Raw genomic sequence first — 270,491 nt, 5'->3', positions numbered from 1 at the left:
TTTGTCTCTTGTATGGCTCCGGGGCATGACTGGCCCTGATCTCCCTAAAGATAGTCTCCCTAGCCTTTCCTCTCGGTGGAGGATTGACCCCAAAGCAATCACACCTGGGAAGCCGTCAGCTATTTCCTGATTTTACGAAGATACAGGCAGGTGAATTTCCTCCGACCTTCAGACTTTGAAAGCATTATGAGAAAAGCCGCACCCTTTTAAAAACAAAAAACAGAAATGCCACCTTCCCTTCTCAGCAGGAACTGAGTCTCCAAGAGTTAAATTTTTTTCTCTCCCTTGGAAGTGAAGAAGACAGCAAGCACAAGGGAGAGGTTGAGCAGGCTAGCTTCCAAATGAAGTCAAAACAAAAAGCAACCCCTTCCCCTATTCCCATTATCTGACTTTCCCCCATAGAATGTTTGTTCAAGGCTATCCTAGGTGCATACTCAAAACAAGTCTAGTTTGTACTTTTCTCTTTAGCCTCCCCATATCTCACCTCTCCAGAATGTAAACTCCTCCTGGGCAGTTTTTTTTTTTTTTTTTTTGTCCTTATCCCACTTAGCAGGTAGCTGTTTAATGAATCTGAGACCAGAAAAACCTCCGTCTAGAGATGGAAAAGATCTCTACAGGTTGGCAGACAATTTCTTAACCTTTACTGTTTGCTAGTCACTGTGCTAGTTAAACTAGAGCTGTTTGATGGATTGAAAGTTATTATTTAGGCTAATCTCATTGCCAAAGAAAATTTATTTGAGGGGTGCGGAAGACTGAGCCCTTACCCAAAGCCTCCTTTGAACTTCTCCAGGAATGAGAGGCATCCTGAGGTTTTGCCAACTGAAAAGAGCAAGCAATAAAGGTGGCATGGTGATTAAATGTTTGTTGAATTGAATGGACTACCACGATCTCACTTATGAATGTCCTTTCTTCTTGTAGACTGGAGAAAGAGGTTAGTAATGCAATATTTTACCATAAATGGCAAACAATAAAGAGGTGAGGTTAATTCCAATGAGTCAAAATTCAGTTAGCTCTTCCTCCCTTTCATTCTGTATATCCAAAGTTACTACAATCACAAGAGTGATTTTGATTTCATTTGTATCACTTAAATGAAAGGAAACCCCAAAGTATGATCCGACCTGCCTTGGGCCTCTCAGAGCACTTTGTTTCACATCTCTTGGCTATACTTCTGTGAATTAGACTCTTTTTCACTGGAGTCCAAACCTTGTCATTTAAGTTTTGGATCTTGCCTGGCATTCAGATGTGCAACTTTATTGACTCCACTCCAAATGTTCTCATGGCCTATTTTGTGCCAGATCTGTGGTAGAGCATTCTGAACTTCTATTGGTCTGAGCAGCCAGTCACATAGATATATTACAACTTGACTCTAACATAGTGATATCATTTTGGTCCTATTCGAGAAGGAAGAACAACGACCCACCAATCAGAACAGTGCTTAATACATAGTGGACATTTACTATTTTTTTGAATGAATGAAAAGTGATGGCAAACTTTAGTCAAAGTAGTTACAGTATAGATTTCCAGTCTTTGAGATTGCTTCTTTTTTTGCTTTGTGCAAAAATCAGGCTAAGGAAAAATGGAAGACAAGCAGAAAAGGTTTTTTACAAGGATTTCTGGATCTGTCCCTCACCAAGAGTCAAATATTTGGAAGGGGAATTTTATTAGATAAAGAAAAGGGAGTCCCTGAAGCATTTTTTTTAAATGAAACAAAAACGGCATAGTTTGAAAAGTTATATGTTGATTTTATTATATACTGAAAAGTAAGAGTAAGCCATATGTGATAGAGATCTGCAGTTTCATATCTCTGCCTTTTCTGTTTTATTTGGTGCTTATTGAGTTGAGAATAAAAAAATATAAAATTAAAAAAAATTAAATCTAAAAGTGTTCCTTTCATATGGTAAAAAGGAAAGTATACTTTTCATAGGAGAGAGCTGAGTACTGCTTGCAACTCCACCACCTGAAAACACAGTAGGTGACCTTGGGTGAGTCACAACCTTTCAGCATATTCATAAAATCTGGCCTTCCTTGCATCACAGAATTGGATAAAGCACCAAGGGAATTGCATTTGTCTTGCATAAAAAGACTTGGCCCAACCCCAGTTCTGCTTCTCAGTGATCCGGGCAGACACCACTTTGAGCCTCTGTTTCAATCAAGGATTTGGAATAGATTATCTAAAGTCCCTTCCATCTTTAAATTCCAAGGACTGTTGTAAACATATTTTACCAAAAAGAACTATACAAGTTCACAGTATATTAATGTGATCCTAATAATTATATAAGATCAAAAAATTAATTTAAGTAAACTCTATGCCACTGGTTTCCAACTTGTGTACCTCAAAACCCAATTATTTATTGCAAGGGGTGAAAAATCCATGTATGTCACCAAACAAAGTCTGAATAATGAGTTTCCACATTCAGATTTTATATGATCCAATGAGAAATTGATTTTTATGTTACATATAGACCCAGGCAGGGTGTTTCAATTAGCTTAGATTACAATACCAGAGTTAGAAAGATATTTATTTGAGTCCTTTCCTCTCTGTGGGTTGCACAAGCAGAGTATGACCAGACCTTTTGCAGACTACAATAATCCCTTAACATATACCACTTCCCCACAAACAGTGGTTTATGGTCATTTTCACCTTTTCTGTAGTAGCTAACTCAAAAGCACTCTTTTGTATAATATTACATTTTTACAATGCTACAATTCCTAGTCTAAAAGAGGAGATATGAATAAAATATTAAAATAGAGAAATTATCATAATTACCCTAAGTGTGATTCATTCTTTTGGTTTTTATTCTTGTTATATTCATTAAATATGACAGGAGATCAGGTTAATAATCCTCTCACAGTGGAGAGTTGGGTGAGTGTACCTTTGTTTACTGTCTCAAATTCTAGGATAACCTGTGGACATCTACACCAGAAAGTATATAGTTCATCAGGGGCAGTTAGGTGGCACAGCAAAGGCCCTGGAGTCAGGAAGACCTGAGTTCAAATTTGATCTCAAGAAACTTAATAATTACTTAGCTGTGTGACCTTGGGCAAGTCACTTAAGTCCATTGCCTTGCAAAAATCAAAAATAAATCAAACAAAAAAAGTATAAAGCTCATCACACATAGACACACACACACACACACACACACACACACACACAAACACAGAGACAATCTTTCCAATAATGGAAGTCTTGGGGATAAAGCAAGGATGTTCACCCTTCTCTTTATTATTTGCTATACTTCTAGAAATGCTTGGAAAAGAAATGACAAAAGAAAGGCATAAAGATAGATAATGAAGAGATAAAAACTTTTGTAATTGCCTGATGGCAGGATGGTATACTTGGAAAATTCTGGGAAAACATCAAAAATACTAACTGAGACAATATCTTCAGCAAAATTACCATCTTCAGTATTATGCTCAGTAATCAATCGCATTACTATGGAATGATAACAAAATCCAAGAAGCAATAATAGAAAGAGACGTCCTATCAAAATAACAAACAAGCATAAAACATTTGGGAATAGATCTAAATACAAAGGACTTGCTTATATTCAATTAAAAGAGCCATTTGAAAAAATAAAGTACAACATAAATAGCAGGAGGAATATTCAGTGTTCTTGGATAGATCATGCCAATATAATAAAATTGAAAATACCACTAAAGTTAATTTACATTTTTAATACCATACAAATCAAAAAACCAAAGGAATACTTTCTAGAACACTATAGAATAATAACAAAATTCATTTGGAAAACCAAAAGATCTAGAGTACCAAGGAAAATGATGAAAAGTAGTGAATAAAGGGGAGAATAGTACTCAGAACCTCATACTCTCTCTCTCTCTCTCTCTCTCTCTCTCTCTCTCTCTCTCTGTATATATATATATATATATATATATATATATATATATATATATATATATATATCTGATATTGCTTAAAAATATTGAGACAGAACAATGGAACAAACTAGACAAGGGAGAATTAGAAACAATAGAACTTATTTGTTTGATAAATTGGAAAACAAACTACTTAGAAAAGTATTTTAAATTTTAATTTATTATAAATTTTATTATAAATAATTTATTATAGATAAAATATTTTTAATGGAAAACTGGAAACAGTGTGGCAGAAATTAGAACAACAATTTATACCAAATTGCACATACGAGCTTTTTTTTTTTGGCTTATTTTTTGTAAGGCAATGGGGTTAAGTGACTTGCCCAAGGGCACCAGCTGGGTAATTTTTAAGTGTCTGAGACTGGATTTGAACTCAGGTCCTCCTGACCACAGGGTCGATGCTCCACTATGCCAACTAGCTGCCCCACATACAATCTTAATAGATGGATACATGACCTTAATATTAATGACTCTACTATTAAAGCAAATTAGAAGAGAAGCAAATTATAAACTTCTCATAGCTATCTGTTAGAAATATATTCATAACCAAATAAGAGATAAAGGCAAAGGATAAAATAGGTAAATTTGATTACATGACACAGAAAACATTTTGTGCAGACAAAATGAATGTTCACAGGATAAGAAGGAAAGAGGTCAAATGGGAAAAAAATAATTGCAGTTGGAATTATGAAATGGTACAATCATTTGGGAAATCAATTTGAAATTGTGCAAATTAAGTGACTAAAATGTCCCTATCTTTTGAACCACAGACTCCATTAATGGGATCTTATATCAAGAAAGTCATTGATAAAAAGAAAATTTTCATATATATGAAAATATTTATTTCAGTACTTTTTTGATGCCAAGAACTGGAAACAAAGTAGGTGCTCATCAGTTGGGAAGTGGCTAAACAATTATGGTTCATAAAAGCAATGGGATATTACTGTACTGCAAGAAATTAAGTATGTGATGAATTCAATATGGAAAGATTTATATGAACTGATAAAGACTGAAGTGAAGCAGAAAATAATAATACAAGAAAACAATATATACAACAACTCCAATGAAGTAAATGGAAAAAACCACCAGAAAAAAGTATAAAATATCATAAAATGAATATTATACAAAAATAACTTAGTAAAATTACAAAGACCAAACATAACTCTCATGAAGAAATATAAGTAGACACTCCCAACTTTTTTGGACTTTTCCATTGCATTGATCAGTAATACTGCATTTTTTCCCCCTTTTCTTATCTTGTCTTTTAAAAATACTGATTATTAGGGGGCAATTAGGTAGCACAGTGAATAGAGCACTTGGAGTCATGAGGAACTGAGTTCAAATATGACCTCAGACACTTGATAATTGCCTAGCTGTGTGACCTTGGGCAAGTCACTTAACCCCATTGCCTTAAATAAATAAAATTTTTAAAAAATACTATTTTTTTATATGAGATGACTTTCTGGGAGTGGAATACAGAGAATTACTGAAGATAACTATGTTGATATAAAAATATCCACCAAATCTTATTTCAAAATATTAAAAATTAAAATAAAAAACACAACATCCTGTAGATGAATTTTTCTCTTAACAAAGATAATCTACTAAAATGGCACACGAAAACAGTAGCTATAAAATATTACCACCTGTACCCCACAGTGCACTCTCCCATAAATACACACAGTTTACATGAGGAGGAGAGCAGACAAAACTTAGGCTATAATTCTAGTGAATCACAAATAAAGGGAATGGTTATGGTCAAAATTAGACACTATTTTGGTACTACAGGGCTGGTACTTCCTCTCTAGAGTCCTCACACAACTTACCTCTGAATATAATTTCTCTGCTGAGCTGTCTTCTCTCCATAAGCTGACTCAATTGCCAGTTGGCCCTCTCCATCCCAAAGCTGGTTTGTTATCTCGACCTCCCTGGCTACCTTTCAACCACAATTAAAGTTTGCCTTCTACAGGAAGTCTTCTCCAACTTGTAATTCTACTGCCTTCCCTCTGTTAATTATTTCGTATTTATCCTGTATATAGTTTGCTTTGTATATATTGGTTTGAATGTAAGCTTAGATTTTAGGTTTCTTGAAAGTAAGGACTGTCTCTTACCTTTTTTTTTTTAATTATACCCAGCACTTACTACCAGATTTGGCACATGTACAGTCTTTTTGGTTGGTTATGTCTGACTCTTTGTGACCCCTTTCCTGGCAAAGATACCAGAATGGTTTGCTTTTACTTTCTCAAGATGAAGAATCTGAAGCAAGCAGGGTTAAAGGACTTGTCCAGGATGGCACAGTTAGTAAACATCTGAGATCAAATTTGTATTTGTTTTCCTGACTCTAGGCTGGGCACTCTACTTCACCACCTAACTTAATAAATGTTTATTGATTGATTGACTGATTATTGATTGAGTTAGTAACTGCCTATATCTGTAGTTAGAAATTGACTCTGGGGGCAGCTAGGTGGCAAAGTGGATAGAGCACCGGCCCTGGAGTCAGGAGTAAATGGGTTCAAATCCAGTCTCAGACAATAATTACCTAGCTGTGTGACCTTGGGCAGGCCACTTAACACCATTGCCTTGCAAAAACCTAAAAAAAACAAGACAGAGTCATTTTTTTTTTTAGGTTTTTGCAAGGCAAATGGGGTTAAGTGGCTTGCCCAAGGCCACACAGCTAGGTAATTATGAACCTAGGTACTCCTGACTCCAGGGCTGGTGCTCTATCCACTGTGCCACCTAGCTGCCTTAACTCTGCACCTTGTTGGAGAGTATCTCCCACTAGTTGAGTATCTCCTCTTCAAAACAATACAGCCAAATTACGTCCAAAGGGCAACAAAAATGTGCATAACCTTTGATCCAGCAATACCACTACTGGATCTATACCCTGAAGAGATGAAAAAGGATAAAAACATCACTTGTACAAAAATATTCATAGCAGCCCTGTTTGTGGTGGCAAAGAATTGGAAATTAAGTGAATGTCCATCAATTGGGGAATGGCTTAACAAACTGTAGTATATGTATGTGATGGAACACTATTGTTCTAGTAGAAACCAGGAGGGATGGTAATTCAGGGAAGCCTGGAAAGATCTGCATGAACTGATGGTGAGTGAGATGAGCAGAACCAGGAAAACATTGTACACCCTAACAGCAACATGGGGGTGATGATCAACCTTGATGGACTTGCTCCTTCCATCAGTTTAACAGTCAGGCACTATTTGGGGGTATTTGCATTGGAAAATATCGTCAGTATCCAGAGAAAGCATCATGGAGTTTGAAGAAAGACCAAAGACTCATATCTTTAATTTAAAAAAAAGTTATCTTACTATGTAAATTTGCTATCTCTTATATTCTTATTTTTCTTCTTAAGGATATGATTTCTCTTTCATCATATTCAACTTAGATCAATGCAAACCATGGAAACAATGTAAAGACTAACAGACTGCTTTCTGTGAGGGGGTGGGGAGAGGGAAGTGAGATGAGGGGAAAAATTGTAAAATTCAAAATAAATAAAATCTTTTATAAACGACAGGAGCAGCAGCAAAACAAACAAACAAACAAACAAACAAAAAAAACCCAAGACAGCCAAGTAGGAAGAGAGAGAAATCCCCTTTCTTTTATCCCTTAAGGGCAGCTAGGTAATATAGTGAATAGAGCACCAGCTCTAGTGTCAGGAAGACCTGAATTCAAATTCTGTCTCAGACACTTTATGCCTACTAGCTGTGTGACCTTGGTCAAGTCACTTAACCCTGATTGCCTGTCTTCCAGGGCCATCTCCAATTGTCCTGTTCCATATCTGGCCTCTGGACAGATGGTTTTGGAGGAGAAAGTGAGGCTGGTGAATTAGCATAGCACCCCCTTACTCAAATTCAATTCACATATTTGCCAGGGCATCACCTCTCAGATGTCACCATCCTCTTCAAGAACAAAAGAGAAACATCATCAGAATCATCATCATCATCATCATCATCGCCATCCCCTAAGAGAGTGATTCCCTCTTAGCATCTAGAGTCCTCTTCCCCTTTGGACCCAAACTAATGAATTGTGCCAGGGTTTAGATATTTAAAGCCCTGAAAAAGTGCATCCAACTTTGTGTTTATCTATTGCTGTTATTCTCTGACCTTTTTAGTCTGTTGGGGAGGGAGAGAGATTCATGGGGTGCAGTTTAATTTGACCAATAATTTGACATCCTGTTACCACATTAAAGCCTTACCATCTTTTACTAAATCCTCCTAATTCATTAACTGAGTTTGGAAGATCTCATCTCTCCCTTCCCTTACACATTGAATGAAAGTGATTAGGAGAACAAACAATCTTTTTAAACACAGCCCAGAGATCTAGGTTTTACTACTATCTCTTACTTTCCCCTTCTTTATCTGTGTGGCTAGGGGAAAGTCCCCGGACACATAAAGCTTAGGGCTGGGCTCTTTTGCTCTCTTTCTTTGGAATGGAGGAATTCAGATCAAACAATAAGTCTTTCCATTTAATCAATCTGATTCCTGCCTATTCAAATAGTTCTTTTGTGTTCAGCAGACACTGGATGGTGACTGATCAGGTATAGTCCCAGTGCTGCTAAGTCTTGGCCAGAGATGTCCCAAGAGGCCAAAAACATCGCCAACTCTTATCAGCTTATCTTGTCTTTCCAATCTTTGTTGGATTGGGTATAGTATAACCTCAGGGTAAATGGAGGAGTCTTAGAATCTCTCCCATCTTGCACTTCTGAATTAAGCAGACACAAATTTCTAGAAACCAGATAGCAAAACAAAATTCCTCACAGCTTATGTGTATTTCATAGAAATTTTTTTCTAGCTTTTCAGGATAAAATATGACCTTTTTTTGCTGTTAAAATGAAAATAAATTTAAATGAAATTAACTTTAAAATTTTGCTAAATTTATTATCCTTAGGGGTGGCTAGGTGGCGCAGGGGATAGAGCACAGGTCCTAGAGTCAGGAGGATAGGAGTTCGAATCCGACCTCAGACACTTAATAATTACCTAGTTGTGAGGCCTTGGGCAAGCCACTTAACCCCACTGCCTTGCTAAAAAATAAAATCAATTTATCATCCTTTGTATCATTATATATTTTGAGTAATATCTGACGATTTGTGACCACATTTGGGGTTTTCTTGGCAAAGATACTGAAGTGGTTTGCCATTTCCTTCTCCAACTCATTTTACAGATGGAACTACTGAGGCAAGCAGGATTAAGTGACTTGCCCAGGATCTCGAATAAGTGTCTAAGTCTACATTTGAACTCAGGTCTTCCTTACTCCAAGTCTGGTGCTCTATACACTGGACCACCTAGTTGCCCTTATTTTCTCCATCTATCAATACTAATAATACATTGAAAAGGGGTTTTTACAGGAGGGATGGGAATTGAGAGAAGCCTGGAAGGATTTACATGAATTGATGCTGAGCAGGATGAGCAGAACCAGAAGAATATTGTACACCCTAGCAGCAACATGGTGTTGCTGATCAAACTTGATGGACTTCCTCATTTCATCAGTGCAAAAATCAGGAACAATATGGGGGTATCTGTGATGGAGAATGCCATCTGTATCCAAAGAGGGAATTGTGGAGTTTGAACAAAGACCAAAGACTATTTCCTTTAATTAAAAAAAAGGGTATCTTATTATGTAATTTTGCTATCTCTTATATTTTGTTTTCTCCTTAAGGATATAATTTCTCTCTCAACACCTTCAACTTTGATCAGTCTATAGCATGGAAGTAATGTCGAGACTATCAGACTGCCTTCTGTGGGGGTTGGGGGGAGGGAAGGGAGATTGGGGGGGATTGTAAAATTCAAAAAACAATTTAAAGAAAAGAAAAGAGGTTTTTACTTCTGGGAAAGGTTGGTAATCACTACTCTTACACTATTTTTATTGAAAAAAAGATTTAGTGGACAGCCAGGTGGTAACTGCCTTAGAGTTAACATCTGTTCTGGGACTTTTTTACTGTGTGATACTTTGGTAAATGCCCTAACATCAGTTTTCTTATCTGTAAAGTGAAAATAATAGCACTTATCTTAAAAGGTTGGAGATCAAATGAGATAACATATATAAAGTGCTTCCCAAACTTTAAAACTCTATATAAATGTTATCTATTATTAATTATTATTATAATTAAAATAATTAGTAACTAAATAATCAAAATTAAAAATAAGTGAGAATAATATCCATTTCTTTAAAGAAAAGTTAAAAAACTTTAAAAGAGCTGCTTTTGAAGAAAACATAGTGTTTAATTTCCTCCATTAGGTGACTAAATTTAATTCTTTAAACTTAATTAAATTGTTTGAAAATAGACTGTGTGACTATCTTAACCTGGTTTTCTTGTTTTGTTTTGTTTTAATCCTGTGCTTTGTTGGCACTCAGCTTTGGAATGCTTGCTGTGGAACTGAGCTTCCTTGATTCCTGAATGAATGTGAAATGACTTAGACCACCAAACCTAGTTGACCAGAGATCAGAGACATCAGGCTTCATTTTCAATCTAATGATACACCCAGGTCAGCCCACATGAATCTGTACCTGAACTGAACTTCTAGACTTTCTCCAAGTCTTGAAGGAGTTAATCTACTTAACTTTGGAGCTATTAATTTAAGATTGAGCACTCTTGATTGAATGATGGGAGAGTGACTGGCTGTGTATCCTGGCCCCTGAATAGCCACCATACTGACTATCTTATTCAACCTTCCATTCCAATGCCAAATGTGAAAAACCTTCCTCACCTACTCATATGCCTTAAGAGTTTAACAAGTGACTTTCCAGGTTGGGGAGAAATTTGTGCACCCTAAACTCTGGAGATTAATCTATATTATGGACATTTTCTCCATTTTTAAGTCTAGACAATCAACAAAACAATATCAAGCCCTAATTTATAATGATTGCCATTTTCTGAGATATAAATGTTCACACTGATAATTTAATTATTAGTGAGGTTGGCTCCAGCACCACCCCCTCCCACACACACACACTCACTCTTTATATACTTCTTACCCCTGGACACAGTACTCAGTCCCCTTCTGAAAAGGGGACATTAAATGACTGCCCTATAGATCAATTACCCTCTCAAGTGACTCCCCAGATCAAAGCTCCCTTCCCCACTACCAAATCCCTCTGTGTCTTTCTCATTAAAATGCAAATTCCATAATTGAAGGGAACTGAAAGAGGGGCAGGTAGAAGGTAGAGAATGTGAAATTGAAAATAAAATTGAATTTAAAAAATAATTTCCAATGCTTTAAAAAAAACTGTACAATCACCATTTTGCTTTAGTATTTGTATCATCAGTCCTTAGCACAGTGCTTTGCACATTTAATCAATTTTTTACTCATTTACTCTTTTTTTACAAGGCAGTGGGGTTAAGTGACTTGGCCAAGGTCACACAACTAGGTAATCATTAAGTGTCTGAGGCCGAATTTGAATTCAGGTACTCCTGACTCCAGGGCAGGTGCTCTATCCACTGCGCCACCTAGCCGCCCCCTCTGAAGAGAATTTCTAAGAAAGGAAAGGACTTCCAGAGTCAAAATCCCAAAGAATGTCTTGTCCTTACATCATCCCTTTTTTTCTCAGTGCACCTTTGTGCTTCAAGCTTGCTATATCTTTTCAATAACTATCCCTTTGTAAAAGCTAATTGAAGTCAAATAATTGGTCCTTTTTTTTGGCTTTTTGCAAGGAGTTAAGTGACTTGCCCAGCTAGGTAATTAGTGTAAGTGTCTGAGGTCACATTTGAATTCAGGTCCTCCTGACTCCAGGGCAGGTGCTCTACCCACGGCACCACCTAGCAGCCCCCAGGTAAATGATCATTTGAGGGAATACACCGGATGGGGACTCATGAATATAGATTACTGTGCTTCTCAGGGTTACTAAATATTAGAGCTCTGAAGGCAACCGTAGATGATTGTTCCCTAGGACCCAAATGGCCAATTTTATAGGATATATATCTTCCTGGTGGTTAATTTCCCTTCCTAACCCAAGCAGGTTTTTCAAGACAGAAGAGGGTTATTGCTTTTGGCCAGTCACAGCTCTGGTCACAGTCTACCAGGAAAATATCCAGCTGCCCTCTGGCTCTGAGGTATTTTGATGCTCATTAGAGAAGAAAATTAGAGAAATTTTATTGGCTAAGAGCCTTTTCCATGGCCTGTCTTCCACACATAGTACTCAGAGTGTAAAAATTGCCACTTTGAAAATTTACATTTGACAGAGAGACACTTTTCATTCCCCACCTGCTGTCATTGTCTATGAATTACATGGCTTTGGTTTCTCCCTGAGTCTGTGTCTTTCTTAGTGAAGAATTAGACCCATGTTCAGTTTAGAACATTATGAGTAGTAGATGCTGGATAATTATTCATTGAATGAATAAATCCATGTAATTTGGTGGTAAATTTAAAAGCTCCTGTCACCTCAATTGCTGTAATGTAATCTCTAAGGCAGTGGTTGGCCACTTTCATTCCTGCTAATGAACCACTTGCTTTGTCCTGGTTTTCACAGCTACAATTATCCAAGAAGCACACAATGCGCTTGGCCTGAATCAGTCTTGGCTGGTTCAGCAAAAGCTGGGCTAATTGTGGGTGAAGTAATCTGACCTTTGACTGTAGGAAGAATGGGAAATACTCAGTAACTTCAACTGTCTTTAAGAACCCAAATGGAGCTGGGCTTCTTGGGATATGGACTTGAAATTCATTTGAATTTTTCTTCAATATTTTCACAAAAAATAATAGGCAATCATGGGCATAAATTTGAGAAAAACCTCATTTCTATAATCCATTCCATTTGTGTAGATTCAAAAATAAAACATCTTCCTTATGTCATCATTTGTCAGCCTTCAACATTTATAATGCAAATGATCTAAATATGGATTGTTAGATTTCTGATAAGTTAGAATCCAATTAAATAAAACTCTAGCACTGTTCCCTCCCCAACAAATTGGATCAGTAACAGAATGTGAAATAACTTGGAGGCATCCAGATGAGCAATCATGATAGTTTAGCTTCTCCTCTGATGTAGAAACACACACACACACACACACACACACACACACACACACACACACACAGAGACAGACATTTAGGGAGCCACTAGGTAGTACAGTAGATAGAACACCAGTCCTGAAGGCAGAAGGATCTGAATTCAAATCCAACTTCAGGCACTTATTAGCTGTGTGACCCTGGACAAGTCACTTAATCCTCAATTGCCAAAAAAAAAGAGACTTTTATTTTTTATCTTAATAGTATTTTATTATTTTTCCAATTCCATGTAAAAATAGAAAGATTTTATTCATTTTGAATTTTATAATTTTTTCCCCTAATCTTGCTTCCCTCCCCCCTCCCACAGAAGGCAGTCTGTTCATCTTTTACGTTGTTTCCATGGTATACATTGATCTAAATTGAATGTGATCAACATTCATTTTTATAATAAGTTCTCCCTCCTTCTCTTCTCTCCCGCTTCTAAAAGACAGTAAGCAATCTGATAAAAGTTATATGTGAACAATCAGGTTAACCATATATCCATATTAGTCGTCATGAAGGAAGAATCAGAACAAAAGGGAAATATTACAAGAAAGAAAAAACAAAAAGCATTTAAAAAAGTGAAATTAGTATGCTTTGATCTACTTCATAGTTCTTTCTCTGGATGTAGATGGCATTTTCCATTACAAGCAAAAAGACATTTTGAAGTATAGCAAAGAGATATTTCATAGTTAGGATCCCTGCCTTTTCATAAATTTTCCCTCTCCCCAGCTGACATGCCCAGAATATACTCCTTCCTCCCCCTTTCCTTTTAGAATTCTTAGCTCTCTTTAGATCCCAGATCAAAGCTTACTTCTCCATGGTGCCTGTCCTACGTCCCTTTCTTCTCTACCCCTATCCCCAGCTACTAGTGTCTTCTGTGCCAAAAACACCAAAAACACAGCTTTTTTTGTGTATATTTTTGTCTATTCATGTATAAATTCTCTCCTCTCTTTTCATCTCCAAAGAAATGTAAGCTCCATCAGGGAAGGGATTGGTTTTATCTGTTTTTGTATCACTAGCTATTAAGATATGCTTGTTGATTAATTAATTTAGGAATAGTTTAGTCATTAATACATACCTCATATTAGCAACTATTTAATATATCATCCATGTCTTCTTACCTATAGCTATTATCTTTCTTTTTTGGGGGGGGAGGCAAGGGGGTTAAGTGACTTGTCCAAGGACACACAACTACTAAGTATTAAGTGACTGAGGTTGTAGTTGAACTCAGGTCCTACCTAACTGCCCCTTTCTAGTATTTTAACAGATTTTGCTGCATATTACAGTTATTTTAAATAAATATTTGTGGTCTGAAGTATAAACTTCCCAAAATGTTGATTATTTTAAAGAAGTAATCAGTATCTTTGAAATATTCTAAAAGAATCAGATGAAGATTAAACAACTGATTCTTGAAAAATCACAGTGACAAAACCCTCTTTGGTGAGGATGGATGAACGTGGGATTTGCCTTGGAAGAAATCATTTTGAAAATTAGTTTTTGACATGGTAGTTAAGGAAACCAAATAATGTTTATTGGAGTCAGTTTGCTCTGTATTTATTTCTGAGATATGCTGCCAATATAGAAACTCAAAACCTGTAGTGTTACTTCTCTGCTGTTGAGAGCAACTTTTATTATTCATTCTGCATTTTTATGTGCTACCTAATTTTAATGATATGATTTCTTATGTGTTGAACAACAGTTGCTTCAATAGTGTCCAACTTTTTATGATCCTATTAGTTATTTTCTTGTTTGTTTATTTGTTTGTTTATTTGTTTGTTTTTGCAAGGCAGTGGGGTTAAGTGGCTTGCCCAAGGCCACACAGCTAGGTAATTATTAAGTGTCTGAAGTCAAATTTGAACTCAGGTCCTCCTGACTCCAGGGCTGGTGCTCTATCCACCATGCCACCTGGCCACCACACCCCCTTTGGTATTTTCTTGATAAAAATATTGGAATGGCTTGCTATTTGATTCTCTAGCTCTTTTTGCAGATGAGAAAACTAAGGCAAACGAGATTAAATGACTTGTTCAGCATCACTCAGCCAGTAAGTACTTGAGGCCAGATTTAAATTTAACTCTTCTAGACTCCAGGCCCTGTGCTCTATACCCTAAGCCACCAGCTGCCCTGTGATTTCTTATTATAACTATTATTTTATATTTAGATCAATTAATTGACTAATTAATTAGACACTTTTTTTGATCATCTACTCTGTGCCTAGGTTTGTGAAAGCTATGCTGTTGGGGAGAAAACATGAGTATAATATATGTATCCCTGTACTCTGTTCAATAAAAAATAATTGATCTCTTTTCCAGGAAGGAAGGATGAAGGCTGAACATGTTGGCATTAGTTTTTATAACCAATGCAGAGGGTAAATCTATCCTCTGCACCATTAGCTGCCCCTTTGTGTACTGTACAGGTCCAGAACAGGGTGTATGAGTGTCAGGGAAGACTCTAGTATGAGAGCTTCTGAGCCTTTTTCAGAGCTGTTTTCCAACTTTTGGTATCCATCTGCCAGCCAGCTCCAACCTTGTGGCTTCAAAAAGCTGTAGCATGCCCAGTCACACCCCTGTAAACTGTTTTGGCAAAGGCCTAAACGAGATTGAAAGTAACCAACAGGCCTCAAACATGTGAAGACTTCCTCTGGCAGAGTAGCTAGAGGTGAACAATTTATTTCAATGTACCATGAAAGCAATGGAAGCGGATGATGTGGGTTTCTTAGAGCTTGGTTAGACACTGAAGAAACCATCCACTTAATCCCAAGTCATTGCCAAACATCTTGCCACTTGACTCTGATGACTCTGGAAGAGAGAATGAGGTCGATTGAGGCCAATGATTTCACTAAACTCTGCCTCCCTTAAATCCAAACTATGTATGAGTCAAAAGACCATTTTATCATTTTGAAGATCTATGGAGCTGTTGTACTGACTTCATTGAAACTCGAACAGTATACGAGCACCGTGCCAGAAAACTGAATCACTTTCATTTAAAGATTCTGAAGATCCTCTGGCAAGATAAGATCCAAGACATCGTGGTCTTTTCCAAAACTGAAGTGCCAAACATCCAAACTCTACATCAGAGAGTGCATGTGCAAAGAGCTGATCATGTTGCTGGAATGCCAAACATATGCTTGCCAAAAAAGACTGTTTTATATAGCACTCACCTAAGGCAAGTGCTCACAGGGAGGTCAGAAAAAGTGATACAAAAACATTCTCAAGGTCTCTGAATTTAGGAATCAATTGAGACATGGTAGACACAGGCATAGGACCTCCCAGCATGACATGTCTGCATCAAAGATGGTATTATTCTCTATTAGCAAAGCAGAATTTCAGTAACTCAAAAGAAATGTGAGATGCACCAAGTTGGAGACATCTCCCTTCCAACTGCTCATATGGATTATTTGTGCTTACCCTGTGGTAGAGTCTTCTGATCCCATCTCACTGTACCTTGACCTCAATATAGTGATGCCATTCTGGTCCTCTTCTAGCACAAAGGACAACAACCACTAGCACATCCAGGAGAGAGAAGTTGACTCTCTTAGGTCTGGGTGCTTTTCCCTTCCAGGTGCAGCTTCAGTAGTAGTAATCTATGTAGTCCTTAGTAATCAGTAGTAATCTATATAATCTAATCCAGAGATCTACATAGACCCTAGGGAGATGGAGTTAATTGTAGGAATAAACCCTATAGTATTCTAGCAATCCTAAACACTTTCCTCTTATCTCAGTCCCAGAGCAGTACTGGAAGGAAGGAAGAAGGCAAGGAAGAGGAGTGTCTTGATTGCTTTTGTGACTAAGTGTGGGTCCTCTGTTTTTCTATTGGGTCAAATAAGATCTGCCCTATATGTAATAGTTTCCTAACCTGTGAATTTACACAGAAAGTGACAGATTTTTACTTTGTTTATGGAGACCAAGACAAATCAAAATTTGATATTCTCAGCAAAAACCCAAGGAATGGACAAAACAAGCCAAATACTCTAATATTCCCCACAGAAAGGGGGGCATGAATCAAACATGGATTTTGGGAGAAGTTTTCTAGATGGAATCTAGTTCATGTGCACACACACACGCTCAAAGAAAAGCATAAACTGATGCTTACTCCAGCATCAGTATTTCAGAAATCTATGCTATTCACACTTCAGTAGATATTCTTTTGGAATTGGTCTAATCCAAATCAAAAACTCCAAACCATCATATCAGAGAGTCAATTATGAAACTCTCTAAAAATGGTTAGGGTCAGTCTTCCTGCCTCATCCTGGAAGGCTTACTAACTTGACTGGAGTTGTCAGAACTTGAGCCCCACAGGTGTGGCCTTCAAGAAACTATGGCCATCTCAATGAGGCATCAGAAGGGGAGTGCTGGTGGTGGTGCTATCAAGTAAGAATGTAATGAAATACATAGTCATAATCTCAATGTTCTGGGAAAAATACCACCCTTTGTTACCCACCCTATAAAAAAATAAATCTCAGGTATATACCTAGTGCTCACTATTGCAGCCCTGGTGCCAATTTCATTGTCCCAGGGAAAGTGGATATTTAGAAATTAAGCCACCTATATCACCAACCAGGAAATACTGTTGTTCTCTGGCCCCACCCCTCAAGCAGCTTTGGTCCTCACCAGGGAACAATCCATTTGTGTAAGCCTTTGTTGTTAGCCCTTGGCTGCTGCTGAATCTCATCTAGGGCAAAGGATCCAAGGATTAGAGAAAGGCCTTCTTACAGTGTTTCATGATTAAAAAAATTAATATATTATTAATTTTTAACATTCATTCTATAGTAATAGTATTTTTCCTAATAGCATGTAAAGATAGTTTTCAATGTTCATTTTTGTAAAATTATAAGTTCCAAATTTTTCTCCCTTTTTTTCCCTTCCCTCCTCACCTCCCCAAGACAGCAAGAGATAGTATAAGGTTATATATGTACCATCATGTTAAACATATTTACATAGTAGTCATGTTGAGAAAGAAAAATCAGAACAAATGGGAAAACCACAAGAACGAAAAAAAAAAGAAAAAAGAAAATAGTATGCTTCCATTGCATTTAGAATCCATAGTTCTTTCTGTGGTTGAGAATGGCATTTTCTATCCCAAGTCTTTTGGAAATGTCTTGCATCCTTGTGTTGCTGAGAAGAGCTAAGTCTATCATAGCTGATCATCCCACAATGTTGCTCTTATTGTATACAATGCTCTCCTGACTGTGCTCACCTCATTCATATTAGTTCTTATAAGTTCCTCCAGATTTCCCTAAAATCCACCTACTCATAATTTCTCATAGAAAAATAATATTCCATCATATTCATATATCACAATTTGTTTAGCCATTTCCCAATTGATGGGCAGACCCTCAACCTCCAATTCTTTGCCACCACAAAAAGAGAGGCTATAAATAATTTTGTACATGTAGGTACTTTCCCCTTTTTTATGATCTCTTTGGGATCTGTGGATCTAGTCGAGATGATGATGTTTGTCCTTTGTTCTTGAAGAAGACTATGGCATCAGGAAGATAAAGCCATGACAAGCACATGAACTGGATTTGAGTGGAGGGGGTGCTTTCTCCTCAGGGTCCAGTGACCAGTCCAGTCACTGGGTCCAGTGACCAGTTATGGATCAGGACAAATGGAGATGGTCCTGGATGTGAGACAATCAGGGTTAAGAGACTTGTCTAAGGTCACATAGCTAGTAAGAGTTAAGTGTCTGAGGGGCGGCTAGATGCTGCAATGGATAGAGCACCAGCCCTGGAGTCAGGAGTACCTGAGTTCAAATCCAGCCCCAGATATTTAGTAATTCCCTAGCTGTGTGGCCTTGGGCAAGCCTTGCAAAAACCTAAAAAAAAAAGAGTTAAGAGTCTGAACCTGGATCTGAACTCCTGGTTGTCTGGCTCCAAGTCCAGTGCTCTCTCCACTGCACCATTGAGCCTCAGACACTTACTAGCTATGTCACATTCCACCCCAACCCCCAGCAAGTCACTTAACTTTTGTTTCAATTTTCTCAAGTGTAAAATGTAGATAAAATAGCACCTATCTTGCAGGGCTGTTGTAAAGATCAAATGAGAACATTTGTAAAATGCCTGACATGGAGTAGGTTTATTCTAGCAGTGGTAATTGCTGAACCAAATTTTTAACATTAATTTTAAAAAACTTTTGAGTTCCACATTCTCTCTCTCCTTCTTGTCCTCTAACCCACTGAGAAGGCAATTATCAGTCAAAAATCAGTCAAAACATATTTCCATATTAACCATGTTGCCAAAAAAAGCGAAAAAAATAAAGTTCCACCATGTTTTAGAGGAATAGGACTCACTGGGTTCTGCTTTGCTGCAGATCAGCAAAACCATATACCAGTCAAAGAATATCAAATATTTGTTTCTTCCATTTACTTGTTAAGAGGGAAAAAAGGTACAATGTTGATAATATTGTCTTAGTTTAAAAACCAAAAGACTAAAACTGAAAATATATAGATTGGCCTCTCTGGGTTCCTCCCTCACATTGGATGCCCTTACTTTTATTTTCATAGTTTTGGGTTAATGTGAATCAATCACCAAGTCTTTTTTAAATATTGTTCTGCATATGGGTCCCTTTGTTGTCAGAGAATTCACAGTTTTGTGAGAGAAGACTCATAAGAAACAAGGCCACAGCTGGAAAGTTATATTCTGTCTGATGCACCACATTTTATGAAGGACGATGACAGGAGGGCAAATGAGAAAGATAGAGAAGGGATTGGCATTTCAGCCTGACAATGGACTGGGGGATAGGATCCTATCTTTGCACTTGGTGAGGTCACTCCCTCTCCTTGAACAACAAGAAATTGGGAAGGACAGGGTCAACCACAAATATTTATGAAAAATAAGATTTATCAACCAGTGCATTCTAATAGCATAAAAGGAGAAAAGAGCACCTAGCAGGGTTGGGATTAGGAAGAAGGCCAACTAGTTCTCCCTTATGTATTTTTTCCCTCAGGATTTCAATTATCTGAGTGAACAATATAATAAAAAAAAAAACAGAGTCTTCTATATTGTTTCTTTTCCCTTTGTCCTTAATTTCTTCCATTTCCCTAGAGGCAAAGGTTTCAGAAGGGGAGCATCTAATATCACCACTACACTAAGGCTGAACTGTTAATCTATATGGTGAAAGTCCCACCACGTCCTTCCTTTTTTCCTCTCTACAAATAAAACAACAACAATTGAAAAAGACAACTCTTCCCTACCATTCCAATCACTGTACACGTTCTCTTCCCAAATTGGAAAGAAATAACATCCAAAGTCTTTAGTATCTTTAGAATCCTCAGAAGGCAATCAATTTGAGTCTTTCCAGGATTGTTAAAACAGGATTGATTGAAAGAATTGTGAATGTTTGTCCTAGAGGGAAGAATTAGGAGGGTTGTTATAGCTGTCTTCAAGTATTGAAGTGAAAATATTGGACAGAAATATATTTTATGGTTATCAATCTGTGCCATGTATCTTCCCCCTCCCCCACTCCCACCCATCATAACTTGCTATGAGAGAGGTCAATGAACTTTTAGTTAAGTACCTTGCCTCTCCCTGGCAAAAGACAAGTCACTGTCAACAAAGCAACAAATTCCTGCCTTAGCCTGAAAGGGTTAAGTCTTAGACCTACCATCCCTATCTACATACCTCTCATTACCTCTTCTCTGCTTTTTGAGTTATTGCCCCTCATCAATATATCTTGCCTCTCCCCTAGATCCTCCTTAAAAATTCAGCTCCCCCTTCAGCTGAGCTACTCCTCCACCTTTGGAGGGTAGTCTGCTCTGGGGGAGTGATATCTCCTACTCTTATTACCCTTCTTTACTACTTATGGTGACTTGCCTTCCTTTGGAAGGCAGCCTACTCTGGGGAGAGAGTGATTCCCCAAATTCTCCTACCCTCTTCTTACCTCTATTGAAACTCACTATTTTGCTGCTTTTTCATCAAACCTAAACTGTGCAGCCTTTGATTTAAAGTCCGGCCTTTCTTACCTTCTTAAGTCAGAATGGTAAGTTTTGTTTTTTGCAAGTGAACTCTAATTTATTATTACTATTATTACAATAATTTTGTTATAAAACACAAACTCCCCTCTCCCCCCCCCCATGAGAAACCTCAAGAATAGTAAGAGAAAGGGGAAAAAAATGTACTTCAGTCTGTGTTCAGATTCCAATGGCTCTGTCTCTGGGGTGAGTTGCTTTCTTTATCATAAGTCCACCAGAGAGGTTACTTCAATATTTTTCCCATATTTGCTATTACTAGCTGTATTTCCCTCTACTCTATTCCTCCCCACTCTCATTTATTCTGCTCTCTCTCTCTCCTTTCATCCTGACCCTGTCCAAAAGTGTTGTATCTGAGTACCCTCTCCCTCAATCTTCCCTCCCTTTTATCATTTATTCTCCTCTTCCCTCCCCCCATTCCCCCTTATCCTATCCCTCTCTTCTCATTTTTCTCTAGGGTAAGATAGATTTCTATACCCTATTAAGTGTGTATGTTATTTCCTCTCTGAGCCATTTCTGATGAGAATGAAGGTCCACTCATTCTCCCTTGCCTTCCCCCTTTCCACTCCATTGAAAAAGCTTTCTCTTGACTCTTATGTGAAATTTCTTAGCTTCTTCTTCTTCATCTCCTTTCCCATCCTCCCAGTACTTTCCTTTATCACCCATTGACTCCCATCTTTTTACTATATTATGCCATTATATTCCACTCCTTCCTGGGCCCTGTCTATATAGGCTCCTTCTAACAGCTCTTATAAACAAGAAAGTTCATATGAGTTATCAATATCTTCTTCACATGCAGGAATACAAACAGTTCAATATTATTAAGGTGCTCATAGTTAATTCTTCTCATCCACCCCCTCTATGGTTCATCAGGGTCCTGTACTTGGAGATCAAACTTGCTGTTCAGCTCTGGTTGTTTCAACAAGAAAGTTTGAAAGTCCCCTGTTTCATTGAAAATCCATCTTTTCCCTTGAAAGAGGATGTTCAGTTTTGCTGGGTAGTTGATTCTTGCTTGTAAAACAAGATCTTTTGCCTTCCGGAATATCATATTCCAATCCCTACAAGCCCTTAATGTAGATGCTGCCAGATCCTGTGTAATCCTGACTATGAAGCTGAATTGTTTGTTTCTGGCAATTTTTAGGATTTTCTCTTTGATTTGGGAGTTTGGGAATTTGGCTTTAATATTCCTGGAAGTTTTTCTTTTGGGATCTCTTTCAGGAGGTGACCAATGAATTCCCTCAATTTCTAATTTATCCTCTGCTTCTAGGATCTCAGGGCAATTTTGCTGTATCATTTCTTGAAAAATGAAATCTAGGCTCTTTTTCTGGTTGTGACTTTCAGGTAGCCCAATAATTTTTAAATTATTTCTTTTGGATCTGTTTTTTCAAGGTTGGTTGTTTTTCCAAAGAGATATTTCACATTTTCTTCTAATTTTTGGCTTTTTTTGGAAGAGTTTTATTTCTTCCTGATTTCTTTTTTTTTTTTTAGCATTTTAACATTTTATTTGTTTTCCAATTATATACAATAGTAATATGTATCCATCATTTTATGCAAGGCTCTGAATTCTACAATTTCCCCCCCTCCCCTTCCCTCCCCTCCCCTCCCCGACAGAAAGCTGTCTGACAGTCTCTACATTGTTTCTATGCCATACATGGATGTAAATTGAATGTTATAAGAGTAAACATAAGAGTAAAAATACCCCCCCCCAGAAGATGCAAAACCTCAAGAAGAGAGAGAGAGAGAGGGAGAGAGAGAGAGAGAGAGAGAGAGAGAGAGAGAGAGAGAGAGAGAGAGAATGTACTTTATTCTGTGTTCAGATTTCAATGGCTCTGTCTCTGGGGTGAGTTGCTTTATCATAAGTCAACCAGAGAAGTTGCTTCAATATTTTTCCCTCAGTTGCTATTACTAGCTGTATTCTCCTCCACTCTATTCCTCCTCACTCTCATTTACTCTATTCTCTCTCTCCTTTCATCCTGGCCCTGTCCAAAAGTGTGTTGCATCTGAGTACCCTCTCCCTCAATCTTCCCTCTCTTCTATTACCTATTCCCCCATTCCCTCCCCCATTCCCCCTCATCCCATCCCTTTCCTCCCATCCTTCTCCAGGACAACACAGATTTTCTCACCCTATTAAGTGTGCATGTCATTTCCTCCCTGAGCCATTTCCAATGAGAATGAAGGCTCACTCATTCCCCTTTGCCTTCCCCCACCACCACTCCATTGAAAAAGCTTTTTCTTGATTCTTGTGTGAAATCTCTCAGCTTCTTCTTCATCTCCTTTTCCTTCCTCCCAGTACTTTCCCTCATTGCCTATTGACTCCATTCCTTTACCACATCAGACCATTATATTCTGCTCCTTCCTATGTCCTATCTATATATGCTACTTCTAACAGCTCTTATAAATGAGAAAGTTCATATGAGTTATCAGTATCTTCTTCCTATGCAGGAATACAAACAGTTCAATATCATCAAGTTCCTCATAGTTAGTCCCTCTCTTCCACTCCCTCTATGGTTCACCAGAGTCCTGTACTTGGAGATCAAACTTTTTGTTCAGCTTTGGTCATCTCGAAAAGAAAATTTGAAAGTCCCCTGTTTCATTGAAAATCCATCTTTTCCCCTGAAAGAGGATGTTCAGTTTTGCTGGGTAGTTAATTCTCAGTTGTAAATCAAGATCTTTTGCCTTCCAGAATATCATATTCCAATCCCTATGAGCCCTTAATGTAGATGCTGCCAGATCCTGTGCAGTCCTGATGATGGAGCCTCAGTAATTGAATTGTCTGTTTCTGGCAGCTCTGTGATTTGGGAGTTTTGGAATTTGGCTATAATATTCCTGGAAGTTTTTCTTTTGGGATCCCTTTCAGGGTGTGACCAGTGAATTCTCTTGATTTCTATTTTACCATCAGCTTCTAGCATGTCAGTGCAATTTTGCTGTATTATTTCTTGAAAAATGAAGTCTAGGCTCTTCTCCTGGTCATGGCTTTCAGATAGTCCAATAATTTTTAAATTATTTCTTCTGGATCTATTTTCAAGGTCGCTTGAAAATGAGATATTTCCAATGAGATATTTCACATTTTCTTCTGATTTTTGGCTTTTTTGGAAGAGTTTTATTTCTTCCTGCTTTCTTGCAAAGTCATCAGCTTCCTTTAGTTTCATTTTGCATTTGAAGGAGTTATTTTCTTCAGAGAGCTTTTTTTATCTCTTTTTCCAGCTGGCCAATTCTGCTTTTTAAGGCATTCTTCTCTTCATTTACCTTTTGTTTTGCTTTTTCCATTAGGCCTAAACTGGTTTTTAACATATTATTTTCTTCAGTATGTTTTTGTATATCTTTCACCAAGCTTTTGATTTGGTTTTCATGATTTTTCTGCATCACTCTCATTTCTCCTCCCAATTTTTCCTCCACCTCCCTTAATAGCTTTTCAAAGTCTTTTTTGAGCTCATCCATAGTCTGAGTCCATTTTCTATTTTTCTTGGAGGTTTTGGATATGGAAGCTTCTATTTTGTCATCATCTGAGTATGTGTTTTGATCTTCCATGGGACTAAAGTAATACTCTATGGTCAGATTCTTCTTTTTCTGTTGTTTACTCATTTCCTCAGCCCAAGGCTAATTTATAGCACTTCCAAGGTTTTGGGGTTGTTGTTTTCTTCAGGGACACCCCACTGGGACCTTTATTCCTCCAGGGTCTTATGCTTTCTAGCAAGTGCTTTGATATGTAGATGGACCAGTACTTCCCTCTGCCCTGGGGCTATAAGAAGGGATCCAACTATCTTAGTAAGGAAGCCCAAACTGCAATGTGTGAGTGTAGGCAAACAGCAGAGTTCTATTCCAGGGAGAGCAGAGAAATCTCTGCAGACTTCCCTTACCATCTCTGGGGGTGCAGGCTGCTCTCTCCCGATTCTCACTGCAGGCTTTGCGGCCAGGCTCCTTACTCCACACTCACCCAGGTGCAGCAGAATTCTCTTACCGCCCCTTCAAGCTGTTGCCGGCTGTGCTGGGCTGCGCCAGGTTGTTGCGCTGCAGTTTTTTTCCAACCCTAGGTCCTTGTAAAGCACACCTTTCCCATGGAAGTTCTAAGTTATCTTGGACTGGGAAACGTATCACTCAGTCTTTCTGTGGGTTCCGCCCCACTAAATTTTGGCTAGAGCCATCCTTTATTTTTTTGGAGGGGTGGACTTCTCAGAAAATGCTGCCTTCCTGCTGCCATCTTGGCTTCACCCCCTCTCTTCCTGATTTCTTGCAAAGTCATCAGCTTCCTTTAGTTCTATTCTGCATTTGAAGGAGTTATTTTCTTCAGAGAGCTTTTGAATCTCCTTTTTTCAGCGGGCCAATTTTGCTTTTTTAAGGTATTCTTCTCCTCCTCATTTGCCTTTTGTTTTGCTTTTTCCAAATGGCCTAAGCTTTTTTTAATATATTATTTTCTTCAGTATTTTTTTGTATATCTTTCACCAATCCGTTGATTTGGTTTTCATGATTTTTCTGCATTGCTCTCATTTCTCCTCCCAATTTTTCCTTCATCTCCCTTAATTGCTTTTCAAAGTCTTTTTTTGAGCTCACCTATAGTCTGAGCCCATTTTCTATTTCTCTTGAAGGTTTTGGATACAGAAGCTTTGACTTTTGTCATCATCTGAGTATGTGTTTTGATCTTCCATGGGGCTAAAGTAATTCTCCATGGTCAGGTTCTTCTTTTTCTGTTGTTTACTCATTTCCTCAGACCAAAACTAATTTACAGCACTTCCAAGGCTTTGGGGTTTTTTGGGGGGACACCCCACTGGAACCTTTATTCTTCCAAGGCCTTGTGCTCTCTGGCTTGTCCTTTTATATGTAGATGACCTCAGCACTCCTCTCTGCCCTGGAGCTGTAAGAAGGAGTCCTGCTTGACTATCTTTGTATGGAAGCCCAAACTGCAATCTGGATCTGAGTGTGGGCAAACAACAGAGTCCTACCCCCCCCAGGGAGAGCAGAGAAATTTCTTCAGTCTCCCATGATCCCCTTACATCTGTGGGCTGTGCTCTGGAGGTGCAAGCTGGTTTCTCCCCATTTTCTCTGCAAGTTTTGCAGGTAGTGTTCCCTCACTCCACACTCATTCTGGTGTAGCAGAATTTTCTCATTGCCCTTCCAAGCTGTTCCTGGGCTGTGCTGTGACCCAGACTTTTTCCAACTCTTGGTCCTGGTGAAACATATATTTCCCTCAGAACTTGTAAGTTATCTTGGACTGGGAAAATGTATCACTTAGTCTTTCTGTGGGTTCCGCCCCTCTAAATTTTGGCTAGAGTCGTAATTTGATGGCTTTTTGAATTTTGGGGAGAAGGAGTTCCTGGGAAATGCTGCCTTCACGCTGCCATCTTGGCTCTGCCCCCAGAATGGTGAATTTTTCAGCCCAAATGAAACCAATATCAAAGACCCCTTTCCCTAAAGCCCCCATTTCCTCCTGTCTTCAATCTGTCACATGAAAATATGTTCTTTTGGATCTCAGAGAACAAAGAGTAATGAGCAGAAGGTAGTTCAACCTTTTTTCAGTCCAGTTGGACTCTTTGTGATCTCATTTGGGGTTTTCTTGGCAAAGATAATGGAGTGGTTTGCCATTTCTTTCTCCAGCTCATTTTATAGATGAAGAAGTTGAGGCAAACTAGGTTAAGTAACTTGTCCAGAGTCATATAGTAAGTGACTGAGAATGGATTTCAACTCAGGAAAATGAGTTTTCCTGACTACAGGCCCAGTGCTTTAATCACTATGATATAGGTTCACTTGATAGATATAGTATGAAGTGGCTTAGTGAGGATGGTGTTTTTCAGGGGAAATGGGACTTGCAGACCTTGAAGGTAGGATTTGTATTGGCAGAGTACACAAATTAAAAACTATAAAGAAGGGGCTAAGCCTGGTAAGGGTGAGGTAGTGTAATGAGGCTTGCAGCTATGTGATCTCAGGATGCATCAAGAGTCTTAGTATACATGGGGGTGGCTAGGTGGCATAGTGGATAAAGCACCAGCCCTGGAGTCAGGAGTACCTGGGTTCAAATCCTGTCTCAGACACTTAATAATTACCTAGCTGTGTGGCCTTGGGCAAGCCACTTAACCCTGTTTGCCTTGCAAAAACCTAAAAAACAAACAAACAAAAAAAAGAGTCTTACTATCCAGATCCAGGAAGACAAAAACCTCACAACAAAGTGTGAAGAATTTTAAGCAGACCTGAGAGTGTTATAGTAATCTGGCCATTGGATGAATGCAACTGACATGAGTTTAATCAAGACAATATAAAATGGGGTAGCTAGGTGGTGCAGTGGATAGAGCACCGGCCCTTGGAGTCAGGAGTACCTGAGTTCAAATCGGGCCTCACACACTTAATAATTACCTAGCTGTGTGGCCTTGGGCAAACCACTTAACCCCATTGCCTTGCCAAAAACAAACAAACAAAAAAAGATAATATAAGGCAAGGTTGAGAAAGCAGACTCATATACTCAAGACAGGTAGGAATTGAGGGACAATTTTAGGGTATCTGTGATGGAGAATACCATCTGTATCCAGAGAAAGAACTGTGGAGTTTAAACAAAGACCAAAGACAGTTACCTTCAATTAAAAAAAAAGTTGTCTTATGTACTACATAATTTTGCTATCTCTAATATTTTATTTTTGCCTCAAGGATATGATTTTTCTTTCAATACATTCAATTTTCATTAATGTATAGCATGGAAATAATGTAAAGATTATTAAACTGCCTTCTGTGGCGGGGGGGAAGGGGAAGGAAGGGAGAGTAGGGGAAAATGTGTAAAATTCAAAACCTTACCAAAAAATGATAGGTAGAAACTACTATTGTTTATAATTGGAAAGCAAATAAAATATTTATATTAAAAAAAAAGACAGGAATACAGAAGGGTTCATGTTACCCATGGACACAAAGAGAGTTGACAATGCACTTAAGAAAAAGCTAACTCTGACACTTGAAAACTGAACTTTATAAAGACTCCACTAGTAAAAAAATCAAGGTCCCCAAATACCAAAGGAGTGGGTAGCATTGACCATACATATTCCATATATGTATCCTATTACTACCATTTACTCTAATTTTGAGCCTATTCTTTCCACAGTCAAATCAATAAGCATTGATTAAGCAATCATTAGACTGAAATGTGGAAATAAAAATAAGAGCAAAAAGAAAAATGATCCCTGCCCTCAAGGAGATTACATTCCTTTTTTAAAAAATTAATAATATTTTATTTTTTCCAATTATATGCAAAAATTCATTTTTTGAAAGAGTTTGCATTCCAAATTTTTCTGATATATAGGTTATACAGTGCAGTCATGTGAAACCTATTTTCAATTAATCATGTTGTGAAAGAAGAAATAGAGTGGCGGCTAGGTGACGTAGTGGATAAAGCACCGGCCTTGGAGTCAGGAGTACCTGGGTTCAAATCTGATCTTAGTAATTACCTAGCTGTGTGGCCTTGGGCAAGCCACTTAACCCCATTTGCCTTACAAAAAAAAAAAACCTAAAAAAAAGAAATAGAACAAAAGGGAAAAAACCATCAAAAAAATGAAAATAGAATGCTTTGATCTGCATTCAAACGTCATTTTCTTTCTCTGGATGTAGATGGCATTTTTCATCATAAATCTTTTTGAATTGTCTTGTATTATTGTGTTGTTGAGAAGAATTAAGCTAATCATACTTTATCATTCGACAATGTTGCTGTTACTATGTACAATGGTCTTTTGGTTCTCTCATTTCATTCAGCATCAATTCATGTATGTCTTTCCAGGGTTTTCTGAAATCTGCCTGCTCAACATTTCTTAAAGCACAATAATCTTCCATTACATTCACGTACCACAACTTGTTCAGCCATTCCCTAACTAATGGACAAGGAACATTACATTCTAATAAGGGAAGATGGTCATAAAAGGGAGCTGAAAATAGAATGGGAAGAGAGAAGTTCAGAGAGTAGGAATAGATCCAGGCAAGAAGTAATGGAGGAGTATGACTGGCCTGAACACTTTCTCAAAATATAGGTTCTGGGAGAAACTTAGCACCCAGGAACTGGGCTTCCTGCTCTCCCCTGCCAACCCTTCTCCCTAATTGGTGGGTAGCTGGAAGAATGGCATCTCCTTTCCCTTCCATTTTCTCTCTGACAATTTCAGAAATCCAGAGGCAGATTGTGGCAGGATAGAATTCTGGACCAGGAATCACAGACTTAAGTTTGACCACAGACACTAATGTGTCTGACCCTGGACAAGTCAATCAAACTCAATTTTCTCAGCTGTAAAATTGGGGTGATAAAGTGAGAAGAAAATGAGATAATATTTGTAAAGCACTTTGCAAATGTCAAAGCATGATATAAATGCTACAAATCTGCCTCTGGATTTCTGAGACTGTTTTTTGAAGGTTTTCTGGCAGAGATACATTTATATTTAAGCATTTTTGCCAACAGGTAAATGCTGGTGTTGGTATTTGTCTCAAACATAGTGATGTCATTTTGGTCTTCTTCCATAATGAACTAACCAACCAACCAACTATATATCACATTTGTAACTATTTATTAAACCATTATTTGGTTCCAGGCACTATGCTAGAAATACAAAGAAAGGCACAGACAGTTCCTGCCTGCAAGGGAATTCCTTTCTTTCTTTCTTTTCTTTTCTTTTTTTTTTTTTAAGGTTTTTGCAAGGCAATGGGGTTAAGTGGCTTGCCCAAGGCCACACAGCTAGGTAATTATTAAGTGTCTGAGACCGGATTTGAACCCAGGTACTCCTGACTCCAAGGTCAGTGCTCTATCAACTGCTCCACCTAGCTGCCCCTCTTTTTTGTTTTTCTTAATAGTATTTTATTTATTCCCAGTTACATGTAAAAATAGTTTTCAATATTCATATTTGTAAGATTTTGAGTTCCACATTTTTCTCTTCCTTCCCTTACCCTCCCCTCCCCAAGACAGTAGGCAATCTGGTATAGGTTATACGTGTACAATCTTGTTAAAATAGCTCCACATTAGTCATGTTGTAAAAGAAAAAAACAGATCAAAAGGGAAAAACTACAAGCAAGAAAGAAAAAAACTAAAAACTAAAAAAATGAGAATAGTTTGCTTTGATCTGCATTTAGACTCCATAGTTATTTTTTTTGATGTGTATGGAATTTTCCATTACAAATCTTTTAGAATTTTCTTAGATCATTTTATTACTGATAAGAGCTAAGTCTATCAGAGTTGGTCCCATAATGTTGCCGGTACTGTGTCCAATGTTCTCCTGGCTCTGCTTACTCACTCAGCATCAGTTTTTATAAGTCACTCCAAGTTTCCCTGAAATCCACTTGCTCAGCATTTTTAAAAAATTTTATTTATTTATAAGGCAATGGGGTTAAGTGACTTGCCCAAGGTCACACAACCAAGCAATTATTAAGTGTCTGAGGTCAGATTTGAACTCAGGTCCTCATGACTCCAGGGTTCATGCTCTATCAACTGCACCACCTAGCTGCCCCTTGCTCATCATTTCTTAAAGCAAAATAGCATTCACATCACAATCATTTGGCAGAACTTATTCAGCCATTCCTCAAAGGGTGGGCATTCCTACAATCTCCAATTCTTTGCCACCACAAAAAGAGCTGCTGTAAATGTGCTCTTTCTTGTACATGTAGTCTTTCATCGTTTTTTTTATGATCTTTTTGGAATATAGACCTTATAGTGATATTTCTGGGTTTTCACAGTTTTATAGCCCTTTGGACACAGTTCCAAATTATTCTCCAGAGTGGTTGGATCAGTTCACAACTCCACCAGCATTCTACTAACAAGGATTTCCGTTCTAATGGGAAGACAACATGGAATGTAAAAATCAATGTCTGTCTAAATCTATGACTGTATCTGTGTCTGCTACTCTCTTTCTCTCTCACTTTTTCTTTCTCTACCTCTCTCTCTATAAACTGGACAGTTAGGAGGAACATGGATAGATCCTGGGCCTGGAGTTAGGAATGACTTTGTGTCTTTAAATCTGACCTCAGACATTTCCTAGCTGCATAACCCTGGACAAGTCACTTAACTTTGCTTGTTTCAGTTTCCTTATCGGTAAAATGAACTGGAGAGGGAAACAACAAACCACACTAGTATCTCTGCCAAGAAAACCCCAAAGAGGATCACAAAGAGAAAATGAGAAAATGCAATATTGCCCCTCCATAAACATGATTTTAACTTGTTTCAACAAGAATTCTTTTTCATGAAAAGTCAAGGACTGTATACGAATTGGAGTTCGGTTGCCATGAAGGGAAGTGGCAGGGCCTTGGCACTTTCCTAGCTTCTTCCTTTCTGCGTCAGAACAGAAAAACTCAGTCAAGGACAGAAATGTCAGAGCCTTTTGTCAAGGGCATGGACTACAGTGGTTTTCTATGGATAAAGCTATGAGTTAACAGAGATATAAATTCTGTCTGAGGGAGGGCTCCCCCATGGTAGCTCAGGGGCCCATACCCTTGACTCAAACCAGGCATGCTCCCACAAGAAGGGAGGGCAAGCTTCTCAAAAGATTTTTCCAATCTTTTTAGCCAACTCACAAACTTCCTGGGTTTCTTATTATGTGACTCCTTCTCTTAGGGACTGAAGATCCAGTTTATAGCTTCATTACTTCTTGTCTGATGGCTTTTTATTTTTTCATATTCTTGATTTCTGTCAGTATGTGGAGCTTGGGGAAGGAGGGAATGTTCATATAACTAATTCTGGTCTATTTTTTTTCTTTTTAAATCAAACTCATTTTTTTTAAAACTCATGTTTTTTTAATGAATAAAAATGTATTTTATCTCCCCTCCAACACCCCCCGAAAAGAAAATTAAAAACAAAATCCTTGTAATAAATAGGTAGAGTTAAGGAAAAGAATTATACTGGCCATGTCCCATTCCCTATATTGAGTTCATCATCTCTTCATCAGGAGGCAGGAAGCATTCTTTGTCTTCAAGCTCCTGGACTCATTCATTGATTGATCAGAGAAGAGAAGAGGGGGAGGGTATGAAAAGGCAGAGAAAAAAAAAGGAGATTTGAACAAGGATTTGAATGGGCAATAGTTCTTTCAGGAGGACAAATTTGTGAAAAATCTAGTATATGGGCCTGACAGATTACATGTTTCTTTGAAAGTACGGAGTATAAGACTTGAAAGAAAGATCTAAATTCAAATTCTGCCCTTAGACATTTACTACAGCTGTACCATCAGCAAGTTACTTAATCTCCTTTAGCTCTAGTTTCTTTATCTGTAAAATGAGTATCTAAAATAATAACTAATCAGAGAAGGAAGAAGAAAGAAAGGATAGAAAATAGAAGTCAAAACTTTAAAAAAATTTTTACATTGTTTTAACAGGTTATTGGAGGAAACAAAATATTATATTAAAATAACAAAAATAATATTATCCAACATTTATATAGTATTTATTATGAGTAAGTCACTGGGTCAAGCACTTTACAGTTGTTATTTCATTTGAGCCTTACAATAACCCTGGGAGATAGGTACTATTATTATCGGCTTTTTAAAAGAAGAAATTCTTCAAACAGAAGGTGAGGACTAATCCAGGTTGATATCTTTAGCCAATGCCTGGAATTCAATGTTGCAAGTTGAATTTGAACTCAGGACTTCCTGACTCTAGGCCAACTCTGTCCACTATGTTGCTTAGCTGCCAACTTTACAGGGTTGGAGTAATGATCAAAAGTGATAATAAAAATAAGAATTGTAAATGCCATATATTAGCATTATTATTATTCACCTCTGCCCTTAAGATTGATGCTCTTTCTCTTTTGGATAGGCCATTCAGATCAGGTCTAAGAACCTGAGAGAGCCAGGGAACTGCTCTAGCCAATGAATGTTAGATGCTTATTCCAAAAGTTATCTCCTCTGATTAGCACTAGAGACTGGGATAGTTGAGGCCAGGGATCTGGGAGATGCTGTGGAGACTGGTGCTTCAAAAAAGTAATTTTTAAAAAAATGTTATTTTATCTTCAATTTCATGCCAAGATAATGATCAACTTTTATCTTTTTTATTTTATTTTATTTTATTTTTTTAAGGTTTTTGCAAGGCAATGGGGTTAGGTGACTTGCCCAAGGACACATGGCTAGGTAATTATTAAGTGTCTGAAACCAAATTTGAACCTAGGTACTCTTGACTCCAGGGCCTGTGCTTTATCCACTGCACCACCTAGCCACCCCAACTTTCATTCATCTTTTTGTAAGCTTTTGAGTTCCACATATTTCTATCTCCCTTCCTTCCCTCCCCCCTTCCCCATGACAAGTGAGTAATTTAAGTTATACATGTACTTATTTCCTTATTAGGTATTTTGTGAAAAAAGAATCAGAATTGAAGGGGAAAAATCATCATGAGAAATAAAAAAAAACATAAAACAAGTTTTAAAAAGTATAAGAGGAGGCTAGGTGGCACAGTAGATAGAGCACCAGCCCTGGAGTCAGGAGTACCTGAGTTCAAATGCGACCTCAGACAGAGTTTAGCATAGTCCTGAGTTCAAATCCAGCTCTCAACATTAGGAAGAAACTAAATAAATGCTTATTGAACTATGATGGACTTAGTTCTTCTCTGCAGTTCAATGATCAAGGACAATTCTAAAAGACTTGTGATGGGAAAAAACTATCCATCTTCAGAGGAAAAACTGTGGAGATGTAAGCTTACTATTTTCATTTTTTTTTTGCAAGGCAATGGGGTTAAGTGGCTTGCCTAAGGCCACACAGCTAGGCAATTATTAAGTGTCTGAGGCAGCATTTGAACTCAGGTACTCCTGACTCCAGGGCCGGTGCTCTATCCACTGCACCACCTAGCCACCCCTTGTCCTTCTTTCTTGAAGAAAACTATGATATCAGGAATGTGACACTATGAGATGCATGTGAATTGGATTTAAGTGAGGGAGAACTGTACAAAGTCTTCAGCATCACTTTCTCCTCTGGAGCCATCTGAGTACAGTGGCCAGATATGGACCAGGAAGACTGGAGATGGCCCTGGAAGCATCTTGGCCTTTTTTTTTTGGCTTGTATACAGGAATGGAAAATATTTCCCTCGTTGGGTAATTACATAGAGTGACAATGAATTTCCTACAGAACTTTCCAGCTTAATTCCATTTTCCCTAGGCAGTTCTGCTTGGTTCTGCCTCAATGGAACAATTTGCCACCTCCAGGGTAAGCTGATGCCTAAAAAACTCATCCTTATGTTTATTGACCCAGATTTTGATCTTCACTTCCTCAGCTCTCTAGTTGAGTTGCCTCTCTCTCTAATTGGAAGACTAGAAGGTAAAGCAATTAACTCTCACAGCCTTTCTTTGTGAAGGGCTAAGACCATTCTGAAGTTTCCAGGTAGCTTCATTTCTATCAACAATTCTACTTGGTTTCAACTCACAGAATACCTTATGCCTGCCAAGGGAACTCCTCAGTGGCTTCCCATGCTGTTCAATTTTCTTTTGTGTGTTGTCTTTCCCCATTAGGTTTTTATCTCAAAGAGAGGAAAGAGAAAAGGAAAAGGAACATACAGAAATGTTTATAGTAGCTCTATTTGCAATGAAAAAGAATTAGATATTGAAGGAATGTCCATTAGCTAGGGAATGGCTGACAAATTGTGGCACATGACTGTGATGAAATACTATTGTGTTATAAGTGATGATGAACAGGATGCTTTCAGAAAAACCTGGAAAGATTTAAATTAACTGATGCAGAGTGAAGTGAACAGAACCAGAGAACATCGTAATGCAGTCACAACACTATTGATTGATTAATTACTGTGATTGACTTAGTTACTTAAATTACATAGTCATGAAATAGTATAACTTTTAAATAATTCATTGAAAAACTAAACCAACAGCTGTGGTGAAGTAGGTAATATGATCCACAATTTAAAGTTGAAGAACCTGGGGTAGAGGTTAAGTGACTTTCTCAGAGCCACATAGTTAGTAGGTGACTAAGATTTGACCTCAGGGCCAGTACTCTATCCAATGCACCACCAAACTGCCTAGACATAAAAATATCATTATATAATAATAGAAAGAGCTCTCAGACCCTTGCCTGCTGTGTGATCTTGATCAAATTTTCTCCTCTGTAAAAAGGGGAATAATACTTAATACTATTTACTTCAAGGAGTTGAGTGGATTGAATTAAATAGTTGATGGATCTATATAGTATTTTAAAACCTTAAGCCCACATATAACTGAAAACTAATATTATTCCTTCTCTTCAGAAACATATTGTATACAGTAGCAGCAATATTGTTCAAAGAATAACTATGAATGACTAAGTTATTCTGATTATTATACTCAAATCAATTACAAAGGACAAATGAAGGAAGGTATTATCCACCTACAGAGAAAGAACTAATAGAAATATGCATAGTATGGTTTTAAACACACACACACACACACATATCTATCTATCTATATAGTAGATAAATATGTAGTGTCAAATGGTGGTCTTCTCAAGTGCAGGGTATGGAGGGAGACAAAGAAAGACAGTTTAGAACTTAAAATTTACCAAAAACCCCTAACAAATTAAATTAAAAATAACAAAAACAACAAAACAATGTGAATATCTTTTCACACAAATATTTCCAGAACATCAAAATAGTAGGGATGAAAACCTAACAAGTAGAAACAAGCATATTTTTATTGTTCTTAATTAGGTAGTTTCTAAGTTGAACCTACTCTCAGTGTTTACTAAAAGGCTACAAATATTTTTATATTAACATATACACTACAGAGAACAATTCCCAAGGCATTATGCTGAGCTATTGAGAGTGCCCATGATTCCCTATGGGGACAAAGAATTTCAGTTTTTGATCAATCAGGTTTTATGGAAGTTCTCTTTATGTAGTTGCCCTTGACCAGGTAACAAGCTCAGAACTTCGGTATCAGAGTATTTAAAAAGTATGTTACATACAAATAAAATTCCACTGCTCTTAAAGGGCCAACTTGCAAAAGTTGCTGCCGGGGGAGGGTCTGCATTTTAAAGATACATCAACTTTGGCACTTTTCACACTTCTTCAAACAATGGGACAAGAGAAAATGAAGACATTTCAAATATTTTCAAGTTAAATTTTTCCCAAGTTGAAGCAGATCAATCCTGAAAGTGGAAGCAATCGCTTGCAATCTTCCATACTGTGTTGTTGGGGGTAGCTGGTGCTGTCAACAGAAAGTTCTGCTTGAAATAGCACTGTTTATTTCCATCAAACTTCACAGTCCCACAGGTCACCACAAGGATGATGGTTTGGCTCTGAGTAGCTTGCTCATGAACAGGTTGGCAATCTAACACATTTATATGGAACTCACTAGACGGCAACATCTCAAAAAATTCACTCAGGGCATCTTGTCCAGAAATAGCATTTCCATTCCAAATCAAAGTGGTGCTGTTCAGGTATAATCTAGTCACCACTCTTCTTCTTTTATCAATGGTGTCATAGTAAATGTTAACAAATTCTTCAGCAGCTCTACTTGACTGGTCCACATAGATCTTAAAATCCACAGATGATGCCACTGCCACTTCCACCTCCCAGTGAAGCTCTCCAGGAACATGAGCAATCAGGTCGTTCAGAAAATGCAGGAGTTTCAAGAGGCTTAAGTCTATTACATTACTTTAAATTTGGATAGACAAGGGGAAGCAGAGAAATGGAAAAGATGGAAATCCCCATCTTGAAAGCTGACATTCCTTTCTGAAAATGCAGGGGTGGGTTGATGGTAGAACACCCAGGTCTAGGCAAGCCAGGGACACATGGCAATGCTGCAGAAGACAGTGCAGGCATCCAAATGTTGTCCAGCACCCCAGAAGGGAGAGGAGGAGGAGGAGGAGGAGGAGGAGGAGGAGGAGGAGGAGGAGGTATCCCTTCCTGGGAACCCAGAGCCCGAGCGGAAGCCAGAGCAGGAACCGGATCCAGATCTGGAACTCAAAATTAAAAAAAAAATAATGTTCAAAAAAATTTTACATATAATTGGGAAAATATTTTATTAAAAATAAAAATAACCAGTGGATTTGTATGAAAAAATGTTCTTTTTAAAATCTTATTTAATATTTTATTTTTTTCCCAATTACATGTAAATACAATTTTAACATGCTTTTTTAAAATTTAAAATTACAAATTCTCCCTCCCCCCCTTCATTGAGAAGACAAACAGTTAGTTATAGGTTTCACATGGGTAGTCATACAAAATATTTCTATATTAGTCATGTTGTGAAAGAAAGCAGAGAATAAGAAGTTATTCTTAGTAACTCATCATGCAATATTGTTGTTACTGTGTACAATGTTGTCTTGTTTTGCTCATTTCACTTTGCAGCAGTTCATGTAAGTCTTTCCATGTTTTTCTGAAATCTGCCTCCACATGATTTCTTATGAAACAGTAGTATTACATCACATTCATATATCACAGCTTATTCAGACATTCTCCAATTGATGAGCATCCCCTTAATTTCTAATTCCTTGACACCTCAAAAATAGTTGCTGCAAATATTTTTTTTACATATGGGTCCTTTTACCTTTTTTAAGTTCCCTAGTAGTGGTATTTCTGGATCAAAGGGTATGCACGGTTTTATAATCCTTTGGGCATAGTTCCAGATTGTTTTCCAGAATGTTTGGATAAAATTTGGTAGAAAGGAGAGGGAAAGAAAAAGAGACAGAGAGAAACAGAGAGAAACAATTATTTATGAACAAGTTGTGGCTTACAAATAGATAGGATATTAATGTGTCATAAGAAAAGTCACATGGGGGCAGCTAGGTGGTGCAGTGGATAAAGCACCTTCCCTGGAGTCAGGAGTATCTGGGTTCAAATCCGGTCTCAGACACTTAATAATTACCTAGCTGTGTGGCCTTGGGCAAGCTACTTAACCCCATTTGCCTTGCAAAAAAAAAAAACTAAAAAAAAAGAAAAGTCACATGAAAAACATAACGAAAGGTGAGAAGGAATAAGAAATAATGCAGAGGGAGCAGTTTTGAGGCACAGTGGATAAAAGCACTGACCCTGAAGTCAAGAGGACTTGAGTTCAAATGTGACCTCAGAAACTTAATAACCTAGCTGTGTGACCTTGGAAAAGTCACTCAAACCCATTGCCTTACAACCCCCTCCCAAAAAAAGAAATAATGCAGAGTACTCTATATCAAGATAATGTCATAATGGGTATATGATTTAGACATAAAGGAGATACCATGAGCAAATTAGGAGAGTAAGGAATAGTATACTTAGCAGATCTATGAAAATGGGAAGAATTTATGAACAAATTTGAGAAAGAGAATGTTATGAAATACAAAATGGATAATTTTGATTACATTAAATTATAAAGTTGTTTCACACATAAAATCAATGCAACCAATATTAGAAGGAAAGCAGAAAAATGGGGAAAATTTTTTTTACTTTTAGAAAGATTTTATTTATTTTGAATTTTACAGTTTTTCCCCTAATTTTGCTTCTTCCCCCCCCCCCCCCCCCAGAAGGCAGTCTGTTAGTTTTCACATTGGTTCTGTGGTATACATTGATAAGTTGAATGTGATGAGAGAGAAATTATACCCTTAAGGAAGAAAAGTAAAGTATAGGAGATAGCAAAATTATACAATAAGATAATTTTGGTTTTTTTTTTTAAATTAAAGGTAATCATCTTTGGTCTTTGTTCAAACTCCACAATTCCTTCTCTGGATACAGATGGTATTCTCCAATACAGATGCCCCAAAATTGTACCTGATTGTTGTACTGATGGAATGAGCAAATCTATTAAAGTTGATCATCACTCCCATGTTGTTGTTAGGTTATACAATGTTTTTACTGGTTCTACTAATCTTGCTCAGCATCAGATCATGCAAATCCTTCCAGGCTTCCCTGAATTTCAATCCTCCTGCTTTCTAATAGAACAATATTGTTCTATGACATACATATACCACAGTTTGTTAAGCCATTCCCCAATTGAAGGACATTCACTTAATTTCCAATTCTTTGCCACCACAAACAGGGCCACTATGAATATTTTTGTACAACTGTTGTTTTTACCCTTTTTCATAATTTCTTCAGGATATATACCCAGTAGTGGCATTGCTGGATCAAAGGGTATACACATTTTTGTTGCCCTTTGGGTATAATTAAGATAGGAAAAACTTTTATTACCATTGTTTCTGAAAATACATAAATCAAATGTATAAGAATACAAGTCATTCCCCAAATGATAAACAGTCAAAGAATATGAATAGGTAGTTTTTAGACTACCTATTAGAAATTAAAACTATCTTATAGTCATATGAAAAAATGCTCTAAATAACTATTGATTAATGAAATGCAGAAAAACAAAATGATAAATGATAAATGTTGGAAAGTATGTAAGAAAATTGGGACACTAATGCATTGTTGGAAGAGTTTTATTTCTTCCTGATTTCTTGCAAAGTCATCAGCTTCCTTTAGTTCTATTCTGCATTTGAAGGAGTTATTTTCTTCAGAGAACTTTTTTTTTCTCCTTTTCCAGCTGGCCAATTCTGCTTTTTTTAAGGCATCGTTCTCTTCATTTGCCTTTTGTTTTGCTTTTTTTCATTAAGCCTAAACTGGTTTTAACATATTATTTTTTTTGTATTTCTTTCACCAAGCTGCTGATTTGGTTTCCATGATTTTTCTGCATCACTCTCATTTCTCCTCCCAATTTTTCCTCCACCTCCCTTAATTGCTTTTTAAAGTCTTTTTTTTTTTTGAGCTCATCCATAGTCTGGACCCATTTTCTATTTCTCTTGGAAGTTTTGTATACAGAAGTTTCGATTTTGTTGTCATCTGAGTATGTGTTTTGATCTTCCATGGGACTAAAGTAATTTTCTATGGTCAGATTCTTTTTCTGTTGTTTATTCATTTCCTCAGCCCAAGACTAATTTACAACACTTCCAAGGTTTTGGGTTGTTTTTTTTGGGGGGGATACCCCACTGGGACCTTTATTCCTCCAAAGTCTTATGCTCTCTTGCCTGTGCTTTGATATGTAGATGACCACAGCACTCCCCTCTGCCCTGGAGCTGTAAGGAGGAGCCCTGCTTGACTATCTTAGTATGGAAGCCCAAACTGCAACCTAGAACTGAGTGTGAACAAACAGCAGAGTCCTGCCCCCAGGGAGAGCAGAGAAATTTCTGCAGTCTTTCCTGACCCCCTTACCATCTGTGGGCTGTGCTCTGGAGGTGCAGGCTCCTGTCTCCCAATTCTCTCTGCAGGTTCTGCAGCTGGTGTTCCTCACGCCACACTCATTCTGGTGTAGAAGAATTCTCTCACTGCCCCTTCAAGCTGTTCCCAAGCTGTACTGAGACCAGGCTTTTTCCAACTCTGGGTCTTGGTGAACCACACCTTTCCCTCAGAACTTCTTAAGTTATCTTGGACTGGGAAAATATATCATTCAGTCTTTCTGTGGGTTCTGCCCTCTAAATTTTGGCTAGAGTCATAATTTGATGGCTTTTGGAGTTTTTTGGGGAAGGAGTTCCCAGGAAATGCTGCCTTCACACTGTCATCTTGGCTCCGCCTCCTCCACTAATGCATTGTTGGTGGAATTGTGAACTGACTTAAGCATTCAAGAGAGTAATTTGGAACTATGCCCAAAGGACCATAAATCCACGTATACCTGTTAATCCACCAATACATCTTCTAGGTCTATATTGCAAAGAGATCACACACACACACACACACACACACACACACACACACACAAAGGACCCACATGTCCTTTATAAAAACATTTATAGCTGTTCTTTTTGTGGTGACAAAGAATTGGAAATGGAAGTGATGCCAATCAACTGGGGAATAACTGAACAAGTTGTAGTATATGAATGTAATGGAATTATATTGTGCTATAAGAATAAACAGCAGGATATTTTCAGAAAAAATCTGGAAAGGCTTAGGTGAAGGAGAAAGTTGTACCCAGCAACAGCAACATTGTGTGATCATCAGCTATTATAGACTTGGCTCTTCTCAGCAATACAATGATTCAAGACAATTCTAGACAATGCATGCTGGAAAATGCTAATTATATCCAAAGAAAGAATTATGGAGTCTGAATGCAGATTGAAGCATATTTTGAAGCACACTTTTTTTTGTTGTTGTTTTCTTTCTCTTGGTTTTTCCCTTTGATCTGATTCTTCTTTCACAATATGACTAATGTGGAAATATGCTTAACATGATTGCTTTACATGTGTAACCTTTATCAGACTGCTTGCTGCCTTAAGAAGGGATATGGGAAGGAAGAGAGAGAGAGATAGAGAAATTTGGAACCCAGAATCTTACAAAAATGAATGCTGAAAACTATCTTTAATGTAATTAGAAAAATACCATTAAGAAAACATTTTTAAAAAATAAATAATGTGGGGGTGGCTAGGTGGTGCAGTGGATAAAGCACCAGCCCTGGAGTCAGGAGTACCTGGGTTCAAATCCAGTCTCAGACACTTAATAATTACCTAGCTGTGTGGCCTTGGGCAAGCCACTTAACCCCATTTGCCTTTAAAACTAACTAACTAAATAAATAATAAATAAATAGATAGATAGACAGATAAATAAATAAATAATGTGGAATGTAGATGCAGGACTAAAACACTGATTATAAGGATGGAAAAACTGATAAGAAGAAAACTGGGGAAAACATAGATGGGAAAGAAATCAAAAGGTGATAAAAGAGACAGAATTTTTTGGTTACTATTTTATTTGAGTTAACAATCAATTTAAAAAACAAATTATATATTTGGAGTTTGTGATTTCATGTAGAATTTTAAAATGTGAATGTTTTTGTTCATGTTTGCTAAGTTTAGAATATAATAAATTAATATAAGATCTGCGATTTTAAAAATTCTATTGTTCCTCTCAGCAGTTCAGTGATCAAGGACAATTCTTCAGGTCTCTGTATGGAAAATATATGAGAAAAACTACAGAAAAAGAAATGCAATAAGTTGGGAAACAATTTTTACAACTAGTGTTTCTGATAAATATTTCTAAAATTTATAGAGAAGTTAAATTTGTAAAAATAGAAGTCATTCTGGACAATATGACCAGAAAAGACAATGATCAATGTTGGAAGGGATGCAGGAAATTTGGGACACTAATACATTGTTAGTGGAGCTGGGAACTCATCCAATCTTTCTGGAGAGCAATTTGGGATTATGCCCAAAGGACAACAAAAATATGCATACCCTTTGATCCAGCAATACCACTACTGGGTCTATACCCTGAAGAGATGATAAAAAGGGTAAAAATATCACTTGTACAAAAATATTTATAGCAGCCCTGTTTGTAGTGGCAAAATACTGGAAATTAAGTGAATGTCCTTCAATTGGGGAATGGCTTAACAAACTGTGGTATATGTATGTCATGGAACACTATTGTTCTATTAGAAACCAGGAAAGATGGGAATTCAGGGAAGCCTGGAAGGATTTGCATGAACTGATGCTGAGCAAGATAAACAGAACCAGAAAAACATTGCACACCCTAACAGCAACATGGGGTGATGCTCAATCCTGATGGACTTGCTCATCCCTTCAGTGCAACAACCAGGGACAATTTTGAGCTATCTGCAATGGAGAATACCATCTGTATCCAGAGAAAGAATTATGGACCTTAAACAAAGACCAAAGACTATTACCATCAAATTAGGAAAAAAAAAGATTATATTATTATGTAATTTTACTATCTCATACTTTATTTTTCTTCCTTAAGGATATGATTTCTCTGTCACCACATTCAACTGAGATAAATGTTTAACATGGAATCAATATAAACACTAACAGAATGCCTCCTGTGGGGGGGTGGGGGGAGGGAAGTAATAATGGGGGAAAATTGTAAAACTCAAAATAAATAAAATCTTTCTTTGGAAAAAAAAGAATAGAAGTCATTCTTCGATTGACAAATTGTCAAACAATATGGACAGGCAAGTCACAAATGAAAAAATTAAAGCTAACTAAAGTCATATAAAAATGCTACAAATCATTGTTGATTAGAGAAATGCAAATTAAAACAATTCTGAGGTATCACCTCACACCTATCAGATTGACTAATATAAAAAAAGGAAAATGATCAATATTGGAGAGGATGTGGGAAAATTAGGACATTAATTCATTGTTGGTGGAGTTGTGAACTGATCCAAACTTACTGAAGAGCAATTTGGAACTATGCCCATAGGATAATAAAACGGGGCATACCCTTTGATCCAGCAATACCATTACTAGATCCCTATACCAAAAAGATTATTGAAAAAAGTAAGAGGGGCGGCTAGGTGGTACAGTGGGGGGCAGCTAGGTGGAACAGTGGATAGAGCACTGGCCCTGGAGTCAGGAGTACCTGAGTTCAAATCCGGCCTCAGACACTTCATAATTACCTAGCTGTGTAGCCTTGGGCAAGCCACTTAACCCCATTGCCTTGTGAAAACCTAAAAAAAAAAAAGTAAGAAACCCACATGTACAAAAATATTTATAACACCTCTTTCCTGGTGGCAAAGAACTGGAAATTGAGGGGATGCCCATCAGTTTGGGAATGGTTGAACAAATTGTGGCATATGAATGTGATGAAACACTATTGTTCTGTTAGAAATAATGAGGGACAGGACTTCAGATAAACCTGGAAAGACCTGCATGAACTAATACTGAGTGAAGTGAACAGAACCAAAAGAACATTGTACAGAATAATAGCAAAATTGTGTGACTTGCAATTCTTGTGGTGGAAAATACACCAGAGAAGGAACTTTGGAGTCTGAATGCAGACCAACTCTTACTCTTTTCAATTTTTAGAATTTGTTTCATGTATTGCAGTTTTTTTCCCTCCCATGGAGTTTTTTCCTTCCCTTTTTGATTTGATTCTTTGTTCACAACATGATTAATATGGATTATGTTTAACATAATTATACATGTAAAACCTATATTAGATTTCTCTCTGTCAGGGGGAAGGAAGAGAGAAGGGAGGGAAGGAGAAAAATGTGAAACTCAAAACCTTACAAAAATGATTGTTGAAAACTATCTTTGCATGTAATTGGAAAATAAATAAATAAAATTTAAAGAATAAAAAGAAAAAAGAAAAAACTTTGGAATCTGAATGCAGAACAAAGCATATATATATTCACTTTTTAAAATTTCCTTTAATGTTTTTCCTTTCTTCTAATGATTTTTCCCCCTTACTTCTAATTCCTCTTTCACAACATGACAAATATGAAAATATATTAAACCCTATTGTATATGTGCAACCTAGATCATATTGATCACTGCCATAGGGTGGGAAGGCAGTAGAAAAATGTGGAACTCAAAAGTTTGCAAAAGATTGAATGTAGAAAACTTTCTTTGCATATAACTGGAAAAAATAATTTTTTTTTAAAAATTCTGCTAAATATAAGATTATCCATCTGTACAGTTTATAGCATATTCACATTCCAATGTCCCTTTGTGAGGGCCACTCACTTGAAGGATTCTCCCACCTTTTCTAAATTCTCTTTGAGGATCATTGATTTAGATTAAAATCATTTCACACAATTTAACAATATTTTCTAAATACCTAAACCAGTCATTACATGAATTAGAACCAAAAACTGGTCACAGAGTTAAATCTATAATTAGGAACATATCTAAGAACACCCACTGGACAAGTATTTATTAAAAGCCTACTATGTGCCAAACACTTCATTAGGACCAAAGACAAAACAAAACCAGAAACAATCCCTACCCTCAATGTATATTAATGCTTTCTCTTCTTCACTTATGGGCAGAGATGGAACTAGAGCTAGGAAACAAGCAAGGAATTTTCCTCAGATGCTGACAAATTTAGCAGGCTCTTCTCAAAAGCCAACAGCCACACCGCAAGTGTGGGAGCATAGTGGTGTGGGTTGCTCAGCTCATCAGGGTGAAGGTAGGAGGGAAGGAAGTTTTGTCAACACAGAACTCCTCCATGGTTTGTGGGTTACAAAATTGCTGTGCTTATTATCTCCAAATCATATCTATCTCAGAAGGTTTTTTGGCAAGGGTGAAAAAAGGAGATATCTGATTTCATAAACAATGTCTGCTGAAAATGAGCAGCAGCTTTGTGTGTGTGTGTGTGTGTGTGTGTGTGTGTGTGTGTAAAAGTTGTAAACAACTTTATAGGCATTCGAATACTGGGGATAGAAGGCTATTCAGGACTTTCACTTCCTATATCTTATTGGCAATCAGCTAGACTGAAAGATAGAAAACTAAAACTTAGTTTTGAAATATTGATTTTTGTTATCAAGGACCAGGCTTCTGTCATGGTGGGAGGAGACCCAGATTCATGGAGGAGAAGTCTATCTGATCACCCATAGGTCTAGGAAACCTGGCAACCCCAGTCCATCCAGATATGTCCAAAACAAGTCAGGGCTGTCTGAGGATCAGATGTTTTGCACATTACCCAAAGGCTGCAGCACTCATTTAGGTCTCCCACCCTTGTTCTTTGAAGTGGAAGAGGAAAAAATAGGAATTCTGTGAAATTAAAATTAATTGCAACATTGGCATTCCTGTACAAAGGAAAAGGGTAGTTAGAACCAGCAAACTCTGAAGAATGACTCACAATTGTATGTGAAAGATGACTTTGCCAGACATATTCTTGACTTAATCTTCAGAGCTTTCCTTTAACAATCTTGGTACTACTTTTGTTCTCATTGGGTCAGGGATTCCTAACCTTCTTTATGTCCTGTTTTGCTTTGGAAGCTAATGGATCCATAGTTAGAATTTTACTTAATTGATTTACTAACAAATTAACTAACTAGTCAGTAATCATTAACTAAATTAAAGAAATGCTTTCAGTTAGAGTTTAGTGAAAATAAAACTATATATTTTTTCCAGATTCCTTGGAAATTTGTTCACAGGCCCCAGGTTAAGAGCCCTTGCCTTAGAGCAATTAAGAAACAGAAGAAACATAGCTTGGTTAGATTAAGCAGCCAAGTACGAAAATTTCTGAAATAATTTTTTCTCTTCATACTCTCAGATACAAAAACAAACCTTCTTAGGACCTTCTGAGTTTCTAGGCAACATTAATTTGCTTAACTAACTTCCTCCTCACTTTCTTCTTATCTTGGGCCATAGGTTGGATAGGAGTGTTTTGGAGGAAAGAAGCTTGGGAAATGCTCAGAAACATGTCCTGGAGGCAGCCTGCCCTAGGAATTAATCTGGATTTCTACTAGATTTTATTACTCAGATTGCTATAATCCAGATTTACCTTAAATCACCCAAATAACTAGAAGTAGAGATAATGGGAGCAAGGTAGGATCTGTACAAAGCTTAGAAGGATTTGAGGTCTTTAAATCTTATCTACAATGAGCTATCAGATTCCTGTAGTTTCCTTGGATATCATTGACATTCCTAGCTTGAGGGAAAAATATCAGATGGGAGGCCTGTCCTGGGCTTAATTGAATTCAATGGGTTTTTTGCTTTTGTTTTACCAGTGATTTCCCTAAAGACTTGGATGATATGGCTATAGATTTGCTGAAGGCCCAGAGTTGGAAGAGACCACTAATATTCTGGACAGCAGGATCTGGATGAGACTAAAGTCAATGAGATGGCCATACTTATGTGACTCAAGGAGGATGTATGGATTAGTTGAGGAAATAGAAAATATTTAACCTGAAGAACACATTGAGGGTATCTTCAGATATTAAAGGTCTCTCATGTGAAAGAGGGGATGAATTTATTCTGGGGCAGTGGTTTGAGTTCCTGGGGCTGGAGTCAGGAAGACTCATTTTCCTGAGTTCAAATCTGGCCTCAGACACTTAGTAGCTGAGTGCTCTTGGACAAGTCACTTTACTCTGTTTGCCTCAGTTTCCTCATCTGTAAAATGAGCTGGAGAAGGAAATGTCAAACCACTCTAGTATCTCTGCTAAGAAAACTCCAAATGGGGGTTACTAAGATTCAGAAACAACTGAAAAAAAAAATCTTTCTTTGGACATGTTTTAGTATATTCATGGAACTTCTCAAAAACATTTCAAATGGTGTTAGGAAGAATGGTATTAGGTGATAAAAAAAAATTTCTCAAAGACTTGCTCTGACTTTTCCTTTGCATCTTTATTCAAAATGCAGCAGAAAGAGGGAATTTTCATGATAGCATGTGCTTACACACATCCATAGTCAGGAGTTCAAGAGCCCTGTTCCTGAACAGTCAGATCTCCTGTGTGGAGAGTAAGGGATTTTTAATTCCATTAATTTTTAATGATACCAGAATCCATTCTTGGAACAAAGATTCACTGGGCAGCAAAAGTTTTGAGAGTTATCTTTTGGTTAATCACAGATTCAACCTCATCCTCATCCATGTCAGGTGAAAGAGTTGAGAAGTTAGCTCATACCTTGTTAGGATAATTCCTCTGTTGTTCCTAACCAACTCTTCTCTCATGCCCCATGGAAGCTCTGTGCAATTGTTAACTACCTCTCACATTAACAACATACCATTTCACATTGGGAATTCACAAGGATTCATGATCCTTGAATGATTACTTATATTTTGTGTCATTCTCCATTCCTACCCTTACTTCACCAAAATAATAGTGCCTTGAGGGCAGGATGAGTTCATTTTTGTCTTTGTTCCCCCAGCACTTAACATGTCACATAGCGAGTAGTAGGCTCAAAATAAAATACTTGTTGAACTGAATTAAACTGAATAAGAAAATTTGATAGTGTTCCCTTCAAAAAAAAAAAGGCCAGATGATGTTAAAACCAAAGAGATTTTCTGGCAAATGTTGCAAATTGAATGGGTTTTTTGAGGTCTGTTTCCCCTTTCCCCCTTCTTTGCTGGACTTTGATCTAAATTAAATAAACACATTTGATTGTGCCAGCTCTCATGAGGCTCTATTTGAAAGAACTTTTGTTTCATTGCTGTTTGTGTTGCTGACGTTATAATCAGCCATTGGTAGACAAGGCTGGTGCCCACCTGATGTGAGATGTGATGTGAGCACCCTCTTGCACCATAGGTCTCTGTTCACATCAACCCATAATGCTAATTTCTCCTCATTAGGGATCCTCTCTGGGGTGTTGCCTATGCTTATTCCCTTGGCCCTCTTTTTAAAGTCATTTGACTCTTGAGAGGTGTCACAAATTAAGATGTTAATAGAGTCTCCAATGAGGAGGAGATCTTTGACACCTTCTTCATGGAAATGATGGCCCAGGAGCAGTAAAAGGGGTGGGGAGATGGGAGAAAACCAGATAAAGAGAGGAGAAAGGAGAAGAAAGGAGAGAGGGAAGGAGAAGAGGAGAAGGTGAAGGAAGGTGAGGAAAGAAGAGTTAGTAAGAGGATATAATTGTCTTCGATGATTTGGGAAGCTATAATCTCTAAGAGGATGTAGATTGACTGTGCCTTAAGGGAAGTTACTAAGAGCTTTCTTTGGGAAATATCAGAGAGGTCTCCGTCACAAATAAAGACCTTTAGGCAATAGCCTTTTGTCTGGCATGTTGAGGTGATTCTTGGCCATTTTTAAATTGGATTGGATGTCCCTTAAGTCCTTTCTAGTTTGGCGACTGGGATTCTGAGTCCAGAGGAGGAGAGAGAAGGGAAACAAGAAGAGACAGAGGAGAGAGAGTGGAGGATGTGGAAAAAGAAGGGGAGAGAAGGGGGCACAGGGGTCAAAGAGAAGAAGGAGAAGAGGTATTAGATGAGAGGAGATGACTCTGAGGACTTTCTAAGGTGGTAAACCAGGTAGAGAATTGTCTCAGAAATTTGAGACAGGATCAACAAAGGAAGCCCAGAGAGCTCACTGTTCAGTCAAGCATCTGTCTCAGATATCTTGCTTTGCTTCATTACTAACAGAACCAGGGCATTAAAATTCCATCATGACCCTGCAGAACAGACCCCTAGAGGAGTTAATATGGCACCCCTGGCCACATCCAGGAACCTTCTTGGCCGTGTCATCTATTTGTGTCCAGAGTACATCTTGTGTGTTTACACGAAAAGGACAGACATAGATGCCCAGCACCACTGAACGAGGTCTGTTGACATTTAAAGATTTCAGTAGGTGTCCTCCACTGAGAATTTAAAGTCCAACAGAGTCCTCCCAACTCATCCAAGAATTGACCACAAAACTGTGACCACCTCTCACATCTGGCCTTGCAGACATCTGGAAGTAGAAGATCTTTCTGTATGACTGCCTCTGTCAGTCTTTAGTATGAATGGTATTCCCTTGGACTACCAATTAAAACTCTTTATAACCTGGTAGCAATTCGCTTTCAGTTTTACCACTAATGGGCTATTGACTAAGTTATTTTTCCTTACTGGGTAAAGACCTGGTTTTCTTTTCTGTTAAATAAGCTTTCAAGTGTCTTCTAATCCCCAAACTAAGAATCTGCCTTTGCATACTTATTGGCATTGCTAGAAATATATTGTCCCAAATGAATAATGGACAGTGCTATTCTACCCTCGACAGGACCTGTCTGGAGTCATATTTGAGGAAGACATAGATAAGAATATTCCAAGGAGGACCATCAGGATAAGGATGTTCAGAGAAGAATTATGGAGATATAAAAATCTTTCAAGTATTTGAAAGATTGACAGAGGAAAAATATATGGAGGTTATCTTCTGCAGGATTACTATAAGGAGGTAAGTTTCTGTAAAACTTCCATATGGAAGAGTAGGGAGAAGTGATTTCTAATGATTTGATGGAGCAGGCAAAGTCAATACCTCTCTGGGAGCAGTTATGTTGACTATATGCACATGGAAGCAAACATGTGATTATCTTAGATGACCTGGAGATAATAATTCAAGCCCCTGACTATGTTTTCTGCTTTATGTTTCTTTCCCTGAGCACATGTGACCAAACAGTAATCCCCAGATGGATATTTCTAGACTTGTTGGCTTCCTTCTGAGCTTGAGAATTTGGGAATATCATACTGTGTCACCTGCATGTTAGGTGTTTCTAAAGATGCAATGTGAAAGAAGGGATAGTAACTATAATAATGATAATGATGATGATGATGATGATGATGATGATGAAGATATTGAAAGTGCCCTCAGGAAAGGGGATGAGACAGGAACACATATAACTAAAATATCTTGGTTTTTAGGGAATGTTTCAGATAATTATAATTATTCAAATAATGCCTCAAGTATTCTTTTTTCACAGATCAGGTAGAAATCAGACATCAAAGAGTAATGTATTTAATGAAAATCAAATAGTAAAGCGATGCAAAAAACAACATAATCATTTAAATGTGTGCCTCTCTTATAAGACTCAAGCCTCCAGATTACAAAGAAAGAGATTGCTGCGACCAGCTGTTTTCTTGTCAGAACTAGAGATACTTCCTTTGATCTGAGAGTAGAAATCTCAGCAGAATACAAAGATTGGAATTTGTAATCTCTTTGTGGGGTGGGGGGGAAATACCCTTTGATAGAAATTTTATTATGAGCTCAGTCTAAAGAACAAACAATTCTTTAGTTCTCCCTATTGCCTACTAAGGACAGTTCAAACCCTTCCTGGCATTCAAGACCATTTCTGTCCTTTCTGGAGCCACCCTACCTTTCTAGTCATTTTCTCTCACTCTCACATAACTTATTGTTATACTCATACTGAACAACTTTGGCCTCCCAAATGACCACTGGATTTACCTGCCTCTGAACTTTTGCTCATGCCTGGAATGCCCACTTTCTTCCCTTTTAACTATTAAATTTTTTCCCATTCTTTCCATTCTTCCTCTTGGTGTGCTTTGTTTCTCATGCTTGGGATTCCTTTTTTTCCTTTTTTTTTTTACTTTCCATGTCATTTTTGGGGAGTTAGGGTCATCAGTTCATAGACTAGACTGGCAGGAGCCTTCTAAAGGTCACTGAATCTGACCTCCTCATTTTATAGATGAGAAAACAGAGTCTCTCTCAAATGCATCTAGCATGTCTGTATAGTGTATTTGTGTCTTTTCTTTTTATGTACTCATGTCATCTGAAGATCAGATAAAGGGACTAGGGTTGTTTAGTTTGGAAAAGAGAAGACTCTGAAGACATGCCAGCTATCTTCCTGTCTTTAAAAGACTGCCACAAGAAGGAAAGATTAGATCTACGCAGAGTGGACAGTGTAGGTGAAAGGGCAGGAACAACTTAATGGTTTCTACTGTCTGGCAGTGACCTGGGCTGCCCCAGTGATATTTCTTTGGAAGTATTCAAACAGAAGCAGAAGGACCAGTCTTAGGGAGGTTATAACACTGTTACTGGTGTAACAGGTACAGTGTAGGCTTGTAAAAGTATCTTTTTGAGCCTCTGAAGACCCTTCTAGTTCTTGGATTCTTTGAACACCAGGGCCTGGAATCTCAGGTCCTGTTTTCCAAACCTTCCTCTGTGTGATTTCTGGACAAATCACTTACCCTCCCTGGGCCTCAGTTTTCTTGTCTATAAAAAGGATGCTTAAGGTGGGATGAATTTGATGGATCTTTTCAGTCCAGAACCCTGAAGTCTGTGCCAGAGGAACACAAGCTAGGAAAGATTTTACCAAGCTGGAAGGGCTGCAGGACCTTGACTGAACAGAACAACCCACTTGGTGTCTATCCTCCAAGGACCAGGTTAGCTCATCTCAGAAAGGCTTACTTCTAGACCCTTTGCTTTATGATGATTTTTTTTTATGCAAAACAGTTAGGAAGCCAGGCTTGTAAGCCATTGAAGGGACTGCACAGTAATAAAAGGGAGGCACATAGAAGAATTAGAGGCTCTTTAAAGTATTAGCTTGTATTCCCAGCATGGAACTTAGGGTCCTTTCCTCAAAAGATACTTAATAAATATGTGAGTTTAGCTGGTCCAAGGACAACGAGTTTGCTTCAATTTCACTGAACAAACAGGATAAAAAGAAAACTTTACCAGTGAATGGAGTCTCCTCAAGCAACAAAAATATATCCAGATACACCTTGTGGATGCTTCTAGTGCAGGGGTTTCTCACCTAGAGGTATGTGAAAGTGAGGCAGGAAGGGGGATCAGCAGTTTTTCAAGTGGGCATGAGAATATTTGGTGAAAATTATATTTTTGATAGAAAGGAGGGAAGATTGTGAGGTGGGGTAGACAGAAGCAAAACATTTGAGGAGGGTCAGGGTGAAAGGAGAGAGAGAATAGAATAAATGCAATGGAGGGAATAGGATGGAGAGTAATACAGTTAACAACAGTAGCTGTGGGAAAAATTTATTGAAACAAGTTTCTCTGATAAAGACCTTATTTCTCAAATACATAGAACTGAGTCAAATTTATAAAAAATAAGAGCCATTCCCTAATTAATAAGCGATCAAAAGATATGAATAGTTTTCAGATGAGGGTATTTATGATATCTATGACCATATTTTAAAAAACATCCCCAGTCAGTATTGATTGGAGAAATGTAAATTAGAATAATTCTGAGGTATTATCTTATATCTATTAGATTGATTAATAGGGCAGACAGAGAAAATGAAAAATGTTAGAAGGGATATAGGGAAAATGAGACAATGCACTGTTGGAGAATTAATAAAATGATTAAATAATTCTATAGAGCAATTTGGAACTATGCCCAAAAGGCTATAAAACTATTCCTACCCTTTGACCTAGCAATGCCACTATCAGGTCTATATTCCAGAAGAGATGAAAAACAAGAAGTAAAAGGATCTATTTGTATAAGGATGATTATAACAGTTCTTTTCTGATGATAAGTAATTGGAAATTGAGGGGATGCTCATCAGTTGAGGAATGGCTCAACAAATTGGTATGTGATTATGATGGAATGGAATGCTATTTTGCTTTAAGAAATGATGAGTAGGATGCTTTCAGTAAAATCTGGAAAGACTTACATGAGAGGATGCAATGGGAAATGTACTATATACAAAGTAACAATAGTATTATAAGATGATCAGTTATGAATAACTTACTTTTTCTCAGAAATACTGTTACCCAAAACAACTCTGAAGGACTTATGATAAAGAATACTATCCAGGGTGGCTAGGTGGTGCAGTGGATAGAGCACTGGCCCTGGAGTTAGGAGTCCCTGAGTTCAAATCCGACTTCAGACATTTAACAATTACCTAGCTGTGTGGCCTTGGGCAAGTCACTTAACCCCATTTGCCTTGCAAAAAAAAACTCCAAAAAAAAAAGAATACTATCCAACCCAAAGACAGAACTAATGCTGTCTGAAAACAGACTGAAGTATATTTTTTATTTTATTTTTTAAGAATCTTTTTTAGGGGGGGTGGCTAGGTGGTGCAGTGAATAGAGCACCGGCCTTGGAGTCAGGAGTACCTGGGTTCAAATCCGACCTCAGACACTTAATAATTACTTAGCTGTGCGGCCTTGGGCAAGCCACTTAACCTCGTTTGCCTTGCAAAAAAAACTAAAAAAAAAAAAAGAATCTTTTTTAGAGGGGGAGGGGAGGATCTATGTTTACTTTCACAATTTGACTATTATGCTAATGTTTTGCAAGACTACATATTTTTAATCTATATCAAATAATTTGCTTTCTCAATGAAGGGGAGTGGGGAGGGAAGAAGGGAAAGAAGTTGGAACTCACAGTTTTAAAAATGAATGTTAAAACTTATTTTTTCATATAAGTGGGAAAAAATAAAATAAAATAATAAGAAAAAAGTATTATCCTGTTCAAATATTCCAAAGGTAAAAATGACAACATTAATATTTATGATTTACATAGATCTTGAAAGTTTGTAAATCATTTTACAAGGTAGCTTGATGGTCTAGTAGTGCCTGAGTTGGAATTGGAAAGACCTGAATTCAAATCTGGCCTCATATACTTACTAGCTGTATGTCCTGGATGAGTTATTTAAGATTTTTGCCTCAGTTTCCTCATCTATAAAAATGGAGATGATAATAACAGCACTGAACCCTTCCATGTTCTTATGAGAATCAAATGAAATAATATTTGCAAAGTGCTATATTCTGAGACAGATCTTCATTCTTTCCACTGTACTATTCCACTGCCTATTAACTAGAAGTGTTAGTTTTAAAAAAAAGTCCCAAAAGGTTTAATAGCTTAAAATTTCACTAAGACTTTTGGGATACCTTGTATTATGTGCTGGATAAAGTTGTGCTTTTTTTTAAATAAAAAGTAGATAAGGGAACTCTTGCTTCAGATAATGATTAGAATGTACATCTGAGGTCCCTGCTTTTATCTAATGTTGCAAGGAAAGTGATCAAGATGGAAGAATTCATAATGGGTTCCCTTATTTTCCTTCCTGTATGCCCTCACACTTCATATCTTCATCCCTCCTCTTTGTTCAGAGCACTCCTTCCCTTTGTCAAGGTTAACCTCTCTCCTTGTGAATGTCCTGTGTCTTGTCTTCAGTCTTTCCCAAAGGATTCTTTCCTAGTTGCTTATAAACATGGTCATGTCTCCCTTTTTTTAATAAAAAAATTTATTGACCCTCCATCTGCTCAAACTATTATCCTTGATCTCTTCTCCCCTTTGCTAAACTCCTAAAAAGTCAACACCCGCTGCCTCTACTTGCTTATTCCTGAATCTCTTTCAATGTCTTCTAGATATGGGCCCCCTCAGCACACTACTGTCTCAAGGGTCACCACTGACCCCTCTATTACTTTGCCCATGTCCTCCTGCTCTGTTGGTTACCCTCTCCCCCTTCCTCCACACTCTCCTCTCTTGGTTTCTCTGAGATACACATTTCTCTCTTTCCCCTCTCTCTTTTTCTCTTTCTACTTCTCTTCTCTGTCAGTCTATTCCCCCCTTTCCTTTTTCTCCCTTTCTCCTACCCATCTAAATACTCTTTTTCTCCTTTCCTCCAATTCTTCCCCATTTTTTCCTACCTCTGTCTTCAACCCCCACCTGTCTGACTGCTCCCTTTTTTTTTAATCTTACCTTTACTGTAGGGATATAGAGACAAAGGTCAGAATTTAGCAAGAAAACTGTTGCCTAAGGTTCAAATGAATAACCTGAGCCTCACCTTAGCCCCAGAACCAGAGACTGAGGGTCAAGGTACTGAACTATGAGAAAGGAGAGAGAGAATGGCCGAGGTCTAGGAAATTATAGAGACAAACCACTGGACTTACCAGGACTGACAATGGGAGTGAAGAGCAAAGAGACTTCTCCCTCCTCCAAACTCTGTGTGTGTGTGTGTGTGTGTGTGTGTGTGTGTGTGTGTGTGTATGTGCGTATTCATGTGTGTAATCATTCACTGAAAATTACTGTTAGATGAGTGTAGTATTGTGGTGAGGTTGGGAGGTGTGGGGAGAGTGCTGAAACAAAATACCCTGAGGACTGGAGAAGATGGCCAGGAGGTGTGCCAGCTTCCCAGGAGAACCTGCCCAGGTTTCTGGTAACAAAGGATCAAAGGATGAAGGAAGAGAGCCCCTCCTATTTGGGAACTCTGCTGGAGAATTCAACAGCATGGTGTGTGATCTGGGGAAAAGGTTTCAGTAAGGGAGATATGAGGATTTGCAGACATGGGCATAGGTCCAGTCACCAGGTTAGTTAAGTAGAAGCAGATGTCAGTGAAGGTGGACTTGAACAGGTACATACAGCCTGGACCTGGTGCTCCCACTCAAGGGTTCCCCACTCTCTGGGGCCAGCACCCAGTTTGTAGAGTTCTGTTGCTCAGGATTTAGGCCAGCACACAGTCCAAAAGAGGAGGGGTTTAATGAAAGGTACTGACTGTTTCTTTCTCCCCTTGGGGACTCCTTAACTTTCAAATGTGACCTCAGATACTTAATTATTGCCTAACTGCATGACCGTGGGTAAGTCACTTAATCCCCTTGCCTTAGAAAAGGCAAAACAAAAAACAAAGAAAAAAATAGGTGAAGACAGAACTCTGCCTAATTCTTCTTTGATACCAATGTGATGCTGATATCGAAACCAGGAAGAGTCAAAATAGCAAAAGAAAATTATAGACCAATTTCCCAAATGAATATGGATGCAAAAATTTTAAATAAAATATTAGCAAAGCAATTACAGCAAATTCCAAGCAGGATCTATTCCAGGAATGTAGGCCAATATTAGGAAAACTGTCAGCATAATTGACTATATCAAAAACAAACCTGACAGAAATCATATGATTATCTTAATCGATGCTGACAGTCTTTGACAAAATACAGCAACATTCCTACTAAAAACAATAATTTATTACTGTCTGAAATCCAGTGACACTGACACACACACACTCACTAGGGCCAGTGTCTCCAGTGGACAGGCGGCACCTGGTGACTTTGATCTGTTGAATAAAATACAGTACTAGGAGTGGACAGCTACACACATGCACCCACAGTTTAAACTACAGTGATTCAATACTGTGACTGAAACAGTACTGCCAGAAAAAAAAAATAGATATCAAGTGTTCCCCAATTCATAATTCATTTTTTTTCCTTTTGAAACAGTTAATGCTATTACAAATGCTACTGATGGGGGCGGCTAGGTGGTGCAGTGGATAAAGCACGGACCCTGGAGTCAGGAGTACCTGGGTTCAAATCCAGTCTCAGACACTTAATAATTACCTAGCTGTGTGGCCTTGGGCAAGCCACTTAACCCTGTTTGCCTTGCAAAAAAAAACCACCTAAAAAAAAGTGAATTAAAAAAATTAAAAAAAAACAAATGATACTGATGTCAGGACAAGGCAAGACACAACAGTCCTACATCTCTGCAGTATAAATATGGAAGATTTGTATACAGTTTACTGAAGTCTCCTACTACATCATGTGTTGCTACCCATTACGCTAAAGGAAGAGGGGCCCTCGGGGTCTACACCATGGAATGTCCGGGTTAGTCTTCTTCACTGCCACTTCCTGAGCGATCCTAGAAAATGGGGCACAAAAAAGACTGGGTGAGCATGTCATCAGGGAGACACAAAGGTGGAATCCTCAGGGGAGCTGCTCAGACACCCCAACATTCCTCTACTTCCAAGGAACTTGAAGATCATCTAATCCCACACCCTCATTTTCCTGATGAGGAAATCAAGGCCCAGAGAGGAGGAAAGTGCTCCAGGTCACCTTGCTGGGAAGCAGTCAGTGTGCCCTTGTCATTACATAAGTCTCCATCATCTTATCCTCTCCATTCAGGGAAAAGGACTGGTCATTGTGTCCTGATAGCTTCAATTCTCTGTCACTATCAAGATCTGATGCTAGGAAACACAGCTCATTCCCTGATTAAGGGGAGGCTTCCACCTCTCCTGGGAACCAGAATCAAATGTGTGCTGAGGTGATTGTCCCAGGTACTAAATAGGATTTCACAAATGGAGGTGCCTTGCACATGGGTGGCATTTCTGGTCCATCAGATCCAATGTTTATATTTACAGGAGGCAGAAATACAGAGGCTAAAGTAAAAAAAGGCTGAGCTTTAGGTCATAACCACAGATTGGATAATTGGGGACCTAATTGTTTTGTTAAACATCATTGTCCTAAGATTAGTTGAAATTCAGCTCTGTGACATAGACAACTAAGGTCCAGTATCTGTCCTGAGATTTTCTTAATGTAAAAGTTTCCATATCAGGAGTTGCTATCTTCATTAGGGGCTCTTGGGTCCTCCCAGTGGCCTAGTTTCAGTTTGACATAGCCATCAGCTGCTTTGGCTCTTAAGGTTTGTATTTTAAGTATTTTAAAATACAAAAAAAAAAAAGGATTTTAAATACCATTTGTATGTAATCACGTTATCAACATAGACCAGCAAGACATAACAGGAAATCTTAGCTTGGAAGAGTGGAAAGGTAGGAAGCTGCAGGACCGAAGAATAAATCAAGGAGAAAAACTAGGGGATGTTGACATCAGTCCATCTTTGCCAAAAATGAACTAGGATGAGCTATCCTAAAATGGCAACTTGGGATGTTCCATCATCTTGGAAATGGGGGTTGCTGCATTCTTGGCATATGTATGCACACTATCTGGCAAATAAGGGAGAAGTGGGGGAGATAATAACACTGGGCTCAAATACATACGAGTGGATTGGATTGTCACCTCCTCCCCTAAAAGCATGTCCCTTCTTTGGGAGAGACCCTGGCTTCTCCTAGCCATGAGCTCAATGTGGCCATCCTGGGCTCCAGTCACAGAAACCCATGCAGCTCTGCTGCTGCCCCACATCCCAGGAAGAGCTGGGATAGTAAGCGCTGCAGCCCTTTGAAAATATCCAACGTCCTTTCAAAGCCCTTTCTAGGACAGTACCAGGATCTGGTTCACATCCTTATATATAATAAATTTTTGTGAAGGGGAAGGAAATCTGTTTATGGGATAACTTTAAATTTTAGGTACTTGACTTTTATCTATGCTAAAAATGACCTAGGACCAGCATTAACTTTTCACCTCTGCTTCTTACTGCCTGTGCACCACTCTGCTTCCTTTTCTGCACCACCCACCTAAAGACAACTAATCGGGTGATATCAAATGGGTCTCTGAGCCACATGGCACCCCAAGTAATCTCCCCAGGACCCCAATTTTTGTGATCATCTACATCAAGACAAAGAGGAGAGGCTGTCTTCTGCACAGTTGTTAACATGGAAGATGATATCTAATGTGGCTCATTCCTGCACAAACACAAGCTTTTCACCAGGTTGGTCACTCAGATCCTTCTTCAAATTCTTCCTCCTTTTCACTTTCTTCTCCTTCACTATGATCTTCTTTTTCAACTTTCTGTCTCACACGGGTGAAAACAGATTGAAGGACAATTGAGTCTTCATAGATCTAATATGGGAAGGGTGGAGGAAGATGTGGAAAGTGGGTAGGACAGTGAGCCTGAGTCTGAACAAACCCAGTATATACAAATCTGGATAGACTTATAATATCCATCAGCATGAGGGTGTTGGGGAAGAAGAACTTTAATTACAAAAGGATTCATGGGGAGAGGCAGAGTCTGAGATAAAACATGCATTTGATTCTGGTTCCCAAGAGAAATGGAAGCCTCCCCTTAATCAGGGTTCTACTACTGTTTTGTGGGCATATCAGATGGAAAGGTGGATGTTTAGGAGCACATTCACCATGTGAGGGGAGGCATTGCAGTAGTATGAGAGCTGTTTTCTGAGAGGTCAATGACAAATGAGCATAGATAAAACATCAGGCCTAGAGATGATCAGGAGACCAAAAAGAGGCGTTAAAAATGCTGCCCTAGTCAGTCTCAATGGCTGTCAGAGGGAAGGAAGAAGAAAGGGGATGGAAAGGGCTGGGTCCTTACCAGTGAGCCTTCCAGGTTGGAGATCTGGGCATCCTGACAGCAACATCACAACTGTCTCTACATCATTGAGGCTGCTGGTACTTATGGTTCTGGATCCAGTCCCAGCAAAGAAGGGAGGGAAGAAGGAAGAGGGCCAAGAGTTAATATATAATAGAGATATCAAACTACCAAAAACTGCCTCTTTCTCAAAGATTGTTTCATATACAACCAACTCTATTAAAAGATATCTGTCTGGTTGAAAAACTCCAGTTATACCATTATTTCAATAGGGCTTAAAAGGGGTCTCATCCCAGCATTTCCAATAATAGTATCTTCTAAGTGATTGTTGACCATGGGGAAAACCAAATCTTCATTCAAGTCAGACCCATTTGAAGACTCTGCCCCTGAAGTGATCTTACATAATCCAAGAAATCAAGGTCTGTTTGTCAAAAAAGGAGCAACAGGGGCAGCTAGGTGGCACAGTGGATAGAGCACCGGCCCTGGAGTCAGGAGTACCTGAGTTCAAATTCGGCCGCAGACACTTTAATAACCACCTAGCTGTGTGGCCTTGGGCAAGCCACTTAACCCCATCACTTTGCAAAAACCTAAAAATAAAAAATAAAATAAAAAAATTCAAAGAAGGAGCAGCAGGAGCAAGACTAGGGGATCAGAGTGTGGATGGTGTCCACAGGACCCTTTTTAAATGTTTCATTAATAAGACAGAATGAGGGCTTCTAGCCCACACAGAAGACATCTCTCTTCCCTCAGCTCTGTCTGGAAGGCAATGTTACCTTTATTTTCTTTGTCTACGGGTTGGTACTCTGGCAGCTTTTTGTGAGAAGGATGTTGAATAAACACTGCACTCAGCTGGTGCCCACTACTACTACAAAACAAGGGGACACACACCCACCGAGCACAAACTACCAGCTCAGCCAGGCACTCACACCCCAAAGTCAGACTCTTCCCCTCTACAGCATAAGCTCTGCAGTCGTAAGGATGACTACCACACCAGGTTCCATCATTCACTTCCATCATTTCAAAAGGATTCATGGGGGAGAGGGCAGAGACAGAAACATGCATGTATAACGAGAGTTCTCCTACTGCATATGGGTATATCTGATGGACAATGGCCGTTTAGAGGCATAGTCACCATGTGAAGGGAGGGACTGGGGTCGTATGAGAGCTATTTTCTGAGAACTAACTGGAGGAGGAAAGGAATCCTGGGACCTGGGCTAACTGAATAACAAGAGAATATGTCAGAAACCTGTCCAAACATTCTGAAGTCATTAGGAGAAAAGAGAATGGGATAGGCCACAGGGTGGGAAAAGTGAGAAAAAGTACATTTGGATATATTAGTTCCTCTCATATATCTGGAAGAATTTATTTTGTTTAAGATTGAAATGTTAAAATAAAAAATAGATGGTTTGTTTAGACAAAAAGTACAAACTTAGGAATTCGTTTAACTTTTGAATATTTTTATTTTTTGTTACAAATAGAGGTACCAGTAGCTAGACTCCCAAGGAATATCTTGCAGTTTCTGCCAGTTTAGGAGAAGCAGGCAAACAACAAGGAACACAGGAGACCATCAGAATAAAGCAAAGAAGTTTCATGTCCTAAGGGAATTAGGTACTGTCCAGCAGCAGGCAGGTAAAGAGTGAGCACTCAGTTCCACAAAAGACATGGAGTTTCTTAATAACACTAACTCTCCAAATGCCAGGATCACACCCAGGCTCCTCAGAGTCACAGGATGAGATGCCAGTCTCAGCTACTTCGGGAACTTCATATGTATGAGCTCCCTGGACTTCCGTGAATGGAAGTTCTGTCCAGTTTGAGCAAATTCCTCTACTCTTTGGTGTTTTTATTTCTTAAGAGGAAATTATTTCCCAACACCAACAAATTGCTTTCATGGGTCAGTAGCAAGTGAGAAACAAGAAGAATTGGAAACTACAATTAGTACAAAGGTTCTGCGCATACACACTATCCCAAGGAATATTCCTGGAACAACTAGCTGAAGAAGTATGGCTTTTTACAAAATCTAATAGCTTTTCCTAACCTCAGTTTCCCTTATCTGTTAAAAAGTCCTTTTCAAATAAAACAGCAGCCATGCTTTTAGGTTCCTATGATGGTGTACATATTTTAATTCATTTTTCAGCCTCACAACAAACACATGGGGTAAATATGGTCTCAATTGGCAGATGGGAAAACAGTCTGAGTTAAGTGACTTGTCCAGTGTCACACACCTGAACACAGGTTTGCCTGACTCAGCCTAGCTCTCTGATCACCGTACTAAGACTGAATGACCCAAGTGTGAGTCCTACAATAGAGCAGAAAGAACACAGGCGAAGGGTTGGTTTACTGCTTTGACCCTGCACTCTTTATCTCTTTTTTTTTTTTGGACCTCAGTTTCTTCCTCTGGGATGTGAGGAACATGGATTAAATGATATAAAGTCTCTTTGAAATGATGATTTAACTGAAATGTACTGTCCTTTCTTACTGCTTCCAAATCTTGGAAATGAGATTTACAACAGCTTGTGCTGACAATAAAAACTTTCATATTTCTTCATAAAATCATTAAAAATGGTTTTGGGGTTGGGGCGGCTAGTTGGCACAGTAGATCAAGTACCGGCCCTGGAGTCAGGAGTACCTGGGTTCAAATCCAGTCTCAGACATTTAATAATTACCTAGCCATGTGGCCTTGGGCAAGCCACTTAAGCCCATTTGCATTGCAAAAAAAAATGGTTTTGGGGGATGTAATTTGTTTGTATATAACACTTATTCCCCACCAATATCCCTCCCTCCATGTAGAACCATCTCTTCTAAAGGAGAGATTAAAAAAAAACCCAACAACAAAAAACCACAGTCCAATCACACTGCCCAATCTAGTGATGTGTCTAGTGGTCTGAGGATGTCCATCCCGTGCCAGTGGTGAACTATTTCCTGGCAGAGCAAGAGTCTGAGCTTCAGTCAGAGGGCATCAATGTGGGCTGTCAGTGCAGGTGTTTTGGATTTGGATGCCTTCCAGAATGTTCATCATTCACATGGCTGTAGTCACTGTGTACATTGCTCTCCTGGGTCCACTCTCTTTAATCTAAATCAGTTCACATAATTATTTCTGTGTTTCTCCAAATTATTCACATTCCTCATTCTTTATAATGCAACAACATTGTCCATTAAGTTCATGTACCATTTACAGCAGCAGGTTAACAAAATCCTTTCCATTTCATAATAAATTCTTTCACACAATTGTCTTTTGTACATACATTGAAATAACTTACATTTATAATGCTTTAAGGTTCACATACCTACATTTCTTCCTTGATCTTCAGTCCAAGGAAGTTAAGGAGTGCTATTGTAAGTGAATCCCAGCCAGTCCAGTCTGAGGCTGAAGGTCCTCATTTGCAGACTAAAAGGTCTGACAAGGAGATCTCTTCATGTGCCCTTCAAGTTGTCAAGGTCTAAGAAGGCTTTTCTCTTGATAATAAAATTGGAGAATTTGAAGAAATTCAGTGAAGACCTCAGGAACATCACCATTAAGTTCAAGAACAGAATGCAGACCCAAGTCTTCTCTTTTTCACTTGGGTCATGTCTTAAATCCTTTACAAGCAGTCGCTTTTGTCTGAGCTCTGGCCAGAGGACATCATCAGATGCAGAAGCAGCCCCTGCTTTAGACAAAGCAGGGAGCTCTGTGGCTGAACCTCTTGAGGTGGAGCATTCCTTATGCTTTAGGATACTTTCATATGCTCAATGATGAATTACTTCTTAAAAGACTTGTAACCTTCCCCAGTGCCTCTCTGCCTACTGGACTGTCCTGTCATTTGGCTGGTGTGAGCTTGTCCTCTTTCCTGCCTGCTTCTGAGTTAGGAACCATAGAAAAAGCAGGCGTCCCACACCTCCACACTCCTTTGCTCAGCTGTCACCTTTCTGACTCTCATGCCATGAGGACAGCTGCTGTGGTCATAACAGGTTTCCCTCCATCCAGAGACCTTGTCCTGTTTTACATTTCCTGCATCTTCAGGTACCAAGGCAGAGCTTCCTCAAGGCTTTGGGTCTAGTAGAAGACCAATTTCCTTCCATATTCTGCCATATTCTGCCATATCCTGTCATATCCTATCATATTCCCCCTATGGGGGCGGGGCAGAGACTGGCTTGCTCCTGAAACACTCTGGCTTCTTTCTCCCCAGGTTTGTCCATAAGCAGTCTGTCTTTACTTCCTATTGTCTTAGGAAGGTTCATACTTCTCCTCTGAATGATATTTGGTTGGAGATTGCCACCTTCTGGGCTCAGTCATTTTAAAAATTATTTAGTTAAGTTGAATTTCCAGTTGCTGACAAAGATTTTCGAGCAGACAGTATGACTCTTACAAAAGTTCAGACCAAAGGACTGCTGGATCCCCGAGGAAGGGAGAAGAGGGGGACCCTGCCTTCAAAGGAGGGCAGCTGCCACAACTCCTCCTGACTGGTTGTAGCTGTCTGGTGAAGATGATGCTGATGTCACAGGAAATAGGAGGAGAATTAGACCAGATTGAACTTCATTGATGTCCTTTTCACTTTTGGATTTTTTATTATTTGTAGAACATTTCTTACAGAGGATGACAAGTCTGGCCTTGTTAACAATATGGTGTATTTGGAAATGGTTCTTCCATAGTTGAACAGCTAGGTAAGTCATGTTGTTTTGGGCTAGTGTGGAGAAGCTTCTACACATTACACACTGTTCATCACTACCTCAGAGAGCACTGCTCAGGGTGACCTCTGGTCCCTAGGCCCCAGCCTTGCTACAAAGGAGGCAGGCAGGTGGGCTGCAGAGGGAGACAGATTTGCTACTATACATAAAATGAGATAAGGTTCTTTAAATTGGAGGGTTCCAGGCTGTAGCCTAGTTCCAAAGTGTATATATTTGGCCTGAGCTTCCAAAAGGCCCTGAGAGAGAAGCTGGCCCAGCCATGCTGTCAAGGGCCTCTGCACCTCCTCCAGCATACCCTCTTCTGTGCCCTTCAAGGTCAGAGGTAGTAAAACAGAACAATCACCATCTAGATTATTTAGGGAGAAGAAAATTACAATAAGAACTCATTCATACACAAAGCTAAGGGAAGAGCTGCTGACTGTAAGGGGAGGGAGGGCCCAGATCCGATACATGCATTCTAAATCTGACTCAGTTCACTTGCTGTGCTAAATTAACAGAGCTACACTTGTTCTTTTGAATTTAAAGAGTGATACAAATGAAAATACCATGGGGGAAATTTCACAGTTGAAGGAGGAGGGTGGACTGGACTCTTAAAAGTCAGGAGACTGAGCTAAGCTCTAATCAGCCCTCTGGGTCCAAGTTTTCTTACAGGTCAAAGGAGACAGTTGAAACAGTTGAACTTTAAGATTCCTTTCCAGCTCAAAGATGCTATGGTTTGGGTATCTCTGTTAATTAGGGTCTTCATGGCCTTCCAGCAGAGGTCTCTCCCTAGGTGGTGTCCACTTCCCCAGGATTTCCCTACGAGAGACTCTCCTTGTTAGGAGTTGACTTTGTGAGGGGCAGCTAGGTGGCACAGTGGATAGAGCACCAGCCCTGGAGTCAGGGGTACCTGAGTTCAAATCCGGCCTCAGACACTTAATAATTACCTAGCTGTGTGGCCTTGGGCAAGCCACTTAATCCCACTGGGTTGCAAAAAAAAAAAAAACTAAAAAAAAAAGAAAAGGAGTTGACTTTGTGTCTCAGATTTCACCATTCCACCCAGACAAGAGCATCTCCACAATCTACAATTCTTTGCCACCACAAAAAGATTTGCTATAAATAATTTTGTACATGTGACAGGCCTAATAGAACTATTGCTGAATCAAAGGTAATGCACAATGTGGATTTCAGAAAAATCTGGAAAGATTTACATGAACTGCTGCTGAGTGAAGTGAGCAGAACCAGGAGAGTATTGTATACATCAACAGCAATATTTGTGATAATAAACTATTATAGACTAAGTTCTTCTCAGTAGTACAATTATCAAAGACAATTGTAGTGGAAAATACTGTCCACATCCAGAAGAAGAATTATGCAGTCTGAATGAAGGTCAAAGTTTACTATTTTCACTTTTTAAAATTTGTTTCACGTTTTCCTTCTCATGTTTCTTCCCCCTTTTGTTCTGATTCTTCTTTCACAACATGACTAATATGGATATATGTTTAACATAGTTATACATATATAACCTGTATCAAATTACTCACTGTTAAGGTGAGGGGGGGAGAAAAGGGAGAGAGGAAGAAAAATGAATGGTGAAAACTATCTTTATATATAATTGGAAAATTTTTTTAAATGTATGTACAGTTTTAAAGCTCCTAGAACAGAGTTCCAAATTACTCTCCAGAATGGTTGGATCAGTTCACAATTCCATCAGCATTACAACAGTAAGGAATATACATTCTTTTTTTTTTTTTGCAAGGCAATGGGGTTAAGTGTGGCTTGCCCAAGGTCACAGCTAGGTAATTATTAAGTGTCTGAGGCCAGATTCGAACTCAGGTATTCCTGACTCCAGGGCTGGTGCTCTATCCACTGAGTCACCTAGCCACCCCAGGAATATCCATTCTAATGGGAAGACAACATGCAAAATGCTATAAACAAATCAATATCATCTATATCTATGACTGCATCTGTGTCAGTTATGCTCTTTCTGTCTCTATCTCTTTCTCTCTAGGTCTACCTCTGTCTCTATAAATGGGGCAGTTAGGAGGAACAGTGGATAGAGATCCTGGACCTAGAGTCAGGAAGACTCATCTTCCTCAGTTCAAATCTGGCCTCAGACATTTCTTAGCTATGTGACCCTGGATAAGTCACTTAGCCTTGCTTGCCTCGGTTTTCTCATCTGTAAAATGAACTGGAGGAGGAAATGACAAACCACTCCAGTATCTTTGCCAAAACTCCTAAGAGGGTTATGATTGAAAAAAACAACACATATCTCTATAAACATGATTTTAACTTGATTCAACAAAAATTCTTTTTCATGTAAAGGTAGGAAATGTTTTTGAGTTAGAGCTCAGATGCCACGTAGGCAGGGCCTTGGCACTTTCCTAGCTTCTTCCTTTCTGCGTCAGAACAGACCAACGCACTCAAGGACAGAAATGTCAAGGGCATTGACTACAGTGGTTTTCTCTGGAAAAAGCCACGATTTAACAAGGATACAAATTCTGCCTGAGGAGGGGCTCCCCCACTATAGCTCAGGGCCCCAGAATTACCCTTGACTCAAACCAGACAGCCTCCCCCAGGAAGGTAGGGCAAGTTTCTAAATAGATACTACCACTCTTTTTTGCCAAATTAGAAACTTCCTGGGTATCTTATTATGTGGCTCCTTCTCTTAGGGACTAAAGATTCAGTTTATAACATCATTACCTTCTAGTTTGATGTGTTTTTACTTCTTCATATTCTTTTTTTAGAATTAAAAAAAATTTGCAAGGCAATGGGGTTAAATGACTTGCCCCAAATCACACAACTAGGTAATTATTAAGTGTCTGAGGTCAAATTTGAACTCAGGTCCTCCTAATTACAGGGCCAGTACTCTATCCACTGTGCCACCTAGCTGCCCCTGCTTCTCCCAAATTCTTAGTGTTCTGTTGGTAGGTGGAGCCTGGGGAAGGAGGGAATGTTTGTACAACTAGTTTCTGGTTTATTTTTCTTTTAAATATTAAACTTTTCTTTTCAATGAACAAAAAAAAATCTATTTTCTCTCCCTTCCAACTCCTCCAGAAAATAAAAACAAAATCCTTGTAATAAATGAGTAGAGTCAAGGACTGGCCATGTCCTATTCTCTATTTTGAGCCATTACTTCTCCATTAGGAGGCAGGAAACATTCTTTGTCTTCAGGTTCCTGGACTCTTTCATTCATTGATCAGAGAGAAGAGAAGGGGGTGGATAAAAAGGGAGAGACAGACGAAATTTGAACAGGGATTTGAAATGGGCAAAGATATCTCAGGAGGGCAGATATGTGAAAAATCTAGTACATGGGCATGACAGGTGACATGTTTCTTTGAAAGAATGGAGTACAGGATTTGAAAGAAAGACTGCCTTAGGCACGTGCTACTTCTGGACCCTAGGCAAGTCACTTATTCTCATTTAACCCTAGTTTCTTCATCTGTAAAATGAGTATCTCCCTCTTCTCCCTTCCATGGGGACCCAATAATAATAAATAAAGCAGAGAAGGAAAAGGGAAGAGAGAAAGGATAAGTATCTAGAACTCAAAACTTTAAATTTTAAATTGAGGAAAAATAAAACATTATAGCAAAATAAGAAAAACAGTAACAATTAACACCTGTATAGTAGTTATTATAAGTCAGTCACCATGTCAAGTACTTTACAGCTATTTTCTCATTTGAGTTTCACCACAACCCTGGGAGACAGGTACTATTAATTATCACCTTTTTAGAGGAGGAAACTCTTCAAACAGAAAGAAAAGATTTGTCCTTTCTTCTTCCAGAGAAAAAACTGATGAACTCTGTGCAGATGAAGATACTGTTTTTTAACTTTCTTATTTTTTGCAACATGACTAATATAGAAATATGTTTTGCATGATTTCCCATGTATAATGGACCTAAATAAATTGATGCAGAGAGAAGTGAACAAAACCAGAATATTGTATGCAGTCATGAAGTTACGTGAAATGTAAATTCCAGCCAATGTCTGGAATTCAATGTTGCAAGTTGAATTTGAACTCAGGACCTCCCTGACTCCAGGTCAATTCTCTGTCCACTGTGCTGTTTAGCTGCCAATTTTACAGGGTTGATGGAATGATCAAATGAAATAATAAAAATGAGATCTGGATATGCCATATATTAGCTCTTTTATTATTCCTCACCTCTGCCCTTGAGATGGATACTCTTCCTTTATTGGACAGGCCATTCAGATCAGGATTCAAAATCCTGAGGGAGCCAAGGAACTGCTCTAGCCAATGAATGTTAGATGCTTGTACCAGAAATTATCTCCACTGATTAGCGCTAGTGACTGGGGGAGTTGAGGCCAGGCATCTGACTGATGCTGTGGAGGTCAGTCAGTCAACAAACATTCCACCATGCTAAACCCTGGGGATACAAAGAAAGACAAAAAATGATCCCTGCCCTCAAGAAGCTTATAATCTAAAGAGATAAGGCAGAAGTAGAAGCCACTGTGAAACTCCAGCAGTTGGTAAAGCCTTTCAGAGACCTTCCTGCTCTTCTCCCCTTCCTTTTCTTTCTTGATTACTAAGAAGAATGTTGGATCCCACATACAAGCTCTTCTCTTGATCTTCCCCATGATTTTGGAAGGGATGGAAGGAATAACTCAAGCCTGTTCTCCTTACACCCCTCCCCAAAAGGGAAGTTAGAGGAATTTTGGGAGATAGTGGCCTTGATTACTCCACAAGGAAAGTACTTTGCTATGCTTATAAACTGTCTAGTTTCCCAAAGTGGATTGGCTGTGTAACAATACAGGCCCTAAAGAGCCGTGATTGAGGAGAGGTCCTAGCATGGGGTAGTCCCTAGTAAGAGACATAGAAATTGTTTCTCCTTTTATACAACTATAATTTAGAACTTAGGATATTCTTTCTAGTTCAATCCTTTTCTGGACTGAAGCTTGGTAGGTTTGACTGACTTGGGTTGTTGTTTGTCCTTTGTTCTCCATATCTGTTATTTTTTTCAATGAGATGTTTCACATTTTCTTCTAATTTTACATTCTTTTGGTTTTGAAGTATTGAATCCTGATTTCTCATAAAATCAGTAATCTCCCTGAATTCTATTCTTTGTCTGAAGGATTTGTTTTCCTCAGAGAGTTTTCTTATCTCTTTTTCCATCTGGCCAATTCTGCTTTTTAAAGCATTCTTCTCAATAACTTTTTGAACAGTTTTATTCATTTAGCCTATGCTTGTTTTTAACATATTATTTTCTTCAGTATTTCTTGGATCTTCTTGACTAAGTTGCTGACTTCTTTTTCATGTTTTTCCTGCATCTCTCTGATTTCTTTTCCTAATTTTTCCTCTATCTCCCTCACTTGATTTTCAAAAGTCTTTTTTGAGCTCTGTCATAGCCTGAGCCCAATTTCTGTTTTTCTTGGAGTCTTTAGATGCAGAAGCTTGTGCTTCCTCATCTTTAGAGCTAGTGTTTTGATCCTTCTTGGGATCACAGGCAAAGTATTTCTCAATGGTGTTCCTCTTTTTTCTCTGCTTACTCATCTCTCCAGCCTGTGCCTGGTTTTAGGGTGCTTCCTGATCTTTTGAATATTATTGGGACACATCCCCTACAAGGATCTCCACGTGTGAGGTTCTGTCTTCCCTCCTGGTCTATGAATGACCACAAGCACACCCCTCTGCCATGGGGCTGAGGTGGGGGGGGGCTGTTCTATGGGGGGGGGCCTAGACTGCGATCAGGATCTGAATGTGGTCAGAACCCCAGAGTCCTGTTCCAGGGACAGAGGACAGAGTTCAGCAATCTTTCTCCACTCCCTTCCCTAGGCTCAGCACTCATGCCTTGCAGGCTCCTGCTTACTGGCTTCTGCTTCCTGTTCCTGGATCTGGGCTGCCAGGGCCTAGCTGCTCGCTGTGTGCCCTGAGGGCTGGGCTTCACATGCTCGCTCTGGCAGAGGTGCCCTCACTGATCCCCCAAGTTGTGCCTGTTGCTCCCTGGGGTGTACATCAGGAAACTGTCCCCTCCCCCTGTTGTGAGCCACAGCTCCCAGCACCCTGGGGCTGCCTCTGGAAGGCTGAAGTTCCTTTGCTCTGGCAGGCTGCCCCTCTGGTGGGCTACCCCTCCGACCCTGTGGAGCTGAACCTTTCCTCTCTTTTCCAGGTTACCTTGGATTGGAGAACTGCCTCACTGGATCCCTCTGTGGGTTCTGTCTCTTGAAAATGTAGTTAGAGTCCTTAGCTTATAAGTTTTGTTCGAGAGCATCTAAGAGATGGTCCTCTCCTGTCAGCATCTTGGCTCCACCCCCTTGTCTTTTGTTCTCAAAGAGGACCCTGACATTAGAGATGTGATGCCATGACATACAAGTGTTTTAGATTTCAGTGAGGGAAAGCTGTGCAAAGTCTTCAGTCTCTCTTTCTTCTCTAGATCCATTGTCCAGATATGGATTATGATGACTGGAGATGGCTCTAGTTGCAGAGGGAGACCTTTTTTTTTTTTTTTTTTGGTTTATGTACTGGCATGGAGAATATCTCCCTCACTGGGTAATTTCATAATAAGAGTGACAATCAATTTCCTATAGAACTTTCCAGGTTAATACCATTGTCCCTGGGCAGTTCTGCTTGGTTCTGACGTCATGGAATCACCTCCAGGAGAAGCTGATAACCCAAAAAGTTCATTCTCATGTATTTTGACACAGATTTTGACAATCACCACTTCCTCACTTCCCTCAGTTGCCTCTCCATGCTAATTGGAGGAATAGAAAGTAAAACAATTAGCTCTCACAATCTTCCTTTATGAAGGGCTTAAACCATTCCCAAATTTTCAGGTAACTTCATTTTCTATTAGCAGCTCTCCTTTGTTTCAAATCCACAGAACATCATATCCCTACCCAGGCTTCCCATCCTGTTCAGTTTCCTTTTGTATGTTGTTTTTCCCCATTAGACTGTAAACTCCTCTGTATCTCAAAGAGATGAAAGAAAAAGGAAAAGAGCCCATATGGGGAAAAATATTTATAGCAGCTCTATTTGTGGTGGTAAAGAATTAGACATTGAATGCCCATCAGCTGAGGAATGACTGAACAAGTTATGGTATATGATTATGTTATACTATATATATATATATATATATATATATATGTATATATATATATATATATATATATATATATATATATATATATATATCTACTGTGTTATAAGAAATGATGAGGAGGTGGCTAGGGTGGCACAGTGGATAGAGCACCAGCCCTGGAGTCAGGAATACCTGAGTTCAAATCAGGCCTCACACACTTAATAATTACCTAGCTGTGTGGCCTTGGGCAAACCACTTCACCCTGTTTGCCTTGCAAAAAAACCTAAACAAAACAAAACAAAACAAAAAAACCCTGTGAGTCCTGGTTTACTTATCTACATGAGAAGAATAACAACATCTTCTTCCTTTCCTGCCTCCCCCCTCTTTCCCACTGATTATAGAAAGACCAAGTGCAATTTGCGAATTGCAAAACCCAACGAAATGTAAGAAATCACTATTGAATGGAGAAACACGACTTTTGTAAGGCAGGCTCCTGAGACAAAGTTCAGATGACGAAATCCCTTAAAGAATTTTTTGTTTAACCAGAGTCATAACTAATACTTCTCATTTGTTCCCCTGTCTTGTTATATCCACATCCTCTGTCCCTCCACTGCAAAGATCAAGAGGTCTGGGCTCACCAATGGCCTTGCAGGTCTTAGTGATCCGGTCGATTTGGTAGCCTTCATTACACTCACACCTATATCTTCCCTGGGACATTCTCACAGAATTGGCTGCAGGTGTCTGGTTGTGGCATTCATCAATATCTCAGAATAAGCATCATAATAACAATAATAATGATAACAATTATGGTCAGTTTTTATATAATGCATTAAAGTTTTATAAGGACATTATAAGTACTATCTCATTCAATCCTTATATCAACCCTGGGAGATAAATGTTATTATTATCCCCATTTTACAAATGAGGAAACTGAGGCAGACAAATATTAAATACCTTTCCCAGTGTCACACAGCTAGCAAGTATTCTAGGCCAGATTTGAACCTGGATTTTCCTGTTCCCATATTCATCACTCTACCCAAGGGATTACCTATCTGGCAGTAGGAAGAATGATTCCATTAAATTCCAGAGAAGGTGGAAAAGTACATTTGGAAAGAAAGGGGTTCAGTAAATTCTAAACCTACAGCTCCTATTTGGCCCAGAAGTCAAAAACTACTTTTCCCTCCTTTGGAGAAGAATGATGCACACTGGATTCCATAGAACCCTGCCATTTGACTCAAAATACTGTATCTTCTGAAGGGAATAATTTCAGTACCAGCAAAATTTTCAATTCAAACTTTTCAAGTTGATATTATATCCTTGAAAGAAAGGAACAAAATGTTCCTAGTGATGGAAAGGAAGAATAGGGACTGGACTTGTGATTTCATTCATTACAAAGGGTACTCCAAAGTGATCAAACTTCTTTCAAAACAGATGGGCACTCCCTCTGCAATGTAGTAACTTAAGAGAGTTGCCAAGAGAAAGTTGTTAAATGGTATGGCCAAATGTGAAAATATGTTTTGCATGATTGTACATGTAAAATCAATAAAAAAAAATTGCTTGTCTTTTCAAGGAGGGGGAAGAGAAGGGAGGGAGGGAGAGAATTTGGAATTTAACATTTCAAAAAATGAATGTTAAAAATCATTTTTGCATGTCATTGAGAAAAAAATAAAATTTTCCAAAATGACACAGCCAGTGAGATTCAGAGAAGGAACTTGAACTCGAGTTTTGGTTCCAAGGACAGCCCTGAGAGGTGAAGGGAAGTCACCTGCATCCCACAGCCAGTGTGTGTCAGGGTCATATTTGTTTAGTATGGGCCAAGACGTAGTCTAAGTCTACCTGGCTTCAAGGCCACTTTATCTACTACACTAAGCTACCTCAGTGAGATATGCATGTATCAAAAATATTTATTTTATATTTATTTCTTTCAAGAAAAGACTATTGAATTTCTTCTCGAGGTGCTAGGTGGCGCAGTGGATAGAGCACTGGCCCTGGAGTCAGGAGTACCTGGGTTCAAATCTGGTCTCAGACACTTAATAATTACCTAGCTGTGTGGCCTTGGGCAAGCCACTTAACCCCATTTGCCTTGCAAAAAATTTAAAAAAAAAAAAGAATTTCTTCTCTCCTAAAATGTCTTCTCTCCCAAGATCCTTGAACTCTGGGGATACAGTATTTACAATTCAGTCAAAATGTTTCAAACCCAGAAGATTTTCCCAGATGAAGAGAAACACAAAACCTAAGAAATGAAGAGACTGACTCAGGGGTAACAGATGATCCAAGCCACATCTGAACAAGGACCACCCACCTATACTTTATCCCCAACTAGTGGCTGTAGAGTAGTTTTGGGGTTTTTTGGAAAAGTCTCCAATGAGGAAGAAAATGATCTCCCAAGGTTTCCCTGGCTAGCTTTAATTGTTGGGACATTTCCTTTATGTCAAATTTAAATTTGCTTCTTTGTAGCTCACATTCATTACCCCAAGTTTTGCTCTTCAGGGCATACATAATAAATCTAATACTTCTCCCATAAGACAGTCCTTTAAATTCATAAAAATAGCCATCATGTTTCCCCCAAATCTTTTCTTCTCCAAGCTAAACACATATAGTTTCTTCACCCCATCTTCATGTGACACAGCTCTCCCTTATCAGAGACAGATACCTTCCTTTAGGAGCTCTCCAGTTTATCAATTGCTTTCCTAAACTGAATAGAATATAGCATCTTCCATTCATTCCATGGACATTTTTGTATCTCTTAATGTTGTTTAAGATTACATTAACTGTTGTCTCATTCAGAGCTCTTCCTTCATTAAAACACCCCATATCTCTTGCAGATGAACTACTGTTTGCCCTCACCTTCTCAACTTGAGAAATTGATTTTTTTGACCCAAATGGAAGATTTTTATATTTATCCTAATTAAATTTTATTTTACACAAGATTCTGTCCCATAAAATGTTTTAGCCCCAAAGATTTTTTTCTTTAATTCTAATGTTGTCGTCTAGTAAGTCTGGGTACAGTTCCCCACCCCACCCCCAATGAATCGTAACTCAGACTTGGGAATGTAGGTTTTGGAAAGAAAATAGAGGCTTATTAAAGGAAGGAAGATACAACATATTAAGAAAGTAATAAGGGGCAGCTAGGTGGCGCAGTGGATAAAGCACCGGCCCTGGAGTCAGGAGTGCCTGGGTTCAAATCCTGCCTCAGACACTTAATAATTACCTAGCTGTGTGGCCTTGGGCAAGTCACTTAACCCCTTTTGCCTTGCAAAAAAAACTAAAAAAAAGTAATAGAAAGCTAAAAAGAGTTTAAAGAGAAGATCATACGGATTGCTGATTGAATTGGCCAGGTCAACTGATCAGAAGCAGGAGGCTAGAAGGTAAAAGAGAGCAAGCCCCTTTCTCAATCTCCTTAATTCTCCCCAGAGTCCATGGGAGAGGTGGTGACCTGGGAGTGACCCAAGTCCCACACTGGAGATTTTGCCTTTTGGGGAGGTGTCTCTTTTGGGTGGTCTTGGGTGTTCCCGGGACCTGTGCTCCCTGACTGCCCTGACCAGAAGACAATGCAATCCAAATCAGGTTGAAGGTCAGGCCTTCGGTGAGGCCTAAATTAGATGATAAAGGAAGAAGGAAGATTCCCTAAACAATGCAAACAAAAGATTTACAAAGTCTATCTCCAACTGATCTCATCACTTCCAAGCCCAGGTTTCTCTGCATCTAGTCCACTAATCTTTCCAGTTTTTAGTGCTAGTGCTATTTTGATAGGGAGGCCATCCAAAACACTGATAATAATGTTAAAAAGCATCCAGACCAATTATTCAGTCAAAAAACTTTTAAGTGCCCACTCTGTGAAGCACTTTACAATTATGATTTCATTTGATCCTCACAACAGTTCTGGAAAGTAGGGGCTATGACTATACTCATCTTACAGATTAGGAAACAGAAAAAGTATGAGAAGTTCATGTGGCTTTTCCAAATTTATATAGTCCTAGGATCATAGATGTAAAGGTGAAAGAGACTTTAGTGGCTATCTATGAGTAATATATGAGTGTTTGGGTTCCACAAGAATGTGAAGGGAGGATTGTTAGTTTACTACAAAGACTGGGCTCTGCCTATTGTAGCCTTATGGGCAGGTGACCTCAAATCTAATCAAAACCTGTTGAGATTGCCTTGCCTGTTTTTAAGTTAACCAAGAGTCTTGACTGTGTCCTTTGCACATGCTCAAGGAGATATCTGTTTTTGCTCATTAGTATAATAAGCAGGGTGGGGGAAATGTACGAGGACCAAGGTATCAATTAGATTGTGACCCCAACCTATGATTGGCATGAAGAGGCAGGAATAAGGCCTTGCAAACTATATAAAAGACTTTCCATTTCTGGGATTCCTGGCCCCTCTCTCCCACCTTGAGAGAGGGGTGCCATTTTGTTAAGATATCTTAATAAAAATCATTTTAATCACTCTGGACTAAGTATTCACAAGCCATTCATAACACTATCTTATACCTCTTTATTTTACAGATTAAGAAACTGAGGTATAGAAGTTAAGTAACTTGATCAGTATCATAGATATAAGTACCAGAAGAAGGATTTGAACTTAAGACTTCTAGTTCCAAATTCAGATCCCTTTCCACTATTTCACATTAGCAGAAATATTCTTCATGAATCTACTATATCAGGGAGACATGAATAGAGGGAACAACACTCAGAATTTTACCTTCTCATTTTTTCTGGTCAACAAGCCAGAAATCTTTGGGCACATTCACACCCTATCTTAAGGTCACTGGATATATATGAGCAGATGTCTTTGTTGTCCAGACATTCATTAGTTCCTGAACAAAGAAGACTGGTTACAAGGCAGCCTCCTCCCCACATGTCTGCAAATTTTTTTTAAAAATACTGGTTAATAGTCAAGTTAAAGCAATGAGCAAGAATGACTTTTTTTTTAGGTTTTTGCAAGGTAAATGGGGTTAAGTGGCTCTCCCAAGGCTACATAGCTAGGTAATTATTAAGTGTCTGGGGTCAGGTACTCCTGTCTCCAGGTCTGGTGCTCTATCCACTGCACCACCTAACCACCCTGAGTAAGGATGACTTTAAAGAGGAAAAGAAGTCTTTTTTTTAATGGCTTTTATTTCAGTTTGGTTCATGAGATTGAAATAAAAATCTAAATGCATTTTACATTTGGATAGGTGTTCAATATTTAAAATATTATTCAATTATTCAATCTTTTTAAAAAAATATTTTATTTGTTTTTCCAACTACATGCAATCATTTTTTTTGCAAGGTGTTGAATTTTATATTTTTCACCCACCCTCCCATCCATCTCCCCTTCTCCTTGACAGAAACCAATCTGATATAGGCTCTCCATTTATAACCATGCTACACATAGATCATGTTGTGAGAGAAGAATCAGATCCAAATGGAAGAGAGAAAATATTAGAGAGAAACAATGACATAAGACAACTTTTAAAAACTAAAGTTAATAAGCTTTGGTCTTCATTTAAACTCTACAGTTCCTTCTCTGGATTCAGATGATATTTTCCATCATAAGTCTTTGATTGTTGTACTGCTGAAATGAACAAGTCTATCATGGTTGACCATCACCACATGTTGTTAGTATGTATAATGTTCTTCTGGTTCTGCTCATTTCACTTAGCATCAATTCATACAAGTCTTTCCAGGTTTTTTTGAAATCCTGTAAGGGAAAGAAGTCTTAAGACTGTTTGGAAGAATCAGGATTAAGGAAAAAGGTTAAGAATGAGTTCAGCATGCTGAGTGAAATAAGCAGATTTTTGATAAAGAATACTTTCGGGGGTGGCTAGGTGGCACAATGAATAGAGCACTGGTCCTGGAGTCAGGAGGACCTGAGATCAAATTGGGCCTCAGACACTCAATAATTACCTAGCTGTGTGACCTTGGGCAAGTCACTTAATCCCATTGCCTTGCAAAAACCAAATAAAAAAAAAGATTGAGTTCACTAGGTGGAGTCAAGATAGTGGCACAAAGCTAGGAAGCTCCTGGAGCTTTTCCCAAAATAACCTTTTTTAAAAAAATATTTACTTATTTCTTTACACATTACTAAAATAGTCTTGTTGTAAGAATAAACATAACCCCCCCCTCCTAGTACAAAAGTAGAAAAACCTCACAAAAAATAAAGTGGGTAGAAAAAGAAAAAAATTGTATTTCAGTCCATGTTCAGATGCGATTAGCTCCATCTCTGGGATGGATTATATTCTTAATTATAAATCCATCAGAGAAGTTACTTCAAAATTGTTTTCCCAGAGTTGCTATTGCTAATTGTAGTACCCTCCATCCATTCCTCCCCACTCTCAGTTAGTCTATTCTCTCTCTCTCTCTCTTTTTCCTTTCACTTTGTCCCTCCTTAAAAGTGTATTGTCAAGCATCCAGGTGGCACAGTAGACAGAGCACCAGTCCTGGAGCTAGGAGGACCAGAGCCGAAATCCTGACTCAGACACCAGCAATAGCCCAATTTGTGTGGTCCTGGGCAGACCAACCAGCCCCACTACCTTGTTTCTGACTACCCTCTCCCATAATCTTTCCTCTCCTCTATCACATTTCCACCCCCCTTCCTTTTTCTCCCTCATCCCCTTTCTTCCATCCCCTTCCTCTCCTTTTTCCTTTAGGGTAGTTGGGAGTGCAGTACACTGACCATGGAATCAGGAGGATGGCAGTTTGAATCCCACTTAAGGCTTTGACACTTACTCTGTGTGACCTTGGGCAAGTTGCTTAACCCTGATTGCCTTGTATCCAGGGTCATCTCCAGCCAGGGCCATCTCCCTGATTCATATCTGATCATTGGACCCAGATGGTTCTGGAGGAGAAAATGAGGTTGGTGACTAATTTCCAAAGAGTATGAAGGCTCATTCATTCCCCCTTACCTTTTCCCCTTCTACTCTATTGCAAAAGCTTTTTCTTGACTCTTTTTGTGAAATATCTTAGCCCATTCTACTTCTCTTTTCCCTTTCTCCCAGTACATTCCTTTTTCACCTAGTGACTCCATCTTTATAATATATTATGCCTTCATATTCAGCTCTCTCCTGTGCCTTGTCTATATATGCTCCTTAATTTCTCTATTAATTGGGATGGTTCATTTGAGTTATCAGTATCATCTTCCCATGCAGGAAAACAAGCAGTTCAACATCATTAAATCCCTCATAATTTGTCCTTCCCATCTACCTTCTCTATGCATCACCTGAGTCCTGTACTTAGAGATCAAACTTTCTGTTCAGCTCTGGTCATTTCAACAGGAAAGTTTAAAATTCCTCTATTTCATTGAATATCCATCTTTTCCCTTGGAAGGGGGTTCTAGATTGCAATCCAAGCTCTTTTACTTTCCAGAAGTGGAAATGAATTTACTTTCCAGAATTGAATCCAAGCCCTACGAGCCCTTAATGTAGATGCTGCTAAATCCTGTGTAATTCTGACTGTAGCACCATGACATTTGAATTGTTTCTTTCTGACTGCTTGTAATATTTTCTCTTTGACTTGGGAGTTCTGAAATTTGGCTATAATACTCCTAGGAGTTATTTTTTGGAGATTTCTTTCAAGAGGTGACAAGTAGATTTCCTCAATTTCTATTTTATCCTCTGCTTCTAAGATATCAGGGCAATTTTTCCATATAAATTCTTTTAAAATGATGTCTAGGTTTATTTTTTTTTATTATAATTTCCAAGTAGTCCAATGATTTTAAAATCATCTCTTTTGTATCTGTTTTCTGTATCTGTATCTGTGTCTGTCAGTTGTTTTTTCCAGTGAGATATTTCACATTTTCTTCTAGCCTTTCATTCTTTTGGTTTTGATTTATTGTTTCTTGATTCCTCACAAAGTCATCAGCTTCCCTTATCAAGTTTGCAAATGTAAAACCTTTATCAGATACCTTCTATTGGGGGAGGGGGAGAGAAGAATAAAGGGTGACTAGATGGCACAGTGGATAGAGCACTTTTTTTGGAAAGATTTTATTTATTTTGAGTTTTACAATATTTCCCTCATTCTTGCTTCCCTACTCCCACCCCCACCCCCGACAGAAGGCATTCTGTTAGTCTTCACATTATTTCCATGGTATACGTTGATCTCAGTTGAATGTGATGAGAGAGAAATCATATCCTTAAGGAAGAAAAATAAAGTATAAGACATAGAAAAATTACATAATAAAATAATGGTTTTTTTCCTAAATTGAAGGTAATAGTCTTTGGTCTTTGTTCAAAGTCCACAACTCTTTCTCCAGATACAGATGGTATTCTCCATTGCAGATAGCCCAACATTGTCCCTGGTTGTTGCACTGATGGTGTACAATGTTTTTCTTGTTTTACTCATCTCACTCAGCATCAGTTCATGCAAACCCCTCCAGGCTTCCCTGAATTCCCATCCCTCCTGGTTTCTAATAGAACAATAGTGTTCCATGACATATATATATACCATAGTTTGTTAAGCTATTACCCAATTAAAGGATATTCACTTAATTTCCAATTCTTTGCCACCAAAAATAGGGTTGCTATGAATATTTTTGTACAAGTGATGTTTTTACCCTCTTTCACAATCTCTTCAGGGTATAGACCCAATAGTGGTATTGCTGGATCAAAGGGTATGCACATTTTTGGTGCCCTTTGGGCATAATTTCAAATTGCTCTCCAGAAAGTTTGGATGAGTTCACAGCTCCACCAACAATGTATTAGTGTCACAGATTTCCCACATCTCTTATCTCCTTTTCCATCAGCTCTGCTTTTTAAGGTAGTCTTCTCCTTCTTAACCTTTTGGACTGCTTTTTCCATTTGACTGAAACTAATTTTTAACATGCTATTTTGTTCAGTACTTTTTGGCATCTCCTTGACCAAGTTGCTGACTTGGTTTTCATGATTTTCCTGCATTGTTTTCATTTCTCTTCTTAATTTTTCCTCTACCTCCCTTAATAGATTTCCAAAATCTTTTTTTAGTTTTTCCATAACCTGAGACCAATTCCTATTTTTTTGGAGGTTTTGGATACAGGAGCTTTGACTTTGTCATCTTCTGAGTAGTGTTTTGATCCTCCCTGGGACCAAAGTAATCATCTATAGTCAGGTTCTTTTATTTCCCCAGTCTATGCCCTAGTTTTAAGGTGCTTCCCAAGCTTTTGAGTGTTATTGGACCCCCACAAGGACCTCAGTTCCTTCAAGGTCTTATGAGAGGCTCTGACTGCTCTTCTGGCCTGTGCTCTGATCTGTGGATGATCAAAAGCACTCCCCTCTTCCCTGGAACTGTGAGGATGCTCCCTGCTCCCTGCTCCACTATGGTAATAAGGGGTCCCAGACTGTGACCAGGGTCTGAATATGGACAAAGCACAAGAGTCCTGTGTCAGAGATAGTGGAGAGACCTCGAAAATCCTCCCCCCTACCCCTTTATCTTCTGTGTGTTGATTGCCCTGGAAGACCCAGCTGGGCAGCTCCACAGGCCAGGACTATGCTGGCCAGGACTCCATGCTTACTCTGGTAGAGTTTTCTGCTGATCTTCCAAGTTGTGCTTGGTGATTCCTGGGCTGAGAGGTCTAGAAACTGCTTCTACTGCCATGAGCCTAGGTGCCCCCAGGGACCCAGGCACCCCTGGGGCTGTTCCTGGAAGGCTCCCAAAACAATTTTTTTTATCGTTTCAATTTTTTAATTTTATTTTATGAATTTTTTCATTCAAGATTTTATTTATTTTGAGTTTTACAATTTTTCCCCCTAATCTTGCTTCCCTCCCCCCACCCCCACAGAAAGCAGTCTGATAGTCTACATTGTTTCCATGGTATACATTGATCTAAGTTGAATGTGATGAGAGAGAAATCATATCCTTAAGGAAGTAAAATAAAGTATAAGAGATAGAAAAATGACATAAAAAGACAACAGGTTTTTTTTTCTATGTTAAAGGTAATGGTCTTTGGTCTTTGTTTAAACTCCATAATTCTTTCTCTGGATACAGATGGTATTTGCCATCACCACTAGCCCAAACTTGTCTCTGGTTGTTGCACTGAAGAGATGAGCAAGTTCATCAAGATTGATCATCACCCCCATGTTGCTATTAGGGTGTACAGTGTTTTTCTGGTTCCACTCATCTTGCTCAGCATCAGTTCATGCAAATCCTTCCAGGTTTCCCTGAATTTCCATCCTTCCTGGTTTCTAATAGAACAATAGTGTTCCATGAATACATATACCACAGTCAAAACAATTTTTAAAGAAACTTCTAAACATCCTAAAGTGACAGAACCAACAAAAAACAGATTGAAACAACTTCTCAACTCCAGATATCACACAAGAACTTCAGGCTCATGAGGGTAAAAGTTGAGTATAGCCCAGTGTAGGCAGAGAGTTGGGAAACCAGCAGGAGGCTCTTAGCCACAATGCAACTTAGGTCCCAAGCATTATAGTAAGGTCAGCATTATAGAAAGCCAATAGGAAGGGTCCCGACCGAGCTTGGAAAGTAAAGTTTGAGCCCAGGAAAGATAGTGTAGCAGGCAGGATTGGACTGGGCAATCCTAATGTAGGGAACAAACTACAAGCAACCGAAATGCCAGAGCAGAAAGCCAGAGACAAGCCTTCCAGCCCCAAGCACAAAAATCGTGGACTATATCCCCTGTGCTCCAGGAGCAGAATTCAATTATCAAAATAAACAAAGAAAAAGTGCTAACCATAGGCTGTTATCATTCTGCTAAGGACGATAAAAAATGTCATCCCAGTAGAGGAGAATAGGGTTAAAATAACTATGTGAAGTCTCAAAAGGGTTTATGAATTGGTCTCAAATCTAAAAAGATGTCTTGGAAGAGTTCAAAAAAGATTTTAAAAACCAAAGAAGAAAGAAGAAGAAAAATTGATAAAAGAAACAAGAATCATGTAGAAGAATTATGAAAAGTTGACTGAAGAAAACAATTGGCCAAATGGAAAAAGAAATCAACCACGTTAAAAATAGAATTGATCAAATGGAAAAGTAAATAACTCATCAAAAAAGTAAAACTGGGGGACAGCTAGGTGGCACAGTGGATAGAGCATTGGCCCTGGAATCAGAGGATCTGAGTTCAAATTTAGCCTCAGACACTTAATAATTACTTAGCAGTGTGACCTTGGGCAAGTCACTTAACAACAATGCCTTAAATAAATAATTTTTTTTAAAAAGGATGATCAACTCACAATGTTGTTGTTAATGTATACAATTTGGTTTTGCTCCTTTTGCTCAGCATCAGTTTCTGTAATTCATTTCGTGCTTCTCTAGAGTTCAACCATTTATGGTTTCTTACAGAACAATAGTAATCCATAACATTCATAAACCATAGTTAGTTCACCCATTCTCCATTTCTCAGTTTCCAATTCTTTTTCACTACAAAAAGAACTGAAATGAATATTCTGAGACTTATCCCATTTTTTAATGATCTCTTCTGGATATTGGCCTAGAATTGGAATTGCTGGATCAAGGTGAATGATCAGGGTTTTTTTTGTTTGTTTGTTTTGTTTTGTTTTTTAGTTTTTGCAAGGCAATGGGGTTAAGTGGCTTGCCCAAGACCACACAGCTAGATAATTACTGTGTCTGAGGTTGAATTTGAACTCAGGTACTCCTGACTCCTGAGCTGATGCTTTATCCACTGTGCCACCTAGCCACCCCTGAATGATCAGTTTTAATGTTCTTTGCGCATAGCTTCAGATTGTTCTCCAGAATGGTTGGATCCATTACCCACTCCATCAACAATGCATTAATGTCCTAATCCTCCTACAACCTCTCCAACATTGTTTTCCCTTTTTGTCATCTTAGTCAATCTGATAGGTGTAAGTTAATACTTCATAGTTGTTTTAATTTGCATTTCTCTAATAAGTAATTATTTGGAGCATTTTTCACATGACTATATATAGCTTTAATTTTTTCATTTGAAAACTGTCTAATTATATCCTTTGATCATTTATCAATTGGGGAATGACTTGTAATCTTATAAATTTGATGCAATGTTTTATATATATATTAAGAATGAGACTTTTATCAGAACCCCTAGTGGTGAAAATTGTTTCCCAGCTTTCGGGTTTTCCTTCTAATTTTGGCAGCATTGGTTTTATTAGTGCAAAACCTTTTTTAATTTAATGTAGTCAAAATCATCCATTTTGCAATTTATAATGTATTCTATTTCTTGCTTGGTCATAAATTTCTCCTTTTTCCATAGATCTGACAGAGAGTCTGTTAATTGATCTATGGTGTTGCACTTTATGTCTAAATCCTATACCCATTTTGACCTTATTTTGGTATAGGGTAAGAGATATAAGTCTATGCCTAGTTTTGTCCATACTATTTTCCAGTTTTCCCAACAATTTTTGTCAGATAGTGAATTCTTATCCCAGAAGCTAATATCTTTGGGTTTGTCAAACAAAAGATTACTGTAGTTATTTTTACTGTTTCTTTTGAATCTATTCTAACCTACTGATCTATTACTCTAGTTCATTACCAGTACTATGCAGTATTGATGACTTCCACTTTATAGTATAATTATAAATCTCATAGAATTTGGCCACCTTCCTTTACATTATTTTTCTTCAATTCCCTTGATATTCTCGACCTTTTGTTGCTCAAGATGAATTTTGTTACTATATTTTCTAGTTCAGTAAAATAATTATTTGGTGGTTTGATTGGTATAGCACTGAATAAGTAATTTCATTGGGGCAGAATTGTCATTTTTATTATATTAGATAGATCTAACCATGAGCAATTGACATTTTTCCAGTTGTTTAGATCTGACTTTATTTGTGTGAGAAGTGCCTTGTAATTGTATTCATAGTTTCTGGGTTTGCCTTGGGAGGAAGATTCCTAAGTATTTAATGTTGTCTGCTGTTACTTTATTTATTTATTTATCTATCTATCTATCTATCTATCTATTTATTTATTTATTTATTTATTTATTTATTTATTTTTAGGTTTTTGCAAGGCAATGGAGTTAAGTGGCTTGGCCAAGGCCACACAGCTAGGTAATTATTAAGTGTCTGAGACTGGATTTGAACTCAGGTACTCCTGACTCCAGGGCTGGTGCTCTAAACACTGCACCACCTAGCTGCCCCTCATTCAACCTTTCTAGAGAGCAATTTGGAATTATGCCGAAAGGTTCTCTAGCATCATATCATCTGCAAAGAGTGAAAAGTTTGCTTCCTCATTGCCAATTCTGATTCCTTCAATTTATTTTTCTTCTCTTATTGCTCAAGCTAGTATTTCTAATACGATATTGAATAGCAGTGGTACCTCTTCAGAAAAATGCCTGACCTGGAAAGCAGATCAGGAGAGATAAGTTACAAATTATTGTTCTACCTGAAAGCCATAATCAGAAAAAGAACCAGGCAATATCTTTCAGGAAATTATCATGAAAAACTATTCTACAAGAAGACAATGGAGAATCCATTTGATTACTAAAAGAATCCATCAATCCATTAATTTATCAATCACTGCAAGAAAGAGATTCCTAAATGGAAATCTCAGTGAATTTTGTAACCAAATTTCAGAATTCTTGGCTAAAGGGAAAAATACTGTAAGCAGTCAAAAGAGGCAATACCATGGAGCCATAGTCAAGATTACATAGGACTTTTCAGGTTCAACATTAAAGGATTAGAGGAACTTGAATATGATATTCTGGCAAGTAAAGGAACTTGGATTACACCCCAAAATCAACTACCTTGCAAAATTCAGCATAGGTTTTCAGGGGAAAAGATGGATTTTCAAACTTGTCTGATAAAAAGACCAATACTGAACAGAAAATTTGATCTTCAGATATAAGGCTCAAGAAATGTGTACAAAGGTAAATGGAAAGGGAAAAAAATGTTAGTCAATAAGATTAAATTGTCTACATTCCTACACAGAAACATAAAACTTGTGATTCTTTTTTTTTTTTGCAAGGCGATAGGGTTAAGTGTCTTGCCCAAGGTCACACAACTAAGTAATTATTTAGTGTCTGAGACTGGATTTGAACTCAGGTCCTCCAGGGCTGGTACTCTATCCACTGTGCCACCTAACTCCCCAATACTTCTAATTCTTAAGAATTGTATTTCTCTTAGGTCATTTAAAAGGAATATACTTGCATAGAAGGAATAGGTATAAATTGATCACAAATGTGATGATGCTTTGACTCATTAGGGTTGTATTTCTACCAGGACAGTTAGAGGGAGTGTACTTGAACAGAGGGTGTGGGTATGACGTGATTAGGAAATAATAATGTTTATAAGACAATCAATTAACCCTTAAGTATTGTACTTCTATCAGGACATATAAAAGGAGTATTCTTTGACAGAGGTAATGAATATATGAACTGTATAAAAGGACAATGAAACTGTGTATACCCTTTGATCCAGCAATGGTACTATTAGGTCTGTTTTCCAAAGAGACCATAAAAAAGGGGAAGAGACCCATATGTGCAAAAAAATATTTATAGTAGATCATTTTGTAGTGGCAAAGAATTGGAAATTGAGACAATGTTCACCAATTGGGGAATGGCTGAACAAGTTATGTTAAGGAGTACTATTTTGTTCTGTAAGAAACCATAAGTGGCCAGACTTTTTTTTAAAGATTTTTGCAAGGCAATGGGGTTAAGTGACTTGTCCAAGGTCACACAGCTAGGTAATTAGGTCAGGTTTGAACTTAGGACCTCCTCCAGGGCCAGAGTTCTATTCACTGTGCCACCTAGCTGTCCCAAAGGCCAGATTTTTAAAAAGCATCAACTGACGCTGAGTGAAGTGAGCAGAACCAGGAGAACATTATACACTTTAACAGCAACATTGTAAGCTGGATCAACTATAACAAATGCAGCTCTGAGCTGTTTTAGTGTTCAAAGACAATCTTGAGAGACCTGTTGGGAAAATGACATTTACATGGGGGGGGGGGAATCCACAAAACCCTTATGGAGTCTGAATACAGAGCAAAGCATACTATGTTTACTTATAATATTTTCTTTTTATGTTTTCTCTTTTTTTCCATGTTTTTTCTCCCTTTGTTCTAATTCCTCTTTCACAATGTGACTAATATGGACATATGTTAAACACAATTGTACATGTACAATTTTTACCAGATTATTGGCTGCCATGGGGAGGGAAGAGAAGGTGGTAGAAAAATGTGAAATGGATGAATGTTGAAAACTATCTTTGCATATGATTGGAAAAAAAATAAAGTGCAAAAAAAATTAGATGAGAAAGTTGATCAAGGGCATCTATTCAATTAGATGATTTCTCTTAATTAAGCTGTTGAGATTACAGAACCTATGCCTTAGGAAGAGCTAAGAGATATCTCCCCATGGAGGTGGGCATGCCCACTGACAGCCTACTTAGAGATCACAGATAAGTGCCTCCAAGATGTAGTAGAGGCATGACTCCTTGCTCCTTGTTGAGAGAACCTACAGAAGTCCTGATGACTGACTTATTGACAATCAATAGGATGGACTCTTGTTCAAAGAGTCACCTCTCCTGGTGGCTCATAAAAGCAAGAAGGTTCTCCTCTTTCTTGGACTTTGAGGAAAATAGATCAGTTCACAAAAGAGTAGATATGTAGTCTAAGAAGGGAGAACCTGTGCCCATGTAACAAAGGGTAGCTTCTTTCCCCCAGGAGTGTCTGAAAGAGAATTGCAGAAGCAGCAGGCACTTAATTATAAGTAGGTTACAAATGAAATAGTGAAGACACAAAGACAAAATATTCCAAGAGAAGGAAGAGGTAAAATTGCTCAAGAGACCAATGTGGATACCCATACACAAAGGAAATGTAAAGGCAAAAATTAAAACACTTCCTATATTTAAAGAACTAACATTTAGAGGGAATATAACAGAGAAGGCAGAATCAGATTAATAAAGCAATGTTTATCCTCACAGAATCTTACCAAGGGCATTGGACTTATACATAAGAGTCAATCAGAGTGCCAAATGAGAGATCCACACAATGAGTGACAAAACAATTGGAGGGAGAAACCAAGGAAGACTTCTGTGAAAGAGGTAATAAAGAATTGTAAACACACTGGGGCATTTGGGGCAACTGATCCAGTAACTTCCTTCATTCCCTAAGATCTCATCTGGAAATATCCTTTCCTTTTAGCTACTCTCCTATAATTTATAGTTTTATTAGGTCCCATGATTTTTCATGGAGCCCTAACATGAATGTTCACATACTTATTACCTCTGTGATCTTGAGGAAGACATTTCACTTCCATCTGAAAGCTTGTTCAACTATGAAAGATTGGACTGGATGATCTTGAAGGTTCCTTCCAATTCTAAACAAATCCTGTTTCTAATCTTGAAAGTCAGGGAGAGAACTCAAGACAATTGGAAAAGATAAAGAAAAGGCATTCCAGAATAGGGAACCAAGGAAGGAGACCCATTAGGGACTGTTGTGTGTGGGAATATTGTAAATCTTCATCACCTGGTGCCCTTGATCACAAGAACATTGTTTTACTAAGAGCCATGGGAGTGGGAGTGGATTAGGGACTGGGAAGGATATTTGAAATATTGTATTTTGGCAAATAAACAGAGACCTTGGTGTACAAAGGGAGAACTTGTTTTCCTTGTCTCCACCCCTCCAATGCTTGCATGGGGAAGGTTAAAGGAGTTTGGAAAGGGACTCAACATATGACACTTGTACAGGGCAAGAAGGCAGAGTTATCTGAGTGAAGTCAGACCAGCAGATAAAAGCAAGAGAATCCAGGCAACATCCCAGAGCAGAAGACCCCAGAGAAGATAACAGATTAATTTATCAGGGGACTGATTTTAAACAAGGAGGTGTAAAGCGAAAGTGAGAAGACAAATAGTATGCAGCATTGAGGAGTCAGGGGAAGTGGAGGCAGTGCAGCAGGGGACGAAGCTTCTTCCTCAGCAGCAGTCCACACCAGTGCCATGAACGGGATGCTGAGGACCTGCTTGTTGTTGCTTTTGACTGCAGTTGCTAGCCTGATTGCACTATACATGTTAAGTTCGACCCAAACCCCTAAATCTACAATCAACTTTATATATTATTTTTTTTTTAAAGGCAATGGGGTTAAGTGGCTTGCCCAAGGCCACACAGCTAGGTAATTATTAAGAGTTTGAGGTTGGATTTGAACTCAGGTACTCCTGACTCCAGGGCCAGTGCTCTATCCACTGTGCCACCTAGCCCCCCCTTACAATCAGTTTTAGAGACTTCTCTTCGTTGCCACAGACCCTGATGTAGGCTCTGAAGCAGACCCTGATGCCTATGGCAAATTTCACTCCAGAAGCCACAACCAGTTTCACTTTCCAGCCTACAATCAAATACTCCATGGGGCACCAAAGGGCTGTGAATTGTATATTAACTGCACTTCCTCTGTTGAGAGCAAAAATGTCACATGCTATTACACAGTTTGTAATGGTGTTAACTACTATTTACAAAATGCAACAACTCCAAATTGTATTATCAACAACTCAAGTAATTGCAAATGCTCTCTCTTTCATTCTCTACAGTTACAACCTTCTGCAGAGGGAGGGGGGAGGGAGAAGGGAAATCTTCCTTTGTGGAATTTCAAAATTCAAGCTTATGTCTAAGATGGAATGCAGGTTTCACTACAAGGACAAGACCCCTCCAAAAACTTATTCTAGAAATAAAGGGACCCCCATGCCTTCTTACTGGTTTGGGGGGGGGGGGTTGGGCAATAGGCTATTGATTGGGAAGCTTCATGGTTCAATTAGTTAAGAGAAAAGGGGAAGAAGACTTTTTTCTGGGATTGGGAAATTTATATTTTCTCTTTCCAATGAAACCTGTGCCTATGGTTTATATTTCTGCTGACTGGTCTTAATTTGTGTGTTATGTATGTATATGTGTATTTAAACATCTATAGGACATTTTACATCTCTCCACTGGCCTGGCCTGGAGAGGTGGGAAAATATCTCTATATTTTGAGATCTGGTACTGGCCAGGTTATCAATCTCAGCTTGGTAAATGTGATACAAGAGAATTGTTTTCTGTGTTTGTGGTTAGAGTCTGAACTCTGAAATAGTTAGGTAAAGTTAAATGTTATTTCTTTTAGTTTGGGTTTTGAATTTGATTGCTTTGAAAGGTTTTTTTGTTTGTTTGTTTTTTGTTTTTTAGGTTTTTGCAAGGCAAATGGGGTTAAGTGGCTTGTCCAAGGCCACACAGATAGGTAATTATAAAGTGTCCTAAGTCAGATTTGAGCTTAGGTACCACTGACTCCAGGACTGATGCTCTATCCACTGTGTCACCTAGCTGCCCCTGAAAGGTTTTTTGATGGCAAAAGAAAAAACTTTGTAATCTTTGTAAATTGGGGATGAAATGTATTTCAAGGAATTTGGGAATATTAGTTTTTATTATTGTTTAATTGACATTTGTTTATACTACTTTTTTTTTAGTTTTTGTTTTTGCAAGGCAATGGGGTTAAGTGGCTTGCCCAAAGGCCACACAGATAGATAGTTATTAAGTCTCTGAGGTCTGATTTGAACTCAGGTACTCCTGACTCCAGGGCAGGTGCTCTATCCACTGTACCACCTAACCACCCCCTGTTTATACTATTTTTGAACTTTTATTTACAACTTATATGGCATTCATTATGTAATAATTTTGTTTCAAAAAAGACAGGAAGGGGGTTATGTTAGAGACTGTTGTGTGTAGGAATACTGTAAATCTTCATTACCTGGTGCCCTTGAGCACCAGAACGTTGTTTTACTAAGTGCCACAGGAGTGGGTAGATTAGGGACTGGGTAAGATATTTAAGTACTTGTATTCTGGCAAATAAATGGAGACTTTGGCCCTCCAATGCTTGCCTGGGGAAAGGATAAGGGAGTCCAGAAAGGGACTCAACAGAGACCAAAGGCAGTAATGAGGAGTAGGGGAAGAAGCAGCTGACTTAATTTGCTTGGAAAAATGGACAGTGTTTATTGTGTCTGCACAGGAAGAAAGATAGAATAGGGATAGATGGGGATAAACCTTCAGTACTGAAATGAAGAGTAGATTTTGCCATGCAGGTAAAGGGGAGACAGTGAAATTTGTTAAGCAGGGGTATAACAGTATTGGCACTGGGTTTGAGGAAAAGATTTCAGTTGTCTACAGGAAAAGGAGTTTCTGGTGACACCCTAACAGCCCTCCTCATCAGACTTGTCCTTGCAGTCATAACCCCCATCACACTTCCAGCTTATGTGGATACACTCCCCACTGTCACAGTGGAACTGAAGAGAAGAACAAGATTTGGACCCCTTGACCAAGTTGTGTCCTCAACAGTTGTCAGGCCATTCATCGGAGCCATCATCACAGTCCTGGTCACCATCACAGGCTCACAGCTTGGGGATACATGCAGTACTGTTGCACTGGAATGTTGCAGGATTGCAGAAGCGGGTTGGACAATTCAGCTCATCACTCTCATCCTCACAGTCCCAGTCCAGGTCACAGACAAATTCTTGGGAGAATGCACTTTCTATCACGGCATCGGAACTGGTCATGAGCGCATGTCTTAGGGGCTAGAAGAGGAGGAAATCTGGTGATTTTCAAGCACATCTGTCCTGCCTCAGACTCTTCTTATGATATAGCCCTTTGATTGTTATATTAACAAATTCTCTAATTTCATAATTGAACATAATGAGTCATGTAGCAACCAGTATTTATTGTGAAGTTACTATGGAAACAGTATTGGAGTAGAAACATTGGGGACAAATGAATTAGCACAGGGCAATGTCTTATCCCAAGGAATTTGCATCCTGGATGGGGAGAGAGGATTTATCCACTTGAAACAATTGAGGGATGGGTACAGAAAGGTAATCAATAAAACATAGTGAAATCCTCAATCAAAGTGCATTGATTAAATATTTACCATGTATGCCAGACAGCATCTTAAGTGCTGATAATACAAAAAAACAAAATAAAACAAAAAGAGTATGGAAGGGCTATAGCCTCTGTCAGGAGAGGGAGTGGAAATTTAAGATGTGATAAGACACTTAAATCCTGCTCAGAAAAAAGGGAAGATTAGTTAGAAAGAAGGCCAAAAAAGGTCTCCTAGAAGAAAGGACTGAGGCATAGGGGGCATGAAGAATGGGAATAATTTGGATTTATGAATGTTGAAGAGGATGTTGAAGTCAGACAGGAAATGACTAAGGGGAATGTTGAAGGGGAAATGATAGTAAACAGGTCAGCAGCTAAATTCCCAAATAGACAGTTGATGATTTCTAAGCCACCAATTTTCACTGTATCTCAGAGACTACAGTCAGTGTTCTTGAAAGTCACACTAGTTTTTTTTTTAGGGTTTTTTTTTGTTTGTTTTGCAAGGCAAATGGGGTTAAGTGGATTGCCCAAGGCCACACAACTAGGCAATTATTAAATGTCTGGGACCGGATTTGAACCCAGGTACTCCTGACTCCAGCACCAGTGCTTTTTCCACTGCGCCACCTAGCTGCCCCATCACACTAGTTTTAATTAGCCAACATCTGAGGTTAGCTCTGATGGATCCAGCCAGAACTTACAGGAGCCCTCTAATCACATTCAGGCTGCTCAGCACCTGTCCATACTTACTGCAATCATGTTCATCTGAACCATTCTCACAGTCATTTTGGGAGTGTATTGTGATTTTAAATGAGGTTCGGATTTGTTCCTGCAAATGACACTCTCGCTGACACTCGTGAGAATGAAAGTATTTTAATTACAAAACACAAGGAATAGATTGATTACAATAACATCCAATACAGCAACTAATACATTAAAGACAATGGGTTAGTAATACTGTAATCAAAGTAGAAGAAAAAGATAAAGATAACATCACCAATTCGGGGGAGCACCAACTCTGAACAGTCAGTGGCTGGGGGATCCCGTGTTCTTTTTCCATCCTTTCTGTTAAGTCCCAGTTTGGGAAAGAAAGGAAGAAAGAGAGAGAGAGAGAGAGAGAGAGAGAGAGAGAGAGAGAGAGAGAAGCCCCAGGCAGAATCAACTCTCCATGGGTGAGATTCTCGCCAATGCTTGGAGCCTCAGAGTATTTATCAGTGGAGAACAGAGAAGGGTAGATGCTAATTTAGTTGGGAGGGATTCCCTTAGTTGGGAGGGAGTTCCTTTAACAGTAATATGGGAAAAGCCTACAAGTCTAGCAGTTTGAAGACTTCAAGGAAATGACATAGGGGGCCGGAAGATTTTACTTTGAATAAGGTCAATACTGTGAGAATAGCCAGTTCTCCCCAGTACTACCTGTGTATTTCAAGGAGTGGCTGGCTCCTGGAGTCTTTGGAATGCAGCCAAATCACCTATGGAGTGTCCGGAGGTGGGGGGAGGTAAATTCGTGAGGAAGGCACATCCTCATACGGGCTCCAGAGAACTTACTTATAAGAAAACTTCATTTTCTTATTCAGGGAGTCAGCGATTAATGTGGCCACCACAGCTGAACTCTCCAAGTTTGCAGGTCATAGATGCTATAATAAGCAACAACCTTCTATTAAACAGCAAAGGAGCAAGACTAAGAGGCTGCATGAACTGGGGTGGGAAAGGGGAACTGAACCCTTGGGCTGGAGTCCTGGATCAGCCATTTAGAAAACACAACTTTGGACAAATCTCCCCTCTCTTGACTCTCAACTTCCTCATTTTAAAATGGAAGGGAGGCAGAAGATGCCTAATGATGAACCCTTCTAGCATAATGCCTATGATGGAATAGTAAGAGGAATGGACTTCGGGTTAGAAGACTCTAGTTTGAATCACATCCTAGATCCTGGCTGTGTAAACAAGGAAAAGTCCCATAACCTCTCAAAGTTTCAGCTGCCTCCACTTTGTAATGGGACCAACAATTCTATCTCTAAAGGTTGTAGTGAAGCAAGCACTGTTGTGAAACCTGACTATGGAAATGAGAGTCATCATGACAATGCTCTCAAATACAGCTAATGGCAACCCCTCATGGTTGTTGGGAGCACAGCATCTTGTAAACTATACAAAGTATGGCAGAAGTGTAAGGAAATTAGTAGTGCCAGTAATAGGTGGTAGAGTATAGACGACTTTCTCCTGGAAGAGAGGAAAGTCTACATTCAAACCCACCTCTGACATATACTTAGCTGTAGGACTCAGGGATAAGTCACTCAAGCTCTCAGTGACTCAGACAACACTGTAGTATTATAAGTCATAAAGTGGTACCTGTTTCTATCTGTGGAGAGGGTTTCCCACATTGATGGACTCAAAGGTCTAGACAAAAAAAAAAAAGCTAAAAACCTTTAAAAACCAACCAACCCATAGAAACCTACAAAAAGATGTAAAGTTACTTCATTAGCTTTCCTTTTTTTAAAAGTAAAATAATAGATATTTTCAAAAGGAAATACCCAATTGCTATTTTATGAGACAAAATGTTTTAAGCTGTTTTGGGATAGTGTCATTTAGTCGAGTAAATTAGTTCACATTGAATGAGTAGATTATTCTCCAAGACAGTCAGGGATCCATCAGGGTACTGAAGTGGGAACTTCTTTAGTTGTGTATTATGGCAGTATGATGGTTATGTTAGTGTCTGACTCCCCCCACACTTCCTCCTATACACTTCACTGTGAGCTCCATGAGCATAAGGACTCAGTCTTAAATACTTTTCAAAAAATGATTTTTATCCCACAGTCAAAAGGAGGAAATTCTCAAGCATAGTTGATACACATTTAAAACCAAATTGAGTTAGAGTTAAAATTAAAGGAGAAATGATGTAGAATCTAAGCGTGGATATTATGGAAATGGGAAAGAATCAGAGATGCTCCTGTGCTTTTACAAAAGTTAGTATTTAATAAAGGCTTACTATGTGCCACAGAATTATGCTAGGCCTTGGAGACATGAATCCTGGCAACTTCTACTTGGGAATATTTCACAACTCAAGGGTATAAAGTCACAGAGAAGCAGCCAAGGGCCTGTTCTGAGTTTCCCTGAAACAGTCAATCAACAGAGGCAATAAATAGACTTGTTGGCAAAGACTCACAATGCCCATTTTCTCAATATCCATCTCACTATTATGAAATTTGCTTCTGGCCAAGCTGCTCTGGTAGCTGTGAGTGAGTCTCTCATTGGCTAATGAGAGCTAGTATATGTATAAAACTTTAAGGTTTGCATAGCACTTTGTCTCCTTTATCTAATTACTCACCACAACCTTATGAAATGGGGTTGCTTTTATTATGAGAGACTTGAGACTCAGACAGTTAAATTGACTTGCCTAGGGTCATGCAGCTAGGAGCTACCTGTAGCAAGATTGAAACTGCAAGATAACAGAAAATGAGAGCTGGAGAGGACCTTGAAAATCATCTTCTTTCCCAGATGAGGAAAGTGAGGCAGAAAGGGGTAGTTATCCCACCATTGGGAAAGAGCCTTTCAAGCTCACAAATAGTATGTGGTTTAGCTTTATCTTGTATCAAGTTTATCTTCATCTCCAGCTGGAGCCTCAGCCCAAGGCAGCGGCTTACCCAGGGGGCTGAGTCTGAGTCTCTGGGGACCTGGCTACCTACTCATCGATCCCCCCAGCGCCTTCTAGGAAAGAGCAGCGGCTAAGATGTGTTTTGGAGCTTCGGGGAGACCGAGGGCAGCAGCCCCTGGACCCACAGGCATCGGAACCAGTGAGCCCAGTCAAGAGAGGGGAGAGGGGACCCTTACCTGCGATCGTGGCAGTGGGTAGAAGCAGGAGGACGAGGAGCACTGAACTCCGCAGCTCGGCTAAAGCCCTTAAGCCCTTCATGCTTCCTTCTCCCCTTTAGCTGCTTTTCTGCCCCCCGCTTCTCTTGGGTCCGCTGCCCACAGTTGCTTCTAACTGGGCTTTAAACCCAGGCGTGACTTAGCCCGTCTGTGTGGGAAATGCTTGGGGGGCAGGAGTTATTTGCAGAATTCCAATGTGCGGCTTCCATGGGGGGAGGAGTTTAATGTGGGGTGATTTTCAACTTATCTTCACCTCCAACGCACGATGTGACTTAGGCATCCTCTTTAACCCGTGACATCCTGACTGCAAATGAAGCGCTTTGCAGAGACCCCTGGCAACCATTCCTAAGCCCTGAGAAACCAGTTCCTGGGGTGTTTCCTGCGGGGCTACAGCCTTTCCTAAGTACCGCTACCCACACACTCCAGGAGAGACATCAAGGTCTCTTCTCCTCAATCCCTCTGTTTCCCTTGGACACCTAATGAATGCTCCATGACCACGGCTGAAGCTTTTTGTCTCTTGTATGGCTCCGGGGCATGACTGGCCCTGATCTCCCCAAAGATAGTCTCCCTAGCCTTTCCTCTCTGTGGAGGATTGACCCCAAAGCAATCACACCTGGGAAGCCGTCAGCTATTTCCTGATTTTACGAAGATACAGGCAGGTGAATTTCCTCCGACCTTCAGACTTTGAAAGCATTATGAGAAAAATACCCTTTTAAAAACAAAAACCACAGAACAAAAATGCCATTGTCACTTCTCAGCAGGAGTTGAGCCTTAAAAGCTAATTTTTTTCTCTTCCTTAGAAGTGAAGACAGCAAGCACAAGGGAGAGGTTGAGCAGTCTAGCTTCCAGATGAAGTCAAAACAAAAAGCAACCCCTTCCCCTATTCCCATTATCTGACTTTCCCCCATAGAATGTTCAAGGCTATCCTAGGTGCATACTCAAAACAAGTCTGGTTTGTACTTTTCTCTTTAGCCTCACCGTATCTCACCTCTCCAGAATGTAAGCTCTTCAACAGGCCTAGAATTGTACCTGAACTTAGCAGGTAGTTGCTTAATGAATCTGAGGCCCAGGAAAAATCGAGTTGTAGATCTGGTAAAGAGTTCCACAGAATGGAAGGCAATTTCTTCTCTTTTGTTTTTTGGTTTAAATTTTAATTTTTATGTAGGGAAAAATCAAACATGCATTTAACCCAGTTTGGTTGCAAGTTTCTTAGCTTTTGCTTTTTCCAGCTTGGCAATATGAGCCACTGATTTTGGACCCAGACATTGCCACCCCAATGACTACAGATCTTATCATATCTGTCATTGTAATTGGTTTTGATGGCTTCTTCCAGCTTTGCCAGGGCTCCCTTATCATCAGGGTTAACTTGTGAGAAGGCAATGCTTGTGCAGGTGTTTCTGTGAACTAAGCAACCAAGTCTGGCTTTACCTTTGATAATACAGTAGAGAACCACCATTTTTTGGCACAAAGCAGGAAGATTACTAGCTCAATGGGGTCCACATCATGTGCAATCACTACTAACTGTGCCTTCTTGTTTTCTACCAGAGTAGTTACAGTGTTAACACCTGCTCTGAGGACAGATGGTCTTTTAGTGGGGTCTCCTTTGCCAGCAGCTTTTTCTTCAGCCGGAAGCCAACAGCCTTTGCTTCTTCTCTTGCTTTGTCTCAGGTCTGTACTTGTGAGACAGTTTAAGGAGCTGAATAGCTGTCTGGCAATCCAAAGCTTGATTGAACTGATTAATTGCTGGTGGCACTTTCTTATAAAGGATAGACCTCTGAAGCTGCAGTCTGATCAAATTACCAAGGGATACTTTTCTAGAATTCTATAGAATAATAACAAATTATATTTGGAAAAATAAAAGATCTAGAATGTCAAGGAAAATGATGAAAAGAAGTTGGTTGTTTCTTTTCCTTTGTTATTGAAGATCAAAACAACATCACTATCTTAGAGATGAGTTAAAATTTGTCCCAACTATATCTGATCAGACCAATACCGGTTTGGAATGATCTACCACAAGTCAGGTACAAATAGTCCATGTGAACATCTGGGACAGGTACTCTAAATTTACTCATCTCACATTTCCTGTGAGCTGCTTCAATTCTCCTTTGTTTATATAGTGCATTACCCTCTCTGATAAGAGTGTGCCATGTTGGGAGGTCCTGTGCCAGTGTTTCCCATGCCATAGCAGTCAAATCTAAAGTTCTACAATGAGACCTTCAGAGTGTCCTTGTATCACTTTTTCTGACCTTCTCCCCTCCCATACCTCCCCGCACCCCCATGGTGTGTGAATACTTGTACTTTGTGAGTTCTCTATAAAATAGTCTTTTTCGTAACCATACATTTGGCATTTTATCAACATGGGCAGCCCATTGTAGTTACACTCTCTGTAGTATGTTTGAATGCTTGGCAGATTAGCTTGAGGAAGGACCTCAGTGTCTGGTGTCTTCTCCTGTCAGGTGATTTCAGAATCTTCCTAAGACGATGTAAATGGAAGCGATTCAGTTTCCTCCCATGTTGATGCTAAGACTGTCCGAGTTTCACAGGCATATAGTAATAAGGTCAGTACCATGCCTCTGTAGACTTTCAGTTTGGTAGTCAATATAATAATCTTTTCTTTCTCACATTTTCCTTGGGAGTCTTCCAATAGCTCTATGTGACAATCTCATTTCCTCCTTGGAAATCACACTGCTGAGGTAAAGTGAACTCCATCCACAGTATTAAAAACTTCTCTGCATGTTGTCACTGATGGGTCCACATGTGGATGGTGTGGTGCTGACTGATAAAGCACCTGAGTTCATTTGGTGCTAATTAGGTGGAAACATTCAACTGAGATCAATATATAACATAGAACCAATGTAAACACAAACAATGCCTTCTGTGGGGGATGGGGGGAGGGAAGCAAGAATGGGGGAGAAATTGCAAAACTCAAAATAAATAAACTCTTTTTTTTTTAGGTTTTTGCAAGGCAAACAGTGTTAAGTGGCATACCCAAGGCCACACAGCTAGGTAATTATTAAGTGTCTGAGACCGGATTTGAACCCAGGTACTCCTGACTCCAGAGCCAGTGCTTTATCCACTATGCCGCCTAGCTGCCCCTAATAAACTCTTTCTTTAAAAAATAAATAAATAGAATCTGGATAAATTAAAAAAAAAAGAAATGGCTCAGAGCGGAAATAACATACACACTTAATAGGGTGAAGAAATCTATCTTACCCTAGAGAGAAAAAGGAGAAGAAAGGGATGGGATAAGGGGGAATGGGGGGGGGAGGGAAGGGGGGAATAGGTGATAGAAGAGAGGGAAGATTGAGGGAGAGAGCACTCAGATACAACACACTTTTGGACAGGGCCAAGATGAAAGGAGAGAGAGAGAATAGAATCAAATGAGAGTGGAGAGAAATAGAGTGGAGGTACAGCTAGTAATAGCAACTGAGGGGAAAATATTGAAGCAACTACTCTGGTGGACTTATGATAAAGAAAGCAACTCACCCCAGAGATAGAGTCATTGGAATCTGAACACAGACTGAAGTATATATTTTTTTCTCTCTCTCTATTCTTGAGGTTTCTCATCTTCTGGTGGTGGTGGGGGTTTATGTTTACCCTTAAAACACATTCAGTTTCGATCAATGTATAGCAGAGAAACACTATAAAGACTATCAGACAGACTTCTGGGTGGGGGGAGGAAGGGAAGGTGGGGGGAATTGTAAAATCCAAAACCTTACAAAAAAATGATAGGTAGGTACTACTATTGTATATAATTGGAAAACAAATAAAATGTTAATTTAAGAAAAAAGCATGGGAGCAATGATACAGCCTTGTTTCACTCCATTGGCAACTGGGAAATCTCAGGAAGATTATCCATTATCCGGAACGTGGGCATGCAGCCATAATGAAAGTGACCCACAAAACTGATTAGCTCTCCAGGCCAGATTTTGATATATTTTACCATAAGCCCTCATGACTGACAGTATCAAAATTCTTGGTCAGAACTATAAATGTTCTACACAAACCCTGGAGTTGTCTAGTAGCAAACAGCACATCAACTGTTCCTTGACCCTTTCTGAAGCCACTTGGCTCTCAGGGAGATGACCATCTTTCAGGTGAAGAATCAGTCTATTGAGAAGGACTCTGGCAATAATCTTACAAGCAATGACTAAAAGAGAAATACCCTTGTGATTGTCACAATCTGTTCTCTTTATTAGATATGGAAAATGGAGGCATCCTTGAATTCTTGGGGGTAATAAATTCTTCTGATAGTCATTCTGCCTTGGGGCTGCTGTTTCAGTTGATTATGAGTATTTGGCTCAGAGAGGATGAGTCTGTGATTAGTCCAGCACTTTGCGCCACACATTGCCTTTGTTAATCTCACATCTCATCTTTCTCTTCAGTTTTAAAAGGGGCTGAGCAGCCCTCACAGCAGAAGTACTAGTCTTCCTTGAACATATCATCCACCCCATAGCAGGATCAGGATGAGACTAAAGTCAACAAGATGGCAGTATTTAGATGACTCAATCAGGATATCCAAAAATCAGTTGAATGAATGGAGAATGTTTAACCTCGAAAAGGTACTGAGGCTGTCTTCAGATATTTAAAAGACTGTCATGTGAAAAAGGGAATTAACTTATTCTGTGTAATCTCTGGTGGCAGATTTAGATACAAAGCAAGGAAGCCACAATTAGGACTGATGAAGCAAGGGAAAATTCCCTAAAAACTGGACCTATCTGAGAAATCAGTCTTGTTATCTCAGAGCAACAACGCTCATGGTTAATTGGAGTGTTTGTACACAGTGATAATGAGTATTTTATGGATATCATTGAAATCTAGGCTAAATTTTCCACTCATCATTATTTCCAATGAATCAAATGAAGGCTAAAAGGCGAAGTGTGATTTTTAAAAAAAAATAGTATTTTATTATTTTCAATTACATATAAAGATAGTTTTCATCTTTTATTTATTTATGTGTTTGTTTGTTTGAGGTTTTTGCTAGGCAATGGGGTTAAGTGGCTTGCTCAAGGCCACACAGCTAGGTAATTATCAAGTGTCTGAGGCTGGATTTGAACTCAAGTACTCCTGACTCCAGAGCCAGTGCTTTATCCACTGCGCCACCTAGCCACCCCTTCATCATTTATTTTTATAAGATTGTGAGTTCCACATTTTTCTCCCTTCCTCCCCAAAACAGTAAGTAATTTGATAGAGGTTATACATGTAATATTATATTAAACATATTTCCAGATTAGTCATGTTGTAAAAGAATCAGAACAAAAAAAAAAAACCATGAGCAAGAAATAATAAAACAACAAATTTAAAAAAGCGAAAATAGTATGCTTTAGTCTGCATTTAAACTCTATTGTTCTTTCTCTGGATCTAGATGACATTTTCCATCACAAGTCTTTTGGATTTATTATATTACTGGGAAGAGCTAAGTCTATCAGCTGATCATCACACAATGTTGCTGCTATTGTGTAAAATGCTCTCCTGGTTCTGCTTCACTCAGCATCAGTTCATGAAAGTGTTTCCAAGTTTTTTGAAACATTTCTTATAGCACAATAGTATCTATCCCATTACATCCGTTTAACACAATTTGTTCAGCCATTCCCCAGCTGATGGACATCCTCTCAATTTCCAATTCCAATTAGTATGAATATTTTTTGTGTAGGCAGGTCCATTTTGTGGTGTATGTTTCTTAAAGCTAATCCCTAGATTAGATGATCTATGAGGTTCCTTCAAACTCCAAGATTCTATAATTTTATAGTAAGCAAGATCACCTTTTATAGACACTATCCTTATTTAGGTAGCCAGACAATGAAGAGTTTAGATAGAGTACTGGGCCTGGAGTCAGGAAGACTCATCTTCCGAGTTCAATGTTTGTCCTTCATATTTTTTTATCAGGAAAAATTTTAATATAAAGCGAGATTAGCTGCACATCTTTAGTTTTCCATATGTTACATATTTTTTTAAATTCTCTTTTAAATACAACACTGGGATTCAGCTACTTGGATATTTCTTTTAATACATTTTCTTTTAATATACTTTTATAAATCTTACTTCCCTCCCCCCATCCCCCCCCCACGGAAAGCAATCTGTCAGTCTTTACATGGTTTGCCTGTTGTACATTGATCCAAATTGAGTGTGATGAGAGAGAAATCATATCCTTAAGGAAGAAACAAAAAGTATAAGAGATAGCAAGATCAGACAATAAGATATCTGGTGTTTTTTTTTTTCTAAATTAAAGGGAATAGTCCTTGAACTTTGTTCAAACTCCACGGCTCTTTATCTGGATACAGATGGTATTGTCCATTGCAGACAGCCCAAAATTTTCCCTGATTGTTGCCCTGATGGAATGAGCAAGTCCATCAAGGTTGATCATCACCCCCATGTTGCTGGTAGAGAGTACAGTGTTTTTCTGGTTCTGCTCATCTCACTCAGCATCAGTTCAAGCAAATCCTTCTATGCTTCCCTGAATTCCCATCCCTCCTGGTTTCTAATAGAACAATAGTATTCCATGACATACATATACCACAGTTTGCTAAGCCATTCCCCAATTGAAGGACATTTAACTTGATTTCCAATTCTTTGCCACCACAAACAGGGCTGCTATGAATACTTTTGTACAAGTGACATTTTTATCATTTTTCATCATCTTTTCAGGGTATAGACCCAGTAGTGGTAGGCAATTGCTATTTATGGCAGAAGTACATGATAGAATGTGCTTACACACACCCCTAGTCAGGAGTTCAAAGACCCAGTTCCTGAATGGTGAGATCTCCTATGTAGAGGGGTGAAGGGAATTTTTAATTCCCAAAGAAACATGATGTCAGAATCCAGCCTTTGAGCAAAGATCCACTGGCAACAATGGCTTTTAGAGTCATTTTATGGTTAATCAGAATCAACCTCATTACCATCTATATCAGGTGAAGGAACTGAGAAATTAGTTCATACCTTGCTATGATGATTCCTGTTTTTCCTGATCAACTCATTCTGTTCTTTTCCCCTGCCTCATGGAAGCCCTAACAACTACCTTTCACTTTAGATTCATGTCTTTCTTTAGGAATGACTACATTTTGTGTCATTCTTCCTTCCTACCCTCACCCCACCAAAAGAATGTAGGCACCTTAAGGACAGGAATGGGTTCATTTTTGTTTTGGTACCCCCAATGCCTAACACTCTACATAGCGAATAGTAGGCATTAAGTTGAATTTAATGGAATTAAATTGAATAAGAAAAATTCAATAGTATTCTCTTCTTAAAAAAAATGGCCAGGAGCAGCTAGGTGGCTCAGTGAATAGAGCACTAGCCTTGAAGTCAGGAGTATCTGGGTTCAAATCCGACCTCAGACACTTAATAATTACCTAGCATTGTGGCCCTGGGCAAGCAAGCCACTTAACTCCATTGCCTTGAAAAATCTAAAAAAAAATGGCCAGAGTATGTTAAAACCACCAAAATGATTTTTCTGGCAAAGGTTGCAAAACGAATGGGCTTTTTAAGGTCTGTTTCCCTTTCCCCCTTTGCTGAACTTTGATCTAAATTTGATTGTGCCAGCTCTCATGAATCTTTATTTGAAGGAACTTTTATTTCATTGTGCTGACTGGTCATAATTGGGCAGTTAGGTGGTGCAGTGGATAGAGCACTGGCCTTGGAGTCAGGAGGACAGGAGTTCGAATCCAGTCTCAGACACTTGCTATTTGCTAGCTGTGTGATCTTGAGCAAGTCACTAAACCCTGATTGCCTTCCATCCAGGGCCATCTCCAGTCGTCCTGATTCATATCTAGCCACTAGACCCAGATGACTCTGGAGGAGAAAGTGAGGCTGGTGACTTAGCACAGCACCACCTCCCTGATGTCATGGTCTTTGACAATGAAGGACAAACATTAATCAGTCATAGGCAGATGAGGCTGGTGCCCACCTGGTGTGATGTGAAGTGATATGAGGAGATTCCCTTCCAGAACACCCTCTGGCCCCATAGGTCTCTGTTCACATCAGTCTACAATGCTAAATTCCTATCATAAGGAATTCTCTCTGGGATATTTAAAAGTCAAATACTCCTGTGAGGTGTCACAAATTACAATTTTAACAAGGTTTCTAACAGTGAAATTTTAGTCATTTTAATCAGAGAAAAGATGCCTTAGGAGCAGTAAGGGGGTGAGAGAATGAGAAAAGACCAGAATGAAAGAGTGGGAGAAGGGAAAAGAAAGAAGAAAGGGGAGAAGAGGAGGAAGGTGAGAAAAGAAGAGTTAGTAAGAAGACATAATTGTCTTCAACGATCTGCGGAGCTATGATCTCTAAGAGGACAAAGATTTACTTGTCCCTGAAGGGAAGTTACTAGGAGCAGTGGATGGGAAATGTCAAAGAGGTAATTTTTTTTATTTAATGTTTATTCTCATTTTGTACAAATAATTTTTTACATTAATAAAATATTCTTGTTTAAGAGTAAATGAAATACCCCCTCCCCCCCATAAATATAGACTTGCTTGAGTGATAAAAGGGAGAGAAAAAAATTAAAATAAAAAAATAATAGTAATAATTGTAGGTATGGCCAGGTGGCACAATGGATGGAGCACCAACCCTGGAGCCATGAGCACCTGAGCCCACATCCAGCCCCGTACACACAACAATTACCTAGCCGTGTGACATGCAAGCCACCCGAACCCCGCTGCCCTACAAAAACCAAAAAAAAAAAAAAAAGACCCAAAATAAAATAGTAATAATAGTAGGGGTGGCTGGGTGGCGGACAGAGCATTGGCCTCTGAGCCAGGAGCACCTGGGTCCAAATCTGGCCTCAGACACCCAAAGATCACCCTGCTATGGGGCCCCAGGCAGGCCACCCAGCCCCATTTGCCCTGCACCCTCCCCCAAATAATAATAATAAAAAATGTGCTTGAGTCTTTGTTCCAACACCAACAGCTCTGTCACGGGTGGATCACATTCTTTATGATAAGTCCATCGTAAAAGTCACTTCCATATTTTTCCACTGTTGCCATTGTTGATTGCAACTCCTTCCTTTCGTATTTCTCCACTACCATGTACTATATTTTCTCTCCTTTCACTCTGACTCTGCTGTAGGGTAGCTGAGTGGCCCATTGGACAGATCCCGGCTCTGGGGCCAAGAGGCCCTGAGCCCCCATACCACTCCTTAGGCCCAGCATCCACTTGGCCCTATGGTTCTGGGCAGGTCATCCAATCCCAGCCCCTTGCAAGAAGTAAAAAAGAAAATGTGTTATATCTGACCACTCTCCCCCACATGGTCCATCCTCTCCTCCATCACTCACATCCCCACCCCTTCCCCCTCCTTCTTACTCCAGATGCCTGTACCCCATTGAGTATATATGCTGTTTCCTCTCCAAGCCACCTCTGATGAGAGCAAAGGTTCCCTCATTCCCCCTTGCCTTCCCCCCTTCCATGTCATTGCAATAGCTCATTGTAATAAAGAAAAATCTTATTATATGAAATATCTTGGCCTATTCCCCCTCTCCTTTTTCTTTTTCCCATTACATTTCCCTTTTTTCTATTGACTCCATTTTTACACCATATTTTATCTTCAAATTCAGCTTTCCCCTGTGCTTCAACTATAAAAGCTCCTTCTTACCTGCTCTATTAACTGAGAAGTTTCATATGAGTATTAATCAGTGTCATTTTTCTATGCAAGAATACATGCAGGGGTGGCTAGGTGGTGTACCTGGGTTCAAATCCAGTCTCAGACACTTAATAATTACCTAGCTGTGTGGCCTTGGGCAAGCCACTTAACCCCATTTGCCTTGCAAAAACCTTTAAAAAAAAAAAGAATACATGCAGTTCATCATCAAGTCCCTCATATTTTCTCCTTCTCCAATCTTCATGCTTCACCTGAGTCTAAAGATCAAACCTTCTGTTCAGCTCTGACCATTCCAACAGGCACATTTGAAATTCCCCTGGTTCATTGAAAGTCCATCTTTTTCCCTGGAAGAGGACATTCAGCCTTGCTGGGTAGTTCATTCTTGGCTGCATTCTAAACTCTTTTGCCTTCCGGTATATTGTATTCCAAGCCCTACGAGCTTCCAATGTAGTTGCTGCTAAGTCCTGTGTGATCCTGACTGCAGCTCCACGGTATTTGAACTCTGTCCTTCTGGCTGCTTGTAATATTTTCTCTTTGACTTGGGAGTTCTGGAATTTGGCTATAATATTCCTGGGGTTTGGTTTTGGGGGATCTTTCTCGGGGATCGGGGGATTCTCTCCATTTCTATTTTGCCCTCTGCTTCTAGAATATCAGGGCAATTTTCCTGTAGTAATTCTTTGAAAATGATATCAAGGCCCTTTTCCTGATCATGACTTTCAGATATTCCAATAATTTTTAAATTATCTTTCCTAAGTCTGTTTTCCATATCAGTTGTTTTTTTCAATAAGATATTTCACATTTTCTTCTAATTTTTCATTTTTTTTTAAGTATTGATTCCTGATTTCTGGTAAATTCATCAATCTCCCTGAATTCTATTCTTTGTCTGAAGGTTGTTTTCCTCAGAGAGTTTTCTTATCTCTTTTTCCATCTGGCCAATTTTGCTTTTTTTTTTTAGGTTTTTATAAGGCAAATGGGGTTAAGTGGCTTGCCCAAGGCCACACAGCTAGATAATTATTAAGTGTCTGAGACCGGATTTGAACCCAAGTACTCCTGACTCCAGGGCCGGTGCTTTATCCACTGCGCCACCTAGCCGCCCCCCAATTTTGCTTTTCAAAGCATTCTTCTCAATAGCATTTTGAACTGTTTTATCCATTTGACCTAAGCTGGTTTTTAGCATGCTATTTTCTTCAGCATTTTTTTGGATTTCCTTGACTAGGCTGCTGACATCATTTTCATGTTTTTCCTGCATCTCCGTCATTTCTTTTCCCAGTTTTTCTTCTAACTCCCTCATTTGATTTTCAAAGTCTTTTTTGAGCTCTGTCATAGCCTGAGCCCAATTTCTGTTTTTCTTGGAGTCTTTCGATGCAGGAGCTTGTGCTTCCTCATCTTCAGACTGAGTATTTTCATCCTTCTCGGGCTTATAGGCAAAGTATTTCTCAATGGTCTTCCTCTTTTTTCTCTGCTTGCTCATTTTCCCAGTCTGGGCCAGGTTTTGAGGTGCTTCCTGAGCTTTTGGGACACTGCCACAAGGGTCTCAGTGTGTGAAGCTCTGTCCTCCCTCCTGGTCTGTGAATGACCATATGCACCCCCCTCTGCCACGGGGCTGTGGTGGTGGGGGCCCTGCTGTTCTATGGGGGAGCCTAGACTGTGACCAGGATCTGAATGTGTCAGAACCCCAGAGTCCTGTTCCAGGGACAGGACTCAGCAGTCTATCTCTCTTCACTCCCTCACTAGGTTCAATGGGTTCATGCCCTGGAGGCTCCTGCTTACCGGCTCCGCCAGCTTCTGTTTCCTAGAACTCAGCTTGCCATGCTGCTGGCTGTGTACCCTGAGGGCTGGGCTTCACGTGCTTGCTCTGGCAGAGGTCCCCCTCCCCCCTATTCCCCCAATTTGTGCCTGGTGCTCCCCATGGTGTAGCTCAGGAGCCTCCCCCGCCATGTCTTCCAGAGCCCTGGGGCTGCCTCCAGGAAGCTGAAGTTCTTTTGCTCTGGCAGCTGCCCCTCCAACCTGGGGAGCAGAGCCTTTTTTTTTTAAAGGTTTTTGCAAGGCAAATGGGGTTAAGTGGCTTGCCCAAGGCCACACAGCTAGGTAATTATTAAGTGTCTGAGACCGGATTTGAACCCAGGTACTCCTGACTCCAAGCCGCCCCAGCAGAGCCTTTCTGCTCTTTTCCAGGTTACCTTGAGTGGGAGAACTGCCTCACTGGGTCCCTCTGTGGGTTCTGTCTATCGAAAATTTAGAGTCCTTAGCTTATGAGTTTTATGAGAGAGTGCCTAAGGCAGGATCTGTTCCTGTTGCCATCTTGGCTCCAACCCCGAGGTAAATTTTTTTTTTAGGTTTTTGCAAGGCAATGGGGCTAAGTGGCTTGCCCAAGGCCACACAGCTAAACAATTATTAAGTGTCTGAGACCTGATTTGAATTCAGGTACTCCTGACTCCAGGGCAGGTGCTCTATCCACTAGCCTCCCTAAAGAGGTCAATACTTTAATGTGGCCTTTGGTGAAATGAGTTCCCCTTCAGGTAGTAGTCCTTTGTTAGGGATGTTGAGGTGATTCTTGGTCATTTTTAGATTGGATTGGATGCCCCTTAAGTCCTTTCTAGTTTGGAGACTGGAATTCTGAGTCAGGAAAGAAGGGGAGGCAGGAAGAGACAGAGAAGAGAGAGGAGGATGTGGGAAAAGGGGAAAGAAGGGAGGGCACAGGGGTCACAGAGAAGTATTAGGTGAGAGATGACTGATGAGGACTTTCTAAGGTGGTAAACCAGGTAGAAAAAAGGGTTCAGAAATCTGAGGCAGAACCAGTAAAGAAAGCCCACAGAAAAAACTGGTCCTGAGCCCATGGCAGAAACAGCATGGACCAGTATCTCACATTCATATATACCAAGATAACACTGAAAAGGGTATAAGATTTAGACATAAAAGGTGATTATCATCAACCAGTTGGGAGAATAAGGAATAGTTCATCAGTCAGATGTATGGAAAGGGAGGAGTTTATCATCAAAGAAGAGAAACAAAACATAAAATGCAAAATGGATAGTTTTGATTATATTACATTAAAAAACTTTTACATAAATAAAACCAATGCAACTAGGATAAAAAGAAATGCAACAAGGTAGGAAATAATTTTTACATAAGTGTACGTCATTCCCCAATTGATAAATTTTCAAAGGATATAGAAAGGCAATTCAAAGATGAAGAAATTAATCTAGTCATATGAAAAAAATGTTCCAAATCATTACTGATGAGAAAAATGCAAATTAAAACAACTCTGATGTATCACCTCACACTTATCACGTTGGCCCATATGACAAAAAAGGGAAATGATGATCATTGTTGGAGGGGATGTGGGAAAACTGGGACACTGATGCATTGTTGGTAGAATTGTGAATTGATCCAACCTGGAGAGCAATTTGGAACTATGGCCAAAGGGCAATAAAACTGTTGATATCCTTCAATCCAGCAATACCACTACTAGGTCTGTTTCTCAAAGAGATTATATAAGAAAGGGTAAAAAATCCACAGGCACAAAAATATTTATAGCAGCTCTTTTCATAGAGGCAAAGAATTGGAAATTGAGGGGATACTCATCAATTGGGGAATGGCTGAACAAATTGTGGTATATGAATGTGATGGGGGCACTATTGTTCAGTAAGAACAACCTGGAGAGACTTTTATGAATCCTTGCTGAGTGAAGTGACCAGAACCAGAACATTGCACACAATAACAGCAACACTGTATGATGATCAAATATGATGAAATTGCTCTTTTCTGCATCAGAATAATCAAAGACAATTCTAAAGGAGTTATAATGGAAAATATCCACATCCAGAGAATAAACTATGGAGTCTGAATGCAGACCAAAGTTTACTATTTTAAATTAAAAAGGGCTTTTTTGCTTTTTTTGGGTTTTTCCTCTTTTGGTTTTGATTCTTCTTTTTCAACATGCTTAATACAGAACTGTATTTAACATAGTTATACACGAATAACTTAGATTGTTCTCTGTGAAGGGGAGGAAAGGGATGGAGTGAGAAAAATGTGGAACTCAAAACTTCACAAAAAATTAGTGTTGAAATTATCTTTACATGTAATTGGGAAAATAAAAGATGAAAATTTAATTGAATTTCGGGGTAGCTAGGTGGCGTAGTGGAAAAAGCACCAGCCCTGGAGTCAGGACCTGGGTTCAAATCCAGTCTAAGCCACTTAATAATTACCTAGCTGTGTGGCCTTGGGCAAGCCACTTAACTCCATTTGGCTTACAAAAAAAAAACACCTAAAAAAAATTGAATTAAACAAAAAAAAGGAAAGCAAGCCCAGAGAGCTCATAGTTCAGCCAAGCATCTGTCCCAGTATCTGCTTTGCTCCATTACTAACAGAACCAGGGCATTAAAATACCATCATGACCCTGCAGAACAGACCCCAGAGGAGTTAATATGGTACCCCTGGCCAGGAGGTACATCCAGAAACCTTGGCTGTGTCATCTATTTGTGTCCAGAGTACACCTTGTGTGTTCCTCTGAAAAGGAGTTATAGGTGCCCAGCACCACTGAACGGGGGCTGTTGACATTTAAAGATTTCAGTTCATGTCCTCCAGTGAGAATTTAAAGTCCAAAAGAGTCCTCCCACCTCATCCAAGAATTGACCACAATACTGTAACTACCTCTCACATCTGGCCTTGCAGACCTTTGGAAAGGGGACCTTTCTGTATGACTGCCTGTGTCAGTCTTTAATATGAATGGTATTCCCTTGGGTTACCAATTAAGGCCCTTTCTAAGCTGGTGACAATTCACTTTCAGTTTTGTCATTAATGGGTTATTTTCCCTCATTGTGTAAAGACCTGGTTTCCTTTTCTGTTAAATAAGCTTTCAAGTGTCTTCTAATCCCAATACTAAGAATCTGCCTTTGCATACTTATTGGCATTACTAGAAGTATATTGTCCCAAATGAATAATGGACCCATATGAGGTCATGTTTGGAGCTATATTTGAAAAAGGATATAGATGAGGATGTGCCAGAGGATGCTTAGAAAGAGACTTAAGGAGTTTTGAAGGCTGATATGGGAAAAATATGAGGAAGCTACCTTCCTTAGGATTATTACCAGAAGGCAAGTTTGTGAGAATCTAACATTTGGGGGAAACTGAGCTAAGTCTAACTCCCTTATATTCTCCACTTGGTGACTGAGTCAGAAAAAAAAAAACCTATTCACTCTGAGCTGGGAATGGAGAGTAGTGGTTTCTAATGCTATGATGAAGCAGAGCCAAAATCAACTCCTCTCTGGGATCAGCTATGTTGACTTTATGTACATGGAAACAAACAACATGTGATTATCTAGGTGACCTGGAGATAATACTTCAACTCCCTGACAATATTTTTTTATGGTTTTTTTGCAAGGCAAATGGGGTTAAGTAGCTTGCCCAAGTCCACACAGCTAGGTAATTATTAAGTGTCTGAGACCAGATTTGAACTCAGGGTACTCCTGACTCCAGAGCCTGTACTTTATCTACTGTGCCACCTAGCTGCCCCCCTGACAATATTTTCGACTTAAGTTTCTTTCCCTGAGCACAGGTGACCAAACAGTAATCTCCAGATGGATGTTTCTAGACTAGATGGCTACCTTCTGAGTTTAAGAGTTTGGGAGTCATAATGCTACACCCCACATCAAGAAACATCAGAGGTGAACATCAAAAGTGTTGGGGCCGCTATGTGGCGCAGTGGATAGAGCACTGGCCCTGGAATCAGGAGGACCTGGGTTCAAACTCAGCCTCAGACAATAATTACCTAGCTGTGTGGCCTTGGGCCACTTAACCCCATTGACTTAAATAAAAACTTTTAAAAAGTGTTGTGAAGGGTGCCATCATCAGCCAACAAAGAAAACCCATGTATACCTTGTGGATGGTTCTAGTGGTTCCCACCTTGGGGTGTGTGGGGTGAGAAAGGATGGGGGATCAGCTATTTTTCAAGTGGGTATGACAATTACTGGATAAAAATGATTGTCAATAGAAGGGAGGTAGGTGGTTACTATGTGCCAGACACTATGGTAAATGATCAGAGTTCACATTTATAGCCAAGTACATTCTATACAACCTTGTGAGGTCATGCATTTATCACTTTTCTACATTTGATTCATAGGGCACAGGTATCCATCAGGCCCAAAACCCAGATCTCCTGCTTCAGTCCTTCACTTAGATTCCTTGCTTCTGCGCCCTCCTTTAGTATGAACATTCTCACTTTCCTCCAACAGATCCTTGGAAGATCTGGTTTCAAGTTTTCCTCCCTGTTCTGGGCACCCTCCTCTGAATAAACAAGAACAGTCACCTTCCTGCTCTTCTTCCTAAAGAACAAGGACCCTAAACTAAAGCCAGCTGTGACTCAACACTGGGGTGAGGGGAGTGATGGAGGAGAGAACAAAATGCTGGTCTAGATTGGTTCTCAGCTGTGGTTCTAGAATCTAGGATTCATTTGAGGTCTTCACTTCAGCTACTTTGACAGGGGTGAGGGGATTCAGTTCAGAAAAGGCCAATATGTGAGAACCCTCAGAGAGAATTGTCCCCACAACTTGTTCTGGTGATTGAGAAAGGAGAGGATGATTTTAGCTGGTGTTAGCCCCGCCCACCTGCCTAAATCAAACCCCTCCATTCTGACCCACACAGCCATCCTTTCTAACCCAAACACCCAGGGCCTGGCACTACCCTTGCTTCTACTCTAGCAGCTCTGCAGTCCCAAAAAAACATTGCCCCACTTTGGCCATTATTACAAAAGGGGCAATGGAGGGAACATGCCAAGGACAGTCCCATTTTTCACCACCAATGTGGAGTGTGAAGAAGTATCCTGGGTTAATATATCTGGATGGGGTTGCAGGATCTTAAAGGATGTTGAATCTAGAGCAAGTTAAGAAAATGTACACTCAGATGAAGCTCCACTGGGCCCCATGACTTCTGAAGTCGACATCTTTGATCTTATGATTCCCCACACCTAAGGTTGGTAGGTACACAATGGCTGGAGAGTGAGGAGTGATCCTAAGAAGCTGCTTCTCTACCCAGGGAAAGGCCCAAGTGACCAGGACTTTGGATTGAAGGTCCCTGCCTTTGGACACAGAATAGTCACCTGCGTGGTCAAATGGAGACTCGAGAGGATTCTCATTCAACAAATGTTGGTCTAGATCCTATCCTCTTCTTTGGAGAAGCCAACCCCAAAGGCAGGGCTAGCAGTCCTGGCCAGGCAGGGAGTCTCCCTCCAAGCTTGTGTCCAAGACCTCAGGAAGCATGGTGAGAAAGCAGGCTGGGGATTGGGGAGCAGGGTGGATGGGAAGGTTTTTGTAAATCACCAGAAATGTGGAGTTACAGAAAAGACTGCCAGACATAAATATTGTGAAGAGAATAAGTCCACCAGAGAGAGTCTTTGTTGTTTAATTTATTACTGTCTGAAATCCAGTGACGCTGACACACACACACTCACTAGGGCCAGTGTCTCCAGTGGACAGGTGGCACCTGGTGACTTTGACCTGTTGAATAAAATACAGTACTAGTAGTGGACGGCTACACACATGCATCCACAGTTTAAACTACAGTGATTCAATACTGCGACTGAAACAGTACTGCCAGAAAAGAAAAAATAGATATCAAGTGTTCCCCAATTCATAATTCATTTTTTCCTTTTGAAACAGTTAATGCTGTTACAAACGCTACTGATGTCAGGACAAGGCAAGACACAACAGTCCTACATCTCTGCAGTATAAATATGGAAGATTTGTATACAGTTTACTGAAGTCTCCTACTACATCATGTGTTGCTACCCGTTACGCTAAAGGAAGAGGGGCCCTCGGGGTCTACACCATGGAATGTCCGGGTTAGTCTTCTTCACTGCCACTTCCTGAGCGATCCTAGAAAATGGGGCACAAAAAAGGCTGGGTGAGCATGTCATCAGGGAGACACAAAGGTGGAACCCTCACGGGAGCTGCTCAGACACCCCAACATTCCTCTACTTCCAAGGGACTTGAAGATCACCTAATCCCACATCCTCATTTTCCTGATGAGGCCCAGAGAGGAGGAAGGTGCTCCAGGTCACCTTGCTGGGAAGCAGTTGGTGTGCTCTTGTCAGTGTGTCCTGATAGCTTCAATTCTCTGTCACTATCAAGATCTGATGCTAGGAAACACTTAGCTCACTCCCTGATTAAGGGGAGGCTTCCACCTCTCCTGGGAACCAGAATCAAATGCATGTTTGATCTCAGGTGTCCTGAGGTGATTGTCTCAGGTTATTACATAAGATTTTACACATGGAGGTGGCCTTGCACACCAGTGGCATTTCTGGTCCATCAGATTAAATGTTTATATTCACAGGAGGTAGAAATACAGAGGTTAAACTAAAAAAATGGCTGAGCTTTAAGGTATAACCACAGATTGGCTCTTAAGGTTTGTATTTTAAGTATTTTAAAACGCAAAAAAATTTGGATTTTAAAGACCATTTGTATGTAATCACATTATCAACATGGACAATGAAAACCAGGAAGACATAACAGGAAATCTTAGCTTGGAACAGTGGAAAGGTAGGAAGCTTACCCTGCAGGAACTAAGAATAAATCAAGGAGAAAAACTAGATGTTGACATCAACCCAACTTTGGCAGAAAGGAGCTAGGATGAGCTATCCTAAAATGGCAATTTGGGATATTCCATCATCTGGGAAATGGGAACTACTGCATTTTTTTTTGTTCAAGGCACTGGTTAAGTGACTCGCCCAAGGCCACACAGCTAGGTAATTATTATGTGTCTGAGGCCACATTTGAACTCAGGTCCTCTTGACTCCAGGGCCAGTGCTCTATCCACTGTGCCACCGAGCCACCCCTACTGCATTCTTTATATGTGTATGCACACTGTCTGGCAAGTAAGGGAGAAATGGGGAAGATAATAACATTATGCTCAAACTCATACAAGAGGACTGGACTGTCACCTCCTCCCCTAAAAGCATGGCTCTCAACTGGGAGAGACCCTGGCTTCTCCTAGTCATGGAGCTCTGGGCTCAGTGTGGCCATCCTGGGCTCCAGTCACAGGAGCTCCTGCAGCTCTGCTGCTGCTTCACATCCCAGGGACAGCTGGACAGTGAGGGCTGGGGCCCTTTGAAAATATCCAAGGATCTTTCTAGCTCCAAGACCATACACTATAGAATGTGAAAGTTCTTGTTTTTGATAAACAAAGCCCCTATTAGGAACATACCAGGGTCTGGTCCAGGTTCTTACATATAATAATTTTGTCAAGGAGCTGGGAGGGGAAGGGAATCTGTTTAAATTTTAGGTACTTGACTTTTAACCAAGTTAAAAATGATTTAAGACCAGCATTTACTTTCCATCTCTGTCTCTTATTACCTGTGCATGGTCTTGGGGAAATTAATTTATACTTCCTAGTCCTCAGTTTACTTGCTTATAAAGTCAAAGAAAGGTCTAAGTGTCCTGAAAAGTTTAAAAAGGTGTAGTTGAAAAGAAAAGCTTTTTCAAGAGCATTACCCAAGTGTATCTGGCTGACATTCCTGGCTCTTTGCTCTTTGTACCTCATGGCTAGACTGGACTTGAACCTTAATTTTCCCTTCAAGAAAGAAGATTTTCCCCACATGTGACCCTCTTGACTTTACCTCCTCCTGTTCTTCTTCACTGTCATCATCACTCACTACTGGTTTGGCTCGGGAACCTCTGCTTGTACGTCTCCGACCCTTTAGCCGGTCTTGTGCTTTCTCTTTTCGACCAAGCTTAATCTTCACTTTGACAGAGCGAGCTGAAAAAGAATAGATAGGAAATGAGATTGTAGGGCTAATTGCTAGTCTCTAAGGAGGACCAGAGGGATGAAATTAGTTAAAGGCTTTTAAGTAACCCAAATACATCTTGTTTTCATGTCTTTCCCAGCTTTTAACTATCTCTGCATCCCAGAAATCAGGGAATAAAATTACTTTATAAATAAATTTGCTTCCTCTTTTTGCATCACCTACCTAAGGTAGTACCAAATGGGTCTGAGACACATGGCACCCCAGGTAACCTCCCCAGGTCCCCAACATCAGTATCAGTAGTCATCTACATCAAGGCAAAGAGGAAAGGTGATTAACTTCCCCATAAGCTGGTTTCACAGGAGACATAATCTAACGTAGCTCATTCCTGTACAAACACAAACTTTTTGCCAGACTGGTCTCTCTGGGGTTTCCATTTGTCCAGGGGTGATAAAAGGTTTCTGGTTAGGAAGCTGTCACCAGTAGATCCCAGAAAGTATCAGAAAAGACTTACATTCAGATTCAGAGCCTTCTTCTTCTCCTTCTTCCTCCTCTTCACTTTCTTCTCCTTCGCTATCATCCTCTTTCTCAATTTTCTGTCTCACACTGGTGAAAACAGACTGAAGGACGATTGAGTCTTCATAGATCTAGGGGAAGACAGTGAGCCTGAACCTGAACAAACTTGTTATATACAAATCTAGACAGATTTATGATAACTATCAACATGATGGTGTTGGGGACTCCTGATCCTCTTCCTTCTTTGCTTCATGGGAGAGGGGGAAAACATGTTTAAGGAGAGTTCTCATATTATATGTGGGCATATCTGATAGTAAGGTGGCTATTTAGAAGCACATCCACTATGTGAAGGGAGGTACTGCAGTAGTATGAGAGCTATTTTCTGAAAGTGAGAAATGGCCTAGATTTCATGGATGTGGTCCCCTCTCTTGGGCATACATAAACCCTGATGATGACTAGGAAAACAAAGAGAGGTGTTAAAAATACTTCCATGGTTGGTCTCAATGGTTGGCAGAGGAAGGGAGTAAAGCAGTTTTGGCATCTGAAATGGGAGAGTGGAAAAGGGCTCTGGCAGGGTTTGGTCCTTACCAGTGAGCCTTCCAGGTTAAAGGTCTGGGCATTCTGACAGAGCAACATCACATCTTTCTCTAGGTCATTGAGGCTGCGGTACTTGTGGTTCCGGATCCGTTCCTAGCAAAAGGGAGTGAAGAAGGAAGAAGGTCAGGAGTTAGTACAAAATAAATAAAGAAAACTACAGAAAACCACCTTTCCCCCAAAGATTGTCCCATATACAACTGACTCCATTAAAAGATAACTGTCCTGCTTTTTCAGCTCATGCCACTATTTCAATAGGATTTAAATGGATCTCAATCAAGCACTTTAAATATTAGTATATGTGGTGACTGTTGACCATGGGAAAATGCAAATCTTCATTCAAGTCAGACCCATTGGGGTCTTTGCCTCCAAAATGACCTTGCATTACCCAAGAAATTAAGGTTTACAAGCAGCAGGAACAAGTCTAGAGGACAAGAGTGGGGATGATATCCCACAGGACCTTTTTAAAATGTTTCATTAGTAAGACAGGGCTGAGGGCTTCTAGCCCACATAGAAGAAATCTCTCTTCCCCTGCTTCATCTGTTTTCTAGGTGATTTTTTTGTTTTTTTGGGGGGGGATTTCTGCTTTTCATTTTTTACCCCTCTTAATTTCTTCTACTATTCTCTTCTTTTTGTTTTTGTTTTTTGCAAGGCAAATGGGGTTAAGTGGCTTGCCCAAGGCCACACAGCTAGGTAATTATTAAGTGTCTGAGACCAGATTTGAACCCAGGTACTCCTGACTCCAGGGCCGATGCTTTATCCACTGCGCCACCTAGTTTCTCCCCGTTCCTCAGCTTCATCTCTAAGGCAATGTTACCTTTATTTTCTTGAAATCCACAGGTTTTCGGATTAGCTCGTAGTATTCTGGCAGCTCTTTGCGGGAAGGAAGTTGAATAAACACCTCACTCAGCTGGCGTCCACTACTACTACAAAACAAGGGGACACATACCCACCAGGCATGAACTACCGGCTCAGCCAGGCACCCACCCCAAAAGTCAGGCTCCCCTCCCTCCCCAGCAAAAGCTCCACAAACATAAGGATGACTACAACACTAGAAATTTCACCCTTTCACTTGCAGGGTGTAGCCTGTGTGAACTAAAAAAGGAAGGGAATCTTTGGACCTGGACTAACTGAATAGCAGCACTAAACCAGGGAAGAGAAAACGGTAGAAACCTGAGACCTGTCCAAACATTCTAAAGACATTAGGAGAAAAGAGAATGAGATGGGCCACAGGGTGGGAAAAGTGAGAAAAAGTACATTTGGATATATTAGTTTCCCCTCACAGATCTGACTTTAGGCAATTCAGGAAGAGTTTATTTTAAGATTAGAATGTTAAAATAAAAAACATAGTTTGTTCAGACAAAAAGTACAAACTTAGAAATTCGTTTAACTTTTGAATATTTTTATTTTTTGTTACAAATAGAGGTACCAGTAGCTAGACTCCCAAGGAATATCTTGCAGTTTCTGCCAGTTTAGGAGAAGCAGGCAAACAACAAGGAACACAGGAGACCATCAGAATAAAGCAAAGAAGTTTCATGTCCTAAGGGAATTAGGTACTGTCCAGCAGCAGGCAGGTAAAGAGTGAGCACTCAGTTCCACAAAAGACATGGAGTTTCTTAATAACACTAACTCTCCAAACGCCAGGATCACACCCAGGCTCCTCAGAGTCACAGGATGAGATGCCAGTCTCAGATACTTCGGGAACTTCATGTGTATGAGCTCCCTGGACTTCCGTGAATTGAAGTTCTGTTCAGTTTGAGCAAATTCCTCTACTCTTTGGTGTTTTTATTTCTTGACTTAAGAGGAACTTACTTTCCCAACACAGGCAAATTGCTTTCATGGGTCAGTAGCAGGTGAGAAACAAGAATTGTAAACTACAATTAGTACAAAGGTTCTGCTCATACACACTATCCCAAGGAATATTCCTGGAACAACTAGCTGAAGAAGTATGGCTTTTTACAAAATCTAATACCTTTTCCTAACCTCAGTTTCCCTTATCTGTAAAATAGTCCTTTTCAAATAAAACAGCAGCCATGCTTTTAGGTTCCTATGGTGGTATACATATTTTAATTCATTTTTCAGCCTCACAACAAACACATGGGGTAAATATGGTCTCAATTGGCAGATGGGAAAACAGTCTGAGTTAAGTGACTTGTCCAGTGTCACACACCTGAACACAGGTTTTCCTGACTCAGCCTAACTCTGATCACTGTACTAAGACTGAATGACCCAAGTGTGAGTCCCACAACAGAGCAGAAGGAACACAGGCGAAGGGTTGGTTTACTGCTTTGACCCTGCACTCTTTATCTCTTTTCTTTGGACCTCAGTTTCTTCCTCTGGGATGTGAGGAACATGAATTAAATGATATAAAGTCTCTTTGAAATGATGATTTAACTGAAATGTACTGTCCTTTCTTACTGCTTCCAAATCTTGGAAATGAGATTTACAACAGCTTGTGCTGACAATAAAAACCTTCATATTTCTTCACAAAATAATAAAAATGGTTTTGGGGGATGTAATTTGTTTGTATATAACACTTATTCCCCACCAATATCCCTCCCTCCATGTAGAACCATCTCTTCTAAAGGAGAGATTAAAAAAAAAACCCAACAACAAAAAACCACAGTCCAATCACACTGCCCAATCTAGTGATGTGTCTAGTGGTCTGAGGATGTCCATCCCGTGCCAGTGGTGAACTATTTCCTGGCAGAGCAAGAGTCTGAGCTTCAGTCAGAGGGCATCAATGTGGGCTGTCAGTGCAGGTGGTTCTGGATTTGGATGCCTTCCAGAATGTTCATCATTCACATGGCTGTAGTCACTGTGTACATTGCTCTCCTGGGTCCACTCTCTTTAATCTAAATCAGGTTCACGTAATTATTTCTGTGTTTCTCCAAATTATTCACATTCTTCATTCTTTATAATGCAACAACATTGTCCATTAAGTTCATGTACCATTTACAGCAGCAGGTTAACAAAATCCTTTCCATTTCGTAATAGATTCTTTCACGCAATTGTCTTTTGTACATACATTGAAATAACTTACATTTATAATGCTTTAAGGTTCACATACCTACATTTCTTCCTTGAATCTTCAGTCCAAGGAAGTTAAGGAGCATGAGTGCTATTGTAAGTGAATCCCAGCCAGTCCAGTCTGAGGCTGAAGGTCCTCATTTGCAAACTAAAATGTCTGACAAGGAGATCTCTTCATGTGCCCTTCAAGTTGTCAAGGTCTAAGGAGGCTCTTCTCTTGATAATAAAATTGGAGAATTTGAAGAAATTCAGTGAAGACCTCAGGAACATCACCATTAAGTTCAAGAACAGAATGCAGACCCAAGTCTTCTCTTTTTCACTTGGGTCATGTCTTAAATCCTTTACAAGCAGTCGCTTTTGTCTGAGCTCTGGCCAGAGGACATCATCAGATGCAGAAGCAGCCCCTGCTTTAGACAAAGCAGGGAGCTCTGTGGCTGAACCTCTTGAGGTGGAGCATTCCTTATGCTTTAGGATACTTTCATATGCTCAATGATGAATTACTTCTTAAAAGACTTGTAACCTTCCCCAGTGCCTCTCTGCCTACTGGACTGTCCTGTCATTTGGCTGGTGTGAGCTTGTCCTCTTTCCTGCCTGCTTCTGAGTTAGGAACCATAGAAAAAGCAGGCGTCCCACACCTCCACACTCCTTTGCTCAGCTGTCACCTTTCTGACTCTCATGCCACAAGGACAGCTGCTGTGGTCATAACAGGTTTCCCTCCATCCAGAGACCTTGTCCTGTTTTACATTTCCTGCATCTTCAGGTACCAAGGCAGAGCTTCCTCAAGGCCTTGGGTCTAGTAGAAGACCAATTTCCTCCCATATCCTGTCATATTCCCCCCATGGGGGAAAAAAAAAGACTCGCTTGTTCCTGAAACACTCTGGCTTCTTTCTCCCAGGGTTTGTCCATAAGCAGTCTGCCTTTACTTCCTATTGCCTTAGGAAGGTTCATGCTTCCCCTCTGAATGATATTTGGTTGGAGAATGCCACCTTCTGGGCTCAGTCATTTAAAAATTATTTAGTGCATTTCCAGTTGCTGACAAAGGTTTTCGAGCAGACAGTATGACTCTTACAGAAGTTCAGACCAAAGGACTGCTGGATCCCCGAGGAAGAAGAGGGGGACCCTGCCTTCAAAGGAGGGCAGCTGCCATGACTCCTCCTGACTGGTTGTAGCTGTCTGGTGAAGATGATGCTGATGTCACAGGAGATAGGAGGAGAATTAGAACAGATTGAACTTCATTGATGTCCTTTTCACTTTTGGATTTTTTTTATTACTTGTAGAACATTTCTTACAGAGGATGACAAGTCTGGCCTTGTTAACAATATGGTGCATTTGGAAATGGTTCTTCCATAGTTGAACAGCTAGGTTAGTCATGTTGTTTTGGGCTAGTGTGGAGAAGCTTCTACACATTACACACTGTTCGTCACTCTGCTGCAGGGAGAAATAAGAAACAAAAACAAAGAGCAGTTTAGTGGACTGCTACTGACACTACCTCAGAGAACATTGCTCAGAGTGACCTCTGGTCCCTAGGCCCCAGCCTTGCTACAAAGGAGGTAGGCAGGTGGGCTATAGAGGGAGACAGATTTGCTGTAAAACATCAGATCAGTAAGAACAGGTTGTATAAATGGGTTAAGATAGAATTGGATGATTCTGAATTCAGATAAATGTAAAATCTTACCTTCCAATAGCGAAGGGCACTTTCAGGATCTATGTGGATTTCCAGGTCACAGGCTCAGGAAGTAGCTGTTTTCAACTTCTTTTCAACTCTACCCCCTTAAGACTTGCTCTGATGCTTCTCTGCACAGCCTATGTTGTGCAGGGCAGGGCAGGGTAGGAAGCTCCTGGTTCCTAATCTCTATAGGTCCTGCATGGAGGAAGGTAGCACCCCCACCCTATTTCAAGGAGCTGCTAGCTATGGCACCAAGGGCAAGGTATTTCCTCTTCCTGAACCTCAATGTCAGCTGTAAAAATGGAGGTAATGACACTGGCTTTTGCTGCTGCTGTCTGTCTTTAGGAATCCATCTCCCCATCAATTCCTAGCTCAAGGGAAGGCAAGTGGACGAGGCTCATGAGTCAAGAAAGTGGACCACAGCACCCCCTAAAGGTGCATGTGACAGCACACACCACTGTCTGTTTTCAGGATACAGAAAAGAAGATAATATTCAGAGAAGACAAAATCTGTCATTGAAATCTGCCTCTTCCAAGAGTATATACCTGGCCTTTCCACACTCAAAGCAGTAAACCACAATATGTCATCTAAAAGGCTTTATTTATCATGGGTAGGAAAGAATAAACATTACATTTCCCCCCTTCTTCTTCCTCTCTTGGATCCTCTAAGATCAGGCAGAGAAGCCCTGGGTAGATAGCATGCATGGGCTAGGTAATGGGCCCTATGTTATCTGAGAACCAGCTAAGTTAAGAGAGGATTGGAATCAGAAAGGTAACTATCACAATGGACTTTTTTTTTTAACTCATTTAACTAAGACACTAAGGTGTATAAGGGATATGAGTGACTCAGGAACAGAACTATTCAGAGGAAGGGAATCAGAGATCCTGAAGTTATCTCTCGCCCCTGCAGTTCTTGGGACTTCACATCTATATTGTCCATGTAGGAAACAACAGGACTGAGACTGAAAATATAAGCCTGCCCAGAAACCAATCAACATGAGGACAAACAAGAAGACCAGGAAGATTCCTAGAATTGCCAGACAAGGTTTCTTCCTCACATGCTTCATTGTGGTACTTCAAGATTACCCTCTCTTGGGGCAGCCAGGTGGCACAGTGGATAGAGCACCAACCCTGGAGTCAGGAGGACATGAGTTCAGACACTTAATTACCTAGCTGTGTGAACTTGGGCAAGTCACTTAACCCACAACCTTGACAAAAAAAAAAAGGTTACCCTCTCTTTCTCAAAGGTGGACCCCCAAGGGACTACAGGATAATAGAACCAGCTGAAAAAGCCTTCAAGCAAAGGCAGAGACACAGGGCTACTGCCTGAAGACCACACCCACTAAAGGTAGGGTGGCTTGTTACTAGGAGTTTGGCAGAACAATTCTTCCAACAGAAGTTCAACCTTTTGGTTCTCCCTTCTGCTTCTGTCGTGACAGCCATATAATAGGAAAGGGGGGAGACAGTAGCAAGAATCACAAAGGTTGTAGTAAACTTGAATCTAACTACTGGTAACTTGTTTTATTGACCTGATACTCAAACTGGATTCTCAGGATAGCTGATAAAGTAATGGATAAATTGAGGTATACCACATGGACAGTTTCCTGACAAGTTAAACTGGAGGTATAACCAGAAAAGGCAGAGGGACAGCCATTTAGCAAAGATGGACAGATGGACAACCCAAGTGCTATGTTGGTATCTAGGAAATATCAAAAGAACCAGAGGAAGTAGATCCTTACGAAGTAATTATACAAAGGTATGGATAAAAATAACACATGATGAAGAGGCATGGAAGAATAGAGACCCTGAGAGGAAGGTACCCACACTGATGAGCTCATGGAGTCATCCACATAAGTAATCCATTAAGTCCTTTCTCTAAGCCCTTCCCTGAGGGAAAACTTTCAACACTCATATAATCCAAAGGAACAAAAATGAGTGATTACAACATACTACCAATCTTCCTAAATCCCCTCTGTCCAGGCCACTCCCTTCTCAAACACCTTTGATAGATTCCTGGTCCCTTAATCTGGCAATAAAGGATTCCCACAATTGTGTCAAGCAATCAGTGGGCAGAACCAAAGTCGATATGAAAAAAACGAAATGGGGGTGGCTAGGTGATGCAGTGGATAAAGCACCAGGCCTGGAGTAAGGAGTACTTGAGTTCAAATCTGGCCTCAGACACTTAATTACCTAGCTGTGAGGCCTTGGGCAAGCCACTTAACCCCATTGCCTTGCAAAAAATCTTAAAAAAAAAACTGATTCTATAAAAAAACAAAATGGTCCCTTTCTAACATAGGCTGAAGTACTACTTGTGTAATAGTAGTAATAATAATAGCACATATTATGTAAGGAAAAGGTGGAGACAGTATAATACATCACCACTGGCTGTAAAAATTTTGCACCTTTTACCTACTAGATACATAGAAAAATGTGACTAGATGGCTAGAATTAGATATCAGAAGCTATCTGGCACTACCGATGAATATTTTCCATAGTACAAACGTGGATCTCAAAATAACCTAGAGAAGTCAACAATATATCATACTGTGCTCTATTATCAAAATGGATTTGAAGCTGGGAGAACTGCTTGGAAGAAGAGGCTTGTTAGGATCTGAGAGGGTTTTGTTTATCGGTGAAGAAATCACAAAACTCAAAAGCTAAGAAAAAGGATAAATTTCAGTTCACAGATAACTGCAAATAGTTATAAATCAATTCACAGAGTCCTTCATGGACATGGTAAGGTAAAGAGAATGAGTTTTTAAGATGGTAAAATTTAAGTGAAGAAAAAACAGTTACAAGCTGGGTGGCTGGGTTAAGATCAACATGGATCCAGCAGCTTAAAGAAACTATTTGGGGAGGGATCAGGTAGAGTTATGGGCAGAACTGACTGGATCAAAGCACACCAAAAGATTGTGTTCCTGAGCATATCAGGATTTACCCTAAATTCTTAAATTAAGGTTAAGATACCCCTTGATTGGGACTTCGTAAACACAAGGTAGCTTTGAGGAATTTATGTATGATGTTTAAGTAGGAGGTCCTGGTGAGGCAACCTGGAGACCCTAGTTTAGATAGTATTACCTAGCAGACTAATACAGGAGTCAGTATAAGAATAGGGAAGGTTTAACAGCTTTAAAAGATTAATGATTTTAAAAGAATGCCTATTTACTAAGTACATTCTTTGTTTATAGGGGTTTACTGGTAAGGAAAGCACTATAACAAAACAAAAAATGATAAGGATTATAACATTTGTCTCAATACAGGAAAAAAGGATAAAATTACAGTATTTTTTTCTGCCCAGAGTCACCCTGTTTCAGAACTATTGCCCACAGTCACCTGGAGAGAACACTTATGGAACAATTTTTAAGACAGATGTCATCACACTCCATTAGGCTCTCTCCAAGTTCCTTAAAACAAGAGGTTTTCAAAACCTAGAGATAGAGGTAGATAAGATGGGGTGTGTCTCATCCTCACTGTCTTTCCTGCTGCTAATGCCATACTGAGGATGCCTTCACTAAAAGTACATCTGAACAAAAATTCAAAAGAACCAGAGAGGGAGAGCAATTTGTTCTAGGATCCTTTTTATTTAAATTCCATCAAAAAAGGTGAGACCAAGAATAATAACTAAATAACAAAATGTGGCGCTTTATGTACATTACTCCATGCATACCATACTCTAGATTTCTTTCTAAAACTATGGAACCAACTTAAAACTCCCAGTTGAAGTGACTGGCTCCTGGTCTTGGGGCCAGAGGCTGGCTCTGACCCTCCTCTTGATGGCTCTGACATTCACACCACCTTGGGGGGTTGACACCTCTCCATCTTTTGGTGCCTGACCTTGCATGGTGTATGTGGGTCCTTAGTTGAACTAATTCTTGACACCAAATCTTAACCACCTTTTCAGATCTAATTTGAATTCCTCCTTTGTAAAGATATTTTAGCCCCAAACTATTTCTGCCACTCATTCATTAATGATGAAGCAATGCTGTTTTCCCATTCCCAGCACCTCCTATCCCTTGCCTTGAGGGGCTGCCTAGTACTTCAAAGGGAAGTTCTCAGAAATTGAAAATACAACAGTGAAAATATACTAGATGTTAGCTATTTCCAAGTAGTCTTATCATGTAGAAATTTCTCATGAGACTGAATGGTATCTTCTAAATTCAGTCTACATTAGGGATGGTAATGGTGAGGGGCTTCTAGGAGAACAGATCAAGAGCTGGAAAGACCCTCAAAAGTTAATATCTAGTACAATTCCCTCACTGTACAGAGGAAGAAAAAGAGCTTAAAAAAGGGAAGGTCCTTTTCCTCAACAGAATGGTAATGGAAGACCTGGGACTGAAATCAGGCCGATAAGACTCCCAGTCCAGGCTTCACAGGTTGGAGAGGAAAGGAGTGCCAGGATTCTCATCTCCACAACTGTAGATGGGGAGTGTAAACCCATGGGTAAGTAAGCTGTCCTCTCTATACACAGATCTCTCTCTCTCTCTCTCTCTCTCTCTCTCTCTCTCTCTCTCTCTCTCTCTCTCTCTCTCCCTAATTCTAGTCTTGCACCACTCACTGCATAGCCTAAGGGCATCTGTCTCAAATTCAATGCTTCCAAAAAAGAGCATTTCATCTTTTCCCTTAAGACATCCCATCTTTCCAACTTCCTGCCATCTGCTTCCTTCTAGTTTACATCATAAGGATGACCCTAGACTCTTATCCCTCCTCTAATCTGATCAGGTGACAATTTGGCTCCTTTGCACCCCTACAGAGTTTCTTGCATTGGTCTCCTTTTCTATGCTCACACAATCACCACCCAGAGTTCATGCACTGGCCACGTCCTGACTGGATCACGGCAATTGTCAGAATTCTAACTAGTTTCCCTGCCTCTACTCTTTCCCCTCTTCTATTTATCCTTGACAGCTGTCAAACTGATGATATTCTTAATGTAAAGCATGATCTTATGTACTTAACTTGAGGGGCTCTTTTTTTATTTTTTATTTTTTTTAGGGGCTCTTTTTTGTTTGGAAAATAAAGACTATTAATTCCTTTGTCTAAAATCCTTTGTGACCTGACCCAGTCGTGTTTCTAGGTTTCTTCACTCAGTGTTCTGACCAGATTAATTAGTTCTAACCAGATGTGGCACCTACTAATTCTGCTCCCTGCTCCTTCCCACCTCCATCTCCAGTATGGATTCCCTTATCTCATCTCTGACTCAGAGAATACCAGGTTGTAAGAGCCACTCTCCAGCAGCCTTTGCTAATTTCTCCCAGTTTTTAATGCCTTTCCTACCACATTACATGTGCTCCTCATCCCCCCACCTCTACATATTTTCTTTTTTTATCTGTGCATGTTTTCCTCTCTATCCAACAGGCTCCTTGAAGGTAGAAGCTGACTTTTTGTTCTGGATTTTTAGCCAGTCCTAGTACATACTTAATAAATGATGTTGAATGAACAGATGTGTATTTGAAGGGAGTTGTGCCCCTTAACCAGCACAATATAGACTGAACTTCTGTGCTTTCTCATTCCCTGGGTTTCAGAAGAACTCCTAAATAATTCAGACAATTTGGTTTCATTGCATTTTGTGGGCATCACCATGTTCTTTGCTATGAGACCTCCCTTTCCTTTTCTGATAATTGCTATTTTTTCAATAATGCTTATGCCAGTTCTTGAACCTTGGTCTTGATCTTACTTATGCCCATTATAACTATGTACTCACATGGAATCTAAGGCTCACAAAGGGGAAGGTTATTTGTCTAAAAATCCCCACTTTCCAATTCCCAATGTATAACTGCTCCTACAGCCATAGCAATGTCTCCCTTAAAGTCTACTTGCTGGAATTATTTCTTTCTAGTATGCTCATCCCACAAGGACAGACACCATATAACACTCTAGAGCACATTTATCTACACAGTAAAGTGTCCTATCAATATTTGTCACTGAAAATGCTAGATAACAGGGGGGAAATGACAAGAAGAACCCATCATACCCAAAAATAATCTTTAAAGAAATGCTCTGAGGAGGCAGCATGGAGGAGAGCGGTTCCATGGGTTACCCTAGTTCAAGGAAGACTGGTTCTACTTTCTAATCATAGCCTCTCCAAGATGGTTGAGATCTCCAACTGTCCTTGAGCAGGATTCTCCTCTACAGTTTCTCCATTGAAGAACTTTTGTTAATGAGAGAATTATGATTCAGGAGGCAGCTCATTCCACTTGTAGTTAGCACTGATTATTGGGAAGTTTTTCCATACATTCAATCAAAATCTGCCTCTCTGTAACATCTCCTATTGCTCTTAGTTCTGGTTCTGTTCAATCTGTCATTCTCATTTTGACAATGAGACTAGACACTTAGGGATAATTAGTATGAGTATGGGAAAAGTATATTCAAATTCACCAATTCTAATCACCCCCCCCCCCAAAACAAAAGACAATGTTCTGGTATGCCCACAGTTGCATTTTACTGAATTCTGAGTTTCAATGAAAAACATGTTCTAAAGTCATCCACTTTTATTATGCTTCTTTACAGTGTCCTTTAGTTGGAAAAGGTGAGGTTCTGTCCCCAACTGCTATGTGTAATGTTTAATTCCTAGGCTATTTTTTAGATCTGCTTAAAACAGAGAGCCATCCACCAGTTTTCATGGATATTTGAAAGAAGCCTACAAAGGCATGTGGTGAACCTAAGACCATGTACGGAAAGAGATGAGACAATGGGCATGGCTGGGAGCATGAGAATCAATGAAATTCCCCATCTTTCTCACTACTACTTTACATAGCAGAGACCTCTACACAGAAACTGTTGATCTCACTGGGTATAATCTCCCTACACAGAGGAGATATGCTGTATGTAGAATTATGTATTCTGTGTCTAAAAGTGTCTGTCACTAGTGCTGTGACCCTTAGAGCAAGTCACTTAATCTAAGACTCAGTTTAGCTCTCTTTAAAGTGGTAACAATACTTACATTGTCTGATTTATAGAATTATTGTGAGGAAAGTGTTTTACAAATTTTAATTATTATTAAAGTTTTACTAAAGGTGAATATTCTGAGCAATAGAGGACAGTAGTGCTATATGAAACACAATAATATCTAGACCTCTACAACTTTTTTTCCTTACATAAATATTGATTCTTAAATGATATTTTTGTTTCAATAAGTAGCATGAGCTAGATTGAATTTATGTTATGTTATCTATAGTTGTACATCAAAACTGGCCAAAGAAAGTAACAATATAAATTGCTGAATCCCTCCATTTTTTTTAGCTCTCATCTTCCTAGTATTTAGGACTCCTAAGTGGTACTCAAGATATTAGAAAAAGGCACTTCCTTCCAAAGTTGTGCCTGATGAAGTAGCCAAATGGGGCTTATCCAAGATAAGAATTTTTTTTCCTGCTGTACTTTCCAGGCTACATAGAATCCCAAGTCCCTCCAAATGTAAATAGCTGTAACTCCTTTAATGCAAAGGGCCTCAAATGAGGAAGGATAATTACAGAGAGAGAGAGAGAGAGCATGGAGCTGAAGGATTGAGGAGATATAATGAATAATTGGGTCCCCTGCCCCACCTCCACAAAATTTGCCAGAAAACCTAATGAGAAAGCAAAGAGCTATATACAAAAAAGAAAAGCTTGCCCCCAGAGCACCACAGAGGATAGTGGCTCTGGTAGTGGGATGAGAGCAGGCAGATGTCTAGTAAATGCATCTCCTGAAAGCTACATCATTTAGAATTTGAAAGACTGGTTCAAGTAGGGTGAATGATATATAGACTCCTTTGGTTGCTTTGCATCAATCTGAAAAGTTCTCTGAACATATTCCCTTCTATTCCATTTTTCAGTAATACCAAGGAGGCACAGAGAAAATGAGAGTTCACCAGATTCTCCTTCAGCACAACTAAAGATATCCAGTCTAGCTGTGACACCTACTGGGCTCAGGCTGCACCACATATTCCTGCTCACAGTCAAGCCACCAGTCACGGAGTGAAGGGGCTGCTCTGTCCCTTTCTTCACTTACCTGTCTTTGTATTTGATCACAGCATCCACAATCTTCTTCATTTTCTTGGTGAGGTTTGGTGGGTTTGGGGAGAGCTTTTCAGCAGGGGGTCTGCCACGTTTCTTTTGCTTTTTGCTCTCATCATCCTTGTCCCGGCTGCGAGTGCTGGTTGTTGGTGTTGAAGAGCCGGCATCACTATCCCGCTTACGTTTCCGAGATGATTTCTTCTGCCGGACTTCTTCTTCGATTTCCTCCAGTGTACCTTCCTCTATGGCCTTCAAGGTCAGTGGTAGTAAAACAGAACAACCACCATCCAGATTATTTAGGGAGAGGAAGACAACAGAAACAACAGCTAATTCATACACAATGCTAAGGGAAGGGTTGCTAACAGAAAGGGGGAGGGAGGGTCAGTGCCAATGCATATATCCCAAAAACAGCTCAGTTCACTTGCTGTGCTATCTAAACCAGACTGCATTTGCACTTTTGAATTTAAGATGTGCTACAAATGAAAACACTCTTGATGGAGGAGGGTGGACTGGACTCCTAAGAATCAAGAGACTAAGCCAAGCTCTAATCAGGCTCCTGGGTCCAAGTTTTCTTACTAGTCCAACAAGGGTGTTGGAACAGATTAACTTTAAGGTCCCATTCCAGCTCTAAGACTTTTATGTTTTGGGTATCTTTGTTAATCAGGGTCTTCATGGTCCTCTAGCAGAGGCCTCTCCCAAGGGTGATCGGTTCCCCAGAATTTCCCTACAAGACACTTTCCTTGTTAGGAGTCAACTTTGTGTCTCAGGTTTTGCCATTGCACCCAGTGAAATCACGAACCAGACTCCCATCAATAGGAAACTCTTCTCTCTCTTTGCAGTGACTCTTATCATGGCTCTAGGCCTCTTGAATTCAGACGATGCAGAGGCACAAGCTGCTTCACCTTCACCTTGAACCCACTGCCCTGACCTAACAGATTTGTTTAATCCTTTTCTGCATTTAAATCTTTTGCAAGACACAAATCTGAGTGCACACTCTTTTGGATAGCCTGTGAGATTTAAAGTAAGTAGATAAAGTAGCTTTACAGGCTGGTAGAGGAAAGAAACAGTTAACAAGATAGTTATTGGAAATGGAAGCAAGGGCGTATGGCCTGATGGGCAGGTGAGGCTAGTTCTCTCATCACATGACCACATCATCTACCTCCCCCCACCAAAAGTAGAAATAGAATCTACTTCAAAACCATATTGTTTCCTGTCTTTTTTGGGGACTGAATTTTTTTTTAGACAGAAATCAAGATCTCAACATAGTTCTCTGTAAGCCCTTGCTTCTTAACAACAGTTTATCAATTAAAAGCAATGAGAGTTGGCTATGCTCTGACCAGGCAGCCCCCTGGTGGTTGGCTGACTGTCAAGTCCAAATTAAGGCCAAGCTCTGATGCTGAGTTTCTTAAAATTAAAAAAAAAATTTTAAATGGATCTTTTGATTATTTTTATATCATCTCCAGTGTCCAGTATTTCCTTTCACTCTGTTCTCTCTAGTGAGTCATTTCCTTTAGACAAAGAAAAGGAGGGTCAGAAAAACTAATCAAAATGTCAACTGAATCTGAGAGCATATGTTACTGTGGGCCCATGGTACCCCCAACTCTGTAATGAAGGGGGAAAGGGTCATTTTTCTCATTTCTTTGGAGTAGAGTCTTAAGAGCTATTATGGAAGCCATCAAATCCATTCTCTGTAGTGGAGAGTTCAACTATCTTGCTCAAGGTTACACAGCTAAGAAGCCACTTAGAAAGAACTTGAACTTAGGGTTTTCTGACTCTGAGCCCCTGCACAGGGTTGGTAATAGAATCCAGACTTTTGGTTTCTCTGATCATATTATAAACTGTAATTTATTAAATTAATTATATTCCTTTTTTTAAAAGCAGGATGAACTATAAAACTTACTGCCATATATTTTAATACTTTAATGAAAATATATACAGAAAAAAGGATATCAAGAATATAAAATTTGCCAATTTTTCATGACTGTCCAGCTGAGACAACACTCTTGAGTCTAATGATTGATAGTTTCCTAGACAGACATATACTTAAGATAAACTCATTAGTTTTAACATCCCCCAGAGGACATCTTAGGCAACACAAATCAAAGTGAAAAGTTTGTGCAGAGTATCATAGTTTGTTACAAATCAAAGAAACCTAGTTCTCTTGCAAAGGAGTTATATTTATAGTAATATCTGTGCTACTTAAGCCTCACTAACAATTGAAATAAAAAATAAACTTGAGTAAGAAATACTAGAAGACTAGATTTCAAATAAAATTCTCACTACAAAATGTAACCCCTTGGGCAGGAGACTAGGTTCTTAATACAGACTAAGGTCCCCAGGACACTAACAAGGGTAGTCTGAAAAAAAATCATTGCAGAATGAAGCCATCACCTACAGTATATACCTTGAGCCACTGCTTCTCGGTCAGCGAGTCACTGTAGTCGACTTCTTTACGGTGGCGGGAGCCTCGCCCAAACATCTTTTCTTCTTCTTCTTCACAGGTCAGTCTCTCAACTTCAGCATCATCCTTAATGATCCAAGATGGAAGCTCATCTTCTTCCATCAGGCGTGGCTTTCTTTTGGGGTTTCGAGCTTCCTCTCGCCTACGATCCAGATCCATGCGCTAGGATAGAGTAAAAGGAAGTCAGAAGCCCATGGGAAAATCAGAAATAATTATTAAGGGGGGGCTCACTGACTATTTCTATTCTTATTAGAAAGTCCTTGGGTGACAATAAGATTAGATTTCAATAGGTAGCATAATCATATACTCAAGATGGTATAACGAGTAAGGGAGGTTTTCCATAATCACTAATGAAGAAACTATAGCTCATAAAGTAGCTTTATCATTGTTCCAGCATGGGATACAGTCAAATCTAGAAATAAACCATAGTTCTGATTTTTCAGGTGCAGATGCCGTTGGACAGCCTTCCTCTAATGCACATTGTATTGCTAAATTTCAGAACAGGCCTCTGGTTCACTCCATAGATGCAAAGATATCAGAGTTTACACCTTTCTTGAAGGAATCATTTTGCCCTCCCAGGGGCTAGATAGATTAACAAGGTGGCAAAGGTGTCCTTGGAACTATGTCTGGCTCCTAGTTAAGATTAAATAGTTACTACTTCCATTCTGAGAGAAGATTCATTTAAGAACTCCACAACTACTGAAGCAGTAAACAAAAGGAATTTTACAATCTTTTCTGGAAACCTATTAGACTGATGGACTGAACTCTCCCTACAAAAGACCCATTTTGGGCAGCTAGGTGGCACAGTAGATAGAGCACCAAGCCTGGAATCAGGAGGGCCTAAGTTCAAATCAGGTCTCAGACACGTTAATAACTGCCTAGCTGTGTGACCTGTGGGCACGTCACTCAAGCCCCATTGCCTTAAATAAATAAAAATTTTAAAAAAGACCCATTTTAAGTTCAGCAAGTTATACTGAAGACTACAATTACTGCTCTGCCTACCACACACACAAACCAATGGGGAAGAGGAGAGTATAATTCTGTTCTACCCCTATATTCATTGTCAGGAATGGTGGGGCTCACTCTCTCCAACTAAATCTTAGTGTCTGGCTAGTAATATTAATATTTTACTAAAAAGTATCTGTTATGAAACAATATTATAGATGAACTGTAAAGCATCTCTTTAATATTCATATTCTGCCTCACCTAGTGAAGCTACTCTTAGCAGAAATGCCACATAGCCTGTGATCCTCTCTATCAACTGTAACTATTCCCAGTCTGATGCTCACCATGAAAAGATCAAATTCTTCTTCATGTCGGGCGATCATCTGATTGACGGTCTCGTCATCTGGAACTTCATCTTCTTCCTACAAGATTTTAAATACTTAATTCCAAAGTGAAGACTCTAAAAGGAGCTTAAGTGAGTGGATTTCAACACCGACAGTCTTTACCACCTGACAGCTATCCGGTGGTCCATGGGAAATGAGGTGGAGGTCTCAGTCCAGTTTCCAGTGGACAAGTATCCACATGGCAACAGAAAGCACACACATACACACACACACACGTCAGATCTGGCCCTTTGCTGGCCACCTCAGCACAGAAGCCAAGGATTGAATGGGCATGGAGACTGAACTACCCCTCTCACCTTTAGAGGTGGTTCCTCCAAGTCAGGGTTGAGGCACATTGGCGGAGGGGCAGTGTGGGCGAAGCTTGCACTGCCGCTGCCCGTGCTGTGTCTGCTCTGTGGATAAATAGAGGACTTCAGTCTCCAGGGCTGTCAATCCGGCATCTTTCACCAGCACTAAAAGTCACTTTAAAAAAAAGCAAGTACTCATCCTCTTCCTTTCAGCCCACACTCCCTTTATTCCAGGGATGTAAAAAAAATAAGAGAGCAAAAATAAAAAAAAAAAGGAAAAAAGAAAAAAAAAAAGGAAAGGCATCCATGCATTCACCATTCACACTTGGAAAGAGAGAGGGCAGGGTCTATCTGGCTTCCTACCTCATCTTGTTCCTCGTGCTCTAAGATTGCCTGAAGGAAAGCTCTTCTCTCATGGCTGGAGGATTTCTGGTCAAACATACCAGCCTGGATAACCTTCTGATCAACATTTAGCTTGTATTTGGCTGCAGCCAAAATCTTCTCTTCCACACTATTGACTGTGCAGAGACGGAGGACTCGGACTTCATTTTGCTGCCCAATACGATGGGCACGGTCCTGTGCTTGTAAGTCCTGAAAGAGAAAACTCTATGTCATTTCAATACAGATTTCTCTGGGGGGAAACATGTCACTCAGCATCCAAATCTAAAGAAACAAGTATGGAATCTGAATGCAGATCAAAGCTACTACTTTGTCCTTTTTAAATTGCTTTTTTGCCTTTTTCTTCTCATAATCTTTCCCTTTTTGTTCTGACTCTTCTTTCACAATGTGACCAATATGGGAAATGTGTAACACAACTGTACATATATAACATCTTTTTAGATTATTTGCTATCCTAGGGTGGGGGGAAGGAAGGGTGAGACAGAAAAAAATTTACAAAAATAATTATTGAAAATTATCTTCAAATATAATTGGAAAAATAAATAGTATCACTCTGAAGGCTGGGCCATAGTGAGAAGATGCCTGTTATGTCTGATACTTCCCAAAGCCAAGGTTGAAGCTGCCTAAAGTTTCCTTTACTGGAGCAATTCATATCTTTAATTCATACCTTTAATCAAAAGGCCAGTTATACAAGTAGTTTTTAGTAAAGCAACCAAGAAAAGAATGAGGCATGACAGAATGGGGCTGCTGAGGCCCTGGAAGAACACACCACCTCAGTTTTCCTTCAGAAGTTCTTACCTCCCTTGGTACTCAAGGGGAAGTAAGCTAAGCTCTGACGACTTCATTCTTAGTCAGGTATTCCACTGTAAACACTTTCTTCTAGGGCTGCCTCATGAATATGACAAAAGCAATAAATATGTCCTGAGCACTTCCCATCTATGTGGCCCTGTGCTAGGCACACCTTTAATATAAATGAAAGCACAGGTTTCTGGAGCTGGTGAGCTATGACCCAGGAGAATGTTTTGTTTAATCCATCTCTGGGCCACATCTGGATCCAGAAGTAAGCAGAAGTACACGTAGATAAAGAAAGCAGTACATAAACCTCCAGAAGGAGGGGTACTTTTGCATTCATATTTGTCCTTGACAGGAATGACAAAGGCCAAGTCGCTGATATGACTTTTCTCTTTAGCTTTGCATAGAATGAGAGACTGAGAAAAGCAAATGTTTTCAGATTGAAGGGGGGCAACATGACTTCTCTCTAGATTCTACAGTGTGTCCAACCTGAGGTATAGCAGCTGGCATCTGCATTTGTTATTGCATTTTTATTCTACATTGGATTCATGAATGGATACTGAATTCTGTATGTGGCCCTGGATGGGTCTGGTTGGGCTAAGCAGCCCAGAAGAGGTAAAATTTTGGAACCCCTGCTCTACACCCCACAGTACACTTTAAATGAGTTATTCTTTAATATACCTCTAAATGTTGATATGTGTCTATGCTTTTATATAATCAGTATAAGAAGGGATCTCAAGAGGCCACTCGGCTCAACTACTTGTCTCCTAGTAAATTCACATTTGCACCATAAATGGAAGGTGATGAGTAGTTTTAATCATCTCTAGAGAAAGAGGTTCTATAGATTCTCTTTATAGTTCATGTGTTAAACCATTCAGAATAACTGAAATGAGAAGGAAGCTGGTATTGAGGAAGCATGACTGCATCCCTTTTCTCAAAAGAGTGGACAGCTTTTCAAAAACATATCAAAAGTCTCTTCATTTAGTCTCACTTTTCTTTTACCTGGTGAGGATTCCAGTCACTGTCAAAAATTATCACAGTATCTGCAGACTGGAGATTCAGCCCAAGACCCCCAGCCCGAGTACTCAGGAGAAAAATGAAATACTCAGAGCCTGGTTCATTGAAGGTTTTCAGCAACATACCACGGTCTTCAGCTTTTGTGGTTCCTGATGAGCACCAAAGAAGGTAAGGGTTAGGAGTTTTGACATCATCTAAGAGTTAAAAGTCTAAATAAAATGACTAAACCAGAAAGGAATAAGCACCTTATCCAGCTTTATACATAAAATCTGTAAAGTTCTTTATATAAATCAAGCCCCCCAACATGATTATGGGGTCATTTTAATCTAAGTAAATATTTACATAAGGAGATGTGCATGATGTGAATAAACACTTAAATTCAGTATATACCATGAATTAACTTCATTTTTCACATATTTTTCATAGATACAAAAAGCCCCAAATAAGGGTTTTAAGTAACTGGGCAAGGTTATAACTAGAAATACTTCTCCCAGCACTCAGGAGATGGAAGCTGTGGGGGATGGTCCTTTGTATGAGGTATAGTAATTATGAGCATGACTGACATCCCCCACCCCACCCCACTCCACCCCCATCAAAAAGGATTCAGATATGCACCCTATGAAATAAGATATCAGTAACCAACCAGGCCACTTCAGAGTGTCAGATGTGAATGGGATACTAAATTACTGTTTTCACTAACCTGAGAAATAAAAGCAGGTAGCTTGGGCTGGAGTCCTATATTATTACTGAGGCAACTTCTTGCTTTGCAAAGAGAAACATTTCTAAGGGTAAGAATACAAAAATCATGTTTCTCTAGCTCCAATGAATAGCAAACCATTTGCTTTCTAGTAATCCTCTTAGGCAGAAAGGGAAATTTCCAGCCTGGGAAATGCAGGCATTTCATCAAGTAAAGGTCATTGCCATTTCCTTTCTTATAATCAAGGGGAAATAATTTGACTGCATTGTAGGAATAGCAGAAAGCTTTCCAGGCCTTTTTGATCAATATCAAATAGGATCAAAGGAGCTCTAAGCAAAATTCAGGTTATTTCAAGTCATCAACCTTCTGGATGTAACAAAATAGCTAAGGATCCTTAAGCTCAGGCTCAATCACTGAACAATGGCAAATCTGAACTGGTCCCAATAAGACAGAGAGCCAGCAGGCATTGTCTCCAATGTGACTCAAGCACCTGACAGGAAGGCAAGCAGAATAGTGGGACCAGAACTGGATCCTAGGTCTAAAATATGTTTCTAGTAAAGTGAGGTCATTAAACTAACTCAGGTCACAGTCAAACTTTTTATGTACCAGTTTCACATCATCTATAAAGTGGAAAAATCACCCTTTGAAGCCTTTGCTTTCTTCATTGGGTTAAATGAGGATTAACTGAAATGCTTTCAGTAACTCAGGGAAAGGAATCATTAAACTATGACAGGTTTCAAATAAAAAGTTTTCTATTAAACTCACCATCAAGCCTGAGGTATTTAAAGCCACGATATGCAAAATAATCTTCCATGATGGTCATGAGAGAGGTCATCTGGCAGAAAAGCAGCACTTTATGGTTGGTTGCTCGGAGCTTGGGAAGAATTCGATCCAGGAGTTCAAACTTTCCAGAAGCCCGGTATAAATCCAGGCTGGCACACAAAAGATCAAAAACCACATGGAATATGAAAAAGAGAACTGTGAATTAGGAAAAGGAGAGATTTTTTTTATAACTTCATGCTTACTTTTAACATTGGAGGGGTGACAAGTAGGTCAAAGATGAGAAAAAAAAGACTTGTATCAATGAGCACATCTAAAGGAGCACTTCATGTGCTGGTAAAGAACTGGAAACAAAGTGGGTGGCCATCTTTTGGGGAATGGCTAAATAAATTCTTAGTAATGGAATTTTACTGTGACAAAAGGAGTATGGTTTCAAAGATTCTACACACACTTTCTCATATTATTTAAAATGTTTTATTCACATTCTTATGAACAAAACATTTTAAATAATAAATAAAAGCAAATAAAAGAGGGGGAGTACAAATAGAGCAATTTGGTTACTATCCTCTTAAGGTTAACACATACAAATACTCAAAAATTTCTTTAACAAGTTCAGTTTATTTACATAATATTCTTCCCTGCTCTTCTCATAAAGTATCATAAAATATTTAACTTTGTTGATGATTTTTGTTAAAGTTAATTATAAAATATATTAAGAAAATCCATAAACTCCAAATCCAAACAAGAGAGGAGAGAGGTAAGTTTCAAAATATTTCTAAAGGGCATTTTTTGTGGCAGCAAAGAATTAGAAGGACCCATTAACTGAGGAACAATTTGTTTAAATGTTGGTATATGGATGTACTAGAATATTACTCAGCTGTAAGAAATATGAATTGAATTAACCCAAAGGAAGTAGAACCAGAAAAATAATGTATTCAATGACGATATAAATGGGAAAGTACAAAAAAAAGAAATGTAGTGATCTGTGTAATTATAATGATGATCTATCTTGGTCCCAGAGATGAGAAAATATACCCCTCTCCCTTCTTTGCAAGGGTAGGGGACTACTGGTGTGGAATACTGTATATTCTATCAGATTTGACTGATGTAATGGTTGCTTTACTGAGTAGTTTTTTCTTTCTTTTTTAATTTGCTACAAGGGTGGTTTGCTAGGTAGAGAGGGAAGAGGAAATTATTTTGAAATAAAGTAAAAAAATAAAAAACATTAATAAAATTAAAATCTCTCTCTATATAGGTAAATTCATTATACTGAAAATGATAAAGTCAAATCAAGTAAAATCATGTGTATTTTGTACTAATACACAAGTTGGAACTTTTAAATCAAAGATATTATGAAAAGTCCAAGGAAATCAAAGACACATTATAAAGAGCTCAGCTCCATCTGGCTCACTCAAAATAGGAAATCCCAAGTAAGTGCTGCTCTTACCCTTGGACAATGCCTCCAGTAAATCCCAAGTGCTCAGAAAATGACTCCTACAAACAAAACAGGACAATTATTTATGCCCAACAGAGTAATTTAGAAGCTCTAAATCAATGGTGTCAAACTTAGTAAGAAATGGATCCCTAGAGCCCAGAACTGACTTAGAAAAACCACAAAGTAACATTATCTTGTTATTGTATTTTGTATATTGTATTGTATTTAAATTTTTAACTTTATTTTGCAATCAGATCTAAGTGACTTGCCCCGGCACCCAGGCAAGATCAGTACTCTTATCACTGTGGTGTGGAGTTGCATCTTTTATTAATTTTATTAATAGTTTTCAATTACATTTTAATTTGGTTGGGGTACATTCTGAGTTCTAGAGTATTCAGTCCAAGTCTAGCAATTCTGCTTCACTCTATAACTGCTTCTGGGATGTAAAAACCCAGAAACTGGCTATTTGATCAAATTCTTGCAAGTATGAAAACAGTCTGATAACTCCAGATGGAAAAGAGCATAAAAATTAATAAGATTTGGTGGTTTTTTTACTTTTGTAACAGTACTTGTGCATCTCCATGAAAAGACAAGAAGGCACATTTGGGCAACAAAGGAATAGCCATTTATTTGCAACAATTTGGACCCAGGGTTCATCATTTTGACCTGAAAAGATCACAAAGACACATGTCTGAGACCAGCCTGAATAGTATGAAAAAGCAAATTGGAAGCAGAAATTCTGCCTCAATCCAGTGTGACAGGAACTACTTGGCACTTGTGTTACCTCTATGTGCTGGAACATGTAAGGATGGTTGCAGATCTTCCTTAGTTGCATGATGGTGTTCATCAGTGTCTTGGTGCCACCCTTGCCCTAAGAAAAGAGATTCCCCAGTCAGAACTCCCCTAAAGAAGAGGACTTTGTTAGCTGACAGTTGAATGATTCACTCTGGATCCCAAGGCATTAGTTCTCACTTTGCTAAGTGGAGAAAAATACTCCACTGCCAAGGATTTAAAGATCTGTTTGAGTTCTTTCCACATCATTTTCAGATAAAACAAGTGAAGAGATACAATATTCCAAGTCAGGTTGGTAGGGCAAGATCCACACACAGCTCATCAAAAGGCAGGAAGAGGTTCAAGAACCTCTCTCAGGGAAATTAGAAGTGGGGTTATAGTCCAATAGGATGTTCTACAAACTCTCAGGTACTGAACCATGCCAGTCATCACAATGATGAAGTTTAAAATGCTTAATGGACAACTAGTTTAATGCCCTCTGAAACCAAGTCAAGCCAAGCAATAGTCAAAATGACCAGGAAATCTGTCAGTTTAAGTGCTAATAATATTAAATTCTAAATAAAACCAAAAGCAAACCAGAGAAATGAATCCCTAACAATTTTCAGGGCTTCAAAAGCCCTGGTGGGGAAGAAGCAGGCTCTGTGCCAGACCTTCTTGTCTTTCTCTGAGCCATCCGTCAGGAGCACACCCTTGGCCTGCATGTGCCGGTAGAGAACTCGCTGCAGCGCAGACATGTCACACTTGATCACATACTCCACCTGGAAAGTCACAAAAGACACCATTGATGGAGAGCAGTTCTTAGTCAGTAAAACCTAAATATTCTGGATGAAGCAGTCACCAGTCCATTTTCTTGTAAATAGTAATGGTATAGTAAGGAAGGTAGTGGAATAAAAATGAAGACTGACTGGGAGGAGAACCTGGTAGGTTCAAGGCCTCTAGCATCCTTGGCTTGTCCCCAATCAGTTCTGCTTTCTAGAAGGTTATCATGAAAGAGGAAATTCAGTTAAGTGCTTTCTATATAGTAGATACTGTGCTAGGTGCTTGGAAGCTAATATTAAAAAAAAAATCATGGTCTCTGACCTTAAGGAACTTATAATTTAATGGGGCTGTTAGCTGGGGGAGATGATAGTTACAAGTAAACAGAAACCATACAGGCCAAGTGCTTTAGAAAATGTGGGGGGGCGGGGCAGCTAGGTGGTGCAGTGGATAAAGCACCAGCCCTGGAGTCAGGAGTACCTGTGGGTTCAAATCCGGTCTCAAACACTTAATAATTACCTAGCTGTGTGGCCTTGGGCAAGCCACTTAACCCCATTTGCCTTGCAAAAACCTAAAATAAAAATGTGTAGGGGGTAATTACTTTTAGGCATGGGTTGGGAGGAGAACCATAGGAAAAAGAGAACCAGGAAAGGCTTAATAAGGTAGCACCTGAAATGGGCCTTGAAGGAATCAATCAAAAATAACAAGTCTTTATTAAATGACTACTAAGTGCCAGACACTGTGACAGATGCTGGGGAAATTAAAGATAAAGCACATATTTACGTTCTCTTGGCAAAACCAATGAATACATATATAAATACAAAAGGTTGGGGGTGGGGCTGTCATTAGAAGTTGAGGGGCATCTGGAAGCCTTGTGTAGAAGGCTACCCTTAAGCTGACTTTGGAGGAGGAAAAAAAATTCTAAAAGAAGGAAGTGAGGATGGAGTGAAGAATTTCAAAAAACAAGATGAGAAGGAACAATACTACATTCTAGATACTAATTCAGGTACTAGGGAATAGAGGGGGCAGGAGAGGCCTAGAGGAGTTTGAAGAATAACTGTCACCTGGCAAGGATGACAAGTGTGAAATAAGTCTGGAAAGGTGCATCTGAAATCAACTGGTAGAAACCAAAGTCCTTATCCTAGTGACTTTGGAGAAACCCTATTGGTTTCTGACTAGGAGAAACATGGTAAGCCCTATGTCTCATGCATTTTGACAGTGATGGGTAGAATTAAAGGGAGAACCTAGAATGACCAGTGACCAAAGAGGAGGTTATTTCAATCATCCAGGAGAGAAGTGAAGAGTGCCTGAACAGGGTGGTGGCTATATGAGTGAAAAGGGGACCAATGTGAGAGATGCAAAGATATGATCTAGACTTGGTGATTGATTGGTTATATAGCATAAGGGAAGAGTCAAAAAACAATTCTAAAAACTGAGTGGGAGGTAAGCTTAAGAGAAGAACATGCTGAATTCCATTTTGGACATAGAAAATCTAATATGTGAATAGATCAATGTCAAGGGAGACACTGACAGAGATGGTTCAAAATACCTGAAGACTATACATACCTTTTCAGGCAACTGAGCTTCAACTTCTTTCTTTAACCGCCTGAGGAGGAAAGGACGTAGCACTTTGTGTAAGCGTCGGATAATCAAAATAGTTTCTTCTTCATTCAGGTCTACCTATTTTCACCAATCAACACACACACACACACACACACACACAAAAAAACACAACAAACCAAAAACCATTACCTCTGAGGAGATGGGATATCTTTGCTAACATTGCAAACATAGAAATCAATCAATCAAAAAACCAGTAGGTCAGGCAGTGTGCTAGATGGGGTTTTGTACTCAAGGAGCTTACATTCTATAGGAATAGGAAACGTACACAAATAAGTAACACACACAGAAGTTTCTGCTTTAGACACATTAAATTTAAGATGCTCATGGGACTGGAACTCAGAAGAGAGACCAGGCCAGAACAGAGATACCCAGGAGTCAGCTGCAAGATACTTAAATACCCCAGGAGCTGTTAAAGTTACCAAGAGCATGTAGAGTAAGTAGAGCATGAAGAACAAAAGATTCAGGGAAGTTTATCCTAATGGTTAATTTTTACTCAATGGTCATAAGATCATTTGTCATATCAGCTAATACTTTAAAAATAATGAATAAGAAAAGTAATTTATCACTAAAGGTAGAGTGGTAATGAACAAGTCAGGGGAAATCTTGTGTTCAAATTCTGCCTACCTTACTGATTAATTATATTAAGTCACATAATCTTTCTAAGTATTATATTTCTTATCTATGAAATGAGTATAGGACCTATTTCAAAGGATTGTGAGGACTAAATGAAATAAATGTCAGTCATTTTTATTATTAAAGAATTTCTAAAATTTGTCTTCTATGAGCACTTCTATACTTGACTTGATTAGGCTATTAAACTTTACTCTGGGGGCGGCTAGAACACCAGCCCTGGAGTCAGGAGTACCTGAGTTCAAATCCAGCCTCACTTAATAATTACCTAGCTGTGTGGCCTTGGGCAAGTCACTTAAACCCATTGCCTTGCCAAAAAAAAAAACAAACCCCAAACACTTTATTCTGTCCATTCAGGGAATTTATCTACTTATTAACACAATAAATAACCCTCTTCCTTTCTAGCAGCTTATGTTGTGTCTCTCAATAAACTTATAGATTGTGCTATGAACTGGCAATTTTGATCTTCTTTCCCCAGTCACTTCAAGGAGCTTCCAACTCATAACAGTGGATCTCCATGCATAGGCAGCTTAGGCACACTTACTTTTTCTCCTGTCATGGCAAAGGGAGCATTGAACCATTGCTCAAAGGTGCTGCAGCTCTTGAAGATGGTTGGGAGGAGGAAATTGAGCAGTGCCCACAGTTCGGGTAGCTTGTTTTGCAGGGGTGTCCCTGTCAGCAGCAGGCGCCGAGGAGCTACATAGTGTGTGTTCAGGACTTGTGTCAGTTTACAGTGGTGATTCTTCATCCTGTGACCTTCATCTACAATCATGTACTTCCAACGAATCTGCAGATAAGACAACACATTAATTTATTAAAAGCTATCTGATTGAAGATTCGGGAAATAGCCTTGAGTTTTATTCTGCAGATACAAGTGAACTTCTATGCTAAATCTCATTCAACGGAAACTAATTTCTACAAAGGAATGCAATTTTCCTTACTTTTTACCTTGGTAAGATAACCAGTGCAAGGTAGTAGAATACCTGCTAAACCTTGGCCTGTCCTTGGCTCCCCAGTGTGCTCTCTCTAGCATCTCTGATTTACTAGCATGGAATCAATGGTCATTTCTGAGGGCGTGATCTCCAGCCCTGCATCTCCAAGCTTGCCTTTTGCTGTGCATCTGACAGGCAGCTCACAATCAATTTGTGAAATTCCACCCATTCCCTTCCCCCCAAGTCTGTCTCTCCTGCTGAGTTCAGATATCTCCATTTGTGGTAACCACCTCTTCCCCAGTGTCGCATTTTTAGTCTTGGCGCCATCTCTGACACTTCTCTACAAGTGCTGACCATCTTTGACTCTTCATCTTCCACCCTATCAGGCATCAAGATTAAGAGGTTTCGTACCCTCAACTAGACCAGCATCACACCCATAGCAAGAAGGCCCCTAAGGAATGGCTGCTGAGTGCTGCTGCCTTCATCTCTAGTTAACCTTCCACTCTCCCCTACACTCCCATCTCATCTGCAAAGTGCTGCTGCCCCAATTTGCTAATAGCATATGTATGCACAAAAATCTTAAGTTGCTTCTATGCTGCAATGGCAATGTTTCCCCTCAGGTACATGTTTCTCAGGGTAGGGATCCCTTAATGGCATTTGTATCCCCAGGGCTTAGTAGCAGAAGCACTTCAAAAAGGGTTTCTCTCTCCCCTCCCTCCCTAAGAGGTAAACTCTTTCATCCTGGTCCTGATGCCCCCACATTCTTTTAGCTTTATCTCATATGACTGGCTGCTACAGCTGCCATATTTCAATTCAATAAACATGCAGAGATAAGCATCAAAGAATTCCTGTCTACACACCAGGCCACTTCCTGCCCCCTAAACACAAAAAGTCCTCTCACACCTTTGCCTGTACTATTCCCCCAGGCCAAGTAGAGCCCACTTTATTCTCTTTACCAACTAAATTCCTAATCAGTCCTTAAAAGTCCAACTCAAACCTACCTTCCTGTTCCATGTGGGCAGGGGCTATATAGTCTCTAAACCACCATCTGTCCCTGAATAGGCAGAGTACATAGATGCTGCTTAACTTGTGATACTGTGCTGTCTCAGGCCTAGCCAGACCTACACGCAAAGTAGGATGTGACGGTGCCCTGACTACCCTTTGTTCCTCTGAGACATCAATTCATGGAGGAGGCACAGGGAATAAACTTGCTCAGCATAGTTTCATTCCTCTGAGACTTAAAGAAGATGCCAAAGTGATATTTATAACCATCATCATGACCTCTCTGGTTCACCAGGCACTCAATATTCTGATACACACTGCAACTCCTTATTGAATATTTGAGAAATTTTGTGATGGAAACAGAATCTATAAATTCAAGAAGAGTTTATAGACAACAAATATTCTGACCTGATTCTATCACTCAAACAGGTCCATTTTGCTTCTTCCTATTCAGGAGCATAGGACTTAGATACAGAGGTGGAAGGGAACCTTAGTTAATATCCAGTCTTATCTCCTACTCTAGAATTTACAAAAACAAATTAGAATACTTAAAGATATGGAAGAATCATGACAACCCCTTTAACACTTCACTCCACTCACTCTCCCCAGCCCTCCATCCTGGTTAGATCACTCTTTACATGAAAGATGGATACCTTTTTCCATTAATACCCTGGAGATGAATAACCACATACATTTCCAGAAGGATTCATCATATTATTTTCTTTGGTAAGAGGAAGAAGGTGCTGAGAGAAATCCTCTCAATTATAACTATGACTCATATTTCTCTAAATGTACAGAGTACTTTTACTTTAACATCCTGTTGAAGATAAATTATTATCTTCCTTTTACATACAAGCAATCCAGGACTCTAACAATCATGCCATGTTCCCCTCCTTTGACACAGTCACAATTTTTCTGAAGATGTGCTTAGGATTTCATAAGAAGGTTGAAATACAGGTTAAAAGATCACGCAGAGAGTGAAGAAAATTTCTCCAAACTAAAACCCCGGGCTGGGGAGGTCCAACTCTCCTGACGTCTCTGGTTTTGTCCCTCTGTGTCATCACAGAATGGGACAGGAGGATTGCTTGAAGACATGGCAGCCAGGAAAGGGCTTTAAATCTGAGTTCTGATCATAGCATGGCTGCTTACTTCTTGTGTGGCCTCGACAAAACTATTATTTCTCTTATACAAAGCAGTTTCTAACCTTGCGATCTTGATAAAGATCTTTAAAATAGTTGCTTAGAAAATATTTGGAAATAAGATAAATGAATGATCAACAAATTAACATCTTTGTCAGTTATTTCACTACTAGTCATGGACAGATGACTTGCTATGAAGAAACAGTGACAAAGCTCTCACAATTAAAATTATTTGGTTAGTGACATCATCTTACCTTGGCAAGAATGTGCTTATCTTTTATAATATATTCATAAGTAGTTAGCAAGACATTGAATTTCCCACTCCGAAGCTGAGGTACGAAAGCTCGTCTTGCTGCCGGAGAACCCTGGGAAAGGAAAACAGGAGCTACTTATTAGAACCAGTGGGTAATTCTAGCCAACAAAGAGAGTAAGTACTTAGATACAACAGGTGTCAGCTGTACAGTCCTGATAAAGAATAAAACACAGACTCTCCAAACGAGTATATCCTTGCTGTACAATTTTTGCCTTTGAAAGGAGAAACTCTTACAAAGCACCACATTTCACTGAGTAACTTCCCTCCAGTCTGGGCTTCCCACACAAGCTAACCCAAGGCCAGAACTCAGGGTCATGCCCCAGGAGGCCTTTGGACAGGGGAAGAACCAGCTTGAAAGTCAGTGAGTAGGTGAATAAATTAACCTGAAATGTTGTAAGGGAAAGCAATGATTTTGAAAATGTTTTCATTTTGCTTTCTCCTACTCAGGATCAAAACATTTAAGACCTGAGTAAGAAAAAAACCACAGACATCACACAAATCATGGTGCAGAAAGTTAGTAGCCTCCTCAAGTTCACATAGGATGCAAGTTGTGGAACCAAGATCTGACTCCAGGAATCAGATGCTAAATTTAGGACTCCATTCACCAGACCTTGCTGACAGTTCTCGGCCCCAACATATACAGGTGATTTTTCATTCTTTTGCCCTAAAAGCATTTTATGAGTAAGGAGAACTTCTAAAGGGGAAAGCAATAACTTACTTTGTAGGAGACCTTCACCACAGAAGGAGCCCACTTATCAAATTCATATGCCCAATTTGACAGAGTTCTAGGAGGGAAAAAAGGAAAAGATTTATCAAATCACATTTCTCTAATAAATCAACAAAATCTATGAAATATTCATGAGCAGTGAGCCCAGACCTATGCTAGGTGCTCTGAGGGAGGACGTACAATATAGTTACCAGGAAATTCAGAGTCCACCTGGAGAGGTACAACTAACAGACACATAAACAATAGCAAAAAAATTCATGCCACTAAATAGCTAAGTGCCAGGCTATAATAGAGGAATTCAAGAGAAAGGGAGATCAAGGAGGGCTGGTACAGTAAAGAAAGGATTCCTAAGAAGAGACAGAACCTGAGCAGAGTTTTGAGACAGAACATTTCAACAAGCAAGAATAAAATTATCACCATGATGGATGAATGTAGCATGCTTTCTACCTGTGAGGAGATTGGCCTGACTTTCCTGACAAAAGAGATATTCTGAGGAAGTAGTGAGAAATAAAGATGGAAAGGGCAAGGAGGCATCACAACAGTGGGGAATCCAAAGATTGACAGAGGAACTGAAAGACTTGACTCAGCAGTTCTTAGGATGAACTGGAATGATTTAAGACTAAAATAAGGGAAGACAGGAAAGTTAACCAAGTGTGAAGTGAAACTTTTTACTTTATGCCTAGACTACAAAGATGGGCAGAAAAAACACAGATAAGATAGGTGTTAAAAGAAGAACTGTTAAGACTTAGTGACTGATAGGATATGGAGGAAGACAGAAAGGGACAAGGCAAGAATGATAAGTTTGGTGGTCGGGAATATGTTGGGAAACAAAGCAAGATTTGGAAAAGACAACTTTATTCCTGGATTTTCCTAGTTTCTCCTTCTAACTCACCTCCTAAGAACAGCAAACTAGAATCATGATGTATCCTGTTACTCTTCAGTAATCTCAACACTTATCTGTTGATAACATTTATTGATAAAAACCATGTTTGCTTGGTTGCTGCGCCTTAAGGACCATGTATCTTTCCATCTGATAGGCAGAAGAAATTCTCTTTACATGCTATCTCTTGCCATTAAGTTGTAAGCTGTCTTAGAGCACAGACTATCTTAGGTTCCTATTTGTAGCATAGCACTTTGTGCAAAGAAAATACGTAACAAATGCTTTTATTTTTCTTTCATTTATTCACCTCTAATAGAAACCCTAGTTCCTGTCTACTTCCATGGGATCCATTCTCTTAAAATAGGAGGTAATATTTGGATGGCACCCAAAGGCTTTTATCAAAGTAGGCACTAACAAGAATTATTAGTTCCATTTTGCAATTGAGAAAACTGGGGCTGAAAGTTAAGCAATTTGCCCAAGGTCACATGACTAGAAAATATCAGAGCCTGACTTGAACTCTAGTTTCCTGGCCTTGTATCCAGTGGCCTTTCCATTTTACCTTTTGCCTCTTATCAACAAACTCACATTGGATCTCTCTTCTTAAATAAGAATATCCTATTGAGAACTTTGTGTTATCTCATTTGATCTTTCACAGTCCTGCAATGGCATGGTCTAATATGGGATTTTTGTAGAGATGGAGAAACTAAGGCTAAAAGACTTGCTAAGGACCAAACACTAAGTATGTGAGAAAAGATTTGAACCTTGGTCTTACTGAATCAAAGTCCCATGACCTAACCACTATGGCACGTTGTGTAACAGTAAAAAACTGGTAAAAGAAGCCCAACTATTGGTGGATCTAAATAAACTATGATAGATGGATGTTATAGAAGATTACTGAGCTGTAAAAAATAATGAATACATTCAGAAAAGCATGCAAGCTCTTGAATGAATAGATACAAAATGAATTATGCAGAACCAAGAAAACGTACATAACAAGAACAGCAAAAATGCAAAGATTGACAAAACATTAACACAAATGCCACGAAATTATAATGATCAAGTTTACTCCCAAAGAAAAGATATGAGAATGTACCATCTTCCCTTCTTTGCCAAAGTTACGAATATGGTAGGGAATACTATACATCTTCACAATATCTGTTCCAGGGCAGCTGGGTGGCACTGTGGATAGAGCACTGACTTTGGAGTCAGGAGGACCTGAGTTCAGATCCGATCTCAGACACTTAATAATTACCTAGCTGTGTGGCCTTGGGCAAGCCACTTAACCCCATTGCCTTACCAAAAAAAAAAAAAACCAAAACCCTCAAAAACACAATATCTGTTCCAAAACTTCTATTGTTAAAACTCAAACTGAAATAGCATTGACACTAACAAACTGACATTATCTATGTGGTATTGTATTTGTATTTATTCTGCTAAACATTTCCTATTTACATTCTGATGTGGTTTTAAGCAGGACTCCAGAGTTTTGCTGCAAGTTTCCTATCCCTCATTTACAACATTCCTTTCTTATTCTCTCTCTGTAGAGGACCCTGAGTGTAGATGTTAAAAGGTGGGGGTGAAAAAAAATTAATTTTTTTTTAAAAAATGTGGGGGTAAGGAGGAAGTATTCCAGGTATGGTGGAATAGTTTATACAAAAGCAAGGAAATGGGAGATGGAGTGTTATGTGTGAAGAACAACAAGAGAATTTGAAAGGAACTAATAGATACTTTATTTTTAATTTTATTTACTTTTTTAAGTTCTTGCAAGGCAAATGGAATTAAGTGGCTTGCCCAAGGCCACACAGCTAGGTCTGAGGCCGCATTTAAACTCAGGTCCTCCTGACTCCAGGGCCAGTGCTCTATCCACTGCACCACCTAAGCTACCCCATAATAGATACTTTATGAAGAAAACAAAGTCATAGGGCAAGTTATCCCTTTGAGCTCATAGTTCAAGCAGCTTGATCAAGAATAATGGCATTCCAGGTCACATCCTCTAATTCATTCATCTCTCCCTTGATCTCATTCATCCTAAATGCATTCTTTCTCTCTTTTCTGATCAACTCTCTCTCTACCACTCCTCCCAGCTTTCCTAGTAAATATTCCTGGCTCTGGTCTTAACTCTCATTAAAAGTTTGACCCTAGAGTAAGCTTTACACTGCCCTCTAACTTTGAATCCTTTGCCCTGCTGCTATTAGAACTCATCTCTTTCCATACTCTTACCTGCTTCTCCATTCCTACTACTAGTGAATGCTGAAGGAAATCATGCAACTCCAATTATTTGGTCCACTACAAATTCGTTGTTCATTCTCAAATGGACCCTCAAGACTACATGGAAATTCTTTTATCCTTTCCTAATAAGTCACCCTCCTTAAAGTATCTATTCCATGTAGAGTTTCACTTTTTAATTTTTTCCTTTCTTGTGGTTTTCCCCTTTTGTTTTGAGTCTTCTTTCCCAACATGACAAATATGGAAATATATTTAACATGATTGTACCAGATTTCCTTTTTTGGGAAAAACTTGAGGTCTAAAAACTGGGATCCTCTTATACAGAGGCTGTAGATTTTGGGGGGGGGGGTAAGGCAGTAGGGTTAAGTGACTTGCCCAAGGTCACACAGGTAGGTAATTATCAAGTGTCTGAGGCCAAATTTGAACTCAGGTTCTCCTGACTCCAGGGCTGGTGCTCTGTCCAACTGCACCACCTAGCTGCCCCCACTGTAGATTTTTTTACTTGCATTTCTCACTTTTTCACACTTGTTGTCTGTACTTACTGCAATGGTTAAGAGTATATCTAGATTGCATTTTGCCAAAGTTATGCCCAGAAATGGCTCAGAAAAAGATATTCAGACGGTGCTGAATTCAAGTGAAAAATGATCCAGTTTGCAAAAATGGATGGAAATTATGCTACTGAAGGTAAATTTGGTCCTCCTCCAACTGAGAAAACAATCCCAGACTAAGGGAAGAAGAAACCCTACTGAAAATGCCACAGTAGGGGCGGCTAGGTGGCGCAGTGGATAAAGCACCAGCCCTGAAGTCAGGAGTACCTGAGTTCAAATCCGGCCTCAAACACTTAATAATTACCTAGCTGTGTGGCCTTGGGAAATCCACTTAACCCCATTTGCCTTGCAAAAAAAAACTAAAAAAAAAAAAGGCCACAGGAGAAGGCCTTGAGAGGCAAGTAAGCAAAATGACCTGATTTAGAGAGGGAACTGAAGATATGGATTGAAAAGCAAAGGGCAATTGGAATTCCTGTGTCCACAAAGAAGGTTCAGCATGAGGCAAGATTACTAACGGAAAAGAAATTAATTTCAAAGGAGGACACATTGGTGCTTCAGGTTCATGAAACAGAATGGACTAAGCACATGTACACACACCAAGATTCACCCAAAAGATGTTTGAAAGTATGAGCAGAAGGTCCTTGAATTTCATGATTAATAAAACTTGAGTTCAATAACTTTATGTAATACACTTTTTTTCAAATTTTGGACCCAAAATTAAGGTGCACCTTATATATGGGGAAATATGGTATAACCTATTATCAAATTATTTGCTGTCTTGGGGAGAGGAGAAGGGAGGAAAATTTGGAATTCTAAATTTTACAAAATTGAATGTTGAAAATTATCTTTACAGGTAATACAAAATAATACTATTAAAATTTTAAAAAGAATCAATTCCAAATCTTCCAATCCCACCTAAAATCTTGCCCTGGCAGAGACTCCTCCATCTTAAATTTACATAGAAAAAGAGGCCCTAAGTCTTAAGCTTCCTTTTTGCCTCAATTCAAATCTCTTCAACTTCACTCTGAACTGTCTTTTTTTTGAACCAAGCAAATGGGGAAGGCCAATTTCTGTATATGAATCCTTGATAACAACTCTCCCCATTTCCCTTAGAAACTCATTCTTAATCTTTTCCCCATCTCAATCTCCTTCTCTTCATTCTCTTCTTGTCCACTGGTTCCTTTCTAGAAGTTTTTTTTTGGTGGGGAGGGGGTAAGGTTAAGTGACTTGCCCAAGGTCACACACCTAGGTAATTATTAGTGTCTGAGGTTGGATTTGAATTTAGGTCCTCCAGACTCCAAGGCTGGTCCTCTATCCACTTCACCACCTAGCTACCCCCCTTTCTGGATGCTTATGAACATATCATCCTATGCCTCCTCCCCTTTCATATCCCAAATCCTTGCCTGAACTAGTTGCCTCTCACTTCTTGATCACCACTTAACATTGGGCAATCTCAATTCTGATCCTATCACTTAACTACGACCAGTGAACTCTTAGCTGCTAACTATCCTGGACTTCTCTCAGGCCTGCTCCTTGATCTCTTTTCAGTGATCTCTACTCTCACAAATGACCCTTTCTAATTCACTACCACTTGCTGTGATGGTGATGATGATGATGATAATAAAAACAAGAGGGTAACAAAGTTCCTTACTAGGTCTCATGAGATCTTATTTGAGCTTCACAACCACTCTGTGAGATAAGTGCTATTAGTTCTCGAATTTTACAGATGTGGAAACTGATATTGACAGGGTTAAGTGACTTCTTACCCTTCATTCCTCATCACATATTCTTTAATTTTTTGATGCTGGCTTCTCTGAGGTTTCATGAACAAGATGTTCTATCTCTGGTGGGCTGCCAGGTTTGAAATGCTCTCTCTCATTCCTGCATATTGCTCTCCTTGGCTTTCTCTAAGTCCCAACTAAAATCTTATCTTTTACAGGAAGCCTTTCCTAATCATTTTTTTTTGCAAGGCAATGGGGTTAAATGGCTTGCCCAAGGCCACACAGCTAGGAAATTATTAAGTGTCTGAGGCTGGATTTGAACTCAGGTACTCCTGACTCCAAAGCCAGTGTTCGATCCACTGCGCCACCTAGCTGCCCCCCCATCACTCTTAATTCTAATGCCTTCCCAGTGATCCTCCAGGGCTGTCCACATAGAAAATGAGATCAATGCTTGCATTGCCAAAGCTAGTAGTTCAGCTTTTGGAAGGCTCCAAAGTCTTCCAGAGCAGAGGTATCAGGCTGCCTTCTAAACTGAAGGCCTACAAAAAAACCACCATGTTGACTACAAGATTTTATGCTTATGAAATCTGGACATGTCAGGATTTTCAATGGAAGATCCTAAAGATTACCTGGCATGACAAGGTAGCAAACACTGAGGTCCTCTTTAGAGTTTAACTGTCAAGCATTCAAACTCTATTGCAGATAGTGCTACTCTGGATGGACTGGCCAAATAATGCCATTGCCAAAAGCACACTTACCCAAAAGACTGTTTTATAGAGAACTCACACATAGTATATTGATCACATAGTGGTCAGAAGAAGCAGTAAATGAATACTTTCAAGATTATCTCTGAAGAACATCAAAAGTGACTCTGAAACAGAGTAAATGCCGGCACAGGACCATACATAGCATGGTATGCCCACATCAAAAAAGGTGTTGTACTCTATGAGCAACGTAGAATTGTAGAAGCACAAAGGAAACTTAAACTGTACAAATCCAGAGTCATTCTATTCTAAAAGTCCTAATAGACCATTTGTCCCCAATCTGTGACAGTGTTGTTCAAACTCGTATTGGTCTGATCAGCAACATTGTGATGGCACTGGTCTTTGAAAATGAAGGACAAACAACAGCTTGTTTGTAGTCACCCCTGTTAGATTGTTATATTGTGAGCTACTTGAGGGCAGGGGATATCTTTTGCCTCTTTTTGTATCCCTGGTGTTTGGCAGCTACTACATACAAGGAGTGACTGACTTATTTAGGTTGTTATAGTTAGGTTCTAAGGCAGGATTGGAAATCAGTTCTTCAGTTCTTTAAGCCCAAGACTCAATCCTTTCAGCCAGTCAATAGCTTTCTAATTGGTCTCCCTGTCTCAATTCTATCCACTCTCCATCTATGAAGTTTTCAAAATGATATTCATAAAGCTGTGGTCTGATTATGTCTTTCTGCTCAATACATGATTTGGGTCCCTATTATTTCTCCGATCAAATACAAATGTCTTGCTTTAAAGTTCTTAACAATTTGCCTTCAACCTACCCTTACATCTTATTTTAAATTATTTCCCATTATTTCTTGTGAAGTTTAGTCACATTGACCTCCTAGTTGCTCCTCACACAACACTCTATCTCTGTGTTTCAGCACAGAGAATGAATGTCTACAATACTTACAATTACCTCCTGTCTTTTTCTAGTCTCTAATCTATCCCACACAGCTGCAAAATTCTCATTCCTAAAGCCCAGATCTGACCATATCAATTCCTTGCTCCAGGAACTTAAATAGGCTCCCTTTTGCAGTTCTAAATCTTTCACAGTATACTTCTAATCTAATTTCATTATCAACCTCCTAGACAAAATGCCACACCGACTCACCAACCCTTTCTGGCCAGGGCTATCTCTTCTGGATGTGTAGCTCAGCTGCCCCTCAGGTTCTGACAACCTGGTATGGCTTCTTGCATTCCCCCACCCCTAGTTGAAACCCAATGCTGGGGTTCTTTCCGGATCCTTCCTGGTGTTTGTGATTCCCTCCCACCAAATTGCTTTTGTACAGATTTTGTATGAATCTGTGTACCTGTTGTTTTTTTTCCTCACTGAATGTAGGCTACTTGAAGGCAATACCAATTTAGGTCAATTTAGGCAATACCAATAAGGTCGTGATCAAGTACGTTGAGGAGCTAAAGTATGAAAGCCCAGGCCATATACTCTGATATTCTTACTGAAGTAGGAAGTTATTTCTCTTGAAACAGAGGAAGGGGATTAGGGTATACAATACAGAAATACAGTTCTTTGTTTAGTGGAAACTAACTACAATACTGCAATTGAATTGAATCAATCCTGCAAAATAAATCTATTTTTATACCACCATATGGATTCTAAAGATAAAATAAAAAACCTCTATAAAATATTTTACAGAATTAATTTAGAATTAATGTTTGTCCTTAATTCTCAAAAAGATCATGATAGCAGGGAGGTGATGACATGGATAAGCATGTGAATTGGATTTGAGTGAGGGGTGTTATGCTAAGTCACCAGTTTCACTTTCTCCCCCAGAGCTATCTGGATCCAGTGGCCCTGGATGTGAGATAATCAGAGTTAAAAGTGACTTGCCCAGGTTCACACAGCTAATTAGTGTCAAGTGTCTGAGGCCAGATTTGAAGTCCTGTCCTCCTGACTCCAAGATCAGTGCTCTATCCACTGTGCCACCCAGAATTATGAGAAGTGGTAAAGTATGTACTCTAAACCCTTCTTCTATAAGTATTGGAGACCAACATTCCCTAGTTTCATATGACTTGTTTCCTACAAGTTCATAAATTGCTTAGAATTTGGAGTACACATTCCCAAAGCAATAAGATTTAAGATTGGCAAATTACCTAGGCTAGCCTTAAAAAGTCCATTTTAGGGGTGCCTAGGTGGCATAGTGGATAAAGCACCGGCCCTGGAGTCAGGAGTACCTGGGTTCAAATCCAGTCTCAGACACTTAATAATTACCTAGCTGCATGGCTTGGGCAAGCCACTTAACCCCATTTGCCTTGCAAAAACAACAACAACCAAAAAAGTCCATTTTATTATATATATATATATCTCAAACAATATTTGGAATAGCCTTAAGCCCTAAGTCCTAACCCTTCAAACTTAAACAAGCATAACCCACTTCTGGTGACTCAAGTAGAGTAAAATGTAAGGTCAAAAAACCCCTAAAAAACACTGCTTGAGAAATGAAAGGGTGAGGGCAGCTAGGTGGCACAGTGGATAGAGCACAGGCCCTGGATTCAGGAGAAATGAAGGGTGAGGGAGCAAAGCAGCTGTTCAATGGACCAAGGATACCACAGAGAGTAAATAAAAGTACAACAGAGGAAAAAAAATACTGACAGAGAAGACCAGCAAGTCACATAATATCCAAAATGAGAAACAGTATTAAGGTCTCAGATGTCTATTGATAAATGCAAAAAGTATAGGCAATTAAAAAAGTGAACTACAATTCTTAATAGAAGAAAAATTTAACACATACATCACTGAGATTTGTAAGGAAAAAGACTAATGAATGGAATATAAAAAAAGAAAAATGACCCTTGCTCAACAGGACCAAAAAAAAGTTGTATGTAAAAAAAAAACCAAACCTTTTTTCCACGTAGCTGCCCTCAGATGTTCAGTTCCCAAACCATATTTCTATAACTGAGTCCATGCCTTCAATGGCCTTAAAAGACCACTCTGCTTAGTGTGATGTGGAACTGCAGAGTTGTCCCCATTTCTGTGTCTCGTAGTTCTTTTTGATAACTTCCAAAAATAATTCTTTCATTTGGAAAATTCCATTCTCTGGATTTAGTTGTTAACTCTCATAATTTCTTTCCACCACAACATCTGCTTTCATATCAAGGGATTTCTGAACAATTCTTCAGTTTATTAGGCCCTCCATGATATACTTCTTCATACATTCCAATTATACAAAGAGGTGGTCATACCTACCCTTAATCTTGATCTCACTCACAACTGTTCTGCTTAAATGTTTCACAGTCTGATCATATTTTTTTTAAATCATTCCATCTTTCTTTGTGTCTCTCATAGCCTTGTCCCTCTTCATCTTCCCTGTAACCCTAAAATCTCTATCCCTCAACTTTTTCCCAAGGCCATCACGACTGAAATGGCTACACTATTGTATTCTCCATCTCAGGGTGTCAGTGAAGTTATATCCACACGTTCCTATATTCTTGAATCCCTTGTCCCTTTGTGCTATTGTCCTTGACGCTGAGCCAAAAAAAAAATAATCCTGGGTCTCTCATTATTCTCCTTCCTTGCTCCTATTTAAATTAGAAATAGAGAAAAATCACAAAAATCATGCCCACTACATATTTATGTTACACAATTTCATCAAAGCACTCGATGAAGCAAGGTTATTCTTTTATACTTCCCTTTTGGTTCACTCTCTCTAATCACAGAGCTATTTATTCTTTCTCAAGCCTCTAGCACCCTCCTGCCTCCATTATCTCACATAAGGACCTTGCCTCAACTTCAATGAAATAATTCATTGAGAGCTCTTTTGGACAGCCCTGCTCTATACTATCTTGTTTAGTGATCTCAGTTCCCAAAGGTTCAATTATTATCTCTGTGCAGATGATTCCAAGATCTACAGATCCAGATTTTTTTTTCTTTTTAGTCCTGTATCATCTTTTGGACATCTTGAACTATATAACAAATTCAACAGGTCCCAAACAAATCTTATCTTTTCCTCTAAACTTTCTCTTCTTCCCAATTTTCCTTTTACAAAAGAGAATATCATTTGTCGAATCATTCACAATCAACCCCCCACCCTCACCCCCTGTTCTTGACTCCTTATTTGCTCTCACCCCACATATCCAATCTTGTTTCTACCTTCCCAACATCTCTCTTCTAATTCCCCTTCTTTCCACTCTTGTAGTTTATTTACACTCTAACTTGGTCCAGATCCTCAGCATCTCAAGCCTAGACTATGGTAACAGCATTCTGATTGGTCTCTCTGACTCATCTCTCCCCATTTCTTTCCAAGCAACCATCAGAGGGACTTTCCTAAAGAAAAGATCTGACCATCTAATCTAACTAATCAATAAACATTAGTGACACTCAATCATCTCTAGGATTCAGTATCACCATTAGTACTACTGTCTTGTCCTACCTTTCTAAGTTTCTTATACTTTATTGTGACGCTTTAATTCTATGATTCAGCTATAACAACCTATTGTTAATCTTTGAACATCATATTCTAACTCTCAACTTTAGCACTGGCTGTTTTTCCTGGTCTATCCTTCCCAGCCACCACCAGCTACTAGTGCATCTTGCACTGAAATTACCTTTCATTTACTCTGAATGAAACTTGTATACACATGACATCTATGAGTTTCTTGAAGGTCAACGTCTTTTCCCTTATTCTCTATAGCACTTAGAACAGCAATGAAGACAACCTTAGTCATACCACACTGTACTGCATTCAGTTTAGAAAGGACAGTAATTAGTAGGAACAAGTCCAGAGAAGGTAAGCAGAGCTATGAGGGCTCTGATGTGAGGATATGCTATATAAAACTTAGCTGAAAAAAGTAGCAAAGGTTAGCTTGGAGAAGAGACCACTGGGAGGAGCTGAGATGGGAGGTTAAAAAAAAAGGCAGTTGTCTTCAACATATTTGACAGACTGCAATAAGAAAGAGTGATCTGATTTAGTCTTGGGTCCCAATGGAAGAAAAAGTAGCAGTGGGTGGAAGTTAAAGAGAAGAAAAATTCTGGTTCAATTTAAGGTAACTCTATAATCAAAAGAAGGTCTTGCCTAGGTAGGTTGTAAGAAAACTCCACATAAAGCTTTCAAATGGAAGCTGACTATATGTTAGAAATTCCCTTTAGGTAAGGTATGGATAAGAATGGAGGACTCCTGAGGTTCTTTTCAACTCAGCTGCATATAATAGTAATCCAAAAAATTTTTTTGATGGTTATTATAAAAACTTTGCTGCTACGGCATCTCCTTTCCATGGCAAATGAAATTTAGGGAAAATGTAAATTTAAGTGATCGCCTATTTTGGTGGCCCAATAGAGGTCTGGTTTTATCGGATGAAGAGTTATCAATGCCCATTAACTAATTAGGCAAAAGATAGATTCACTTCCTACAAAATAGTAGGCTTCTTTTTTCTTCTTAGGTCCATTTTGCAGGACAATCATAAGGATTTATATGAGCTGCATTTTAATAACATACTATTTTTTCTATATTATAGAAGTTAATTATATACTCAAGAGTTATCTTTCCTATAAGGTTGATGGATTTATATCAGTGTATCTACAGGCTTTCATTAGAACCCTGGTAAGCATTTGAACGGATATTTGTGGATGCCAGTCATAGTTATGGCTTTATAGCTTAATATATAAAGAGTAATAGATTCCCCTCCTTGAAACTAATCAAGCCTTGCCTTACTGTCACTGCATTATGACCACTAAGCTAAGTACAATCCCAGGTAGCTTTTACTTTTGCAGACTTACGAAAGAGGTACTATGATAAGGAAAGGTCCGTTGATTCGCTTGTGTTCCATGAGGTATGTAATTAAAGCAATTGTCTGGATAGTTTTGCCAAGGCCCATTTCATCTGCCAGGATCCCGTTCAAATTATTATTATATAAGGACACCAGCCACTCCAAACCCTTAATCTAAAAAAACAATAAAAATGCAAATATAGATAAGCAACATTAAGATGGTTAAAGAGATGGGGGCGGCTAGGTGGCGCAGTGAATAGAGCACCAGCCTTGGAGTCAGGAGTACCTGGGTTCAAATCCGACCTCAGACACTTAATAATCACCTAGCCATGTGGCCTTGGGCAAGCCACTTAACCCCATTACCTTGAAAAATCTAAAAAAAAAAAAAAAAGGTTAAAGAGAAAATTATATTTATATTATAAAGTCAATTTCTAATTTTTTCAATTCCATTCTGCCTCTGGAAATTTGGAAATTTCCACTGGTTAAGGACTTCATTTCTAAGAAACCTCAAAACTACACCAAGCCATGACTTCTTGGAGTAGGCTCAACAAATGAGCAACAAATAGGAGTCATGTCCAAATAGAAAAACAATGAATCTACTCACTACTGGAAATAATTCCTCTATTTTTTTTACAAACACACTTTCTTTTGATGCTATTTAATTTTACACATCTAAGTGAAAGATAATTTGAGATGAAGGAGACCACTAACAATGATCAGGTTCAAGAAAAACTTTCTATAGGGAGTTAAGACCTGAAGAAACAGGATTCTAGGGAGAGAGGTAAGAAGGTACATGACAGACTTGGGGGACATAGAGACCCTCTCTTTCTCTCAGCAAACTAATTCTTGGAATGAATAAAGAAAACGTAACCTACAATGCATCCAAAATAAGTTATATGTTTTCTACCTCTCTACTGGGAAAAAAAAATCTTTGATCAAGTGTCTACCAGGTGTTCAACAGCATTTCATTTGTAAATATTCTATTTTAGTAGCTTAAAAAGCTTTGCCTTTAGAGAAAAAAAACTTCTTATCTAACATCTATGTGGGAAATGAAGAGAAGTATAGCATTCTTCAACTGCTTTAAGGACATATGTTAAGAGGAGCAAGAGTTCACTGGACTTTGTTTTTTAGATTTTTTTTGCAAGGCAATGGGGCTAAGTGGCTTGCCCAAGGCCACACATCTAAGTAATTATTAAGTGCCTCAGGCCGGATTTGAACTCAGGTACTCCTGACTCAAGGGCCAGAGCTCTATCCACTGCACAACCTAGTCGCCCCTATACAACCTAGCTGTCCCCCAATTCACTCTTTCTCTTACCTGGTATTGTTTGAGTACACCATTCACCATCAGTGTAGACTGTTTGTCCACCCTTTCAGTGACTGCATGGGCCACAGCATAATATGACTGCAGACCACGAGCAAGAGCCTGGGAAACACCATACTCATCATCAACATCTTGCTTGGCATTCCTATGGTTTGATTTAAAATAAAAGAAGTCAGGGAACAGATATATGATGTTCATCTTTGTAATAAATACTCTATCAATACAAATTTCTTTGGTCATGGTAATAGTATCTAGATAACTCCATTGCTAGGTAACATGCAAGATAGGTGCCACAGGATGGCACAGTGGCAAGATCTATGGACTGGAAACCAGAGGACCTGCTCTACTACTTACTCTGTCTCCTGGGGTAAAACACTTCATCTTTAATTTGTTCAACAGTCACATTAGAGAGGTATGGACAAGGAGATTGCTAAGGTTCATTTGAACTCTAACAAACTTTTGTAAATTTTGGGTTCTTGGGGTTTTAAAATATATTACAGCAGGCTAAGGACAAGTCTGGAGTAAATTTGAGACCTAATCCCACTGACTGCTACTGGGTGCTCACTTAGGCGTAGGACTATCCCTCAGATTCTCCTTCTGTAAAACAGTGACTCACCACCAGTTTTGGGGATAAATACATGAATTAAATATGGAAAATATCCAAATGTTCTTAAGTTTAAAAAAATTCACTTCTGCATAGAAGCCAAAGAAATGTGGGGACCTTCATGTGAAAGGAGAAAAAAGCCTAAAGTGAAAAGTTTCTCAAAGAAATCTACAAAAATGAATGGATTATGACCTCGGTTTACAAAAATTTTCCAGAGGGTGAAGATCTGAAATTGTACTTGTTTCCTGTGATTGAAGGTCAGAAACACCTATTCCCTAGAGTCTGGTACAAGTTAGTTATGAATTCAATAAGATGACTTATTAGGCAAGATCTCTCTTCAAAGTCATATCATGCTTCTCAAAGGGAGGTAAAGGACTCTTCTTACTCAATAATATGTCTTGCATCTACTTCAGAGACATCATCACTGTCTGGATCTGGGATCTTTTTCTTTTCATCCACAGGGAGGGTAGGTTGTGCTGGTTGTGGCTGCTCTTCCTCTTCCTCCTACCAATTCAACAAAAGCCTTGTTAGTGGGAACCCATTTCTTAAGATGTGCATGTGTATTAAGGCATTAAGAATATGCCATGGGGGGCAGCTAGGTGGCACAGTGGATAGAGCACCGGCCCTGGAGTCAGTAGTACTTGAGTTCAAATCTGGCCTCAGACACTTAATAATTACCTAGCTGTGTGGCCTTGGGCAAGCCACTTAACCCCATTGCCTTGCAAAAAAACCTAAAAAAAAAACCTTAAAAAAAAAAAAAAGAATATGCCATGGTACCATGATTTCGGTTACCTCCTAGAAAGAATCTACAAAAAAAGAATTCTCTAAAACATTTGTGCTGTAAGGTACAAATCTCAATACTCAATACTTCGGTGACAATTCTGTCACTCAAAAACTTTATTTAGAGTGGCAGTGAGTTTGTATGGAAGATGAACTGAAAACTGGACTGTTTTTCCTTTTGAATAGTTTTTAATATGTTGCTATTCTGAACTTGACAAACCAACATAAACTTGAACATGACTATTTATTCCCATATATAAAGAAAACAAAGATGACATAACTATATACATTTTAAATTCCACATTTTTATATGATTTCTTTTTGGTAAAGGCTTGTATTGTTATGGCTGGATCAAAAGATACAACGGTTTTGCTGCTCTTTGGGCATAGTTTCAGATTGCTCCGCAGAATGGCTGGATCAGTTCACAACTCCACCAAGAGTACATTAATGTCCCAATTTTCTCACATCTCTGTCCAACATGGATCATTTTCCTTTCCTGTCATTTAGCCAATCTGATAGATGTGAGGCAGTACCCCAGTGTTGTTTTAATTTGCATTTCTCTAAACAATAATGATTTGGAGCATTTTTTTCCCATGACTACAGATACTTTAATTTCTTCATCTGAAAACTGTCTGTTCAAACCTTTTTTGACTATATTAATTGGGGAATCACTTATAATCTTATAAAATTGATTCAATTCTCTATTTATTTTAAAAATGAGCTCTTTATCATAAATACTAGCTTTCAAAATTGTTTCCCAGTTTTCTGTCTTTAATCTTGGCTGCCTTGATTATACTAGGGTAAAAACTTTTTAATTTAATAGTCAAAATCATCCATGTGCAATTTATATCTTTATTTCTTGTTTGGAAATAAGTTTGTTCCCTTTTCATGGATCCAACAGATAAGAGTTATTTCTTGATCTTTTAATTATGGCATCGCCCTTAATGTCTAAATCCTATACCCATTTTGATTTTATTTTGGTACAGAGAATGAGATGTGAGTTTATGCCTAGTTTCTACCACACAGCTTTCCAATCTTCCTGGCAGTTTTTATCAAATAATGAGTTCTTATTCCAGAAGCTAAGGTCTTTGGGTTTATCAAACACTAGATTACTATAGTCATTAACTATAGTTTCTTTTGTATATAACTGTAATCCACTAGTCTATTACTCTATTTCTTAACCATTACTAGGCAGTTTTGATGACTACTGCTTTATAATATAGTTTAAACCCTGGTACAGTTAGGCTACCTTCCTTTCCACTTTTTTGTTACTATTTTTCTAGCAAATATAGTTATCTGATAGTCTGAATGGTATGGCACTGAATGAGTAATTTAAATTGGATAGAATTTGTCATTTTTTATTATATTAGCTTGGCTGAACTATGAACAACTGATTTTTTTTCAATTGTTTAGATATGATTTTATTTGTATGAAAAGCATTTTGTGTTTATTAATTTCTGGGTTCGTTTTGGGAGGGAGAGTCCCAGGTAGTTTTTTTTTTAAAGATTTAGTTTATTTTGAGTTTTACAATTCCCCCACCAATCTTACTTCCCTCCCCCTCACCCAACAAAAAGCAATTTGTCAGTCTTTACATTGTTTCCATGTTGTACACTGATCCAAATTGAGTGTGATGAGAGAGAAATCATATCCTTAAGGAAGAAACATAAAAGAGATAACAAGATCTGACAATAAGATAGCAGGTTTTTTTTTTCTAAATTAAAGGGAATAGTCCTTGAACTTCGTTCAAACTCCATGGTTCTTTATCTGGATACAGATGGTATTCTCCATTGTGGACAACCCAAAATTGTCCCTGATTGCTGCACTGATGAAATAAGCGTGTCCATCAAGGTTGATCATCACTCTCATGTTGCTGTTAGGGTATACAGTGTTTTTCTGGTTCTGCTCATCTCACTTTGCATCAGTTCATGCAAATCCTTCTAGACTTCCCTGAATTCCCATCCCTCCTGGCTTCTACCAGAACAATAGTGTTCCATGATATACACATACTAGTTTGCTAAGGCATCCCCCAACTGAAGGACATTTACTTGATTTCCAATTCTTTGGCACCACAAACAGAGCTGCTATGAATATTTTTGTACAAGTGATGTTTTTACCCTTTTTCATCATCTCTTCAGGGTATAGACCCAGTAGTGGTACTGCTGGATCAAAGGGTATGCACAGTTTTGTTGCCCTTTGGATTTAGTTTCAAATTCCTCTCCAGAAAGGTTGGATGAGTTCACAGCTCCACCAACAATCTATTAGAGTCCCTGATTTCCCTTCCAATGTTGATCATTGTCCTTTCTGGTCATATTGGCCAGTCTGAGAGGTGTGAGGTGGTACCTCAGAGAAGCTTTAATTTGCATTTCTCTAATAAGTAATGATTTAGAGCAATTTTTCATATAACTATGGATTGCTTTGACCTCCTCATCTGTAAATTGGCCTTGCATATCCTTTGACCATTTGTCAACTAGGGCCAGGTATTTTATTTATATTTATTTTAAATGATTTATGTGGGTTTATATAGGCCTATATACAAAAGAAATCATAAAAAATGAGAAGTCACATGTGTTCAAAAATAACTATTTCATAGTGACAAAGAATTGGAAATTCAGAGAATACCTATCAATTGAGGAACAGTTGAACAAGTTATGATATATGAACGTTACGGAGTACTATTATTCTATTAAGAAACCATGAGTGGTCAGACTTTATAAAGAAGCATGAAAGAATTACATGAACTGATGCTGAACAAAGGGAGAAGAACCAAGAGAACATCAAATACATTAACAACAACATTATGAGTTGATTAACTATGATGGACAGAGATACAGGCCAGTGAATTACCCAGTATGGAAAAAATACTTGAGATACTTTTAAGATCCATCCATTAAGAAAACCACATCAGAGGTGAGGCAGGAGGTGAATGATAAGGAAAATAAGTCAGGTAGCTGGGAAGAAGAAAATACCAATAATTTTTAGGAATATGAAAACTAAAAAAATCTTGACTATAGATATAGCAATAGGAAAAATAATAACAAATGGAAATACAATCTCCAACTGGTAAACAAGTTTAGGTATCTGAATAAATGCTGTAAGATGAAGGAAAGTGAGGAGCTGCTAGGTGGCGCAGTGGATAAAGCACCGGCCCTGGAGTCGGGAGTACCTGGGTTCAAATCCGGTGTCAAGACACTTAGTAATTACCTAGCTGTGTGGCCTTGGGCAAGCCACTTAACCTTGCAAAAACCTAAAAAAAAAAATATCAAATTCTTCTTTATTGATGAATATTTATCTTTTACTCTGGTTAAGCTCAGATTTAAAGGACAGGTTACCTAAGCATCCTGAGCTCCAAGGAACTTTGGAACACATTAATCTATTTCTTCCTATTTTTTTATAGTATATGTATATTATATGTAGAATGATCTTGTTATTTGAACATCCTTCATATTTGAAGGTTTTTCTTCTGATGGTTTGCAGAACTCTTATTTCTGAAATGAACTGTTAAATTTAACCATGATGTCTTAGAGTTTGCAGCCTTGAGTTTTTCACAGCAATAGGTGAATTCTTTCCATTATTATTTCATTTTCTATGTTCAGAAATTCCAGACAATTCTTTTAAATTATTTTCTTCATTATGGTGTTATAGTTTTGGTTGTTTTTTAAAGGGAAGATGAGTAGGGAGTCCTGTTATATCCTTCTGGGAGATCCATGATTTTTAAGTTATACCTATCCTTTCTATCTTTGAGATTCTTATGTTTTACTGGCATACTGTTTTTCTTTTAATGTTCTTATTTTTTGCTTCTCTTCTGTTAGGCTGTCCTTCACAGTATTTTCATTGCCAATCTATTCTCCTTTTTGTTTCTTTGGTGAGGCTTGTCAATGTAGATTTGTTTCTCTATTCTGTTTATTATTTTTAATGCAGGACAGGGCATAAACTCTCATAAATCTCATTTCTCTTTTATAACACTCAAGAACAGTGTGTGGTAGTTTCATGTTCTCAATTTCCAAAAAGCCCTGTGTCATCAAATACTGAACCATTTCCCTTCATCTTATTTATTCATTTTTTTGTTTGTTTGTTTTTAGGATTTTTGCAAGGCAAATGGGGTTAAGTGGCTTGCCCAAGGCCACACAGCTAGGTAATTATTAAGTGTCTTGACACCGGATTTGAACCCAGGTACTCCCGACTCCAGGGCCGGTGCTTTATCCACTGCGCCACCTAGCAGCTCCTCACTTTCCTTCATCTTACAGCATTTATTCAGATACCTAAACTTGTTTACCAGTTGGAGATTGTATTTCCATTTGTTATTATTTTTCCTATTGCTATATCTATAGTCAAGATTTTTTTAGTTTTCATATTCCTAAAAATTATTGGTATTTTCTTCTTCCCAGCTACCTGACTTATTTTCCTTATCATTCACCTCCTGCCTCACCTCTGATGTGGTTTTCTTAATGGATGGATCTTAAAAGTATCTCAAGTATTTTTTCCATACTGGGTAATTCACTGGCCTGTATCTCTGTCCAAACTGACCTCTGGGTAGTTAGAAATGACACCAGTCAGATGCTCTGCTCTTTCTCTCAGATTTAGTGAAGTGTTTCACAGGTTCCCCCAAAAGGGTGTGCTAAAGCACCAGCAGATCAGAACTTTGAAGTGCTGATACTTTTAGGATGCAGCCCTCAGCAGGTTTTCACTTCTAAAATGCTATGGTCAACTATTATATTGACTAATATAACAGAGAAAAGAAAATGACAAATGTTGGAAGGGATATGGGGATATTGGGATACTAATGCAACTGCTGGTTGAGTCGTGAACTGATACATACAATCAGTACTAGGCCTGTATCCCAAAAAGAATTAAAAAGAAAAAAAGGAAAAGGACACATATGTACAAAAAGACTTACAGCAGCTCTTTTTGTTGTAGCAAAGAACTGGACATGGAGGCAGTGCCTATCAACTGGGGAAATGGCTTAACAATAGTATGTAACTGTGATAGAAAATTATTATGCTACAAGAAATGGCAAGGATGTTTTCAGAAAAACCTGGAAAGGCTTTACATGAACTGTTGCAAAGTGATGGGAAAAGCACCAAGAGAAAATTGTACACAGTAACAACAATATCATACAACAAATGACTATGAATTCTGAGCTACTCTCACCCATACAATAGTCCAAGCCAATTATTGAAGGACTTAAGATGAAAAATGCTATCTACCTCCAGTGAAAAGAACTGATGGATTCTGAATACAGATCAAAACACAAGTTTAAACTTTTTTGTTCATTTTCTTCCACAATTTAACTAATATAAAAATATTTTACAGGACTACAAATGTATCACCTATATCAAATTGCTTATTTTTTCAATGAGGTGCAAGTAGAGAAAAGGAATAGGAAAAGAAAAAGGATGTGCTCAAGTTGGCTGTCAAGCCCTGAGAAAACTTTAGTCTTGAGCATAGGACTCAACAGCACTAAAAAAAGGGAAGGAATAGGGTACAGAGGTGGGCTAATATAACCCTATGTTGTGTGTTGGGTCTTCTAGGGCAGCTTTGCTGCTGGTAGCGTGAGAGGTGGGGGAGAGGCATTGAGTTAAATTAAAAAAAAAACAAAAACAAGCCTTTACGCTTAGGAATGAGTGTCCGAGATCATGGCAACAGCTTGGAGAGATTGAGAGGTTGGGGAGATAAGAATGTCTAGTCTGCCTGCCATTTTGCTGCTCATATGACTCAGAGGGCACACTGATTGGCTCATTCCTATTTTTTTTGATACAGCATTTAAAGACATAAATTCTCCCTCAGTTCTGCTTTAGATATCTCAAAAGTTTTGGCATGCCGTCTTGTTATTTTCCTTGATGAAATTATCTCTTGCTTCAAATTTGTTTAGGATTAAATTATTTAATTTCCATGTAAGTTTGAGTCATTTTTCTAAGGTCCTTTAGAGATTATGTTTTGATTATATTTTAGTCCATTAAGGATGTATTCAAATCTTCTACTTTGCTTAATTTATGTATAAAAATTTTATACCTTATTTCATATAGTAATTTTTATAAAGGTACCACATACAGGTAAGAAATATGAATATTCTGAAAATTTATTAAACATAAGATAGTACATGTATATCGCTTACATCAGATTGCTTGTTGTCATGGTGGGAGGGGGGAAAAGAGGAGAGAAGGGAAACAAGTAGAAAAATCTGGAACTCCAAAGTTTGATGAATGTTTAAAAATTTACCAAATTTAACTTTGCTAAAAGTTTACTCTGGCTTTTTTTCTGTTAAAAAAATCTTTTTGTTAATTTTGTCTGTCTCAAATTATGATTCCTATTGTATTTTTTGCTGTTTCTCTAATTTTTTCCTTACTTAGACTCTTTGCTATTTAGAGCATAAATATTAACTATTAATACTATTTCTTTGCCTAGGATATCTTTAAACATAAGGCAGTTTCATGGTTTACCCCTTTTACCTATGTCTATTTTTATTTTTGCCTTACCTGAAGTAATTCTTTGCATTCACATGAAGCATAATAAATTCTTTTCTAATGTTGCTTTCAAATGTGTTTCTTTTAAGCTTTTATTGAATTCTGCTACCCTATTCCATTGGGGTGGGGGGTGGGGGGAGTTCATCCCATTTTTGTTTGTAATTATCCCATTATATATTTCTCTTTTTAGAAAGTCATAGAGGGAATATGATAAACATTACTGATTTGTAAGTGACATGCTTCTGCTTCACTCTTCCTACTCTTTTTCCCTTTCCCTCTTTCATTTTCTATTTCATGATCTACTCTCAAAAAGCAAAATTTATTTTCCTTGTGACCATTTCCTTACTAATAATATTACCTTTTGAAATAAAACCCATTCACCCTCTCAAAATCTTTCTCTTCTGAGTTTAACATATTTCTTCACAAAACTGTGTATTCATGTGTTTTCAACCTTCTTTCTTTGTCTGGTTCAGAGAGAAGAGTGATATTCAAGTTAGTGCTGAATTATCCTCCTTTTCCCTGTGTTTATATTCTCTTCATGCTTACTCCAATTATAATAAATCCCACCTTCTTTCTTTCACAGTCTCCTTTTTTTCCCCTTTCTTCTCAAGGATACCAAAATAGAACAAATAAACCCTCAAGGCTTCTGTTTATCTAATTTATCTTTAAATCTTTGAACACATTAAAGCTCTAAAAATATGCTGTTTCTTCTTTTTCTATTCAAATATAAGCACTTCATGTTTCTCTTGACTTGTTATTTCAAAGTTTCTGCTTAGTGCTGGTTTTTTCATTAGGAATGCATGAAATGTCCTCAACAGCACTAAAGATCCATTTTATTCCCTTTCTATAGGATTGTAAGGTTATCAAATCACAAGTTATCTTCTCTTTTGTACAGTAGATTTCAGTTTTAATATGATCTTGACTGTGATTCCTTGGCAAAATCAAGTTTTCATTGTGGAAGTATGAAATATTTTCCCTTTGATCCAGAAGCTCTGGATTTCCTTTTCATTTAGGAGTTTCTTTCAGGAGGCATCCTGTTAAATGGATCTGCACAAGTTCTCATTTATAATTTCTTCAAAATAGGTATTACAGGGGTAGCTAGGTGGCACAGTGGATAGAGCACCAGCCCTGGAGTCAGGAGTACCTGAGTTCAAATCTAGCCTCAGACACTTAATAATTACCTAGCTTAATAATTTAGCTGTGTGGCCTTGGGCAAGCCACTTAACCACTGCCTTGCAAAAAAACTAAAAAATAAAAAATAAAATGGTATTACAATAATATTTTAGGTCTTAGTTTTAAGGGATTCAAATGTTTTTAGTTTATCTCTTCCTGACTGAAGTTGCTTTACATTTTCTTCTATTTTTCTAGCTCTGATTTTGTTTTAATAATTCTTGTCTCATGAAGTCACTGATTTCTGTCTATTTTAATTTTCAAGGAGTTCATTATTTGGGTAAGGTTTTTCACCTTTCTATTCTAAGCTGTTGCTTCTCTTATAATCTTTTATTCCAGAACTCTTGATTAATTTTTAATTCACATTTAAAATCTCTTGCTTTAGTTCATTGACTTATCTTGTGGTCAAATCATTTCCTCCTCTAAGACTCTGCTTCTATTTATGTGAGGAGTTATTGTCTTCAAAGTTGGACTTTTTGTTTCTTTGAGATGCATACAATCTCTTTATCATAAATGCCATCTTGTTAAATTTATTACCTCTAGTCTTAGTTCTTGAACTGGGTTTTTGGGTCGGGGTCTCTCCTCCTCCACTTTGGGTGGAGTAGTTGGGTTCTTTTTGGTCTAGATCTCAATTAACCAGACCTGTCCCCTAACTTTAAAATTTTACACTTCATATCTGTTAAGTATTAAAAAAAAAAAATTGAGCCATCCCAGAATAATTCAAGTTTAGAGAACTGGATCTTTAGGGACTTCTGAGAGTCACAAACCTTGATGTTATGGACTTATCACAGCACCCCCTACACAGTGTTAACAGTATGGACACTGGCAGCTCCTGGCCCATGTCTTTAATCTGAGAACTGTGGGTTTTCAACTGCACTAAACCTTTCTTGTCCAAACCCTCTAGTCCTCATACTCCTGATTTAGATTTAGATGCTCCTAGAACATCTCTGATCTACACTTCCATCTTGTATGCCTGTGGTTTTTCTGGTACTTTTCTATAGTTTCTGAATGTCTTTCTGCGTAATCCTAGGTCAGATAAAGATATCTTCCAGAGGTTTTCTTTGGATTTCTTGAACGTTATTTAGTCTGGTACTGTATTTAGGTCTTTCTTGTAGTAACTGTGTAGGAATTAGATCTTTGACCATTCACTCAGCTCTCTTAAACTGAAGTTCAGTGTATTGAACTTTGAAGTCTAATTTAATCTCTCCATAAAAGAGCAAGCTATACTTTTTCTACAAAAACCTGTTAAATTTTGTTTAAAATTGTTTAAATGTTGCTTTCTAGAAAATATTATAATTTCAGTCCTATAATGTTAATCACAATTATTCCAACCTTCCCGTTTAATGACTGAATGTAGCAAAAAATGGTAGCCAACTCCTTGAAGAAAACAGTCTTCAAAACTTCAAAGAGTTTGGTCTTCAAATGACAGACTTTGTCTGTCATTAGGCCAATACTTACTTTTTCCTGTAGGATCTACTATAGTTTCTATTCACTGCTGGCAAAGTATCTGAAACATAGAGTCTCCTCACTATCAAAATAAAGTAGTGGGGTAGAACTTCTGTAAATGGCAGTTCTACATTCCAACAATTATTTTAAAGAGTCAACAGAACTTCTCACCTCCTCCTCTTCTTCTGAACCACTCTCTTCACTGTCAGATCTTGGTGCCACTTCATATCTAATAGGGAAAAATGTTCATGTTTTTATATATATTTACATACACAAACAAATATTAAGTTAAACTACTTCAGACAATTATGGAATAGGAATATGAACAAAATATCTTAGAATAAGAGTGATAAAACAACTAAAATACCAGTCAGTTTTAGAAGGAACTGGCTTACATACCCCGGATTCATCTCCAGCCATGCCTCCAATTGTCCTGCTTTGGGGGCATCTGTGCCAGTGAGGATTTTCCCACTTTCTACATGGATCACTTTCACAGGGAGATCACTCATCTGACTAGTTTCATCCAAAGGCTGAAAAAAGTAAAGCATCAAATTCTAAGTTTTCACATCCACTTTAAAAAGTTACCTTAAATATTCAAAACTGACAAACTGAACTTAAATCAATATATTCTGAAGTATTTTTCCATATCTAGTTTTCTAACAAATATTTTTCCAATTTTCTATTATTATTAAAATATAAATAAGATGTATGCATAGAACTTCCTATCACCTACACCTCAGTTTTTGAAATATCATTGCTAAACTTTCTCAAATAGCATTTAATTCCAAGAAATGTTTAATAAATTTCTCTACTACTTATTGCTGAGTTAGGATTCATGACAGGACTAGACAAGGTGGCAAATTTTTTTTTAAGGTTGCAAATTCTTAAAAGAGTTAGAAGAACCCAATCCTTTTTTTATTTTGGTTTGGGGTTATTTTTTGCAAGGCAATGGGGTTAAGTGACTTGCCCAAGGTCACACAGCTAAGTAATTTATTATTACATGTCTGTGGTTGCATTTGAACTCAGGTTCTCCTGACTCCAAGGTTGGTGCTCTACCCACTGTGCCACCTAGTTACCCCTGAAGAATCCAATCTTGGAACTGGCTCTAAATGTTCTCCAGGATTAGCAAAGACCATAATAGCCACTTTACTTAGCGCTTAATTTATCAATATTGTTAAAGTATGAAAAACAACCACCGATTTGACTGATTTCCTTTGATTATATTTACCCTGGTCATCATTTATAACATTTTCTTCCAGTCTCCCAAAAAACAGAAAAAAAGGAATTTTTTTTAACTGCAGTGAAATGCTGACATATTTTTCTAATGCAAAATATAATTACAGGTGTTTAACAAAATACATTATTTTATTAAAGCATTCAGCTAAGCCCAGGTGTTTTCTGTAAGAATAAAAATATATCCAAATTTCCAATGTCAGCTAATATTTTAATTCTTTAAAAAAAAATGTGTTTCCTAACCTCGCCATCTGGTCCAATTGCAGGTGTCTGCCCTTCTGCATTCTCTGCCTTCTAGAATAAAAAGATTAAAAGCGATTATAAAGTATTGCTAAAGGTTCAGGAAAAACATATGCTTGAAAATAAAATATCAACAAAATAACAAAAAGAAAAACTGATTCAAGTCTGTTTTACCTTCTTTTTCTTTTTCTTCTTTTTTTCCTTGGCAACCTGTGCAGCCTTGTGTTGTCGGACCAGTTCTGTAAGGTTAGCCACATATTCATCTGTCTGCTGAAGTAGATATGCTAGGCGTTTATCTTTCTTCTGGTCAATAAGTTTCCTATATCCTTCTTCATCTTCAGCCTACAGAAATTATAAGTTATTTATTCTGAGCATCATTTGTAAGAAGAAATACTCCATTATGACAGGAAAAGATAACATAAGAACCCCTCTCAACAATGGTTCCAAGACATTTACCATTAGTCTCCGCATTCTCTCCTTCTCAATCCGCTCATTCTCTTTTTTCTGCTCCCGCTCAGTATTGGCATGGTATGTAGCCACTGCTTTTGTAAGTTTTTGGATTTTGCCAGTGACAGATCGATGGTATTCTTTGAAATCCTTGGCATGTTGAAGAATGCTATTGAGGTATTCCTGAAACATGAGACCAGAATGTTTAATATTCTACAGAAATCCTTAGGCTATACTTTATTCAAATTAGACAAAGAATAAAGCTATAATAACTAACATAGTATGGGTACAGTTTGCCACCAGGTGCCAATAATTGGGGAGTAGGCTTCTCATCCTCACAGCACTGATGCTGAAGGAGTATAGGTAAGGGAGAAGTTGCATGCAGAAAGCATAGAGGAGAAAACACCTATCACATCCTATTGCCTGAACTCAGGTCATCATCTTCCAAAAATCCCATTAATACCATACCCTTCTCTCTCCCAAGACTATACCTAAGTAGGATAAACTGACTGGCTTGAGAATCCATACTTCAGAAATCCAGTCGTTTATAGTTTTGATTATAAAATAAACCCATGTTTCCTTTGCAAGGTAGTTCATCTAAAAGTTATTATTTCACTGAATAAATTTCAGTAACTGCCAAGATGCTCTATTAAGACATATAGCAGTGGTTAACCCAAGGAAACATACAGGAGAAATACTGGATTGTAAGATTCACCTGGTGCTTCTGCCGACGTTTCCGCTCTTGTTCAATCTTTTGTTGCTTCTCCAGTTTCTCTGTTATTCTAGCCTCACGAAGAGACTGCCGCTTACTGCGTTTGTAAGCCTTGGCATTCAGTGCAGTTTCCAGGGCTGTGTCTCTTCTCATGCATACCACAACTTCCTGACGCAGCTATTAAATAAGTTCCCAATTTTTAAAAAAATTAGACATAGCATACACTTACATAATAGCCATAATTATACATTACATAATAGTCATAATGCCAAAAGCTGGAAGTAATATTCTTTTCACTGTCTAAAGCACCAAATCTAAATTTAGACAGGATCCCGATAAACAATTGTTTTTAGTTAAAAAGGTTACAAATAAAAAATGGGGACATGTAATATCAATCCTGTTCAATTTTTACTGTTTATATCACATTTCTGAAATACCATAAAAAAATAGTAAAATATAGCAGCCATTCTTAGACTTCATCTCTGTCCTAAACCTAATGTTACAGGGGAAATGGTGTAATTGCTCTTCATAATATAGCTTTTACCTAGTGAATGATAAAAGGGAGGGGATCAATTCAATTAACAGTGGGGCATATGTGTCAGGGAACATGTTTTAAAAGGATAATTAACTTTTATTTCACTTTAATGACAATTCTCTACATATTACTTTGCCTTTACATGCAACATGGATTAAGGTTTCTCTTTTTTTTTTACTGGAGAAGGATTTAAAGGGAAAAGAAAGCTAGGAATAGTGTTGAGCCACACCCACCCTAAAAGAAGATAGTCACCCAAAATCATTCTTTTAAATGCACAAAAGAGAACAAAGAAACAGTCACAAGGAAACAGAAAAGCAAAACAGTTCTGAAAATGACATGATTAATAAATACCTTTTTTAAAAAAATCGTGTATAATAATTTGTGGTTTCATATACATAATCCTCTTTCTGTTCTACTTTGTATATATAAATGATCTTTTCAGGAGTTTGTTGAATTCAGGATTTTTAAAAAGTTTTATAAACTACACTTTGTCCACTTTTCCTCCTCCCTGTTAATTAAGGTTCACTCAACAGACATGATGGCTCAGTCTCAGGAATGTTATGAGTTCCAGGGTCTGTCCCTACCTGTCTCTGGAAGTTTAGGAGTCTGAGTGCTTTGAGTTCAATGGTTGCTTTTGTTCTCAAATCTCCAGCCAGGGACCCAGGAAGGTTTTCGAGTTCTTGAATTCTATGGGCAATCCGGGCCTGTAACCTGTTGAGGAGAAACCAATCCAATTACCATAAGGAGTGAAGAAATAAAATGATTTTTGTTTACAATGTTTTACTCTTGCTCAGATCATCTAAAAAAAAAGTTTACAAAATTATAACTACTTAAATTTTGTCCTTACCCAGGAAAAAATGCTTTAGAAAAAAAAAATTATATTCTGAATGGATTTAAAAGGACTCAAATAAATGGCTTTGGAAAGAAAATCATATACTAGGGCAGCTAGGTGGCACAGAGAGTGCCAGCCCTGGAGTCAGGAGGACCTGAGATCAAATCTGGCCTCAGACACTTAATAATTACCTAGCTGTGTGGCCTTGGGCAAGCCACTTAATCCCACTGCCTTACAATTTTTTTTTTTAGGTTTTTGCAAGGCAAACGGGATTAAGTGGCTTGTCCAAGGCCACACAGCTAGGTAATTATTAAATGTCTGAGACTGGATTTGAACCCAGGTACTCCTGACTCCAAGGTCAGTGCTTTATCTACTATGCCACCTAGCCACCCCCTGCCTTACAAAATCTTACCAAAAAAACTATATACCCCAAGAGCTTTCTGTATTATGGCATGGCTAGCTCATAAGATGGTTATATAAGACCAGTTAAGGGAAATTTCTTAAATATCCTACTTATACATCAGAACTTTTCTGACTGCAAAAAGCAGAGATGTCCTAAGAGAACACTACTGCAAAATGGAGTACTATGTAATATAATAATAAATCTTCATAGCTTAGGAAAGATAAATACAACCTTGAGAAAGGAAACCTAAGAAGGCTTACCTATACTCTCTTTCTTGCAAAATTTCTACTGGATCAAGCCCTCTTGGTTTCTGAATAGGAGTGATTCGATTCTGTTTCTGATGGAGTTGAACCATGGGGGCAGGCTGGGCTGGCTGTCCAGGGGACTGTGTCTGTGGCGGCATGACAGGAGAAGCTGCAGGAGGTACTGCAGGGGGTGCTGGTGAAGGACGCCCAGTTGGCTGGGGAGGAATAAGTTTTTGAGGTGTGCTAGTGGGGGCTGCAGCATTTGCCATGGGTCCTATTTAAGAATCAAACAGAAAAAACAAATTGTGACTATGTTCAAAGCCTTAAAACCTTTAAATGTAACTAAAACAAAAAATATGATTAAAACCCCAATCTACAAAATCTAAATTACACTGTAATATAAATTTTAACAAAACAGAAACAAATATAGTTTGATAAATTTCTGATATTTTTTAATTTTGTATTTTTGACCTTGATACTTCAATGGATCCGTGTGAGCTCAAGTAGATATTGATACTGACTACAATACCCATATGGCAGTTTCTCATTCTGTGAAATTCTTGTCCATATCTTCACAGAATCCTGTTCAAAAAGGTCATCAACATACTTGGATTTTGCTCTAGCTCTCTTCCCCCCCACCTTCCTTAGCAGAGGTACATTTTTTCTTGTTATAAATGAATTTTAAAAACACAAGTATTTTGGAGCTTAGACAATTATCTTGCTCAAACATGCCATTACATATTCAATTTTCGAAATAATTTATAGCAAATTAAGCCTTTAATTAATGCTCTTTAATCTGAGGGTATCAAATACAAACTATACAAAGGTCACTATTTCTGGCTTCATTATTATCTTCTGCTACAGCAGTTATGTTAGCATGGGTGCCAGATGTAGTCAGGAATACTTGAGTTCAATTTCAATCTCTGACACCCAATAGCCATGTGACCATGGGCAACTCAATCTTCTCCCTTAGCCTCAATTTCTTCTTCTATAAGACAGTAATAGAAATACCTGTATTATCTACTTCACAAGGCTGCTGTAATGTTCAAGTGAGATTATATAAGTGCTTTGAGAAACTTATTAAAGCCCTATAAACAACAGTTGACTATTACTGTTATTATTTTTCACTAATCTTTTATTTTCTCACACATCAGAAAATTGCTATTTTATCATTTATTGTGAAATCTGACAGGGAGATTTTTCTCTTCAGAACCTTCCCATAAATCTTCTTTAAAATGTCTTTATATAGATGATTTCTGGATATAATTCCCAACGATTCACCAAAAATGAGCCCTGATTTAGAAAAATAAAAGACAAAACTAAACAACATAGTGACTACATTATAAAGCATAGGCAGCATTTCACAAGTTTTTTGAGACTTTAACAAAAGGGGTGGAAAGTTTTTCCTCACCTCTTCTCCATTTTCCATTTATTAATCCGTATTAATTTGATAATCACTTTATATGATTTTCAGTGTGAGTTCATTGGTGTTTTCACTGATATTTTGTTCAAATTACAAATTAATCTAGGAACTGCTAATTTCTTAATATTAGTCGATCTAAAAAGAAAGACCCTTGATGTCTCCATCTAGTTAGTTCTTCCTTAATTTCTTTCACATCATTTTAAGATCAATTTATCTGATACGCCTTGATAAGTGAACCAAATATTTAATATATATTTAGACTTTTATCTGAGACAGTTTTGCTGTCTTAACAAATATTATTTTATTTCTTTTTCCTGATTTGTATTACTGAACAACAGCAGGGTGTCTATAATTTTTTTGTTTTATACACCTTGCCAATAAAAAGTGTCTGAAACATACTCCTATTGTAGATATGTTCATAAATTATATACATGCATTATTGTACTAATAATTGTTAAAATTTACACAGAAATAAATTTTAAAAGGATGAGCTAAAGATGAAATAATGTTTGACCACAGAGTTAATATTTTACCAATAGAGTTAACAGTGACATCAGGAATTACTTTAAAAAGGAACAATGTGATCAGACCTGTGCTTTAGGAAAATTACTCTGGCAGCTGTATAAAAGAGGGATGGAAGAAACAAGAAGCTTCTTAAATATGCCAGGCACTTGTTAAGCACTAGAGATATAAAGAAAAACAAAAAAACAAGCAGCCCCTGTGTTCAAGAAGCAGATGGTCTAATAAGACAACATGCAAACAATTACGCACCCACAAGATCATACATATATACACACAAATAAATCAGAAAAAATGCCAGTAGAAAGGAACTCTTAAAGTGGGGTGGTCCTACCTTCTTGCAGAAGGTAGGAATTGAAGTAAGCCAGGGAAGCCAGGAAGGAGAGATGAGAAGGGAGAGTCCTAGGCAAAGGCAAGAGTGGAGAAAACACATACAAGTTGGGAGATGAAGTATTGTGTAAAAGGAACAAAAAGATCAAAGTTAATGGATTGTGAAGTATGTGAAGGGGAGTAAGGTGAAAAAAGACTGGAAATGTAGAAAGGGGCCCAGTTTATAAAGGCTTTAAAGTAGAGTTTTTATCTTTAATTCTGGACACAGTCATGCTAGTTTACTGAATTGGGTATGAGGAGAAGAAGGGGAAATGACAAACATGGTCAGATCTGTGCTTTATGAAGATCACCTTGAGAACTTAATGGAGGATGGATTAGAGTGAAGAGTCTTCTTGAAGCAGGGCTTGTCTAGGTGTAAGGTGATGAGGATGTATAGCAATGTGGAGGAAGGAGGAGGGAGGAGAGATGTATACAAGATATGTGGCCTAGGTAAAATCAGCACAACTTGGCAATATGGATTAGAAACAAGGGGTGTGCGAGAAAGGAGATGAGGATGACACCTGGGTTTCAAGTTTTCATAAATTGGAAAGATGGTGGGTCCCCTTTGTTCAATTGTTACTCATGACTTGCCAAACTACAAACCAGGATTACATCCACTACTGGGCCTATGTTTCTACATTCAAGTTATACTGAATAAAGATGGAAGAAATCATACAACCACATTAACAGAGTCCACCATAAATTTATGTTATCTAATGTCAACTGGCCCTTCACTACAAGACTTTTTAAAATTTCTCCGGCCTTGAACCCTTATTATATTCTTCACAAAGTTTGTTTCAACCTTCTCAAGTTTCCCATTGCGCCTACCTAAGAGAGGAACTCACTTCCCATTTTAATGAGAATAGAGAAGCCAGTAGATGTGAGTTCCCTCTTTTTCTCTAGAACTTAAAATCCCTTGATATCATAACATCCTTGAATTTACCCCAGTCTCTGATAAGTCATTTTTATCTTTCATTTATCTCACTTGATCCAATCCTTTGTTAGCTCCAAAGGATTGTCTCTAAGCTATCCCTCCTAATACCTGCCTCTTGGCTTCCTTCAAGTTCCAGCAAAATATATCCTCTTACAAGAAGGCTTTACCTATCTCTTTTAATAATAGTGCCTTCTTTCTATTAATTACCTCTAATTTATCCTGTATGTTTCTTTTTTGGTACAAAATTGTTTGTAGGTTGTTTTCTCTATTAAATAGTGAGCTCCTTGACAGGGGAACAGGGACAATCTTTTGTTTTTCTTTATATCTTAAGTACTTAATGTATCAAAATGCTTTTTCTAAGGAAGCTGGATTACTGGAATGGTCATTTAAATCACCCTTCCATATATCATATATTAAGAGCTAGCATTTGTATAAGCGCTTTACAATTTACAAAGCACTTTACAACTCTTTTCATTTGGTAACAACCCTGGGAAGAAGATACTATTATTATTATCTTCATTTTAAAGATAAGAAAACTGAGGCAGACAGCACTTAAATGTCCAGAGTCACATAGTAAATGAGGCAAGATTTGAACTCATGTTTTCCTGATTCTTGGTCCAGCACTCTATGCACTGTGCCTCTCTACATATACTTGCTAAATTACTTTTACTAAAATAAAAGTATATACCTGTGAAACTTTTTGTCTAAATGAGTTTAAGTGGCTAACAATTACCTATAGAATCCCAGGCAGTTTCCATGTGTCACATAAATTCCCTTACAAACTGAATCTAATCTTACCCAATACTCATATGCATGTACCTCTGCAGAACAGTCAACAACAACCTCCTTACTACTACTGTAAGTGACATTCCATTTCTTATTTGTGGGCCTGCTGAGAGAATGTAATCTTGAATGACAGCAAAAATGCTATTATACTGAATAACAACATGATAATGCCCTTAACAAAACCAGAGTAGGTAGACAGAATGGTCAGACTTAAGAAGATACAAAAAGCAAACTGGGTTAAGTAAGGAGGTAGAAAGTGTACCTAAGATATTCCCAATAAGTTTAAATCAGCAGGCCTGAATAACTAGACTTGGGTACTAGAACCGGGAGACAGGAATACTAAGTCATTATCTGTAACAACTGAAAGGTCATAGAAAACTGAAGAGAAACTAAAGGTATGGGAAAAGACAAAAGTCCCAGCTTTCAAGGAAAGGAAGAGAATAAAGCAAACTGAGCAAGTAAGCCTGACTTCAATTCCTGGAAAAATTCAAGGGGATGATATTAATATGATGATTAGTGATAGACATTATTAGTTTTTCTAGTTCTAGAAAGTAATCCTTTAGTAGTTTAATTATTAAGGCACCAAACAAATAAATTAATTTGTATTTTATTGACTCATCTTGTTTGATCAATCAGTCATTTTGCAGTTGCGTTCAATTATTTATAATTTCTGGCATACTAAGGAGACATATGTGCCTAAGCAATTCCCAACATTTAAGTGTCAGTCCTAGATGGTAAACAGAAAGGAACAAATTCTATAGTAAGCTATAGTAGTATGGCTCAGATCAGCACTAGATCAGGATTGGTTCCAGCCTCTATCCCCCATTCTAATTCTAAGTAGAACAACTTTAAAGATATACAAAAATATTTATTGTTTTCTTTGAGGCAGCAAAGTAGGGGAAATCTGAGGGGGGTACTCATCAATTAGGGAATGCCTAAACAAGTTAAGAAATGATTAAGAGGACTGTTTCATAGAAACTAGTAAGACTTATATGAACTGATACAAAGTCAAAGTGACTAGAACCAGGAAAAAAATTTATACAAAGACAACAATTTGGTTATTTATATAAATTGAACAAATCTGGAAATCTGAGGAATGTAATGACCAACTACAATCCCAGAAGACAAATGAAGAAACTGGTGTTCACTTCCTGAAAGAAAGGGGAAGGACTTAAGTGTAGAGTGAGATAAGTTTTTTGACATGACCAATGAAACGAAGCAATTTTTTTTTGCTTGATTACAAATTTGTAAGAGAGGTTGCTTTTTTTATTTCTTTTCAAAGGAATGGGGGGAGTGTGTGAGTGTGAGTGATTGTGTGTTTGTATTGTGGAAGAAGTGGACTTTTGTGTATTGTAAAGACAGTTTTTAAAAAGTTATGATATATATTATTCGCTGCCATGGGGATGGGAGAAGGAAGAGAAGGGTGGTAGAAAAATTTTGGAATTCATAAATTTGCAAATGGACAAATGTTGTAAACTACTTTTGTATGTAACTGGAAAAAGAAAACAAAATTTAAAATCTAAAAAATAAAAACAAATTATGATATATAAATATACAGAATACTATTATGCCATTAAAAAAAGCCAAAAAGGACAATTTCAAAGAAATCTAAGAAGTAAGGTGAGCAGAACCAATTTATACAACAACAACGTAACAAATGCAAACAAATTCTGGAAAGACTTAAGAACTCTGATCAACTCAATAAATGACAATTTTCTTCGGAGGACCAATAATAAAGCAGGCTGCAATAAATAAATAAATAAATAAATGAATGAATGAATGAATGAATGAATGAATGAATGAATAAATAAAGCAGGCTGCCTACCTCCTTGACAGAAACCTTGATGATGTACTCAAGATGCAAAATAAAGCATACATGACCAACGTGGGCATTTGTATTTCTTGCTTATGCATCTTTATTATGAAGGTGTTATTTTACTTTTTAATGGATAAGCACTTATTAGTGGAAAAATAATATTAAAAAAACACAAAAGCAGCAATGGATTCATCAGATTAACCTCATTCCCTTTTTCAGGAAGGATAAAGTTTTTCAAGATCATATTTCTAACTCTTTTTCCTGAGTTGTACAGAAAAAACAATGATGATGTATATGAATTTACTTTAAATGCTGCAATTTTGCTGAAGTTATTTGTTTCAATTTCTTTTTTAGGTTTTAGCAAAGCATCTGGCAAATCTTCATGTTATTCCTATGAAACAGAAGGAGGGAAGCAACGTTATATAATGGAGAGAGGTCAGGAATACCTGAGCTCTGTTCCCATCTCTGACACAACACTATTTGGGCAAGTTAAGATTTTTCATTTCCCCAGAGAATGCTGTAAGAAGTTGCTGAGGGACAGCTAGGTGGCGCAGTGAATAGAGCACTGGCATTGGAGTCAGGAGTACCTGAGATCAAATCTAGCTTCAGACACTTAATAATTACCTATCTGTGTGGCCCTGGGTAAGTCACTTAACCCCATTGCCTTGCAAAAACAAAAAAAACCCCCAAAAAAACAAGAAGTTGCAGAACAGGTCCATTGGTAAGAGGAAGATTCCTAACTAGTAGTTCTCTATGCCAATAAGGTGACCAATCTAGTCATCCAAGCCTTCTCGAGGGCAGTGATGACAATGCTATGGATTATGATGGGAAGGAAAAGTGGGGTTAGGAAGCTGGGAGAAAGGAAAAATGTCATTTAGAATTAGGCAATCTGATTCTGCAACATTCAATTTGTTATGACTATGAAGGAATGCCTTCTCTATAAAATCAAAGGGAAAAAAACTAAAATCTTGGAAAGGTTATGGGAAAACAGATATATTAATGCACTATTTATTATTACAAATCTAAAGTGGTCTAGACATTCCAGAGAACATTGTGGAACTCTTCCTCTAAGGTTTAATAACTGAGCATTCTAAACTAGTGATATCACTATTAGAGCCCAACTTCAAAGGAATAAAATAAGGAGAAAAAAGGCCTCAATGTACAAAGATATTTATTCCACCTCTGTTCGTGGTTGTTAAGAACTGGAAACTGAGAGGCTATTCATCAATTGGGTAATGGATAAATAAATAAGTTAAAGTATATGAATATAATAGAATAATATTGTGCCATATTGAAGGGAAGGAGGGACAGGCTATGCAAGAAAGAAATTCAGTTTTTGAAAGTGCCAAAAAATGTTTTTAAAGTGTTACTTTCTTAGTATTGCCTCAGACTATGTGAAGCAATGAAAAGAAAATTTAAAATAAAAATTGCTGCCTCAGTTTCCTCATTAGAACTTACCTTGCAGGGTTGTTGTGATGATGAAATGAGATAATTATTGTAAGTGCTTAACAGTATCTGACACAGAGTAGACATTACATCAGGTCCATAGTTTTAATTATTATCTCTATGCTCTAGATTCTCAAATGTACCTGTCTTATTTATGTCCAGCAGACATCTTAAACTCAACATGTCCAAAACTGAACTCATCTTTCCCCCTCAAGTCTCTCTCTTCCGGAGCAGAACCAAGAGAACATTGCACACACTAACATTTCTTTTGTTTGTTTTTTTGAGTTGATCAGTCTTGATGGATGCAGCTCCTCTCAGCAACACAGAGCACTGGGACAACCCTAGGAGACCAGCTATGGACAATGCTATCCCCATCCAGAGGAAGAAAAACAAAATAAAAAAAAAAAAAAGCTACAGAATATGAATGAACACAACATTCACTTTTTTAAAAAAATTAATAACTACTTTATCATCTCTGAATAAATACAATGCCCTTATTTTCCCTTCAGGGAAAAACCAGACATAAAACCACTGAAAGTGGTAACAAGTTCTGGCCTTTTATAGTTAACCAAAACATACAAAATGCTAATTGCTGGTATTAACAAATTTAACAGTTCAGGCACTTTTGATGTCAAATTCTGGGGTTTGGCAAAGATTATTTTGAAACGAATAACTGGGTGGAACTATTGGCAACACAGTTAATCAGTCAAGTCTTGTCAGTGATGTCCTTTGTCCTGCCTGGTAATTTTCTTAAAACTTGTTGATACTTTCCCCCATCCTTTTTCTGTTATCTTCAGCTTGCTATGGTTCTTAAGAGAATTCACATAATCCCTACTGGATAGGTTAACTCTTTTGTTTGTTTTGTTAATTTTTTTAAATTTTTATTTTTATTTTTTTACGATTTATCCCCTAATCTTGCTTCCCTCCCCCATCCCCCCAGAGAAGGCAGTCCGTTAGTCTTGACATTGTTTCCATGGTATACATCGATCTAATTTGAATGTGATGAGAGAGAAATCATATCCCTATGGAAGAAAAATAAAGCATTGTACATGATTGTTGCACTAATTGAATAAGCAAGTCCATCAAGGTTGATCATCACCCTCATGTTGCTGTTAGGGTGTACAGTGTTTTCCTGGTTCTGCTGATCTTGCTCAGCATCAGTCCATGAAAATCTTTCCAGGCTTTCCTGAATTCCCATCCCTCCTGGCTTTTATTAAGCCATTCCTCAACTGAAGGATATATACGTTAATTTCCAATTCTTTGGCACCACAAAGAGAGCTGCTATAAATAATTTTGTACAAGTGATGTATTTTTTTATACATTACTAAAGTATTCTTGTTTAAGAGTAAACATAATACACCCCCTCCCCAAAAATATAGACAGACCCTCATGAGAAATAAAGTAAAGGAAAGAGGAAAAAAAAGTGTTTCAGTCTGTGTTCTGATACCATCAGCTCTGTCTTGGGTAGATCACATTCTTTATAAGTTCTTCATAAAAGTTACTTCCATATTTTTCCACTGTTGCTGATTGTAAATCCTTCCATCCAATTCCTCCCCAATAGCATATGTTATATTTTCTCTCTCCTTTCACTCTGCCCCTCTTCCAAAATGTGCTGTAGGGTAACTGAGTAGAGCAGTGGACTGATCACTGGCTCTGGGGCCAAGAGGCCCCAAGCCCACATAACACCCCTGAGACCCAGCAATAACCCGGCCCCATGGTCCCAGAGAGGCCCTTGCAAGAAGTAAAAAAGAAAATGTGTTATATCTAACTGTCCTATCCTATGGTCTACCCTCTCCTCTATCACCCATCTCCCTGATGAATATAGATGCAAAAATCTTAAATAAAAATCTTAGCAAAATGATTACAAGTTGTCAATAGGATAATACATTATGATCAAGTAGGATTGATCCCAGAAATGCAGAGTTGATTCAATATTAGGAAAACTGTTAGTATAATTAATTATATCAATAACAAACCTATAAGAAATCAATATGATTTTATCAATAGATGCTGAAAAAGCTTTTGACAAAATATAGCACCCATTCCTACTAAAAACACTACAGAGTGTAGGAATAAATGGATCGTTCCTTAGAATAATAAGCAGTATCTATCTGAAACCATCAACAAGCATTATATGCAATGGGGATAGACTAGAGGCATTCCCACTAAGATCAGTGAATCAAGGATGCCCATTATCACCACTACTATTCAGTACTGTATTAGAAATGTTAGCTTCACCTGGAGGGATTTGCATGAACTGATGCTGAGTGAGATGAGCAGAACCAGAAAAACACTGTACACCCTAACAGTAACATGGGAGTGATGTTCAACCTTGATGGACTCGCTCATTCCATCAGTGCAACAATCAGGGACAATTTGGGGCTGTCTGCAATGGAGAATACCATCTGTATCCTGATAAAGAACCGTGGAGTTTGAACAAAGTCCAAGGACTATTTCCTTTAATTTAGGGGAAAAAAACCTGATATCATATTGTCTGATCTTGTTATCTCTTATACTTTGTTTCTTCCTTAAGGATATGATTTCTCTCTCATCACACTCATTCTGGATCAGTGTACAAGATGGAAAACAATGTAAAGACTGAAAAATTGCTTTCTGTGGGGGGTAGGGGAGAGAAGTAAGATTAGGGAAAAAAAATTGTAAAACTCAGAATAAAATCTTTAAGAAAAAAAGAAATGTTAGCTTCAGCAAAAAAGAGAAGAAAAAAGAAATTGAAGAATTAGAATTGGGAAGGAAGAGACAAAACTCTCTTTGCAGATGACAGAGAATCTCAAAAATGATCTAAAAAGCTTACTAGAAATAATTAGCAACTTTAGCAAAGTCACAGGATATAAAATAAACCCTCATTAAATCCTCAACATTTTATATATATATACATATATATGTGTATATATATATATAAAATATATATGTGTGTGTGTATATACATATGTGTGTATATATATATATATACACATTGTGTGTGTGTGTGTGTGTGTGTGTGTGTGTATCACAAGAAAGATAAAGCAGAAAGAGCTAGAAAGAGAAATCCCATTCAAAGTAACCTCAGACAATATAAAATACCTGGGAATCTATCTACCAAGGCAGAATCAAAAACTTCGAAAACAATTACAAAACATTTCTCACACAAATAAAATCAGATTTAAATAACTGGGCAAACATCAACTGCTCATGGATAGGTCGAGCTAATATAATAAAAATGACAATTCTACCAAAACTAAACTACTTGTTTAGTGCCCTACCAATCAAAATTCCAAAAAATTACTTTAATGAGTTAGAAAAGGCTATAAGTAAATTAATATGGAGAAATAAAAAGTCAAGAATTTCCATGGATTCAATGAAAAAAAGTGCAAAAGGTAGCTTAGCTTTACCAGATCTAAAATTATATTACAGAGCATCAGTCATCAAAACTATCTGGTACTAAGAAATTGAGCGGCGGATCAGTGGAATAGACTACGATGATTCTAGCAATCTGCTGTTTGATAAACCCAAATGTAGTAAATTGAAGTAATTCTTACAACTAGTATTTCTGACAAAGGACTTATTTCTTTGTTCTTTTGTTTCTTAATATTTTATTTTTACAAATGTTATGAAAGTTTTTCAACATATGCATATGTATACATTTTTATTTTATTTATTTTGAGTTTTACAATTTTCCCCTTAATCTCCCCCCCCAACAGAAGGCAGTGTGTCAGTCTTCCCAATGTTACCATGGTATATAATGAATGTGATGAGAGAGAAATCATATCCTTAAGGAAGGAAAATAAAGTATAAGAGATAGACAGAAGAATTACATAGTAAGATAATGGGGTTTTTTCCCCCCTAAATTAAAAGTAATAGTCTTTGGTCTTTTTTTCAAACTCCACGATTCTTTCTCTGGATACAGATGGTATTCTTTGCCGCAGATAGCTCAAAATTGTCCCTGGTTGTTGCACTGAAGGGATGAGCAAGTCCATCAGGGTTGATCATCACCCCCATGTTGCTGTTAGGGGGTACAATGTTTTTCTACTCATCTCACTCAGCATCAGTTCATGGGAAGCCTCCCTCCTAGTTTCTAATAGAACAATAGTGTTCCATGATATACATAATACCACAGTTGGTTAAGCCATTCCCCAACTGAAGGACAGTCACTTAATTTCCAATTCTTTGCCACCATAAACAAGGCTGCTATGAATATTTTTGTACAAGTGACGTTTTTACCCTTTTTCATAATCTCTTCAGGGTATAGACCCTGTAGTGACATTGTCAGATCAAAGGGTATGCTCATTTTTGTTGCCCTTTAGGCATAATTCCAAATTGCTCTCCAGAAAGGTTGGATGAGTTCACAGCACCACCAACAAGTTATTAGTGTCCCCGATTTCCCACATCCCTTCCAATGTTGATCATTGTCCTTTCTGGTCATATTGGCCAGTCTGAGAGGTGTGAGGTGGTACCTCAGTGAAGCTTTAATTTGCATTTCTCTAATAAGTAATGATTTAGAGCAATTTTTCATAGTATGGCTAGCTTTAATTTCCTCTTCTGTAAATTGCCTTTGCATATCCTTTGACTATTTGTCAATTGGGGAATGGCTAGTCTTTTTAAAAATTTGACTCAGTTCTCTGTATATTTTAGAAATGAGTCCTTTTTCAGAAATACTAGTTGTAAAAATTGTTTCCTAATTAACTACATTTCTTTTGATCTTGGTTAGTGTTTTTTTTTCTGTGCAATAAGTTTTTTAATTTAATGTAATGAAAATCGTCTAGTTTGTTTTTAATAATGTTCTCCATCTCTTCCTTGGTCATAAACTGCTTTCCATTCCATAGATCTGAAAGGTAAACTATTCCTTGATCTTCAAATTTGCTTATAATAATGTTTTATGTCTAAATCTTGTATTCATTTTGATCTTATCTTGGTATAGATTATGAGGTGTTGGTCTAATCTAAGTTTCTTCCATACTTCCAATTTCCCCAACAGTTTTTATTGAAGAGAGAGAGTTTTTAGACAGTTTTGAGGACAGTCTCTCTCTTCCTTTCTCTATTACTGTAAAGAACAACACCATCTTCTCAGGCCCTCAAACTCACAACCTGGGAATCCTTCTGGATTCCTCATTCTCTCATTGCCACATCTAAACTGTTTCCAAGACCTGTGCAACATCTCTTGAATATCCTTTTAATACTGCCCCCCCATGAGTCTCCATTCAGCAAGTGATTTACCTGAAACACAAATTTGATCACCATCCTACTAACTGCAGCAGCTCCCAAATGTCCTTCATAATCTATCCCTTCCCTCCATATACAGTGTTCTCACCCTTTATACCCCACCACATACTCTTCCTAGACCTCCTACACCATCACCCTGCACTCTCTCCGGCTATCCCCCAAGCCTGGAATGATTTTCCTTCTCAATTTCTTCTACTTTCTTTGGCTTCCTTTGAGTCTCAAATAAAAAAAATACCATCTTTTACAGGAAGCCTTCCCTAACTCCTCTTAATTCCAGAGCCTCCTCTGTTAAGCATCTACTACCTAAAGGTTCTCTGTACATATCTATAGCTCTTTTTGTATTCCCAGTGCTTAGCAACTGCATGGTACTCAATAGGTACTTAATCAAGGCTTACTAATTGACTGGCTTCCTGATTAAATAGACATCATCAAGGATGATTGTTTGCAAGCTTTTCTTTCTTTCAGGCCTAGTTCTGGCCCCCAAGACCAAGCAGCAGTAGGAATCTGCTCTTTCTTCCAGATGACTGCCCTTGAAGGACTCATTCTGTCTCTCAGGCTAACCCTCATCAGTTATTTAAACAGACCTTTAACCTACATGATTCCCAGGTCCTTTCCTGCCAGGCTATTCTCTTTTGCTTTGATGGACTTGAGATTGCCTCTGTCCTTCCTAAACTGTGATGCTCAGATCCAATGACAATAACTATCTAAGAGACAGGGAGGAGTAGGGATTTACAAGGATGTACAATCTATGGAAAGGCTTCAAATACAAATAGAATATTAAATATGGGCAACTTCAACAGGCCCTTTTGGCTGAAACACAGAATATATGAAGAAAAATAACATGTAATTGGTCTAGAAATGGATTGGAGCCAGATTGAGAAGCACTTTTTTGAGTACCAACCATAGGGATTTACATTCATGTTGAAGGATACAGTAAACCAATGATCTTCTCAACAAGGAAAATTATAAAATTAGACTTAAGCCTTGAGAATATCACTATGGTTGCTACAGTGGGCAATGCCCATCAGGCGCATTTATAAAGTTTGGTATAAAGATAGTGAACCTCAAAGGAGCAAGGGAGGATAGTAGCAAACTGATCCAGGCCAGAAATAAAGGGAGTCAATGTTCAGAAGCAGGACAGGGTTTGTAAGATGCTCCTTTATTTCCAGTCTTAGTGAGATGGAGAAATTCATATTTTAAAAGAAACTGAGGCCTTGAGAGGTTCAGGCCACAAATTAAATGTTTGAGGCAGGGCCTAAATTCAGATCTTCTTGACTCCAAGTGCAGCTTTATCTAATAAGCTATGCAGCACATCACTGTCCCCAAATGTGAATCTTTAGAGTAGAGATCACTCCTGCCCCTTGATAGCTCTTTAATACAGTTCAGAACAGCATTAGTTCTTTCGACTAGCAATATTTTACAAAGTCCTAAGGCAAACTTTCATGACAAGTCCTAAAAACCTGAGAGATTTCTCTCACTTTCTAACCTTCTGAGATATTTTATTCTGCCATTCATCACCATTTTTCCACTCCCCCCACTTCCTTTATTCCACAAATTTGAAACAAGGAACTTTAGTCATTTTTTTTCAAGTTATTGATAAAAACATTGTCTAGAACAACAGATCTAAAGACAGATCTATCCCTCAAACTCTTTCCGGGTTGAAACTGGTCCATTTGAACCATTGTTGTTTTCACTGAATTGTTTTCAGTTATGTCTTAACTCTCTGTGATCACATCTGTCTTCTTGGCTAAGATCCTGATTTCTTCACAAAGATCCATTTCTTTCTCCAGCTCATTTTATAGATGAGGAAACTAAAGCAAACAGGGTTAAGCGAATAGCCCAAAGTCACACAAAGCCTGTGTGACTGAGTGATTGAGGCCAGATTTAAGCTAGGTCCTCCTCATTCCAGGTACAGCACTCTATCCATTGTGCCACCGAGCTGCCCTATTGACTCATAACTATTTTTTTAAATCTGGTTATCCAACTAGTTCCTAATTTAACTATACTTCCATGTAATTCACAGACTCTTTCCCATGATGATGATAAAATAATTGTCAAAATCAAATATTCCAGGTCTACAAAATTTTATTTTGATGCTAAAATTATTTGATTTTTTTTAAGTCATGCTATTTCTACTTTCTTGTCATGAACTGACAAAGACAAAATAGTGGCTTCTTAGAAGTTTATTATCACAGAATTTCAGTTGTCAAGTCCTTGTGAAGGTATGACACAGAACATGGAATTGTACAGGATTTGTCTACAAATGACACTCATCTCAAAGTAGGACAAAAGAAGTCTATTCTCATGCAGTTTATGGTATAAGCAGCAGCTGCAATTATATAACAAAGTTCTTTCAAAGCCCTCTTGCAATTTATTCTATTGCTCACAATCTCTACCCAGATATAATCACATACTTTCCCATGCAGCCCAACAAACTACTGTCCTTTCTATCAATTACAAGGCAGATAGGCCCAAACAGTGACTATTATTAGTAAAAAAGGAATTCTTTTTTCCAAGTAATTCCCTAGAAAGATGAAGGATTTTCTTTGAGTTGCTTCCTGACCCTATTTACCTTCACAGGTTCAGAGTCACCATAATCATTTTTGTTTCATGATCCCCTTAGGAAGTTTGGTGAAGTCTATGTAACCCTTCTCAGAAATGTTTCTAAATATATAAAATAAAATGCATAGGATCACAATGGAAATCAATTATCTGAAAAAAACAAAATTTACAAACACTAGGTTAAGAACTCTTGTTCGAGAAGGAAATCTTACAATATCCTTCACAGGATAATGTCTCCTTTCCTAAGTTGCAAGGAAGAGGATTTTTGGAGAATCCAAGGGATCAGAAACTTACAATGGTTTAAAAAAAACATGAAGTAAACATAGTCTTTTAGAAACTGCAAAGGCTTAATTAAGTATTGGAGAAACTAGCAACAAAAAAAATTTCAACTGAGGCTGTTTTCATTCTTACCACTATTTTTCTATCAAGTCTGCATATCTCCATTATACTTATTCTTGAAGTAAAAATGATAACAAAGTCACTGTCAAATGAAGAATATAACATTACCTTCAGGCCAGGGCTTTGGGGGTCCACCAGGAGGCTGTCCAGGCATTCCTGGGGGAACTCCTGAGGGTCCAGGAGGGGGCATGTTTGGCCCTCCCATACCTGTGAGTAGTGGGAAGCAAAGAGAATTTATTCCAAAAATCTGTGTTGGGTTGTAGATGACAGCTTGAATTCATTCAACTTTTCTGGAGAACAATTTGGAATTATGCCCAAAGGGCAATAAAAATGTGCATAATCTTTGATCCAGCAATACCACTACTGGATCTATATCCTGAAGAGATCAAGAAAAGGGTAAAAACATCACTTGTTCAAAAATATTCATAGCAGCTCTCTGTGTGGCATAGATTTGGAATCGAGTGCCTATCAATTAGAGAATGGCTGAACAAATTGTGGGATATGTACATTATGGAACACTATTGTTCTATTAGAAACCAGGAGGGATGGTAATTCAGAGAAGCCTGGAAGGATTTACATGAACTGATGCTGAACCAGAAGAGCATTGTACACCCTAACAGCAACATAAGGTTGATGATCAATCTTGATGGACTTGCTAATTTCATCAGTGCAACAATCAGGAACAATTCTAGAGTATCTGCGATGGAGAATACCATCTGTATCCAAAGAAAGAATTGTAGAGTTTAAACAAAAACCAAAGTCTATTATGTTTTAATTTTTTAAAAAAAAGTTATTCTATAATTTTTTTATCTCTTATATTTTTTTCCTTAAGGATATTAATTTCTCTCTCAAGACATTCAATTTTGATCAATGTATAGCATGGAAACAATACAAGGGCTATCAGACTGCCTTCTGTGGAGGGTTGGGGAGGGGAGTGAGATTAGGGGGAAAATTGTAAAATTCAAAAAAAAAAATGTTTAAGTGGAGGATAGCTTTGTTTTCAAATGTCTATGTAATAAATATAGTGGAAGAGAGGGCTATATAAGATAAGTAAATGAGCACTCTTTAATGAAGTCCACTGTAGGGCTCTATTAAAAAACTTGGGGCTTGGGGCAGCTAGGTGGCATAGTGGATAAAGCACCAGCCCTGGAGTCAGGAGTACCTGGGTTCAAATCTGGTCTCAGACACTTAATAATTACCTAGCTGTGTGGCCTTGGGCAAGCCACTTAACCCCGTTTGCCTTGCAAAAAAACCTAAAAAACAAAAACAAAAAAAACTTGGGGCTAGGTGTGAATGGATGATTAAACAAACAGTGCTATGCAGACAGAAACCTTTTTGTTTATTAACACTACCACTACCCCCACCTTGGTGGGCTATTCTAGGTTGTGTTCCAGAAAACTGAAGCAATAAGCAGTGAACACTTACCATGAGGTCTGTTATAATTTGGAGGTGCGGGTCCTGGACCAGGCCCAGGTCCAGGTCCTGGTCCTTGTCCTGGTCCTGTCCCAGATACAGAGGGTGGAGGTAGTGTTGGCATTTGCTGCTGCATTCCTGGCATTGGTCGTTTTCCCTGCACTGCCATCTGCAGGTGATCTGGTAAAGGCTGCCCTCTGGCCAGCATTTTATAAGCCATAATTTGAGCTCTGAGCTGATGAAGCTGGTTTTGATTAAAAGGCGTTGGGCCACGGTTTTGTTGTCCTAATGCTTGTGGGTCACTACCATCTAATGGTACTCCACCAGGACCAGATGACATCTGTGGAGCTGAAGATGGGCCATTAGCTGGAACAGGACTTGAGGCATGCTCAGAGCCACCCAGAGGAGAGGGATAACCTATGAAAAAACAAAATGGTCACTCAACATATTTTTCATGATTTTTTAAAAAAAATATATTTTTTTTCTAAAACCCTTAAAAGTATAGTTCCTATATTGAAAGTGATGGATGATAATTAGCCAGCTTTGATAACTGCTCCAAGACCTTTAAAACTCTAAGTATAAGGATGATATCAGAGAGGATTTTTATTAAATAATATGACAAAGTTCATTTTACAGGCTGACAATTAGTAATGTTTTAATGAGGAGACACCAACTCTATTCTTCAAAACAATTTTATCTTTTATTCATGTGACAATTATGACTATTAAAACTTACATCCAGAAGGAAAATGAGAAAATGAAAAATCTCTTTCATATCAAAGCATTCAGAGAGATCTCACTATAGGGTGCATACAGCTTTACTTCTGTAAATATATAAATAGTGATGGGGAAAAGGCTGAGGAAAAGAAAAATAGTACCTTGAGAATGCTGATCCATTGGACTTGGAGGAGGCCCCATCCCTGTGTGTCCCCCAGACCTCATTCCCATCCCTTTCATCTGGTTATATCGAGGATCATCCGACATTCCCTTCTCATGCATGGAATCCATTGGCTATAATTTTAAAAAGCAACAAAGCAGCATCTATGTCATACAACTCACTTGTTATGAAATTGAAACATTATTACCAAGCCACACTTCTAAAAGGGCATGATATAAAAAATGGTGCATGCAAAACTATAAGTCCCATTCAAAAAAGACAATACCTATTTGAAAAATATACTATGCCTAATGGGGTTAAAAAATACAAAGGAATAGCTGTTGAACACCAAATATGTGGCATAGACAATAAAGGCTAGCTGAGAAAAAAAAATTACTTAGAACTAAGGTAATCAGTGAAAATTTAAGAGAGAAAATGGGAGCTGATATAGGTCTTAAAGGCAGAAACTAGAAAAGGTATTCCTTCCCAGTAGGGAAAATAGCATGAGGAAGTAGAAAGGGCTATAAGGGACAAGACTGAAGGAGAATAACAAAGACCAAGTGCAAACATTTAATGATGTGTGGCTGCAAACAAGTCAAATTCTCAGAGCCTCACATTTCCTAAATATAAAATGGGAATAACATCTGCACTTCCCATCTTAAAGAATTATGAGGAATATGTTTTGTAAAAACCTTTAAAGTCCTCTCTAATGTGACTGAATGTTTTGGTTTTTTTGTCCTTTATTTCCCAAGATGATCATGACATCAGGGAGGTGATGCCATGACAAGCACATGAACTGGAATTGAGTGAGGGGATGCTGTGCTAAGTCACCAGTCTCACTCTCTTCTCCAGAGCCACTGGGTCCAGTGACCAGATATGAATCAGGACAATTGGATATGACCTTGGATGCAAGACAATCAGGGTTAAATGACTTGCCTGAGGTCCACACAGCTAGTAAATGTCTGAGGTTGGATTCAAACTCTCATCCTCCTGACTTCAAAGCCAGCACTCTATCCATTGCACCATCTAGACAGCTAAAGTACAAATTATGATGGGCACCAATGTCAGGTTGAGAAATTACTCCATTGGTATGTGGAATTATGGAAGGTTTCTTGGGGAAAAGGAAAAGAGAGCAATGGAATGGATTAAGGACAACATCTACAAAGTAAGATATGAGAAGATAATATGGCAGAGCTATACTTACGAAGTTTTGGAGGGTAAGAATGGAAGCAGTAAAACTATACAGTTATTTCAAGAACATAAAGTATAATAAGAGCATCAATTGGGATGGTAGAGTTGGTAAAAGAAGGCATAGCTTCAATAAATATGAAGGCAAAAGAAAGATAAATACAATTAGAATTAAATTAAAATGGAGGACAAGGAAGAAAATAGTTTAGCCCAGACTGTAAAACTAGATACTACAAAGGACAGGAGATAAGACCAAAAAAAGCATCAAAGACACTTGTAATTTTTTGAAAAAATGATGAGGACAAAAATGATATAGACTTGGGTGTCTATAATGCAAAAAATAAAGATAATCCAAGTGAGCTGGAGATTACAGAATTCATAGTTACAATAAGGTAACACATTACGATGATAATAAAGGAAGGAGAGGAAGTTTTGATTATACACCAAGATTATATTCATAAATGCTAGATTGAGAAATTACAATGGTGCCATTGTAAATGTCAAATGTTGATAATTCTTGGGAGACAGTGACTTTGACATTAGTGACATGATGTATGAGAGAAATGCTAAGCAGAGTCTGAAATTTAAAAAATTTATAAAAGGACAAGAAAGATTCCCCAGTCTTATGGAAGTAGCACTTTTTGTGGTAGCAAAAAACTTGAAACAGAGTAAATGTCCATCAACTAGGAATGATTAAACAAAATGTGGTATGTGGATCTAACTACTTGAACGTAACAATAATTCAGAAAAGCACAGATAACTATATGAATGCATACAAATTAAAGTAAGCTGGACCAGGAAAATAATATACATTTACTACAATAGAAATGAAAAGAGGGAGGAAAAAAAGTATGAAATGAATGTTGCATAACAATGACTACACTTAGCTTGAAGAGATGAAAAACTTCACCTCCCTCCTAACCAGTATGTGAAACATTTCATATAATAACAGACCCAGATAATAGGTTGCTTACTTTTGTTTTTTTTTAAAAGCCTTTTATACTTCGATACACACAAAGGCTTGAGAAAGGATATATTCAAAAATGAATGTGATGGGGAAAAAAACATTCATCTTAAAGCAAGAAGTTGTTCCAAAAGTACTAAAAGCTTTTTAGCTAAGTCTTATACTTACTGTTTTTGTCTGTCTAGCAATGTTGAGATGAGAGGAAGCTTAAGTTTTGGCTAAGGAGCCCTCTATTTTGATGAAAACAGAGAGATGATGGGCAATGCAGAGAAGATGGAACTACTCAACCTTTATCTTGTTTCTTTAACCTGACTTGGAAAATTATTTTTTGTAGCACCAAAAGAACTTACAAAAAAATTCTGAATACACTGATGGTTACATTACTTCTTCTGAGGAACTGTGGAAAATGGACAAGATGGAGATGGCATTATAAATACTATCCTGATTTACAGAAAGGTAAGGAATAGTGATTTCTGAGAAAGTGGACCAAACAGGAGAGGTGTTGTATGTCTAGCAAGACAGGTCAGGGAGGTGGTAGCAAGTGAATAGAGTACCAGGACTGGAGTCAAGAGGACCTGAGGTCAAATCTAAGCTCAGCCACGTACAAACTGTGTGAACCCTGGGCAAATCACTTAGTAACCCTGTTGCCACAGTTTCCTCCTCTGTAAAAACAAGCTGAAGGAAATCTTTGCCAAGAACACCCAACAGAATCACAAAAAATTGCATGTGACTAATTAGTAAGTAAATACACATTTCTGATACAATGGTAGAATAGATCACTAAAAGGATGATTGTATATATTTAAAAAGGAAATAAGCATGCCAAGAACACCCAAATGGAATCACAAAAAGTTGGATATGACTAATTAGTAAGTAAATACACATTTCTGATACAATGGTAGAATAGATCACTAAAAGGATGATTGTGTATATTTAAAAAGGAAATAAGCAATCACTACAAGTTAGCATGGTTTCATTAAGAATAAGCTATCAGATTAACCTCATTTCCTTTTATGACAAGTTAAAACTAGTAAAGGTTGTCAGAATTTCAGAGAAATATTTTTTAAAGTCTCTCACAACATCCTTGGATATTAAATATTAGATAAACAAAGAATGGTTTGAATAATTGTCTAGATTCACAATATACTAATGCTCTGATGACGAGAGAGAGAGAGAGAGAGAGAGAGAGAGAGAGAGAGAGAGAGATATAATGCAAGAATTCTATCCTTGGCATAGGGTTGTATTCCAATTTTATCAACAATCTGGATGAAGAACTAGAAGACATGCTTATGCCATCTGTTGATAACATGCAAAAGAGAAAGTAAGTTAAATACATGACAAAAGAAGAATGCATAAAGCTAAAATAATGGGCCATATTTAAAGGATGAAATTAAATAGGGATAAAATATAAAGTTCTATACTTAAAGAGTGGTGAGATTTTTTCTTTAAACTGACTGATTCATGTGAAAACTATCTAGGAAGTCTGGTGAACATTAAGTCTGATGTCAGTTGTGCAATGCTACAATCAAAAGAACAGAAAAGAGACCTAAAGTTACATTTATACAAGAAAATGACTGAATGAAGGTGATATTCCATCATTCTGTCCTGCTACTGAAGTACTGTGTCTAATACCATCAAAGCTTTTGGAAGAGACAAGTTTAGACCAGAACAGAGGAAGATTATAAAGGAATAGAAACCATGCCATATGAGAAAGAACTAGAAATGTTTACCTTGGAGAAAAATCATCAAGGAGGGGAGGAGGGGAGATATTTATAACAGCAGCCTTTAAATATCAGAAGAGCTATAATGTGAAAAGAGGGATTAGTTATCTTCAGTTTGTAAATGGAGAACAGATTAGAAACAATGAGTGGGTGGATAATAAGATAGGATATAGCTCAACATAAGGGGGAAAAAAGTCTAATTCAGCTATCCAAATAAAAGGGGGAAGGCAGGGGAGGGGATCATAGGACATAATTTCCCCTCATCATGTAGTCCTACTAAGAGGCAGGATAATAAAATATCAGGGATGTTGTAAAGGTCAAATGTGAGTCTGTATAATTACAGGACACAGACCTTATTGGTCATCTAGTCCAATTCTCCCATTTTATAAATGAGGAAACTAAATTAAGTGCTTTGACAAAAATCACTGAGGCATTTAGTGTCGGGCAGGATTTGAACCCAGGTCCCTTGACTTCAGAGACAATGCTCTTTCCATTTTATAAATCAGAAGTTATCTCAGGTACAACTCTAGAGACTACAATTCTCAGTGTTTTACAGCTTCTATAATCATGTAAGGGCTTTCTTCTTACAGATAAAAAAATCAGAGTTAAAATATAGATTCTCCTTTGAAAGATACTGTGCGAAGTCATGGAACACCCCACATAATGATCAATTGAATGAAATAGGAATGTTTTTAGCCAAAAGATACTTGACTTTAAAAACCTGGACTGTCACATGTGGAAGGAAAATTAAATTTATCCTATCTGGTTCCAAAGAATAAAATTAAGGGAGATTCCGTGAAGAGAAGCAGATTGAGTTTAACTGTGAGGCCTCTTAAAACAAAAGTGGGAAGGGCTGGGCCAGGAGATAATGGGGCCAGTGACCCCATTTTGAGGTTTTCAAGTGGAACAATACTTGTCAGGAATATTACACACAAAAAATCCTGTTCAATGGAATTAAAAATCCCTTTAAAGACCTTTTCAGCTGTGAAAATCTGATTCTTCCTTACTTGCGCATGGAAGTCTAAGACCTTAAAGATCTGGATCTCAAAGATACTTAAATGCCAAAATGATTAGATTCTGAAAAATTGGGACATTCAGGCAAAAAGGCATAAATAATGCCTTAAGCATTGCGCACCCTCAAACATCAAGTCTAATAAAGAGCCAAGACCATGTTCCAAGTGTGGGAGATCTTTTGCATATATTTCTACTGCTCCCCCCCTCAAGCCTGTGATTCAAAGTTGTTTCTGTCCAAATCTACCTTTCCCAAACACAGATAAGCTAAACCAGAAGCATCAAACATATGGCCCATAAGATCAAAATAATTACTATTTGATTTTTAACATTTTTGATAAGTTAAAAAAAATCAATATACAAACATGTGGCTTTCTAAATCAGCATGTGGCCCATAGGGAGTATAAACATCTTAGTGCCTATTTCCATCAGAGCTTGGTATTATTACACATACACCCTTAAAGCTTTCTCTTGCTGCTAACCTTAATTAGCACAATGAAGCACTTGACTACCTAGAAGATGATTCTGACCACCAAAGATCCATATACCACTTTTTAAAAGCACCATGTCCTAATAAAAAAAAAAAAACTAGGGCTCCATTTTTCATCTTTGACAGCCTTCAGGAATGCTCAAGGGGACAAGTGGATTATTTAAAAAAACCACAGAGGAGTTCTGACACCATAGCTGATAGAGAGGTCATGGCTAAGCTTAACTCTTCTTTATCTCTAAAGACCAAGAAATGGGCCAAAGAAAGCAAAAAATAAGTTGAGAATTAAAAATTCCTCCCAAGAAATGCCTTGAGGGCAGCCAGGTAGCACAGTGGATGGAGAACAAGCTCTGGAGTCAGGAGGATCTGAGTTAAAATCTTTAAAAGAAAATAAACAGAAAAAAAGAAATGGGGGCAGCTAGGTGGCGCAATGGATAAAGCACCAGCCCTGGAGTCAGGAGTACCTGGGTTCAAATCCGGTCTCAGACACTTAATAATTACCTGGCTGTGTGGCCTTGGGTAAGCCACAGGTCATACAGCTAAGTGTTTGAGGTTGGACTCCAGGGCTGGTGCTCTATCCACTGTCACCTAGCTGCTCCATCCAAGTTCTATTATTAATAATGCCTTTTCACTTTATATTGCTTCATACTTTTTTCATATTCTTTTGGTTCCCTAACAGACGGCATTAAATTCCTATCTAACCTTTTCAATGCTAGTTGTTAATTCTGTCACATTATTGAATACACAGGACCAAACAAGTATTCTGAGACCTTCTCTTCCTCTGATCTTCACTCATCCTTTCTGTAGAACTGCTGTTCTTACCACAATACCCCCCCTTCATTCTTTACCAGTGAGTTCAATTACCTGACTCTCCATCTTATCCTGACCTCATCTTTGGAGATCTCCATAAATCTGTTGACAAATACTCAAAAAAGTACAGAACTAGAAGTGAGCTCAAAGACTCTAATCTAGTCCAGTTTATTATCTAAATACAAATTCTCTCATAGATACCTGACAAGTTGTTACCTAGATTCTGTCTGACAACCAGAAACCTTCCTCCAGTCCAATTTCACTTTAGAACTAATTCTTAAAAATTTAAACCTAAATCTGCTTCTCTCCCAATGTCTAGAATAACTATCAAGGAAGGGAATGTGTTAGAAAAGAGTGTATTTATGATGACTTTTCCTGACAAACCCATCCTTGCTCTTGGGGATCAGTCTTCCTTTATACTTTTGTTAACCATCCCTTTGCCAGAAAGCAAAATCAAGCTCATTATCCCAAAGTTTACAGATTCTATTCTCTTTTGCTGAAATTTAGGGTTTCATTATCCTTTTCCCATCTAGCAGTAACTCTCCTGTTCTCCAATATCTTTCAGAGATTACTGACATTTGACGCACCATTACGTATACTTGGTTCTTTCAGGACATTGAGATTAGTGGCCTGAAATCATCCAGGGAGGCAAAGTGTTTTCTTACTATGTATGTATCCCAGAAGAAACTTTTTATTAACCAGTTTTGTTCTATCCTTTCTATTTCAAAAACTTTTTCTCTTCAACAGAGAATATAGATGCAAATTAGCAGTTGGGCAGCTGCAACTTCTTTCAGTACTAACATGGATCCATCCACCTGGGTAATGGTCCTATCCAATCTCTGAATTACCTCTTTTCCAATATATATTTTAAAGACTCTTCATCATTCTTAGTTTTTCTTACTAGCATGAGCTCATTCTGAGCTTTAACACCCATACATTCTTCTTAAATGACCAAGCTCACGTCATGCATTTGAATTCATCTTCTATTCGTCCATTACCTGCCCATGTCTCTGTACAGATCTATGATTTGGATATTCTCCCAAAAGATGCAGACTACTTAAAAAAAAAAAAAAAAAGATGCAGACTTAGGGGCGGCTAGGTGGCGTAGTGGATAAAGCACCGGCCTTGGAGTCAGGAGTACCTGGGTTCAAATCCAGTCTCAGACACTTAATAATTACCTAGCTGTGTGGACTTGGGCAAGCCACTTAACCCCATTTGCCTTGCAAAAACCTAAGGAAAAAAAAGATGCAGACTATAACTGTTTGAATGTCCAAGTCCTTCCATAAATTTGTCACAGGGAGTCCATCCAATATGCCAGAAGTCCTTCTCAATTTCTCTTGACATTGTGAGGCACAAAGGGAACACTAAGGTTGTCCATCTGTAATGCCTCACCTTTATCATGTAAAATTTCTTCTGGTCATTGGCATCACTGAACCTGGTTCTATGAAATTCCTCATTGGTTAGAAACTATAGTCTGTTCACACCAACCATCTTGAGTCATACTGCTCAATGCAGTATTCATTTTCAATCCCTCAGAGTCTAGAGAGTTCATTTTATATCTCAAGTCATATACCACTACCAATAGACATCATAGACAATTAAAATAAGTGTTTAAAGATGGATTTGGGGAGCTTTACACCTTACTAAAAGTAATCCAGACTGCTCTCCTCTTCCTATTTAATTGTAATTCACCCATCTGTAGTTTTTGGCCTAGGTATATAATCTGATGAACTAATTCTATAGGCAATCCATCTAACTGCATGTTATAATCTATGCAGCATACATTGTGCAGACAGTGGGACCAAAATTTTTTTCCAGGAGACACTGAAATATTTTGGGGTTTGATGCAACTATCACAATGACATTTGCAAATAAAAATATCTGAAAGATATCACAAACTATAGGAAATCCCTTCTCAACTTCAAGCTGTTTGAGCTAGATTTCCCCCATCACAGTGGTGAACACTGTGGCCATCATACATCTCCCTATATTATGGCTCATGTGATATTTTTTCTTACAAAAAAAATTTTAATATTCATTTTTATAAATTGAGTTCCAAATTCCTCCTCCACATTAAGACAGTAATCGATTTAATATAGATTATACATGTGCAGTCATGAACATATAAGTCATGTTGTGAAAGAAAACATAAAAGTTCCTTTCCCATAAAACAAAGAAAAATTTTTTAAAGTATGCTTTGATTTGCATTCAGACTCCATCAGTTCTTTCTCTGCAAGGGACAGCATTTTTCATCAGAAGTCCTTAGGAATTATTTTGGATCATCATATTGCTGAGAAGAGCTAAGTAGGTCATCATACAATGTTGCTGCTTCTGTATACACTGTTCTGCTCACTTCACTCTACATCAATTCATGTAAGCTTTTCCAAGTTTTCTAAAATCATCCTGCTCATCATTTCTTATAATACAATTAATATTTCATTACAATCATATAGTACAAGTTATTCAGCCATTTCCCAGTGAATGGGCATTTCCTTTAGTTTCAATTCTTTGCCACCATACAAAGAGCTGCTATAAATAATTTTGCACTACTAGATCCTTGCCCTCTCCTTTTAAAAATCTCTTGGAGGGGGTGGCTAGGTGGCTCCATGGATAGAGCACCGGCCCTGGAGTCAGGAGTACCTGAGTTCAAATCTGGCCTCAGACACTTAATAATTACCTAGCTGTGTGGCCCTGGGCAAGCCACTTAAACCCACTTGCCTTGCAAAAACTAACAAAAAAAAAATCTCTTGGGGACACAGGCCGAGCAATGATATTGGTGGATAAAGGCCCCCACTCCACCAATAGTGTACAAATTTTTCCCACATCCCCTCCAACATTTATCATTTTCCTTTTGTTATATTAGTCAATCTGATAAGTCTGAAATTTGTTTGAATCTTCATTTCTTTAATCAACAGGAATTTAGAGCATTTTTCAAATAACTATAGATAGCTTTGATTTCTTCTTCTGAAAACTACCTGTTCATATCCTTTGATCATTTATCAATTGGAGAATGATTCATATTCTTATATTTGACTCAATTCTGTATATATGAGAAATGAGGTATTTAGCAGAAACACTAGCTATAAATATTTTCCCCCAGCTTTCAGTTTTGCTTCAAATATTGATTGCATGGGTTTTGCTTGTTCAAAACCTTTTTAATTTAATAATCAAAATAAACCATTTTATATGCCATAATCTTTTTTCTATGTAGGGAAACTATGGAAGTAGATAGGCCAATAGACTTAGAATTAAGTAAACTCTGTTTAAGGATTCAAATTCTAGGGCCAGCTAGGTGGTGGAGTGGATAAAGCACTGGCCCTGGAGTCAGGAGTACCTGGGTTCAAATCTGGCCTCAGACACTTAATAATTACCTAGCTGTGTGGCCTTGGGCAAGCCACTTAACCCTGTTTGCCTTGCAAAAACCTAAAAAAAAAAAAACCCAACATGGAAAGAAACCTTAATGTCTCATCATTACCTTTCGCTTGCCCAGTTCTAATTTATGGGGAATTAGTTTCTTCAGTGACCTCTTGCACCTCCTTTATCATTTGGTCAATTCTCCTTTATAAAGGAGTTTTCCCCTTCAGTAAATTTCTGTACCTCTTTTTCCATTTGGCCAATTTGATTCTTGTGCTTCTTTTACCATTTAATCTATTCTGTTTTTTAAGGGGTTTTTTTGCTACATTTTAAGTTCTAAACTGCCTCCTTCTCTCCCCACCCCACACTAAAGCTCACCACTTAACAGATATATATGTATACTTGTTCACATATATGTCTATGTAAAATACTATACTATACATATTCTACCTTATCTTTCTCTAGAGGTGGATAGCACCTGGAGGTGCTTGATCTGAATATTTAGAATACTCAGAATAACTTAGCTGTTCAGTTACTCTTCAAACAACATTGCTGTTACTGTATAAAATGTTCTCTTGGTTCCCCTCATTTCACTCCATTATTTCAGCAAGTCTTTTTAGGTTTTTCTAAAATCAATCAGCTTATCATTTCTTACAACACAATAGTATTCCATCACAATCATAACCTGTTTAGCTATTCCCCAAATGACATGTATTCCCTCAATTTCTAGTTCTCTGCCACCACAAAGAGAGCTGCTATAAAAATTTTAGAAAATATAGGTTCTTTTCCTTTATCCCTGATCACCTTGGGAAACAAAGGGAACACACAATTTTATAATTCTTTGGGCATAACTGCTTTCCAAAACAGTTGAATGAGTTCACAGTACCACTGACAATGTAATAATAACCCCAATTTTTCCACATAACCCCCCCTCAACATTTGTCATTTTCCTTTTCTTTCATTTTAGCCATCTATTAAGTTGAAATCATATTTCAAAAGTTACTTTTCAATGATCAGGTTCTCTTCTCTCATTTTTTCAGTCTATTTTTTTGCTTAATGTTAAAATTAGGCCCTGCTTCCAGGATGAAAGGGACATTGCTCCAAGCTTCATGTTTTTTGTTTAGCTCTTTTTCAGAGCTAGTTCTCTGGGAATCTATAAGTTTTCATTTCTTCCAAGATGTGTTAGCTCTGATGTGCAAGTGCTCCTCCTCACTCTGGGACTCCAACCCAGATCCATAAATGGACATGAGAGTCCTGCACCCACAGTGTCAGCAAATGGACCTCTGTAATTTCTTTCTGATCAGTTATCTGAGTTTACTATCTGTGAGCTGAGAGCTCCAAAAGCCACGTTGTTGATTCAGTTGCCCCCAAGACCTGCAGCTGACTTGCCAATGTGCCACTCTCATCCCAATACAAGAGACCTTTCCTGCCAACATTCTAAGTTGTCTTGGGTTGGAAAACTATTTCACCCTGTTCTACTGGTGCAGAATTTGATTTGAGGCATTATTTTAAAGTTACTTGGAAGGGAATTTGTGAGCTCTCAGCTGAGTTTCACTCGATTCTATCGATGCAATCTCATCTGATATTTATGATTAGAAAATCACTGAACAGGACTATTTTTCCTATTGTTTTATCTTCTAAGGGTTCAGGAATTACCTTGATAACATATAAATGGGAGAAACCTTGTTGGAAAAGAGCCTTTAAGGTGCTATTCTACTCTAACAAAACTATTTTTAAAAAAAAATCCAGTATGTTGAATACTACCAAATTTTTCAAATTTGCAAAATATTAAAGATATAGGACCATTAGAGAATATCACTTGCAAAACTTGAGTAGTTTCTTAGTAATGCCCTGTGACTTGAATTCATGTGGAGATGAATCTCTAAGATTTAGTATTCATGGCAAAGTAGACATATATGTAGGTAATTTCTGAATACTGCCTGAGATAACATTTAAAGTGCTCTTGCTCTCTCTCTCTCTCTCTCTCTCTCTCTCTCTCTCTCTCTCTAGAATGGTAACGGTAGTAGAACTGTGGTGGTGGTAATAGAACTGGTACTAGTAATAGTCATTTGATCTTTTCGGTCTCCATTAGTCCTCAAGTGCTCTCCATACCATGTTTCTCCATTTTGATTTCTACCTTTCCTCACAGGAATATATTTTAATAATTCTATTCTACCTCCCTTTTCATCTACTCCATCATTTCCATTTCTTTCAAACAAGGCTTTTTCAAAGATATATCTGACTTATGGATCTCAGTGTCATCTAAGAGGTCATATTTACCTCCTTCAATTACAATGCCTAGTTCACAGTCTTTCAGTTCCAATGTCTATATCTGTAAAATGGGGATGATAATAATAATAGCATGCATCTCACAGGGTTACCATGAGGATCAAATGAGATAAAACCAGAATATTTTGCAAATCTTCTCATCATATAAATGTCAGCTATCATTATTACTATCATCATCATCATCATCAAATACGGTAGATAAATGTAGGCAATTTTCTCCCTCCCCTAACCCTTGTATTTCAAAAAGTCTTATATTTCCAAGATGCTAGGTAAATATATTCACAGAATACCAAAATTTCATATTTGGAAGAGTCCTTGGAAGTCAATCAACTGTAAAAAGATCCCAATTCTACTGTAACTGACAAATATACATCTGACCCTTGCTTAAAGACCTCAAGTGAGGGAAATTAACTTTTTCCTGAGCAACTTTTTCTGCTTCTGATCTAGCCATTAGCACGTCTTTTATAATAACATCACACCTACACCTGCCTCAGAAACTTCTACTCATTGGCCCTACCATTACCCACTTCATAGTTGTATATTCTCTTTTGACAGAACTGACTGACTGATTAAATTCTTTCATTCAGGTTTCTGAGTAAAAGCCAGTTCTTCTACTTGCCCAAACTACCTTTATTGGACCCTTGAATTCAATCCCTCCAGATTCTTCCCAGAAGCTTCTCATTCTCCCCCCACCCCCGCCAATACACACACACACATATATCTCAATATATCCCTGTATCTGTGACCTTTTTTTCCATAGGGCCTATCAATGTACTTAAGTCAATCCCACCCTAGAAAAACTCTCATTTAACCCTTCAAGCTACTATCTTTTATTTTCTCCTTTCTTTCACTGACAGAATCCTAGAAAGAGAAATTTATATTTACTGCATCCATTTTCCTTCCCACTCTTTTCTCTTCCCCTTGCTATCTAGCTTTCAACTCAATTGTCACTCTACTAAATATTCCCTCTTCACAATTACCAATGAGCTTTTAACTGCTAGATCTAATGGTGTTTCCTTAATTTTTACTATTCTTTACTTGATCCTCCTAAATCCTCTTTCCGCTTCTTGAATACTTTCTTAGTTTTTATGTCAATGTTCTCCTCTGATTCTCCTACATTTAATTATTCCTCATTAAATCTCCCCTGTTAGATCATTATCCACCTCCCTAATCATTTCCCTCAGGCCTGTCCTGGACTCTCTTCTCTTGGTGAGATCATATTTCCTCCCTATTCCCTCTCACGAATTCCACTCCTTGAATTTAACTTCTTGCTGGACATTTTCTCCTGAACATCCCACAGACATTTTAAATTCAACATGTCCAAAATAGAACTAATTATCTTTTCCCCCATCCCTATCCCACCCCCAAACCTGTCGCTTATCCAAACTTCCCTATGTCTGTTGAGGATACCACCATTCTCCCAGTCACCCAGGTTTGTAACCTTGGAGTCATCCTTGAGAGGCAGCATGGCGTTGTGGAGAGAGCGCTGGACTTGGAGTCAGGAAGACATGGGTTCGAATCCCGTCTCAGACACTTACTAGCTGTGTGACCCTGGACAAGTCACTTAACCTCTCTCAGCCTCAGTTTCCTCAATCTGTAAAATGGAGATAATAATACCTGTAGCACTTACCTCACAGAACTGATGTGAGGATCAAATGAGATAATGTATATAAAATCTTTTGCATACCTTAAAAACTATATAAATTTCAGTTAATTATTATTCCCTCTCCCTCACCCCCATATTCAATCAGTTGTCAATCTTATTGAGGCTACTTCTTTTGTCACTTCCTTTATCTGTCCTCTTTCACTCTACTCAAAGTCTTCAGACTAGTTGAAGCCTCATTACTTTTAGTCTGGACTACTATTAACAGCCTCTTAATTGGATTTTTTGCTTCTAGTCTCTTTTCTAATCCTTCCTGAAAGGTTTCCAAAATAATACTCCTAGGATACATATCTAAACCCTTGTGCAAAAACCTATAGTGGCTCCCTAACACAAATGCAAATGCCCCAAACTAGCATTTAACTCTGCTTCACTTGGTTTTTCTAGCACAATTGGACATATGACCTTCTCCTGAACTCAACATTCACATTCTCATTCTTTCTCTCTCTCCTCTATTCATTCAGATAGGCCTAGAACATACTCCATTCTTAAAACCAATCTCTGGTACCACCTCCTCTATGAAGACTTCTTTATCCACAGAACTGTTCATGATCCCTCAATTTACCTTGGATTACAATTATTTTTGTACATGCTGTAGCATTCCTCAGTAACACAAGCTATTTGAAGGCAGGGTTTGTTTCAATGTGAAACAAAATCAAAGTATATAGAATAGGGACTGATATCTATTAAACTGGATTAAAATGATTATGCTGCCAGTCATCATACCATCTGGCATTATTTATTTACATGTGCACTCTCATGGGTGTGATAACAGCAAAACATAAAAATAGCCAATAGTGTTGTAACTATCTTTTCCCTTCCTTTTGTGTAGAAGTCAATCCTTGAGTTTTTAATGCTTTCCAAATTAGTGTTAGGAATGAAGACTACTGGCACAATTGCACTCATTTTGCCTTTAGTTTGTACAAAAAAGTCACAGATAAAGTTTTTTGACTTTTGTGCTTCTTTAGAAGCAACTTCAAACTTACCTTTTAAGAATGCAGAATGTACAACAATAAACATCATCTCTTATGAGTACCCACAGTTTAGTAGCCTCTCCTTGGGAAATGACTCATGGAGATATTCCTTAATACTGAACATACATATATGAAAAATCTGCAACATACAAGGGACTTTCCAGGATACAAAAGCACAAAAATTACAGTCCCTTGCCCTTAAAAAAAAATTGTAATCTGAGTCAGGAGACAAATAAATGAAAATTGAAACCATTAAATAACAATAAAAGATAAAACAAAAGATGTCACACAAAGCACTATGTGATTAATTGCTCAATTAACCACTGTACACATAGAAAGGACTACAAGTTCAGAGAAGGTAGACTCACCATGGGAAAGCAAGATCTAAGTAGGACTCCAGTTGGACCTTGAGAGATGGAAAAGATTGGAGAAGTAAAGAGAAAGGGAGAGGAAATGGTATGAATAAAGATTCAGAGAAAACTTAAGGAATGCTCAAAGGGAAAGAAGTGAGCCAATTTAGCTTGTAGAAATTCGGGTCTTAGAAAATTGATCCCAGGAAGCAAGGTTGGGTTAGAATAAAGAAGACAGAGAACACAAGTTGAATGCTCTGAACTAGACTGGAGGCAACAGGAAGCTATTTATGGACTATGAACTTGGGAATGATACACTGATTCAAGAAATGATTCTGCAAGTAAATGTCCTTCAATTGGGGAAAGGCTTAGCAAACTGCGGTATTTGTATGTCATGGAACACTATTGTTCTATCAGAAACCAGGAGGGACAGGAATTCAGGGAAGCCTGGAGGGATTTGCATGAACTGATGCTGAGTGAGATGAGCAGAGCCAGCAAAACACTGTACACCCTAACAGCAACATGGGGACGATGATCAACCTTGATGGACTCGCTCATTTCATCAGTGCAACAACCAGGGACAATTTGGGGCTGTCTGTGATGGAGAATACCATCTGTATCCAGAGAAAGAACTATGGAGTCTGAACAAAGTCCAAGGACTATTTCCTTTAATTTTGGGGGGAAAAATTGATATCTTATTATCTGATCTTGTTATCTCTTATACTTTATGCTTCTTCCTTAAGGATATGATTTCTCTCTCATCACACTCAATTTGGATCAATGTACAACATGGAAACAATGTAAAGACTGACAAATTGCTTTCTGGGGGGGATGGGGGAGGGAAGTAAGATTAAGGGAAAAATTGTAAAACTCAAAATAAATAAAATCTTTAATAAAAAAAGTGAACATTATCCGAAAAAAAAAAAAAAGAAATGATTCGGAAGGTCTTAAATAGATGGACTGCTGTGAAGAAAGGCTAGAAGTAGGCCAGTTAGAAACCTATTGTATACACCCTAACAGCAACATGGGAGTGATGTTCAACCTTGAAGGACTTGCTCATTCCATCAGTGCAACAATCGGGAACAATTTGGGGCTGTCTGCAAAGGAGAGTGCCATCTGCATCCAGATAAGGAGCTGTGGAGTTTGAACAAAGTACAAGGACTATTCCCTTTAATTTGGGGGAAAAAAAAAAGATACCTTATTGTCTGATCTTGTTACCTCTGAGAATTCTGTTCTCTTTAAGGATATGATTTCTCTCTCATCTCACCCAAATTGGATCGAGGTAAAACATGGAAACAAAGTAAAGACTGATGGAGTGCTATCTGTGGGGTGGGGGTGGGGGAGGGAAGCAAGATTGGGGGGAAATTGTAAAACTCAAATAATATCTTTAATAAAAATAAAAAAGAAAGTGAAAAAAAGAAACCTATTGTAGTAGTCAAAGTGGGAAGGTTGGTAGTAGTAAAAATAGAACAAAAGGAAGGGATAAAAGAGTCGAGGAAAAAAGAATAAGCCATGGTGACTAAATAGGTGGGTTTAGAGGAGTCAAAGGTTTGCAACTTAGTGATTTAAAAAATAGAGATTGGAAGAAAAATCAATTTGGGGAGAAAATGATGAACATGGTTTTAAATAAGCTAAATTTAAGTAATAATATCAAACAGAAATGTACGGTCTGGATGTGGGGCTAGAACCTGAGAAAAAAGAAAATGAAAGTTATGCCCAAGGTACCATCAATTAAAACCCAGGTAGTGATACAAGCTATTGAAGTCATTATTTCTAGATGGTTACCAACTGCAGTGAGAGAGGAGGCAACAAGTAAGAGGGACAGAAAAGAAAATATTGGGAAGAAAAGATATAGATAAGATTTTTCCTGAGGAAGTTAAGGTATTAAGAATGGAAGAGGGAAGAAAAAAGGTGTAGCTAGAGAAAAAAGTAGCTACAGTGCAAGATTGACTGAAATGTAATTAAATGACTTCAGAGTAGTGAAAGGAAGAAGAGAAAGAGGAGTATTCTAAAAGGGGAGAATAAAGAAAGTTAACAGAAAAAAGCCAGGGTCAGTCAACTAGTTCTCTATCTCTATGTGACCATGTAGATTAAGGAGAGATTAGATGTCTGCAGAGCCTAGAGAAAGTGTGAAAGAGAAGTAAAAACAAAAAGGCAAAAATGCAACCAACCATTTGTATTTATAGCTGAAGAGCTGTTAAATATTTCTAACTTAAGAATTGCTTTAGTTTTCAAAGAATCATAGTGACACATTAGTAAAATATCCCCCAAAAGCTATTCAATAAGAACCCTTCCAGATAGTTCATCCATATAGCTGGGAATGACAAACTTAAAATGATTTTCTTTAGATAGGCAGTGAAAAGTATGACTCTTTCTTATTTAAAGAAAAATAAATATAACAAGAAATGGTCCCAAGGAAAGGAAGACATGCTGGAAATGAGCAGATGTCATTTCTAGAAGCAAATTTTTCATGAATCATAACAAAAGAGTTAAGCAAAGTTTTTCATATCTGTTTTATTAAGGAACCTCTACAGCTCTTCAGTACTTGCTCTGAGGCACCAACTACCTTTTTATTTGATTACCTCATTAGTCCCTGGAAAGAGATTCACCTTTCAATTTTTCTGCTTTTTATCAGTACTGTGTCAATCACTGTACATTGTTTCTACTTCAAACAAGAAAATCAACCAAATCAGACCCTAAACCAGTTTATCACCAAGAGTAATATCATTTTACTTGTGTATAATGCCTTAGTTAAGGTATTTCATCTCATCTCATTTGATCTTCATAACTACGAGGTAAGCCAAATTGCATTTTCCCCATTTTATGGACGAGAAATTGAGGAACAAAGGGTTAGGAAAATTGGCCAAAGTTACAGAACAGGTCAGTGGCAGAGCCAAGACTGACAACAGCAGCAAGGTCTCTCATCCAGGGCCTCTTTTCCCCAAAATGTATGTCACACATGGATCAGTCATGTTCTAGATCATATTCTATTATGATATACCACCACTGTTTCTCTATAAACTAACATTATTTTTTCCATATTCAATACTATTATACCTATTTTCTCCAAAAAGAGGAAAATAATTTTTCCAAATCAAAATAATCCTAATGGTATTTACAAGGGACAATGAATAAAAGAATGCCTTTTCCCCTAAATTTTTAAGTAATCATAATTGCCAATTTGAAATCACTATTGATAGAGATGCAAAGCAAATTCAAAAGAACTTTTAAAGACACGACTCATCTTTTCTTTACATATGAGGGGAAAATGGGATTATTCTATTAAAGGAAAATGACCTTATAGAAATGAATCTTGCAATAGGAAAAAAATTCCATTACACACAACTAGTTACCTTATGCATTTGATGCATATTATCTTGAGGATAGCCTCCAGGACCCTGAGGAGGTATGGGATGTCCTGCTGAAGGTGGTCCAGGGCTAGGGCCCATCATGCTGTGTGCAGAACCAGGTGAAGGTCCAGGACTAGGGCCCAGCATAGCACCAGGGGATGGGCCAGGTCCAGGAGAGGGTCCTGGCCGAGGTGTTCCTCCCAGGGGTGGGTCTGGAGTAGACATCTTCAAAGGAGTTGCTCAAAAGTCTCCTACTGCCTACTGCAGGGGGAAAAAAGCCTGGAGTTAGTTGGTGAACACAGCTATTCAAGCTTTAATTCAAGAAAAATACAGGGTTTTACCATAAAGTACCAGTATTGAACATTAACCAATAGGGCTTGTGAGTTTCATAGTCTTAAGTGAAAACTAAAGATTATTAAATATAATATCAAAAAGAATGATTCTATGTCTAATGGACACTTTATCAATATGATATAAAGTAAAATTTGCATTAGCTGGAACCCTCAATTAACCAGAATGGGTTTAAAAAAGAGACTCCATTTTAAGGAAAAGATAGCAAATTTTTCAAGAAATGTTTATAGTAAAGACTCTTCAAACCTCTTATTCAGTACTGATGCTAAGAGAAGAATTGGGTTTATGATTTCGCTGGTATAAGGAAGGACAACCTCTAACCATGTAATTTTTGGGACAGATTACTTAAAACAAAGGTGGGAGGGAAATTACTAAAAATTCACCAAATAAAAACATCCAATTCTTCAAGTATTTTAGTTAAACATGGCATATATCTTTATTAGGAAAAGCAGAGGGGAAAAGGTTCTCATATCTTGAAGGTCTGGGAAGTAGTTTTAAAAGTTCAAACTACCTAAACTACTGTATAAGAGAAGTCATAATGTAATCATTGTGATTTTAAAAAATATATTGTTTTGATGGCATAGTTTAAGTGATGGGAATCAAATTATAGAGTAATTTAGGCTAAGTGGTCCTAATTGCCATAAACATTAAAAATGTAAAGACAGTCTATGCCCTTCAACTGTCCCCACTTATTCTGACCCTGTAAAGAATCATAATTTCTTGCCAGGACAAAGTCATTGCAAGCATGCCAACACCCATTTTTGAGATTCCCCTAATTTCAGATTTGGACTCTCATCCAATTTATGTTCCTAATTAGAAAACTCCCCATCCAAATCTAGTATGAATAAATGACCCCCCCAAATTTCCCCACTACAACTGAGTCTTTATTTTTTTTCAAGAAAATTCATCTTTAGGGGCGGCTAGGTGGCGCAGTGGATAAAGCACTGGCCCTGGAGTCAGGAGTACCTGGGTTCAAATCCAGTCTCAGACACTTAATAATTCCCTAGTTGTGTGGCCTTGGGCAAGCTACTTAACCCCATTTGCCTTGCAAAAAAAAAAGAAAAAGAAAAAAGAAAATTCATCTTTAAAGTACAAAAACTCCCTAATTCAGATCCCATTCTGAGCATACCCTCCCATCAATATTTTGCTATTGTATTTATCCCCTTATATGAGTGAATCTGTCCTTCAAGTGGTTGAATTTCTGTGTTGTCATATAGATTTTTAAAATTTCTTCAGTTTTTGCCCCCATAGTAAATAATAAAGTTCATGCTTACAATAGCTTCCAAAGTATAAATTCTCAAATCCAAGTACTTGCTCTAACCTGAACCATAAGGTCAAACTGGGCATGTTAAGAAAATGAAATAGACAATAGCTTGCATATTATCTTCAGCATAAATTTAACAGTTGGCTAGTAATCAGTAATCCACATATGGCCTATGTGGAATTGTGCCAACTGCAGCCAAAAGAATAAATGGCAAGAAAAGCACCATTTGTACTTGCCATTTTTAATCCAAAGATCTTAAATCTTTGAATGAAGCCACACAGTAGTAACTCTGGAGAATAGTATTCACTTTATAGACAGGAGAACTAAGGAGTTATGTCACAGTGAAAATCACTCAGAAAGGCAAGAAGAGAAGAGCATGGAATACTGAAAATCACCTGACACAACTCTTATGTAAGATCATGAGCAAGGCACTCAATTTTTTTAACTCTATGTCGTCATCTATTAAAACAGGGCTAATAATTCTTGCATAAATATTGCACAGGTTCTGAGGGAAGCATTTTTAAGAACCCTGGAACTATGAAAGCAACTTAAAATTATCTCTAATTCAAGTTTTCATCTTCAATGTGTGTATATTTTTGAAAAGCATTTTGCTGAAAATGTTATGTAGTCAATTATTATTATCAATACAAAGTTCTCTCTCAGAGAAAACTGCAACTGAGAAATAGAGAAAAAACTAAGTTTAAAGGTGATTATAGAGCTAGGTGGATAGAGCACCAGCCTGGAGTCTGGAGGACCCAAGTTCAAATCTGACCGCAGACACTTAATTGCCTAGCTGTGTGACCTTGGGCAAGTCACATAACCCCACTGCCTTAATAAAAATAAATTTTAAAAACTAAAATAAAGGTGAATATTGAGAAGTCAATAAACAGTAGTAAGCTATATGTATAGTTCTTATACCTTCAGAAGTCCTATGTTGCAAATCAAAGTCTTAAATCAACAACTCAGATCTTTAATAACAAAGTATACAATAGAGAGAAATTATATAGGAAGGGTACCTGGTTGCCATCCCAAGCAAGCAGTTGGGCAACAATTGCAAAAAACAAAACAAAAAAAAAAACCCTTGGTTTATATTCCCAGCAGTATTCCTCCCCTTCCCTCAAAGTGAGGGAATTGATGAAATGTGCAGTTAGAAGCATCAGAACTAACTCCTAGGCATGCGGGCACCTGTAACTTGATCCCAGTTCACTATGGATACTGTCAAAATAGAATTCTTTTCTTATATATAAAAACAGTGATAGCAGTTTAAGGAATACAGATTCCAATGAAAGATTTTTAAAATGCCATTAAATGACATTTCCAAAAAGAAGCTGCTATTTCTGAACTGGCAGGCAGCACTGGAACAGCAAAATAATTGTTTACCACTTGGGCAAGCCGATTTCTTTCTGATTATGGTTTGAAATTCTGTATTTCTGAAACACACACACACACACACACACACACACACACACACACAGGATTATAAAGGAAGAAATAAAGAAATAAAATATAAAATTCTTCCAAACTGGAAACACTAATTACACTTAAACTGATGGGCTTCATTTCAAATTTAGGACTCAAGATGGTTCATGTAAAAAATAATCATTACAAAATATTAGGGCTTAAGGAAGGAAAAACATTTTATTGAAGATAAAGGGAGAGGGTAATTCTTAAAATGGAATACTGAAGTAATTATGACCATGTTTCTAGGTTTCCATTACTTAACAAAGAGAAAACCATGGCTAGCATTTAGGGGCTAGAAGGGACCTCAAAGATTACTTCAACCACTGTTTTTATAATGGACTGCATAACTAATCATAAAGCTCTCCAGTAAAGATAATTTCGCAATCTTCTTTAGTAATAAGTTTCAGAGTCCAACAACCTAGAGAATCAATAAAATCTTCATTCTAGTTAACTAATTGCCTTTCTTCAGAAACTGGAGTCCACTGGGTCACTGTTTAGTCTTTTGCTGGAAGGAATGAACTTTATCTCATAATAACGTTTTAGTATTAATATGACTGTGACTCCTCCTATGGCCCCAGTTCTATTCACTAACTTTTCTCATGTAATCCACACTAGGAATTTCACTACATTTTTTCCCTGTTCCTAGACAGGCTGGGTGCGATTTTGTAGCACCATTAATGAAAAAGAAAAGTTCTAATTAAAAGAAAAGTCTCTGACAAATAATTCATACATACAGAAGCAAGTTTTTGGTAATTAATTTTTTAAAATCTAATTCAGGTACCAAATACTTATTGAGTGCCTACTTACATTCTGTTAAAGGGATTCAAAAGTATCTAAGTAGGGGCAGTTAGGTAGTGAAATGGATAGAGCATCAACCTGGAGTCAGGAGGACCTGAGTTCAAATCCAGCCTCAGACACTTAATTGCCTGTGACTTTGGCAAGTCACTTAACCCCACTGCCTTAATAAAAAAAAATTTTAATACCTAAAAAAAAGGAAAGAAGTAAATAGTTTCACAGATTTAGAGATGGAAAAGATCTCAAAATCACCTATTCATTTTACATTTGAAAAAACTCAAGATAGACAAGTTCTTTGCCTAAACTTACACTAGAAAAGAAGTGGCAGGCAGTACAAAGTACAAACAAAAATGGAAATGTGTATCTTCTACAACCTGCCAAAACAATATCCTTCTAAATCCTAAGTCTGACTTTGTTACTTTGCTGATCACAAACTTTCTGTGTCTGTGTATTGTTCCTGGAATAAAATAAGAGACCCCCCCCCATGTCTAGACATAAGCCTCCAGAGTTTCCTCCAACTTAACTTTCCAATTTTATTTCATGTTAGTTTCCTTAATGCATTCAATGTCTGGTCAATTTGGGCACTGAGTCTTCCATGAGCTCAGCACTTTAAAAGCCCACTGCTATGCATTTGTACAAATCTCCCAGCTTTCCTGAAGTCGCAGCTAAAATCTCATTTTCTAGAGGAAGCTTTTCCCAAACCGTTCTAATTATATTCTATTTATCCTGTATATAATTCATTTGTACATATTCACTTGCTAGTTTTCTTCCCATTAGACAGTGAGCTTCAGGAGGAAAGGGACAATTTTTTGTATCTACCAGCATTTAGCATAGGAGGAAATTAAAATAAAGGTTTCTTGATGAGCTTGACACATGAGTCCTTCAAGGAGAGGAACAGTCTTTTTTTCTTTTTGTATCCCTAGAACTTACTGACTGGCAAGTTCATGCCGATGTTAATTTCACTTTTCAGAATCTGTTTCTTTTCCAATTTGACAAACCTTTATTAGAACATGGCTATTTTTAAGGGCAGTTAAGTAGCACAGTGGATAGAGCACTGACCCTGGAGTCAGGAGGACCTGGGTTCAAATGCAGATCAGACACTTAATAATTGCCTGTGTGACCTTGAGCATATTTAACCCCATTGCCTTAAATAAATAAAAAAAAAAAAGAACATGGCTATTTAAACACCTAGTATGAGCCAGACACATGTTTATCTTTCTTCAAGATTCAGCTCAAGAGCTATCTCCTTCAAGATGTTTTCTCCATCTCATGTCCCTTCTCAAATTATTTTCTATTAAATTCTTAGGTATTGTATTCTCCCCGTACAATGGAAGATAATGGAAGGCAGAGTCTGTCTATCTATATTTGTAGTTTTATTTTTTCTTTGTATATCCAGTACATTCAGGAACTTTTTTGTGGTAGCAAAAATTTAAAGTTTGTTGAATTGATTCCCACCATTCCTTATAATATCATTTTTTGTCTTTCCTCCCTAGTAGATAAGAAGATTCCTGATGATAGGATCTGAGTTGCATCTACTTTTATATTCCCAGTACTTAGCCTTAACTCACAAGAAGGAGCACTTAATATATGTCAGTTGAGTATAATATCTGTATGTTCATCTGTTTCCTTTTTAAAAGGTGTAAAACTGTCCTTTATGATCAGTTGCTGGATTCTTCAAAGGGACTATATTTCTGCCACAAAGAATGCTTGTTATGATAAATTACAATGTTTTCTTATTTCAACCTTAAAGGAAGAAACAGCAAATTAATGGATACAAAAGATTTTAATGTATTTGGTACCAAGAACTATTTATCACTTTATTTCAATGACACTTCACAAATAATTGTTTTGTATAGAGATTAGTCAGTCTGATCCTTAAAGAATGAGAACCAGAACCCAGGTTCTAGTCACAACTCTTGGGAGAACTTGGGCAATTTCTTCATTTAGGAAGAGGGAATATCTGTTGCCTTATAATTTCACTGAAATATCACAAGAAAATTAATTTATTGAAGGGCTGTTACTTCTGGGCACAACAGTTAAGTGCTGGCAATATAGACAAAAATATTTAAGTCTATCCTCAAAGAGCTTACTGGGGAGAGAAACAACACAAGTGTGTATATATACACACACAGGTACTTGAAAGAGTAAGTACAAAGTAATGGAAAATATAGGTATAGGGCCAAGCATATCTAACCAATCAGTCTGGGAAAAAGCCTTCCACAAGAGTTCAGACTTAAGGGGTGACAGATATTTGATTCTCTACTTTTCTGACAAATGATGATTGAAGAAAGAGATATCGTTCATTGCCTTACTGCCATCTGCTCCTTGAGCTATTGGTCCATGTGATGAAGTAGGAGTTAGGATAGAAGAGGAAGCAAGGAAGAAGAAAATAGTATGCTTCTGTCTGTATTCAGATGACATCAGTTCCTTCTCTGAAGGCGGCTGGTATTTTTTTTATCACGAGTCTTTTGGGATTGTCCTGGATCACTGTATTGCTGAGAAGAGCTAAGTCATTCACAGTTCTTTGTACGATACTGCTATTACTGTGTACAATGCTCTCCTAGTTCTGCTTGCTCACTTCACTTTGTATCATTCATCTAAGTCTTCTCAGTTTTTTCCTAAATTATCTTGCTTGTCATTACTTATAGCACAGTAATATTCCATTACAATTATGTACCACAGCTTGCTTAGCCATTCCCTAATTGAAGGGCATCCCTTCTATTTCTAATTCTTAGCCACCACAAAAAGAGCTGCTATAAATATTCCAAAATGTATTTTTTAACTGAATGTGTTAATTATCCTGCTAACAAATGGTTGCTTGATATCACTTAATCAAATTGCACAGTTTTATGTTACACATAGTTCATGGAAACAGAGCATTACCAAATTGCTGTGGTTTCAAAAATTTATCTACTGAGGGCAGCTAGGTGGCACAGTGGATACAGTACCGGCCCTGGAGTCAGGAGAGCCTTAGTTCAAATCTGGGCCTCAGACACTTAAAAATTGCCTAGCTGTGTGACCTTGGGCAAGTCACTCTTAACCCCACTGACTTAAATAAAATTTAAAAACATACATACCTACCAATGTCTTTTCTCTAACAATAGAAATCTCAGCCCATCCATATCTTCTCTGAAACAGAAGGAGCTAATAGAAATCACGAGTTGGAGTCAGGAGGGCCCTGAGTTTTAATCCTGCTTCTGTTACTTATCACTGTCAACCTGGCCAAGGCACTTCACTCCTCTCAGTCTCAAGTCAGTCATAAAACAGGGGTACTCATTCTAAGTTTGCTCCCAAACTAACTGTGAGGAAAGCACTTTGGAAATTTAACTATTCTGAGTCAGGCTATTTAATGGTATGTTAAGATTACATGGTTCATGTTGAGCAGAACCAGAAGAATATACACTAGCAGCAACACGGGGGTGATGATCAACCCTAATGGACTTACTCATTCCATCAATGCAATAATCAGGGGAAATTTTAGAGTACCTGCAATGGAGAATACCACCTGTATCCAGAGAAAGAACTATGGAGTTTAAACAAAGACCAAAGTATTACCTTCAATTCTTTTTATTTTAAAGTGTCTTACGTTCAACATAATTTTGCTATCTCTAATAATTTTATTTTCTCTTCAAAGATATGACTTCTCTCAACACATTCAATTTTGATCAATGTATATTTTAAAGTGTCTTACGTTAACATAATTTTGCTATCTCTAATAATTTTATTTTTTCCTCAAAGATATGATTTCTCTCTCAACACATTCAATTTTGATCAATGTATAGCATGAAAATAATGTAAAGATGATCAGACTGCCTTCTGTGGGGGGTGGGGGGATGGGGAGAGGAACTGTAAAATTCAAAACCTTACAAAAAATGATAGGTGGAAACTATTATTGTATATAAATAGAAAACTAATAAAATATTTTTAAAAAGATTTACATGGATCAATTTCCCTAGTAATATCTCAAACTGATGGTCACATCACAAGATATCACATTTAGAATATTAACATATTCTAACAAATATAGATATTAACAATTAAATGAACAACTAAATTTTAAAAATCTTATCATTAAAGAACATGACCTGTAAAGGTAACATTTACATTTTTTTTTTGTAGACTTGATGGGGTATTATGGTAAAATAATCCACTGTGATATTGGCACCAGTTAGGGAAGAACCTGAACTGTAATTCAGATAGCATTGTACTAGAAGGTTCTCTGATTAACCACCAAGAAGTTAGTGTCACTCTATGCTACCATGAGGCAAACAAATAGGAATTTTGTAGAGCTTCAAAAATATAACACTTTAATCTAAACTTACTGTTTAGATTAATTCACTATTAATTAAACAAAATTAAACAAACTGCATAACATTTAAAGAATAGGAATTTGAATTTGCTCTTGTAGAGGAAAAGGAAAAAAGAGACGCTCAAGAATTGAAACTAAGGCCAAACTTTGGAAATCACTGCTTTGGATATTTCAAATGTATATACAAAAAGAAAAAAACTGATCCTTTTAAAATGTCCTATGAGCCAGGATTAACAACTCAAGAGAATATCCCACACAGTAACTTTTATATCATCACGTAAAAACAAAAGTTGAAAATATAAACGTTAACATGATTCAATCAATGGTAGAGAAGTCTAAGTCATTGTTATTCAAGTTGGGGACCATGGTCGGACCCCAAAGGTCAACTAACTGGAAAATGAGGAGTTGGGCAGCATCACATCCAATCCTATCCATAAACAATCATAAGACTTATCTGAAAAAATCAAACATAATCTTATTCCCCAACATTCTGTAATTCTATTCTTCTCTCTATACAAATGTAAAACTTCCTCTTTTGAGCCTGGCACCTGCCTATGTAATGTAGCTCTAAGAGCAGCTATGACCTAACAGCTAAGGAGGCATCTTTCAAAACAGTAGCAGCTGTCCTGGATGTGATTGAGAAAATCCAAACTCTAGCAATCCCATCATCTTTTCTTCCCCAGATGAGAGTTTTATAGGGTCAAATCTCATTATATTATCTTTCAATCACAACCTACCTCTCTTCCATACTTCTTTATTTCTCTCCAAAGTATCACAACCTGGACATCTACTCACCACAAAACCAGCTACCCAATTATTGTTGTTTTTATTTCTAAAATATCTCTCATATCTAGCTCTTCTCTATTTATAGTTACCAACTACATTTAGGCCCCCATTATCTTTTCTATATGTCTCCCAGTCTCAAGACTCTTCCCTCCATCCTTCATATAGATGCAAGTCATTTTCCTGCAGAGGCAGTTAGTGGTGTAGAGAATGAGATTGTTGAACCTTTAGTCAGAAAGACCCAAGTTCAAATCCATCTCAAGACACTGTGATCCTAGGCAAATCACTTCTCCTGTGTGCCTTTCCTCAGTCTCCTCAACAATAAAACAGGGATAACAAGAGCACTTATTCTTCCATGTTGTTGTGAGGATGGGATGAGATCTTAGATCTTTGTTACAAGCATTTAGAATACTGCACATGGTAGGTGTTAGATAAATGCTTTTTCCTTTCCCTTCAGCACAGGTCTGAACAGGTCCTTTACTTAAACTCATAAAATTATCTATTGACTCTAGGAGTAAATATTTCATATTTATCTCATTCTTTTAAAATATCTATTTTTGCATAAGTATGATAATATACATAATTAATTATTAGCACAGTATTACATGTATACAAACTGTTTCATTAAGATATGCACAAACTGAAGAAAAGAGCTATTTTTTTAAACTGGTGTGTTATATGATCAAAAGTAGTAAAAAGACTACTTCATATAAAGACTGCATCAAAAATTCACCTATTTTTATAAATCTTTAGCATTATCAACACTAAAACCAATAATAAGAGATATAGCAAATTAACAAGCCTACAGTTTCATTTAAAAAAAAATAGCTATCTTAGGGGCGGCAAGGTGGCGCAGTGGATAGAGCACCGACCCTGGAGTCAGGAGGACCTGAGTTCAAATGCGACCTCAGACACTTAATATACCTAGCTGTGTGGTCTTGGGCAAGCCACTTAACCACACTGCCTTGCAAAAAGCTTAAAAAAAAATAGCTATCTTATACATGACTTTGTCATCAATCCCTACAGAATGTAAACACCTTGAAGGAAAGAACTATTTTCTTGACCTCTCCAGCATTTAGCAAAGTGCCTGGCACATAGTAAAAGTAAAATAAATGCTTGACTGATCTACTTTCATAAAACAACTAGTTAACATCTGGCTATTTTTCCCATTTCCTTGCGGTTATTGTTAAATTGATCATTTTGTCAAATTTCTAACACATAATACAAATAGATAGGCACATTATTTTATGACCTGTAACACCTCTCTCCCTAAATCAGGGCCTCAATTTTCAGTTAAAAAAAATCATTCCATCCAAGATCACAGATTTAGAACTGTAAGAGACCTTGGAGATCAAGTTGAACCCCTCATTATGTAGATAAGGAAGCTAGGGCCCAAAAGGTAAAATAACTTCAATAGTAGAAATGAATTCAAACAATTACAAAATTCTATGAACAGCTACAATTAGCTGTGATGCTCAGTAAAAAATATCCTGGTACATACAGGGCATGCAATTACACACAAATCCACTTTACTTCAAAAGATACTCTAAAATAGATTTACAGAGCCCCAACAGCACAGTAAAGGGACCAAGCCTGGAAAAATGGAGAGAATACTGGGAAGAAACAGAGGCATTCAGACTCACACTAATGAACAAGGAATAAACTTCAAGGTCCTGGCCTACATTTCTATTTAAAAAAAAAACACAGGGAGGATAATAATGGGACAACTAATGGAGCAGTTGATAGAGTGTGAGGCCTAATGTTAGGAATACTCATGTTCCTGAATTCAAATCTGGCCTCAGACACATTCAATGTGTGACCTCAGTTTCTCATCTGTACAGTAAAATGAGTTGGAGAAGGAAATGGTCAATTAATCCAATATCCTTGACTGAAACAACTGGATGACAACAAAAAATAATACTCTATCCTTTATCTTTTATATATGTGTATACAAATATCCACATGTATGTATAGAAACATTGACAAATCTGGGAAGAAAGTGGTATTCATAGTTTAAAGGCAAGTTTAAGAGGATAAGGGGCGGCTAGGTGGCGCAGTGGATAAAGCACAGGCCCTGGAGTTAGGAATACCCGAGTTCAAATCCTGGCTCAGCTGTGTAGCCTTGGGCAAGCCACTTAACCCCATTTGCCTAACAAAAACCTAAAAAAAAAAAAAGTTTAAGAAGATAAATCATGCTTCCTAATTTAGCAAGCATTACAGAAAAATTTTAAATCTGTTTTGTTACTTATTGGCATAGTGTCAGATTCATTTTAAATATTGGATATTTCCTTGTAATTGAAAAGTTTGCCAGATATGCATATTATCTATGATTATCTTTTAACTGTGGCATTCGCAGAAAGGATGAAAACATGATAAATGATGTCAACTAATACCTGCTACTTTCAGAAATCTAAAGAGACTATGTCATAATATGAATTATCGAAAATGTGATTTGATCTTATGATGCTGCAATGAAAACCTAATTAAACAGTAATATCCTCATGTGGACCAATTTAAAAATAGGTAAGAAGACAACGTACACCACTGACAAAAGGGACTACTGTAGTTAAGGTGACAGATTTGAAGCTGCTTAAATTGCAACACTATGTGGAATATTCTCTCGAGCTGTTGTTAATCCTGGCTCATAGGACATTTTAAAAGGATCAGTTTTTTTTTTTCCTTTTTGTGTATACATTTGGAATATCCAAAACAGTGACTTTCAAAGTTTGGACTTATTTTCAATTCTTGAGTGTCTCTTTTTTCCTTTCCTCTATACAAGAGCAAATTCAAATTCTTTAAATGTTATGCAGTTTGTTTAATTAACCGTGAATTAATCTAAACAGTAAGTTTAAGTTGCAACACTTAAAACACTACTTAAACAAGGTTTGGGTTGAGTTTGTTCCACATTACTTTGAGTAGTGTAGCACTGAAATGGTAACTGACATTTTTTTAGAAGCTTAAAAGAAAAACAAATTCTTAAATCAATGGAACTTCCTGAAGACAAACAAGGGAAGGAAAAATATGACTGAACTCTGAACTAGGCATTTTTCATATGTACAACCAAAAATTTTTTTGGCATTTCAGAAAGAGTACTAAGGAGTGGAGAACCAGAGGTTCTCTCCTTTTGGACCACTGTCATCTTCTGTATGGGACCATAAGCATATCATTCCATGTTTGAGGTCCTTTTACACAGTCTGGAAATCCAAATCCTTCTTTAACAGCTCTCTCTTATTCTCCTTATACAATCAGTCATCAAAGTTCTACAGATTCTATCTCTGTGATGTCACTCCTATTTTCCATTCCCACTAGTACCAGTCTAATATAGGCCCTCATTACCTCTTCCCTAAACTATTGTAATAGCCTGATCAAGTCACTGTCAACACTATTCTAGGTTGTAACTCTTCTAACAGACTGGATTTCTCAAAATACCCCCGTGGCTTCCATTAATGCCTGCAGATAAAGGACTAACTTTGTAGCATTGGTACAGTAAGATTTCCACACAACAATCATAACCTACTTTTCCACCATTATCTAGTACTGCAGTGTGTCAAAAATGGATTCTTAATCATTTCCCAAAGGAATTCTGAGTTTTTCTGCTTCTAAACCTTTGTTCAAGCAGGTCTCTCTCCTTACAATGTCCTCTTTCCACTCCCTACCATGGGTTAAACTATTCTTCAAGGCTCAGCTCAAATGCTACTTATCCAAGATACTTTTCTTTCCCATTTGGGAAGTTTCTAGTACAGACTATTCTGTAGCACAGTTCCACTAGATCATACTGATGTTTTAATCCTCAAAGATTTAGTAGCTGCACAATTAAAAATCTGTCTAGTGACTAAGTGTTTGAATAGATTATATCTAAGGTAGGGATGATTAATTTTAAGTCCTGAAATTGTATTTAAATTTTAATAACTATTTCAATGTAAACTATTTCTCTGTAAACATATGCATTTTATGAATTTAAAAAACACTATTGGGGGCAGGTAGGTGGCACAGTGGATAGAGCACCAGGCCTGGAGTCAGGAGTACCAGAGTTCAAATCCCGCCTCAGACACTTAATAATTACCTAGCTGTGTGGCCTTGGGCAAGCCTTAACCCCATTGCCTAGAAAAAAAAAAACCACTTCTGAGAAGACAAGATTACCAAAGGGGTTCATAACACAAAAAGGATTAAGCTGCCCTAAAACTTTTCTAGTCTTAAAGTCTCTAAGGTCTATCTCTTCAAAAGTAAATTTAAAAATGGACAAGCAATAAAATTTTCAGTTTCCTCATCAGTAAAATAAGTGGATTAGTCTATTTTACATAATCTGTTAAAGTCTTTTCCAGCTCAAAGTCTTATATATTTTCCATAAAAAGGAATGCAAATTTATATAATGCCTATTAAGGATGGGGGTAAATGTTTTTTTTTTCAAATCTCTCATTTGAAAGGTGAACTTTTTCCTGAAACAGTGCTTTAAAATTAAAACTTCTTACAAAGAAAGTAAAGCACTATACCTAAAACCCTGGACCTCAAAGTACTCTCATACAATTATCTGCATTTTATAAAAAAAAAAAAAATTTAAACACAAGACGGTCTTGGGGAACAGAGAGAAACAAGGATTTAAAGACATCAAAGTTCTCCCCCCCCCTTTCAATGACCATTCTGGCTCTCCTCATTTCACAACTGGGATTTTGAAAGAACTTTATGATCATAGTCATTCGAGAACTTAAAGCCACAATTTTTTTTTTCCCGTTGACAAAATGAGGACACGGATTTATCTTCCTTAGCCCGGCGAACCAAATGTCAAGGGGCTTCAGAAGCCCTCGCTCTCAAAATCGTCCTACCCGTTCTGCGTTTTCCAGTTTATTCTGTAAAAAGCAGAGGCGCCCGCTGCCAGAACCAGACGAGCGAGCTCGGAGAGCGTTTCTAACAACAGCCCATTGTTGAGGAGGGGGAGGGCGCCCACCTCCAAGCTGGGCTGGGGGCGGGTCGGGCCCCCTCCCCACGCGGCATCCGGAGCAGGGGATGAGGGCTAGTTCGGAAAGCCTCGGAGACATTTCCCGCGTGGCGCCAGCTTCCCACGCAGCTCTCTTCCCCGCCCCCACCCGCACGCAGACAAGTGCTCTGGGACGGGGGGGGGGGAGGGGGCGGCCGTCTGTCCGTCTGTCTCACGGACACCCCCCTCGGAAGGAGGGAGCCCCCGGGCTGGCCGGAGATCCGGGGGCTGCCGCGCGGGGGAGGGTAAACTGAGGCAGCCGGGGGGCGGGGGGTGCCCGCGGGGACGAGCCTCCCCACGCCCTGCCCGCTCGGGCCTAGCCCGGCCGGCCCTGCCAGGCGGAGGCTTCTTGACCCCGCGGCGCCGCCGTAGCCCCCGCGCGACCCGCGGCGGCGGGCGGCCCGCCCCTCCCCCTCGCCCCCCGCTCCATTCAAACCAACCGCCCCCTCCCCTCCCCAACGCCCGTCCCCGGGGCCTCGTTCCTCACCCGGCCCTGGGAGGAGCCGTCGCCGCCGGCCGCGCCGCGTCCCCAGCGCTTCCCCCTCCTCTGCCGGGGCCGGGGCCCGTCGCTGGCTCTCGAGTCCTCCCTTCTCCACACGGAACAAAGACGCCGCCACCGAGAGAGGGGAAGCTGGTGCGCGCGCCCGCCTCGATCCCGCGCTCGCTCGCCCTCCGGCCGCGCCCCCGCCGCCGCGCGCGCGCCGGCCGCCCCTCCCCCACCCGGCCCCGCGGCTCCTCGTGCGCGCCTCGGCTTCCCTGTCGATCTTCCCCCTCGTCCTCCGCGGCCCGCCCCTTCCGCGTCGGGGCGGCGGGGTGCGCGTGCGCACCCCGCCTCCACCCAGGCGTCGGGAGGAAGGGGCCCAGAGCGCCGCGGCACCGACCCAGGCGGAGGGCGCGCTCCCGCACGCGCCTGCGCGGACGCCGTCGCTTTGGCCCGCCTCTCCCTCCTCTCCCCCTCCTCCGGCGGCGCGCGCACGCGCACGCGCCGACCAATAGCCGCTTAGCTCGCCTCCTGCCCCTCCGCGCCTCGGCCCCTCCCGCGCGAACGCCGCCCCGGCCACGCCGGGGAGCATGCGCTCTGGAGGCGCCACTGCGGCGAAGGGAATGGGGCGGGGCTCGGGGTGGAGGAGGAAGGAGAAGAGGAGGAGGAGGAGGAGGGAGGGGAATGGGGGATGGACGGTGAGGCCGGAGGCGTCGGCTAGAAAGTGCCGGGGCCGGGGGACAGAAGCCTGGGGCAGAGGGGAGAGGAGGTGGAGGTGCCGGGAGGCCGCCGCCACGGGAGGCCGCCCTAGTGCTCCGGGAGGCCCAGATCGTGGGAGAGGAAAGGGGGAGAAGGAGGGGCCGGAGCCTGAGAGGTGCCGCACGGGGGAGTGGGGGCGAGAAGCCCAGACCCACCCAAAGGGGGATGCTTCAGCGAAGACAGCAGAAGAAACGGGTGGGGAAAGGCCAGCTTTTAGGGAGGGTTGGCAGTGCCCGCCCGGACTCTTAGGAGAAGAGTTTGGGACCAGACTGGGAGCTGGAGAAGGGCAGAGCCTCGGAGAGCTTTCCCACGGATGGCTCGGGGTGCATTGAGGGCAGAGGGAAGTTGGCCGAAGGGAGCAATGAGATTTTTTTGTGGCAGGAGAGGGTAACACAGGCCTCTGAGTTAGGGAAGACTGTTCCCAGGAGGTTTGGGATAGTGTCTAGGGACAACATTCTGTAATAAAGATTTTCTTCTTTTGGGGGGAGGGGGTAACATCTGGGAGAAAAGGAGGATTTCAGGAAGTATCTGAGCAGATGGGGTCAGGTCTTATGGGACCCAGTGCTTATAGAGAGGTTTTTTTTTGGGGGGGGGGTGTATGGGATCACAATTGGAGTTAGAGCAGTGCCTGCAGAAGAGTTTGAGTCTATATCTGGAATAAGGAGGCAAAATTAGAAGAGAATTAGTCTGGGGAGACATGTACAGGAGTGGGAAGGCAAAGGAAGGAAGACAGGGCCTAAGGGAGCTTTGTTGGGGAGATGGAGCAGAGGGAGCTCTGGGCAGGGCACATGAAGAGAATATTTTACATCCATCAGGAGAGAGGCAAAGGAAGATGAGGAAACGGACAGGGCCTCTTAAGAGGACTTTGTCAGAAAGTTCCTGAAAGTGAAAAGTCTCCTGAAGTGTGGTAGTCGGTAGAAGGATAGGCCTGTGGGGAAGGAGGGTAGGGGGGGGGGCTTGAGAGAGCACCTGAAAGATCCTCCAGAAAGCTTTTTGGCAAAGGCAGAGTGAACCTAGAGATCCCCCCTTTGGGTGGAGAAGTTTCAATCATTTTAGTAAAACACATGCTAGATCAGAACAGGGCACCAGCACAGGAGAGAACAGGTTCTTGGAGAGAAGCCTGGGAGACAAGAGGAGCAGCTTTGGTAACAGGTTTTGTCACAAGTTCAAACAAATCCACTCAACTGAATTAATAGTGCTTGACTCCTTATAATCAAGGGTGTGTTTCAGAATCATCTTTATCTCCTTCTGTGGTGTGAGAGAGATGTTTATTTAATGAAGGCACCACTCATCAGCCTGGCACCCCTAACACATGCACCTGCTGGAACAGGCATCAAAGGGACTGCTACCACAGTCCCTCCTGGGTGGGCAGAGGACCGGGCCTCTGGTGAAGCCCGTCCAGCCAAGCTTTTGAGAGGCTGGAGTTGGGCCTCGCCTCAGCAATATTTTAAGTAAAGTTCTCCTCAAAGGAAATAGTCCAAGCACCTACCTCACAGAGCTGAAATGTATGTAAAGTGCTTTACAAATGCTAAAAGTACCAAGGAAGCAGTTGTTAGGTCATAGAACTTTAGAGCTGGAAGAGATCCTGGAGAAGAAACATCCTAGGCCAACCACTTGATTTTACAGAAGAAACTAGTTCACAGAAGAGAAGCAACCTAGCCTTTGGTATTCCCTGCCTTTTGATATTACTTTGTATGTGTTTACTTGGTACATATTGTTTCTTCCTTCCTTGAGAGCCAGGATTATTTCAGTGTTTTCTCATAAATGCCAATAAATGGCATCTAATAACTATTGGGTTGAGTTGAAGGCGTCCTGAAGAATGCAAAGCCTGGGCAGGTTCTACCTGCACACACTGAGAATCAGTTCAGGAGGGAGTTGTCCAAACACCTTTTCAGCAAGTTCACAGTGCTCAGAAGAGTTGATGGATCTATCCAGAGCTTTTCATATATTCAGTGTTGTCCTTGAGGGCCCCATGGATTGTTCTGGTCTTTCCTGGCTGAAAGGAGAAAGATAATGAGAGGTAGCCCAAATTGAGTAGGCGGTACTAGGAAACTACTCCTTTCCAAAGATGCATGCTTCCTTCTCTGCGGGTAGTTCTGTCCACATCTTCTCCATGCCCTGGTAGACTTTCATGAGTTGCTGCAGCCAAAAATTTCCTCATGGGCACCCCTGTGATGAGTTGCTCTTCCATAATCAACTAGGTTGGCAGTTGGATGAGACTACTCAAAACCTTTCTAATATACTCAACTGGCAAATCCTTCAGGCCTCAAAATCCCATCCTTACCTTGTGGAATGGGACTTGAACAGGAGATAATACTCCTACTTTCAGCACAAAAAACCTTATGAATTGATCAGAAAGGAGTTATCTTGTCAGAATTTTTTCATTCATACTGGTGAAAAGTTGCCCACCTGAATAACCGGTTAAAGCCTTGAAACTAGAAATTGCATCTCTCCCTCTCTCTCTCTCTCTCTCTCTCTCTCTCTCTCTCTCTCTCTCTCTCTCTCTCTCTTCAAAGCCTTTTTTTTCTTTTACTACTGGGAAGTCTAATCATTTAATCAAACTCTTCTAAGCTTCCTCTGCGTAAGAAATTCCTGGAATATATATTCAATTTATATTCATTTATATTGCTGTCCTCAGAAATGAGCCATAGTCTTTGTTTCCTTGAACATATCATTTTAGTTATCTTTTTCTCTTTATAATGATGGGAGAGAAGTGGGGGGGGTTGCTGGGGAGAATATTGTATATATTTTCTAACATATTGTATATATTTTATGTGGTCAGTATGCAATGTTTTTGTTTTTCCATAGAGGAGGGAAAGGATGGGGGGAGGGAGGAAACCCCCACAAGGGAAGGTGGAGGAGACAGTAAAATGACTACTATAAAGACAAAAACTAATAATAAAAATATTTACAGTTAAGCAAATGAGAGCCTTGGACTAGCCAGATGACATCTCTTCAAGTACGCAAAGCATTTGTATATATATTGTCAAATGAGCTTCACAATTGTCCCATGAGGTAGGGACTATAAATATTAGCCCCATTTTACAAATGAGAAAACTGAGGCTCAGGTTGTCTAGGTGACTTGTTTATAAGCACATAGCTACTGGTTTGAATGTAGGTCTCTCTGACACCTGGTCTGGCATACTAGCCACTATTCCACATGATCTCTCCAGGTCACTGATGTTCCTTTGATCCCATTTCAGCTGTTCTGTTCCCCCATTTTTTTCATTTATACATTTTCTAACAAATTATATTTTGAGGGGCAGCTAGGTAGTGCAATGGACAGAGTACATGTCCTGGAGTCAGGAGTACCTGAGTTCAAATCCAGCCTCAGACACAATTACCTAGCTGTGTGGCCTTGGGCAAGCTACTTAACCCCATTCCCTTGCAAATAAACCTTGATATTTTGAGTAGGGAGATGTTTGAAACATATTTTCAGATTTCATGCTTTGTAGTTAAATAGAAAGGCCTATGTGCTCATTTCCCATCTAGTAGAATATAAATTATGTGAGGGTTTTACTGTTTTGCTTTTGGATTTTGTGTTCCTATTGTCCTGCAAATTGATAAATAAATTCTTGCTTGATAGGAGAAGGAGGGGAATGTTCAATGAAATGTTTTGCAAGAAACCAGTAACAACTGGTTTCTAAAGCCCAAATTGGTATATGATTCTATTATTGACTTCAGTTGACAACTTAAAATTGACATCTAGGTGGTTGGGTGGATAGAATGGTGGATCTCAGGTCAGGAAGATTCCTCTTCCCGAGTTCAAATCTAACCTCTAACACTTAGTGTAATCCTGAACAAGTCTCTTAAACTTGTTTGCCTCAGTTTCTTCACTGGTAAAATGAAATGGAGAAGAATATAGCAAACCACTGTAGTATCTTTGTCAAGAAAACCCCAAATGAGTTCACAAAGAGTTGGAAACAATTGAACAACAACTAAGATTGATGCTATTATTCTTATACTATATGCAATGAACAAGTAACTAAATAAAAAACAATTTACTAGAAATTTTATATTTATTCCTATCTAGTACATTTTAAGGTGAATATCAAGATCTTCAAAGTACCATCTCAGAATTATTAACAATTATTATATTTTGGGTTTTGTTTTTGTTTTTTAGGTTTTTTGCAAGGAAAATGGGCTTAAGTGGCTTGCCCAAGGCCACACAGCTAGGTAATTATTAAGTTTCTGAGACCGGATTTGAACCCAGATACTCCTGACTCCAAGGCCAGTGCTTTATCCACTACACCACCTAGCTGCCCCACAATTATTATATTTAATTTGGCTCCAGTCAGGATAGGTTAACAACTCTTCCTAAATGACTTTGTTATTTATATTTTTAAAAACATTCCTTTTTTTTTACATGTATTAGATTTACATAAAAAGTTACCTATTCTCTTTTGATATAAAATTTATATACAGTTTAAATATAAAATTTATATAAAATTGATCTTTATAACATTATGTATATTGAATATATTATTAACCTTTCATTTTTACTGCATGTAGTATAAGATTGGCTAATTCTGGCATAATTTTTATATATATTTTGAATGCTGGCCTTAGGATAAAGACTATAAGAAACATTCATGTTGAAATGAGATTAAATACAATAGAACTGTAAGATTATAATAAATGACATTTTTAAAGTGTATTTTATGTGCCAGACACTTTAAAGTTATCTCATCTGCTCCTCACAACATCCCTAGGAATTTTTCTTATCCTTGTTTTATAGATGAAGAACCTGAAACAAACAAAGGTTAAATGATTTGGCCAGGGTCACACAGCTAGTAAATTGTCTGAGGTCAAATATGAACTCAGGTCTTCCTGACTACAGGACAAGCATTCTACCCCCTGGGCCCTATCAGGAAATTATATATTTTCTCTGATATCTTTAAACTTCCATGTAGAGAAGGCAGAAAGATACTCCAATCAGTATTTATGAGAGACAATGGTTAGCATAGTAACCTAAAGTTAAGTCTAGCATGTCTACTATTGAATTTTTTAACTTTGTTTTTTTTCTTCTTATGGACTTTCTAAAATATTTGAATATTATAAATTACAAGTTGCATCATGTATATTTTTGAAATATGTAGTTTCTTATCAACCATTTTAATTTTCATATGCCTTCCCTATCCTTTTGATCTGCACTTTATATTTCAATACATTTTATTGATTCCTTTTATTTTTACATCATCATTTCCAAGTGTCCTTCATTTTAATGAATCTTCCTTGTAATAGCCAAAAAAAAAAATTGATCAAAATCAACCAACACAGTGACCCCACCTGATACAATTTACAACATTCTTTACTCATAAATCTCTACCTCTTCTCAAAAGTAGGAAAGTAAATTTCTTCATTATAGCATATTCTCAAAACCTAACCTTGACTTGTTATTATATCCAATGAATTTGTGATTTTATTATTAATGTAAGCTTTCCCTTCAGTAATATAGATCAAAAGTCCCCAATAACTGTCCTGTGCCTTCTTTTCTGTCCCCCCATTCCCCACTCCCCCAGTAAATCAAGGGGTTTCTAGTAAAGGTTCTCAAAGTGTGGGTAACTCACTTTCTCTTGGCATGGTAAGAATATTAACATAAAATATACTGTAGAACTTGATCTTCTGAAGAGATTCCCATCTTTTTTTAATACCCCTTTTGTCTGGTGAAGTCTCTGAATCTTTTCTCAGAATAATGTTTTTAAATGTATAGGATAAATAACATAGGATTGCAAAAAAAAAAACAGAAAAAAAACTATGTATACTGAAATAAACTTGTCAAAAATTATGTAAATATGCTTATGGATTCTAGGAAAAGAATGCCTGGTGTGTACCTCTAGGCCCACCTTATCCCTGAGAAATTTCCTACTTCTTTATTAATCCTCTATATTGATGACTCACAGGCATTCATCGGATCTGTGGACATATAGTTTATTAAATATATAAAAATGATATGTCAAGGGATAGAGCCAAGATGATAATGAGAAACCAGGAAGCTGTCTGAGCTCTCCCCAATTTCCCTCAGAAGCAAAGTTTAATCAAACCTATAAAAGAATAATGGAATGACAGAATCTGCAAAATATAGAAACCATTTTCTAACCCAAGATAACTTGAAAGGTCTGCCTCACTTAGGTGAAAGGGGAGCATAGCCTAGTACAGATGGTGTCTGGGCAAGCTAGTGGGAGTCTCAGTCACAGAGCACAGATCAGCAACCTCAGCCCCATGGTTCTGGTTCAGTAGACCAGTGGTACAGTGGGCCAGCTATGAGGCCTCCAATTCCAGCTCATCAGCCACACTGACAACTCTGGAATAAGGGCATGACAGATCTGACTAGGTAGTGGTAAGCCACACTAGCACAGAAAGCAAGCCACATGCCCCAGAGGCTGAAAAAGAGTGCAGAAAGACAGTGACCAAGCCCTTGGTCCCAATGTAATAAACTTGGGACAGAGCTCAACTTTAAAAAGGAGTAAAAGACAAACCAGGACCCTGACCATAGAAAGCTATGGTGACAGGGAAGATCAAAATGCAAACTCAGAAGGGGACAACAAAATTGCCTATATACAAAGCCTCAAAAGGAAATGTGAATTGGTCTCAGGTCCAAAAACTCTTCTTGGAAGAGCTAACTAAAGAAGGATTTTAAAAATAAAGTAAGAGAGATTGAAGAAAAATGGGGAAAGAATTGATACATTGCAAGAGATTTATGAAAAAAAGTCAACAACTTGGAAAAGGAAGAACAAAAATTGACTGAAGAAACCAACTGCTTAAATAATATTGGACGAATGGGAAATCCGTTAAAGAAAATAACTTTTCTAAAAATAAAATTGGCCAAATGAAAAAGGAGACAAAAAAGCTAAGTGAAGAAAATAAGTCCTTATAAATTACAATTGGGCAATCAAGTGACTATGAGACATGAAGAATCAGTCAAAATCAAAAGAATGAAAAAATAGAAGTGTAAATTTTCATTGGAAAAACAATTGAAACAAAAAAAATAAGGGGCAGCTAGATGATGCAGTGAATAGAGCACCTGACCTGGAGTCAGGACGATCTGAGTTCAAATCCAGACTCAAAAATTTAATACTTACTTAGCTGTGTAACCTTGGGCAAGTCACAACCCCAAAAATAATAGAAACAATTGATCTGAAAAATAGATCTAGGAGAGCTCATTTAATAATTATTCAACTACTTGAAAGCCATGATCTAAAACAGCCTGGATAGCATCTTTGAAAAAATTATCAAGGAAAATGGCCCTGATATCCTCCAACCAGAAGGTAAAATAGTCTCTGAAAAAAATCCATAGATTGCCTCCTGAAAGAGATACCAAAATGAAAACTCAAATATTGCAGCCAGTTTCTAAAACAGATCAATGAGAAAAATACTAACAGCTAAAAAGAAATAGTTCAAATATCAAGGAGCCATACTCAGCATTATACAGGACTTAGCAGCTTCTACATTAAAGGATAAATTTTGGGATATGGTATTCCTGTAGACAAAAGCTTACTTCCCAGCAAAATTGAGCATAATCTTTTTTTTTTGGGGGGGGGGGAGTGGACATTCAGTGAAATAGGGTGAACTTTGCTGTTGAAAAGATCAGAGCCAAACAGGAAACTTGATCTTCAAATACAAAACTCAAAAGCACAAAAAAGTAAACAAACCCCCCTCCCCTGGTATTAATTACATCTCTACATGGAAAGATGATACTCGTAACTCTTACTGTATTTCTAATAGAATAATTAGAAGGAGTATACTGCGAGAGTGTGGGTATAAATTGATTTTGATGTGATGATAAAATGAAGGGTGAAAAAATGGACAGTACTGGAAGATGAACTGAGGAGACAGGATGGGGTAAATTATATGACATAAAGAGGCATCAAAAACTTATTAATGGGAAAGGGAGGGGGTGAGCATTGTTTGAACCTAACTTTCATTGAATTTGGCTCAAAGAGGGAATAAAATGTACATTCAATTAGGTTGAGAAATTTATCTTACCCTATAGGAAAAGGAAAAGAAAAGGGGGGAGGGGCTGAAAGAAGGGAGGGCAGATTAGAAAAGGCAGTGGTCAGAAGCAAAACCTGGTGAAGAGGGATAGGCTGAAAGTTTAAAAAGTGGGGAAATAGGATGGAGGAAAATACACAGTAATCAAAACTGTAAATGTTAATGGGATAAACTCTCTTAAAACAAAATTGAAAAGCAGAATGGATTAAAAACTAGAATCCTACAATATATTATTTACAAGAAATATATTTGAAGCAGAGAGACGAGCAGAGTAAAGGAGTAGAATATATTATACTTCAGTTGAAGTAAAAAAAAAAAAAAGCAGAAGTAGCAATCCTAATCTTAGACAAAGCAAAAGCAAAAATAGAACTAATTAAGAGAGACAAGGAAGGAAATTATATCTTGCTAGATAAAGTAATATCAATACCAACATATGCAAAAAGTGGTATAACATCCAAATTTTAGAGAAGTTAAGAGAATTACAGGAAAAAATAGACATCAAACTATGCTAGTAAGGAAACTCAACCATCCTTTCTCAGAACTAAAGAAATCTAACCATAAAATTAACAAGAAAGACATTATGGAGAAGAATAGAATTTTAGAAAAGATATGAGAAACTTCTGTAGAAAGCTGAATGAGGATAGAAAGCAATATACCTTTTTCTCAGTGGTACATGGCACTTTATATAAAAATTGACTTATGTCAGGGCACTAAAAATCTCTCAAATACAGAAAGGCATAAATATTAAATGCCTTGCAAAAAAATTATCAGCACAATTGACCATATTCAATAACAAATCTAACAGAAATCATATGATTATGTCAATAGTTGCTGAAAAAGCTTTTGACAAAATAAAGGAACCATTCCTATTAAAAACACTTGAGAACATGGGAATACATGGAGCATTACTTAAAACAATAAACAGTATCTATCTAAAAAACCATCAACAAGCATCATATGTAATGGGGAGAAGCTATAAGGATTCCTAGTAAGATCAGAGGTGAAATAAGGATGTTCGTTATCACCATTACTTTTCAATATTGTATTAAATCATGTACCATTTTGACCTTATCTTGGCATATGGTGTGAGATGTTAGTCTATATCCAATTTCGGTCTATTTTCCAGTTTTCCCAGCAGTTTTTGTCAAAAAAGTGATTTCTTGTCCTAGAAGTTGGAATCGTTAGGGTTATCAAATAGTAGATTATTATAATTATTCACTACTGTGTCTTGTGTACCTAATCTATTCCATTAATTCACCACTCTGTTTCTTAGCCCATACCAAATGATTTTGATGATTGCTGTTTTGTAATATAGTTTCATATCTGGTATGAGTAAGCCACCTTTTTTCAATTTTTAAATAAATCTTTTGATATTCTTGGCCTTTTGCTCTTCTAGTTGAATTCTGTTATTTTTTTCTAGCTCTATAAAATTATTTTGAATAGTTTGATTGACAGGGCACTGAATCAGTTATTTTAGGTAAAATTGTCATTTTTATTATATTAGTTCAGCCTACCCATGACCAACTGATATTTTTTTCAATTGTTTAGATCTGTCTTTATGTGAGACATGTTTTGTAATTCTGTTCATATAGTTCCTGGGCTTGTCTTTGCAAATAGAAGCTCAAATATTTTCTATTGACTATGGTTATTTTAATTTTTTCCTAATAGTACTTTGTATTTTTTTCCTGATTACAAAATTTATCAAAATTATTAAAATTTCCTCTTCCCTCAGAGAGCAAGCAATCTAAGTTAATACAGATATGTTACACATATTTATATATTAGTCATATTGTGAAAGAAGAATCAGAACAAAAGGGAAAAACCATGAGAAAGGAAAAACAAAAAAAAAAACTGAAAATAGTATGCTTCGATCTATATTTAGACACCATTGTTCTTTCTTGGATATGGTCAGCATTTTTCATTATGAATCTTTTGGAATTATCTTGGGTCATTGTATTGCTGAGAGAAACTAAGTCAATCATTATTGATCATTACCCAGTGTTGTGGTTATATACAGTGTTCTGGTTCTGCTCACCTTACTCAGCATCAGTTCATGTAAGTCCCTCCAGGTTTCCCTGCAATCTGCCTGCTTATCATTTCTTTTCTTTCTTTTTTTTTTTGGCAAGGCAATGGGGTTAAGTGGCTTGCCCAAGGCCACACAGCTAGGTAATTATTAAGTGTCTGAGGCTAGATTTGAACTCAGTTACTCCTGACTCCAGGGCCGGTACTCTATCCACTGTGCCACCTAGCCACCCCCTTATCATTTCTTACTGCACAGTAGTAAACATTACATCCACAAACTGCAACTTGTTCAGCCATTGCCCCATTGATGGGCAATCCCTCAACATCCAGCTCTTTGCCACCACAAAAAGAGCTGCTATAAATATGTTTGTAAAGTGTTCCCTTTCCCCCTTTTTTAATGATCTCTTTGGAATACAGATATAGAATGGTTTTGCTGGATCACAGTTTTATAGCCCTTTGGGCATAGTTCTAAATTGCCCTCGATGAGCATCCTTTCTTCACCTCTGATCTTTTTGGGAAAGCTTCTGGCTTATCCCTGTTATAGATAATGCTTGCTTATGGTTTTAGAAAGATACTACTTATTTTAAGGAAAGCTCCATTCATTCCTATACTCCCTAGTGTTTTTAGTAGGAAATTAATACTGTATCTAGTCAAAATCATTTTCTGTATCTATTGAGATTGATATGTCTATTAGGCTTCTAGTTTCCCAATAGTGAACAGCCCTGCATTCCTTGTATAAATCTCACCTGATCATAATGCATTGTTCTAGTGATAACTTGTTGTAACTCTCTTTACTAATACTTTATTTAAAAATTTTGTATCCATATTTATTTGGGAAATACTTCTATAATTTTATTTCTCTGTTTTGACCCTTCCTGGGTTTAGGTGTCAGCAGAATGGGATCATAGAAGGAATTTGACAACACCTATTTTTTCAGATTTTTATATAGAATTGTAAATACTTGTTCCTTGAATGTTTGGTAGAATTCCCTTGTGAATCAATCTGGCCCTGGAGATTTTTGGGGGGGGGGGGGGAATTCATTGATGGTTTGTTCAATTTCTTTTTTAGAGATGGGGTTATTTAATTTCCTCTTTTAACCTGGGCAATTAATATTTTTGTAAATATTCATCCATTTCACTTAGATTTTCAGATTTATTGGCATACAATTGGGTAAAATAGCTCCAAATTATTACTTTCATTTCCTCCTTATTGCTGGTGAATTCACCTTTTTCATTTTTTGATACTGGAAATTTGGTTTTCTCCCTTTTTTTAAATCAAATTAACCAAAAATTTATCTATTTTATGGTTTTTTTATAAAACCAACTCTTAATTTTAATTATTAGTTCAATAGTTTTCTTACTTTCAATTTTATTAATTTCCCCTTTGATTTTCAGAATTTCTAATGTATTATTTCTATGTATAATTTCTACATTTCTAATGTATTCTTATGTATATATTTTTTCTCTATTTTTTTCAATTTTATTTGATTCTTCTTTACATGTATAGCCTATATTAGATTACTTTCTATCAGGGGAAGAGGGAAGGAAAGGAGGGAGGAAGAAAAATATAAAGCTCATGATTTAAATATAAAGAAATAGTGTATCTATAGGAAGAATTTATGACCAAAGAAGAGATAGAGAACATTATGAAATGCAAAAATGGATAATTTTCATTACATTAAATTGAAAAGTTTTTGCACTAATAAAACCAGTACAACCAAGATTAAAAGGATACCCTAAATTGGAAAACAATTTTTACAACCAGTGATTCTGACGAAGGACTCATTTCTAAAATATATGGAGAACTGAGTCAAATTTATAAGAATACATGTCATACCCCAATTGATAAATGGTCAAAGGATATGAACAGACAATTCTCAGATAAAGATGGAAGCCATCCATAGTCATATGCAAAACTGTTTTCAATGATTATTGATTAGAGAAATATAAATTAAAACAACCTTGAGTCATCACCTCATACCTATCAGATTAGTCAATATGACTAAAAAGGAAAATGATCAAAATTGGAGGAGATGTGGGAAAATTGGGATAGTAATACATTATTGCTAGAGTTGTGAACTAATCCAACATTTCTGAGGAGCAATTTGGAATTATGCCCAAAGGCCAATAAAACTGTGCATACCCGTTGATCCAGAAATACCATTATTAGATCTATATCCCAATGAGATCATGAAAAAGGGTAAAAAATCCACATATACAAAACTTTATAGCAGCTCTTTTCTTAGTGGCAAAGAACTGGAAATTGAGGGGATGCCTATCAATTGGGGAATGACTGAACAAATTGTGGTATATGAATGTGGTGGAACACTATTGTTCTATAAGAAATCATGAGGGACAGGACTTCACAATAACCTGGGAAGCCTTGCAAGAACTGATACTGAGTAAAATAAACAGAACCAGAAGAACATTATACACACTAATTGCAACATTGGGTGATGATCAGCTATGTTTAACTTGTTCACTTCAGTATTACAATAATCAAAGACAATTCTAAAAAGCTTGTAATAGAAAATACCATCCATATCCAGAGAAAGAAGGAACTGGGGAGTTTAAACACAGATCAAAACTTACTATCTTTAATTTTTTAAAGTTGTCTTATGTATTATATCTGTTTTCTCTCTAATTTTTTTTTCAATTTTATTTGATTCTTCTTTACTTGTATAGCCTATATTAGATTACTTTCTATTGGGGGAAGAGGGAGGAAGAGGAGGGAGAGAGAAAAATGTAAAACTCAAAACCTTGTAAAAAAATGATTGTTGAAAACTACTGTTGCATTTGGTTGGAAAAATAAATAAAATAATAGAAATGATGAACAGGGGCAGCTAGGTGGCACAATGGATAGAGGACCTTAGTTCAGACACTTAATAATTGCTTAGCTGTGTGACCTTGGGTAAATCACTTAACCCCATTACCTTAAATAAATAAAAATTTAAAAAAAAGAAATGATGAACAGGCAGATTTCAGAAAAACCAGAAAGACTTACATGAACTGATGCTGAGTAAGATGAGCAGAACCAAGAAAACATTATACACAGTCATGGCACCATTGTGTGATGATCAATTATGACTGACTTAGCTTTTCTTAGCAATACAGTGATCTAAAGATAATTCCAAAAGACTCATGATAGAAAAATGCTGATCAGATCCAGAGAAAGAACTATATCTTGTGGCTTGTGTCCCTTTTGTTTCATTTGTTTCACTAATGTATATGATTGCACATGCATAACCTATATCAGATTGCTTACTGTCTTAGGAATGTTGAAAACTATTTTTTATATGTAACTGGAAAAAAATAAAATACTATTTACAAAAAATATATATACTGTAGAGAAAATGCAAATAAACCATCAACTCACATGGCTGTTGATCTTAGCTTCCTCCCCAGATAAGAACACAGCTTCTAATTGCCACTCAGTGAACTAGGAACCACTTCTTGCTTATATTCCCATTTCCTGGAAGTATGTGAGGAATATCACCTGCTTCTTCAGATCATGGAATCGATTGCATGTCTGAAAATCTTTTGATATCAGTGACTATAAGCCGTGCAAAGCATGCAAAGTTCCAGGAAGGAGTGCTCAGAGGTCAGAATCAGCTCTTGACCTTTTCAGCAGCCCCTGACACATTCAGAAAGTGCTCTGGCTCGTTGCCAGGTACAAAAATGATTCTCCTCTTGCTGGTTCCCAATTGACTGCTTTGGCTTTCATATCTTACCCAACTCTCCTATTATTGCTCTTGGTTCCCCTAGATTAGAATGCAGATCCTAACCCCTATTCAGTGGGCTGGGAGCTCCTACCTAATTACCACATCTTTTTTTGCCCAATCTTGCCCTGTTTCTAAACAGCTTATTAGAAAGTTACTCTGGCAGTGGCCACCATGGCACAATCCTGATTCTCCAGATCAGTTGCTATCAGTTTTCCTGGCACTTTGGCTTTGTTGATTTAAAATAGTAGCAATCAGATGTCTCCATTCTTCCCCATGAAGAAAGGCAAATCCACATTTCAAGGGCAAAAGAAAGAGACAGAAGAGAATAACCAAGCTCATATTGATTTTCCATCTTTGTCACTATCCTGTCTTCTATACAACTCTCATGCTAGCATTCAAAAATTGTCTTGTTGTTCAGCCATCCAGTTGTGTCTGACTCTTCAAGACCCTATGAGGGTCTTTTCCAATGAATCCTACCTTCTCATTATGTGGCCAAATTATTTAAGCTTCAGCTTGTGTATTTGTTCTTCCAAAAAATAGTTTGAATTAATTTCTTTTAGTATTGACTGATTTGATCTTCTTGCTGTCTAAAGGACTCTCAAAAATCTCTTTTAGCACCACAATGAAAAAGTATCAGTTCCATGGCACTTGCTTTTCCTTAAAATCTAACTCTCAAAGTCATACATGGCTGCTGGAAAAAATCACAATTTTGACTATATATACATTTGTCTGCAAGGTGATGTCTCTGCTTTTTTAGTATGCTTTCCAGATTTGCCATAGCGTCCTTCCAAGAAAGCATCTTATAATTTAATAGCTACAGCTCTGTCTGCAAAGATCTTTGAACCCAATAATATAAAACTGACAATGTTTCCATTTTTTCTCCTCTATTTGCTAGAAAATGAAGGTGCTAGTTGCCAAGATTTTAGTTTTTTTGATGTTAAGCTTATAGCAAGCTTACATTGTCTTCTTTCACCCTCATCAAGAGGCTTCTTAATTCTTCTTCACTTGCTGTCATCAGAGTGCACTCACAGTTTTTCTCTGTTGCAAGCAAGTATGTACCTATGAAAACTATGGCATAGTGACATTAGGCTCTAGGATAAGGAATATTTGGGGAGGGGAAGCACAGAAAGGATGCATCCACCAGTTATGTAAAACTTTAATGTATACTTGAGACTTCTTGTTGCCATTTTGTTTTATGGTATTCTCTCCATATTTCAGTCAACTATAAGATGGTTGAAAAAAATGTGGCCTACCATGTAATTTTATTTATGAAAACTTTGCCTATTTCCCTCTAATACCATACAGTTTTTCCAGATTAGAACATAAATCTTAATCCCTATTCAGTGGGCTGGGATTACCTAACTCCTTTCATCAGGAGTTTGTTTATGTATAAATTATTCCAATAAAACTTTATCTTTGGAAAAATGGGTATATAGTTATTGATGAAGTTATAGAGATTTCTCCCCTGCCTTTTAATATTTTTAAATTTATCCTTTACAATAGCTGAAGAATTGCTCCCTCAATGCCCTTATCATGGTATTGATTCCATAACTGACCTCTCCTAGCTTTTGGCCCAGTCTTATTGCTTTTCCCGTCTTTGTTCTCTTCACTTTTATCTTCACTCCTCTGTTAGCTCATCCAATATTATAATTTTAGAGTCCTACAGTGATGATTCCACCATTCTCGATGGAGGTAATAGTTGAAACTGTATTTTTAGGATAATGCAATCTAAGAATTGGAAGGAGACATTTAGTCAAACTTGTAGCTGAACAGAAATTCCTCTACAGAATTCCCAAGTAGATGATGGGGAACTCAGTATCTCCTGAAGTGGCACATTCAACTTTTGTAAACTTCTTTTTAGGAAACTGAGAATGCCTGATTTGGAGTCAGGAAGATCTAGGTTCAAGTCCTGAATCTGACAGTTGCTGGCTGTGATAGTTGCTGTGAATTTAGGTAACTCTTTTGCAGAACATATGTCAATCTTTAATTTTAAAAGTTCCTTAATGTGAGTTTCCCTTAAAGATGACCTGTAGCAAGGAAATTACAGGGTGAAACAAAAAAAAATTTTAAAAGAAAGAAAAATGTGCCTCTAAGCAACTTCTACTCATCATGTCACTTTGTCTCTTTGAAGGGCCAAGCAAAACAAGGCTAATCCCTCTTTCATATAACAGCCATTGGAAAATCTGAAGCTAGCAGTCATGTTGATCTTGAGCTTTTTCCAGATTAAATATTCTACAGAGACTCAAAGGACAGGTTTAGTCTCTTAAATATCCTGGTCAATCCAGCAACTATCAATTAGATTACTGATTGTAACAGGACTGTATTTCTACATGATATAGTAGGTTTGGTCTCCAGAGCACTGCAAACCCTATCCCCCCTTCGGAATGTCTCAATCTTTCTAATGCTGTTGTTAATTTGACCATTCCTTTGCATAACTGAGGGATTCACAGGGGTGGGACATTGTATTTGTTACCAGATTCTTTTCCCCCAAAGAAATGATCAGTTTCATTGATTTCTTTCTCTCCTCTTCCTACCTTTAAATTCTCCTCAATCCAGTCCTTCCTCCTTTCTGCTGACAAAATGAGCTTCCTAAAGCACAGGTTTGACTGTATAACCCCTCTATTTAGCAAATTCCGGTGACTCCCTATTTCTTCTAGAATCAAATATGAAATCATGTTTGGTTTTTAGATCCTTTCCTACTTTTTGATTCTTTTCTTCTCTTTCCCCACTCATATTCTATAATCTATTCCTCAAATATGGTACTATTTCTCAACTCTATGCATTTGGGGAAGAGGGGTAGAGCAATGGAATTAAGTTCAGGGTTTTCAGTTAGTATCAAGAGTCTGAGGTTGGATTTAAACTCAAGTCCTATTGATTCCAGAACCACCAAGTTGCCCCTCTGTGTATTTTTTAAAATTAAATTTTGTTGTTGTTTTTTAAATATCAAAATTCTGCTTTATCTTATTTAGAACTATTCCTTCCCTTATTCTGACTTCTTTCTTACTCTCTTCTTTCTTGTTTCTCCTTTCCCTCTTGTTTCCCTAATGAAATGCATGTCCTTACTCAACTACATTTAAATGGATAAGATAGGAGTGTGCATTTTTCCCTTCTTTGACCAGTTGATATGAAAGTGAAGTTCATGTGTTATTCATGCTTTCCTTATCTAGAAATCTACATGTATACCCTTATTATGAGATAATTTTTTTCATTTTCCTTCTTTCTTTTCCCCTTTATGTATTACTTTTTCCTTTCCCTTTCCATTAAAATCATCAAGATCTAATAGTATTCCCAGGTACTCTCTCTAGACTTCCTTATGATCCCTGATAATGATAGGGAGTAAATCTAACTGTTGATCCTTGTTTTATCCCTTATAATTATCTAGTCATATTTACTTTTTCATGTTTCTCTTGATTCCTGTTTCTTCTTCAAAGTTTCTACTCAGATTTGGGCTTCTTCCTTATAGTTTCAACTCAGATTTGGGCTTTTCATAAGGAATAGTTGGGGGGTTCTCTACTAATTTTTTTTTTTTTTAGATTTTTCAAGGCAATGGGGTTAAAGTGGCTTGCCCAAGTCCACACAGCTAGGTAATTAAGTGTCTGAGGTCGGATTTGAACCCAGGTACTCCTAACTCCAAGGCCAGTGCTCTATTCATTGCGCCACCTAGCCACCCCTCTACTAATTTTTTAAAATGAAGGAAAAGTCAGTTTTGTTCATTTGGGGTTGTATGCAGCTTTTCTGAGTAAATTATTCTTGTTTGTGAGTCTATATACCATTTGTCTCCTAGAATATCACATTCCAAGTTCTCTGCTGCCTAACTGAGGTAGCTGCTAAAGTGTGAATAATCCTAACTATGACTCCTTAGTACTTGAATTTTTTCTTTCTGGTTATTTGCAGAATTTTTCTTTGAACTTGAAAATCTAAATTGGGGCTATAATATTCCTGTTGAGTTTTCATTTCAGGGTTTTTTCCAGGAGATGACTGGAGGATTCTATTTCTACTTTTCACTATCTGGTTTGAAAAGTTCTGGGCAATTATATTTTATGATTTCTTGAAATATGATTTTTAGGCTCTTTTTTTTTAAATCATAGCATTCAATTATTTTAGTGATTCTTAAAATATCTCTCCTCAATCTAATTTCCATATTAGTTGTTTTTGCTAAAAAATACCCTGTTATTTTCTTGTATTTTTTCAATCTTTAAATTTTGTTTTAATATTTCTTCTTATCTCATGTAATCATTAGTTTTTATGTGAGCCATACCTATATTTAAGGAGTTTGTTACTTGAGCAAAGTATTGCACCTCTTATGCCAAGCTGTTAATCCTCTTTCCAATTCTTTCTTTCATAGTTCTCATGTCTTTTTAAATTTTTTCTCTAGTTCTTGCATTTAACTTATAAAATATTTTTAATTTAAAAAAAACTCACTTTTTTCCTTCCAGGAATTCTAACTGATTTTGTGCCCAAGCTGTGCTTTCCTTTGAATCTTTTTCTTCTTGTGGCAAATATTATAGAATCATTCTTGTCTGTGTTTATATCTCAAAATAATAATAATAATAGCCCATAATAACTTTTTATGGTGGAATTCTTTTTCTGTTTGCTTGCTTGATCATTCTTTCAGTCTTCTTCCTGACTTTGGAATTTATGTTAGGGCCCTCATCTGTATACTTATGGAAAGAAGATCTGGACTAGTCCTGCTGCTACTTTCTTGGGGGTATTGAATATTTTATTGTTCCATGATCTCACAGACAGCTTGAATTGGAGAACTGCAAGTTTTCAATGCTTCCAAAGTTGTTATATTGAGGCCAACATCTTAACACTGCCCTCTTGCTCTGGTCCTCAAACTCCTGTCCTGAGTTTGCATATGAGCAATATGCTTATGAGCTTACTCTATTTGGAGTTCCAGTAGACTGTTTCAGGACTCAGCTATTCTTAGCCAGCTGAAAGACTCTTCTGATCCAGAGAGATAGAATGGTCCTTTTGTCCTGGGATTCCTGCCCTGGTTATTCCTTTATAGGATTCAACATGGGCTAGAAGCTGGGACTAAGACTTTGCTCCACTCCCAAAGCATAAGTCACACAACTGAAGCTTACTTCTGAACTCATTTTTCACTTGATACATAGCACAGACCTATGACCAGTCCTTAGTCCTAGGCACAAGTCTCCTTCTTAGTCTGTCCTAAATCTGTTACACTGAACTGATAGAACTACCATTTAGCATCTGTTCCTGTTATTTTACCCAAGTTTAGACCTCCTTTTTGCTGAATCTCTTCTTGCTCTTATTAAATCTGATTTACCTAAACTTACTTCTTTGATTTTTTTAAAGCCACTCTGGCTAGAGAAATCTCTGCCCAAGATTTCCCACATTGGTTGATTTTTGGATGAGGAAGTAGAAAAGGGAAAAAACCTTGTCCTAACTCAATAATTAGTCCTTTTTTTTTTCTTTTTTAGTTTTTGCAAGGCAATGGGGTTAAGTGACTTGCCCAAGGTCACATAGCTAGATAATTATTAAATGTATGAGGCTGGATTTGAACTCAGGTCCTCCTGACTCCAGAACTGGTGCTCTAACCACTGTACCACCTAGATGCCCCCAATAATTAGTTATTAATATATAAAGGAAATAATCATTTCTCTCATGCCTGAATGCAAGATGATTTTCTATTTTGAACCTGAATGTCTATTGGATGATGGAATGACGGAATATTTGATGAAGAAATATTTGGGGAAAAAAAGTATTATTATAGCAAATGGAAAGCTGAACTTGGATTCAGGGAGAGTTCGGTGATTTTTCGATCATGTCCGATATTATTGTGACTCCATTTGAGATTTCCTTAGCAAAGATATTTGAGTGGTTTCCCATTTCTTCCTCCAGTTTATTTTACAAATGAGGAAACTGAAGTTTGAGGGTTAAGAGACTTGCCCAAAGTCACATAGCAAATAAGTTCCCGAGACCAAAGGAAGATGATTCCAAGTCTGGCAAGGATGCCAAGAGTCAAGGGCAAATCTCACCTCTGATACTGATTGTATGATTCTGGTTGTGTCACTTAAGAACACTTAAGAACACAACCCTTTCTCTCCTTCCATCCATCCTTCCTTCCTTCCTTCCCTCCCTCCCTCCTTCCTTCCTTCCTTCCTTCCTTCCTTCCTTCCATCCATCCATCTTTTTTACATCTGTTCCCATAGGGATTCATACCCTTATCTGCTGATGCTCTACAAAAAGGAATATAAATTTTGATTGTTGAAACCATGAGATTCATCTTGGGGTTTACTGGATAAATTTCTTTCTTAAGGACCATGCCTTAAATACAAATCATTGTATGAACCAGGGCTGCTTTCAGAAATGGTTGAGGAACAATCAATATGGTGCTTACTGCCCAACAACTTCAGGAAAAATGCCAGGAGCAGAACAAAGGTCTGTATACAACATTTGTAGATACCATAAGTAATGAGGGTTTATGGAAAATTATGTCAAAATTTCATTGCCCAGAGAAGTTCATCAGTATTGTATGTCAGTTCCATAATGACATGCTTGCCTGGGTTCAGGATAGTGCACAATGCTCTAGAGATTGGAATGAAACAAAGATATATCCTTGCTCCCATGCTTTTTAGCATCATGTTTTCAGCCATATTATCAAATGCCATCACTGAGGAGGAACATGGCATCATGGTCAGCTACCACGCTGATGGCAAATTCTTCAACTTGAAAAGGCTGCAAGCCAAGACTAAAGAAGGAGTATTGGTGCATGATCTTCAGTTTGCAGATAATTGTGCACCTAATGCAGCCTCTGAAGATAAGATGCAAGTATGGATCGATTTTCTACAGGTGCTCTCTCAGGCAGCACCACACCATCCATTTGTAGAATTATTGATTATAGCAAATGGAGAAGTTTTGAGTATTGTGGACAAGTTCACTTACCTTGGCAGTGTTCTTTTCAGGGAAGTACACATTGATAATGAGATTGACACATGCAATGCCAGAGCTAGCTCAGTATTTGGGAGGTTCTCAAAGAAAGTATGGGAGAGAAGAGATATTAGACTAACTACCAAATTGAAGGTCTACAAGAGCTGTTGTGTTGACCTCATTGCTATATGACTTTGAAACCTGGACAGTCTACCAGCACCATGTCAGGAAACTGAATCTCTTCCATTTAAATTGTCTTAGGAAGATTCTGAAGATGACCTGGCAGGAGAAGATAGCAGACTCTGAGGTCCTTTCTTGAGAGAAACAGCCTATCAGTCCATTATTACTATAGAGAGTGCAACTACGATGGGCTGTTCATGTTAGAATGCCAGAATTATACTTGCCAAAAAGACTATTCTATGATGAACTCACACTGGGCAAGCATTCACAAGGGGGTTAGAAGAAGCAATACTGGAACACACTGAAGGTCTCTCTTAAGAACTTTGGAACTGATTGTGCAGCATAGGAGATACTAGCCCAGGACCATCTAGCATGAAATGCCCTCATCAGTAAAGGTGCTGTATTCTATGAGGATAGAATTGAAGCAGATCAAAGGAAATGTGACATATATAAGCTTATAATACCCATCCCAGGTGTTCACATGTACTATTTGTGCCTGATTTGTAGTAGAGTATTCCAAGCTCTTATTGGGCTGATCAGCCACAGTCAGATATACTGTCATTTATCTCAAACATAGTGATGTTATTTTGATCTTCTTTGATAATGAAAGATAAGAACCACAAGAACCACCACAACCACCACCACTACAATAGGTGCTTAATAAATGCTTGTTTCCTTTCTCCTAATGATAATAGCTAGCATTCTATTGTGCATATTATATAGATGAAGAAACTGAGGTGGAGCAAGACCAGGGTCACATATCTAAGTAAGTTTCTGAGTCAGATCTTCCTGTTTTTAGTACTAATATTTACCTGCTCTGTCACCTAATTGTATTCAGTTCTTACTCTGGGAATGGACAGCACCTTTCATCATCAGTACTTCAGAAATGTCTTAGATAATTGTATTGTTGAGAATAGCTAAGTAATTCATAGTTGATCATTCTATAATATTGTTGTAGCCACCTACAATGTTTTTCTGGTTCTGCTCATTTCACTTTGCATCAGTTCATGTAAGTCTTTTCAGGTTTTTCTTCTTTTTTTAAAGCTTTTGCAAGGCAAATGGGGTTAAGTGGCTTGCCCAAGGCCACACAGCTAGGTAATTATTAAGTATCTGAGGCTAGATTTGAACTCAGGTACTCCTGACTCCAGGGCTGGTGCTCTATCCACTGTGTCACCTAGCCGCCCCCATTTTCAGTTTTTTTCTGAGAGCATTCAGGTACAGTTGTCAATACACTTTGTCTAAATGAATGACCAAGGTTCATCTCTGGCTGACTGATTTGGAGTGGAATGTACTAGTGCCAAGGAAGAATACCTCTAGCACCTATGATGCTGAAGGATATTGGAGGGAATTATTAGTGGGTTTTATAGCACACTCCAATTATATGTGTGTATATATATATATATATATATATATATATATATATATGCACACACATTTACACATATATACATATATTGTCTCCTTCTACCTTCCTCTTCTCTTACTATGCCATCCCTTTTCAGTGTCTTCCTCCCTTTTGACTTTTTCCCCCCTGCAAGTGATTCTCATTGTCTCAGACCTGTCAGGCAGTGTCAGGTAGTGTGTCTGTGCCAATGATTCTCATTGTCTGAGACCTCCCTTGGCACTGTGGGTTACTTAGTCCCATCTGTGGTATTTTAGGTTCAGAATACAGTAGAAAAATTCAGAAGACCTTCATGATTCATGTATGGCCCGTTTCCTACAGAGCTATAACTGTTAAATGTCACAAAATGTACCAGGGAAGGACAGAAGGTTCAGGGGAACCTCAAACCTTGGGACACAAAAGTAGATGGAAGATAGAGACTGGTATATTCTAAGGTTGTTGCTTAGATAGAGAAGGTAAAAAGCAAGAAGGTGCTGCGGCTTGCTTCGCTTTGGGGCCCTTTCAGCAATGACCTCACTCCTGGAGGGGAGCTGAGAATAAGGAGTCAAGCCACACTGCCTTATGCCTCAAGCTCAAATTTATTACTGCTTAAGCTTCTAACATATATACTGTTAGGTCTTCTGGGGTAGAACAAAGAAAAATGAGGAAATGGGGGATGTGCAAACAGGGTCTGCAGCACTTGCATTACAGGATAAGGGGGTACGTTGGGGGGAGGTGGTTAAACACAGCTGTGTTTTGTGCCCTTGGGCTGTGAGGCAGAAAGACCAGCTTCCAAGGACTCTGGCACACCTTATCTCTCAGGGTGGCACACCAGCTCCTGAGATTGTGTCCAGATGGTGGTTATTTGGAAATGACCTGTGTCATGGCTGTTAGAATAGCCTGTGTTCCTACATCTCTCTCTTGTTTTTCATTAAGGGCCCAGAGGACCTGGATAGTCATGGAAGAGCCGATAAGGGCTTTTGCGGCTCTGCACTCGCTAATCATAGTGCAGAGGAGGAGTAGTAGACAAATAAGAATGAGAGCCCCAAGAATAATTTTAGTTGGGGAAGTCCAGCTAAAAAAATCATGCAAAAGCGTGTCTATGGAATCACTATCTAGTCGTGGTCGATTGATCATGTTATTGAGGTCCAGGACCTTATATGTCACATTGGTGAGCAGGGACTGCAATTGGGAGCCCCACTGGGAGGAAAGCTGTCTATTGAGGAGTGTTTGAGCATGGGAAAGATTTTTCATGGGGAAGGGTGTTACACAAAAGGAGGTATATCTTGCATCACACATCGTCCTAATTTGCTGTTCTACAAAGGAGATAAACAAGAAGAAAGAGGGAGGTTGGATCCAGTTGTCCTCCTGAGGCAACTCAGGATAGAGATGGGGAGGTTTTAGGGAGGGTGGTTTGTTGGGTGGGAGATCTGGGGAGGACTCAGGAGGAGGGAGGAGAATGGATTTCTCATCGGTTTGGGTGCCCTCATTGCAAACCTCAGTTAGGTGGCACGGGCTCTCTGCCCTGGCCTTTTCTGTGTCTAAGGCTGCGTATAAAATGTTTTGAGATTCTTCCTCTCTCCCTGAAAGGAAGGCATGACAATAGGGTAGAAAGGCAGTGAGGGAGAAAAGTCACCACGGACCTCAGCTCTGTGGGCAAGTATCAAAACACCCCCCCCAGATATTGGGGTCCATCATATAGCCAGCTTCAATCCAGGGGGCCAAAGCCAAAACTGCCTGGAGTGTTGTTATCTTACATTCTCTTTTGAAGCATTTCAGGCCACAGGAATTTAGGAGGTGTCTAAGAATCCGTACTTGGGTGTCTTGGGAGGAAGGGGGAAGGTTCCCCATTATGTTAAGGGACTATAGGGGACCGTGGGAGACTGGTTGATGTGGGTGCACTTACCATGGCCAGCAAGGAGGAGTGTGATCTGAGGCATCCAGGTGGCACAGTAGATAGAGCACCATCCCTGGAGTCAGGAATACCTGAGTTCATATCTGGCCTCAGACACTTAATAATTACCTAGCTGTGTGGCCTTGGGCAAGCTACTTAACCCCATTTGCCTTGCAAAAACCTAAAAAAAAAAAGATGTAAGTGAAAAGCAGAATGGATTAAAAACCAGAATCCCACAATATTCTGCATTCAAGAAACTCATTTGAAGCAGAGAGATACATAGAGAGTAAAAGTAAAAGATTGGAGCAATATATATTTTGCTTCAGCTGAAGTGAAAAAAGCAGGGGTTGCAATCCTTATCTCAGACAAAGCAGAAGAAAAAAGAGATAGCATTAAAAGAGATAAGGAAGGAATCTATATTGTCCTAAAAGGTACCATAGACAATAAAGTAATTTCAATACTAAATATGTATGCACCCAATGGTATAGCATCCAAAATCTTAGAGGAGAAGTTGAAAGAACTACAGGAAGACATAGACTGCAAAACTCTACTAGTGGGAATGACTTAACAAACTATGGCATATGTATGTCATGGAACACTATTGTTCTATTAGAAACCAGGAGAGATGGGAATTTAGGGAAGCATGGAAGGATTTGCATGAACTGATGCTGAGCAAGATGAGCAGAACCAGAGAAACATTTTACACCCTGACAGCTCTGTGGGGGTGATGATCAACCGTGATGGGCTTGTTCATTCCATCAGTGCAATAATAAGAGATAATTTTGGGCTGTCTGCAATGGAGAATACCATCTGTATCAAGAGAAAGAATTGTGGAGTTTAAACAAAGACCAAAGACTATTACCTTTAATTTAGAAAAAAAAAATTATTATGTAATTTTGCTATCTCTCATACTTTTATTTTTCTTCCTTAAGGATATGATATCTCTCTCATCACATTCAACTTAGATCAGTGTATACCATGGAAACAATGTAAAGACTAACAGGCTGCCTTCTGGTGGGGGGGAAGCAAGATTAGGGGAAAAATTATGAAACTCAAAATCTTTAAAAAGAAAAAATTTCCATATATACCAAAATATTTATATATTATTTATGATAACAAAGAATTGGAAACAAAATAGATACCGATTGATTGGGGAATGGCTTAACACATTATGATACATAAATTAAAAAATGTAATGAAATATTTCTGTGCTATAAGATATGATGAATGCAAAGAAGCTTGAAAAGATCTAGAATGATGAACTAATGTGGAATAAAGTAAGCAGATCCAGGAAAATAATAGGCTAAACAATGACTTCAACTATGTAAATTGGAAAAATATCAAAACAAAAAATGAATGATTAAAGTTGCAAAGATCAAATTTGGTTCAAAGAAAAGATACTAAAAGACATCTTCCCCTGCCCCCACTCCTTTGTAGAAGTTAAGGGTGATCAAAAAATACAGTATAACAATTTGTTTTTCTCAGTCAATATGCCAGGGCCAGGAATCACTTTGCATTTGAATTTGACATCACTGCTTTATACCACTTTCATTTTGTACAAATTTTAGTAGTATGTTGTAGTTAGCTCCCACCCACCATGCTCCCAGCATTGACTTTTAGATATTCCTCAAAAATCCTCCTGTTAAAAAGATAAGTTTCCTTTAGGGATCATAACTAGTTCTACCAAACAGGAAACGTTTTCACTAGAGACCTGAGGATGGACTTTCATCTAAGGATTGTCCCAGTCAAATGTTAAGACTTTCTCATTCCTTAGCAGGTCACCAGGTGATGAGTTTGACAGTCTTGATAACTCATCCTACTGTCTACAAAACTGTGGAATTACTTCTCTAAGGCTACTTTCGCTATATCTACATTTACTTTGTATATACTGATTTATATCCATGTTGACTCCTCTGTTAGAATGTGAGCTCTGAAAAATGTCTTCAGTTTTGTCCCTAATAAAGAATTAAATTACATATATTAACCCCCAGTTTGCCCTAATAAGGACCAAACAGTATTAGGCCAATCCTGGGAAGTTGGTTTTAAGAAAGAACAACCTAAATTTGGTAAACATATAATTTTAATAATTCTTCTAAGCTCTGTGGCCAAATGCATTTGCATGGGTCTGCCTTGGAACCAGAGCCATCCAGAATGAAATCTTGGGACACATTTATGGAAGTAAACAAAAGACCATGGGATAATTAGCAGCAGTCAATGAAGTCACAGCATATGTTATAGTTCTCTTGCCCAATTTCAGGATGTCCACTTCATGTCACATGGTCAAGGGTTCCATCAAGGGGGCAAAAATGCCTTATTTTGTCCTATTGCCAAGAATCCCATCAAGGGGCAGGAAGAATCCTTTTATCCTAACTTAGCAGCCACAGACTTCCATAAAGCATGATTCTTCTCTCTAGATAATCTATGTCACATATAGGGATTTACAGGCAAGTCTATTTTTTCCAAAGAAGCAGCTGATATCTTTATACACAGATCATAATTTTAAAAGAGGGAGAGAAACCCCCCTGCCCCCCAAAAAATCTATACTTTCTCAGCAAGTTTTGGCTTAGCCTAGTATATAGGAGGTACTTAATAAATGATTTTTGATTAATTATGAGAAGACAACCTAGCATATCTGTGTTACCCTGAGCAAATCTTTTACTATTCCTGAGGCTTAATTTCTTCATCTACAGAAGAGGAGGAAAAAAATACCCTTAGTAACAAATTAGCATCTGTGTAGCTTAAATGAGACAATATATAAAAAACTCTAGGTCAATTTTAAAAGACAGATTTTATTTCAGGTCATGCAATGAGAGCAAGAGATAACTAACTAATGGACTATCTGTGTGTTCTCTATGAACATCTTCTTAAAGTAGGGAGGAAGCACAATGTAGCATAGAGAGATCTGACCTTGAAGTCAAACAGACCTCTAACAAATAAATGCTAGCTACGGGACTGAGACCTGGGAAAGACCTTCATTTAGAAAAGGCAAGCTCAGTTCCTGTAAGTTATTCCATGCTTCTCTGGAATTTGACCATTCATGATTTCTTATAGAACAATATCTATGTGCTCCTGAACAAGAAACTTAACCCAGTTTGTCTCAGTTTCCTTATCTATAAAATGAGCTAAAGAAGAAAAATGGCAAACCACTCCAATAACTGTCAAGAAAACTCTAAATGGAGTTGCAGGAGAGTTGGATGCCACTGAACAATAAGAACAAGGTGATCTAATCCAACTAGATTAAGCTTGATGTAACCTAACCCCTTCAATTTACAGAGGACAAAAACAATTTAAGTGACTTGTCTAAGTTGATCTGGACCAGAGAAAGTAAAAAAAAAAACCCAATAATTCCCAAATTAGAAAAACCTATTCTGGATAATTGAGGGTGAATTCCATTAGTTCTTAAACTAGAGTCTGACAACTGTTTTCATCTGATCAAGATAATGACAGCTGTATTTACAGACATTTCAGAATTATGGTAAATGGGAGGTCCACACCCATGATTCCTCATATTCTCCCAGTCTGGTCTAAATACCAGCTCCTACTTGGTGTGACAGGATGAGGAAACCAACAGCTGAGGAATGAGTCACAATGTGCCAGGAATATTTAAAAACCAGGAGAAGATGTTCTGGAAGTGAGGAGAGGGAGAATTCATTATTCAACAACTGAATGACTGTTTTTTCTCTAAAACAGAATAATTTATACACTCACAACAATATTGCAAAGGAAAACAACTTTGAAAGAAAAAACCCTAGTAAAATGACGAATCATGACTCCAGGATAAAAATAATAACTCCTACTTCCCATCTCTTGGTGAGAGAAGGGGTGAACTAGAATGAAAAATAAGGTTTACATTTATAGATGTGACCACTTGATTATTCCTATTTGTTACAAAAGATTTATTTTTATAGGGATAGTTGGGGAGTAAGGAATGATATAGATGCAAAAAAAGTGTCAATGAAATATTTTAAAATATACACAAGAGAAGGAATTTTATGAGTAAAACAAACAGGGAACAATGTTAATAGCATCATGTTGCTTAATATATATTTTTAAAAACCAAGTCACTAAGATATATATCAGTTTCATATACAGTCCTCTTTTTTTGTTCTCATTGTTTGTGGAAATATTCTTTTTTTAATTTTATTTAAGGCAATGGGGTTAAGTGACTTGACCAGGGTCACACAGCTAGGCAATTATTAAGTGTCTGAGACCAGAGTGCTCTATCCACTACACCACCTGGCTGTCTCGGAAATATTCTTATTAGTTGATGTTTGTCAAGGAAATAACATAAAAAAAGAAAAAACTTAAAGCATATTTTCAGATCTTTCCATTGTATAAAGTTTTTAACTGCTTTCCTTTTCAACATGATTGAAATTATTTTTCTATTTCATATTCACCAATTTTAAAGGGAATTTATTCCCAGTTCAAAAATCTTCTAATTCCTCAAATCTCACAACAGACTGTGTTTATAAACTCTTAGGCCTTTGCCATGTTCCATTTGGTAAGATAATTATTTTTGTATATTTTCTGCTTTCCTCCTAAATGATAAGTTCCATGAAGACAGGAATCATGTCACATCTATCGTTGTATTTCCTACATCGCCTAGGACATTAGTAGGTACTTGATAAATATGTGCTGAATTGGAGGTGGAGAGGACATTTGTAGAGGGACAAAGTATTTCAGGTAGAAAGATGGAAAAGTATAAATATTCATTCATTTATTTATTTAACATTTAACAAACTCTAATATACATTGTACTAGGCCCTCCAGGTTATAACAAAGATAAATAGGAACTGGTCTTCACAGTTTAAGTTTTTGTTCTATATGTAAGAAGAATGAGATCTTAGCTGGTTTAGGACCAAAAACCTTGACTTTGCTAGGGACAGTTTTATTTAGTAAAGATAGGACTTTAGGTGACTGGAGAACTCTGATCTTGCCCCTTTGTCCTGTCTTTGGTTATTTCTCAAATTCATTTGTAAACCCATTCAGAGAGGATTTTGGAAGTATGTCAGATTGCTTGAACCCTGTTGTCTAATAAACAAAAGACCTTGACCTCAGGTAGACATAAGGATCTGAGAAGGAAAAACTGAGAGTAGGAGCAGTGAGATTAAATCTTCTCCTGGTCTTCTGTTAGCTAGGTGTGGTGGTCATAAACAAAATACTGTTAGACTGCCTTTTTTCAGAGAGAGGCTCTAGCCACTCTAACCTGGCAGACTGTAACTGATGAGACAATACAACAGAAATTTTGTATAGAAAGGGACATTAGGGAAGTGATGCCACGACGTGCAAGTGAATTGGATTTAAGTAGAGAGCTGTGCAAGTCGCCAGACTCACTTTATCCTCTGGAGTCATGTGGAGCCATAAGTCAAACTAGAACCAGAGATGGCCCTGGATGCAGAGGAAGATCTTGGCTTTATAGCAGGTCATAGTTTGAAAGAGTCAATGCCCATTCAGTGATTAAGGCTAGATAAGAAATGTGGCAGAGAATGCCCTCTTTTACCTAGTTAAAAAAAAAAATCAATCTGGGAGGGGAAGACCTCCAGGTCAAAACAAAAACAGTTGCTATTTACATTTACTTTGAGTCAATCAGAGCTCTGCACAACGCTCCCTCACTTAAAAAAAAAATCACCCCCTTCCAAACATAGTTTGGAAATCTTTTTTTTTTTTTTTTGGTGTTTATCTTCTACTGAAGTGTCCCATTCTGAGCCCATTTGAAGTTTGATAACTCTTGGTTTAGTTTTCGAGTTTATATAGTTGTAGTCAACACAAAATTTCCTCTGGTCCCACTGATTTCACATGGCATCATGCTGTACACTCTCTCTCTCTCTTTTTTTTAAGGTTTTTGCAAGGCAATGGGGTTAAGTGGCTTGCCCAAGGCCACACAGCTAAGTAATTATTAAGTGTCTGAGGCTAGATTTGAACTCAGGTACTCCTGACTCCAGGGCCGGTGCTCTATCCACTGTGCCACCTAGCTGCCCTGTACACTCTTTAAGGAGAAAAAAATCCTTTCCTTCTATATTATTTCCCAAGCTCACATTCATCACACTTAGTATTTTTAATGCTAATGGCTTTTATTTTTTTGAATCCTTCCATGACTTCATTATAGCATTTAGCATTTTTCCCCTCTATTGCCTCAGGATACTCTTTTCTTCCCCAGTTTAAGACAATCCACTCTCCTGGTTCTTTTGTCCCTCTGGCCTCTGATTCTATCTTCTTAGTTCATTTCTCAATAGTTTTCTCATTTCTTCCTGGGGCTGTTGTCCAAGGTTCTATATTTTTTCTTCTTCTTTGTCCATATTCTCTTCCTTGGTAATTTATTGAAACCCTTGACTTCCACAATTTTGAAAATGACTTTCAGCTCTTTATCTCTTCCAAGTGCTAGATGGATCTTGGAAGTTGTTTGCCAGACAATTTTTACCTGGATATACTAGTGGCAACTACGATTCACCAGGTTCAAAGACAAATTTATCTTTTCATTAAACCAAATTATTTTATATTTTGCTCCTTCTCTAAGTGACATCTCCATTTCAGCTTCTCCCATATCTATGTAATTATCTTTGCCAGCTCCTTTTATCTTTCCTCTCATATTCAATGGGTTGCCAAGCCCTGTCAATTTCCCATTCTCAATATCTCCTATCCAGGGATGTGCTGGAGCAAAGAGCAGGCTTACAAGAACCCACTGTCAAATATTCAGTGTGAACATTTATACCTCAGAAATCAGCAATTATAAATCAGGGCTTAGTTTGATGTTTTGTTGTCTAGACTTCAAGAAGTGATGGAAAAAATGTAAATAATGCAGTGAGTGCAATTAGTTTATTATCTGGAAGAGCTGGTAGTTAAACATTGATCTAAAACTCCCTGAATTGTCTTTTTTAAACTGTGTGAGTTCTGTAGGGTGCAGTAGAAGACTTAGGGAATGAAGTTACCACTAGGTCTGGTGTTTGGAAGCTAATAATAATAATAATAATAATAATAATAATAATAATAACAGTAATGATGGGGAGGGTCCCAATTAATGAGCTCCCTCCCCAACATTCAAATCTGCTCTGAGTATCCTTTCTGGGTCCTTGATAGAACCAGAAATTCTAGCTATGACTTGGCTCTGAAGTCCCTACCTCTGCTTTTGCCCAAGGCCTTTTTGCCTTCTGGTTGCCCAGTATCAATGTTCACTGCTTAGGGTAATCTTTGCCCTTTTACCTTTTTTGTGAGGATTGGGGTCTGGTCTACCTAGAGATTTAATCACTCAACACCTGGTGTCTCTTCTTTGCTATTCAAAAGCCCTCCTTAACAAACACATTTATAATTTATAAGTTCTGTTCCTTCTAACTGTCTCTTGGTGGTGCCAACTTCTGACATCCAGATCCACTAAAAACGAACTTCATTATTTATCTGAGAACATTTTTTTCTCTCTTCCTTCTTCTCTTCCTATATAAATATCAGATCCTTCTTCACTGGAAGATCTCTCGACTCTCAGTACCCTGTGTCATCAGAGTGCCCAATAAATGCCAACTTACCTGGGAGAGAGTCCACATCTCATGAATTCTTTCTCAGACATTCTAGCAACCCCCCAAAATAGTAACAACAATAACTAGTATTTATATAACATTTTAGGGTTTACAAAGTGATTTATATCCATTATCTCCCCTGAACAATATAATATCCCTGCGTGTATTCCATCCCCTCTTCTCTATCAAATCAAGCTGCTTTCTCTACTGTATAGTTTATCTTTCAAGACAGACCTAGAATCCTTTAATTTTCAAGATGAGCCTATTAGACAAAAGTTCTCATAAAGTCTTTAAGCATGGATACAAATACACTTTATACTAGCACTGGCTGTCTCCCATATGTGAAATGCTCTTCCCCAGCATCCACCCACTTTCCCAGCCTTCCCCTCCACATACGCTTTGTCTCTTGTCTCTGCCTACTGATACACATATGGAATATCCAACTAAAACACGAACTCCTTAAAACTAGAGATTATTTTCACCATTCCTTGTATTTTAAGCTCACAGCACAATTCCCAGCACATAAATTAATACTTAAGAAATGCTTGGAGATTGATGTCATCTGTCTATCACTTGGTATAGATATCTGAAAGAGTCACTTAATGTTTGTCCTTCATTCTTGAAGACCACAACATCAGGGAGGTGATGCCATTACAAGAACATGAATTGGATTTGAGTGATGGACTGCTGATCTAAGTCACCAGTCTCACTGTCTCCTCCAGAGCCATCTGGGTTCAGTGGCCTGAAATGAATCAGAATGACTAGAGATGGACCTCAAAGTAAGGCAACCAGGGTTGCCCAAGGTCACACAGCTAGTACGTGTCAGAGGCTGAATTCAAACTCATATCCTCCTGATTCCAAAACCAGTGTTCTATCCACTGCACCATCTATCTGCATGTAGATATTAAATGATTTTCCCAAAGCTTCATAACTTCAGTAGCAGAATTTGAACTAAACCCTTTAGGATTCAAGAATCAGCCTACCTCATTTGCGAAATGTTGGAAACGCTTCCCACTGCCATGCCTGTGGGAATGCATGGTAGTGTTTATGGGAAGGGCACCACTGGTCTACCAAATTCATCAGAGTGACAAAGAGTTGCTCTGTCAACTCACCCTATAGATACTTATTTTGCACTTTACCTATCTACCCATCTGTTCTGGCTCCAACACAAGCCTATGGAAGGTGTTCCTCTAGAGATCTTACACCCCTTACAAAGGGCTTTCCTATCCTTATCTCCTTTCAGTTTCCTTACAATCTTGAAAGGGAAGAAGGGAGACCAAAAAGTGCTGACTTGATTGAATCAGGAAAATCTGTCTCAAAAATCCTGCCTCTGACACTTAGAAGGCTGTTACCCTAATCAAGGACCTCAATTTCCTCATCTGTAAAATGATGATAATATCTATAGTACTTTCCACACTAAGCAATTATGAGGCTAAAATGATTTCATGTACATAATGTACTTTGCAAACTTTAAAATCCCATATAAATGTTGGTGATTGCCATTACATGGTTTGACATCAGGAAATTGCAATGCAGTGGAGTCAAATAACTTAGTCACCCATCCAGGAAGTAGTAGAGCCAAGGCCAAAAGCCAAATCCAGGCTGATTTGGAATATAATTTATATTTGAATTGTAAATTATCAGGTTTTTTGATAGTTCTGACAGCATTCAATAGAGGCAATAAGACTGCTTTAAAATGTTTTTTTAATTATTTTTATTTTTAAAGACAGATATATATCTGAAGGTATAGTAGTACATTTTTTGTACCTGAACTGCTGTTAGATGCACTCCAATGATATATCAAAATCTTTTCTTCTGTAATAGGGTTTGGGATGGATGTGTTTCACTCTGCCCATACAGCCTGTGCCAGGGTAATCAGATCTTTATGAAAGAAGTATTTTCTGTGTTTTTTTTAATTTACAGTCTTTCTTATTTTGATATTAATGCCAGCTTTCAGAGAGCATTCATTTAGTTGTTTTTTTCTCAACACCAATCCTCCCTTCTTCCTCTCCAGATATTTTTGGGAGTAACATTCTCATCCTACTTAGCCTACTTAGATTTCTCATGATGAGTCAATGCCTGTTCGTGGTTGAGTGCACCTGTAGTTCTGTTTATTGATCTGTGGGAATGAAAAAAAATTTGTATTTATTGCAGTTCCAGTTTCTCTTCCTTTCTGTGACACAGACACCAACACATCACTCATTAGAAATGGAAAAAAATACATCAAAAAACAAGGATAAAAATCAAAATATACAATGGATGCACTGAAATTATATGTAATTTCACAAATGGTGTGACAGTAATAAAGTTAAATAATTTTAAAAAATTATTTTGGTAGTCCTTCTAGATCACTGTTCTTTCCAATGCCCACCTTTCTCCCTTACTCCCCCACCCCAACCCTTGGCCTCTCTTGTAACAGAGAAATAGAGTTAAGTAAATAAAACCAATACACTGATTCACATAGCTGCTTTTTTCTAACCTAACCTATAACACCTGAAGTCATTTCTGCAGTAATGAGTCTTTCAAGCCTAAACCATCTGCTTGGCCTAGAAGACAGAAGTCTGGATTGTGAACTTCCTGGCCTTCCTCTGAATGTGGCCAAAGCTGCCTCTAATTGTTTACAGAATCCTAGGCAAGTGTTAGGTCCTGCAAAGAGCAGTTGATGGTACTCAAGAGAAACTAATGACTGTTTTGGGGGGTGTTTTTCCAGAAAGAAAGAAAGAAGAAGAAAACAACAACCACCTGCTTTGGTGGGCACAGCTAAGTCCAAGTTTGGGCACTGACTTTTTGTTTGAAATTAAATGAGCTGTGGAGCTATGATACAGTGGATAGAGCCCAGGCCCTGGATTCAGGAGGACTTGAATATAAATCTTGCTGTGTGACCCTGGGCAAGTCTCTTAACCATGATGACAAATTAAGGAGAAGTTGTAAAGCATTCTGTGGCTACCGGAAGTGAGGTTTTCCTTTAATTTAGATTCTTCAAGTTTCACAACTTAGCTGACATGTTGATATCACAGCAAATCTCTCAGAATAATCCCAGAGCTTTAACTACTTTTAATTAAGGCAGGATAATAAGACAGTAAGATTCAGAGGCATCAAAGATGTAGGCCCAGTATGGGCATATTGACTTAAATAAATGCAACATTCTCTCACCTTGAGCTCACATGCACAACAGTCCCATGAAGTGGTTGTTCTCTCAGGATCTAGAGTAATAATAATGGTAGCAATAACAGAAATAATAATAGCATCTACAGAGCACTTGAAGGTTCATGAGGTGTGTACAAAGACTGCTTGCTTCATTGATCCTTAGAGGACTACCTCTAGGGCTAGATCTCATAGCCTCTCCTTGTGTGCTTCCCTCTCACAGTCAGCCAGAGGCACTTCTAAGCTCCTAGCAAAGGTATTTATCAAGATGGCATAGACTGAACATTAGGTGGAAAATTCTTCACTAATACAGGCAGCATCGAAGGGAAGAATAGGCTCAACCTAAGAGTACAATGATGATCAAACCATGCAGTAAAAATAAGATAGGGGCAGCTAGGTGGCCCAGTGGATAGAGCACCAGCCCTGGAGTCAGGAGTACCTGAATTCAAATCTGGTCTCAGACATTTAATAATTACCTAGCTGTGTGGCCTTGGGCAAGCCACTTAACCCCATTGCCTTGCCAAAAAAAAAATATGGAAAGAAAGAAACTCACAGAGACCAGGGCATGTCTGGCTCCTTTCTGGAGCCAATCTCTCTGTTTCCAGAGCTCCCTCTCCCTTGAGTCTAGAGCTGTCACACTTCTTTGCATTGCTTCTGGTCTACAGTATCTATATCTATGTCTGTCTAGAGAATATATGTCTCTGCTCCCTCAATGATGCCTTGAACTCTTTCAAACCAACTCTTCAACTGCTGTTATAATACAACTGCATTATTAGATACCATGGCTAATTGAGTGGGGAAAAGATGAAAAAAATTCCTTAATTCTCCTCCCAAATAAGCTTTAATAATTTAAATATTGCTTTAATTGCTTAAAACTGCACTAAGGCTTTTGAGATACCTTATTTCTATCTGTTAATTGTTTAATGTTAATTAGAGTCAGTTCAGTTACTTTTCAGTCTAACTCTTTTGGGATTCTATTTAGAATTTCTTGGTAAAAATACTAGCACGATTTGCCTTTTCCTCCTCATTTTATTGATTAGGAACTAAAGCAAATGACTTGCTCAGGGTCACATAGCTAATACGTGTCTGAGGCTGTATTTGAATTCAGGAAGATGCATCTTCACAAATCTAGTGCTCTATCCACCAAGGTCCCTTGCTACCTTACATATATTTACTCTCTAATACTTATGAGAGAAATTTGAAACAAAGATTTTTTTTTTTCTTCCTATCAAAATGTAACTTCCAAAGCTGTACTGGTTATACTTACTTTTGCTATTCTTTCCTTTTTTGTTGTGCATTATAAACATTTTGTTCAATGATCCTCTTTTCTATTTATTTTTGTAACCTCATCCTTTAGTCCATTCAGCTCTCTCTGACTCCTATTTACCCCTCCAATTAGAAAGAAAAAATTACCCCCCAAAAAAACTCAGAAGAAATTTCCATATTGGTCATTCCTAAAAGTGTCTCATTCTGCATCTTGAGTCTAAAGTCTCTCTATCTGCATTGATGAGAATTTTTAAGTCTTTCAAAATTGTTTATAGCATTAATGTTATTATATGAATTTTACTGGTTCTGTTCAATTTACTCTATAGCAGTTAAATTCAATTAAATAAGCATTTAAGAATTATTAACATATATTAATATAAACATCATTGACTAGTCATTGAAATTATTAATACATGCCAATGTGTTGTACATTCATGATGCGGATTACTAATTTTTAATAACGATGTTAATATTAAATTATTAAGTGCCAGAAACTATGCTAAATGCTAGAGCTACAGATAAGAAAAAGAAAGCTAGCCCCTTCCATTAAGGAGTTTACAATCTAATGAGAGAAGACACACACCAGGAAGCTGGAAAAGTGTGGGGACGTGAGAGTCAAAGGTATCCAGGACAGTAGCATTGGATTAAATGGAATTTAAGTCAAGTAGAATTTCAAAAGGAAAGTTCTTGTAAGTCTTCTCAGGCTCCTTTGAAACTGTCTTCTTCATAATTTCTTACAGTACAATAGTATTTTATTACATTCACACCATAATTTATTGAGCTATTCCTCAATTGATGAGCCCAACCTTAGTTTCTGGGTCTTTGCTATTAAAAAATGCTGCTAGAAATATTTTTATACAAATGGTTTCTCAATCTTTTTTGTTTGGTCTCTTTGGGGTATAGACCCTGTAATAGTGTCAATGAGCCAAAAAGGCATTTAGTTTAGCAAATTTGGGGGATAGTTCCAAGATGCTTTTACTGTATCTGTTTTTCTACAGCCTCTCCCATAATTGTTTTTTCATTTTTTGGTTATCTTTACCAATCTTATAAGTATGAGGTAGAACCTCAGATTTGTTTTAATTAACATTTCTCTAGATATTGATGATGTTTTGGAGCATATTTTTCATTTGTTGACATTTTGGATTTCTTCTTTTAAAAACTTATCTATTCAATTATTTCAATATATGTGGTAAAAGCTTTTTTTTTAGGTTTTTGCAAGGCAAACGGGGTTAAGTGGCTTGTCCAAGGCCACACAGCTAGGTAATTATTAAGTGTCTGAGACCCGATTTGAACCCAGGTACTCCTGACTCCAGGGTCAGTGCTTTATCCACTATGCCACCTAGCTGCCCCGTGGTAAAAGCTTTTGACAAAACACAACATCCATTCCAGTTAAAAGTACTAGTAAAATGGGAGAAATTTTTTACAGTAAATTTCTCTGACAAATACATAGAAAACTAAGCCAGATTTATAATAATATAAACTATTTCCCAGTTGTTAAATGGACAAAGTATATAAACAGGCAGTTTTCAGAAAAAACAAAACTATTAATAGTCACATAAAAATGTTCTAAGTCACTACTGATTAAAGAAATGCTAATTAAGACAACTGAGATTTCATTTCACACCTATGAGATTGACTAACATGCTAGAAAAGAAAATGACAACTTCTGGGTGGGATGTTGAATAACTGGGACACTGATTCACTGTTGGTGGAGTTGTGAACTAGTCCAATCATTCTGGATAACAATCTGGAACTATATCCAGTGTTAAGTCTGTATTCCCAAAAAGATTTTTAAAAAAAGGAAAAAACTTATTTGCAAATACATTTACACATATAGCAACTCTTCTTCTGGAGGCAAAGAATTGAAAGTTGAGAGGTTGCCCATCAACTGGGGAATGACTGAATAAGTTGAGGTATATGATTGTTATGGAATACTTTGTGATATATGAAATGATGAGCAAGATGGTTTCAGAAAAACCTGGGAAGACTTAGATGAACTGATGCAAAGTGAAGTGAATAGAACCAGGAAAATTCTGAATGCTGTAAGAGTAATATTGTGAAGGTGATCAACTGTGATCAGTACAACGATCCAAGACAATTCCAAGGACCCAGGATGAAACTACTACCTACCTAAAGAGAGAGAGAGTTGATAAACTGAATGCAGACAGAAAGATCGTTTTTTAACTTTATTTTTTTGAGGGAGGTTATTTTGTGTATGTTTTCTTTTACAAGATGGTTAATACAGAAATATGTTTTGCATGATTTCAAATGCATGATCAATATATTGCTTGCCTTCTCATTGGGTAAGAAAGGGACAGGCAAGAGGAGAGAATTCAGAACTCAAAATTTTCAAAAAAAATGTCAAAAAAAGCTTAAGCATATAATTGGAAAATATTTTATAAAATAAATAAAAATATAAAAACTATGAATAATCAACTAAATAACTTAATTCTAAACAACAAGTAAATCAAAGAACAAATCACAGAATCAATCAGTAATTTCATTAAAGAAAATGACAGCAATGAGACAATGTACCAAAATTTGTGGGATGCAATCAAAGCAGTACTTAGGGAAAACACACATAGACACACTTACACTTATATGTACACATATGCATATATATATATACTTGTGCATATGTATGTGCATACATATGTAAACATTTTTATTAATAAAAGAGAAAAAACAGATGTTGATTTTAGTGTGCAACTAAAAAAATTTGAAAACTAGAAAATAGACAAATTAAAAACTATTACTTGAATAATTGCCTTGCAAAAACTAAAAAAAAAGCAAAAAAGAAATTAGCTAATTTGATTTTTAAAACAGAAAGAAGAAAACAAATTACCAGTATCAAAAATGAAAAAAGATGAATTCATAGTTGCTGAAGAAGAAAAAAAACAATTAGGAGTTGCTATTTTACCCAACTAGATACCAATAAAACTGATAATCTAAATGAAATGATCATTTATAAAAATATAAATTTCCTATATTAATAGAATAGAAAATAGTACTTAAATTATCCTATCTTAGAAAAATAAATTAAACAAGTCATAAATGAACTCCTGGGAGGGGAAAGGGGTAGGAGGAGAGCAATCCAAAAGCAGATGTATTTAAAAAGAATTCTATTAAACATTTAAAGAACAATTAATTCCAATATTATATGTTATTTTTTAAAAGTAGGTAAAGATGTCCAACCAAGTTCTTTCAATGATATAAATAACTCAGAAGAGTCAAAACAAAGAAAGAAAATTATAGAAAAATATTCCTAATTAACATTGATGCAAAACTTTTAACTAAACAATTAGTGGGGTGGCTAGGTGGCACAGTGAATAGAGCACCAGCCTTGGAGTCAGGAGTACCTGGGTTCAAATCCAACCTCAGACACTTAATAATTACCTAGCCGTGTGGCCTTGGGCAAGCCACTTAACCCCATTGCCCTGAAAAATCTAACAAAACAGACAAATAAACAATTAGCAAGGAAACTATGGCAAAATATCACAAAGATCATATAGTATGACCAAGCTAGATTTATACCAATAATACAGGATTGGATATAACATTAGGTAAAGTATAATCAAAATTGACCATATTAATAGTAAAAAAAAAACAATAAAAATCATGTGTTGTTTTTCTTGCCTTCTCCATGTGTCAGGCTGAAGAGATGTGGGAGAAAAAGAATTTGAAACAAAAAAATAAAATAAAATTGAATTTTTTAAAACCTGCTAATTGGTAGCTTTCAGAAGAAATCAAATCTATCTTTAGGCATATAGCAAAATGCTCTAAATTACAATTCATTAGAGAAAAAACAATTCTGAGTTACCACATCACATCTCTCAGAAATGACAAATGCTAGGGGTGGCTAGGTGGCATAGTGGATAAAGCACCGGCCTTGGAGTCAGGAGTACCTGGGTTCAAATCCGATCTCAGACACTTAATGACCTAGCTGTATGGCCTTGGGCAAGCCACTTAGCCCCATTTGCCTTGCAAAAAAAAACTAAAAAAAAAGGAAGAAATGACAAATGTTAGAGGGAAAATAAAGTACGTTAATGAACTGCTGCTAGAGCTGTGAGCTGGTCTAACCATTCTGGAGGACAATCTGGAATAATGTTCCAGGATATAAAAATGTGCTTATTCCAATAATACCACTACTAGGTCTGTACCCCAAAGAGATAAAAGAAAAAAATAAAGGACAAATATGTATACAAATATTTATAGTAGCTCTTTTGATGGTGGCAAAGAATTGGAAATTAAAGGGATGTTCATCAATTTGGGGAATGGCTGAACAAATTATGGTATATGATTGTGAAGGAATATTATTTTGCTATAAGAAATGATAAGGGGGTGCAGCTGGGTGATGAAGTGGATGGAGCACTGGTCCTGACAGGAAGACCTGGGTTTGGAGCTCATCTCAGACTTGGTGATTGCCTGGCTACATGGCCTTGGCTGGGCATGGGTGGTGGGTGGGTGGGATGTCATTTAACCCCATTGTCTTAAATAAATTTGAAAAAAAAAAAGAAATGATAAGAGGTGTGGTTTCAAAAAATATATAACAAGACCTATATGAATTGATATAAAGTGAAGTGAAAAGAACTGAGAGATCATTGTGCACAGAATCAACAATGTTATGATGATCAACTGTGAAAGACTTGACCAGGTTAATCAGCAAAGTAATCCAAGTCAATTCTAAAGGACTCATGACAAAAAAAGGCTATCCAACTCTAGAGAGAGAACTAATGAACTCTGAGTTCAGATTAAAGTATAATTTTCTTGTTTTATTTTTTGCTTTTTTTTTTGCCATATGGCTTATAGGACATTTTCAGCATGATTTCACATGTATAATTGATATTATTTGCTTTAGTGGATGGGAGAGGTCTACGAGTGACAGGATTTGGAGCTCAAAATTTAAAAAAGAAAAGAATGCTAAAAATAATAATAATAATAATATATTAAAAGAATTTTAAAAACCTGCCTGTCCTTATCCTTTGTCCATTAATTTAATGGAAAACAACTATTGTTTTTATAAATTTAGATCAATTCCACATTTATATGTATATGTTATATATAGTAGATATGAGACATGAGAGAAATTTACTATAAAGATTTTACCAAGTTAAAGCTTTCTCTTCTAAATTTTACCTACATTGTTTTAGTTTGTACAAAATCTTTAAAATTTGTATATTTAAACAGTCATTCTGTCAAAGCTTGGACTAGCTGCCTTGTAAGGAAGTCCAATGTCAACATGTACATTGATACTTAAATGGAAAGCTGGACACAAAGGAGTCTAGTGAAATGTAGGTTGGAAAACATGGCTCAGATTTGAGGAATAGAAAAGGTCCAAAATATGTGAACTGACTATTCCAAAGCTTCACACTTCTATATAATGAGCATTTCATAAGGGAGATGAAAGATACTGTTATAGCAACTGCCAAATGATGTATTTTAATGAAGAGGAACAGTGATGAATGTGGGAGTTATAGTAAAATTGACTAATTGAGTGCAGTCAAATCAGATAGTTACAGTAAAAATGGGACCAATATCAAATTATAAGGTTAAAGAAAACACACTAGTAACAATTACCAGATCTATTGACCTGACCCGTTCAAATCAGCCATTAATTCAGAGAATCATGGATGATAAAACTACCTCCAAAAGGCAATAGAAAGGAATAACATCATTAACTACTGACTCACATATCTACCTTTTCATCTTTATAAAACCTTTTTTAAGAATGATGCATATATATAGTTTGATCATATCTTTAATGAAAATAAGAGGACAAAGGTAGGTATTTGCAAATGATTTTCTTCAATAGGTGGAGCCCAGCCTCAGACCTTGCCATCAGTAGGCCTTAGAAACTTCATTAGTGGCAACAGCAGCTGCCCACCCATTCTGGGCTTGATCATCAGTATTCTTGTGGTTAGGCAAATGAATTGCACGACTGATAAGTAAGGGATAAATAATGAATTCATGGATTTTAAAGTTTGAGGTCTACTATAAGAAAGTATATCTTATCTAATTATCTCTATATGAAATATATAACATATATTTACACATCTTATTCTTATATTAATATTAGTTGACCAAACTGACTAAATGTATATTATTAGATGAGTGCATCAGTAATAACTGCTACAATCATTACCCCTATGGAATCACACTGAATTGATTAATACTGAACAAACTAATAGAAACAAAATAAGGGTATAATTAAAATCATCTTTAACCCCTGGGTGCAGTACTCTCTCACATTGTCCATACACAGTTCTGGGATGAAATCCCAGGAGCACTAGCTCATTAGCACTTGTGACCACCGAGGTGCAGGGACCCTGGTCACAGTAGCAGGGCAGAGAAGAGTACTTGTTGTCACTCACAGAAAAGAGCACAAAGAATGCAGTGACCACATCTCTCCCTAGATCATACCACCTTGAAAGAATGAAAAACAAAAGAACCCCAGAGCTAGCTCTGAAAACAGCAAGAAAGGTGTGGAGCTTGGGACAGTGTTCTCTTCATCCTGGGAGTAGGTGCCAGCTTTAACATAAAGTTATAAGCTGGGGCAGCTAGGAGGTGTAGTGGATAGAGCACTGGCTCTAGAGTCAGGAGGACCTGAGTACAAATCTGGTCTCAGGCACTTAATTACTTAGCTGTGTAATCTTGGGCAAGTCACTTAATCCCCTTGCCTTGCAAGAAAACAAAAAAATTATTGAAAGTTACAAGGAAGATACTGGAGTGATTTGCCATTTACTTCTCCAACTAATTTTACAAATGAGGAGACTGAAGCAAACAATGTTCGGTCTTTCTTATTCGAGACCCAGAACTCCATCTACTATGCCACCTAGCTGCATTTATGTATAAGATAATATGGTGTGAATGGAAGGTAAACTCAGAGGAAAGACACTAGCAGAGGGAGATACTAGCAGAAGGAAATACATCTTGCAGAAGGTGGGAAACTGGAAAAGCCAGGAGATGAAGGTAGGGAGAGAAAGCATTCCAGATATAGAATGTCTCACTTGTAAGAAACAGGAAGGTCAGTGGTTCCCATGAAATGGGCACCATGCCAAAGGGAATTGGAAACTGAGCTGGGAAGTTCTGCCCACTCTGTGGACCATCACAAGTGAAGAGATAGCTTTTGTTAACCTCAACCTCTTGGCTGAGAAATAACTAACACCAGATCTCTATTGGACTTCCATTGGAAAAGAAAATTACTTTCCTTCACCTTCCCCAGGCTCAAGAGTACATAGCAGTGAAAATTTGTGTTTACTTAGGTGAGCCTCAGATTAGACCTCAAGTCCCTGGTTACCTCATCTGTTTCTTGTTTCTTTTCCTGAAGTACAGGTGGCCCCAGTGTGATGCTGAGACAGGGACATTTCCAACTTTTATTACTTTGGGAGCTCAGAGGATCTGGAGAATCATTAAATTGGGGGTAAATTGCCTGAAAGAAGGTGCATACTGCAGCTACATCAGATGACCACTGCCAAGAGGATGAACCATGTCCTGGGTGACCAGAAGTCTGGCCTTTAAGTTGTTCAGATAACTCAGATAGCAGACTGAATAGAAAGCAAAATTTCTGTTTAGAAGTCCCTTGAATCTCCAGGAGTCTTTTCTCCTTTCAGGATAACATAATAGAAGAGATGAGTTACAGATTATGTTTTGAATAGGTGTTAATGTGTGCTTATGAAAGTTTGGTGTTTTAAGTTTTGTTTTGTGGTGGCAAAGGAAATAATAAATAGCTGTCCTATACTTGATATCCACTGTTATACAGTTAATAACTTTTGTAAAAAAAATCTTGCTAATCCCTTTAAAAAAACTGTAGACATGAGCCATCCCTAGGCTTTGTTAAAAGTTCTTTTAAGAGCAGCTAGGTGGTACAGTGGATAGAGCACCAGCCCTGGAGTCAGGAGGACCTGAGTTCAAATTCAGCCTTAGACACTTAATAATTGCCTAGCTGTGTGACCTTGGGCAAGTCACTCTTAACCCCATTACCATAAAATTTAAAAAAGGAATTTCTTTTCATGAGCTATCTCATTTAATTCTCAGGATAGCCCTGTGAGATAGATGCTATTATTTCCATGAATAAATCATGTTTGAGAGAGGTTAAATGTCTTTCTAGGACCACACCGTTATTATATCTGGTGGAGAGTTTGAATTTAATTCACCCAACTCCAAATCCAGGACTCTCTTCTCCTCACCACCTAGTGAGTAGTCTCTTTCCACTCTAGTTCATTCTCTACTTGGTTTTTAATTGACTTTCCTGAAGTACAGATCTAACCATGTTATGCCAATATTCAATAAACTCCAGTTTCCCATCATCTTTAGGATCAAACATGAAATCTGTTTGGTTTTTAAAGCTTCTGGTTTTCCAGTCTTTCTTTCTTCATCTTTACATCTTTCTTTCTGTCATCACTCTTCCTCCCCATGTAGTCTGCAATCCAGGTCATTGGCAGACTTGCAGTTCCTCACATAAGACATTCTATCTTGATTGTATTTTCACTGGCAGTCCCCCCATGTTGGAATTCAGATTTTCCCTGAGACTCTGGAGAGAGAGAGTTGTGTCTTTGTGTGTGTGTGTGTGTGTGTGTGTGTCGATATCAATCACAGAATGTAGGAAAAAGACTGAATCTCCTCTTTTTTATAATAGAAAATAGATTTGTTTATACATAGTGCTGGAGTCCTCTTTAGAGGAAGAGAATCACCTGGGCAGCTGATTTTTGTTATTCTTTCATGTCTGACTCTCTGCAACCCCATTTGGAGTTTTCTTGGCAGAAATACCAGAGTAGTTTACCCTTTCCTTTTCTACCTTATTTTATAGATGAAAAAGCTAAGAAGTTAAGGCAAGCAGGTTAAGACTTATCCAGGGTCACAGAATGAATGTCTCAGACTGATTTGAACTCAGAAATATGAGTCTTGACTACAGACCAGAAGTTCTATCCGCTGTGCCACCTAGGTGCCCATAGCTAGCTGGAGGCTAACTTAACTAAGGTTCAGAAATAATAAGATAATGAATTAGAGATGCAAAAGATTGCAGAAATTATCCAATCTAATTCCTTTATCATATAAGTAAGAAAACTGAAGCCTGTTGGGGTTTGCCATGGACTTGAAGAGTACCTAGCACAAGGTCCAAAGTGGAAAAAGGATACCAGTTTTCTATTATTGGAAAAGTATCTCAGATACTCCCATTTATGGATGCTATTGTTGATTATATCAAGCCCAAGAATTTCACAGGATCTCCTTAATTAACTCTAAGATTCCTCAAAAGAGAGCAACCTAACAAGCCATATAAGAAAAACTGAATGAATGCCTTTTTATCCAGACTATGCCATGAAGTTGAATGGGTCAGTAACACAGAATGCTTACAAGGGACAGGCTCTGTACTTGGCAGAATGAATTAGGATGAATAGGAGAAAGGGCATGTGCTGGCTCAAGTCTGGGAAATTATTTAATGCTTTTTTGATAAATCCTTAGTAGTTCCTTAGGGAAAAGATACATAGCTTAAAAAACACACACTAATACTCTCCCAGTTATTTTGCCCTGAATTTTAGAATAACACAATGAAGTATCAAAATTTATTCAAAAGTTGAGTATAAAAGGAAAGTAGGTGTTGCAGTGGACAGAACACTGACCTGGACCTAAGTTAAGTCAGATACTAATTTTAGGACCCTAGGACAATTCACAAACTTTCTCTGGCTGAGTTTCCTCATCTGTAAAATGGGATGACAATAGCAACTAGGGTCGTTGTGATGATAAAATGAGATTTTTGTAAAGTACTTTGAAAATTTTAAAGTGCTATATAAATATTATTATTATGATGGTGATGCTATAGCATAATTCCAATGATGACCTCCATGGGGGGGAAAAATATCATTAAGGAAATAGATGGTAAGAAGAGGAGGTGGGCTGTTTATGAGACAGAGTGAGGAACAGACAATCTGAGTACTTGGGGTTGGATCCTCTTTGGAGAATTAATGACATAATGTGGAAAATGGCACAGGTTGAGATATAAGAACTGATGGAAGAGATGTGAAAAAGAAGATGAAAGACAATCTCTAAACTCAAGGAGTTTATAATCTAATGAGAGACAACATGAAACAAATCAATACAAGCCAAGCTATATATAGGATAAATTGGAAATTATTGAAAGAGGGAAAGAACTGGAATGAAGAGGGGTTAGAGAAAACTCCCTGCAGTCCTATGATCCTGTGAGTTACTTCAGGTAGATAACTGAACCCAAGGTCATCCAGCTAGATAGTGGCTGTTTCTAACCCCACCAGCTCTGGATGATCAATGCTCATTTCTGGATCAAAAGTTTTCTCTGCTTTTCATCCATTCTGGGATGAGATCACACTAACTCCTCTCCTCAGGGAGAACCCAGGGAAGAAAGTTTTTTTTTAACTGAAGGTGAAGAAAGTTTGGAGATAAGCATTTATAAAACCCCTGCTGTGTATCAGATAGTGTTCTAATCATTTTACAAATAATAGCTCTGTTGATTTTCACAACAATCTGGTGAGGTAGGTGCTATCAGGTTTCAAGTTTTGCAGTTGAGGAAATTGAGGCAGATAGAAATTAGATGTTGTCTAGGTTGCCGAGGATTATATAGCTAGTATGTAAATCTGGATTTGAACTCATTGTCTTGATTCAGGCCCAGCATTCAATCTATTGTCACCGAGTTACTTATAGCTTCATGCAAACATGTTGGGGGTGGGGTGGGGTGGGGTTGGTGGAAGAGATTTTAAAAACAGCAAATCAATGTTCTAAATGAATAAAATTCTTCTTGTGCATTTCTGTTCCTACTAGCTTCTTCTCTTTCCTGACCCACCAATC

At 38.2% G+C, this 270,491-nt stretch overlaps 1 protein-coding gene and 1 pseudogene across 6 annotated transcripts; both read right to left on the bottom strand.

The window, feature by feature from the left end:
* Window positions 1-95,251: 95,251 nt before the first annotated feature.
* On the bottom strand, window positions 95,252-96,346 carry LOC141499461 (large ribosomal subunit protein eL8-like; annotated as a pseudogene).
* A 14,689-nt stretch (window positions 96,347-111,035) lies between these two features.
* On the bottom strand, window positions 111,036-223,112 carry SMARCA4 (SWI/SNF related BAF chromatin remodeling complex subunit ATPase 4). Of its 6 annotated transcripts, none has more exons than XM_074203418.1 (35): window positions 222,925-223,112; window positions 208,506-208,763; window positions 190,347-190,479; window positions 189,482-189,886; window positions 188,165-188,263; window positions 172,602-172,860; window positions 171,691-171,817; window positions 170,575-170,748; window positions 169,869-170,042; window positions 169,587-169,754; window positions 169,416-169,466; window positions 168,339-168,469; window positions 168,111-168,168; window positions 158,468-158,586; window positions 157,473-157,623; window positions 156,168-156,331; window positions 144,302-144,368; window positions 143,525-143,635; window positions 140,742-140,984; window positions 139,511-139,624; window positions 137,839-137,946; window positions 137,181-137,267; window positions 136,409-136,455; window positions 134,947-135,113; window positions 133,470-133,633; window positions 131,640-131,867; window positions 131,286-131,381; window positions 130,930-131,007; window positions 129,575-129,802; window positions 127,175-127,428; window positions 115,317-115,425; window positions 114,494-114,595; window positions 113,904-114,036; window positions 113,264-113,403; window positions 111,036-111,524 (listed from the first exon to the last, which is right to left on the bottom strand). In XM_074203418.1, exons 2-35 carry the CDS (start codon window positions 208,725-208,727, stop codon window positions 111,492-111,494), a joined length of 4,944 nt encoding a protein of 1,647 aa, XP_074059519.1. In that variant the 5' UTR covers window positions 208,728-208,763; window positions 222,925-223,112; the 3' UTR covers window positions 111,036-111,491. The 6 variants fall into 6 exon arrangements, with proteins under 6 accessions (XP_074059519.1, XP_074059521.1, XP_074059525.1 ...); XM_074203420.1 differs by having other exon boundaries at window positions 129,584-129,802; window positions 222,925-223,111; XM_074203424.1 differs by lacking the exon at window positions 222,925-223,112 and adding an exon at window positions 203,610-203,762 and having other exon boundaries at window positions 208,506-208,590.
* Between the last annotated feature and the right edge of the window lie 47,379 nt (window positions 223,113-270,491).

This window comes from Macrotis lagotis, chromosome X (assembly GCF_037893015.1).
Source record: "Macrotis lagotis isolate mMagLag1 chromosome X, bilby.v1.9.chrom.fasta, whole genome shotgun sequence".
Classification (NCBI taxonomy): domain Eukaryota; kingdom Metazoa; phylum Chordata; class Mammalia; order Peramelemorphia; family Peramelidae; genus Macrotis; species Macrotis lagotis.
The sequence above is the reverse complement of the archived record's forward strand: the minus strand, read 5'-3'. Positions and strand labels throughout refer to the sequence as shown.

Bases quoted from the DNA above. Each gene is read 5' to 3' on its own strand.
- SMARCA4 (XM_074203418.1), bottom strand. From the start codon at position 208,727: ATGTCTACTCCAGACCCACCCCTGGGAGGAACACCTCGGCCAGGACCC. The intron at 168,169-168,338 runs GTATGTAAGCCA...TTTCCCTATTAG, and splicing joins TGGCTGGAGATGAATCCGGG to ATATGAAGTGGCACCAAGAT. The intron at 140,985-143,524 runs GTAAGATGATGT...TCTTATCTGCAG, and splicing joins ATAAGCACATTCTTGCCAAG to ATTCGTTGGAAGTACATGAT.